This window comes from Ceratotherium simum, chromosome 3 (genome assembly GCF_057802395.1).
Source record: "Ceratotherium simum simum isolate JZ-2026a chromosome 3, ASM5780239v1, whole genome shotgun sequence".
NCBI classification, from domain to species: domain Eukaryota; kingdom Metazoa; phylum Chordata; class Mammalia; order Perissodactyla; family Rhinocerotidae; genus Ceratotherium; species Ceratotherium simum.
Window position 1 is genome coordinate 77,918,397 of NC_141902.1, and position 288,358 is coordinate 78,206,754.

Here is a 288,358-nt window from a genome sequence, read left to right on the forward strand (position 1 = left end):
GGGCCACACTGCCCAGGACCTCTTAGTGGGACAGAGCTGAAGGGTAAGCGCAAGGGTGGGCCCTGTTGCAAGGGTGGGACATTTGCACCAACGGCTCTTAGGATAGGATCTCCTGCCCCGGCCAGCCTGGCTTAGCCTCGAGGCCAAGCCTCCAGGGCTCCCCGGACCACAGTCCACAGTGGAGAGACGACCCGGCTGAAAGAGGTGCCCCAGGAAGCTGGGAAGGCTGCTCCACATGCCTTCCTCCGTGACTGAGGCCCCTGAGCCCGGTTTTGGCTTGTGCGTGTCCTGCAGCATGTCTTTTCACTCCTGCTAGCACCCGAGGAGGCCGCCACACAAGTGGCCTGGGGGCCACCAGCTCTGGACGCAGACTGCATTTGTCTGAATCCGGAGGAGCTTTCATCAGGATCAGCTACAAGATTTGCTGTGTCCAGTGCAAAATAAAAACGCCAGTCCTTCGTTCAAAAACTGTTATGTATTTCAGGATGGCAACAGCAGAGCATAAGACCAAGCGCAGAGCCCTTCTGAGGGTGGGCCCCATGTGAGCACATGGGTTGCATGCCCATGAAGCCACCCCTGGCTTCCATCTTGAGCCTGGATCCTGTCTAGAGTGGGGCTTGGGGAGGGGAGGCTGCCTTCTACACATCCACCTGTGCTCATCAGTGATGCGGGCAGATCCATGGCTCTGGAAGCAGAGAAGCCCTGGCACAGGCCAGTCATCTTTGTCCAGCACCACCCTCCCCCCATTGTGGGCAGGAAGGGAGCCAAAATAAGAATGGCACCAAACTCCTGAGGCTCAGAGGCAGTGTAGGGCATCTGCCTAGTGAAATGAGGAGTGTACCACAGGTAGGCACCTGAGCGGCCCAGCCAGGTGACAGCAGCTGGCATCCTTTACGGTTCATTGGTACTGAGGAGCAGGACTCAGATGGGAGTATTTGGAACAAAGACAAACAATGCAGATCCACAAGAGCAAGAGGAGAGAGATGGAGGAGGAGAGGGTCAGACTTCTGGGGCAGCCAGCTGGGGGCAGCCCAGGACAGCGAGATGGTGATGCTATTAGCTGTTTTGGTCCCACAATTGTCTCACTTTTGAATATTGATTAATGTTGATGTGGATTGTTGAATATTGTAAATATCACTCCTGGGCAGCAGCAGGCTTGGTCCCTCCAATGGTGAGATGGTCTCCATTCTTGGTGGACACATTCTGGAGCTCGTGGGGAGGAGGGAAGCCCTCCCTCCTGTCTGCCCTGGTTGACACACTGGACTGCAGAGTGGGGAGGGAAGGAGCAGGTCAGAGTCTACAGTCAAAGACCTGGGTGATAAAGGTCCAGCTTCAGTCCTGGCCTTGCCGTGGACCAGCTGTGAGATGTACGCCAAGTCACCACCTCCTTGGATCCGAGCCTCCTCATCTGAAAACAGAGGAAAGAATGCCACCCTTCCTTCCTCATAGGATAGAGACTGATGCCAGACATTGACCACCAGCCACAGTGGGGGGGTAGCTTCCAGCCACCCAGGCATCGCTTTCTTTTAACATTTAGACTGAATTTGTTCATTTCCCTTATCCAGGGAGGCCAGTGTCTGCCCCAAGATGTCTGAGATTCCCTGGTACTCCCGTTCCACATCACTGCTTGTTCCTGTAAATTCTCCATGCCCACCCCTTCCCCTAGAGCCTCCGAAGTTCCCTTAGGTCTCCCTAATCACCACCCTATCCCTACCCAAGTGTGGAACTGAACCCTTTACGACTCCCCAAACAACCCTCAGCCAAGGCAGTTAAACAAGGTCAGGTCGAAGGGAAGGTTTAGGAAAAATTGTGAGACTAAAACGAAGGTTAGCATCGCCATCTCCCTGTCCTGGCTGCTGTAGAGCTCTGGCCCGTCTCCCACCAGCCCCCAACCCCTTTCCACCAACTTTCTCTTGTGGAACTGCATTGTTTGACTTTGTTCTGAATTCTCTTGTATGAGCCCTGCTCCTCAAAAATCCTGCCTTCCACAGAAAATCGGCTATTAAGATGCTTTTCTGCTAAACCAAAGGCCATCTGCCCCTGGGGACTGGGAGGCCTTTGGCAGCTCCGAGTTGCACCCAGATGGCAGCTGCCCACAGGAGGCCCTGAGTGGCAGAGACTCAGAAACATACAGTAACTGTATGTATGTCTGTGAGACATGATTTGCAATGGCCCATTCTCCGCTGTCACCATCAGGAATCATCCAGAAACCCAGGAGGTGTTCCCAGGAGTGGGAAAACCCAGGGCTTCAGCCTGGCACCCTCACACACCTGCTCCATGGGCAAATTGCTTAACACCTCGATTTCTCCATCTGAGAAATGGGGATGATGGCAGCCTTTCCACTAATTTCTGTGACTGTTGTGAGGACCACAAGACTAATGCATTTGTAAAGTGCTTTGAAAATCAAGCCATTTCTCCTCTGGTTAACGCCTGATAAAAATCTTCCAGCAGTTCATCCTGCCCATACTGCCAGCATCAGCTCTCTCCTCCCAGGTCCTGGCTCCCATCTCCTGGGACCTGGACCCATAGTAAGGAACCATAGATACTTCTAACCCCGCCAAGGGTGAGAGAGTTCTGAAGGATGACGGGTGGGGAGGGAGAGAAGGGAATATGTACTGAAACCCTGAGTCCTGTGTACACGTGTGTTGCTCGCAAGAGGTATCCACAAGAGAGAGCAACACACCCCTACATGCATTTTGCAATGGCTTCCTACAAGTTGTTAGATGAAGATGAAGTCTTCTGTGAATGTCTCTTCAATCAGTTTTTTTAATTACATTGTCCAAATATGTATCATTTTTTATTTTTGTTTTATTAGTGATGACTAAGAAGGATGTGGTTAAATCTCTCACTGTGATTTCTTCTTGTGATTCTGCCAATTTTTGTTTTGTATATTTTGAAGCTATGTTATTAGGGGCATACACATTTAGAATTCTGATAACTCCCTGGTGAATTGAACCTTTTCTCATTATCTTTTCTCTTTATCTTAATCATTCTTTTTGACTTAAGGTCTGCTTTGCCTGAGATTAGTTATGGTTTTTTTCCCATCCTTTTGGTTTCAAGCTCGCTATATCCTTATATTTTAGGTGAGTCTCCTGCAAATAGAACATGGTAGGTTTTTCTTTTATAAAGCATGGTCTTTTATCCAGAGCATTTATATATAAGTTCTGACATGGTTATTTAAATCTACCGACTTACTATGTGTTTTCTATTTGTTCCACCTGTTCTATGTCCCTTTTTCTCTCCTTTTATGCCTTCTTTTAGATTGATTGAATATTTTTATTGTTATGTTTTTCCTCTCTATTGGCCTGGAAATCACACACACTTTTCCTACACTTTCACTGTTTGCCTGGGATTACAGCAGGCATTCTTACTGAAGTGTAGTGTTAATTAGAAATTTTACCCTCTTTCTAGTCAATGCAAAGATCTTAGAATTCTAATTCCACTTACCCCCCTCAACTTATAGGCTATTGTTGTCATGTATTTTTTTAATTACTAGAATTTATTTTTTAGAGCAGTTTTAGGTTTACAGAAAATTGAGCATATAATACAGAAAGTTCCTATACAATTCCTCGCTCCTCTCTCACAATTTTCCCAGTTATTAACATTTTGCATTGTACAGTACATTTGTTATAATTGATGAGCCAAAATTGATACATTGTTATTAACCAAATCCATAGCTGACATTAGGGTTCACTCTATGTGTTGTACATTCTATGAGTTTTGACAAATACATAATGTTATGTATCCACCATTACAGTATCATATGGAATATTTCACTGCCCTTAAAAACCTCTGTATTCCATCTATGCCTCCCTCCCATGCCCGCCCAGACCCCTGGAATCCAGTGATGTTTTTAATGTCTCCATAGTTTTGCCTTTTCCAGAATGCCGTATAGTTGGAATCATACAGTATGTAGCCTTTTCAGATTGGCTTCTTTCACTTAGCGATATGCATTTTAGGTTCTTCCATGTCCTTTCATGGATTGATTTCTTTTTAGCACTAAATAATATTCCATTGTCTGGATGTACCACAGTTTGTCTATTCATTTACCTATTGAAGGACATCTTGCTTGCTTCAAGTTTTAGCAATTATGAATAAAGCTGCTGTCAACATGTGTGTGCAGGTTTTTGTGTGGATATAAGATTTGAATTCATTTGGGTAAATATTTAGGAACTCGATTGCTGGATCATATAGTAAGACTATGTTTAGCTTTGTAAGAAGCTGACAAACTGTCTTCCAAAGTGGCATTCTGACTAGCGATAAATAAAAGTTTCAGTTGCTCTGCATTCTTCCTAGCATTTGGTATTGTCAGTTGTGTTGGATTTTAGCCATCGTAATAGGTATGCAATGGTATCTCATTGTTGTTTTAATTTGAAATTCCTGCTATTCCTGATACCAGATTGTGTTAAGCATCTTTTCATACGTTTATTCACCATTTGTTTATCTTCTTTGGTGAGGTGTCCAGATCCCTTCTCCATTTTTTAAATTGGATTATTTGTTTTCTTAGTGTTGAGTTTTAAGAGTTCTATGTATATTTTAGATATAAGCCCTTTATTAGATATGTGTTTTGTAAATATTTTCTTCCAGCCTCTGGTTTCTTTTTCCATTCTCTTAATAGTGTCTTTCACAGAGTAGAAGTTTTCATTTTAATAAAGTCCAACTTATCAACATTTTCTTTCATAGATCATTATTTTGGTACTGTATCTATAGTCATCACCAAACCCAAGGTCACCTAGATTTTCTCCTATGCTATCTTCTAGAAGTTTTATAATTTTGTGTTTTACATTTAGAACTGTGATCCATTTTGAGTTAGTTTTGGTGAAAGGTGGAAGGCCAGTGTCCAGATTTATTTATTTGCATGTGGATGTCCAATTGTTCCAGCACCACTTGCTGAAAATACTATACTTTCTCCACTGTATTGCCTTTGCTCCTTTGTCAAAGATCAGTTTACTATATTTGTGTGGATCTATTTCTGGGCTCTCAATTCTGTTCCATTGATCTGTTTGTCTATTTTTTCATCAATACCACACTGTCTTAATTATTATAGCATTATAATAAGTCTTGACGTCAAGTAGTGTCAAACTGTGTTGGAGATTTTGGTCTTTTGCCTTTCTGTATAAACTTTAGAATCAGTTTGTTAATATCCAAAAAGTAACTTACTTTTTGGGATTTTGATTGGAATTGCATTAAATCTATAGAACAAGTTTGAAAGAACTGGCATCTTAAGAGAATTTAATTTTCCTCTTAATTTTCCTATCCATTAACGTGGATTCTCTCTCCACTTATTTAGATCTTTGATTTCTTTCATCAGAATTTTGTAGTTTTCCTCATATCAATCTTATACATATTTTCTTAGATTTATGACTAAGTACTTCATTTTTTTGGTGCTGATATAAATGGTATTTGTTTTTCATTCCAAATTCCAACTGTTCATTGCTGGTATATAGAAAAGTAATTGATTTTTATCTATTAACCTTGTATTCTGCAACCTTGCTGTTGTCGCTTATTGGTTCCAACAGGGTTTTTTGTCAATTCTTTGGGATTTTCTACATAGACCATCATGCCGTCTGTGAGCAAAGACAGTTTTATTTCTTCCTTTCCAATTCGTATACCTTTTACTTATTTTTATTATCTATTGCATTAGCTATAATTTCCAGTACAATGTTGAAAACAAGTGCTGAGAAGGGACATCCTTGCCATGTTCCTGATTTTAGCAGAAAAGCTTCTGGTGTCTCACCATTAAGTATGACGCTAGCTGTAAGGTTTTTGTAATTGTTCTTTATCAGGCTGAGGAAGTTCTCCTCCATTCCTAGTTTGTTAAGAGTTTTTATGATTTATGGGTGTTGGATTTTGTCAAATGCTTTTTCTGCATCTATTAATACGATCATGTGATTTTTCTTCTTTAGCCTGTTGAAGTCATGGATGACATTAATTGATTTTTTAATGTTGAGTCAGCCTTGCATACCTGGAATAAATCCCACTTAGTCATGGGGTATAACTCTTTTTATACATTATTGGATTCAATTTGCGAATATTTTGTTGAGGAATTATTGCATCTATGTTCATGAGAGACAGTGGTCTGTTGTTTTCTTTTCTGGTAATGTCTTTGTCTGGCTTTGGTATTAGGATAATACTGGCCTCATAGAATAAGTTAGGTAGTGTTCCCTTTGCTTCTATTTTCTGGAAGAGATTGTAAGAATTGGTATATTTTCTCCCTTAAATGTGCTGTATAATTCACCAGTGAAAATATCTAGTTTCCTGGTGCTTTCTGTATTGTCAGCTTATTAATTATTGACTCAATTTCTTTAGTAGATATGAGCTTATTCAGATTATCTATTTTCTCTTATATGAGTTTTTGTAGATTGTGTCTTTCAAGGAATTGGTTCATTTCATCTAAGTTATCAAATTTGTGGGCATAAAGTTGTTAATAGTAGTCCTTTATTATCCTTTTAATGTCCATGGGATCAGTAAAGGTGGCTTCTATTTAATATTTGATGTTAGTAACTGTGTCTTCTCTCTTTTTTTCTTGGTTAGGCTGGCTAGAGGTTTATCAATTTTATTAATCTTTTCAAAGAACCAGTTTTTGATTTCATTTATTTTCTCTATTGATTTCCTATTTTTAATTTCATTGATTTCTGCTCTTTTTTATTTATTTTCTTGCATTTGATTTAATTTGTTCTTCTTTCTCTAGTTTTCTAATCTGGAAGCTTAGACTATTAATTTTAGATATTCCTTCTTTTTAATATATATAGCAAAGGCTATAAATTTCACTGCTTTCACTGCATCACATAAATTTTGATTAGATTGTATTTTTATTTAGCTCAAAATATTTTTAAATTTCTCTTGAGATTTCTTCTTTGATCTGTGTGTTGTTTAATCCCCAAGTATTTGGGGATTTTCCAGCTGTGTTTCTATTATTGATTTCTAGTTTAATTCCGCTGTGGTCTGAGAACATACTTTGTCTGATTTCTATTCTTTTAAATTTGTTGAGGTGTGTTTTATGTCCCAAAATGTGGTCTATCTTGGTAAATGCTACATGTGAGCTTGAGAAAAATGCTTATTCTGCTGTTGTTAGATGAAGTATTCTATAAATGTTAATTAGATCCAGTTTATTAATGGTGCTGTTCAGCTCAACTGTATTCTTATTTATTTTCTGCCCATTGGATCTGTAAATTACTGATGGCAGTCTTTTGAAGTCTCCAACTACAGTAGCAGATTTGTCTCTTTCTCCTTGAATTTCTATTAGTTTTTGCCTCATGTATTTTGATGCTCTGTTGTTAGGTGTATACACATTAGGGATTGTTATGGAGAATCAACCCCTTTATCATTATGTAAAGCCCTCTTTATCTCTGGTAAGTTTCCTTTTCCTGAAGTCTGCTTTGTCTGGAATTAATATAGCTACACCAGCTCTCTTGATTACTGTTAGCATGGTATATCTTTCCCCATATTTTTACTTTTAATTTATCTGTATCTTTACATTTAAAGTGGGTTTCTCACAGACAGCATATAGTTGGGTCTTGTTTTTATTAGCCACTCTGACAATCTTTGTCTTTTAATTGGTATATTTTGACCATCCACATTTAAGTGATTATTGATGTAATTGGATTAATATCTACCATATTTGTAACTTTTCTATTCATTACATTTGTCCTTTGTGTCTTTTTGATCTTCTCTTTTTTTCTGCTTTCTCTGGTTTTGATTGAGCATTTTATATGATTCAATTTTCTCTCTTCTCTTAGTTTATCAATGATACTTTTTTATTAAGTGTCCTTAGTGATTGCTCTGACATTTGTAGTATACATTTGCAACTAATCTAAATCCACTTTCTACTAACACTATACCACTTCATGGGTAGTGCAAGTACCTTATAACAGAATATTCCCACTTCCTCCCTCCCATCCCTTATAACATTACAGTCATTCATTTCACTTATTTATAAACTATAATCACCCAATACATTGTTGCTATTATTATTTTAAAGAGTTATCTATTAGATCAATTAATAAGAAGAAAAATAAAAGGTTTATTTTATTTTTATTTACAACTTCTCTAACACTCTTCCTTTCTTTACTTAGATCTGAGTTGATGATCTATATCTTTTCCTTCTTTTGAAGAACTTCTTTTATCATTTTTTGTAAGGTAGATCTACTGGTGACAAATTCCTTCAATTTCTGTCTGAGAAAATCTTCATTTCTCCACTTCTATAGGATGATTTCTCTGGATATAGAATTCTAGGTTATTGGTTTGTTTCTTTCAGCACTTTAAACATTTCACTCCACTCTCTTTTTGCTTATGTAGTCTCTGACGTGAATTCTGATGTGATTCTTATGCTTCTTCCTCTATAGATAAGGTTTTTTTGTTCTCTTGCTTCTTTCAAGATTTTCTCTTTGTCTTTGTCTTTCTGCAGTTTGAATATGATATCCCTAGGTGTTAATTTTTTGGTGTTTATTGTGTTTGGTGTTCTCCAAGGTTCCTGAATTTGTGGTTTGATGTCTGTCATTAATTTTGGAAAATAGCCATTATTACTTCAAATATTTCTTCTGCTCCTTTCTCTCTTTCTTCTTCTGGTATTCCTATTACGTATATGTTACACCTTTTGTCATTGTTCCACAATTCTTGGATATTACGTTCCTTTTATTTTTCATTCTTTTTTCTCTTTGCATTTCAGTTTTGGAAGTTTCTATTGACATCTTAAACTCACTGATTCTTTTCTCGGCCATGTCCAGTCTACTGGTGAGCCCATCAAAGGCATTGTTCATTGCTGTTACAGTGCTTTTGATCTGATTTGATTTCCTTTTGATTTATTTTTAGAGTTTCCATCTCTCTGCTTACATTACTCATCTGTTTTTGCATGTTGTCTATTTTTTCCATTGGAGCCCTTAGTATATTAATCATAATTATTTTAAATTCCTAGTCTGATGATTCCAAAATCTCTGCCATATCTGAGTCTGGTTCTGTTGCTTGCTTTGTCTCTTCAGAATGTGTTTTTTCTTGCCTTGTAGCATGCCTTGTAATTGTTTGTTGAAAGCCAGACATGATGTATTGGATAATAAGAACTGAGGTAAATAGTACTTTAGTTGGAGGGTTTATGTTTGTCTGGCTGGGAGTTACACTGTGTTTACTGTTTACTGTAGATGTAGGTGTCTGAGGCTTTCCTCTAGTGTCTCCCTGTTGTCTTTGAGTTCTCTTGAAACTCCTTAAGTTGAGTCTGAGCCTTGCAGTTCTTTCAGCTGTAAGCCCCTGTTACTATATAGGAGCCCTGTTGTGGTGGTAGTGAGGGGGGAGGGGCGGTAGAGAAGCATTCTACCATCCTATGATCAGGTCTCAGTCTTTTAGTGAGCCTGTGCCCCTGGGCTCTGACCTTCACAAGTGCTTCTCAGCTTTTTTCTCCCACTTACATGAGATGAGAAGACTAGAGGGGGATGGAGTTGGGTATTTCCCTTCCCCTACATTGGTTAGGCTCTGATAAAGTAGTTTCCCTGTGGCCAGATGGAGAACAGAAGGCTCTGGGTGTATTTCAAAATTGATACTTTCCCCCTCCTCCTTCATGCCAGAAGCCTGAAGGGACTTTTCTCTGATCTTTACTGTGAGAACCTGGTGGGACTCTTGGGGTAATACTCACAAAATTGTGAGGGCCTCCCTAAGACTGGGCCCCCCTGGAGTTTTTAACTCTCAAGCTAGTTCATAGTCAGCTTCCCATAATTTGTCAATTACAGTTTAAGTTTTCCTACCCATTCCTGGCTCCCAGTAAGCTGTGATTCTCTGAATTTGCTTGTCTCTCTGGTTTTCTGGGTGTCAAGTCCTATGTTTTCAATTCTCTGATAGATTTAAGAAGATTTTTCTTGTTGTGAGAATGGGAGTGATGACTTCCAAAATCGTTACATGTTCAAGCAGAAACTAGAAGTTATTGTAAAGTATTTAAATTTTATATTTGTTTAAAATCCCATAAAATAGTATTGTTATTATTTTATATAGTTGAAATCCATGAATATGTACACACACATTTACTATTTTCATTGTTCTTTATTCTTTTCTGCTCCATACATCCATCTGTGATATTTTTACCTCTTCCTGAAGAAAGCCCTTTGCAATTCTTTTTTTTTTTTTTTTTTTTTTTGTGAGGAGATCAGCCCTGTGCTAACATCCGCCAATCCTCCTCTTTTTTTTTTTTTTTTTGCTGAGGAAGACGGGTCCTGGGCTAACATCTGTGCCCATCTTCCTCCACTTTATATGGGATGCCACCACAGCATGGCTTGCCAAGCAGTGCGTTGGTGCGTGCCCGGGATCCGAACCAGCGAACCCCGGGCCGCCGCAGCAGAGCGTGCGCACTTAACCGCTTGCGCCACCAGGCCGGCCCCCCTTTGCAATTCTTTTAATGTGTGCCTGTTATCGATGAACTCTCTCTTATTGTTTGCTTGGAAATATCTCTATTTCCTCTTTGTTGTTGAAGGATATTTTTGCTGGGCATAAAATTCTAGGTTGGCAATTGTTTCCTCTCAGAACTTTGAATACATCATTTCATTATCTTCCAACTTTCACTATTTCTGTTGAGAAATCAGCTGCCTTTTTAGTAGCTGTCTGCTCTATTGAAGGTAATCTGTTTTTTCTCTCCAAGCTCTTAATATTTTCTCTTTGTCTTACAGCAATTTCACTATTGTATGTCTAGATGTGTATTTCTTTGTATTTATTCTGCTTGGAGTTGATTTGGATTCTTAAATTGCGGGTTAATATCTTTCATCAGTATGGAAAATTCTCAGCCATTAACTTTTCAGATGTTGTTTCCACTCCATTTTCTCTCTACTCCTTTTGGAATTCCAAAAACACACTGCTAGAGCTTTTCATTGCCATTTACCTTCTTTTCCATGTTTTTCTTACTTTTCTTTCTCCTACTCCATTCTGGATAATTTCTTTTAATTTGGCTTCAGTTTCACTAATACTCTCTTCAACTGGTCTAATATGTTGTTAATCCAATCCACTGGATTCTTAACTTCAGTTATTGGATTTTTTCAGTTCTATAATTTCTAGTTGGCTGTTTTTCAAAGCTGTTAAGGTACTTTTTATAGTTCTAAGCTTTCTGTAAAACTTTTCAACTTTGTCTTCTATCTCCTTGGTCATGTAAGTATTATTGCATTAAAGTCTATGTCTGGTAATTCCAATACATGGAATCCCTGGAGGTCTTTTTCTATTGTCTACTGTTTCTGCTAGTTCTTTTTCACGTTGTCTTGTGTCCCAAAGTGTCTGATTATCTTTACTTGTGTGTCATAAATTGTATTTGACAAATTGTTTGTATAAATAATTTGAGACTTAAGATGATTTATATTCCTCCAGAGAGGATTTTTATTTTTGTCTTTCAAGAACCTTGGTGCCTTAGCAATCTAGGATCACCTTAATTCAGTTGTAAGAATTGAGATTTTCACCCATATAACTCTAAGCTGAGCCACAGTTCCTGTGCAAGCTGGTTTACTCACCTATATTCCCAGACAGTAGCTCTTTAAGGTCCCAACCCAAGCACAGGGAATTTACCATGCCGCCATCATGGCCTGAGAGTCTGAGGATTCTGCTCAGCAGCGAGGAGAAAAGTTTCCACCACAGGAAAGGATCTATCCATTCCTATTCCTTCAATATTTTAAAACTCTACAGGCAAATTCAGGCTAAATGTCTATCAAGGAAGCTATCAAGGGACAGAGCAAGGGTAAATCCAGAGTGATGCTGGTATGCCCAGCAACCAGTGTGACAGATTGTCTGAGAGCACAGCTCTGGAGCCTAACTGCTCCAATTCCTATTCTGGAGCTGCCATTTACTGGCTGTGATACCTTAAACAAGCTGCTTAGTCTCACAGTGCCCTACTGTGTCTGGTGTGTAAAATGGAGATACAGTACCTCCCTCATAATGTTGTTGTGAGTATTAAGAGTTAATTTCCACTTCACACCCATTATGATGGCTATTATATATTGGGGGAAAAAAAACAGAGAACAACAAACATGGGTATGGATGTGGAGAAATTGGAACCCTTGTGCATTGCTTGTGGGAATATAAAATGGTATAGCAGCTGTGGAAAACTAAATGGCAGTTCCTCAAGAAATTAAACATAGAATCATCATTTGATCCATCAATTCCACTTCTGGGTGGATACACAAAACAATTGAATGCAGGGATTTGGACAGACATTGGTACACCCATGTACATAGCAGCATTATTCACAATACCCAAAAGATGGAAACAACCCAAATGTCCTTCAATGAATGAATGAATAAGCAAATTGTGGTATATACAAGCAATGGAATATTACTCAGCCTTAAAAAGGAGGGAAATTCTGACATATGCTACAACATCGATGAACCTTGAGGACATTATGCTGAGTGAAATATGCCTGTCACAAAAGGACAAATAGTGTATGATTCCACCTGTATGACATACATAAAGCAGTCAAATTCATAGAGACGGCAAGTAGAATAGAGGTTGCCAGAAGCTGGAGGGAGGGGGAAATGAGGAGTTAGTGTTTAATGAATACAGAGTTTCTAATTGGGATGATGAAATTCTGGAGATGGAGGTGGTGATAGGTGCTCAACAATATCAATGTACTTAATATCATTGACCTGTACACTTAAGAATGGTTAAAATTATAAAGTTTATGTTATGTATATTTTACCACAATAAAAAATTTTTTAAAAAAAGGTGTTATTTAGTTTAGAGTGCTTTATAGAAGTGTAAAAAAAATATTGGCTATTATTAGCTATTCTGAGATTGGGACAAAGAGAAGGAGGGAACTATAATTCATTATAAAGAAATCTCAGGGCTATTTGAACACATCTTAGGAAGCCACCTGCTTCTCTTCATCCTTCCTCCCTTCTGTTTCCTGGTTAGAATCTAGCCCATCCCCTACAGTTTCCCAAATCACTGCCATCAGGCAACTTCCCACTTCCCCGTGCCCAAAGATGACCTGACACCAGGGCAGTGGTTCCCAGAGTGGTGGAGCAGACCCCTCAGAAACATTTCCATTCTGAACCTGTACTCATGTTTGCCTGCACATCCGTGAAACTCTTTAGACGGTAACAAAACAAAGCAAAACAGGTGTTACTGATTTTGGAGGTCTGGAAACTGTGAAGATAACTGCCAGGTGTAAAAGGCAGACTTCACCACAAACCTGATTATGCTTTTAAGATGTTTGAACCACAAGGATATATAGATTATTGAAAATTAATTACAAATAAAAAGAATTTTTGTTTGCATTCTTTAAAAACAAAAGAAAGACATTAATTTGATGCCATTGAACCTGCAGATTGGGGTTGGTCCTCATTTAGTCTGCATGTCTTAAGTCGCCCTGCAAGATGGGTGCAACACAGGCAGGGGAAAGGTCTTGACCTTTCAGCAGGAACGGGGAATACCCCAGGCCTGTGTCAGCAGCTCGTGGGGGTGGGGGGTGGCAGAAATGGGGGCCTGGAGGCAGGAGAGGGCAGCTGAGAGAGCCAGGTGGCCCACAGTAGAGCAGAGGCAATGGCATGGGGCAGAGGTCTTGGAAGAGCTTTGGCAGCAAGGCAGCTAGGTGTGGGTGGAAACTCCAAGAGCTAAGCTGGAGCAGAGCCTGCAGAGGGGCTGCAACAAATGCAGAGGCTGGAGAGCATAGCAAGCTAGGAGCCCAGAGCACAGCCACATAGGAAGTGGGCAGCTGCAGGGAGCCCTGCAGGGCATTTAACACTCAGCTAAACACCTAGCAGGCCCACGGGGACTCCTGCACGATGATGATGTCCTGGAGGGAGGAGGTCACTTCCAGCAGGGAGCACAGGCCTGTGCAGAGTTGTTCTCACCAGAGGTGTCAGGTGCTTGGATGGAAGGTGCAGTGGGAGCCAAGAAAGGCCACAGTCCCCAGGCTAGCCCTTCCAGGAAGGACTCCTGATGGAGATGCTGCCCGCACGTGGAGCATGAGTTGGGCACAGAAAGCAGGGCCCAAGCTTAACAAATGTGCTGGGTAAGATATCAAAGGCCAGGATAGAGCAGGAGGGAAGAAGGGCATGTTTGAAGACCTCTGCGTGGGAAAGGGCAGAGTCGGCTGGTTTGACGGGGTTGGGAGTAGACCCACCGAGGCTAGGTTTGCACAGAATGCTAAGCACAACCAGTGTCCCTTCAGAGAGCCCTCAGTCCCGCAGCCACAGGACAGTCACCAAAGTGCCTCCTGACCCTGGTTTTCTCCACATCTTGCCTCGGCGGGGCGAGGGAGGGTGCTCAGGAGGCAAAGGCTCTCCCTGGAGTCTGAGAGGGCAGGGGCAGGGCTGCTTGTCTCTCCTCCTCTTCCTGCTGACTTAGCCGGGACAATCAGTTCTATCAGGTACCATTCCCCGACTGGAGCAGATGGGCAACAGTGAGTCCCCATGGGAGCGAATCTGACAGAACCCACGTTAAGAGATGATCCAATCTCACCAAAGCCAAGGGAGGTTTCAGTAGGCACTGTCAGGGGCCCTTCTCCAGACCTTCAAATGGGACCTCAGGGAGGCAGTTCATCTCAACACAGAACAGTCATCAGCCCCTCAGATGGTTAAGCTCCTGGTTACCTGAGGGTGGGGCTTCCCAAATCCTTCTTTGTGCCACTTTGAATCTGAGAGATATTCAGAGATATTTCAGAAGAAAAGGGGGATTCCAGGATCAAATGAGTCAGGGAAGTGCTAAGTTACGTAAGAGTAAAGAGGTTTCTTCATTGCAGGATATTTCAGAGCCGTTCCTATCCCAATATGCACTGTGAATCTCCAAGAGTAAAATACAGTATGCAGAGTTGTCCAAATTAGTTCACGGGGGATCATTTTTTGAGAATGTCCAAGCTCTGAGGAGTGCAATTGAGAAGTTGAGAGAACATTGCTCCCGAGTAGACCCAATTCTAAAAGGAGCAGCATCTCTGAGTTAGGGACCCCTCAAAGCAGAGAATACTCCTCTTCATCCAAGTGACTTAAGGAAAAAAAAAGTTTAATTGGCCCCTTGGGAGGAAGGAACTGGGCATGACAGGAAAGGGAAACCTCAGCTAAAGTTTCCCAGGACTAGGGAAAATTGGGAACTAATTGCTAACAATCACTTTAATCAGGAAGTTTGTTGTTTGCTTGCTTTCTGAACCAACTGGGAAAGAAATAATGAACTTTAAAAAGTAGAATGACTCAGCCCTGAGAAAGAAGAACATCCTGCCATTTGCAATAATTTGGATGGAACTCGAGGGAGGGCATTATGCTCAGCGAAATAAGTCAGACAGAGAAAGACAAATACTGTGTGAGATCACTTATATGCAGAGTGGTAAAAAGTTAAACTCTTTCAGACTCTTGGAGAAATAGAGAGTAGAGGGATGGTCACCAAGGGTTAGGGGGTGGAGGAAATGAGATGTTGGTCAAAGGATACAAACTTCCAGTTATAAGATTAACAAGTTTGGGAATCTAACGCACAGCATGGTGATTATAACTAATAATAGGTATGTATCATGTACTTGAATGTTGCTAAGAGAGGAGATCATAAATGTTCTCACCACAAAAAAGAAATGGTAACTATGTAACAAGATGGAGGTGGTAGCTAACACCATGGTGGTAATCATTTTGAAACTTATAAATGTATCAAATAAACACGTTGTACACCTTAAACTTACAGTGTTATGTGTCAATTACATCTCACTAAAGCTGGAAAAAAATAAATGTAATATGGGACCTTAGAACAGAAAAAGGACATTAGATAAAAACTAAGGAAATCTGAATAAAGTATAGTCTTTAGTTAATGATCATATATCAACATTGGCTCATTAATTATAACACTATACCCTAGTATACATGCTACCATAGTAATATACACCACATAAATACATTTATATTATAGTATAAATGTACCATAATAAGATGTTAATAATAGAAGCGTGCAGGATATATGGGAATTCTCTATACTAGCTTCTCAATTTTTCTGTAAATCTGAAGCTGTTTTTAAAAATAAGTTCTATTAAAATTAAAAAAAAAAAAGTAGAATGGCAGAATCTCCCCTGCTCTTTCCACCCTCTGCAGAGCTGGCCCTCACCTGTCAGAAGCTTTGGATGCTCACACTGCCGCCTCTCTCTTTAGCAGCCCTGCCTTGGCCTGTTTTTCAGAGACTTTTCAGAAGACTTTTATCAAAAGATTAAAATTCAAAGTCTTTCTGCTAGTTGAAACAAAAGATTCAAGTAACGAGAGTACTCTGTTCCCAGAACTTTTTGCTTAAACCTTCACTGAGATTTACTGGATGCATCTAAATTTTTGTTTTAGACGCATTTTTTGCTTTATGGATTATTGCAACCAAGTTAAGTAAAATACAAATTTTAGTAGCTATGAAATGCTACTCAAAAGAGATGAGACTGGTAGGAGATTATCTTGAAAACCATAAGGAGCTCTCCCTCTCCACTGAGGCATGATGCATGAGATGTAAATAACTCACCTGGCAGGTGACAAAGGGGAGAGCGGTGTGTAGAACATTCACGCACTGTAATGCATCTTTCAGTGCCGATCTGCGAGAAGGCACAGCTGGCTTTGTGCCGCTCGTGCTCATCCTTCCATCTCCCAGCCATCCTGCTCTTCTTATGCAGTCAGCTGCTATAAACAAAGTCAGACGGAGGCGAAATAACTTCTTGCCACGGTTCCCGCCCACATTTCTTCTCAGGAACACAGACATCTTAAAGGAAGAAAAGGTCAAATTGACTTTCATATAATTGGACCCATATTTTGGGCGATTCGCCATTGCTCCAGAGTGAAGATTTAAGAAGCATTCTCTGGGTGTTTGGAATTTGGAAGTCTCCCATTAGATCCCACCAGAGGGCAGGACATTGAATTCAGACGGTTACAGATTCCAGCACAGCGACGCATTGGGGCTTCTTACATGTGGTTGGTGGACTTGTGAATTAACAAAATGTCAGGAAAAAAAAATCAGCTCAGATAGCACTCTCTCCTTGGAACTTCCAGAAGTTCCAGCCATGACCAGGCCAGCCCTCAGCACCACCAGGCACACTGCCCTCCTTTGCCCAGGCTGACCCACATGGCCACACCAGTTCTTGCCATTCATACCATTGTAAGACTTTTATAAAACTTCGACATGATTATGTCCACTGCAAAGTCACTGGCCTTATTTGCATTGTAGAGATTATTCTGGAAACTAAAAAATATTAAATGTTTGGCATGTTTTTCACCCATGTGCTTATTATCCCAGCACACATCATCTGCAACATTGCAACATAACCCACTGAGAAGCAAAACTAAATAAATAAAAAAGAGGAGAAAAGAGAAAAAATGAGGAGAAAGCTCTCATCCTCAGACAGGAAGCCGTTGTCCAGCTGGAATCCTCCTGTTGATACCTCCATGGTTGGTTCTCTGGAGTCTGTGTCCTCCATTGCAGAATGACCAGCGATGGAGGCTTGTTCAGCTCTTGCTTGCCTGGAGCTGTGTGCAGTGGAGAAGGGTGGTGTGACAAGGTTGCTGCCAATATTCAACTATTGATGGGGCCAGGAATCCTTTGGAGAATGACCAGTATATTTCGGCCAACTCGGCCCCAGAGGCTCACCAGGAAGACCCTCTGCCCTTCAGACAGAGAGGGGAGCTTCCAAGGCCTGCATTCCAAATGTTTGAGGATCTTGTTTCCCCCAAGTGGAAAAACCTACTTTGTTTTTCTGTCAGTCAGTGAAGGATTTACAGAAAAATGGAGGCAGAGTTTATGGTGTTCAAAAGTATTGATAGACCTGCAGGTCTTTGCCTAATCTAGTTATCCATTTATTTACTTTTATGATTGTCTTTGATAACAACACCAAAGATTTTAAATTCCTCTCTAGCCTTCTTCATTCACAGAGGCATTGTTGAATGAAATATGAGTTTAATTTACAAAGCAAACATGTTTTTTTAATCTCCTACATCAGCCTCTTTATTTCAGAGATTCTGCCAATTGAGTCATTCATAAGTCAACTCTATCTTGTTTTAAAATGTATGTAAATAAATCAGAAATAAGGGAAGTGGAAGCTCACCTCTGCAGCCAATCCCAGGAGCAATGTAGCTTGTTGCACAAGTACAAGTCCTACCTCAATTAAGACTTTGAGAAGGAAGGAATTTGGAACAGGGCTTCCAGGTCAGGATTCACATACCTTTTGCTTGGCCAGTGCTAGCCCAAGCCCTTGCTACTCTCCAGGTCTCTCCCACCCTGTCCTCCACTCCCAGCCTGGTCTTCCCCTTTCCCTGCCCATCACCTGTCCCTGGGAATCGTGCTCCAGCTCACAGGTCTCCTGGCCTGCCTGAGGCCCTGCTGTATCCTACTCCAGCTCTTTGCCTAAAGTGCCTCCTTTCCTCAAATCTGCCACTTGGAATCCCAGTCAAACTACATTCCCAGTTGAAACACTCCCCTCCCCTTTCTTCTGATAAGTTTTCTCTCCCTTTATACTTTCCTATTACTTGGCAAACCTGATTAGAATGCTTCCTATATTCTTACTTGTACTTCAAATGTGTTTGTGTAGGCGCCATCTCCCCCACTAGCCTGCAAACCTTGAAAGTCATTCCCACATCTTTGCACTGCATAGAAGAGGTGATGTCAATGGTGAATTGAATTGAATGAACTATGGATAACAAGGAAGCAAGAGGCCAAGGCAAGTAAGAAAAGTTAAAAGATGAATGACACACTGAGGGAAAATACTTGCCACTTTATCACAAGTTTGCCATCTTTAATATATATAAATAAGCTTTAAAAATAAAGACCCCATTAAAAAATGAGCAGGAGATGTTGAAAGTTCACAGAAACAGAAATGCAGATGGCCCTTAAACATGACAAGATGCCCAGCCTCACTCATAGTAAGATAAATGCAAATTAAAACTACATTGACCTACAGGCATCTAATAGAACACTCCACCCAACAAGAGAATACACATTCTTCTCAAGTTCACGTGGAACATTCTCCAGGATAGACCATATGCTAGGCCATTAAACAAGCCTGAATAAGCTTAAAGGATTGAAATCATACAAAGTATGTTCTCCAACCACAGTGGAATTAAATCAGAAATCAATAACAGAAAGAAACTTGAGAAATTCACCAATACTTGGACATTAAATTACATACAGTCATGCGTCAATTAACGATGGGGATACATTCTGAGAAATGTATTATTAGGTGATTTTGTCCTTCTGCAAACACCATAGAGTGTACTTACACAAACCTAGATGGTATAGCACACACCTAGGCTATATGTTACTAATCTTACAAGACCACCATCACGTATGTGGTCCATCATTGACTGAAAAGTCATGATGTGGCCCGTGACTATACTCCTAAGTAACCAATGGGATAAAGAAGAAGTCACACAAAAAATTAGAAATTACTTTAAGATGAACAAAAATGAAAACACAACATGCCAAAACTTATGGGACGCAGCTAAAGCAATGCTCAGAGAGAAATTGATAGCCAAAGACACGTATATTAATAATGAAAGCATTAAATAATCTAACCTTCCTCTTTACAAAACTAGAAAAAGAAGAACAAACTAAATTCAAATCAAGCAGAAAAAAAGGAAATAAGACTAGAGTGGAAAGAAATAAAATAGACTAGAAAAACAATAGAAGAAATCAATGAAACCAAAAGTTGGATTTCTGAAAAGATCAACAACATTGATAAACCTTAAACTAGACTGACCAAGAAAAAAAGAGAGAAGACTAAAATTACTAAAATCAAGAATGAAAGAGGGGATACCACTTCTGATCTTCTAGAAATAAAAAGGATTATAAGAGAATACCATGAACAACTGCATGCCAGTGAACTGTAAATCCAGATGTAATGGACAAATTCCTGGAATGACACAAATTATTGAAACTGACTCAAGAAGAAATAGAAAAATCTGAACAATCTATAAAAAGTATAGAGATTGAACTATTAAATTTAAAACTTCCCACAAAGAAAACCCCAGGCTTAGATGGTTTCACTGGTAAATTCTACCAAACTTGTAAAAAAGAATTAATACCAATCCTTCACCAGCTCTTACAGAAAACAGAAGAGGGGGAACATTTCCCCACTCATTCTGTGAAGCTGATATTACCCTGTTACACAAACCAGACAAGGGCATCACAAGAAAACTATAGATCAAAACTATACTGAGACACCATTTCTTAGATTGGCAAAAATCCAAAAGTGTAACAACATATTCTGTAGATGAGACTGTGGGGAAACAAGAACTCTCATAAAACGCTGGTGGAAATGCAAAACGGTATGACCTTTTTGGAGGGGAATTTTGCAATGTTAGCAAAATTACATACTCATTTACCCATAATGCCAGCAATCTCACTTCTAGGCGCCTAGCCTAGAGATTATTGGCAAAGTGCAGAAGGATGTGTGGCAAGGCTTTTTGTTGCTGTGCGATTTGTAAAGACTGAAAACTACCCGCATCCATATGGTTGAATCAACTTTCATGCATTCGCCCAAGGATTTGGGCTGCACAGCTGCAAAAAAGGAATGAAGAGTGGCTAAGAAATCCCCAGGAAAAGTGGAGAAGTTAATGTGCAAAAAGCTAGGTGCGAAAAAGTTTGTAACGTCCTCTTCCACTTATGAGAGAAAGAGGAGGGGATAACAAATGTACACACATACACACACACACACACACACACACACACTAGTATTTAAAAGTGGAAATACTGAAGCGTCATTTCTTAAAGTTTACTTGTGGGAGGGAAGGACTAGGAGGAGGGATAGATACAGTAGCTAGACATTTCAGAAGAAATCTTGTTTGCAGATGTGACCTTGCAACAATCAAATGTTTTATGTAATTATAAAACAAAACTCAATTGAAATACCAGTTCCTAAAAACCTAAAGGAAATAAAATGTGAGCCTAATTTTGTATCAAGTTTGCAGAATAACCACACAGAAAAGAATCATTTTAAATGATTTAAAAACCCTAATAAGATATACCTATGGTCAAAAAGAACGACAAAATAATGTTTTAAACTGCTTTCATTTGTTGTACTGTTAACAGTAATATTGATATTGCTGCTCTGCGACTATACTGTCAATAAAGCAAGAGAGAAATTGTGTCATTAGGAATAAGACTCAACATAAGTGAAAAGAGACAAATATAAAATCAAGGAAGTTAAGTATAATCCCTGTTTCTAAATTTGAATTGGAAATTATCAGTGTGAACTCATGATGCGTTTTCTTATACATATACTATATATTATTATTATATTATAGACTATATACAATATGTCTATGTATATTGTATATACAATATGTATATTATATATGTGTATGCACACACATGTATATAAAATTCATAGTTCTCATAGTTCTGCCCAATCAAAAGGCCTAGAAACAATTCAATTCAGCAGCAGATACTGGTTTCCATATGCCATTTTCCCTGAAAGGAACGAGGGCTCCTTGGAGAAATGGTGAGTCCAGGTCTAGGGCAAGAAATGTACAAGATGAGCCCGAGACATTTTTTCATTCTAGACAGGAAGGAAGTTCTCAGAGCCTCCTGGGGTCATGCCAGAAGGATTTGGGAGCCCAGGCAAAATTGGGACAATTCGAGCAATAGTAAAAAACGTTAGTGCTGTGGATTGCGATGCATCAAGTATGTTTAGATACATGAATTCACACTGACACTCTGAACAAAAGGAATGCATTAGTCACCTTGGAGTGATGCCAGGGAACCAACTCATTACTCTGGAAACTCATTACTCTGCCTTCCCTATGTGAACTGCCCCTCAGGGTAACCAATTTGATCAGGGAAAGTTTCCCTTTGTAGATAAGTTCCAGCTCACAAAGGAAGAAGGAATGATAGAATTAGAAGATCACCATTGGCTCTAGGCCATCGAAGGCAGCTAACATCGCAAAAGAGAGACAAGGGGACATGAGGTGCCTCCCGAGGGAAGGCGGGGATGCTCGCTTGCTGAGTGGAGCCTCCCTGGCCTCTCCCAGGCTGATATCCAGTGCCCCAGGAATGTCCTGCCTCCAAAATTTTGCCTCAATTGGTGCCATCAGAACTACTGCCACTCGCAGTATCCCGTCTGCCCCCTGGAGGGACTCCTGCTAAAAGCCATGTGTCACTCAGGCCTCTAGAGCCGACCACAGTGAACAAGGAAAACAACGCTGCGGCTGCCCAGAGCTGCTGCTGGGCGGGCACTGCCTTGAACCCAGGCTGTGTGCTCCGGCAAAGCACAGGGAAAGCCATGCTTCGCCTCCCATTCACCCACTCTACTGGGACTAGTTTATCTACTTTTGGTGGGCACAGACCTGAGAGAAGCTGACGAAAGCCAAGGGCAGATCCCTCCCCAGAAAACGGCCTGGCCCACATGCACAAGCCTGCATCCACCTCTGAGTTCAGAGGCTCCCTGAGCTCCCTGGGTATCCTCCTGGCCTAGGTATGATCTCCTGCAGCTTGGGGTGGGGGCATGGTCCCAGGCTCAGGCTGTACCACGCCCCCCTCCCCAGGGCTCTATGGGGAGAACATGACAGCCTGAGCTAGTTATGACCCCGCTCCACCTCACTTGCTCTCTGGGCAAGTCAGCCACTCAGAAGCCTCAGTGTCCTCATCTGTAAAATGGAAACAGCCCTAATTGCCCTTGCATCCAGCCTGTCTGCATCTCTGTCAGCTCCTCCGTGAGGTGGAGGAGGGAGGAAGCCCACAGCCAGGAGACTCACAGGTGTGTGGGGAGACCCGACCCCCATGCACAGAGGGTTGTGTAGAGGAGAATTTCAGGGTTTGGGTTTTTACGTTCCTGCTTTTCATCGAAAGCTGGAATAATCGCGCACATTGTCACAGCAAACCCAAAAAGCTCCCACTGTGGCGTTTTTGGGGTGACTGTGGATACGAGTCATGTAAGCTGAGGGTGGAGGGGGACAGTGGGGATCAGAAGCACCCTGACGGGGACAAGAGTCATGTGGACTCACGCTGCATTCTCAGCAGTGTTCACCTCGACCTCTGGCCCAACCTCAGATGATTTGGAAAAGGATTAGAGATGATTAGTGCCATGTGCCGCCTTCTCCCAGCTCCCCAGGGCCCGGGCACTGCCCGCCTGATGAGGGGCTCCTGAAAGAACGATTATGTCCAATTGTCTCAATTATGCAAACCATGCTGACATTTCCAGCAGAGGAAGGACTGGCTGGGGGGAAGGTCACTTCAAAGGGAAAGTTCTAGCTTGCCCATCTCTCTCAGAGCCCGAGGCTGCTTCTGTGGGATGCCACACTGAGCAGCCTGACGGCGTGGGGCCCCGGTTTCCTTTTCTGGCCTGGGAGTGAGGTCACGGGGCCGTTGCCTCACCGGGATCATGAGGGCCTGGGACAGCCGCTCACATGCTCCTCATGAGGACTTCTCCTCTTAAAGGGGGAGCCCTCCTCAGCCAGCTTCCTGCTGGGCCGAGGAGGAGGCTGGAGAGGCTGGAGGAGGCCTGGCTGCATCCTCCCCACCCTACTGCTAGGCAGGTAAGCTCCCGTGTGGCTAAGCTCAGGCGTGGGGCTCTGCTTCCTGGGGCCTCTAGCTCCTCTCCCGCTGAGGCTGGCTGGGCAGGGTCCTGTGGGGATGGTGAGTGGATCTGTACTCAACCAAGGGGCTGCCGAGATGACTCCCTGAGGGGACAAGCCCCATGTCAGCTGGCCACCACCTGGCTCCACCACAAGGAGCCTCCCTCGGGGCCAGCTTCTAAATGCAGGTGCCCAGGATCTGCTGAGAGGCCCCAGCTCCAGGGCTCGGCCTCCTTGCCTGTTGCTCCTTAGCATCTTACCTCCATTGCTTTGCTTTGTGGAGAGTGTGCCTCTTCCTGAAAGCCCTAGAAAATGCTGAAGTTCTTGGAAGGGGAGGGGGTTTATACCTGTAAACTTTTATCAGCTGATATTTTAACTATTAATTAAAAGCTCAGGGAAAAGATTATACTACACAGGGCTGTGAAGGGAGGTCGAGATTCCCTCTCACTGCCTGTGTCAGTGGGAACTGGTTTCTGGAAGGCAGTTCGGCTGTATGTGCCAAAGTCCAGAAATTCCCCGTCTAGGGATCCATCATAAGGAAATAATCCTGAAGGTAAGCCAGAACTCGCATAGCATTGTTTACTACAGTGAGACTCGGGAAGAAATCCAAATGTCCAAAATAGAGGACTGGGCACAAAAATCACGGTCCATCCACAGGATGAAATGCGATGTAGTCACTTTAAAATGACAGAGAAGAATGTATAATGACAATGTGCAGAATGATCATATTTTTCATTGTATACACACATACACTTCTAATCTATTCAGAGAAAAAGCTTAGGAATACATTGAAATGCTATCCACTGTTATTTTAGGAAGAAGGCCATATGGGTGATGTTTGTTTATTCCTTTGCACATTTCCTCTTCTTCTTTTACTTTAATAATTTTCTATAACAAATACATTTTCCTTTGTTACCAGAAATTATATCTTTTTTTAAACATTAGCAAAAATCAGCAGAAATAGTGGGGAGGTAGAGAAGAATGAAAATATTTACAGGAATTGTTCCTGGGTTTACCACGGATGGGAACTGAGGATAAAGGAGGGGATAGAAATGAAGAAGGGGGGAGTAAAGATGAGACAAATTTGCTGTGTCTGAATTAAATATTTAGGGAGGAATTAGGAAGGGAAACCAGCCTCTCTGGGAGTAGACTTAAATAACACAGGTTTGACTTTAGGAAAGGATTATCCTCAGAAATGTTCACCAAATATCATTTTGCAAACTATCCATCAGCACTGTAAATTCATGGCATTTGCAGTGATATTTGTAGCATAAATTGTCCACTCTCTGCAGTGTATTTTAAGCCCCAGAAAATGTAATTGGAAACACCAACTAATGTTGAATATGTTTGCTGTAATTGTTTATGTTTTATTGGTTATTTTCTAGGAGAAGTCTGGAATTTTGTTTGGTTTGGCTCTTTGCAACCTCATTTGCAAAGCTGATAAGTACAAGAAATGGAATGATGCTCAGGCATTTTAAGTGGCTAGTCATCTTCATTCTGCTAAGAGAAAGCAAAGCAGACTTTCTATTAACTTACAATCCTTTTACTTGGAGCACTAGATATTTTTAGAAAATTTTCTTTTGCTTTGATTGAAAATGTTCCCAAGACGTCCTTCACTTTACGAATGCGTGAGTCTGTGCAAATTCTGGACCTGGGAAAAGAGAAGCCCTCATCCAAGGGAATAAGAGACCCAACACTGATTGCCTTCCATGACCTACAGGTTAATGGGGTTCAACTCTTAACACCTCTGTTAAAAAGACAGGAGCCAGGGACATGTTGATATGCAAAGGGACCTGACCAGTCCATACCTGCCACACCCCTTTTTCTTGCTCTAATGTAAGACTCCGAAATCAGTGAAGAGGGGTGGCAAAGGACAGAGAGCACCACCGAAAAAGAGAGGACACTCCCCATGACAGCCAGGTGGGCACAGGGAGGCCGACCTTGGTCCTGGGATCCCCTCTCTTATGGGCACTGGGCCGCACCCTGATTGTCTGGGGACCTGAGGATGGCAACCAGGATCTTGGGGCCCCTCTCCAGCTCCCTGTCCTGGTTTGGCTAATGTTGCCTGGCTGGCTCACTTGGGAGGGTGAGCAAGTTGGGAAGGTGCTGTTTATGGGGCCTCTCTGTTGTTGTCCCAGGGTCCAACCTGGTTTGCTGAGGCTAGAAGGGTGCGGCCCACCCCTCTAGGTCCCTGTTCTCCTGGCTTCCTCTCCCAGGACCTTCCAGGATCCGGAAGGTGCCCCACTCCACTGGTGGCCTGTGTGAACACAGGCCCAGGCCCTAGACTTGTGAGGTGTCAGGACTCGTGTAGTTGGCACCCCTGGTACCTCAGGGACTGTAATGTCTGCCAGGGCCACTAGGGTGGGGAAGGGCAGAGGGGGAGAACACTGGTGAAAGAAAGCCTTGGAAAAACACAAACCAAGATTTACATCCAACGTCATTAGGGCCAATGACTGACCTGTGAGTTCTGGAGGGAGGGGTCTCTGTCTCAACACAGTGTCCCTTACCGATCCCAGCTACATGATTCCGTTTCCCTCTCCTCCTTTTGTTTATTCTTTTAAAATATTTTATTGTGAAATACAGCTTTTATAAGTAGTGTGTAAAATGTCTACGTGTAGTTTAAAGAAGACTAAAAAAGCACATCGGTAAGGGTTCCAATCTTCCCTTCCTCTCCGTCACAGTTCGTCCCTGATCTTGGGGACGGCTGGCCAGGCTGGACCTCAGTCTCAGTCCCACCATCCCGCTGGCCTCCTGCTTCCTCTGCTGTGGACGGCGGAATTAGAGACAATGTATTCTCAAGTCCACCCACCCTACGTGACAGATCCTGGGATTTGGGAGGAGCTGAAATCTTGCCCTTGTTACACTTCATTCAGTTGATGCTTATTTAGGAGACTTGAAAACTATTTACTGAATGCCAATCTCTGCCAGGCAACGGGCTCGAGGTTTTTTACACTTAATCATATTTAATCCCTATAAGCACCCCATCTTACAGACAAGATAATCAAGACTCAGAAAAGTTAAACAACACGGCCAAGGTCATAGAGATAAGAAGCGGAGAGTCTGGGAGCTGACTCAGGGATGTCTAAACCCAAAGTCCTTTTCTCTCCAACACGTCATCCGTTGTATTTTTACTCTAAGGGCCACCTGCAAAGCCTTAACCCAAAGAAATGACTTTAATAGTAAAACTTTCAGGCACCAGTTCAGGCCCATTGGGAAGAAAACCATGTCTTTCCAGGACATGGTTTCACGTGGAATACACCCAGGACGCAATGACTCCTGGTGAAGCCACACAGTGGAATAGCACGCAGCTGGGGAAAGGGTGAGGGAGCTCTCCGTGCAATGGTTCCATGCTAGAGGCCCACAAATATCACTGAAGTTTCATTTTTAAAAAGTTCTTTACAAGAGTGCGTGTGTTTAAAGCAGCAGTAGGAAATGTCTGAAGGACACACACCAACTGTTAACGGGGGTTACTGCTGGAGGCTAGGGTTGGAGGGGAAAGAGAGAGAAGGAATCACTTTTTAGTTTGGATATTTCTATATCTTTCTAATTTGTTCTAATGAGCACATATTAGTTTAGGGGTTTTTGTTCATTTGTTTGTTTCTAATTTTAAGCAAAGAAAAAAACACGCCATCCTCACCCCCACCCCCATCGCCCACCATCCCATGGAAATGGCCACCCCCATCCCCACCCGGTGCTCCAGGCCAGCCCTACATTAGTCCTCCACCCTGCACCACATCAGCACCCTGTGGGCCAGTCTGTTGTCCCCTCACTCAGAGAGGCAGGCAGGGGTGTACCCAGGGGTGCATTGGGGCCCAAAAGCTTATATACTTTGGGGCCACCCCTTTAAGGAAAGGAATATAAAATTATAAGTTCCAAATCAGGTTTCAGGTCTTGGAAAGGTCCTTGTAAGTGTGGAACCATGGAGCTGAAGCTTCACTGGCCTTGTGGTAAATAAATCATACCCCAAGACCAGTGGTCCCTGTCCCTTAGTGAGCCAGGGCGGCTCTCAGGCCCGTCCCAGCCCCCATCCATCGTGCCCCAAGAATGAGCCTTCTCAGTTGTGATCCTTGTCCTCCAGCAATTGTGTGGACAAGCTTCAGGGTCAGCCTGCCACGGTCACCAGTGACCTGTCACAGGCATCATGCTGAGCCACACTGGAGTCTGTGGGAGAAGGAAAATGTGCGCCCTACAGACACTTACCAAAATAGCCTCCCATATTTTGAACCACCTGGGAAAAGTTAATAAGAGCTCTACAGTGAAAAAAAACCATGACTATATATAAAGCCTCGCACTGCCCAACAAGCTGGCATGCCATTGTCAACCCACATAAAACTGCCCAGTGGGGACATGCTGGCCACACGACCCCAGAACTGTGAGCTGATTGGAAATGACCATCTCACAATAATGCAAGGTCACAAAACAAGCAAAACAGCCTGTCTAAAATTTTGATATTGTGTTCATCATAGATTTTTTGCATTGATTTTATTTTTTTAATATTGTATGAAATGTTATTTATCTTAGTTACTGAGTTTTGGGCACCCCAAGGTGAGTATATCACTGGCCTCACCCTGGCCCTGCCCATCACCCGAGAAAGGCACACCAGGCCCAACTGCATTATGCCCGTTCTGCAGCCTCCAAAAACTGATTTCTTCCACCTGTGTCCAGGTGCCAGCTCCACCATCAGAGGCCTCTCCTTTGACTTGTCTCCCCCATACCGTGAACTTGCAGTTCCTTGAGAGGTCTGGCTTGGAAGGGCCCAACCAGAGTGGCAAGAAACTGAGTGCAGCACGGGCAGTGGATATACATAACATAAAATTTACCATCTTAACCATATTTAAGAGTCCACTTCATTGGCATTAAGTACATTCACATTGTTATGCTACTATCACCATCATCCACGTCCAGAACTTTCTCATCATCCCAAACTGAAATTCTGTACCCCATTAAACAATAACTCTCCATTCCACCCTTCCCCACAGCTCCTGGGAACCACCATTCTACTTTCTGTCTCTATGAATTTGACTCCTCTAGGTACTTCATACAAGTGGAATCATACAGTATTTGTCCTTTTGAGACTGGCTTATTTCACTTAGCATAATGTTCTCCAGGGTCATCCATATTGTAGCATGTGATAGGATTTCCTTCCTTTTTAAGGTCAAATAATATTCCATTGTTTATATATGCCACATTTTGCTCATCCATTTGTCCATCGGTGGACACTCCAGTTGCTTCCACCTTTTGGCTACTGTAAATAATGTTGCTATGAACAAGGGTGTACAAATATCTCTTTGAGACCTTGCTTTCAATTCTTTTGGGTATATGCCCAGAAGTGGAATTACTGGATCATATGATGATAAGTCTATGTTTAATTTTTGAGGCACCCCTATACTGTTTTCCATAGCAACTGCACTATTTTAAATTCCAACCAACAGTTCACAAGAGTTCCAATTTCTTCACATTCTCACCAACACTTATTTTCTATTTTTTGATAGTACCCATCCTAATGGTGTGAGGTGGTACCTCACTGCGGGTTTGAGTTGCATTTCTCTGATGATTAGTGATGTTGAGCATCTTTTCATGTGCTGGTTGGCCATTTGCATGTCTTCTTTGGAAAATATATATTCAAATCCTTTGCCCACTTTTAAATCAAGTTGTTTATTTTTGTTGTTGTTGTTGAGTTGTAGGAGTTCTTTATGTAATCTGGGTATTAATCCCTTATCAGTATATGATTTGCAAATATTTCCTCCCACTCCATAGTTGTCAGCTATCTGCAATTTTTTTGTGTGTGTGTGAGGAAGATCAGCCTTGAGCTAACATCCATGCCAATCCTCCTCTTTTTTTTTTTTTTGCTGAGGAAGACCGGCTCTGAGCTAACATCTATTGCCAATCCTCCTCCATTTTATTCCCCAAAGCCCCAGTAGATAGTTGCATGTCATAGTTGCACGTCCTTCTAGTTGCTGTACGTGGGATGCCACCTCAGCATGGCCGGAGAAGTGGTACATCGGTGTGCGTCGGGATCTGCACCCAGGCAGCCAGTAGTGGAGCGTGAGCACTTAACTGCTAAGCCACGGGGCCAGCCCTCACTATCTGCATTTTTTACAACCTCCCCCAAACCACACTTTGAGGAACACTGGCACAGACTCTATGGATTCCTTTCCAGAAGCAGGTTTCTGGGCCAGGTTCCACATAGGAGCAGGGCCCAAGGGGAGGAGACAGGCAGAAGGGCTAGCCCCACTCAGCCCCTGGTGGCCCATTCTAGGAGAGGTGGCAGCCCTCACCTGAACGCCCACCAGAGACAAGTCTCCGGCACTGGAAGGAGAAGAGGCCTATAAGGGTGCAGTTTCTGGCACCTGGAAACTGGTGGCTTCCCCCAATTACAGAGCAAGGCATATCCCTGTGCACCACCTCCTTCAAAAGTGTGATCCCAAAAAGCAGGAGCCACCCCCACGCCCATCCTATAATGGGAAAGACTCGCCACTCCTACCCATAAAGCACAGCTTGTGTTTAGAACTGCCCACGTGGCTTCCCTTGATATGACCCTGTAAGTAGGGAGCAGAGACATCCGACACCGGGCAGGCATGTGATTTGCAGGAGCTATCTGCTCAGCTGGCTCTGCTAGAGCTGGGACTAGAAGCTGACCTTGGCTGCCTTCCCTTTTCTCCCTTTCTCTCTCTTGCCAACCATCTTAGCTAGTTCCCAATAGTTCACCCCTTTCGCCAAGCTCATTAGAGAGCCCTTAGCTGGAGTATGAACACTAGTGTTCCTGGTGCATCAGCCCTCGTTTGTGGGGGGTGAGAGGATTAGATATCCCATTACATGGTCCATTTTTGTTTCCTCTCCTCCTCCAAACGGTCCAAGATAAGAGGATGTCTGAGTTGGTCCCACAAGGCCTCCATTCCAGAATATCACAGTCTCAATGTGGGTCTGGGGTCTTTCTCTGCATCTATGGGACCTGAGGGTCCTTCCTGTCAACAGTAAAGAGATGAGCAAATATCAAAGACTCAGTAGCCTAAATCCCAGCTGCGGTCTGTGTGGTCGACCCAGCTGTATAATTAGGTATCTGGATCGCTCTGCTGCAGCCCTCCTCTTGTTTTGTTTTGGTTTGGTTTTTCCTCCTAATTGTCTACTTGCATTTGCTCAGGGCTAACTAACAACCATCCTGCGTTCTACCCAAAGGTCAGCAGCCCCCTCATTTCCGGTGAGGTCAGCCTGGCAGGCAGCAGGTGTGGGAAGTGTTCCTGGCATCTGGCCAGCGCCACCTTGAATTGAGACACTATCTTACGGGATTTGACTGCATCAACAATGATAATTCCCAAAACACATGGGCATGTGTTCACATTTTAACAGCAAAACCCAGACAATTTTGATGAAATCTATACAGCAAATTCTGGTAAAACTTTCTATTATAGCAGCCATTCGGGCTGCTATAATAGAATACTACAGTCTGTAAACAACAGACATTTATTTCTCATAGTTCTGGAGGCTGGAAGTCCAAGATCAAGGTGCCGGCAGATTCTGGTGTCTGGTGAGAGCCTGCTTCCTGATTCATATGGCCATCTTCTCCCTGTGTCCTCACATGGTGGAATGGCGGAGATGGCTCCCTGGGGTCTCTTTTATAAGGGCACTAATGCCATTCATGAGGGCTCCGCCCTCCTGACCTAACCACCTCCAAAAGCCCCACCTCCTAATACCATCACCCTGGAGGGTTAGGTTTCAACATATGAATTTCGGGGGAGACGTTCAGTCCAATGCAACTTTCTTTCTACAAGTGTAGAAAAAAATGTGATGTTTTTGTAATTGTGAGTTAAAACTACTAGTTAGTGTTAGAGATGTGTCCTATGATTCCACTATTTGCAATCGCAGCTTAAAATATACGTAAATCTAAGATGATGGAATGGCAACCAGCAGTGCTACTGGAAAATTTAAACCTTAGTGATACTGCAAAAACACCAGGGCTGTGACTCTGAGGCTGGACCCCGGGAGCTGGCTGCCATTGGGAGACCCTGGGCTCAGAAGCTTCCTCACACTGGCCGGGCACCCTGGGCACATTCTCTTTTTCCTTTTAAAATCAGCTATATTTTTCCTAAGAAATTAAAAAAACAATATAGACAAAGAAGAAATTAAAGAAAAAATCCTGCATCCCCTACCACAACCGCAAACTTAACAAGTTAATGAGTTGCCTTCTTCTTTTCCTAGCCTTATTCAGTCTTCCCTTTAAAAAGAAAAATATCTTCATAGCAGTATTATTTACAATAGCCAAAAAGCGGCAACAACACAAATGTCCATCAATTACTGAATTCATGCAATGGAATACTACTGCGGCATAAAAAGAATGAAGTACTGACATGCTACAATATGGATGAACCTTGAAAACGTCATGCTAAGTGAAAGAAGCCAGACACAAAAAACCACATAGTGTATGATTCCATTTACGTAAAACGTCCAGAATAGGCAAATCCACAGAGACAGAAAGTAGATTAGCGGTTGCTTAGGGCTGGAGGCAGGGGGCGGGAGGAATGGGGAGTGACTGCCAACAGGTGAGGGACTTTTTTGGGGGATGATGAATATGCTCTAGAATTAGATAGTGGTGATGTTACACAATCTTAGGAATATACTAAAAAATGACTGGCCGCACTCTCTAAAAGGTGAATTTTAGGGTATGTGGATTAATTTCAATTTTAAAAAGAAGTACAAAGAAAAAGCTCACTTCCTTTGGCCTAAAGATCCAGCTCTGTTTCTGGGACCCCAGTCTAGAGGATCCATCCCAGGGTCCCAGGGAGGACCCCTGGATGGAAGAGCTAGGGGAGAGGGCACCCTGACCCCAGGGAGGAGGTCGGCTGTGACGACCCCCAACATTTCCTGCAGGCCAGCCCTGTCACCTCCTGGGGGCTGTGACGATAAAGCACAGGAAATTGGGTCTTAAAGCTCTTCCAAGCACTATGTCGTTTGAGTCTCACCCCAGCTTATAGCACAGACATGGGGGGCATTATTGTGCTCATTTTACAGATGTAATATCTGTGGTCCAGAAAGGCGAGGGGTGGGCAGAGTGGGCCCTCAGCCTGGGGTTCCTACCTGTTTTCTTTGCAGTCTGGTTGGGTCTGGCCCAAGAGTCTCCCAGAGGGGCCAGAGCAGTGAGTCCCAGCCAAACCACCCAGAAATGGCCTGTTGGACATGCCAGGGCCTCCCACAGCCCTGGGGGTGAGTGGGTGGAGGGTGGAGCGGGAATGAACGATTGTGGGGTTTTACTCCTTTGTGCACAGGAAGATAGGTGGTTTGTGCCAGTGCTTTGGCAAGAGAGGCTGTTTGATCCTCTGGGATGGAGAGTTCCCAGGCACGCAGGTGCCCCCGAAGCCAGGCAAGCGCAGGTCCGTGGTATGTGTGGGGACCCACAGCCACTTGCAGTTGTGCCGGGACGTCGGCCAGAGTTCTCACGTCTCTTGGGCGTCCCAGAGAAGCCAGAAGTCAAGGTTTTCACACTGTACTCTCCCTCTCGGTTAATAAGGGCAGCTAACTCTTCTCTTCCTACAAGGGTCAAACCAAGTCCACGTGTGGGTCACATGCAGCCGGCTCTAAATAGACACATGAGACAGGCGGTTTCTTTCAGCTAAATTGGTCCACACATCAGTCATTTCACTGTGGGGTTTGCTGTTAATTTTGGCCCAAGAAACAGAGACACTGAGTAAACAGAGACTCGCCTAGCAGCAAACCAGCTCTTACTTTCCGAAAGCCACCTCGAAAGCCACTTCCCTCCGTGGAGTCAGCCCAAGCCAGAAGCCACGCCCTGTCGCCCCGCCCCCGTCCCCCCTCCCCCTAGTCATCCCAGCCCTGCCCTGCCCTCCCTCCTGTCGCCCCGCCCCACCCCAGCCTTCGCAAGAGTGTCTGCCTGCAGCCTCCTCCTCCCTTCCGCACCCCTCTTTATAGGGTCATCCCCTTGCGTGTGTCCAGGTCCCAGAAGATCACATTCTCCTGACTCCTCGCGCCCCTCGGCTCCCACCACTTCTCGGCTCCCTTTCACAGGAAACTTCTCACAGGGGCTGGTACTGGCTGTCCACACTTCCTCAGGCCCTTTGCTCTAAATCGCGGTTCAAGTCCAGAGGATAATATAACAATAAGCGTCTGGGTGACCATCACCTAGATTGTACAAAGGTTACCTTGGTCACGTTTGTAGCAGATATTTCTTTCCTTTTTTCTTTTATCAAAAAAACAAAAACAAACAAACAAAAACGAGCTAGCAGACCACCCAGTTCCCGGGCTCTTCAGCCCACTCCCCTCTTGACTTTCCTCCCACAAACTGGCGTGGCCTATCATGGACACGTGGTCCTTGGCAGGGGGGCCGTCGAGGGTCCAGGGACACTGTGCCTGTGTCCACCTCCCTGGCCTTTCTTCTGCAGCCCCCTCCTCTGCTCCTCGGAGCTCAGTGCTGGGCCGCATTTCTCTCTTCTGTCTGCGGTCTTTCTGTCAGCAAACCCGGTGCTTCTCATTTTAGATACCACCTACACACTGAGTCCCAAACCTGGGCAAGCAGCAGCTATGGGACACCTCTGATGTACCTGGAGGTCCAGTGGGCACCTGGAGCCTAAGACGTCCACAGCAGAAGGCTTGACTTTCCTCCCCAAACCTATTCCCAAACTGTCCCACCTCCATAAATTGCATTGCTAGCCACCCAGTCCCAAAACCAGAAACCCAGGGTCATTACTGGGTTCCTCCCCTTCCTTCAACCCCATCAGCAGCAGATCCACTCCCTTTCCATCCACGCCCACCAAATATCTCCAGTCTGCCTACCCTACTCCACCTCCCCTGTTCCCAGGCTAGTCCAGGCCTCAAACATCTCTTGCCTGGACCACACTCCAGTCTTCCTGTTGGTGCCCTGCCTCCCCTTTGCCCACCTATAATTCATTCTCATAAGTTCATGTTACTCCTTTCCTCACCAGTTACTATGACCTAAAGTTCCTGCAGAATGTGCCCCACCTGCCCCTCCAGTCCCACATTAGGCCACATTCCTAATCCATGCCCCTTGGCAACCACCCCCAGCTCTTCCTGCCACAGGGCTTTTGCACATGCTATTCCCTCACCCTAGAATTCTCTTCTGGTCTTTCAGTTCTCAGTGTAAATGTGTAATGTGTTCAGCAAAGACTTCCTAATCTAATGAGGCCACCCCCCCACCCCACATGCACACCCCTACTCTATCACACCCTCTTCTTTATTCCTTCATATTCTTACCTCAATCTGCAATGCTCTGGTTTATTTGCTGCCTGGCTTGTTACCTGCTAGCTGACCACAGTGGAAGCACCAAGAGGGCAGGGCCATGACTATCCGGCTCACTTGCACCCCCAGCCCATAGCCCTGCACCCAGTCCCATGCCAGTCGCCTGGTGGGCACTCACAAAACACCTGGAACATGAGTATATGGCAGCCTAGTCTCTGCCTGCACTTCACTTACCCAGAGAAATCCCCACCAAAATGTTCATCTCTTGGTGGGCCCTTTCCTGCTCCTCCACAGCCCATCTCCATCCTCCTCAGATGAGGGGTAGCACAAGGAACCTGTCCTCTCCCCTCCTTTCCTTCACCTACCTGCTCTTTGGCACACCCCTCCCCCTCAGCCACCCCATTCCCCTCCCTCATCCCTCCACTCTCCACCCCCATCCTCACTCCCCCTGCTTTGCACATGCATTCCACCCACTCCACCACTCCCTGGCCCCAAACGTTCCGTCCCCATTTTCACACCTTGCCCATCCTTTGAGGCTTAGCTCAAGCACTTACCCCCTCTGAACTCCCGGCCCCTGGTGGTTTTTGAACCACCACTTGAAGCCTTGATGATAGACTGACTCTATTTCTGTCATGCATCTTACCATCCTGTGATAAAAATAATAACCAGGATTTCCGTTTACATCTAGTACCTCCTAAATACTGTACAAGTGTGATCCTGGCTGAAGCTCAAAACTATGCAAAACAGTTTCCATTTCAGAGATGAGAAAGTCACAGCTCAGAGGGCGGGGGGAGCATGATTGCGGCACCACCGCTGTGTCCCCTCCCTAAGCCTAAGGGGACAGACTCCCAGTGGGACAGGTGCTCTTGCAGCTCGGGTTGTAATCCCCAGTACCAATGTTCCAGTTACTTGCCCCAAGGTGTTTATAATAACCACTTCTGATGGACAGAAATATTTCAGATGAATGGTCAATACGTAACCAACAGCAGGGGGGCAGAGGAGGGGATCTAAAGGGTTTATCAATGAACCACAGGAGGCTCTGCTCACCTTTCGTTTCACCAGGACATGCTTTGCAAGATTCCATGGCTCTTTGTTATTACCTTTGCATTACTCAGCCCTGGAGCAAGGCAAGGCGGAAGGGGAAGGAGGAATGTTTGACTGAAGCGTCCTCCACCCATTGCCTTTCACCAGCACCGGTGCCTCTGAGCAGCCATTCAGGAGGCCGAGCTCCTCCCCGAGGAGAGCAGAGACTATCCTTGGATGACCTGGATTACCTCCCTTCTGCTCTGTGAGTGAGTGCACCGCTGGGTGACTGTGGGCCCAGGGGACAAGGCTGCTGCGGGCAGTGTTGACAAGGGCTGAGCTGCCCGGGCAGTGCTCCACCCACGTGATCTATTCATTCACTTAGTCATTACAGGATACTGAGCACCTCCTCTCCGCCAGGCACTCGTGGAGGCACTGGAGATACAGCAGAGAACTGAACAGGGCTGCGGCTTTTGTGGCTGTTCTGGGAGGAGAGAAGAGAAGGAGGAGGTCAGTGGGATGAAGTGTGTGAAGGATAGGAAGCAGGGGTTGGGGGTAAGATGAGGAGTCAGAGAGCCTCCTCCAAGAGGGAACATTTGAGTAGAGACTGGAACACTGTGAGGGCCTGATTTGTGTGTCTTACTTCTCCAAAAAAGATTGCAGGCAGACAGTGGCTCTTGTACCTGTCGTTTATCCTCAGAAGATTCTAGAACATTTCTGGAGACTCAGCAGTAACTTGGAATTTTGAACTGAGGATATTCTTCTTAACTAAACTTTAAAAAAATCAATAGCTAATACTAAAGCAAAGCACTTTTCTCCCCCAGGGAAAGTGTGTTAGTCACATGCTAGCTTTTTCATTAGAAAAAACATAGATTTTCAGTGAAGCAGAGGGAAGTGGGTTGAGCCTGGAGTACGCTGTGGGCACCAGCTGCTGCACTTGCCCGAGGCCACAAGCAGGGGCTGGTGCTGGGCACTCTGAAAAGCCCTCCTCCTGAGTTTGGGGGGCAATATGCAAGGTCGATGCTCCCGGAGGGGTCACAGATGCTCTCCACCTGCACAGAGGAGAGTGGGGACACTCCGGGATGGAGGCGTTTAAAGCCTGTCTGTGACAGAACAGACATCAATAAAAACGAGGGGCACTTGACCGCTTTCCAAGCTCTTCACCCACCTCAGCATATTGAACCCGTAGGGCAGGTGGCAATTCCCCCTTTTGATGATGTGGGATCTAGGCCTAGTTGTTCAGAGGCTGGACATTGGTTTTCTGATTTCCCACACTGTGTTGGCATGGGTTTCCTGGGAAGTGCGCGCTTGCTGCTTTCTTATGCTAGGGAGGCTGAGAGGAAGGGCCTGTAGGGCAGGCAGACAGGGCGGGGCCTAGAGAGATGGAAGTACATGCCGTGGTCATGTCTATAGCCTCTAGAACCATTCCCCAGTCTTTCCTTGTCTTTCATGGCCTTGACATTTTTGAAGAATATAGGTCGGTTATTTTGTAGGATGCCCCTCAATTTGGGGTGTCTGAGGTTTCCTCCGGACTAGATTCAGGTCATGCATTTTTGGCATTTTTATTCTTCTCAGTGCATTTCATCAGGAGGCTCATGGTGAATATCTGTGCCATTACTGGTGATGCTCACTTTGTTTTAAGTGGTGTTCACCAGATTTCTCCACTGTAAAGTTACTAATTTCCCCTTTGTACTTGTTAACATCTATGCGAGATACTTTGAGATTATGTAAGGGTACTGTTAACTCTTCAAACTTTTACCATGACTTTCAGTGTTCAGAAAGACTCGTGATGGTTGCCACATGGTGGTCTTCTAATTCCAGCATTCCTTCTGCATTTGTTAGGTGACTTTCCACTGGAAGAAAGAGCTTCCCCATTTTCCCAATGTATTTTTTTATGTGTGGATTTATATCAGTGTGGATTCATGGATCCTTATTTCAGTCAAAGGGTTATAATTCTTTATTGTGATCATTTATTTTCATACTCAAGTTATCCCAGATAAAGCCAGTGAAAGCCCCTTCAAAGTGGCTTCTGTGTTCTTTTGACAAACTCCCATGTCAGAAGTAAACACTTCCTTACTTTCTGGCACAAGATGTTCCAGGCTCTTCTTGCACTTTCCCTGCCGCAGCCCTGAATTCAGTCATTTCTCTAAGGTGCTCAGGTTTCTTTTAATGAAGAATGGTATTTAGAAACCAGTATTTGAGCACTAGGTATCCTCATTGCTGTCAGGGTTATTGCTGCTAGGCCCTTTCAGTGGATAGAGCCAGGAAACATATGAAGGGATATGCACACAGACATCCACATGTATGTGTGATAGGCACGTGATCCCAATGACCCCGGCCTCCTGATATTCATGCCTTGTGGAACTGTTGTGTGGGTCCCAGCCTGTTGATAATGATGCTCTCAGCTAGGAATGCCTGAGGCACTCCCCTGGGCCTATATTACTCGTGGCGAGCCCCCACAGACATTTCCCCACTCTGGGATGAATATTGTGACCAGACTGGGCCTTGTGGTTCCTATTATGTTTGCAAGATGCACTTCAGAAAAAACCAAGGGAACTTTGAGGAACAAGATTTATTACTCACAGGTCCTGAAGGGTACACGGCACACCTGGGGACCACACAGCAAGGTTATGGGGTATACAGAGACAGAGAGTGTGGACCTGGAGCTCCACCTTTGTTAGGGTCTGAAGGCAGGGTGTCTAGGGTTTCGAGAGTTCGGTCTCTATGGGATAATTTAAAGCATAAGAGGGGAAGTAGGGTGTGCGAGGGAGAAGCAGGGTCAATCAAGCGTCAGTTATCTAGGTCACCCAGAGCTTTCTGAGTGAGGGAACCTCATGGGTGGGGACGGCCTAATTCTTCATCTGGTTGTTTTGCTAGTAGCTGCATCTTAGAGCTGGTGATATGTTTATTCAAGATGGATGTCTTTTGAAATGGATGCCTCAGCAACCAAAAGCCTAAAGTCCAGCACTTACACTACAGTCATCCTCTCCCCTTGAGTGTGGGCTGGACCAGGTGTCTCACTTCTAATGCATACAATACAGCAAAAGTGAGGGAATGTTGCTTAAGATATTAGGTTATAAAGAGACTGTGACTTCGGTCTTGGATGCCTCTTGTGCTCCTCACTCTGATGGAGGTCACCTGCCATGCTGTGAGCTGCCCCATGGAGAGGCTCACACGGCAGGAACTGAGGGAAGTGTTGGGCCAACAACCCTTGAGAGGGACTGAATCTCACCAACAACAACATGAGTGAGCTTGGAAATGGCTCCGCCCCAGTCACATTCCTTCAGATGAGACCCTAGTCCCCACCCAGAGCTTGACTGAATCCTGTGACAGACCCAGAGTCAGAAGCACCCAGCTAAGCCACATCCAATTCCTGGTCCATGGAAACTGTGAGATAATAAATGTGTGTTGTTTTAAGACACTAAGTTTTAGAGAGATTTGTTATGCTAAGCAATAGATGACTAATATGATATGTTGTGTATACTTGGTGTGTGTGTGTGTGTTTAGAGAGAGAGAGACCACACACTCACCTATATCTGTTTTTATATCTGTCTGTCTCTACATATTACAAACCATGGGTTTATACTGATAATTTCAGTTTCAGTCCAATGCTACAGGGACTCATTCTAACCTTCCCCCTTTCCATATTTGTAACTCCCTTCTCCAACAGTGAGAAACCCAGCTCCCATCATCCACAATATATTGACTTATTTGTTCAGTCCTAGAATACACAGAAAGTAGTTTCAGAATTGCTATCCTATGTCTCTGTGGAAAAGTAGCCTACTCATGGGAGTTCAATATTTGTTTAGAGTTCTTGTTGTCTTTAGTTGAAGGCATATAGTCCAAATACTGTGAACTCTGTGTTTTCTTTTTAAAAAAAGATGTGCTCTGCCGGCTTCTCTGGGAAGTAAGGAGTGAAAAGCAAAAAGATAAAGCACGTTTTCTTTCCAGACAGCAAATGCTCTGCTCGGCTGTGCTGCACCGGATTGTTGTAACTTCTGTGTGAGACCGGCTGGGCAGGGACTTCAGAGGCTCGCCACTCTGAGCTTTCTCCTCTGGCCTGATGCTGCCCTTTCCTCTCGTTAGCAATGCAGTTTTCATGCAGTCATTAAGTTATTTGGAGAGGAAAGTGTACAGTGTTGCTTTTTGAAGGCCCCTGGGGAAGGTTTTGAATTATAATCACTCCGAAACCAAGTGACCAGCTGACTCTCAGAAAGGCTCAGTTTGGGTGGGACTCATAGGTTCTTCCAGAAAGATGGAAACCTGGATTGGATCATCTCTGCACTGCTGGGACTGGGGCCAGGCTTTCTGGTGCAGAGCAACAAAAGTGGCATCAGGTCCTTGACATGACCTCATTGGGGAGGACCTCTGTGACACGGGGTTGTCACTGCCACCCTCCGAGGAGGTGGCATCCACAGAGACAAGGGAGCCCCCAGATCAGCATTGCTGCCCGAGTGGGTGGGGGTGGCCAGGAGGGCAGCACCAAGTCTTGTCCCACTAGACACCTCAGGTCACAGGTCACAGGTCACACTGTGATGCACCCCTTGGAGACTCTGGGAGAGTGGCCAAGGACATTATCTCTGCCCTCCACAGTTTCTTCAAGAGCTGACTCAGAATTCTACAAGTTTCACATGCTAGGCTGCTCCATTTCCTTGTGCCTGCCAACCCACCCCACTAGGACCCCAGAGACACACACACAGACACACACACACACCCACACACATTATACACACACTACATAATACATACCACACACACCACATGCATAACACACACCACACATATTGCACACATCCACAACTCATCACACGTATACATACCACACATATCATATCCCACACAAATACACACCACACACATACACACCCATCACACATGTACACACATCACACCACACACACATACATATACACCATACACTCTACACACATACCTTGTACACACACATGCAAACCATGTATACAAATACATCACACAAGCACACATGTCACATGTACACAAATACCTCGACACACACTGAGCCAGGCCTCAAGGAGACAGAGGGAAGGGCGCTGGCTCCCTGGTGAGGTGGACGGGCTTTCTCCCTGCCTCCTTCTGCTCCAGGAAGCGGTCTGTGCTGCCCCACCCCCTTCAGCCCACACGCAGTCTCCACCCCTCATCTGACATTTCTAGGTGGTGAATGAAGCTTGCCCTGAAGTTTTTCTCCTCACAAGTCCCCACAGCACCCAGCACAGCACCTTGCACAAACAACATCTTCAACAAATGGATATAATGAATTAGGGTTCAGCAAATGAAAAATGATAGCACTTAATTATCAGAGTGGCAGAACTATGGATGGTTTGCTTGTTTTTTAAAAATTTGTTTTATTTCACCTTTTCATTTTGGGTAAACTTTTTATATTTTTGAATAGATAATACATTTACATATTTCAAAATTTTAAAGGGGAAAACTTGCGTCCACACAAAAACCTGCACATGGATGTTTATAGCAGCCTTAATTCATAATTGCCAAACCTAGAAGCGACCAACTGCAGTGGGTGAATGAATAAATAAACTGTGGTACATCTAGAGGATGTAAAATTATTCAACACTAAACAGAAATGAGCTATCAAGCTATGGAAAGGCATGGAAGAAACTTCCATGCATGTTATTAAGTGAAAGAAGCCAGTATGAAAAGGCTACATACCTTATGATTCCAACTATAAGATATACTGGAAAAGGCAAAACTGTGAAGACAGTAAAAAGATCAGTGGTTACCAGGGTTTGCAGGGGAGGAAGGGATGAGTAGGTGGAGCACAAAGGACTTTTAGGACAGTGAAAATACTCCATATGATACTATAATGATGAATACATGTCATCATACATTTGTCCAAATCCACGGAATGTACAACACCAAGGCTGACCCCTAATGTAAACTATAGACTTTGAGTGATAATGATGTGTCAATGTAGGTTCATCTTGGGTAAAAAATGTACCATTCTGGTGAGTGATGTGGATAATGAGAGAGGCTATGCGTGTGTCGGGGTGGGGGGCATATGAGACATCTCTGTACCTCCCTCCCAAATTTGTTACAAACCTAAAACTGCTCTAAAAAAATTGTCTTAAAAAATTTTTAAAGGGCACCAAGGCTATGGGTATCTTCTTCCATTCATGTCCCCCAGGCCTCCAGATCCCACCCTGGAGGGAACCAGTGTTAGCTGCTGTTAGTGCATTTGCATATTAACATTTATTATATTTATATTATATTAACATTTCTCCCCTCTAACAGAATGACAGTACTCTAGAAATTATCCCATCTTGCTTTTTCACTTACTATAGCTCAGTGATCTTTCCCTATTGATATAGAGAGAATGTCTTACTCATTTTTTATAGTTGCAGAGAATTGCATTGATACTGTTCCCTAACACAGTTAAAATCCTACAGGTGGATAGTAGGTGACTTCAAGTCTTCTGACATCATAAACAGTGATGCAATGAATAACCTTGGGCATGTGTCATTTTGTATGTGTTCAGGCATATCTGTAGAACAAAATCCTAAAAGTGGAATTGCTGGGTCAAGAGGTACATGCTTTGTAATTTTGCTAAATTATTGCCAAATTGCCCTCGATAGAGACTGTACCAATTTCTAGCTCCAGCAGCCGTGTTATATGAGTACCGTTTCCTCACAACCTTCAATATTTTAAATTACAAAACTAAGATCCAGTCACTCTGAGCACCAGTTAGAGAGTCCACTTATAAAATTACTATGGTGTGTGGGGGCCTGGAAGTCTGGAGATGAGATTCTTGAGAGCAAAACAAAGACCTAATTGGAGACTTGCAGACTGTGTCAGCTTCTAGTAACTCGCGTTCACACCACAGCTCCTCTGGACACCGGCTTACTCCAGGGGGGCATCATTCCCCTCTTTGCAGACTTCAGCTTGCATGCAAAGCCTAGGTTTTGTAGCTCTGTGGAAACCATGAATACTTACTTCCCAGCCATTTCTCTTTGAAGGAACCAGAGCTAAGATCCTTGAAGACTTGCATCCATTTGCATCACAACTGGCGATGTCTATTCAGATGTTTTGGGCAGACTTCCTGTTAATGGTATAATAATTTTATAAAAGTAAAAGAACGAACTCTGATGATCACTTGGGAATATATTGGTCTAATTTCCACTTCTTTCTCCTCCAGGGGCAGAAAGCTTGGATAGAAAGAACCTTTTGCAAACAGGAATGTATCTTTGTAATTCCCAGTACTAAAGACCCTAACAGGTAAATTGGAAGCTATAATTAAGACATTATCCAAACCAGCATTTGTCCACCAATTGCCAGCAACTATTCTTCTAGTGTTTGTGGGAGGGGGGAGAAGAGTCAAGAAGGATGGCCAGAATCTATTCCCCACCTGAGTCATTAACCAGGGAGTCACTTGGGCTAATAAGCTCCTCTGTTAAGATGCAAATAGCCTCAGGAAAGAGTTACTGTCCACCACTCACTCTATTATGAACTCTTTTAACCAGATGGGCCCGCTGTTTTCCTCTTAGTCTTGGTGAGATCAAGGAGCTGAGGGCTTTAGACAGATTTCCAGGGTATCTTCTGGGCATCTTTGTTAGTTTCATAATGTATCTAGATGAAAAGGAACTTCCATGACAGAAAAGATCTGAGTGGTTAAGGGAACTAGATGTAACTTTATGAAAGGGTTTATTTTGTACACAAAATGTCAAACAATTTCATCTGCCTACATGAAAATACACCTGTTATAAACTAAACAGACGGCCTTCTAAAGCCATGAAAGTGATCAGAGATGAATTTAGCTAAACTTCTCATCTCTGAGGGCAAAAGCTAGGAGGCTGAGTTTGGAGGGCTGCAGGGAATGGTTTATTTGTACGTTCACCCAATGTGAAATCCGTGCAGGAAGGACCACTGACTCGGGGTGCAGACTCTTAGAGATCACCTGGTTCAAGTTTATTTGACACATGCAACTTCAGCCCCCACATTCCCAAGCTTGCCCCCTTCACCACCACCCTGTGGATTCCTCTCCCTGCTTAAGCCTTAGTGATTACCCCCCAAGGCAAGAAACACCACTATGGGACAATGCCAATGATCATAAGTCTTCCCTTTGTTGCACCTAAAGGTCCTTCCTTATTTCTGTGGCACCCAGACCCTCCTTGGTGGAAACTATCTATGCCAGCCCTCCTTAGCACCTGCCAGCACTGCAGTCCCCACACAGCCAAGTAGCTAAGCATCAGAAGGAGCAGAAAGGGCTTGAGGAGCTCACACATGAGACCCCGCTGTGAGCTCCATGCATTCTCTAGCATGGGCTGAAAAACCTGGAATTAAAAAAACAACCATTTAAAGCCCCTGGAAGTGGTCCCAAGGGCCAACAGCAAATGAAGAAATATCTACTCAAGAAAAACTACAAAAATTCAGTAAGAAAGGCTAGAGTCTGTGGTATGTGAGCCAACAGAGCTCCCTCTCTTCCCCATCCCAGCTCAGTAAGGCAGAGACTCTACTTCAGATTGCTGCAGCCAAGAACAGAGGGTTCCTTCTCCCCCATCTCCCAGTGATAGGAGCAGAACTTCAGCGTTTCTCATCCTGTCCCCAGATATCTGTTGCTGAGGCTAAGTCCCAGGTGAGTGCATATAGGAGATGGGGCCCCCGTCTTCTGCCCAGGCCCCACCCATGCAAGCAGCAACACAGAAAGTAGGAGAGGCTGTACTGATTTCAGACAAAATAGATTTTAAAACAAAAAAAAAAATGTTACTAGGGGCCAGTCCAGTGGTGTAGTGGTTAAGTTCACACACTCCGCTTCGGCGGCCCGGGGTTCATGGGTTCGGGTCCCGGGCGTGGACCTAGGTACTGCTCCTTAGGCCATGCTGTACATGGCATCCCATGTACAAAGTAGAGAAAGACTGGCACAGATGTTAGCTCAGGGATAATCTTCCTCAAGCAAAAAGAGAAAGATTGGCAACAGATGTTAGGTCAGGGCCAATCTTCCTCACCAAAAAAAAGATAAAGAGGGACATTTTATAATGATAATAAAATCAATCCATTGGAAGATCTAACAGTTATAAGCACATACACACCTAATAACAGAGCACCAAAATGCATGAAGCAAAAACTGATGGAAATAAAGGGAGAAAAAAATAAATAATTCAATAATAATAGTTGGAAATTTCAATTCCTCACTTTCAATAGTGGATAGAACACCTAGACAGAAGTTCAAAAAGGGAATATAAGAATTGAATAACACTATAAACCAACTAGACCTAACAGATATCTACAGAGCACTCCATCGAACAACAGAATATACATTCTTCTCAAGGGCATGGGGAACATACTCCGGGATAGACCATATGCTAGGCCATAAAATAAGTCTCAACAAATTTTAAAGGCTAGAAATAATACAGAGTATGTTCTCCAACCACAATGAAATGAAATTAGAAATAAGAAATCAATAGCAGGAAAAAAAATTAGAAACTCACAAATATGTGGAAATTAAACCACACACTCCTAAATAACCAAAGGGTCAAAGAAGAAACCAAAAAAGAAATCAGACAATACTTCAAGATAAGTGAAAATGAAGACACAACATACCGAAACTTGCAGGATGCAGCTAAAGCAGATCTGAGAGGACAATTTATAGCTGTAAATGCCTATTTAAGAAAGAAGAAAGAAATTAAATAAGTACCCTAACCTTCCACCACGACACACTGGAAAAAGAAGAGGAAACTAAACCTAAAAGAAGCAGAAGGAAAGAGATAATAGAGACTAGAATGAAAGTTAATGAAAGAGATAATAGAGACTAGAATGAAAGTTAACGAAATAGAAAATTTTAAAGCAATAGAGAAAAATCAATGAAATCAAAAGCTGGTTTTTGGAAAAGAGTGACAAAATTGACAAACTTTTAGCTAGATTGATAAAGAAAGAGAGACAACTCAAATTATTAGACTCAGAAATGATAGGACATTACTACCAATCTTACAGAAATAGAAATGAGTATAAAGGAATACTATAATTTGTACACCAATGACAATATATTAGATAACCTAGATGAAATGTGCAAATTCCTAGAAAGACACAAACTATGAAGCTGATACAAGAAAAATATACAATCTGAAAAGACCTATAAGAAGTGAAGAGATAAGATTAGTAATCAAAAATTACCCACAAATAAAAGCTTAGGTCCAGATGCCTTCACTGCTGAATTTTACCAAATATTTAAAGAAGAATTAATACCAATTCCTCACAAACTCTTTAAAAAAATAGAAGATGAAAGAACACTTTCCAACTCATTTTATGAGGCCATTACTACCCTAATATTAAAACCAGATGAAGACATCACAAGAAAGGAAAACTACAGATCAATATCTCTTGTGAATATGGATGAAGAAATCCTAAACAAATACTATCAAACCAAATCCAGCAACAGATAAAAAGAATTATAGAACATAACCAACTGGGATTTATCCCAGGAATGCAAGGTTGGTTTCACATCAGAAAATCAACTAATGCAATACATCACATCAATAGAATAAAAAACAAAAAAGCAATGATCATCTCAATTGACACTAAAAAAAATTTGACAAAATCTAACACCCTTTTATGAATAAAACAAAAATAGAAAACTAGGAATAGAAGAGAGTTTCCTCAACCTGATAAAAGGCATCTGTGAAAAATCCATGCCTAACATTATAATTAATGGTGAAAGATAGGATGCTTTGCCCCTAATATCAGAGACAAGACAAGCATGTCCAATCTTACTACTTCTATTAAAAATTGTAGTAGAGGCTCTAGCCAAGGCAATTAGGTAAGAGAAAGAAATAAAAGGCATCCATATTGGAAAGGAAGAAGTAAAACTATCTTTATTGGCAGATGACATAACCTTGTATATAGAAAATCATAAGGAATCACAAAAAAAGATTATAACTAATAAACAAGTTCAGCAAGCTTGCAGCACACAAGATCAATACACAAAAATCATATATTTTTCTACATACTTGCAAATCATAAGGAATCACAAAAAAAGATTATAACTAATAAACAAGTTCAGCAAGCTTGCAGCACACAAGATCAATACACAAAAATCATATATTTTTCTACATACTTGCAAATCATAAGGAATCACAGAAAAAGATTATAACTAATAAACAAGTTCAGCAAGCTTGCAGCACACAAGATCAATACACAAAAATCATATATTTTTCTACATACTTGCAATGAACAATATGAAAATGAAACTAACAAAACAATTCCATATACAATAGTATCAAGAACAAGACACTTAGGAATAAATTTAACAAAAGAAATGTAAAACTTATACTCTGAAAAGTACAAAACACTGTGGAAAGAAATTAATGAAGATCTAAATAATTAGAAAAACATTCCATGTTCACGGATTGAAAGACTTAACATTGTTAAGACAGCAACATTCCCAAAATGATCTGCAGATTCAATGCAATCCTTACTCGAATCCCAGTTGGCTTCTTTGTAGAAATTGACAAGCTGATTGATATGGAATTTGCAAGAACCCAGAATAGCCAAAATAATCTTATAAAAAAAGGACAAAGTAGGAAGATTCACATTACCTGATTTCAAAACTTACTGCAAAGCTACAGTAATCAAAGAAGTGTGGTACTGGCAAAAGGATAGACACACAGACCAACGGAATAGAATTGAGAATCCAGAAACAAATCCATACATCCATGGCCTATTGACTTTTCAGCAAGGTTGCCAAAATCAGTGGGGAAAGCATAATCTCTTCATCAAATGGTGCTGAACCACCTGGAAATCAACATGCAAAAGAATGGATTTAGACCCCTACCTCACACCATATATAAAAAATTAACTCAAAGTGTATCAAAGACCTAAATGGAAGAGCTAAAACTATAAAACTCTTAGACGAAAACTTAGGAGTAAATCTTCATGACCTTAAATTTGACAAAAGATTCTTAGATATGACAACAAAAGCATGAGCAGCAAAAGAAATATACTTTCAATGTTACTTGTGTAGAGAAGAATTCAACAGTATTGAAAAATTCTAGAAGGTCAACTCTATATCTGGAGGGCATGATTGTACTTTGTCACAGAATGTTCACTAGTTGATGCCCATATTGATGTTATCAAGAAATCAAAAAGAGTTAAAATATGTTCAGTAAGGAAGGGCATCCATCCAATGTGTTTAAAATAGACTGGTATGTAAATAAATATACACTGATTATCTGGAAAAGGCCATTATAAGGGGCATCTCTGTCCCCAGTTAAGCTGGATAAGTAGGTGTTAGTCTGCCCCCATTCAAGTGCTATTCTCCTGTTCAGGTTAACTCATCTTAAGGAGAAAAACGTTATAGAAAGACTCTGCTTTGCCTTTCTTTTCAGGTGTTGCTGTGGCCAGCTCACCAACCAGCATATTCCCCCTCTGCCAAGTGTGACACCCAGCAAAAATGGAGAAGAAATCAAACAGGTGGAGACTCAGCCTGAAAAATGGTCTGTCGCCAAACACACCCAGAGCTACCCAACAGATTCCTATGGGATTCTTGAATTCCAGGGTGGCGGATACTCCAATAAAGCCATGGTAAGAGACGCCTTAGGAAGGGATGCCACTGGGCCCACAGCCTCCATCAGAGGCCCAGCCTCCCAGATCCCCAGACTGCAGACACCTGGTCTTCTTTCAGGGGTGTGGCTCAATCTTCCTAGATATCTGGTTGCAAAGACAAGAAATATATCTGCACACTCAGCTTTTTAGCCATGAGATTTGGAAACTGGGCACTGTTATAGAGAATACGTAGTGTCCCCTAAATCCATACCAAAATTGTGAGTCTGTAAATCATGTTCCAGCCCAACGCTGCAACCATACATACTCATTGCTCCATCTCCAGTGATGAGAGAGAAATTACATTGTTTTTTGAGGTTGTTTAGGGTTTTGTTTTCTTATAACTGTGGAACTTCAACCCCCTTTAAATGAGTTAGGAGTGTCTGGAAATATTTCCCTCTGAAGTTCATCCACAGCCTTCCTGGGTCTGCATTCAGCTGGCCCAGGAAGACCAAGGTCTTTCACATTTGCATGTAAACAGGGAGTGCCCTCTGCCTTTCTGATGACCCTGCCAGAGAGAGGAGGCATCAGCACTGTGATCCCTTTAAGCCAATTCTGAATAGTACTCCTGTGTGCCCAATCAGACCATTCTTGCAATTTCATTTTATTTCACTGGCCCAATATCGTTCTTCAAATAAAATTCAGTAGTGTTCCAAATACCACAACATAGAGTCTTCTGCAATGGCGCGCTACATATTGGCACAGACACAAAGAAGCAGTTCATAAGGGCTAAGGCATCTGATCATTAACTTCTTCACCTTGAGGGGAAGGTCAAGTTCAGAGGTTGGCCCATGATCCCCATTCACAGCACCCACTCAATGTGGCCAAGGCCACTCCCTCAACAACACCCTGTCCAACCTCTGGGGCCAGAGTTCTAGCTGAGCCCACTATGGAACTGATTCCTTCAAGATTAGGGTTGCCAGGTAAAATGCAGAACAGTCAGTTATATCTGAATTTCAGATAAACAATGGATAATTTTTTTAGTGTAAGTATGTCCCAAATATTGCATGAGGCATACTTATACTCAAACATTTTCTGTTGTTTATATAAAATTAAAGTTTAACTGGGTGTCCTGTATTTTTATTTGCTAAATCTGGCATCCCTTCCAAAGTTCCCTTCTGTCACTTGGCCACCGACTCACACAGGGGGCCCCAGAACCCTGAGGGAAAGAAAGCCAGACTGCGCTTGCTTGAACAGGAGCAATAGCCCTGTTCCCGTGTGGCACAGGAGGCAAAACCAAGCACAGGTGCTGAGTGTCACGTACTCTTTTGCAGTATATCCGCGTATCCTATGACACAAAGCCAGATTCGCTGCTTCATCTCATGGTGAAAGATTGGCATCTAGAACTCCCCAAGCTCTTAATATCCGTGCACGGAGGCCTCCAGAACTTTGAGATGCAGCCCAAGCTGAAACAGGTCTTTGGGAAAGGTCTGATCAAGGCCGCCATGACCACTGGGGCCTGGATCTTCACTGGGGGCGTCAGCACTGGTAAGAGCGGGCCCTCTCCCTCACTGTAAACACACAAACCCAGAACTCATCATGGTTCCCAAAGAGCTTCCACATAATTAAGATCAGAAAACAAGGCATACTGCATCCTGATAATGTTTATGACAGAAGTGAAATCTTATTCAGTAGCTTTTTTTTTATTTTGGTATGATATAATATGGTCAACATTTCTGGCACCCACTATGTGCCATTCCCCAAACTGAACCCTGTACAAGCCTCATTTCCATTGAGGCTGTCAACAGTCCTTTCCCCATATGCAGGAGAGGAAACTGAGGCACAGAGAGGTTGAGGAACATGCCAGCAGTCTGGCTCTCAACTTCAGCTGAATGCCACCAAGGACTGCCAAAGAGATCCCAGTTACTTCCATCCTTAGGTCTTGGAAACGTGTAAAGAAAATCCTGCACAGTTGTTTTGGGTTTTGTTTTTGTTTTGTTTTCCCTTTTCTAGACTAATGCAGGATGACTAATTATTATGAGCTCAGATTGTCAGTGTACTTTCTTTAAATGGTGAAGATCATTATGTCTCAACCCTGTGCCATAGGAAATGGAGTGGCTCAGAGGAGGGGTCCCTAAAGTTTATGAATAGTGGTATAATGGGAGGTAAAGAGCCTAAAAATATGACTTATGGCTGCTCACAGGTGTCATCAGCCATGTAGGCGATGCCTTGAAAGACCACTCCTCCAAGTCCAGAGGCCGAGTTTGTGCTATAGGAATTGCTCCATGGGGTATCGTGGAGAATAAGGAAGACCTGGTTGGAAAGGATGTAAGTGTTTTCTCCCCAGACATTGGCAATTTTTTTAAATCAAAGTCTGTATTTTGAGATAATTGTAGATTCACCTGCAGTTGTCAGAAATAATAAAGAGAGGTCCCATATACCCTTTACCTTTTCCCCAGTGGTAACATCTTGCAAAAGTATGGTATAATATCACAACTAAGCTATTGACATCAATACAGTCAAGATGCAGAACATTTGCATCATCACCAGGGTTCCTCATGTCGCCCTTTAATATCCATACCTAATTCCCTCCCACCTCCCTCATTAAACCCTGGCAACCACTAATCTGCCCCTCACCTCTACAATTTTATCATTTCAAGAATGTTATATAAATGGGATCATACAGTATGTAGCCTTTGAGGATTGGCTCTGTTGTTTGACTGATCCAGGTTGTGTGTATCAATAGTTTGTCCCTTTTTGTGGTTGAGGGGTATTCCGTGGTATGGATGTGCCACAGTTTGTTTAACCCTTTATCTGGTGAAGTGCATCTGGGTTGTTTCTAGTTGGCTATTACAAATAAATCTGTCATAAACATTCTTGTACAGAATTTTGTGTTAATGTAATGTGATGTAATGTTTCTCTGTGATATATGCCCAGGAGTGCAATTGCTGGGTCATCATTATCTAAAATAAATCATTTTTTCCTAATTTAATATAGAAATTTGCAAAGAAAATCCTTCAATAGAGAGGATAGGGAAGTGAGAGTGGGTTTAAGTGCACCATGAGATGAAGCAGTCACTACATACATATGTATTCTTGTTTCCCCTCTTGGTCTTAATGTCCAAACTCTGCAGCTCTGATTTCTATTGTGCATTTTGTCAGGTAACAAGAGTGTACCAGACCATGTCCAACCCTCTAAGTAAGCTCTCTGTGCTCAACAACTCCCACACTCACTTCATCCTGGCCGACAACGGCACCCTGGGCAAATATGGCGCCGAGGTGAAGCTGCGAAGGCAGCTGGAAAAGCATATCTCTCTGCAGAAGATCAACACAAGTAAGTTCTAACTGGGCTGCAGCTGCCACCATGAAAACCAGGCTGAAAAAGGAAACTGCCCAAGGGTGTGTAGAACCTTAACCTTGATTCTTGTTAGATCAACAGAGGATGACTTGCCTGGACCTTTACCTTCTCCACCTACCAAATCACACTCCTTGAGCTATGTTGTGATGCTTTGCCCCGGGTTCACAAGGAGGGTTGACGCAAGAAACAGCTCTGCAGCAGTTGTCGTGGTGATCACGTTGCCTGCCATCTTGTCCAATGGCTCTTGTTCCCTGAAATTACTGTACTTATCTTTTTAATGTTTGAACAGGAGAAAAATTTCTCACTCAAAGACTTAGTATGATTCCTTCTGTCCTCTAAGTGTTATGTGATCATTAAACTAAATATCTCTGTAGCTCTAGGTCTCTCACCCAGACTAAGACAGGCAGGGTGGGGAAACCTCTTGAGACGGCTGCAGGAGCCATCTGCTCCTAACGGGGCACCACCTGTGCTGGTCCAGGTGGCTCAGCCCTGCGGGGAGCTGCCACCATCGGGAGAATGCTGAGGTCAAGCTAGAGAGATAGGAATGAACCTCAACCAGATGAAATGATAATAACAACCAGTTAGAATTAAAATAACTGGTGTCATCTCTTGGAACATGTTCATACTCCAGCAGTTATCATTGTCAAACAATTGTTAAATGATCTTAAAGAGTATTTTGTTTTTTACCGTTACTGGTAAGATTTTTGTGAAAGACAATCTAAGCCTGGAAAATGGTCACTCTAAAGCATAATTAAAGGGTCTATGAGACTGCGCGAGTGGTTAGAATGGGATGGCCGACCGAAAAGTTGTGGATTTCCAACAATCAGATCTCTGTTGATAAACTGGTTGATGACTGAATTTTTTATTCTTATATTTTTTATTTTCCTGGACTTGTCAGTTTTCACACTGCCCAGCTTCACTTGGCCATGTGACTTGTGGGCTTCCCTTTGTCATCCTTTGCCTAGGGCTCTGAGTGGGGCAGGGACAGCAAAGGGGTGCTCAATCGTCACCTCTTACTGCATGGAGCTTCGGGGAGTCCAGCCTAAACCAAGAAGAGTCAATTCTACTCTGTTTCTAGAAAAGAAGGTGATTTTGACCACCATATTCCTGAATATCTAGAATGCCAAGCCTCACTTGGTTGGAAATGCCAATGGCAGGGTCCACACCATCTTGGTCCATTTTTCCAGTATCTCTTGGCCAGGGCCTGGCACAAAGCAGACCCTCAGCGTATATTTGCTGAAATGAACTTTACTGAGATTATTCTGGTAGAAGAAGACAAAGTTGTTCAAAATTTTTACAAGTTTCTGACTGTAGAAATGCATTGTGGAAGCAAACCAGACACTCTGAGTTCTCCCACTTGAAATTCTTAGATCTTCTCTTAAGGCATGCTAGCAGATTTAATCTAAAGGGCTTTAGAATTGTATGACCAAGGACACTTCTTTTACTTGACATTTGTTAATGTTGATCAGTTAACTCCCATCACAACTAATGGACACTTGGTGAGACATGCTCAGAATATAGTCTGTCATGGCCAGTTTGGGGTAAAACTGTGAAGTAGGCAAATTTGTCTCTGGGGCTCCTCCTCTCCCACTGTCTTCTCTTTCTAGAATCCCAGGTTCCTGGAATCATCCTGCTGCCCAGAGCCCAGTCTGCTGGTTCTGCCACCAAAAGCTAGCTGCTCCTACTGTGTTCCTGCAGAGTCCTATTATCTGACAGAGACAGAAGGAGGACTCTGGGAACAAGATATTAACTGATGGGCTAATGGTGGTCCGTGGGTTTGCCCTCCCAGATAACTCACTGCCTATTCCAGGCACTGGAGGCAGAAACAACTACTACCACATACCACATTTGTATGCCACTTAAAGTTGACAAAATACTTTGATAGCCGAACATTTTCTTATATTTTATATCCATTGCTCCCTTAGGAGAAAAAGGAGGCATTGTGATGATTCATCTTTTACAGATGGTCATCTACGGCTCATGGCATCTTGGTGATGGGCCCAATGTCATAAGGCTAATACCTGAGAGGCCAGGAATTCAAGTGAGCTCTCCCATCGCTGGCCCAGATCTCCTTTCACTGCGTCATTGTCTAAGGGACCACCACCCAGGGAGGGAATTTCACCTGGAGCAGGGCAGCAAGGGAGGTATTTTTTTAGCAAGGGGAATCTTCCAACATTTCTCACATCTTACTTGACGTAACCCATATGCCAGGTGAGTTATACATGGAGTTTAACCACATAAGATTCAGGAAGTTCATGATTTTAAGGCTACAGCTTTTCCGATAAGGCCACAATATGGAGTTTGAATTAAAAAAATGAAACAACCATCACATGTCCGAATTCCTTCAAGTCTCTTGGTGAACACTAACACCGTGTGGAGCATTCGTCCAGTCGTAAATGTCTCACTCTTCACTGTATTTCAGACATTAAAACCAGTGAGCAGATAATGCCATGACGTTGGTGTGAACAGCGCATGTGGTGTGTGTTGCAGGACTGGGGCAGGGCGTGCCCGTCGTGGGCCTCGTGGTGGAAGGGGGCCCTAACGTGGTTTCCATCGTCTTGGAGTATCTCCGAGAAGACCCACCGGTCCCTGTGGTGGTTTGCGACGGCAGCGGACGAGCCTCGGACATCCTGTCTTTTGCACACAAGTACTGTGAAGAAGGAGGGTAGGATTTCTGACTTGTTACGAAGGGTGGGCTTTTAACTGCCTTCTTGTTAGACCAAGAAGAAAACCTTAAGAGATACATTTAGCCATTCCAAAAATGTTAAATAAGAAAAAAAAAGTATTAAATAAGGAAGATTTACTATATTTCCTCTCCCATTTCCTGAGTTCAGCATGTGAGGGAGCTGTCAAGAGCATGATGTTTCTTACAGAATTCTTTCTCTGGGGGAACACACTCTCTTCCAACTTCATTTTCCCTTATAAGGTTTTCAACAAGCCTGGAATTTAGGACAAGCGTGAACACAGTTTTTGACTATGGTCCCTTTTTGTGTCCTATCCCGGGACACCTTCCAATGGTAACGTTTCAAATCAAAGATGCCAGACCGACATAGAGATGTCTGATTTATTCACGTATAAATTTAACTTGAGTTGTTTTCTGCTTTTGCATTTCCTTTGAACAGGATAATAAATGAATCCCTCAGGGATCAGCTTCTCGTTACCATTCAGAAAACATTTAATTACAACAAGACACAATCACATCAGCTGTTTGCAATTATAATGGAGTGCATGAAAAAGAAAGAACTCGTAAGTGTCTTCAGTTTATTTCCGAACCAGCTCCACAGAGACAATTGTTTCCTTCCTAATTCTGCCCACGTGTGCATGGTGGAGTTGTTCACATTTTAGTTCAGGCTTTTCCGAGAGGCAGTTTACAAGTCCATACCAAATGGGCAGTTATGTCCAGGTGACGGAAGCATAATAAGCGCATGCAGAGGAGGGCCCCAGGTACTTTCAGACTTTGGTAAATGTCAGGTGACATTGTCCCACATCACACCAATTCCGAGGTTCATGATATTCATCCAATTTAAGGACTTGAGGAAGGTGACACATACTACCCTTTTGCTTACAAAATTCTATCACTTCACTTTCCAAATGCTGCAATTATTCCCACTTCTTGCCTCCTTAATCGTGTTTATAAGAAATAGGCACTCTTGTTGTACATTACATCAGCCTCTTCAAAATTCCAAATTTATGAATTTCCTACAAATATATCAAATCTGAGTAGAAATGATTTTGTCATCCCGGGTAGCAATTTAGATATTGGAGTGTAGATCCTGGGTGGGCTCGCCTCCTCTCCAGGGTGTTGGAGCAGATTGGGTAAATAATAAAATAAGGATCCAGGCAAGGATTCAGAGTCAGGACGAGCAATGCTGTCCCTTCTGGAAATCAAAAGTGCCTGGTCTAAAACTGCTTAGCTCTCAGAATCGTTGCATTACGTCAGTTTCTCTGGTCCTTTTTTTTTGGTGAGGAAGATTGTCCCTGAGCTAAGATCTGTGCCCATCTTCCTCTACTTTGTATGTGGGACACCGCCACAGCATGGCTTGATGAGCGGTGCGTAGGTCCAAAGCCGAGATCTGAACCCACGAACCCCGGGCTGCTGTAGCAGAGCTCACAAATCTAACCACTAGGCCACCGGGCCAGTCCTCTGTGGTCCTTTTTTTAAAACACCCCAATTCTCCCTCATATTTTCAACTTTGTTTTACTCAGTCTTTTCATGATTAACCTGTTTTCAGGTCACCGTGTTCAGAATGGGTTCTGAGGGTCAGCAAGACATCGAGATGGCCATTTTAACTGCCCTGCTGAAAGGTAAGCTCTCAGGAAACGGCGACTTCTGTCCTTTCAGTTTGCTGGCCTGACCTGGGGCTTCCCTCGTGGCCGGGAAATCCCGCTCCCTCTTCTCCTGCCCCAGCCAGCCAGGCTGCCTAAAGTTATCTCAGTATGCAGCCGTGGTAGAATGACAAGGCTCGAAATGGGTTTCTCGGGAGGGAGTGTTTTCTGTGGGTGCCAACAGACACTGATGGGCTGAAGTCAGAACAAGTTTCCATTTGTAACTAGTTCATTAAGGGTTTCAACTCATAGAGGGTAAACATGAAATGGTTTTTCATTGGCAATCACTGCATCCCACAGTGCTCTGTCCAATTTCCCCGTCCTGCTCCTAATGACAGCCACTCGTGGGATGATCTAGGACACACACTTCCTCCCTGCCTCTCAGCTACACTGGGAAAACAAGGGGGTAGGAAGGAGGGAGGAGAGGATGTCACTATCAGGCGGCTGCCTGGCAGCGCTGTGCTGGTCTCCCTGCAGCTGGAGGCTGGTGCTCTGGGCTGTGCTCACCTTCAGCCTGGAGGGGCAGCACCCCTTGGCCTGGCCTGGCAGATGTCTGGGCAGTCCCAGGGCTCCTGCTGTCTCGCAGATGAGGGTCCTGGAGTCACTGGGCTCCTCCTCTGTCCCTCCCAGGGAGACCATGCAGAGCTGGCGTGGAAAGAGGTTGCCTCCATCCCCCTCCCAGGCAGCTCTTTAAGAATATGGAGTTCTTAGCTTTGGGGCCTGAGGGTTCATTCAGGGGCGAGAGGAAAGGCAGCGATGCTCAGTTCCACCAGCGCTGAGCCAGCCCAGGGAAGCCCGTGCTCACCACCCAGTCCCCGCCTGACCCAGGCAGTCCAGGCACGGAGGGAGAACGCCTGTTTCCTGCCTTTCCAGGGACAAACGCATCAGCACCGGACCAGCTGGGCTTGGCGCTGGCTTGGAACCGCGTTGACATAGCACGAAGCCAGATCCTTGTCTTCGGGCCCCACTGGCCGGTGAAACTAAGTGTTTTTCAATTCATGCCATTTATCATGACTTTGCACAGATGCTGTATCAGTATGTTCTCTCTTGTGGCACAGATCTCAGGAAATTATCTGGGGTTTCTGATGATCCAGAGTGTAATCCATTAGGATTATTAGGAGATGTTGCTATTTAACTTCAAAGGACGGGCAAGAAGTGAGAGCTACTAGCACTAATTACGGGTTCCAACCAGAATTCTTGAAGAAATAACCACTAAATATTTTATCGTTGCTGGTGAAAGTGGGTTTTTACCCTTTTAAAGAAAAAGAAGAAAGAAAATAGCTCATTAAAATTAAATACAATTATTGCATTGAGAGCATTGATTTTTCAAACTATGTTCCGTGAAACCCTGGAGGACTAGAGAACTGTGTGTGTGTGTGTGTGTGTGTGTAATGTGTGCATATGGTTTAGTGTGTGTGTGGTCTATACCTGTGGTATCTGTGATATATGTAAGAGGATGTTTGTGTGTGAGTGTGGTATGGTTGTGTGTGGGTATGGTGTGGGGGCGTGTGCATAAGGAGCGCGTGTGATGAACAGTCTAGGCCTCCTACCCCTCCTTCAATCAAAGCAGCTTCTTTGATCTGTTTTGTAGATTGGGATTCAGGGTAAATTTTTGTTTGCAAAAAGGGCTCTGCTGCTTAAAAAGGGGTTTGGAATATCTAGAAGGTTCATGTCAGATTTTAAAAATCATATTTCTCAAAACATGCCTGGCATATCACTGCACAAATGCATTTCATTTTTAAAAATTACTCTTTATTAAATTAGTATGAAGAGTTTATGGAATAAGATAAGCACATTAAAGGAATAAGATACAGGGTTGGGAGGGTGTTTGTGTGTTGATTATTGAATTACGCAAATTAACAAGAATAGCACAATACCTTAAATATTTTAATTTTTTCTTTAATCTCCCAGTTTTTCCACTCTTGGTAAAGGAATTCAGAGCAAAATAAATTGCTCCATGAATGGTTATGAGGCAGAATGCTGTGGCAGAGAATCTAAAAGATTCCAAAAATCTCACAAGCTCTGGGGACCTTCTACTCAGGGAGAAGGACCCCGGCTCTTGTTTGTCTGTTTTTCTCTTTGACGAGGAGCAGCTTACTGAGGGTGCATTTTTGAGTCAGCCACACAGAGACAGCCATGCTTTCAAGATTATGGAAAGAGCCTAACCCAGGGAATCTGCCACAACATACAGGCCCTGCCTGGCGTAAAATGATGGCCTGCCTCCTGTCTTCTTGTTACAAAAGCAATAAGTACTTTGTAGAAAATACAGACAAAAGCCATCACGCACTCACGTGCGCATCACCATAGAAAAATTCAGCAGTACCATATGTGTTTTCTAATTGCATTTTTCCACTCCTGTTGGCATTAAATACTATCCAACCACTTTTTAACGCTGCTTAGTGTTCTTTGCTTTCTATTATCCAGTTAAATACATAGATATGGTTTAAAAAGCAAATAACGAAGAAGAGCATACAATGAAAAGCAGAAGCCTCCTGTCCACCTCCCAAGGGCATTTAACTGCCTCAATGCTTAGGTTTCCTGGCACTGCACTGATACAGTGACAGAACACATTGTATCACTCTTTCTCGATTAATCACATGTAGATGTAGCCATCAATTTCAACACTTGGAAACAGAAGGAAGCAGCTCGCTTGCACACCTCCACCTGCCCTGCCCCTGTGGATTTGATAATTGCATGCTTAATTGTCTTGTTGGTTACCTCTACCACTGTAAAGAAAAAAGAACACACGAAGCCATCTACTTGTTTTGTCAGCTTCAGGCTCCCCTGTTGGACAATGAGGAAATTAGCTCTATATTTCCTCTTCTTTTACTTACACCTTCAACTTGCCTAATTCAGTCGGCCTCACCTTTACCTGCTGGAGATGGTTAACATTTACATACCATTCTTTAATCATTGTTAATGTTCATTTTACATCTTTCTTGTTAATCGTCTTTAAATTTTCATACTAGATTTCTTTTTTAACCAGTTGGTGGATATTTGGTTTGCTTCCAGTTTTTGAGTGGGAACAAGGAATAATGTTGCTACGAACATTTATGTGCAAGTCTGTATGGACATATGTTTCCATTTCTCTTCGGTAGACACCTAGAAGTGGAATTGCTAGGTAGAATGGAAAATGTACCTTTATCTATTTAAGAAACTGCATGTCTGTTTTCCAAGGTGGCAGTAGCATTTTACATTCCCACCAGCAGTATAGGAGAGTTTCTCCACGTCCTCGCCAATTTTTGGTATTGACAGACTTTCTAATTTTAGCTATTCTAGTGATATGTAGTAGTATCTCATTATGGTTTTTTTTAATTTATTTTATTTTTTATTGAGATATAATTGACATATAACACTATATTAGTTTCAGGTGTTCATCATAATGAGTCGATATTTGTATATATTGTGAAATGATCACCACAATAAGTCTAGTGAACATCCATCACGTCATATAGCTACAATTTTTTTTTCTTGTGATGAGAATTTTAAGATCTACTCTCTCGGCAACTTTCAAATATGCAATATGGCATTATTAACTATAGTCACCATGCTATACATTACATCCCCAGAACTTATTTATTTTATAACTGCAGGTTTGTACTTTGTGACCACCTTCAACCATTTCCCCCATCCCCCACCCCCCATGCTAGGTCTTTATGTTGATTCTAAAAATGGAGAAACCAGCAGATTGTACTGTGATTATGTCAAATTGTTCACTGCTGACCCTAACATGACGATTGAACTCAAAGAGGAAGAGAGGTAGCCCTGGGTCACTCACTTGGGCCACACAAAGGAAAATATGACAATCATCAAGTTTCTTACAGTTCATCAATCATTTAAAACTATACGACATTTTAGTCTCCTACATATTTGGACCATGACTTCTTTGAATAGATAGATGTTTGCTTTTCCTTGCATTTAAAATTGATTCTCTTTTATTTTCTTAGCATATGTCTTCACATCATTAAGATTATTTATTCTCTTAATTATTACTGTCCTCTGAGTGGAATTCCCTTTCTTCTCGAAGAATCTTTCAAAGCCTTGTGATTTTCTGGATGCTCTCAAAGCTGCACAACTATCCACTTCAGAAATCCCCTCCCTGTATACTCACTCGGAGACAAGTCCATTGCTTCCTGCACTCCATGTCTTCCTCTCTCTCAGATTCCTCTTCATTTTGCTAGAGTATATCTTCAAGTAATTTTTTCATAACAGCATGTGTGAAGATAACCATTCTTTGCCTTTACATGTTTGAAAAATGTCTGCCACACACAAGGCTCATATTTGTCATATGATTCTCCTTCAATTATGAATGAAACATGTTTTCTCTTAGATGTATTTTGAGGTCTTCTCTTTACCTTTTGTGTTTAGAAATTTCTCAAGGACATGTCTTCAATTTCAAACAAATAAAAATAGAAGTGTACGGAGAATACCAATTCAAGCACCCTGCTTGCCACTCATATAGCCATTCATTCTGCTTGGCTGTCAAAGGCCTCTCTGTGCTGAAGACCCGAGTCTGTCCTCAGCTCTGTGAAATTTTCTTCTATCACTTCTTTGAGTATTTCATCCTTCATTTTCTCTTTCTCTCCATCTGGAATTCCTATTAGTCAAACAAATATTGATCCCCCTGGATTGATCCTCCATTTTCTCATTTCCATCTCTCCGTCAATTTGATGTATGTTTTTGGAAATCTCCTCAACTTTTTCTTTAGCTTTTATACTATTTTTTTATTGTACCCAATAATTTTTAATATCTAAGAAAACTTTCTTGTTCCTGGATGGTTCTATTTTCATAACAGCTTATTTTCATCTCATAAACGCAATATCTGAGGATACACATTGGATTTTTTAAAGTTCTCTTCTGTTCCCTGAATTCTCCCTATTTTCTCCCTGGTCAGCTGCTCCCATTGTTCATTTTGTCCTTTTCTGTTGCAGATCCTTGCTTGTCCACCTACATTTCAGAGTGAGGGATGGGAATGATTGATTAGTATAGGAAGACTATTCTGGCAACAGGTTTTTCTCCTCCCTGGGAGGAGGACAAGGAATTCCCCATTTAAGAGTGAGGAGCACCCTCTGAACAGCTTTGCTGCACCATGTGCAGATTAAAATAGGCAGCTGAGGCGCTGGACCTCCCTGTGCAGGCCCTCCCAATTCTTTAGCAGACATCCTTCCCATTTCCACTTGGGGCTAAAGCCCAGGAGTGTAGTTGCTCTGCACCACTCACTGGAGTGGTGTTGTGACGTACAGGAGGGCATAGTGGTCTCCTGCTCTGTGGATGATCCTTTCACCAATCACCGTGCTTTCTGCCCACCCCTTAACTCTCATTCTTTGAAAATCTGGTCCCACCTCTACTGCTACCTCCACAGCACTCATTCTGAGCTTCAGCTTCCTCTCCGTGGTTTTAACTGCCCATCAGTACTTCCAGAAATTTCTTAATAGCTCTGGTCTGCCTCTGCTCCCTGAAATGGATTTTTTTTTTTTTTTTTTGCCTCACAGTCCTCTGCTGTCATTTCCATGGGGAGGGAGAGAAAGCAGGAAACACATGATGAAGACTGCAACCTGGCACCAAAAGTCCTCTGTCTCCCAACGTTGGAGTATATGGTCTCCAAAGTCTTCCTTTAGTAGTTGAGTGCTCAATTAATGATGTACCAGTGAATCTATAGTCTTTCTAGAATTCTTGATAGAATAGAGAGCTGTCCCGAGAGAATAGTGTCTGATATATACAAGTAACAAGATAATTTATTTATACTGAATCATGAGAAATTGGACTAACAAATTTTGAATAGAAATAGGCTAAACTCAATCCGAGCATCGAGGAGCAAGGCCTAGGGACATCAAGACTGCTGTCCACTTTAAAGACAAAGGTCTAGAAACCTTGGCTAGCCTCATTGAGAGTTTTGGAAATAGACAGAAAAGTCTACTGACTTTTTAGAATGAGAACTATTTATTTGGCTTCCATCTGTGGGTGTAGGGCATGGTCTCAGTAAAATCGTGCACTTGAGTCATAAAATCTAAAGTAGAAATTGATAATAATGCCTGGTGTTTGGATCATACACTGTGCTTTACCCCATGTGTTCACATACTTGAGCATTACTGGATCAGCCTTCACAGATCTGAAATAGGTCTGACAGTCCCCATTTTATAGTTTGGGGAAAAAAATTGATACCCCCAAGAGGTTAAGCAATTTTCCCCAAGTTTACTCATCACACTCCTAAATAGCAAATAGATCAAAGAAGAAGTCTCAGGAGAAATTTTTAACTAAATGAAAATGAAAATACAACTTATCAAAATTTGTAGGATGCAGCAAAAGCAGTGCTTAGAGGGAAATTTCTAGCGTTGAATACATATGTGAGAATAAAAATTAAAGCAGAAATCAATGACATTGAAAACAGGAAATCAACAAAAACAAAATCTAGTTCTTTAAAAAGATCAATAAAATTGATAAGGCTCTAGCCAGGCTAACTAAGAGAAAAGAGAGACGACACAAATTACTAATATCAGAAATGAAACAGAGGACATCACTACAGATCCCACAGACATTAAAAGGATAAAAAAGGAATATTATGAATAACACCCCCAGCAAGTGATTTTTCAACCCATATTTGAGGTTGTGAAGGGAAACTTTCTCTCTCCAGATGTGGTCCATGCCATCCCACATCCTTTTAAAAGAGTGATGTCCACAAATTAATACCTTGTATCAGCTGTGAACTCACCAGTGCAGCCCAGAATAGGGCCGTCACCTGCCTTGTGCTGGGGCTACACTTCTAGTAATACATCAAAATATAGTCTTTCACTCATATCAAGTTTCCATCTGCAGGAATTCCCAAGGGTTTTGTCATGCACACACCTGCTAACCACATCTCCCTCATCCTGCATTCCCGGGGTTAGCTGTTCTTGGATCCAGGTGGACCCAGATGGGAGACATTTTTACATTCCACCTTGCTACATTCAGTCCATAATGTCAGCCTATCAAGATTTTTAAAATTTTGATTACGTCACCCAATATACTTACCATCTCACTTTCCTCTCAGCCTACTCAAATGCCACAAGCACCCTACCCCCTCTCCAGTCTGTCACACCTCTTTAATTATTTGTGATTCCTCCAGAACAGTTGTTTTCAAGGTATTTTAGTTAGAAGAGCCCTTTCTAAAAATAGCGTCTTGAGCAGAGCCCCAACATATAATGGAGATGAGAGCTGAGCGCACCCCATTGGCTGCCTTCCTCCCGGCAGCCCCTGAAGCCCCTCCTCAGAACCAAGGGTTCTGCTGGCCTGAAAGCTACTCATCTAAGATTACCAACAGTGCTCTTAGAATCCTAGGGTGTGACCCATGAAGGAAGAGTTGATGAACTTGTTTGAGCATCTAGGAACTCCCCTACAATGCCTGACCACATCTCTTCCACCCTCTAATTCTCCCTGATGACAAAGACAGAAGTCAAAAGAGAGGAGGAGGGATTCTGCTACTTTTCATTTGCTCAGCAGCAGCAAATGGTAGAACTAATCTCTTCTTTGACTTTCTTGAATCAAATCAAACTTTAAAAAAAAAATATTTTTAGTTATTCACTCACTTAACAAATGTTGGTCAACCACTTCCTGCATGCCAGGCCCTGTTCTAGGTTCTGGGGACACAGGGGTGAATAAAACAGACCTGCCACAGCCCTTACAGAACTCACTGTGTAGTGTTGGGGTGGGAGGGTGGGCAGGAGGCAGACAAGAAACAGGTACTCAGACAAATAAATATTGATTTATAAATTGTAGTAAGTGCTAAGAAGGAAAAATGCACATTTCCCTGAGAGAGAATGTGGGGATGGGGGGGCAATTTTTTATTGAGGCACCAGGGAAGACCTTTCTGAAAAAGTGGAACTAACACTGAGACCTGACAGATGAATAGATGCTAGTGGTGAAGAGTGAGGGGGAGCACATTCCAGGCAGAGCGCAGCATGTGCAAAGGGCCTGAGGCAAGAAAGAACTTGATATTCTTAAGTAATTGATTGAAGAGGAAGCAAAGGCCACTGTGGCTGGAATGCAGAGTGAGAAGAGGGTGACTCGAGAGGAGGCTGCAAGCCAGCCTGGAACTGTGCATTGCAGAGGCCTGAAGACCTGGTACAGGACAGAGGCTGGGTCCTAAGAGCTTGGGGATCCACTTAAGGACTTTCCTTTTTTTAAGCAACAGTAAACATTTCTTTTCTCACACAGTGTCTGTGGATCAGGAATCTGGGAGTGGCATAGCTGAGTAGTTCAGGCTCAGGGGCTCTCATGAGACTAGTCAAGCTATAGGCTAGGGTTGCAGTCATTTGAAGGCTTGACTGGGGCTGGAGGATCCACTTCAGGATGGCTCATTCAACAGTTGGCAAGTTGATGCTAGCTGTTGGCTGAGGGCCTCAGTTCTTCCCCATGTGGACTCTCCATAGGGCTGCTTGAAAGTTTTCACAATATGGTGGCTGGCAATTTTCGCTTTACCTTCTGGTCTTTCCCCTTTGTTTCCTTCAATTGCTATATCACCTTTAGGGGTTTTTTGGGGTTTTTTTGGCTTTCTTTCCCAACGTTTTTACTGTGGTAAAAGACATTTAGCATAAAATTTACCATCTTAACCACATTTTTAATAGTACAGTTCAGTAATATTAAGTACCTTCACATTGTTGTGCAACCATCACCACCATCCACCCACAGAACACTTTTCATCCTGCAAAACTGAAACTCTGCACCCATTAAACATTAATTCCCCATTCTCCCCTCCCTTTAGCCCCTAGAAACTACCATTTTACTTTCTGTGGCTATGAATTTGACTACTCTAGGTACTTCATATAAGTGGAATTATACAGTATTTGTCCTTTTGTGACTGGCTTATTTCATTTAACATAATGTCCTCAAGGTTGTAGCATGTGTCAGAATTTCCTTCCTTTTAAGGCTGAATAATATTCCATTGTTATGTAAATACCGCTGTTTGCTTATGCATTCATCCATGGATGAACACGGGTTCCTTCTATGTTTTGGCTATTGTGAATAATGCTGCTATGAACGTGAGTGTACAAATATCTCTTCTAGACCCTCTTTCAATTCTTTTTGGTATATACCCAGAAGTAGAATTGCCGATCATATGGTAATTTTATGTTTAATTTTTTGAGGAACCACTGAAGTTTTCCATAGCAGCTGCACAATTTTACATTCCCTACAACAGTGAACAAGATTTCCAATTTCTCCACATCCTTGCCAACACTTGTGATTTTCTATAATAGTCATCTTAATGGATGTGAGATAGTGTCTCATTGTGGTTTTGATTTGCATTTCCCTAGTGATTAGAGATATTGAGCATCTTTTCATGCACTTGTTGTCCATTTGTATAAATTAGTTAGAATTTTATGTCTGTTCAAGATCTTTGCCCATTTTTGAACTAGGTCTGTTGTTTTTTTGTTGTTGAGTTTTAGGAGTTCTCTATATATTCTGGATAATAATCTCTTATCAGACATGATTTGCAAATATTTTCCCCATTCTGTGGGTTGCCTTTCCTCTGTTGATAGTGTCTTTTGATGCACAAAACTTTTTAACTTTACTGAAGTCTGATTTATATATTTTTTTCTTTTGTTGCCTGTGCTTTTGGTGTTATACTCCAGAAATCACTGACAAATCTGATATCATAAAGCTTTGCCGTATATATTAAATATCATAAAGATTTTCCTTTGGCTTCCCTTCCAAGAGTTTTATAGTTTTAGCTTTTACATTTAGTTCTTTGATCCATTTTCAGTTAATTTTTTATATGATATTAGATAAGGGTCCAACTTCATTCTTCTGTATGTGGATATCCATTTTTCCCAGCACCACTCGATGGATGCCATGTCACTTTTTCACTCAGGACCATAATGCTTTTGTCTGCATGAGGAGTCAGCCAGAACACATTTTCATCCACATCTCTACGTGGACCAGAAACCACACAAATATATACACTGCTCTCAATGCAATCTCTGCCCTGCCCTACTTACGGATTTTAGGCGGGAGAGTTACATGGTTCCATTTATATATATAAAGGTCATTTTGGACTTACCATGAAAAATTCATTGGGTGGGTGCAATGGCAGGGGGGAAGAGTTCTGTTACTAGACTATTGAATTAATTCAAGTGAGAGACAGCACCTTGGACTTGAGTGGAGGCAGAGGAGAAGGCAAGAACTGGAAAGAATTAAGCAATATTTAGCATTAAACATGACTACACTTTGGGAAGGATTAATCACGAAGGAGGGCAGTGGGGGGAGCAAGATGTCATCAATCACTCCCAGTTCTCTGGCTCACCACTTCACTGAGATGAGGGACACTGGAAGAGGAATCAGTTGGAGGGAAGGTCTTGAGTGTGATTTTGGACAGCATGAGTTGAAAGAGCCTTTGAGATATCCAAGTGGAGGTGCTGAGTACACAGAGGAACTCTAGGGAGAGAGGGGGACTGAAGCTAGAAAGGAGAGGTCATGTGGGAACAAATGGGGACTGGCAGTGTGGGCCTCACCAAGGTTGCTGAGGAAGAGCAGAGTAGAAGGGAAGGGGGCTCAGAATGGAGCCCTGACAAGCCATGCCATTTAAAGCCTGTTCTGAGAAGCAGTGGCCAGACAGGAAAACCAGGGTGTTCGGTGTCTGAGAAGCCGTGAAAAGAGGGTTGAGGAGGAAGCAGGCAGGACAGTCAGACGTGCTGAGAACCCAGCCTGAGGGGGACTAAGAAATACACATGAGGTGGCACCAGCACAGCCATCAGTGACCACAGCCAGAGCTGCGGACAGACGGGAAGAAGCAGCAGAGCTCCTGGAAAGAGAGTGGGAAGGGAGGGACTGGACACTCCATGTGCAGACAACTCACCTGAAGAGTTTGGCCAGAGAAGAAGGCAAGCCTGGCAAGACAGGACAGCAGCTGGAGAGGTCAAGCTTGTTTCAACGTTGGTGTCTTTGTGTCTGCACCAGGACCATATCCTCCCATGTTCTCCGCTCGACCAGGAGACAAGGCTCAGGGGCCAGGTCCCGCTTCTGTGCTCCCTCCTGTTCTGAGTAGGGCACACTCTTCCCTCAATGCATCCAGCCTGCTCCCATTCGGGTACATGTCAGTGACACCCAGGGGATCTTGTTTACCCACTGATAAGCTCAGTTCACGTTTCTGTCCAAACAGGCACATGCAGTTATACTGTTTGTCTCTGGCCCCTTCACAATCGTTCTCTCCTGTCTACATTAGCAACCACGGGCACTTCTTCCTGGTGCCTTCGAACTTACCTCTCAGCACCCTTTCCCTCTGGGCACAGAAGCGGGACCTGGCCCCTGAGCCTTGTCTCCTGGTCGAGCGGAGAACATGGGAGGATATGGTCCTGGTGCAGACACAAAGACACCAACGTTGAAACAAGCTCCCTTCTGGGCAAAAACTCACATCAATCAAAATGTCAGCCACTTTAAGTACATAAATGCATTTCATCAAGCACATAAGTAACAGTGTTCACAATATCAGGGCCTTCTCCAGCAGACAGCCACACCTGCGATGACGTGTGCGCGCGCGCGCTCACGTTCATGTAAGTGTGTGTGCACCTGTGCGCTCATGTGTATGTGGGGGGTGCCTGTGTACTTGTATGTGCATGGGTGTGCGTGTGCACTTGGGTGTGCATGCAGAAGTGGGGGGTCAGTGTGCTTGCCTTGGGACAAGCGGCAGCTTTAACACCTTTTCCCAACTCTGCTTGCTGTGGACTGCAGCCCCTGGGAAGCCTGGCACCCCCGACAGATAGCAAGGCCACAGAGAAGGAGAAGAAGCCGCCCACAGCAACCACCAAGGCCGGAAGAGGAAAAGGAAAAGGCAAGAAGAAAGGGAAAGTGAAAGAGGAGGTGGAGGAAGAAACTGACCCCCGGAAGATTGAGCTGCTGAACTGGGTAGGTGGAAAGCCTTTGCTCCCATTTCTTGGGATCATGGAGATCACGGATCGGTCACCCTCTCCCTCCCGGGGAAGGGGCAGCTCTGGTTGCCTTCCCTTCAGCCCCGCCTGAGGGAGGCCCTGAGGCCCAGGAGGCAGTGGTAAAGCATCAATGGGATGGTGTCAGTATTTCAAACAGCAACCACATGTTTGTTGTGATGCTGCTGTGGGGTTGTCATAAACATTCCTGCTTCTGGGGAGAATGAAGCCACCCAGATAAGAGGCCTAGGTCATCTTGCTCAACAGCGGCTTTCTCTGCCTGGCAGACACGCAGATGCTTGATGCGTGAAACTATGGGAAGCAAACCAATTACAACCAAATAAACGCAGTTCGGGGAGCAAAACCTTTGTGAAAGATGTGGTGGTTGGGTGTGTGGAGGTAACAGCAGTTGTCTGGGCTGGGAGGCTGGAGCCACACATCCCACAGTGGTTCCTGGCCTCGCTGCTGTCAGGACACAGGCAAGACAGGGCACTGGGCCTCTGCAGTGACATGTGACTGGCATCGTCAGAGTCACTCACCCCAGTGGCCTGCTGTGTGCCCACGGGGTCCCACCTTGCCGTGAGGGTAATTCTCAATCAAGGAAACAAATTCTCTCCAGTTGCCTTCTCTAGCAAGACTTCGCACTATATTGAGTGCTGCAGGTTCCATCATTTTTAAAGGAGAGGGACATAAATGATCAATAACGGTATATAAAATATTACAATCTACCACCTCAAAAAACATTGTTTACGGAGTTCGGAGCTTGCTGATTCAAGTACTGATTGCATTTTTATTTTGAATAGGATACTACAATGTATGTAGTTTTTCTTTCTTATGTTTATATTAAAAGAAAAGCTAATGAACTGTATTTTAATTAAAACAGAAAAACAAAACTGGAAACTGGAGAGAGCAATGCCAGTTGGGTGGTAATTCTGAATCCCCTTCAATTTGTTTGAAAAAAGAGAAAATCATGTATAAACTTTGATACTTTGATAGGACATGTAGGGGCCAAACTAAGATGAAAGGAGACGGAGTTGGGCATGTTTATTCAAGACAAAGAGCAAAGAAAACCATGTTCAGAAGACTCTAGGATCTGGGGGATATGCTTGCCGAGATGTTTCCAACCTGCTCCTGCCTAGTGTCCCTCTGAGGGGCCACTCACAGGCTCGCTTTCCTTGGTTGGTGCAGGTGAACGCTCTGGAGCAAGCCATGCTGGACGCTTTAGTCTTAGATCGAGTCGACTTTGTGAAGCTCCTGATTGAAAATGGAGTGAACATGCAACACTTTCTTACCATTCCGAGGCTGGAGGAGCTTTATAACACAGTGAGTGTTCCAGAGGAGGGAAGGCAGAGGGGAGCTAGCCATGTGAATATATTTGCCACTGGTGTGTATTATGCATAAATGTGCTCAGACGAGCATAGAATCATGAGAACATGATTTCAGCTGGGAGGGCCATCATTTATGGCAGGCAGCTTTCTCACCTGCTGCTGGCCACAGTCTATGTTCACATTCTTACAACTACCGCCAGGCCTAGCCGGATGCTCTCTTCCGGAGCAGTATTAACTTGGGTGTGGTGTATGAGGACTAGTTTATGCCAAGAGAGAATCTAGCCTCCTAAGTCATCAGCAGAGTGAAAAGTTACCAGGTGAGCAGACATTTGTTCCTTGGGACTCTCACTTTTTTATGTGGCTTTGGTGAAAAATGTAGAACTAAGTTCTCACTGCAAGGAGCTCCACTCTGTTAGAATGGAAGTGTTTGGATGAAATCCTCTCGGCTTTTATTATTACAACATGAGTTTTGAGAATTTACGTTTTCTTCCCCATTCTAAAATTTTAAGTAGCAGAAATGGTCCTCAGCAGTTGCTTGCTAAAACTTGTTGGTTAATTTTAAACATAATATTGTACATCATAAGATGCTCTTTAAATTAATTTGGTAGAAAGTATTTAACACATTTTTTCATGTGTTGGATACTTTTTAACCACAACCAGGTCTGTCTCATAAAAGAAACAGGCTGAGATTGGGTTACATTCCAGCTTTCATAACTCATTAATTCTATACAGTAGGGTAAAATTTTGCTCCAAGAATTGAAAAGAAAACATATTTAATACGGCTGAATGCTTCCCTTTCAGAGACTGGGTCCACCAAACACACTTCATTTGCTGGTGAGAGACGTAAAAAAGGTCAGTCTGCTGTTTTATAATCCTCACCCATTGGCATCTTTCAATGAGACATTTGTTTCAAGCTATTTTTAAATTTCCAAAATATGTTGCCTTATTATTGGAAGCATAGGAAATAAGGAATTCCTCTCTCCCTAAAAAGAGTTTACTTAAAACTAAAAAAAAAGAATCTTTTTTAAGTTGAATGTTCATCCCCACACGAGAGACTCATGCTGATTGACTGTTGACTACGGGTTGGCACTATTACCAAGGCTGAGGCAGCAGCCAGAGAGGTCTCACCTTAGCTGACCTGAGCCGCCATCCGTCAGTGCAGCATTCTGTCCTGTATCTACTTTAAGAGCTGCCTCACTCCTTTGCTGTGCCTCCTTCCAGAAGTAGCAGCAGCACAGGCCTCTTGTCGTTCTGTGAGCTCTGCGGATTGAAGAAGTTGTCTTGGCCCTCTCTGTTCCCTCGTTAGTAAGGGACAGATGTTTCCCCATGTCCCACTGCACTAACTACGCACAGTCTGTGTTCTTGCATGGTCTCATTCGCTCGCTGTCTTGTCATGGCATTTCTGGAGTCGTGTCGCCACAGGCTGGAGGATTAGATGGGGTTAAGTCAGAGTGATTCATTTCCCTAGAATGCAGTCCCTGGCGTGAAAGTGTGGAGCGTGCGTTCATATTCTGAGCGAGAGAAAATAACTCAAATGAGAGAACAGAGTTTTTAGTCAGTCCTAGATATTCTGGTCATATTGCATACAAATATCTAATTCTAATAATATGAGAATTTGGCTTCGGCAGACACTCATTGAGTCAGAACAGAATCAGTGGATCTGGGAACCACGACGGATCAGTGCCCTGTCTCTCTACACAAGGAATCTGATTTCCCAGATTTCTTGGATTAGGAAGTGCAAACATTTAAAAGCTACAGCTACCCAAGTTCAGACCTAACCATTCTCACCTACACGACTTCCGCAATCCTCCTCCCACCTCCAGCCCCACTCCCTCCCGCTGTCGTCTCCAGTCACAGGACTCCCCGCTTAAAATCCTCCAAAGACTCATGAAATTCAAGCTCCTTCCAAGAAACTTGCTCCCCAATGGGCCTAGCCCCGTCCACATCTCCTACTCTTTCCCATCATTCCCCAGGCACAGGGCACGTTAACCATGCAGACACCCCAGTGCCCAGAAGCCCATGTTCTAACCCAGGACTACGCCTCGCTCACGTCCACAGTGCACTTCCTCCTGGTGCCCGCAGTTCCTGCTCCGCCTGCTCCCAGCTCCCTTGGGTGTCACGTTCTCCAGGAAGCCTTTTCTCACCCTCCCACCTGCCCATCCAGGCAGAGCTGGGGGCCGAACATGCTGCTGCATCAGGGCAGTGTGTAGCTTTGCTCCTCTCCCCTAAAAGAGCGAGCTCCCTAAAAGCAGGACTGTATCCCCTTATCTCTGCATATGGAATCCCCAACAGGGTCAAGGATCACAATAGAGGCTAAACACACACATAATGCCTGGGTGAAGGATTTAGTAAACATGACCAGTCCTATTGTAAAGGGAAGATATTTGGGATGTGTAATACCCACGCCATGGACCCCAAGTTACCACCATCATTTCAGCCATGTGAAATCAACCAAGCATTACATGGCACACAGCAAACAATCCTAATCGACCCGTCAGCTCTGCCTCCTGGATAAGTCCGCTGCCCACGGACATGAATGACTGACTTACAAATGCACAGACTGCCTCTCGTAGCACTTTTCCTCTCCCCCTACACACTGACTTTGTCTCAACATACCCTCCTCCATTTTGTTGCAGGACTCCACCCCTTCACCAACTCCCAGTCACACCAGATAGTTTGTGGTGTTTGTGATCTTACTGAAATCTGAGGGGTCCCCCAGAAAGTCACAGGGCACAGAGCAGAGCTCCCACCAGAAAAGTCCCAGCCCCAGAGATATTCTGTCCTCTCTCTGCCTCCCGTGGAGTCCTCCTGCCGGTTTTGCGGGTCATTTCCTTCTGCGTGAAATCTGGACTCCAGCCCTCTGAAACTTGCTTCTCCCCTGAAAACAGCTATCAAAGCACCTTCTCATCAAAACTAACCCACTCTTACAAAGGCAGTCTCACCCCAGCTTTACATCTATGCACACCCACTACGGGCCATTCTGTAGGAGCCAACGAACATGCTCAGTCCTCTACCCACAGCCTCATGGGTTTCTACCTCTTCTCGTTGGGAAACTTTAGCCCATTTTATGAAATATGGCTTAACCCATCATCTCCCTCAATCACGTGGTAATAGACTGAATATTGTTTAGTGTCTGTCCATCACACTAACGCACAAGTTGTGGCCAGGAATGACCACTATGCCTGACGTGTGATGAAGTCCACACTGCCAGTGCGTTCTTGCGGGGCCTGAGACAGCTTCTCTGCTTACAGGGCAACCTCCCTCCTGACTACCACATCAGCCTCATAGACATAGGGCTCGTGCTGGAGTACCTCATGGGAGGCGCCTACCGCTGCAACTACACTCGGAAGAGCTTTCGGACCCTTTACAACAACTTGTTTGGACCCAAAAGGGTAGAACTAAGTGAACGTGTGGTGTTCTGTGGTTTCTGGAGTCACATGTGGTTCCCTGCTGTCCTTTTCAGTAACTCAGCCTGTTCAAAGCCAAGCTCATCACCCCATCCCCAAGCACACCTAGCCCTCCTCCTGCAGCGACTCAGGTGTGAGGCCTCAGCCTCCCTACAGACGCCCAGCCTTCACCCAGAGCCACTCTCCTTCACCCCTTAGCAAATGGGGCACTCAGCCCATCCAGTGCAGCTGCCCTCCGTCCTTTGTCTACAAGAGCCCTCCTCCTGGCCTCATTAGTCCCTGCCCTTTCCAATCCACCCTACCAGCCGTGCAACCCTTGTCTTCTAAAGCAAGGGATGCAACAGTGCACTTGCTGCTCAAAAACTCCCAGTGCTCCCCACCGCCTGAAGAATCACTGCCAAGCTCAGCATCACAGCATCCGAGGCTCTCCACCAGCATCCCCACCCTGTCGTGGGAGACCATGCACCTCCACCGAAATCAAATTGTACTCCTGGGCCAGCCATGTCTTTCCCAGATCAAAATACTGCTCTTATCACAAGCCCTACTCAAATGTCAGATATTCCATGAAGCCCTCCTCTCTCTCTCGACTTAGAGTCCCTGTAGCTCTGTGTCTGCATTTCTGTTAGGGAACTTCTCTGGTTCCACCTGCATTAAGGGTCACGTGTCTTCATGTCTTTCTCTTCAGCTGACTTCAGCTGACAGATGCAGAGTTTCCATATTAAAGCATTTCCTTTTTCCTTGGATATTGTCCATAATTGTTAATGATACAAAGTACTTTTTAATCTATTATTATATCTCCTACTAACAATACTACTAACGTTAGTTATCGGAGTAAATTGATTTTTTTCTTCCCTTTCATTATGCAGCCTAAAGCTCTTAAACTTCTGGGGATGGAAGTAAGTAGGATTTGTTTTCAATAGGTCTGTGATATCTTGGTCAAATATATGTAGCCATCTTCATTTGTGTTTGTTTAACATAAAATTGAATGTTTGTTTTCCATGAATAAATCCACTACACTACGCACCAAAATTTACTTAGATGATTTCGTTGAATTATATAAAAGGATCACAGACATTTAAAAAAAGATAAAAACTACTCGATTCATTTTATGGCGTTAGCAAAACCATGGTTTCAAAAACAGACAAAGATTAAACAAAAAAACTAGAGAATATTGCCACGTATATACGCAAAAATCATAAAACACCAAAAGAAATTCAATGGAACATTTCTAAAGTCCTAAACAAGTAACTAAAGTCTTCTAAGAATGCAAATATAATTTAATGTAGTAAGTCTTTAATATATTGCATCATATCAATAAGTCAAAGAAGGAAAACAGTATGATGTGATCATTTTTCAATAGACACTAAAGAGGAATTGAAAAAATGTAAACAGATTCCTTAACTTTTTTAAAAAGTTAGTTTACTAGAAAGAGAATGCTAAAATCAACATACTCTCAGATATGATTAAAATACATGTATACATTATAGTAAGAGGAAACCTATTACAGAGCAGTGGCTCACTGGAGTCATTTCTATTAAAGAACAAGACAAGCATACCCACTATCATTGGTATCATAATTATCCCCATTAGTTTTTGAAATTGTTCTTTTAAAATTGTACCACGTGGCCAGCCCCGTGGCTTAGCGGTTAAGTGCTCGTGCTCCGCTGCTGGTGGCCTGGGTTGGGATCCCGGGCGTGCACCAACACACCGCTTCTCTGGCCGTGCTGAGGCCGCATCCCACATACAGCAACTAGAAGGATGTGCAGCTATGACATACAACTATCTACTAGGGCTTTGGGGGGAAAAAATAAATAAATAAAATCTTTAAAATTAATTAATTAATTAAAATAAAATTGTACCACGTGAAAAAAATAAATATTAAACAAAAAAATACCTAAAACAGGAGTTTTAGGTATTTTAGGGAGAAAATAACTATCAGCAAAATATATTATTTTGTATCTAGAAAACCCAGGAAAATCAACTAAAGTTTCCTCACAATAGGACAGAAGTACCCAGAAATGACCTTAATGAGGAACCTTAAGAACGAATCTCTTCTCAAATAAATTCTCAAATTTACCTTCTCAAATAAATTCATGAGTTAAAAGCATCCCAATTTCTGTATGGATTCAGGGTAGAAGGTTTGGATTCTGTGTTCACGATTAAGACTGACCCTTAGCACTGTCACATCAGAGTTGACGGAGTTGTTGTCCTATAAGTGTTATGATATGGAGCTTTCTGTAATTTCCTATTCTCTCAAATTCTTTACATCATTCTAGGGTTTATCTGTTCAGTAAAGATTCACCTGCAGAATAGTCTGGGTCCACTCCTCTTTTTTAGAGGCATATCTTTCACTACCTTTATAATAATGTTTATAGTATGAGTCCATTCAGGCTATTTTCTAGACTAAGTTTGGTCATTTATATTTTCCCAAAAAACAATTAATTTCATCTAGACTTTCAAGTTCATTGGTATAAACTTTTCTATAGGAGTCTAATTTTTTAAATCTCCTCAATATCTTGGTTGTGCGCCCTTTCTTCTTCTGATATTTTTTTTTAAATTTATATCTTCTTTCTTTTTTTTCGTAACCAAACTTGCCTACATATTTGGTATTTTTGCTTTATCAAGCAACTTTTCTTTTTTCTGTCTTCTATTTTATTAATATCTGTTTTATCTATTTATTTATTTTTAGTAGAAAATCCTTTTATTTTCCTTCTTTGCTCCTTGGTTTTTTGTTTGTTTGTTTTGAGGTAACATTGGTTTACAACATTACATAAATTTCAGGTGTACATCATTATATTTCAACTTCTGTGTAGACTGCATCGTGTTCATCACCCAAAGTCTAGTTTCCATCTGTCACCATACAAATGTCCCCCTTTGCCCTTTTCACCCTCCCCCCAACCCCTTCCTCTCTAATGACCACCAACGTGTTCTCCATATCTGTGTTTATTTATTGTTTTTTTAATCTTCCACATATGAGTGAAATCATACAGTATTTGTCTTTCTCCATCTGACTTATTTTGCTTAATTATCTGCTTTATTTTTATTCATTCCTTCCATATACTTTCTATAGAGTTACTGTATTATTTTTATTGACTCCACTTGAAAGTGATGTTCGCTTATTTTCAATCTTCCAAGTGCATGAAAGGTATATATTTTTCTCTGAGCATTGTTTTCATGTTATTCCACAGGTTTGGGTAAGTAGAACCTTCATTGCCATTCATTTCTAAATAGTTTATAATTTTCTCTCTAATACAAGAGTTATTTATAAGTGTGTTTTAAATTTTCCTGATACAGACTTTTGTTGTTGTTGTAAGTCTACTGATTTCTAGTTTTATTCCTTGAATGTAGACTACATGATTTCTAATATCTGGTTTGTTGAGATAGAAAATCTCAAAGGAATTGGGGTTTAATGCCTAGTGGATTTTCTTAATGATCCATGTATGTTGGAAACAAACGTGTACTCTCAGTTTGTTGGGTACAATTCTTATATTTACAAACTTGGTATTTATGTTATTCAATTTGCTTCTATATTTACTAATTTTTTCAATTTCATTTCTAAGTGAAGTGTGTTTAGAGACTCTTACTGTGATTGTGGATGTGTCAATTTCTCTTTATACTTCCAGCTCATATCTCTTGTTGTTATATTGGGCTGTTTCTCTTTTTCTTGTTGATTTGTGGCAGTTCTTTGCATTTTAGGGAAATTAACCCCTGTTTGTTATATTCTCTCTCTAGCAGTCTTACAATTATTTTAAGAGAATTTGCATACAATTAATATTTTGAGAATATTGTATATTATTGAAAGGTTGGCTTAAAAGGGCTTCTGTTTTACAACATTTTGTTAGCCATTAGTGGATTTTTATTTGATTTGATATATTCTTGAAAATAAAGCTAAGTTTATTTTTAAATTTCTATAATGTCAATTTTTAACTTGTGTAGAACAACCTTCCCTAAATTACTGTAACTGTCGTTTTACTGTGACAAATTAGAAAATTAGAACAAAATCATTTGGCAAGATACAATAGTTTCAATAAAAATGTTATGACAACTCATTATGAGGTTATAAAAATCGAGTCAGTCATGGGGCCGTCCCCGTGGCATAGCAGTTAAGTGCGCGCACTCCGCTACTGGCGGCCCGGATTCGGATCCTGGGCGCGCACCCATGCACCGCTTGTCAGGCCATGCTGTGGCGGTGTCCCATATAAAGTGGAGGAAGATGGGCACGGATGTTAGCCCAGGGCCAGTCTTCCTCAGCAAAAAGAGGAGGATTGGCAGATGTTAGCTCAAGGCTGACCTTCCTCACAAAAAAAAAAAAAAAAAAAAAAAATTGGGTCCGTCATGAACAACATGTGATAGGAACTGGAGAGCTAGGCTACCCCAGGCCGGAGCCTCTCCAGCTGTGTGGATGTGGGCAAATTATTCGGACTTTCGGCCACAACTTCCTCATCTGAGGGAATGGAAGAAATTCACAACTTCTCAGAGTTATAAAAATACAAGTAGATAATTGATGGGAAAGCTGTTTGCAAAAGAACAAATATCTGTTTCTATTATTCCACTGAGTATTGAAGTCTTAGCCTGGAATAGTCTGAGCCCCACATGTTTCCATGATGCTCCCATGTCTCACCCCCAATTCTCCAGCATCATAATCCCTTTAGGAAATGGGAAATGTTGGCTTTCCATTTGTACCACATGCATAAAAGGACAAAGCTCCTCCAAAATGGAACATTTGCTCCCTTAAACCATTGGTCGAGAAACCTGAGACATTTTTGTATCCTCTTTTAGATATTTCCTATTAATTTATGGTTCATCTGTGTCTGGCAAACAAGTGTTGATATTGGAAGACTTCCCTGAGGAAATAAACTGTGGGCTTTATCTCTCCCATGGTGCTACTTGTATTTAAGTTGTTTTTTTTTTTGTTTTCAGTTTTGCAGCAGCTCCTCCAATTTTAAAGGCTTCTAAAAAAACTGCTAACCCGGGGGTATAAGTTCTTCAAACAGTAGTGTGTCTTTTCAGTTCATTTGGTTTTAGGTGGTCTACTAATCATAATAAACATGTGCATCTTTTCAAAAGAATTAATATTCTAAGTGGAAACCTCAGATGTACTTAAGAAATCTCTTTATTACTTCCGACAGAAAGTCTTTCCTTTTTCCAGTGGTCCTGAAACCCTTTGTTGCACATTTATAGCAGAACCGTGAAAAATGTGCTTATCTCCATTCAGGATGATGAGCCTCCAGCCAAAGGGAAGAAAAAGAAAAAGAAGAAAAAGGAGGAAGAGATCGACATCGATGTGGACGATCCTGCTGTGAGTCGTTTCCAGTACCCCTTCCACGAGCTGATGGTGTGGGCTGTGCTGATGAAACGCCAAAAAATGGCGGTCTTCCTATGGCAGCGAGGCGAGGAGAGCATGGCCAAGGCCCTGGTGGCTTGTAAGCTCTACAAGTCCATGGCCCACGAGTCCTCTGAGAGTGAGCTGGTGGACGATATCTCCCAGGATTTGGACAACAACTCAAAGTTAGTGTCTCAAGGGAATCTAAAAACCAGGAGAGATTATTGTCCTGAGTACTTGTCCCTTTGAGGGGAGGGGTAGCAAATGGATTTCTCAGTTAAGTACAATTATGTTTAAAGCTTGTTCATAAATCACTTTGTCCCTCATGTCAATATTTTTTCCTTCTGTCTCTCTGAGGTATTTCTGGATGGTCATCGCTTTTGTTTTCTGCCTTCTCATGCAAATTATTGAAATAAAATTTTAATACAAAGACAATGAAACAGATTTCCATAAGGAAACACACACTCAGAGGAATACAACTTTAGTGAACCTGTGCCCTTGGACTTGACCTTCACAAGTACCTCTGTTTTTCTCCTCCTTAGGTGGGACAAGAGGGCTACAGGCGGCTGAAGTTGGGTATTACCCTTCCCCTAGCCCAGTTAGGCTGAAATAAGACCCCAATAGGCTAGGCTCTGGTTAACTAGTTTCTCCTGAGGACAGACCTTGTTAAGAACAGAGTACTCTGGTGTATTTCAATATGGTTCCTTTGCCCCTCCCCCTGCCAGCAGCATGAGGGGATTTTTCTCCAGTCTTTTCTGAGAGAACTTGGTGGGGCTCCTGGAGGTAAAACTCACAAAAGTATGTGCACACTCCCCTAAGACTGAGCCCCCTGGAGTTATTAGCTCTCAGACTTGTCCGCATGAGCCTCCAGCGATTTGTGAATCACAGTTCAGGTTTTTCTACCCTGGCACTGGTTCTGGAGAAGGTTTTTGCTCGTGGGTTTCTGCTCCGGTAAGTTGTGATTCTCTGTATCCGCCTGTCCGTCTCTCCAATTTGGGGGAGCAGCAGTTTGCCCTGTGACCTCAATTCTCTGATGAATGTAGAAGAGTTGTTGATTTTGAGTTTTGTCCGCTTCTTACTTATCATTAGGATGCAGTGGCAACTTCCAAACCCCTTACATGAAGAACCGGAAACTGGAAGTCCCAGCACAACTTTATAGACACATGAACTTGAGTCACATACAGGCAACTCTGCCAACATCTAGCTTCTTTGTTTTCTGAAGCACACTGCTTTTATTTTGGACTCTATTTCCAAAATCATTAGCTGATTTCTCAGTGTCACGTATTCAAGGCTGTCTATAAATGGGGACGTGTTCCCCTGCCTCAGTGGGTTGGTCAACGCCATCCCTCTGCTTCCTGGAGGACTCTCATGGTTATGTGTCTCCCTGCAGCATGCAGGACCTGAGACCAGAAGGGACTGCAGCATGCATGCCTCTCAGGGAACAGAGAAGGCCATTCCCCCATACGTAATTCCACCCTTCTTCATCCTTCAGCTCATAATTGGAATAAAATCTTCTATAAAATGGAGAAACAAAAACAGAGAAGGGTAATCACTATGGGACTATATTTTAACCACATTCCATGAAAAAATATTGAAGGAACTTGGAATGTTTATGACTATCATTAAATATTTGAATCAGGGTCATGTGGAAAAAGGAATAAATTTTATGTTCACAATTCAGCTTGTGTCACCTTCTCCACCCCCCACCCTTGGCTCCCATCACTTCCCCCGACACACACCCCTAGCAATTAGGCCCTCCCTGCTCTGGGCCCCCACGACAACTAGACTTTGTCTCTATCGTAGTGCTGAGAGTGTTGAATTCTCTTGTAATCAATGTCTTATTGAAGTATTACACACATACAGAGAAAGGCACATATCCCAAATGTACAGCTTGGTGACTGTTCACAAACGGAACACACTGGTTTGACCAACACCCAGATCAAGAAACAGGACCCTACCTGCACCCGAGAGCCCTCCTGGTGCTCTCTTTCAATGTCCACCTGCCCACTCCACAAAGGGTAGCCACCATTCTGACTTCCAATCCCACAAGGGCTGTTTTTGAACTCACCTTTGCTGTCCTTTCTGTCTGCATCCCTGTTCTGTGAACACTTGAGGGTGTGTCCCTGGGGAGAGAAAGGCAGATTTGGGGTCAACCTAAAACCCCATTTGCAGCAAGAGCAGTCAGCCCCCAACGTAACTGAGCTTGGAGCCCTAGCCCCAGCTGTCCCCCTCTGGGGACATACCCCACGAGCTTCCTGCTTGCAGAGGATTGGAAATCAAGAATTCCGTGTCCTTTGGCTCCATGATGTCCCTGTGGATGTCTCTCTCTAACAAAGAGTGTGTGGCCACTGCGGCTTCAGCCCCTACTTCATTTCTTTCCCTCCAGGGACTTTGGCCAGCTGGCTGTGGAGTTGTTAGATCAGTCCTATAAGCACGACGAGCAGATTGCCATGAAACTGCTCACCTATGAGTTGAAAAACTGGAGCAACTCGACCTGCCTCAAGCTAGCCGTCGCAGCCAAACACCGGGACTTCATCGCTCACACCTGCAGCCAGATGCTGCTGACCGACATGTGGATGGGACGGCTGCGAATGAGGAAAAATCCCGGCCTAAAGGTATGTATGCCGTGGCTGTCAGACTGGTAAGGACAATGTAGTGACAAGTGACATCTATGAGCTCTTACTCTGCCTGGCTGAGCTAAGCATTTCCTGTGGATTAGTTCACTTATTCCTCTGAACATCCCTGGAGGGAGATGCCATGACAATTCTTGTCTTACAGAGGGAGAACCTGAAACTTTGAGACTAAGTAACTTGCTAGGATCTGAGCTGGCAAGGCGTGGGTCCAGGACCTGAAGCCAGGTGGTCTAACGCTAGAACCCAACCAATCAGAGCATGGGGCTTAAGCTGGGAGTCCACCCTAAGTAAACATGCACCCCTGGGCAGCCCACCCACCCACCATTAAAGCAGGCACCTGAACTCTATTTCTACAGATTCCCTCACGACTTAGTGTGGTACTATTTTAGTTGGCCATGTTTTCATTACATGGGTTTTTTGAGAGAATATGAAATTATAAAAGGGTTTGAAAAAGATTAGTGGGGAGAAAATTGTGTTGCAATCAAATCCTAGCTCTTCTATTTACTGCTGTGAACTACTAGGTTATCTTAAGAAGAGATTCTAACCTTAGATGACCCAGCTCCATAATGGCAAGATTATACCTATCTCATGGGGTTGCTATGAAGATAAAGAAAAGCCAATCTATGTTTTACTGTGTAGCATGGTTCTGGAAAATAGAAAGAAGTCCATTTCTTTAAAATACAAATGTTATGCCTAACATCCAATTCTATATAATGCACTAAGCTGATGTTATATATAACTTTGGCTATTAATCAATAAATACTTTTCAGAATACCAAGAATAATGAGAAGATCCTAAAGGTTTTAAAGAAAATAAAACAGGTTACCTACAAAGGGATAAGCAGATTGGAATCAGACTTTTCATCAATGTCCTGAAATCTAGAAGGCACTGGAAAAAGGCCTTTACAGTTCTGAGGGGAAAACATTTGGAACCTGGAATTTTTTTTACCCAATCCAGCTATTTTAAGCACGAGGATGAAATATCTATTTAAAATAGGCAAAGATTCAAATTATATATCTTTTATATGGGCCCATTCAGAAAAACTACTCCATCAGCTATTCCAGCAAAAGAAGTGTAAAATTTACAAGAAAAAGGAGATGTGGAATGCAACAAATAAGCCCCAAGTTTCAAAAATCCCTGTATGAAAGCAGTGGAGCAGGATGAAAAGGCAGTCAGATCAAATGAGTACAAGGAGTCAGTGAGATCCAAGAAGAAAGTCCTCAAGAAGAACAGAAATGATTCCAATAAACGGACAGAGTGACTAAGACAAAAAAAGTACCAGGGATATAGGTTAGAAAAACAAAAATAGTTTATAATCCTTAACAAGAACATCCCTAATGAGAAAATAAAAGGGAGATCAAATTTCAGGAAAAAGAAAAAACTGCACACAAAAGTTAAGGTTCAGTTATGATTCAAATTAAAATTTGGAAAGATTTTAGCAATTGGCAGAATGTAAAAAAGACCACTTGACCTTTAATGCTACAAACATGTTCCTTTAGTGGCACAAGAATTCTACATTAAAACTGTAATCATAGCATGCCATGTGGCAGTGCAATAAACAGTACTTATATAGTAATAAAAAGAGAAATGCTTTGTATTGGTTTTCAGCTTTTAGAATAATCCCATAGACAAAGCATTGAAGACTTCAATATGGTTCCTAAACAGAATCCAAAAGCTATCAAGTATGAAAATACAAAAGCAAAGGTACAGCTGAGAAAAGTTGGTGGTGGAAGGGGGAAGGGAAAGTGGTGATGTCCCCATGTTATAAAATGGGAATCAAGACTATCAAAAGGTGTTGAAACAAGAGATAAAGATTTCAGTTTATTATGAAAGTTACAAAGACAACTCCGTAGGAACTGAAAATACTGAGGTGGATATTAAAAATGGGAGTGAGGCAGAATGGGATGAAATAACATCAAGTCTTGTCTAAAATAATAGGATGTCAATAGACAGTACTTAAATTAAGAAAAATAGCAATATAAGATATCACTTATATTGTTAAAAATATGAAAGTATCAATAAGAACTAAAACAAGAAATAGAAGTGATTGTCTCAAACTGTAATTCAAAAATTTCTCTTAAAGACAAATGACACAAAACTATATATTAAAAAAAACACATTGTGAACCTGATTATATCAACCCAGCACAACCAACATCAAGACAAATTTTAATAAAATTATTGAATTTTAACAAAAAAGAAAAACTCTTTGGGCATCTAGGGAAAAAAAGCAACTTATAAGGAAAAGAAAATTAGATTATCATCAGACTTTTAACCACAACCATTTATGTTAGGGAAAAAAAAAAAGATGTGTATTATACGAAGATAGTCCCAGAAAGAAAATGTGAAGCAAGGATTTTATACCCAGCAAAAGTGACTGTCAAATACAAAGGGGACGCCTAAACTGTTACCTCTTGGTAAAAAGAACTCAAGGGAATATTGTTCCTATGAGCCCTTTCTGAAGAATCTTTTAGGGAATGAGTTTCCCGAGAACCAAAATAACCAGAGAGGCATTAGCATAAGGACAGATGGTGAGCGTCAGATATATATTTACTGGCAGTGCTGAGACTAAATGAGGGTTAAGAGGGAGAGAGTAAGTATGTAACGGCTATATGTTCTGATAATGTAGATATAATACAACCATTCAAAAAATAAGAGGAGAATAGGGAGCACCTATGCAAAAAAAATTGTAACTCTTTTCAGTAATCATAATTGATAGTAGTAGTATTAAAGTTTTTATTCTGAAACTATAAAGTTAAAGCAACTGAGCAATGATGGGATATTTTATTCTATCATCCTGTCTGTTCTCAAGAACTAGGACTCAATGTGGAATGAAAGGAAACACAGATGTAACCTAGAAGAGGGTAAGTAAGCCTATAGTGCTTAATTGGAAGTATCAATATGAACTCATTCCAGCTCTACTAATGAAAAGCCTAGAAACAATGACCTATCTAAAAGCAATGAACATCCCTAGAGCCAGATTGTGGTCTTGAAATACCATTTCCCACTAACTGAAGCCAGAACTTCTTGGAGAAATGGTTGGTTCTAGGTCTGGAACAGGAAATGTACAAGATGAGCCTGGAACATCCTGATGCACCAGATGGCAAAGAAGCTGTCAAAGACCAGTAGGGTTAGATCAAGGGGAACCAGGAGCGATTTGAAGAGACTTCCACTGGCCAAAGATGGGACAATTTGACTTTCAATAATACTATTAATAGCAATGGATTGAAACATATCACACATGTTTAAATCCATGAGTTCATAACAATATTTTAAAAAAATAATCAGTTGCCTTCAGTAGGTGATAGGAAACCAATTCATTATCTTGAAAACAGGCAAATAAAGGGAAAGAACCAAGCATTTATCCTGTGTTTCCTATATGAACTGTACCATGAGTAGATGAGGGAAATGCTTCTTTGCGAAATTATTTCAGTTAAGAAATGAAAAACAAATAATAGATTTAGATCACCAATTTTCAACACTCGGTGAGTTAATGAATCTGGGATTGAGCATCAATGGCTGCTAACATCACCAAAAGAGAGACAATCTGCTTCCTGATAAAAGAACACACCATCTACAGTCTTGCCAAAAGGCCTGAACCTGGGTCTGGTGAGGCTTCTGTGTGCAGCTGCCAGTTGGCAGGAAATAACAGGGACAGGGGAGCATCTCGAATGGCACATGAGTCTTGCAATGCCCAAAATCCACTCCGTGATCAACTCTACAGGTCCAAATCCTCTCGCTCTTCAACAGATAAATTGTCAGGAAATGTGTATTTAAAAAAAAAGTTTAAAAACATACCAGAATTGTAAAGGGCAAGATTAAGCTGTAGTGTGCACAGCAGTGCTGCCCGAGAAATAAAATGCCAGCCACATATGTCATTTTAAATTTTCTAGTTACAAAAAGTAAAAATTTTTTGTGATAAAGTTTTTTTAAAGTACATTGTAAAAAGCCAAAAAGAAACCGTTGAAATTGATTTTAAAACACTTAATCCAGTATATATAAAATATTATCATTTCAACATCTTATCAATAGTAAATCACTAATGAGATAATCTGTATTCTTTAGTTATACTAAGTCTTTGAAATCCAGTGGGTATGCTGCACTTTCAGCACATCCCAATTTGGACCAGCTACATTTCAGGTGCTAGGGAGCAACATGTAGCTCGTGGTACCCAAACTGGACAACCCAGGTTTAGGGATGCACACTCAGGTGATAAAGATGCAAAATACAGAAGGAATTGCTTCCTCAAAAGTCAGGATGGTAGTTCCTTTTGGAGAGAGGCTTGTGATGGGGACCAGGTACATGGAGGGGCTTCTACAGCGGCTGACACTGGCCAATTTTATGACCCAGTTATGATTGTAAGGATGCTCACCTCATAACGATTCACTAATATATGCCTTTATTTGATGTGCTTTTTTGTATCTGTGTTTCATTTTATGTAAAAAAGTTTACAAGAGTTTGCCCTGGGCAGCAGGATTTGAGAAGTGGAGGGATATGGCAGGAGACCTTCCCTTTTCACTATGAGTCTATCTAGGCTATTCAGTTTTCAACCACATGCCTGCATTACTTCAATTTTTTAAATATTAATAAATAAAATTCAGAAAAAGAGACCCAAGAAAGTTAAGTTGCTATCATTTCCTTCTTTTTTTTTAATTAATGCTCCTTTTAAATATTATGTATACCATACATATATTATGTATATTATGTATACCAAAAAGTGGAAATATTTTTAAGCATCAAATTTCCCTCGAAGCATTTCTAAATTTGCAATGTAAAAATATAATTATTTTGGGGCCGGCCCAGTGGCATAGTGATCAAGTTCGCACGCTCTGCTTCAGCGGCCTGGAGTTTGTGGGTTCAGATCCTGGTTGTGGACCTACACACCACTTATCAAGCCATGCTGTGGCAGGCATCACACACATAAAGTGGAGGAAGATGGGCACAGATGTTAGCCCAGGGCCAATCTTCCTCAACAAAAAGAGGAGGATTGGCAAGGGATGTTAGCTCAGGGCTAATCTTCCTCACCAAAAATAATAATAATAATAATAATAATAATAATAATAATAATAATTTTGGGCCAGCCCCAGTGGCCTAGTGGTTAAGTTCAGTGTGCTCTGCTTTGGCAGCCCGGGTTTGGTTCCTGGGTGTGGACCTACACCACTCATCTGTCAGTGGCCATGTTGTGGCAGCGGCTTCATACAAAAAAAAAAAAGAGCAAGATTGGCAGCAGATGTTACCTCAGGGCGAATCTTCCTCAGAAGAAAAAATTTATATATGTGTATATGTATATTTTATATAATATAACATATTATATTTTATATAATAAAATAAGTAATTATATATATATAATTATTCTAAAGTAGGGACTGTTTGGATTGTTCTTTGCAATTTAATTTTTTGAATAAGTAACATAATATGCACATGGTTTAAAATTTTTAAACTATTTAAAAGGATATGACAATCCCTCCCATGCCTGTCCCCCATTTGCCCTGATCCCACCTGGTGGCAACCGCTGATATTTGTTTCTTGTGTATCTTTCCACATATAAAGCTACTATGAATAAATATCCTTACTGTTTCCTCTTTTTCACAAGAGTTGGCATACTCATTGTTTTGTACCTTGCTTTTTCACTTAATCTGGGAGCTCTTTCCATATTATTACATAGAAATTTCTTCCTCAGCTGGGTTGTATTCCATAATTACAGTAGGCCACCGTTTATTTGGCCAGTCCCCACTGAGGCGTGGAGGTCACTCCCGTCTTGTGGTGCTGTACTCACTGCCACAACGAATGCTCTTAGACATAAATCATGTCTCACATATCTGTTAGATAAATGTCCAGAAGTGGAACTGGTGGCCCCACAGGGACAAGCACATGCAATTTTGATAGGCTGGACCAGCCTCCCTCTGTGGGGTCATCCCAATCTACACTTCTACCAACTGTGTAGGTGAATGTCTGTTTTCCCGCAGTCTCACCAACACAGCGTTTGAGCAAACTTTTGAATATTTCCAATCTGATGGTAAACAATGATATCTCTGTGCTGTTACTTTGCATTTATCTTATTATGAGTGAGGGTGAGCACGTTTTCCTGTCAGTACCAACATCTCTCAGTTCATAGTCTTGACTCGTTTTTCTGCTGGGGCGTTGGAATTTTCCTCCTCGATTTCTAGGAGCTCCTTTTGAATTAGAATGATTAGCCCTTTGCCTGTCACATGAGCTGCAAATATGTCTTCCCATGAGTTATGTTTTACTTTGGTTACATCATTTTTTGCTGTGCAGAAGTTTGTGCTCTTTTTAAGTACCAAATATATTGATCTTTTCTTTGATTGCTTCTTTTTTTTATTAACATTTTTCTAAATTAAAGTATAATTTCTGCTTGATTAAGAGGCATAATTAGAAAGGCCTTGCCCCACCCATCCACTTATAAGAATTCTCATGTGATTATTTTTAGTTGTTTTACATTCTTCCCCCTACCACACACACCCCGTTTTTTTTTCTTTCATTCATGAAGTCTTGAAGCTAGATGGAATTTATTCTGGTGTGAGATAAGGATCCAACTTAATTGTTTTCTAGATGATCTCCCAATTTCTCAATACCATTTACTAAATATTCCATCTTTATTCTTCCAATTTGAGGTGGTACTTTTACCATATACTAATTTTCTATGTGTATTTGAATCTATTTTTGGACCTTCTATTCTATTCCATTGTTCAGTCTGTTCATGCACCTGTACCACACTGTCTCAATTCTTGATGTTTTGTAATATGATTTTTAATATACAGTAGAAATAGCCACTTTGTGTTGTTCTTAATAATGGATTACTGAGGGGATATTTTCAAAATCAGCATTGAACATGGAGAACAGATTTCAGTATTGGAGACACACAGCACAGCACTGATAAAAATGACAACAAGGTTTTCTATCTATGGACCAAGGCATCCTCTTGTTGTCTAGATTGAGCCCAAGTCACTTTTGTCTTCCAACTCTTGGTCCATATATTCACATTTAAGTTATTTGTATATAAAGTATTTTAGATCTACTTCACCAGAGGTATTATTATATTTTATCTATTTATTTTTACTTATTATATTTTAAAGTAAAGATTCTACCTGCTTTGAAACTTAATGTAAGTTCTTTGCTTTTTAAGTCAAGATTCCACATGATTCTGCTTGCTGTTCATCTAAAAAAATTTGGTGGATGTTCTTACATTTTTTATTGTCTGCAATACTACCAATGTACCAAAATGAGCCACAGAACATTAAAGCAGAGATAAACCTGTTTCAGAGCTGCTAGATTATTGAGTAATGTTGATGGTTATAATTTTAAAATTTTACCTATACTAAGAAAATTTTTGAGAATTGCCATAGCTTAAAATTTTATTTTTCTGGGGCTGGCCTGGTAGTGTAGCGTTAAGTTTGCACACTCTGCTTCGGCGGCCCGGGGTTCGTGGGTTTGGATCCAGGGCGTGGACCTACACACCACTCATCAAGCCATGCTGTGGTGGCATCCCGCATACAAAATAGAGGAAGATTGGCACAGATGTTAGCTCAGGGACAATCCTCCTCAAGCAAAAAGAGGAAGATTGGCAAGAGATGTTAGCTCATGGCCAGTCTTCCTCATCAAAAAAAAAAAAATTTTATTTTTGTCATCATACATAGGTTATAATGGGGATTCTTCTTCCACCCACCATCTTGTTTTTGGAATTTCGCACACATGATGACTTCTCGTATCAAACATCCAAGGAAAACGAAGATGGCAAAGAAAAAGAAGAGGAAACTATGGTCAGTGATACCCTTGATCATAAGAGTACTAATTTACTCTCATTTTCAAAATTGTTGAGATTTCTCTTACCATGAATTTAGAAACCACAGTAATTGGAGAAATTTTTATAATTATTTTTAAAGGTGCCTGTCTGTTAAGTATCGTGCTGGAGTATGTTGCATTTCCCACTTACCAACTGCTCATTGTGCGCTGTGCTCTGTCTTCCAGGATGCGAATGCAGATGCTGGCTCCAGAAAGGGGGATGAGGAGAATGAGCACAAAAAGCAAAGAAGTATTCCCATTGGCATGAGGATCTGTGAATTCTATAATGCGCCCATTGTCAAGTTCTGGTTTTACACCGTAAGACTTACTCGTTAGCATTTGCCATTTAGGGTATTCTGAACACTTAGATATGTTAGAATCAGGAAAAAATGTCAAGAGCTTGAAAAGTGTTTTTAAAAATCCCTGAATTAAAATGAATTGTGAAAATGAAACTAGGATTAATGCAGATCTTCAACTAAAATTGGATCTAGATATGTTGTCATATATTTATATGTATGCCGGAATGGGGCCATCCTAGCTCTAAATACACCATTCCATAAAGCAAAATAGGCATATTCTATTTGCTTAAGATGAAGGATTTTTTTAATGCCTTTAGTAATACAAACTTAGAGAAATATAGTTTTACTTAAAAATGAACAAAGAGGACTAGTGATTTAAAGAGCAAACTCACAGATGCCATTTTTTTCACAAAACTGGTGGGGTTACTACAGGGTGTGTGAACCCCGATCCTAAACTCCTGAAATAGGGGAGCAAATGAACTCTAAAGTGCACACACCAAGCCGACCCGGTTGGCCGCACACTCTCCTCCAGGTCTCTTTGGTGGCCACTATCTGGACAGCTCCAGGAGTGTGGCGAGCGCATAACAAGCAACAAGTGCAGACCTGGCCTTACGCACGCTAGCACTTCCGCAGATGGGCGGGGAAAAGAGAGTCGACGAGACCCGCGCAGATGGGAAGGCTGTGGGGGAAACTGACTTAGGAGCAGGCGGTCCCAGCAGGGGTGGCAGGCGCTCGATGTCTCCCACAACCATTGCAGTCTGGAGGAAGGACAAGACAACTCTTGAAGGTCCAAGCACCAAGCGGCAGCGCACGCCAGGCAGGCCCTGACACTGTGGTTCCATTCGTGACTGCGCGCGAGCAGGTGATGGGACGTAAGGAGCCGGGTCCCAGGCCATGGATGGGAGTGGATGAGGAGGGGCAGGAGCAGAGGCAGAGCTCTGGGGAACAGCACCTGGGGTGCCGCATGGGGACCCACGTCGCCCGTGGGCCTGGACACCCAACCTTTTGGCAGCCACACCTGGTGATGCAGCCAAACCATTGCTGCCCACCTGTTCTGGTCAGAACCAGCTGAGCACCAGGATGCGCCTGGCCTGCAGGAGAGCTCAGCACAGATGTGGCTGTAGAGGGCGGGGCCGCGAGGCCAAAGAGCCCCAGTCTCACCCCGGACTCTCTGAGTGGTATCTCTGGCCATGGGGGAGAGCATCGCACGTTTTACAGCTTCCCAGGGGATTCTGACGCAGCACAAATTTGAGAACTCTGGCTCTAATCCTCCTGCAAGGAGTAAATAGTGGATACAAGGGATTTTAACTCTATCCTGGTAAAGCTTACACAATCTGGAGGAGGGATCTTAAAAAAAAAAAAAAAAGACTTGCCAAATCACAAATACACATTTGCTAACACATGCTCCACCCCACCCCCCAAGACTTCAGAAGGGGCCTGTGCCAGTGAGGGGCCCTGTTACTGAAGATTCGCCAGCTTCACGGTGAATCAGCCTCAGACAATCAACTTCAGACCACCTCCCTCTACCTCATTCCACTCCCGTATACCTCACCCAACTCCCTCACACCTCCAAACTCCACATCTTTTCTTGCCACCAAAATAGGGACCTTGTTGTGGCCACAGCATATCACAGACATGTTAGTGCTAATTGAGGGGACTGGGGACAGCTGTGTGTGCGTGGGCAGACAGCTCCTTGTCCTCCCTCATAACCTCCCACATCCATCAGTAGTGGAAAGATTCAAGAGGGAAATTTTCCAGGCAGGAGAAGTAAATAACATTTTCCAATTTCCAGGAATGTAGAAGACACACCAGTAAACGATTAAAAGTTCCCCTATGTATCATAATTTCATGCAACTTCATAATTTCCCCCATGAAGGTGATAAAAGCAACAAATACACCTTCCTTTAGAAAATGAAATGTCAGCGCCCATATTGTGCTGAAGTATAAAATGCCCCTCCACCTGCCTCCAAGTTCTCTGTGTGCCCTGGGGATGGGAATGGAAGGTCCAGTCAGAATCGGTCCAGTCAGAAATGAAAATTTGTTTTAGAAGATGTGTCAACCTGAAAATAGAGTTTCAACATGTTTTCCAGTATGTGCTATCTCCCCCAATACTGCTAACAGTTTTTCTGTCTGTCAGATATCGTACTTGGGCTACTTACTACTCTTCAACTATGTCATCCTGGTGCGGATGGACCGCTGGCCCTGTCTCCAGGAATGGATCGTCATCTCCTACATCGTGAGCCTGGCATTAGAGAAAATACGAGAGGTGATTACTCCAGAGGCCTGTCCCAGACCCACTGACTTCAATCCCGACACAGCTTCTTATTGCAAAAACGTTTATGCAAATCATAAGTGCCATGGGACTTTTCTTTTGAGGTGTCACAATCCCAAGTCTATTCCATTACCTTGCTTAAGATTTGTACGCCTCTGCTTCCAACTGAAGTTGAACTTGCAAATCAAAACGCAAGGCAAAATAAATGATGTTTAGTAATAAAAACAGATCTGAGTGCCTATAAAAGCAACAGTAAATGCTGCCAGGTACTTGAGATAAACCAATTACTACAACTGGGTACAAATTTTGGCTCAGTTTTCTGGGAGCTGAAACTAGAAACAGAGAAATACAAGAGATGACATATTTCCTGCAACTTAGGACTCTGAACCACACTGTCCTGGCTCAGGCTCCCTACACCCGCGATGGGGATTCTTGTGCAAGTGATTTATTGAAGGAGGGCCCTCAGGAGAGCTGTGAGTGGGAGCAAGGGTGAGGCAGACCAGGAGAGGGAAAGGAGCTGAGCGAGGTGTGGTTTCAGTGGAATCTGTCCCCGGCTTAATCCTGCAGGAGACTCTGAGTGTACTGGACTCTATAGAGTCTGTCCCACTTTGAACAAAGGGAAAGGCAGCTCCAACTGCCCAAGGGGGCATGTGGGAGCCGAACTGCAGCACCTGCAGCAGATGGGGCCTGGGCACAGCCAGCAGGTGAAAGCATCCGGGGCATCTGAGCAGGCCACTGGAGCATCTGCTGCAAACAGAGGGAACAAGATTTTCAGCTAAGTGTTGAAAAAGGACAGGCACCATCTCATGCATGACTCATATCACAGAGGACTTAAAATTAACATGTAACTCCGAGAGGGCAGTCTCTGTGGGCAGCAGCAGAAATATAGGCCAACTACTTTTCTTTCCAATATCATCCGCAAGTTTAAATGCACTATATTAGCTTATAAAGAGAAAGCTTATATCCAAGAAAAAAAGGAACTTGAACTGAAAAAGCACACAGCAGGATTTCATATTCTTTCTCCAACTGATATAGAACCAATACTATTATTTTGCAATAATTATTGACCCTTTCACCAAATTGAAAAAATATTACTGGCAACTTCTTGCCGGTAGAGTGAGTTTGATGCTGTCAATCTAATGAGAGCCTGAGAAACCAAAAGAGCGCTGAATCCAAAATTTTACAACCCATCTCCTTTTTTTTTTTTTTAAATTTTATTTTATTTATTTTTCCCCCCAAAGCCCCAGTGGATAGTTGTGTGTCGTAGCTGCACATCCTTCTAGTTGCTGTATGTGGGACTCGGCCTCAGGATGAACGGAGAAGTGGTGCCTCGATGCGCACCCGGAATCCGAACCCGGGCCACCAGCATCGCAGCGCGCGCACTTAACCACCAAGCCACAGGGCCGGCCCACAACCCATCTCCTTCTACTACTCTTCTTTCTTTTCTGGTTGGGCTTCTCTCAAACTCTGCAGATGTTACAGCTGGGATTTCCCAAGTGGCCTGTCATACCATCTCTAGTGCCACTGTGATCTTGCTGAGTGTCAGTGCATTAAGACACTGTTCTTTACTCCAGGAGCTCACCTGCCAGTTACAGGAAAGAGGGCAGCCAGCAGCCAGTGTGCACAGGTTGTTAAACTAGTGAATTCCTTCTGTGTTGGCTGATAAATAGCCACCACCCCATCCCACCCCTGAGGTCCCCAGGACCTACCCAGAGTCCCCATAACTAAAGGGATACCATCTGGCACAGCAGGCTCCCACCCTGCTGCACACCGCAGCTGTATCCATGGGGCTCGCTTTGTGTGTGCCCATGCTGCTGGTTGTTCAATATTTTCAATTTTACTCTGAGGAAGTGTCGTTTTAATCAGTGATAATTTTCAAAGGGTAATATCTCAAGTAGAAAATCAAGTTCAACTTTCCCTTGACTTCTCATATCTAAGTTGCAAAGGAATTTTGGCAAATAAACATCTTCCAGCTCAAATCTGCCGCCTCCACCAGGTGGATTGCCCTTCTGTGGGACCACAAAGGTTCATCCCTAGAGTTTTCCTCCTGAACAAAGTCTGAAATAGGCATGTGTCCAGAGAATTAGAAAAGAAATCAACAGGCAGCTGCTTTCATTACCGCCAAAAGAACACAATTTAGAAGGCATTTCCTGAGTGTTTATGAATCTAGGAATACCGAGGATTCTGTGGAATTTCCCTTTCTAGATATCTTTCTTTGCCAGAGACGATTAGTATTTAGCAGTCTTGAGCAGGAAGGGGAACCAGATGCCCTGGAATGTTCCACCAGTCCTATCTTTCCAAGATTCTAAGAAGATGAGGATTTCAATAGAGCACTCCCTGTTTATTGTTCTTTGGCATTTGTTTTCAGATCCTCATGTCAGAGCCAGGCAAACTCAGCCAGAAAATAAAGGTTTGGCTTCAGGAGTACTGGAACATCACGGATCTCGTGGCCATTTCCATGTTCATGATTGGAGCAATCCTTCGCCTACAGAAGCAGCCATACATGGGTTATGGCCGAGTCATCTACTGTGTGGATATCATCTTCTGGTACATCCGCGTCCTAGACATCTTTGGTGTCAACAAGTATCTGGGGCCCTATGTGATGATGATCGGAAAGATGGTTAGTACTGACACCCTGTGAGTAACTAGAGACACCATGGCTGTGCTGAGGACCTGATACCAGGCCTTGGGCATGGCTTCATTAGATTTCATTTGGTCTTTCCTTTGCAGTTGGTTTCTTACAGGAAATGTTTTTTGCTTTAAGATACATAGTTCTCTTACATGATAATAACTTAATAAAATCCAGTTGACAAACATGAGCCGAGGGCCTATTGTGTGTATACATATATATATATGGCAATAACTTGGTTGATAACCTCCTAACATGTAGTAGAAGCCAGAGACAAAGGGGGCCCAACATCATTCCCTCACCCATATTCCAGTCTTCAGCTCGTGTCCTCTGGCCTGGAGTGGACACAGGCAATTCACGTGATTAGGCCAAGAAAAATCCATGGCAACATTTCGTCCAGAACAAGCCATAGAATATGAAACTAAAAATGAACTAGCAGATCATCCTTACATCACCTGAAATAGCTTCAGTGTTAGGACTGGTCCCAGAAGGAAGGAATTCTCCTAAGTTGGGGAATAACTCTTTATAGGGCAAGTGGCTTTGAGCGAAGGGATATGTGGTTCAGCCTATCCCCACAAGGGCCCTCATCTTCAGGGATGTTCAATATTAGGAATTATAGCAGTTCCGTATCCATAGTAACCAGAGTGTTGCTCATGGTAACCACTCAGCAATTGTATAATGAATGAATAAATATCGTTGTGTACTCTGAATTCATTATCTTCTTACCTCCTGAGATATCTCCTCTTCTTACTCCTTAGTAAGATGAGATGGAGAGAAGGCAAAGAGGCTTTCCTCATCCTGATTAAACACTCATGATGTCTTTGGGGAGAGCAATATAATGAAGCAGGCGAACTTGGCCCATGAATCAAGACAGTAAGAGACACAATTTCTCTCTACTCAGATGATCGACATGCTGTATTTTGTGGTCATCATGCTGGTTGTGCTGATGAGTTTTGGAGTGGCCCGTCAAGCCATTTTGCACCCAGATGAGGAGCCTTCTTGGAAACTAGCCCGAAACATCTTCTACATGCCCTACTGGATGATCTATGGAGAGGTGTTTGCAGACCAGATAGACCGTAAGAATAGAATTCATAGTAAGATTCTCTTCCCTGCTTCTGAGGCAGATGATCAGTTCCAAATTAATGGAAGGACATTTGTTAATTTGGAAATAAAGTATTTTTTATTCTACCATAGGCATCAAATTATTTTACAAAGGAATAAGTGCAGATAATGAATGAAGATTTTTGAGACATCAGTCACTTCTTCTACTCTAAAAGTCATTAACTAGAATTCTGTAAGACTCTCACATCACCTTAGCTGGATCTGGGAAACATCCTATCACATGATTGTGGTCCCAATGCCAATATCCTAATTTTTCTTCAACCTAAATCTCTGTCCGCCCAAAGACAGAGCTGGTAGTGTTATTCAAATAGAATGAGATAGTGAGCATGAAAGGGTGACTGGTGCCTCATGTCATCCTCTTCTTCAAGCCACCAAAGCCCATTTTCCACATAGCTATCAATTTCCACTTCACTACTGGAGTGCTATTTCTTTTTATTATCAACAATAATCTGGATGTTAGCAGAGGAAATGAGCCGCAATCCTGCATGGATTTCTGGGGAATGTGGGCCCCACCGCCTCCCCAGGCAGAGCTGGTAGGTCACAGTGTCTCTTGTGTTGTAGGGAAGTGAAGCTCAAATGTTTCTATACCTATTTCACCTGAACAGTTAATGCACCATCGATGAATGAGGCTCCGTTTTCACGTGAGCAACAATATTTTTATTTGCATATTGTGCTCTATCATAAAGCATCAGGTACAATGGCATGTCTGCTACCTCCAGCGTTCTGCTTCTTGGGAATAGGTTTTGAACATCTTCCCCTCATATGAAATGCACAGTTGTCAGTAAATCTACTGCCATTAGGTTAGACTGATAACTAGTTCACTCAATGCCTTTTCTCTAGCTTTTATAACGTGATTCGAAACACATTGTTAACACAAGTATCTCAAAGTCAATTATCGTAGGTGTTTGTAGATTGGTAAAAACCAGAACATAAAAATCTAATTGGTTTCAAAAGAATATTAGCTTAGGTAAAAAAAACAGAAATGCTAAAAGTCCCTGGATCCAGACATAAGTTGTAATATTTCTATATGTTTCTTATTAAACTGGGTAATGAGAGAAGATAAAGAAGGAAGCTTGAGGCTATTTTCAGTAACACCCTTAAATGTAGGTTTTTCAATTCTTGATCTGATTATTACCTAATAGTTGTGTATTTATTTGTGCTTATGAGATGTCTGTGTTGGGATATAGGGAATGCTTGATTGGTTAACCTGTACATTAAAATGATCATCTGCCGGTAGCCTTATGTCTTTTTTAACTATTGAGCTTTAGCTGTTGCTTATAACATATGATAAAATAAATATTCATGAAATATATATACATATATTTGCTAAAATTAATAATGTGTACAATTTCTTCTACATAGACGACTGTTTCCAAGCATAAATCTGTAACTCCCAAGCTTGAATACTTTGCATTTCTGGCAGCAAAACAGTTCTTGTGTTGTTAATCATTTGTTTTACTTTTCTCTCAACTGTCATCTTATTTTCTTTCCTCCCTTCCTGCCACAACTAAAAAAAATAAAATCCTGCTTTCCAATCACTATATAGTCTACGCCATGGAAATTAATCGTAAGTTTACACAGAATCGATGACTAGTCTATGAAATGTGTGTATTAATTAGTATCCTCCTTAGCTAATTACTGATACTCTTATACTGGTTTCAAATACTTCTGTTGTTCTCTGGTCTCAATCCTTTTTTAAATTGAAAGTAAGTAAAAAGTAAGTAGACTATAAATTCATGGTTATTACTTCACTAATCACTGTTGGGATCATCCTATTTTTTTCTTCAGGAAATTGGTCCCTGTGATCAAAGTGGCATTTCAAATGGGCACTTAGAGAAAAGATTATTTTCCAAAATGGCACCAGAACAGTTGATTAACAGATATGAGGGTAGAAGGGATTCTCACCTCCTACCCCACAACAAAATTATTTTCAAAATTAATGTCCAAGTGAAACCAAGAAGACAACATAAGCTAAAGTTAAATAATTAAAGGGCATTAGAGGATAACAGAAAAGAAAGAAACCATAAAGATAGATTTGTCTGCTTAAAAATTAAGAACTTTTAGGCGCTGGCCCTGTGGCATAGCTGTTAAGTTCACGCGCTCCACTTTGGCGGCCTGGGGTTCTCAGGTTCGGATCCCAGGCTCGATTGATGCACCACTTGTCAAGCCATGCTGTGGCGGCATCCCATATAAAGAAGAGGAAGATGGGCACAGATGTCAGCCCAGGGCCAATCTTCCTCAGCAAAAAAGAGAAGGATTGGCAATGAATGTTAGCTCAGCGTTGATCTTCCTCACACACACACACACACAAAAATTAAGAACTTTTGTATATGACAAACACAATAAAGAAATGAGAAAATGTTTACAAATATGACAAGTTAAGAATGATGATCTTGGAGCCGGTCCAGTGGCATAGCAGTTAACTGCACGTGCTTCGGCAGCCTGGGATTCACAGGTTCTGATCCTGGGCATGCACCGACATACTGCTTGTCAAGCCATGCTGTGGTGGTGTCCCATCTAAAGTAGAGGAAGATGGGCATGGATGTTAGCCCAGGGCCAATCTTCCTCGGCAAAAAGAGGAGGATTGGCATCGGATGTTAGCTCAGGGCCAATCTTCCTCACAAAAAAAAAAAAAAAGAATGATGATCTCTAAGTGTAGAAAAGAGTTTCTTATCTTCTTTGTATGAGTTGATATTTTTCACATGGCAAATTATTGCTTATGAGATCAGAAAAAAAGTTATGTTGAAAAAGAAATAGTGGGGGCCGGACCCCTTTTGTAGTGGTTGAGTTTGGCATGCTCCGCTTCAGAACGGCATCAGAACCCCACACGCAGACCTACACCACTCGTCAGCCACTCTGTGGTGGTGACCCACATATAAAGTAGAGGAAGATTGGCACAGACGTTAGCTCAGGGCTAATCTTCCTCACTGAAAAAAAAAAGAGAGAAATATGTAATTTAATACCATATGCGAGTTATTTACTCTTTTCATTCTGTGTAAAAAGCAAGCACGACAAAACAAACTTTTGTTTCAGCTCCTTGTGGTGACAACCAGTATGATGAGGACGGCAAGCGGCTCCCTCCTTGTATCCCAGGCGCCTGGCTCACGCCGGCCATCATGGCGTGCTACCTACTGGTAGCCAACATCCTGCTGGTGAACCTCCTCATCGCAGTGTTCAAGTATGACCAAGTGCTTATTATTTATTACTTTACAGATGTTCAGTTTAATCTCAGAAATCTCCCATACTGCCATGGATTTACATAGAATTTCACTAGGGCTTTTGAATGCTTGAATTTTTGCAGTCTTTTTTGTTCAACCTTAATCTGTCTTAATGTATTCATAAATCAAGAGCTAACACTTAAATACATTTGAATTTAATCTTGATTAGTATTTTAACACTTTAGCCTGATTTTAATCTAATGAAAATATTTTCTGAGACGAAAGTCTCCTGAGGTAGAGAAGCCTTGATTAAGTTGTGCCTTTAATTCATTATCAGAGGCACAGAAAGCAATGTTAATTTCATAAGCTGAGACAATTACCGTTTGTTGCTAGTGCTGTGGAGTCAATTCCGACTCCTAGGGACCCTGTGAACAGCAGAGCAGAACCCTGCCCAATCTTTTTGTGCCATCCTCTCACCTTCTGGCACTGTATTAAACAATGCTCCACTGCCATTCATTGGGTTTTCATGGCCAATTTTTTCAGAAGTGGTGACCCAGTCCTTCTTCCTAGTCTGTCTTAGTCTGGAAGCTCTGCTGAAACCTATCCACCCTGGATGACTCTGCTGGTATTTGAAATACCAGTGGCATAGCTTTCAGCATCAGAGCGACATGCAGCTGCTACAACCCACAGACGGGTGGTGTGGTTCCCTGATGGGGCCACAGCAGTGAGAACACCAAATCTTAACCACTGGACCACAAGACAATTACTGTAATATTATATAAAATATTTTCCTTATCATTTATAGAATATAAGATAAAATGGCCGAGGAAAGAAATGGCTTAAATTATAAGATCAAGTTTCTTGTAAAACTTGCCCATTTTGGCATGATGTGTTGAGTATGTGACCATGCTTAATAAATGCTGAAAATAATTATTTTAGCTTCTAAGATGAAAAATAAAAGGAAAAAATCCTTCACAGAACTATAGAATCTTAGAGCTGAGCAGAGTCAGTAGACAACATGCTTGATCAGGATTCCAACTTCTAACAACCCTGCGCTTACTGCCTCTCATTGGAAACTAACAGAAAACAAAGATTGTACCCACACAACATCCAAAATAATGTACTTCTGATCAAATAAGTTTGATAATTAATCAATTCCATTACCAAAAAAAAAAACATAGCCAACTAGTTGTTTGACTGAATTGAAAGTTTAAATACTTCAAAATGCTTAGTTGAATGGCTCATACCTTTAAATTTATAAAGTAAAACTTCTTGAGCATATGAGTCAGTAGACTGCAGAGTGGTTTTTCAAGAAAGCAGTAGGTGGGTACTTAATTCTTAATTATTTATGTGAATAAAATGTCCTTGAGTGTAGATAATCCACATTGATAGATAAACCAGAAGACAGAGTGATCTAGAAGTCAGTACTAACTGGCACTCAAAGGCCATTTCCTTGTGTATTTTCATTCCAATGTGAGTGACTCTGATTGCCCTGGGCAATCACAATACAGAGTAATATAACTAACTAAAAATTTACTCTTTTCAAAGCAATACCTTCTTTGAAGTAAAGTCAATATCCAACCAGGTGTGGAAATTCCAGCGCTATCAGCTGATTATGACATTTCATGACCGACCAGTCCTCCCTCCACCAATGATCATTTTAAGCCACATCTACATAATCATTATGCGTCTTAGTGGTCGCTGTAGGAAGAAAAGAGAAGCGGACCAAGATGAACAGGACCGTGGATTGAGTATGTGCAGGACTCTTTCGTTTCTATCTTGGGTAATTTCAAGACTGTTCCAATTGGACATCCTCGTGGAAATCTCATTAAACTACTTAAATGTGTGAAAACACAACACTCTAGTCCAACTGCTATTCTTTGCAGAATGCTTCTCATTTTGTGTTGATTTTACTCTAGTTTTAATTTAGTAATTAGTGTTACAGAAAGCCCACTTATGAAGAGATCAGAAGTTGAGAGAGTTCTTGAAAATAATTCTTCTATATAAATTCAGTATTCCTTTCACAATGTTTTAATTTGTTACATCTAAAGAGGATGGGAAAATAATGTTGTACACTTGACTCTATTCATAAAATACAGGCAAATTTTTCCAGGAAATAGTACTTGGTTTCACTTTTCGAATAGCTGTAATTTTGTTTTTTGTGTTAAAAAGTGAACTGTTTTGCTCCAGCGGGAAGATGATTGCTGCATCTTACAACCTCTCTTTGTGTAATAAACAATTGGTGTAGTCAGAGAATTGCCTGCAAGTGATGGAGAAGGGACTTTAATTAAGGTTGGGTCGTGAAATTCACAATGACGCCACTAAATTGATTCTTCACGGATATGGCTTGTTTCTCATTTAGCAAACCCTTCTTCCTTTATACAGAGCTGTTTCTCAGTGAGGAGGAGCTGAAGAGGCTGCATGAATTCGAGGAGCAGTGCGTGCAGGAGCACTTCCAAGAGAAGGAGGATGAGCAGCAGTCGTCCAGTGACGAGCGCATCCGAGTCACTTGTGAGAGGTGTGCCCAGCGCGTCGCCACCACAGGGACGTGGGCCAAGGCTTTTCAGGTTCCTCCGCCCCATTCCAAGGGGCATGCCAAAGTTCATTTAAGCAGTCACTCCGAGTTCTCTTGTTTTTTCAAACTTGGGGTTTTTACATCTTTCCCCCGAAATAGTGTGAAAGTTCTTAGATGATTATTGTATATTGCGTATAGAAGTGAATGATGACGTTTATAGCAAATATTCCAGGCCAAAATCAAACAAAAACAAAACCAAAAACCCTGACGGTTCTAGCCCACCCCCAAAGTGGGAGCTTTTACCACAATACCCTGCATTAATGGAGACAACAATCAGTTGAGGAAGCCATCTTTCTCCCTGCTCTTGACATGTAGTTGCCTTTTGCCAAGGGTGGTCTTCCCCTAGGGACTGACCTCCTCATCCTGCCCTACACTCTTGGTGCTCCTTCCCAACGCCTTTCCCAGCCTCACAGAGCAGAGGTAAAGGCTCCCTCCTCTGTGCTCCCATGAGATCAGGAACTACAGGAGGGGCAAAGGCATCTGTCCCCCATAAGGGTGGAAACCTCTAAACCAGGGCAGGGTCTGCATCTTGGGTACCCAGCAAAATCAGCATCATCCATATGGTAGTGCTTAATAAATGTGAAATGAATGAATGCATGTGTGCGTGAATCAATGAATGAACAAATGAAGGCAGGTCAGGGAGGGACAGAAAGAGTGATATTTTCTAAACTTTGTAGTATTGCTTTTCCTGCAGCTGGGAAAAAGCAACCAGGAAAGGGTAGATGTGAATAATAAACCTGCGCTATCTACATGTTTTTAATCATATAATTTTTGAGAACTTTTATCACTTAATAAAAACAACTTAAGCTCGTTAAAGGTTGTGATAATTGATAAAACATTGTTCCAAAGAGTTCAACCAACAATGCGGGCAGAAGGATGAGCATGGAGGAGGCACGCCTAAGGGGATTCTAGTTCATCATTCTATCCCTGAGAACTCAGAATTAAAGTTTCCTGTAACAGATATGTGTGTTTATTGATAAACATAAAAACATGGTAGGACTTCAAAAGGATATTTCAGCACATAATTCCCAATCAGGGGCCCAACAATTACAGCAGAATTCATGATACACCCTGAAGTCTCCCTGGTGTTCAGGATGGTGACTCAGCCTTAGCTCACAGCAGGGACAATGCCCCTGGCAGCTGCAAGTTTCTGGCCCCTCTCCCCTCCTAGATCTAGTCACCTTGTAATCTAGCCAGCCAAACTCAAGGGATATCTGCACCAACTTTTGGCCTTAGTAAAGTACATTTTCAATAAAACTTTGAAACACTTCTTTGCTATTTTAATAGGCATTACTAAGCTTTCAAGATATAAAAATTATTTCTTCATGAGAAAGATAAGTTACCCCCATCTTGATAATCTAAAATTTCCACTTTTGAGTTAGACATTAACTTGAATTTAATCACAGCCAGTAATTTACAATGGAAATTGTGTTTTGTTTCTCTCTGCCTCTTCCCCTTCTCCCTTCCCCCAGCATTGTTTGGATTTTTGCCATTCTTGGGCCAAGGCTCCAAGAATGTGGTTATCGGTCACTACCAAATTGCATTTTCCTCTTGGGGCTCTGTGCACACATAATAGGAATGAAGTTGTGCCAGGGAGTAAAAACAGGCTACTTCCCTTTCCCTTGGCTGAGATCTCCACAGTGATGGGAGCCCCTCCGGTCCCCTTTGTTGACCCTTTCTTGGCTGAACCACAGGTAAATACCAGAGACAAAAAGGGGAGGAGGTTTGGGGAGAAGGTGGCTTTCCTTCACTCTTAACCAGGACAGCAGAGGAGCAAGGAAGAAGGTAGAAGAATGGAAATAAAATTAGTTATTTTTAACCTAACTTTTGGTACCAGTGATTACTTTTAAAATCAAATTTTTGAATACTCAGACGTTTATGCCATTTTTTTAATCTTCTTTATACAATTGATTGTTTTTATTTTCTGCATCAACATTTGCCATTTAATGATTTTACTGTTCTCCTCTCAGTGGTGTCATCACCAGCACCATTCAGACTGCAGGGTCTGTTAGGGGTGAGCGTCCATGGAAGGCATTGTTGGCGGCAGCCCTTTCCTGGCCTCCCCCGTGGTCTGGGCACCTTTCAAAACCTGGGCCAGTGATTGGGCCAGCGATGGGGCATGACTCAGGCCTACAAACGTGTTCACGCAGGAAGTTTACACATTTGTCGTGCTCCTCCTGGCAGGGTGCTTTGAGGGCTTATGTGCAGGAACCAAATTCATGGCTTTCCCCTAACGCTTGGAAAGTTACATGTAACATTCTAACAATTTACCGTTTACTTTTATCATATAATTTCAACATTTTGTAAGATCCAACATTTAGTCCCTCAATAGAGAGTTCCAATATGATTCAGTTTTTAGTTAACACTTTGCACTCGATACACTGTAACCAGGCCCTACATCCCTCACCACTAGCTCTCCTTAAAAGCCCTTCAGGGGCTCCTACTGCTCCCTGGCCTTCAAGGCCCCGCTGTCTGTCCAGCCTCACCCTGGACTGTCCTCCACTCATGTTCAGTACTCCAGTCTTGCTGGCCTTCTTTCATTTCCTCAAAGGCACTGCTTTCTTCCTGCCACAGGGTCTTTGCACATCCTGTTCCCTCTGCCTGCTCATCCTTTGAATCTCTGCTCAAATGCCAATTGCTCATGGAATACTTCCCTGACCATGTCACACCTTAGACTAGGTCAGGGCCTTTGGACTTTAAGCTCCACAAAGGCAGGGACCATCTTCGAATTTTGTTCACCGTGGTATTTCCAGATCCTGCACATCTCCACCTAGCAGGAGCTCAATTTTTTGAATGAATGGATGACTCAAAAGTTTGTCTCCTGATTTGAATTCAAATTTCTATCCTATCCTCAATGAGTTCCCTCCAGGAATATCAAATAGGAAATCAACTATGCTCCCTCTAGGTTTGAAACTTTGGTTTTACTATTAGGAACTAGGAACTAGGAACAATCTCAATATGCAAATGATTCTGCTACCCATAATTGTCAGGAAGAATCCTTAATATCAGCAACACCAAAATAAGTGTCGATGTTGGCATATGTTGTCTCTGCTCAAAGGGACAACATCAGATAACCAAGATGGAGGGTGGGAGGAGACTATTTTATAAATAACTTCTACCAACACAACCAAGGTAGGACTTGTCAACCTGAATATTCTATTCTCATCATACCAGGTTAATAACTGGTAACATGCATCCTTATCAATTAGAGCTTGAAGGCCATTTCTGTGTCTCTTGCAAAGCCTCTGTTGAACACATCGTTCCTTTTGTGGTTTGGCATCCCTTATCACAGGTTCACAGGTTCACAGGTTCAAGAGCAATTGAGTTGGAAAGAATCTTTTCTGACAAAACTCTGTCAGAGATTCAACTTCCTTTTCTCAAACAATGAGAATTACGTAATCCAGTGTGTTTTCCTTTTTTCCATGGCTTCAAGGAAGCTTAGCACCAAACTTACTATTTAATGAGAATAATTAAATAACCTACTATTGTAGGTTTTTGGAATATGTGATGTACATTGCCTCCTTATTTCCTCCTCTTTACTCTTTCATATCTTCCATCCATTTACATAAATTTTATTTTATATGTCTGATCTTTCAAAGTATGCAGATATAACTCATAAATTATATATTTTAAATGCAGTTGGTCCTATATTAAGGATCTGTGGGTCTTTGACTAGCCAAACCTATAATAACAGGTTTGGATTCCCCCAAAACTTCTGGGTTAAGTGATTTCTTGTCATATTTGTGGATTTGGGTTAAGGCCTTGGGTTTCCTCTAGGGTTGATAGAAAATCAGCAATTCATGGCCTTGAGATCTTCTTATTTGGCATCGTCTGCCCAAGTGACCAGGAAGAGAGGATGCTGGTAATAGAGACCCTTATGAGAAAGACAAGAAGAAGAGAAATGAGATAGGAACTAGAAGAGGACCTGAAAGAGAGATCAGTCTTAGAAAGGACGTGGGAGATTCTTCTGATGTACAGAAGATCGAGAAAGACAAACATGCAGTGATGGGGGAGATTTGGGGAAGATCTAATCTGAATGTCTTGATCTTATACATTAATAGGAGTCAGAGTTGCGTGAATGATGGGGAAGGGGTGGGATTAAGTGCTGAAGTTTTAATGTGCTTGGTAAATGACAATCTTGTTTCTTACCTGACTTCGAGAGCCAATTCAGAGAGAAATACAGATGTCAGGCAGGCAGAGATAAAACATATCAGCTTTATTAGTAATAAATGTTGTGCTAGAGGGTGTGGTTCAGTTCTTGCCAAATACACACCCCAGAATTACACGTACCCACTCAGTCACAGGCAGCAGTAGCCACCCAAAGGCCTCCCTTCTCACAGGCAGAGTCCGCCTTCTCCGTTAAGCTTACCATATGAGTAAGACAAAGTGAGAACCCACACTCCATGCAGGTAGCTGGCTCCCAAAGAGAGAAGAGCATGCTGATGTCCTGGTCCCTAAACTCCAACCAGAAAATGAGTTCTCCTCAAGAATAAATAAAACGTTGGAGAGAGGCCAGGAGTTTTACACTAATGGAAGGTCCAAACACATAAGAAAAAAATAGTAGGAATGGGAAAAAAGTACCCCCGGGTAACATTACAGACTTGAAGCCAGTAGGGAGGATTTGAGTTCACTTTAAGGGGAAACATGGTAGGAAAGGAGCTAGAGATTACCCAGCAGGAATAATAAAGACCAAGCTGAAATTAGATAACATGACTTGGTATTGGGCCAAGTCAATGTGGCTCCCATGACTTTCATCAGTGATGCTCTGTAGCCCAAAAGCAAGGATGCAAAAAGTGAATGATGCACGAGACATAGCCAAAGAGAGGCTGAAGGGGATCTATGTTGCCAAGAACCAGTCAGTGGGGACGCCACAATGATGTTAGTGTTTGCAAATGGCAGCATAAACATATTACTTTGCCTCCAGACGCCATTTATCCCTGCCCAGCCCTGGAGTCCTAGTCGTGATAGATGAAGGGTTAGGGATTCACATTATTATGTAGGAAGTAAGGGAGGGACAACCTAGGATATTAATAAGAACTTCACTGCGTGGCTGACCACAGAGTCTGGCCTGAACAGAAAGTGGAACACAGCCAGAAAAGGCTGATTAATTAGATGATTTGAATTCCAGAAACCAGGGAGGTCTGAGGTGTGGCCATGTTGGTATATATAAATGATGCAGCATAGAGCTAGAATCCTAGAGAGCTTAATATTCTTTTAGTAACTATTCAGTATTTTTCTTATTAAAAAGAGTGAGGAGAACAGAAGAGTTAAGCCTCATATCTTGGTCTTTGTTTAGTGTTTCACATATAAAAACTCTGTAAGCAAGCACAGCCAGGTTCCATCCTGAATGTTCTCCCTGCAATTACTAAACTTAAAAGGCAGCCCCATATGAAGAAGTAGATGGAAATTAAAATAGCTGGATGTAAAATTTGGCCTGGATTAGACAACCTTATGATCTATAGACCTGGAATAAAATTACAGGGTAGTAATCATCTTAGAACTCAATATAAAATACCATAGGATCTTGACGTATTTCTTCAAGTATGAACTGGACCTAGTTGTTCCACTAACATTATGTTTTTATGTTAACATTTAACTCTATCATTAAGGAAATGTTCCCATATAATTTATGCGATGCCTTGCAGGTGAAGGGGGATGTTTACACACGAAAAGATGACTGTACATAAAACAAGTTTTAATAACTGGCTTACTACAGAATTCCAAATGTCTAAGTTCTGTCCTTAGGAAAGACACACAGGGACTTTTACCATGAGAACAGAATTTGGACCTTATATTTAATAGATGAGAGTTTATGAAAGTCCAATAAAGTTATTCCATACATAGGTATTCTCTGGGAAGTTACAAAAGTTCCACAAATTTATATATTGTTGTATCTATTATTTGAATGAATGGAAAACATTATTTATAATGCCTTAACAAAAATGTGTTTTAGTGAAGCTACTTTAAGGTTTAGTGGTACAACATTCAAAATACCCTAAGTAATAGATAAGCTAGGATACAGATAAAATCATCTGAAGATTTTTAACCATACCTACTTCATATGGTCATATCATTTTACACCTGCATAGCATTTATAGTTCACAGAGTACTTTCACTTACACAATTTCACTTAATTCCCACAACATTATCATGCTACTACTGTTTATTATTATTATTACTTTGTGAATCACTCACTGGTGACAGATGCACAATAAAGATGAGCTGGTGGAACAGCTTCACCCCTAATGAGAATATGGGCACATCTCAAAAAGAATCCTGAAGCTGACAAAATGTTAATCAGAAACAGCCTTTCTTTCTTCTTGAAAACAAACTAAACACACAAAAAGAATCATGATGTATAATGTCAGTTGTTAATCTGGTACCATTATCTTTTTTTACTTTCTTAATTTAAAAAACAAGTAGAATTATATATATATGCTCCAGATTTTGATACTGATTAGGGCAGTAGGGTGTACCCTTTTAACAGAAAAGCCCAGAGACCAATCTGTACTAATCTCTGAAGCAAACAAAAAGCTGAAGGGGAAAACACAGCTATTATTAATCAAGACTGATTAAGCACATTAGGTTCTGGGCTCTCCGTGATTTAGTAGGAGATACACATGAAGCAGTAAAGAGCAGGGCAAGTAATGTCACGAGTCAAGTGCAGCTTAAATTCTATTCAGAGACAGGAGAACAATTAATTTGGGCCCAGACAGATTATAAATTTCATTTGTTTTTAGTTTCCTTTAATATCAAAGAATGGAGAAGGCTCGCCCTCAGGAATTGTTCTTCCCGCTTGCCAGTTGAGAAATCAGTGTTTGGGGGTTAGAAAAATGGCCTTAATACCCTTTTCAAAATAGAAGAATTTTTGCCATGAAGTAAATGCTACCATAATGTATGAAATCAAAACCTAGGGAAGTTACTTATATGATCTATAAGTAAATCCAAACACAGAAATAGTTACAGAAGCCATGAATTCAAACCGGGGGGAAACGGGTAGAAGTAGATCTGATAAGAAATCAGCCATGCAGTGTGTAAGAAAGCACATTTTGCATCACAAAAGTACCTACCATTTAAAGAAATAGTCCCTTTGAGCCAAATACTAGTCATACTAGAAAAACAGTTGTGATTTGACCCATTTGAAATATTTGAAGTATTGGCATATTTTGTAAAATGAATATTGTTTGGGAAAATATTCTACACTACAATAAATAATGCAGGCATGTTAATCTAATTAAATAATACATGAAGCCAGAATAGCAACATAATTTTATATACAGTGGCTGGGGTCCCTGACATCACCAAGACAAGCTTTCATTTATCCAGTTCTTCCACAAATGTTAGAGGTAGCTACAAGTTCTAGAACAGGTTTTCTCAAACTGAGGGCATCAAATGCCATGGTGTTTGGGGTCTTCAAGTTGTAAGAGAATTTAATTTTTTCATTTTGAGGATGATGGCATGTTTGTGAAGGGTGAAAGCAAATTTGAGGATGAAGAACAAGATAAGGCAGAAAGGGAGGATGGGGGCCAGATTCTGAGGAGCTTTGATACACACAAGGAACAAAAATCTTTATAGGAGGAGGTTAAGGGCCGCTATTGGACTAGGAGGGAAAAGCTGAAGCTGCATTTACATAGCACTTTACATAATACTGAGACAGTGTCAGCTGTCCATATCATAGAACGGGATTACCATGGAGATTATAAGATTTCCCTTTAACACACTCCTTGGTACCCAACACTGCAATGAAATTTATCTTTTATCTTAAGTGTGATGAGAAGCTGCTATGGTTTTTAAGCAAAGAGTGACGTGATTGTGTATCTGTGTTATTGTTTTGGATTGGAGTGAGAAGACATTAGAGGCAAAGGGGCTATTCCTAACAATTAACATTTTTTGCTTTATCAGGCTGGGTACAAAATGAGGTCATGTATCTTTTAGTACTAAATGAAATTATCCTGAGACCTCATCATGCTTATTCCAAGAGTACCTTCTGTCCCTTCCTATTGTTCCCCCACCTTGAGTCAGTTGCAAGAGATCCAGTGGTCCAGCGAGGTCCCTACCTACTATATCAAGAGTCAAGAGGATGGGGCCACCAATTGCTTTCTCTCTCTCTCTCTCTGTCTTCCTGCCACTTGGCCCTGGAAGTGGGCATACTTGTGGAAGCACAGGGCAGAGTGGATTAATTAACGCCCCAGATTTCTGATTGGAGGATGGAAAGGGAGAGCTCCAGGGAAGTAGAAATACCAGGGAGGTTGTAGAGAGGGAGAAACTTGGGAAAGTAACCCCATAAAGTTGTTTATGAACTCCAAATGAACTCCAAGGCTCACCTCCGGTCTCTGTGTGTGTGTGTGTGTGTGTGTGCGCGCGCGTATGTGTGTGTGTGTGTACATCCGGGGGGGGGGCAGTTCTGTTCCTTATTAGCATACCTAAAGCATTGAGGGAGATGAGGTGAACAAAAATGATAGAGTAAGGAACAATAGAATTGTATCCCTCCATAAAAGCAAAAGCAAAACTCACAGAAATTTTCAGAATCAATTTTTGTAGAACTCTGGAAATTAACCAATGGCTTACAGCAATCTGTGGAGTGCTTATTCAAGAAACATGGCTGAATATTGTTTTTTTTAAAAAAAAATGAGCTTTATGACATTTCCATTTACCAAGTCCCATTCCCCACTCCTCAGCTCAGTGGTAGCCCTGAAAATAACAGCCTGAATTGCCGGCACCAGTGGAAGCAGAAAGGACCTCATCTATAGAGAACTGTAATTATTTTGTCCTGTCTGGTGGCTCTCTGAAAGATTAGCTTAAAAGGCTTGTCTTGGGGCCAGCCCAGTGGTGTAGTGGTTAAGTTTGTGCACTCTGCTTTGGCGGCCCAGGGTTTGCAGGTTCGAATGCCAGGACTGAGGCACTGCTCACCAAGCCATGCTGTCGTGCCATCCCACATACAAAATAGAGAAAGATGGGCACAGATGTTAGCTCAGGGCCAGTCTTCCTCATATACAAAAAAAGGCTGGTTTCAATGTCCCCTGACTTGGAACTGGCCCAGTGCTAAATCTGATGGCCGGGGGCTGAGGGGGGGTATTTATCAAAAACATTTACAGGCAAATGTTTTAGTCCCTGCTCCCTAAGTTGATATATACCAGAGTTGGGGCAAACAATAGACTAACCAAAAAGCTTGGGAGAAAATGCTGAGTAATGAGATGTCCATAGGGCTTTGAAAAGCTAACATATTCCCGGAATCTAGAAGGTCATGTGCATGCATAGGGCTGTGCACATGCTCAGGAAAGACCTGAGAAGGCTGAAAGCTCTCAATTCTGGCTGACCTTGAGTCTCTGTGCAAGCAGGAAGTGAAGGCTAAGGCAATGATATAAACTGCCTAACTCAGTGTCGAAGACGTGCACACATACAGCCCCTCAGTGAAGACTGGGAGACTTTTTTATTTCAGAGGTTTAAGGAAATCTCTGTCCAATCACCAGCTGACCACTAAGCTAACAGAACAGATTTTAGTTGCCACACTCCACAAAGAATACAGACTTTACAGAATTATTTCAGAAAAATCACTAATTAAACAACAACTAAAATAAAAAGAAACAATAACAAACCCTGGGAAGGAAAGAGAATCTGACTTCCAGAGTTGCAACATTATAATATCTAAAATACCCAGTTTTAAATAAAAATTATAAGACATGCAAAGAAACAAGAAAGTAAGGCACACACATAGGAAAAAAGGCAATCAATAGAAACTGGCCCTGAGGTATCCCAGATGTTTGGACTTCTTAACAAAGACTTTAAATCAGCTATTTTAAATATGTTCAAGGAGCTAAAGAAACCATCTCTAAAGATCTAAAGGAAAGTATGAGAATGATGCTTCACCACATACAGTATGAATGAAGGATAAAAATTATTTTTTAAAAAAATCTTAAACCAAACAGAAATTCTGGAGTTGTAAAGTACAATGATTGAAGAAAAATTTACTCTAGAGGCTCAAAAGCAGATTAGAGCAGGAAGAAAGAACCAGAAAACTTGAAGATAAGTCAATTGAGATTATCCAGTCTAGGGCACAGAAAGATAAAAGAGGTAACAGAGTCTCAGAGACCTGTGGAACACCATCAGCATAACAGCATACACATAATGAGAGTCCCAGGAGGAAAGAGAGTGAGAAAGTGGCAGAAAGAATATTTGAAGGAAACATAGCCAAAAAAAAATCCCAAATTTGATGAAATATATAAATCTACACATCCAAGAAGCTCAATGAACTCCAAGCAAAATGAACTCAAAGAGAGTGATACCTATTCACATCAGTCAAACTGTCAAAAGCCAAAGAAAAAGAATCTGGAAAGCAGCAAGAGAGAAGCAACTCATCACATGCAGAGGATCCTTAATAAGCTAAAAGGCTGACCTCTCATCAGAAACCAAGGAGAGTAGAAAGCAGTGGGATGACATATTCAAAGTGCTGAAAGAAAAAGACTGTCAACCAAGAATTCTGTATCCAGCAAAACTATCTTTCAAAGAAGTGAAGGGGAAATTAAGATATTCCCAGATAAACAAAAAATGAGAGAATTCATTACTAGCAGACCTGCCCTAAGAGAAATACTAAAGGGAGTCCTTTGGGCAGAAATAAAAAAAACACCAGACAATAACTAAAATCTTCTTGAATAAATAGAGTACCAGTAAAGGCAACTACCTAAGTAACTATAAAAGACATTATAAATGTATTTTTTGTTTGTAACTACTTTTTAATTTCTATATAACTTAAAAGACAACTGCATAAAGCAATAATTAAAAGTCTATGTTGGTGGGCACACAATGTATAAAGATGTAATTACTGACAATAATAGCATAAAGTAGGGGAGGAAGGAATGGAGCTTTATAGGAGCAAATTTTTTGTATACTATTGAAATTAAGTTGACATTAATCTGAACTAAATTGTTATAAATTAAGATGCTCATTGTCATCCCCAGGACAACCACTAAGAAAATAACTCAAAAATATATAATGAAAGAAGCAACAAGGGAATTAAAATGATACACTAGAAAATGTCTATTTAACACAGAAGGAAGCAGTAATGGAGGGACTGAAGAACAAAAAAAGACATTAGACATATAGAAAACAAATAGCAAAATGGCAGAGGAAAGTTCTTCCCTATCAGTAATCATATTAAATGTAAATGGATTAAACTGTCGAATTAAAGACAGAGACTAGCAGAATGGATATTAAAAAAATATATGATCTAATTGTATGCTCTCTACAGAGATTTACTTCAGATTCAAAGACACAAATAGTTTGAAAGTAAAAAGATAAAAAAATATATTCCATGCAAACAGTAACCAAATGAGAACTGTAGTGGCTATACAAATATTGGACAAACTTTCAGATAAAAATTATTATGAGAGACAAAGAAGGACATTAAATAATGATAAAACAGTCAATCCATCAAAAAGATATAACAATTATAAACATACATGCACCTAAGAGTAAAGCCTCATTATATATGAATATATATGAAGCAAAAACTGACAGAATTGAAGGGAAAAATAGACAGTTCTACAATAATAGTTGGAGATTCCAATATCTCACTTTCATTAATGATAGAACAAGAAGAAGATCTCCAAGGAAATAAAAGACTTGAATAATAATATATGACAACTCAACCTAACAGACATCTATAGAACACTTCATTCAACGAGAGCAGAATACACATTCTTCTCAAGAACATATGGAACATTTTCCAGGATAGACCATATGTTACACCATAAAACAAGTCTTGATACATTTTTAAAAGTCTGAAATTATGCAAATTGTGTTCTCCAATCACAATGAAATAAAATGACAAATTAACAAAAGGAAATTTGGAAAACTTACAAATATGTGAAAATTAAACAACTCACTCTTGAATAACCAAAGGATCAAGGATGAAAATATTCACAAGGGAAATTAGAAAATACTTTGAGGCTGCACAACGGTGTGAATGTACGTAATGTCACTGAATTGTACACTTAAAAATGGTTAAGATGGTAAATTTTATGTTATGTGCATTGGACCACAATTAAAATTTTTTTAAAAAAAAAGGAAAGATGGGGCCAGCCCAGTGGCATAGCAGTTAGGTTCACGCACTCTGCTTCGGTGGCCCAGGGTTGACAGGTTCAGATCCCAGGCGCAGACTGATGCACCACTTGTTGAGCCATGCTATGGCAGCATCTCATATAAAGTAGAGGAAGATGGGCATGGATGTTAGCCCAGGGCCAATCTTTCTCAGCAAAAAGAAGAGGGTTGGCATCGGATGTTAGCTCAGGGCTAATCTTCCTCACACACAAAAAAAAAGGAAAGAAAGAAAATACTTCAAGGTAAACAAAAATTAAAACACACTATGGCCAAAACTTATGGGATGCAGCAAAAGCAGTACTCAAAAGAACATTTATAACTGAAAATGCCTATAGTAAAAAAGAAGAAAGATCTCACAGGCACTGAGTACTGAGCTAATGAACAGACCACAGCCAGGGGCCCAAACTCATCACTGGGCTGCACACACACAGGAAAGATCCCAAAAGCACTGCAAAGGCTTTGAAAACTGAACTAAAATTGGAACTATAGCCCACAGAAATCATGTTGGAACTTGCAGCTTGAACCTAACCAGGTCAATCATATACTAAAACAAAAATATCAACATTCTCTTTAGGATTTAAACAAGACTTCAAGTCACATGACATAATATTCAAAATGGCCAGGATATAATCCAAAATAGCTTGGAACATGAAGAATCCAGAAAATCTCAACTCACATGGGAAAAAGATAATCAATAACTGCTAATCTGTTATCTTGATAACACAGAGGTTGGAACTGTCTTACAAATACTTTAAAGCATCTATTATAAAAATACTTGGACAAAATTGCAAGGAATCTTGAAACTAATAGAAAAATAGACACTTTGGGTTAAAAAATAGAAGATATAAAGAAGAACTAATGAAAATTTTAGAACTGAAAAATACAATAAGTGAAATGAAAATCTCATTAGATAGACTCAATAGCATAACAGAGATGACAGAGGAAAGAATCAATAAACTTGAAGATATATCAGTAGAAATTACCCAATTTGAACAACAGAGAGTAAATAGACTGAAAAATAAAGAGCATCAAGGCTCTTTATTTTGGGGACAACAAGGAAAGGTACAACATTTGTGTCATCAGAGTCCCAGTAAGCAAAGAGAAAGAGTGTGGTGAAGAAAATAATATTTTAAAAAATAATAACTAAAACTTACCAAATTGGGTGAAAGACATAAACCTACAGATTAAAGAAATTTAGCAAATGCTAAACAGGATTAACTGAAAGAAACCCACCTCCAGAAACATGTTAGAAACTGCTGAAAACAAGAGACAATGAAAAAAAATTGACAGCAGCCAGAAAAAAATGACACATTACTTATAGGAGAACAGCAACGTGAATGATGGCAGATTTCTCATTAGAAACTATGAAGGCCAGGAGGAAGTAGCACCATGTTTTTAAAGCTGAAAGAGAAGATCTGTCAACAAAATTCTACACTCAACAAAAATATCCTTCAGGAATGAATAAAGACATTCTCAGACAGAGGAAAACTAAGAGAATTCATTGCCAGCAGACAGGGTCTAAAAGAATTACTACAGGAAATTCTTCAGACAGAAGAACATGATACCAGAAATAAACTTGGCACATCAGAAATGAAGGAAGAACATCAGAATAGTAAATACAAGATGAATCTTCCCCTCTTAAGTCCTTTAAAGTATGCTTGAGAGTTGAAAGCAAAAATTATACTGTCTGATGGTGTTCTTAGTACATGTTGATGTAACGCATAAGACAACTATAGCATAAAGGAGTGGACAGAAAATGGACCTATATTGTGGTAAAGTCCCTACATTCCAATTGAAGTGATGCTAAGTAGACTGTGAAATGTTACTATGTATTTTATAATCCCTAAAACAACAACTATAAAATCTATAGTAAATGATATATAGTCATTTCCCAACTTATTTCTGAGGCCAGCATTACCCTTATACAAAAACCAGATAAACAGGACTGAAAAAGAAAATCAAAGACCAATATCCCTTATGAACACAGACACAAGAATTCACAACAAAATATTAGCAACTGAATCTAGCCATGACCAGGTAGAGTTTGTCTCAGGAATGAAAAGCTGTTCAGTAATTGAAAATCAATCAGTGTAATCCACCATATCAACAGTTTAAAGAAGAAAAGACACATGATCATATAAATTGGTGCAGAAAAAGCATATGACAAAATTCAACATCCATTCCTCAATCTGTTAAATGGCATTTACCAAAAACCTACAGCTAATTTAGTGAAAGACTGAGTGCTTTCTCCCTAAAAGTGAAGCAAGGCAAGGATGACCATTCTATTACTGCTATTCAACAATGTACTAGAAGTCTTAACCAGTGCAATAAAGCAAGAAAAAGAAAAAAAAGAAACATATCTTGAAAAGGAATAAATGAAACTATCCCTATTTATGGGATATGATGACATGATTGCTTATGTAGAAAAAACACATAAAATCTTTAAAAAATAAAACTAAACAAACATACAAAAATCTCCCAGAAGTGACATGTGAATTTAGCAAGGTACAGAATACAAGATTTACACACAAAAATCAATCTTATTTCTACATACTAGCAATGCATAATTGGAAACCAAAATTTTTAAAACAATACCATTTTACAAGAACTCCAATAAAAATGAAATGCTTAGGTATAAACCTAATAAAACATGGACAGGATCTGTATGCAGAAAATGCTGATGAAAGAAATCAAAGATGACCTAAAGAAATGGAGAAACATATCATATTCAATATAGTACACATACCATTTATCCCCGAATTGATCTATAGATTTAACATAATACCAATCAAAATACAAAAGTAAGATATTTTTTAGATGTAGGTCAGCTAGTTTTAAAATTTAAATAGAAAAGCAAAGGAACTAGAATATCTAAAACAATTTCGAAACAGAAGAATAATATTAGAGGAATCGCATCACCCAATCTTAAGACTTACTGTAAAGCTATAGTAATGAAAACAGTGTGGTAATGGTGAAGGGATAGACACATATATAAATGGAACAGAATAAAGTGCCCAGAAGTAGACTCACCCAAATATGGCTAATGGATTTTTTTTCAAAAGTGTAAAAGTAATTCAATGGAGAATGAATAGTCTTTTCAACAAATGGTATTAGAACAGGTGGACATTCATATGCAAAAATTGGACGTTGACACATACAAAAACAAAAAATGGATCATATCTAAATGTAAAACATAAAGCCATAAAATTTTTAGAAGGAAATACAGGAGAAAATCTTCATGACCTGGGATTAGACAAAGAATTCTTAAACATGATACCAAAAGCATGATCCATAAAAGAAAAAAGTGGTAAACTGGATTTCATCAAAATGAAAAACTTTTGCTCTGCAAAAGACATGGCTGTGACAATGAGAAACAAGGTACAGACTGGGAGAAAACATAGGCAAATCACATATCTGATATAGGACTTGTGTACTGAATATCTAAAGAACTCTCAAAACTCAATAGTAAGGGAAAAAATGACCCGATTGGAAAATGGGCAAAAGATTAGAATAGACACACCAGAGAGGATACAAGTTTGGCAAATAAGCCCATGAAAAGATGCTCAACATTATTAGTTATTAGTGAAATGCAAATTAAAACCATAATGAGATACCTCTACACACATATTACAACAGCTAAAATAAAAAAAAATGAACAATACCAAGTGCCAACAAGGACACTAAGCAACTGGAACTCTCATATGTTGCTGTGGGAATATAGACTTGTCAGTCACTCTGAAAAACCGGTTTGACAGTTTCTTATGAAGTTTACCATACACTTAACCATATGAACCAGTAATCCCACCCCTAGGCTTTTATCCTAGAGAAATTAAAACTGTTGGTTCAGCCACTATGGGAATCAGTATGGAAGTTTCTTAAAAAACTAAAAATAAAACTACCATACAATCCAGCAATCCCACTTCTAGGTATACATCCAAAGGAAATGAAAACAAGTTACTAAAGAGACCTATGCACTCCCATGTTCATTGCAGCATTATTCACAGTAGCCAAGTGTGGAAACAACCGAAGTGTCTGTCAGTGGATGAATGGATAAAGAAGATGTGGTGTATATACATATACACACACGCACACACAATGGAATATTATTCAGTTATACGAAAGAAGGAAATCCTGCCATTTGTGACAACATGGATGGAAGTTGAGGGCATTATGCTAAGTAAAATAAGTCAGAAAGAGAAAGATAAATACTGTATGATGTCACTTATATGTGGAATCTAAAAAAGCCCAACTTGTAAAAACAGAGAGTAGAATGATGGTTACCAGAGGCTAGAGGGTAGGGGAACCAGGGAGATGTTGTTTAAGGGTACAAACTTACAACCAGTAGGTAAATAAGTCCTGGAGATCTAATGCACAGTATAGTGATTATAGATAACAATACTGTATTATAAACTTCAAGCTTGCTAAGAGACTAGATCTTAATTGTTCCCATCACAAAAAAGAAATGATAATTATGTGACGTGATATTGGTGTTGGCTCACTCTGCAGTGGTAATCATATTGCAATATATAAGTGTATCAAATCAATACATTGTACACCTTAAACTTACACAATGTTATATGTCAATTATATCTCAATAAAAACAATTTAAAAAAAAAGAAACCTGTGTTCACACAAAACTTGTATATAAACGTTTATAGCAGCTCCTTTCATACTTGCCAAAAAATGGAAATAACCCAAATGTCCTTCAACAGATACTGTGGTACATCCATACCATGTAATACTACTTGGCAATAAAAAAGAATGAATGATTGATACATGCGACAACTTGCATGAATCTCAAAGACATTATGCTGAAAGAAGCTAGTCTCAAAAGGTTACCTACTGTATAATTCTTTTACTTGACATTCTCAAAAAGATAAAACTATAGGGATGGAGAACTGACGAGTGGTTGCTGGGATTGGAGGTGGGGGAGGGTGTGACTATAAAGGTATGGCATGAGGGAGTTTTGGGGGTGATGGAATTACTCTGGATCCTGATCATGATGTTGGTTATGGAAAGCTATACATGTGTTAAAATTCATAGAACTGTCACCAAAAGAAAAAACAGTCAATTTACTGTATGATAATTTTAAAAAGAAAACATGAAATTAGAAATATGACATATTGGGAATATGTCTTTAAGAGGGAATCAACTTTATTTAATGGGAAAGCCAAGCAAATTACTTTGGACCTAGAATACTTCTGTATTCTGTACTGTGCTAAAAAATATTTCCCTCTGTGTTGAAAGGAGAGAAGAATTAAGATGTTGAAAGCTAGGAAAGCTCATACCTCACTATGAGCTCTGTCACAAATGATAGATTTCTCTTATATGTTTTCCTGCCACTCAGTGTGTAAGCAGATGTGGGACTCTTGTCAAATTATTTCCTGGATAGCCTGTCTTTCCCCATCTGAAATGAAAATCACTCCTTGTATAGATGTCAAGATTTGTGAAAACACATTTTGAGTAATTGTAGGGAGTCACAAAACATGGCTAGCATAGGAGATATTTCCTCATTCATCCTTTTTGTTAATCATTTCAGATATGTGAACTTAAACTTATTTTTTCCCTTCTCCTTTCACGCGTACTATAAAAACTCAATACAACTTCCCTTGATTTGGCATAGCCATTTAAAATGTGCTGTCTCCACGCTGTAGCTGTGTATGATGAGCTTGAAATACGCATCTGACAATTTTCTTAATCTAAGGCACATCATGAAGCATGTTTCTTCCGTAGCTTCACCTGAGGGAGTGGCAGTAGGGATGGGAGATTTGAGAAACTCCTTAAAGAGGAGTCCTACCACAGAGTGTGGTAACTTATTCAATGCAGGGGGAGGGGAGGTTAAAGAGGTGTAAGGGAGACTAAAGAATCAGATGACTTTCAGGTTTCTTTCTTTTCTGTGAGTGGCCTGCAATGCTGTTATCTGGATTGGGTGATGCAAGAAAAAAAAAGGCAGAGAATTATAAAAGATTTGAAAGGAAAGATACTTATCTGCATTTCACCAGCTTATTTATTTTTAAAATTTTGCACAGCTGCATTATCGTTAAATGTAGTGTTTGTTAAATGACCTCAAGTTTGACTGTTACAGAGGCTATGTGGTTTTTAACACAAAAGAAATCATCAAGGATAATAGATTTGAAGTGAGCAAGGAGACATTACATTTAACAGAGAAAACCAAGTCTTAGTTGAAGTAATGGAAAATTCATAGTGAAAAGTTCTTCTGTTGGCCCTTGAAATGTAAGAGGAGAACCCTTAGAACCTATAGTATGGATAAGCTTTAAAAGAAGGACATCAGGACTTCTCATACACTGTGAATTTGGCGAATTTGGTCCTCCTGGTGGCAAACTTCCAGGAAGCCAGACCCTTCCTGCTCAAATGATGTGGTTTCCTAAGGGGCATATAAATAGTCCTTTCCCCATGAAAAGAGTTAAGAATAGAAGCCAAGGACTCTCCCACACATCGGAGCGCAGCTGTCAATGTGGCCAACAGAAGAACAGCATTAGCAAAAGCAGCTCTGGGAGAAAGTAGGGCAAGACAGCTGCAGAAGCAGCACGGAGTGAGGAGAGTACAGGAGACGTAGTCAGGCAGAGAGCAGCAACTTAGTGCAAAGAAGAGCAGCAGGTTCAAGAAGTGGACAAGAGGAAAGTAAGAACAGGTGAGGGAATTTATAAGGATACATCGAGAGGACAGCAAAGACCTACTAGAAGCAGACTCAGTGCCAACTGGGTGATCCTAGAGACTGCCTGTACATTTCCATGAAAAGATAGAAAACCAGAGCACAAAAAATTCAGACTGAAGTGTTTGCCTTCACACAGGAATGAATCTGCTGGAACAGACAACCACACTGCCCAGGTCAGAGGGCCCAGAGGCTCCCAACTGGGCACCAGGATTCTCTCTGCCCCAGCCACCCTAGGGACAAATTCAACTTTTAGAAGACAGTCCTAAGTCCTGGGAATACCTTGCTGCCTTTTAGAGTTAAATTTCATGAACCAGTTGAAAGACTTCATACTGTATGTATTCTTGAAATACAAAACATAGTCTATACCAGCACGGTTTAATTCAGGCAACGTTATGGTCTCATAACTGTTGCCTGATCTTCTAGGATTTAAAAAAAATCTAACAGCATATATTTATAATCTGCCATGATCTTTCTTTCTCACAACCCCATTAAGAGAATACTAATTATTAAATACAATGAGCAATTTAACGTTACTGCTATTCTTTAGACAATTAAATGACCTCTTGTCCCTTAAGTAAACCATCTGATAATCTGAACTTAATTATTAACAATTCATTTTCTGTAATCCCCAGGAACTTCAAATAAGGAGTTTAATTTATTTATTTTGTCACCATAACCATTAATTGCCGGTGACTACGGTCAAAACTCAAAAACCTAAGTGCTAGTATCTTCCTTTATTATCAGAGGTGATGTGATGCACCAGCTAAGAGACTAAAGCTGGAGCAAATGCTGGAGGTGCATTGTGTGCATTCGAATCCCAGCTGCACTGTTCACCAGCTGGGCGAACTTGGGAAAATTAGTTACCCTTTCCACGACTTTATTTCCTCCTCTGTAAAATGGGGATGATGATAATAGTTCCTACGTCATACAGCCTACCTCATAGGGTTGTGAGGATTAAACAAGCCCAGAATGGTACCTCAGTGAGTACTTATTAATGACTACGTAAGGCATGTAGAACAACGAATGGTAAATAGTACTATATGTGTTAACTGTATTTCTATTATTTTCTGATGCTCCTCACTAATTTTTAGTAGTTATATTAGGAATGTATGAAGTGTGAAAATATACCCAGTGAGTTCCATGATTCTCAAAAGACTGAAAAATTATATAACAACACTATAATATTTTTGTTTTAAATATTTAATTAATCTCAGGTTAATAAACCTATCCCTTTGTATTCACCAGAGTTGAAAATATGTCAATGAGGTTGGAAGAAATCAATGAACGAGAAAATTTTATGAAAACTTCCCTACAGACTGTTGACCTTCGGCTTTCTCAACTAGAAGAATTATCTAGCAGAATGGTGAACGCTCTGGAAAATCTTGCGGGAATTGACAGGTCCGACCTGATACAGACACGGTCCCGAGCTTCTTCTGAATGCGATGCAACTTTTCTTTTAAGGCAAAGCAGCATCGGCAGCGCTGATGGCTACAGCGTGTGTAGATATCATTTTAATGGAGAGGAGCTGTTGTGTGAGGATACTTCTCTCTCTAAGCCAGCAGGGACAGGATTCAGGAAAAAAACTGGTTCCTTCCGTATGAAGGAAGAGAAGGACCTGAAAATGCATCTGATACCAGAGCGTCAAGGCAGCCTTCACCTTCTATCCAGCACGAGCATGCCAGCAACACCAGAGTGCAGTCGACTTGCATTCGACAACGTAAAGTACACCTCAGAGCTGAAATTAGGTCCAGATATTGGGATTTCAGCTGAAGATGATGAAAGGCAGACAGACTCCAAAAGAGAAGAAACTATTTCCCCAAGTTTAAATCAAACTGATGTTATGAATGGACAGAAGAAATCGGATTTTCAAAACACTCAGCTAACAGTGGAAACAACAGAGATAGAAGGCACTATTTCCCATCCCCTGGAAGAAACAAAAATGACACGCTATTACCCTGAGGAAACGTTCAATGCTTGTAAAACAATGAAGTCCAGAAGCTTTGTATATTCCCGTGGAAGAAAGCTGGTCAGCGGGGTTAACAACCGCAGCGCGGATTACAGTTCAGTCATGGACCAAGCAGGCCCCTCTACAATTCAACAATGGATGACAGAATGGAAATATCAAGTTAGAAAGATTACACGTTCTCACAGTACAGATATTCCTTTCATCGTGTCAGATGCTGCAATGCAAGCCGAGCATAAAGAACAATTTACAGATACTGAAGATGAAAACTGTGTTTCTGAAACAGTCCCTCAAATTTCTCGTTTATCTCTAGCTCTTACTGACAGAACTGGAAAGGAAAACTTACTGTCTGTGAAAACAGACCAAACTTTGGGATTCCCATCTTTAAGGTCAAAAAGTTTACATGGCCATCCTAGGAGTGCTAAAGCCTTTCAGGGCAAATTAGATAGACCTGGGCATGCCAGCAGTGTAAGTAACTTAGTAGTTGTGTCTGGAGTTACAAAGGAAGAACAGAAGGTTAAGCAAGAGAAAACTTCCACAGAAACTGAATGCTAACATGTCTCGTTTCTTTGATTTTTAAATCAAAACCACTAATGAGTACCACCTTGGTCATCTAAACATCATCAATTTCTGAAAACGTTTTCATTTAAAATATTTGTCAATTTGGACTTATGATTAACTTAAAATTTAATGCACTAAACTTAAAGTAATATTTTGGTAGCATATGTTAGTAAAGTTAGTTTTTTTAGTTGGAGTAGGATCAAATGAAAGTGATGATACTCCAATTGAGATATATCACTTAACCAGTATACAAGATTCTACAAACTCTTTATTTCTGAGGGCCACCAAATAGCCTAAGATGCCAATAAGTTACTCAAGGAGTAAGCAACTATGTAAGAAAGAGAAATTAAAGAGAAAGCAAACATGAAAAAATGGAAGGGTAGAGGAGAAGAAAAATAAAATTATGAGGTGCAAGGAGTGAGAAGTGGAAAGGAGCCACAAACGTCATATGTTTTTTATGGGTTTTTGTTTGTTTTATGTTTTAATGTTTTATGTCTTAAAATTACACAGTGAAAAAAAAGTACAAGACCACATCAAAGATCACACTGTAATAGTTTAGGTTGACCGAGAGTTTTGTTAATATGTCAAAATAAAGTATCCAGTATGCCTCTTCCTGTTGTCATACACTCCTTGAGAACAAATACAAATGAATTGTACCTCTGTCTGTGCAATGGCTTGTGCAAAGCTGTGGCTAAAACCTAACAGATACATGTTCACAGTGGGAATTATCAAGAACCAGAGAGACTATTCAAGGCAGAGAACACAGGGTGTGTTGTGCTTCAACAATGTAAGTTCAAAGACCCACCATAGTGCTCGGCCCCCTAAGCAGGGGTCGGGGAGAGGGCGCACTCCCTAGGAACCCTTAAGGCCACCCTAGCACCACCACTCTTGACTGTACGAAAGGGGCAGAAAGGGGTCTTCTCTGGCTAGAGCAGAGGCCACCAACATTCACAGAAGTTAGAGCTGGACCCTCACCATCCCCCAAGAACATCACTTGTGAGGTCTCAGGGAGTCTCTGGAGCACACATAGAGGCCAGCATCATGGCTGGACTGACTAACTAACAGCTGTTACTTTGGTGAAGTGCCTCCTACCCAGAAAGAACCATTGGGTAGAGTCTCCAGGAATTGGTGGTGGATGGGGGGCAGGGGTGTCAGATAGAAATGGGAGATGATCACAAAATAGGAGACCATTACACCCATTCTCATCTGAGGTTCAGACTGTCATATTGCCATAAACTGGCAAGGAAGGAGAGAGAGAGAGAGAGAGTTCACTGCAGTTATGCCAAAGGTAGCGATCAGAGATAACTAACATCTAAATGAGACTGAGATTTTAATAGATTAGAATCCCTGAATTGGGCTGGATTTATCAAAAAGTATGCCGTTGCATGGAGTATGGGGCTTTGAAATTAATAAATAACATTTATTTAATAAATAAAACTATTGCTTATTTGTATAGCACTACACCGAGATTTTTTAATCAGTCCTGCTACATGTGTTATTTGAGCCAATGCTTAACCCATTACATTTACCTCATTCCTAAATCTTTGCTTTTGGTGCCACGAAAACTTTCAGCCCTTTGCCACATCCTAGAAAAAGAGATTTCTCAGAATAAGCTGGAGAACCTATGACAGCTCAAAAAAGCGGGTCTTAAAAAGGCAAAGCTTATCTTTGGAATTCTCCAGTTCTCCATTCATACACAGCACCCCCCTTACCTCAGGTATGGGACCTGAATCCGTTCCCATAAGTCTCACTGGGATTTGTGACGCCTGTTTCCTGTCAAGGTTGGTTGAAGGGGATGTGATTTTTTTCTGAAGATGTTTGTCTTACAGACCCAAATGAGTAAATACTAAAGGTGGAAGTTCAGAACTCGTGGCAGGGACCTTTCTTGCACACCTGAAATCATACCATATAACTATTTATTTACGCTTCCAAGTCAGTACAACTCAAATATTGAGGGCCTATTATGCAGGGCACTGTGCCAGGATCCTTGTTATTATGTTATTATTATTCCAATATCATTCTAATTTTGCTAAATATGGGAAACTAAATGTTAGGGACTAATGTTCAATCTGATCAAATCTAGAAGTATCTAGTACATTAAAACATGAACACTGTGTATGTTCAAAGCATTTATTATAAAATTGTCTTACTAAATAAATTAGAAGTATATTTCTGTTCTATGTAAAACATAATAAGAGACATAGGAAGAAGATTTTTATTCTTATATCCCATAAACTCTGGCACACTTGTAAATGTTACAATATGATATTTGATACAAACTTAAAGTAAGCTCATTTTTAATTTGATCAAGGGGAGTTAATTTAACTATCAAAAGACCTCATTATAAATGGCTTGCTCCTTTAAGAATGTATGATTGCTTATTTTCTGAATATATGTTGTATCACCATGAGGCTCCTATATGTTTCCATAATTTAGGCTTCCAAATTTTAAAATTAAACTGTTAGTGTTGTCATAGAGTTATTCCATATCAAAAATGCATTTTGCTGGATATATATTGGAAATAAAGAGAAATGAAGTCATCATCCTACTATGTCCTACATAAAAAAAAACACTGAGTCAAAGAAATTTTTATTATAAAACTGACACAGAAAATAACACAAAACAAATAAATGATTTAATTATTGTAAGAGAAACATCCTTATAACCACCACCCATATTAATAGAATTTGCCAGCCACCCCAGAAGTTTCAGAAGTTCCAATCCCAACCACTTTCCTCCCCGCAAAAGTAACCACTATCCTTTTATAGTAATCACTTTCTTGTTGTAAAACAATGACTCCAAAACTAGGTGGCTTAAAACACCCATTATGCTCGTGGATGCTGTAGATCAGGAATTCAGACAAAGCACAGCAGAAATGCCCCCTAATTTGTAGTGTTTGCTGATTTCCATGGTATGAATATTCCTACCATGACCAATCTCAAGCTACCCAGGTGACATCACTGAATGTGGAGCTGGGAAAAGATGCTAACAATTGGCTCCTGCAAGCCAGTACAAACTGGCTATAGCACACTACTCTCTCTCTTTCGTGGTGTTTAAGCTGGGAAGATTCAGCTGGAGTCTGGGGGTGATTCAACAGCTAGAAGTTGAAATCATCCAGAAGCATCTTCCCTCACACGTCTGGGAGTTGATCTGGCTGTCAGCTGGGCTCTGAATCTCAGCTAGAGCTCTCCACCAGAGCACTTATACATGGCCTCTCCATGTGGCCTGGGCTTCCTCACAGCATGGCAGCCTCAGAGAAATCAGATTTCTTACATAGTACTTCAGAGCTGCAAAAGTGAGTGTCCCGGCTAGCAAGGAGGTAATGTCATCATTTTCATGACCTAGCCTCAGAAGTCATGCAGAGTCACTCCCATTGCATTCTCTCGGTTACAGGTGAGTGACTAAGGCCAGCCCAGATTCAAGGGGAGGGGTCCTATATGGGAGGAGTGTTTAAAATTTTGCAGATTGTTTTAAAATCAGCACACTTGCATTTCATTATAGTTTTATCACCCGAATGTTCCTTAGCACTATAGTTTAGTCTCTCGCTCTTTTTTGTTTTGTTTTGTTTCATTTGCTGGCTTCCTCTCTATCCCTTCTCTTCCTTACAATTTATCTGTGGAAGAACGTGGGCTATTTGTCTTGCAAAGTTTCCCACAGTCTAAATTTTACTGGTTGAATATTCATGTGCAGTTTGACATGTCCCACTGTTCCTGTAAGTTGGCAGGAGAATTCAGAGGCTTATTCAGGCTTAGGTTCAATCCCTTTGGCAAGGCTGTTTGACCGGTGTTGCTTCTTTCATCCTTTGGCACATATGTCTACTTGTCTCTCTTTGGGATGTCAGCAGCTATTGATACTCAATGCCTAGGTCTCTTAATTCACAGGAGGTTGAAAATTGTGATACTCGAATCTTATTATTTCTTTTTCTTTTATTAGTTAGAATACTTTATAAAGAGATAATTCCTTCCACCTACTGTTTGCTTATACAGTGGTACAGTCCATACTGTACTGCAAGGATAATGATTAATTTTTTTCCATTTATTTGCCAGTTTTCAAGATATTGAATTGGTTCTCTTATCCTTTGAAAGTGACTGATAGATTTAAAAAATATATATGTATATATATACCATTATGATCTCATGGGTTTAAACATACATGATGTGTTTCAATCCACTGCAATTATTATCCTCTCACATTTTCTTTCCTTGAGTACCTTAAATATGTTGCTCCATTTTCTTCTGGCATAAAGCATTGCTGCCAAAAAGTTTGATGATAATCTAATTTTCTTTCACCTAAAAGCCACTTGCTCCCTTTGTCTAGATACACAAAAAAATTGCATTATTTTTTCTTTAAAGTCCAGTAGTTTTACAAGAATGTGTTTTAGTGTTGATAATTCTAGGCTGATTTTCTCAGGTGCAGTGTGTTCTTTCAATGAGTAGTTGCAAATATATATATTTTTTATTTCAAGGAACTTTTCTTGTAAAAATTATAGTTTGTAGTATTTGTTCTGTTTCCTTATCCCCCCTCCTCCCTTTTTTCCCAGGGAGTCCTATTATCTTTATGCTGGATCTCCTTTGCCTAGCCTCAATATTTGCCACATTCTCTCTGATCTTTTTTTAATCTCTCTTCATTGATTTTTAAAATTTTCCTCCTTTTCATCTTCTACTTCTCTTCAGGCAACAACAAATGTATTTACTCACCCTTGGGTTTATTTTAGCTTGGTCTTCATTTCTGAAATAATTTTTTCTCTTCTTTCTAATTCTATCCTGAGTTTGTTCATTTCCTTTTGAGTGTTGCTAATTCTGGTTTACATAGTTCGTTCATATCATTCTCTTAGTGTCTCTTCAATAGTGGCTGTCAGCTTTGATCTGCTCAGGGGACATGTCTTTCTGCTGTGCTTTTATTGTCTGTAGAAGTGCCATTCTATTCTTATTCTCTTTTTCATTATAGTAGTCTTCTATGGATTTGACTTCCATACTTTCCTGTTGCTTATTTTTACATGAAATTGGTTTTCTGGAACTTTTTGAAGGAGGCAATTTTCAGGATTGCTTTTCTAACTTCACAGAGAACCTCTTCTGTTTTTCTAGTGTAGTAGTAAAATTTTTTAAGTCAGCTTACTTTTGGAGATTTTCTGGTCCTCCAGTTTTCTCTAGACCTTCTTTTTCCTCTGTCTCTATTTGGCTCAATTTTGTTTCCATGCCCAGCGATTGTTCTCAGTGTGGGCCCCTTAAGGAAGCCCTGGTAGGTCAGTTTCAAGTGTTCCCACAGCTATGTTGTTCCAGTCCCTTCAGGGCATACGAGGAGCCCCTTGCAGTCTCATGCTACTGGAGATGACAAACACCCCTCCCTATTTCACCTGCTGTTCTCAACCTGACCGGCTGGGCCTTCCAGTGGAAACCTTCTGGCTATTCTGGAGTTCTCCAGCTGCCTCACTGATTCCCTGTGCTGATACCACAGGTCTTGTGACTGCTATGGGCCTTCGCTCCCACTTGCCTACGTATTGGAGATCATGGGGATACTGTTTCACTTAGATTTGTTGTAGATGTTGTGCAGGGGTTTCTGGTTTTGCTTTATAGTTGCTTTCTCTGTGTTTATGTTGAGACTGAACAATTATGCTGCTGCTGTCATCTTCCCAGAATCTCCCCCCAAGATACAGATTTTTTGAATTGCTTAATAGTCCCAGGCAATGGCAGAGTTTTGTAGACATTATACATAACCACTCTAACCTCCTCCACTTCCACCACCGGCAGCTTCTTTTGTCTGGACTATTCTAATAGCCCCGACTAGTCTCCCAGCGTCCACCCTGCTGTACCACTGCAGCAGTGGCAGTGATTATTTTAAATTGTCAGTTAGATCGTGTCATTCTCAGCTCAAAATGTTGCAAAAGCTTCTTAACTTTCAGGCCCTATGTGATCTGGCCTGTTCTTTCTCTCTGACCTCCGCTCACACTGGGTTAGGCTGCTTTCACCCAGTGGCCTCAAACACACCAGATAGGCTCTCACCTCAGGGCATTTGCACTGCTATCCCCTCTGACCACAATGCTCTTCCTCCTGATTTCCAGCTGACTCCCTTTGGCCTCTGTTCAAATGTCACCTTATCAGAAAGGCCTTCCATGACCACACCCCACCTCCCATCAAAAAATAGAACTCTCATCCTTCTCGTGTTTTATTTTGGCACTTGTTACCATTTCACATGTTATATATTAATTTTTCTATATCTTTCTACCCATAATGAAAATGCCAGGAAAGTAGGAACTTTGTCTTCTTAGTGATCTGGATCGTTTTAGCACAAAGTTAGCACTCAATACAAATTTGGTAACTGAATGAACGAATATATAATGTACCTAGCACCTAATAGGCATTCAAGAAATGTTAGCTCTTTTTTTTCTTTTCACAGGGAAAAGGAAATGATCCATAGGGAATGTCACTATCCTCCATGAGAGAAGAACCAATAATGGAAACAGAGTCAGAAAAATAGGAGGAAAACAAAATAGTGCCAAAAGAAGGGAATAGTCAACTATTCCATAAATACAGAGTGTCAAGAAGATCAGGATGAGAAGAAGCTATAAGACTAGTGTTATGGACTGCACTGTGTCCTCCCAAAATTTGTATGTTGAAGCTCTCACCCCCAACATGACTGTATTTGGAGATAGGGCCTCTACGAGGTAATTGAGGTTAAATGAGGTCATAGGATCCTAATCCCACAGGATTAGCACCCTTATAAGAAGAGACACCAGAGCACACTCTCTCTCTCCCTCCACCTGTGAAGACACAGCCACTGTCTGCAAGCCAGTCTGAGAGCTCCCACCAGAAATCTACCTTGCCTGTACCTTGATCTTGGACTTCCCAGGCCCCAGAACTGTGAGAAATAAATTTCCGTTGTTTAAGCCACCTAGTCTGTGATATTTTGCTATGGCAACCCAAGCAGACGAATACAGTTACATGTCTGAAAGTGTCATAATATTTAGGGTTACGTCAGTAACAAATCTAGAAATCAGAGTTTTTCCACTTTTCAACTGTAGGGTCACATTAGCATTATAGATCCTAAGAAAACCTGTACAGCAAAACCCAAATCACATAGTAAGTCATTAAAGTATAAAGAAATATCCACATATTGCTTTTTTCCACTTGTGGAAAAAATCCATTTATTTTTCCGCAGTTTTATTGAGATACGATTGACATACACTACTGTATAAGTTTAAGGCGTACAGCATAACGGTTTGACTTACATATATTGTGAAATGATTACCGTAATAAATTTATTTAGCCTCCCAAATATTGTATCTCATATAGATACAATGAAAAAAGAAAGCAAAAAAAGAAAAAAAAGGTTTTTTTCCTTATGATGAGAGCTCTTAGGATTTACTCTCTTAACAACTTTCATATATATCATACAACAGTGTTAACTATAGTCATCATGCTGTATATTACATCCATAGCACTTATTTATCTTGTAACTAGAAGTTTGTACCTTTTGACCACCTTTCTCCAATCACCCACTGCCACCACCCCCTGCCCCCCGCCCCCTGCCCCATGTTAACCACAAATCTGATCTTTCTATGAGTTTTTTTTAAAAATCCATTTTATGTAGAGAAATCACAGACTATTCATAAAAATTTTAAAATGTATGTGCACAACAGCATTTTTAACACCTATAACCTAATGGACTTAACATTTTAAAAGTACAATTGTGGTTCTCTAGCAAAATAGAATCATGTGTCACTCAAACAAGTAAACCAGAAAGACCAGCAGGGTTCTCAATCCAGGATAAATTATTTTCAGAAAAAAAGCAATCTTTTGAATCTGTAAGTTTTTTGGTGTTTCCATTAGCAACACTTGTCAGTATGGTTGTGATTTGTGTGGCCACATTGGAGCTTCCTTGTGACATTATTTATAAAATGCTAGGTTAGGGTTTTATTCTTCAAAGCATAAGAAGGATCTAGTCTCAACTAACAGATCACCAAAATGTAACGTCACTAATCCCCTTCCACCAAAGTCTGCTCTAATTCAGAAATATGTTAAGCGTTCTGAAATGCCCTGTCCTTGATATGCTGAATTTCGTCTGTTCTTTGCAATTAATGGGCAGATTATTCGGTCCATAGGCTATTGAAGACTCCCCCGCGCCTCACCCCCCACCCCCCAGCGCTAGGGCCTTACTCTTGCTGGGCTTTGGATCATTTATTTGCTCACTAGTATCTTTACATGTGAGGATGGGCAAGAAAAGAAAGGAAGGTAACTTGCTTAATATCTTTTTCACATTAAGTTTTAATAAGGAGGGTAGAAGTCATAAACTAAATTGAAGAGTCTGGATTGCCTGTCAATGTCATCCGTCAATAGTCCCCACAGCCCACGCAAGTCTCCGCATCCCGCGGAAATCAGCAGTCAGCTCAGCTGGTAGGACATCCCTGTCTCAAAGCTTTGCGGAAAAACAACAGACGAGGTGATGGAAGAAAATCTTCCCCAAATGTGGGAACTTTAAGGGGCTTTATCACATGCAGTACAGATCGTGCTGAACGTTTGATCCCGGTCACTGCTGGCTGCACCAGTCCACTCTCCCGGTGCCGGGCCCTCACACACTGGGCGCAGTGTGACTGGATGAGTCCGGGGCGCCAGAGTCTCCTTCTCCCCGCTCCGGGCTTCTCCTAACGACTTAAAACAGCAATGATCGCGCGAGCTGGGTAACTAACGAGCAGCAGTCCATGGAGCTGTCCCAGCCTGAGAAGAACCGCTGGGCAGTCGCTACACACACTGCCCAGTGCCAGAGTGGCTGGCAGCCTCCCGCAGCCGCCGTGGCCCCCGCGGGCCGCCGTAGGTCCCCGCGGGCAGCCGTGAGCCCTGCTGGCCGCCGTAGACGCGCCCTCCCAAGGCTGAGCTCTCAAGATGGCTACCGGGCTGTGCTCCCTGCGGCGCCGTCGCTGAAGTCCCGGCAGCGGGCGCACCGCGCAAAGCCTTGCGTCCGGGCGCCAGCGCGGCCGAGCGGCCGAGCGGCCGGCCGCCGGCCCTGCGCGCGCTGTCTCTCGGGGCGGGGCGCCGAGCTCCTTCCGGGGATGGGCCCCGGCGCCCGAGTCGGCCCGACTCTGCTCCGGCTCCTCCCCGCTCGGGCGGGCGCTCCGCCGTGTCCCCGCCCGTCAGTCCGCCCGGCCCGGCTGGCCGCAGACGGGGCCTGGGCGGCCGCACGGAGAGCTCTAACTCCGCGGGCGTCGGGAGGCGTCAGCGCTGCCGCTAGCCCCTGGTGGGTCCCGGGTTGCGTCCCGGCCGGGGCGAAAAGGCGGCGGCACCATGTTCTCCCTCAAGCCTCCCAGACCCACGTTCAGGTCCTACCTCTTGCCGCCGCCCCAGGTAAACAACCCCCTCCCTGCGAGCGCCCCTCTCCTTGGTGTTTCCGGGGAGCCGCCGGGCCGGCCCCGGGGAGCAGGGGAACCCCGAGAGGCTACCCCGTCTCCCTCTCCCCAGCCGTGCGGTTGCCAGAGCCCCGGCGCGGGGAAACGCACCTTCTCGGGAGCCCCCACTTGCTCGGTAGAAACTTGTAAGACTGCCGCAGCCATTCTCTGCCTGAAGACCTACGGTACTTAGTTTTGCCGCGTGATGAGACCCAAGGGAGCGTTCGGAGCTGGATCGATTTAGCTCTTCGCCTCGCGGCGGTCCTCACTGTGACCGCCAGCGTGACTGCTTCGCTTGTGGGCACCTGGTAGAAGAGGTTACGTACCTGTCATAAATCTGAACACCTGGAAGCGGCGTAGGCAGTTGTAATATTTTTATTGTCAGCCTCCCAAGTCGATAATGACCAGATCTTAAAAAGAGCTCGGTAAAAATGTGAAAGAATTTAAGTGGGGGGAATACGTGTCTGTCACCTATATCGTCACTTAGAAAACAAAATTTGCTCTAGTATCTCATGGGAGGGAAAAGTTTTGATTTTGATTTATTTTGCTAATGTATTTCAGACTGACGATAAGATTGATTCGGAACCGAAGATTAAAAAATTGGAGCCAGTCCTTTTACCAGGTAAACAGAGTTCTAACAGATACTTTAGTAACGAGTTTTGGTTTAAGATTATTCTACCGACTAGTACCGTGTGGTTAACTTTTCTCTTTACTTTAAACTTTAGTAAAAAATGTAACGACTGAGGGGGCAAAAAAAAAGGTGGTTAGAACTAAACAACAGCATTAAAAAGTAATGATTAATTGGTGTATGTCCTTGAAAATTTAAGCATCATAGAAAACTGTCAAGAATATCTCTATCTCATTTCCTTTTTTGTCTCCTGAAATATTCTTTTTTAAAGCTTTTTAAAAGTTCTTTTTTAATTGCTTAGGTAGTGAAAGTACTCTTTGCCCTTCATGTCTGTCTGCAACTTCATGCATTAATGATTAATAGTCAAACCATCATTTTATGAGGGAGGATGAAAAGCAACTTTTATTTTGTCTGTGTCTCTATACCAATAACAGAGCTTAGTGAACTTTGAATTACTTGCCAATTGTTTTTTGAAGTTGTCAGCTGTGTTTGCAAATTTACTTGTTTCAGTTAGAATGGAGTTTCCCAGCAGAGCCACTACTGACATTTTGGACCTGATAATTCTTTGTTGTAGGGTGTTTAGTAGCACCTCTACTCACTAGATACCAGTAGTACCCCCTTCTCCATCTCCTAGTTGTGACCAAAATGTCTCCAGACGTTCCCAAAACTTTTTTTTTTTTTTTTTTTGCGTTTGTGGCAAAATTTCCTCCCAGTGGAGAAGCACTGGTTTAGAACAACATTTACCTCAGAGGGCCTTAGAGGTAGAGGTGGGGATTGGTGGTAGATAGGAGTTTAGTTTTAAAACATATAAAATATTATTTGACTGGTATTTTGAATTGTATAACAATTGTATAATAATTAGAAAAAGTCCGTTGTTTACTATGATTATTGGGGGAAGTAGCCAGATACTTAGGAAAGCCTGTTTTAAACTTGAAATATAATCAAATACCAGTTTGTATGGCTACTATCAATATTGTAAAGTATCAGTCATTACTTAATGCTTAATCTAGTAAAATGATCAGAACTTTATGGGTAGTAATTAAACAAATATAGAAACTTTAAATTTTGTGCTTTAAAATTTTAAGTATTAAGTAGGAACAGACACATTAAAAACATCAATCTGTGGTTCTATGTTATAGATGCTACTTAAAAGTTGTTTTAAACTCTATTATAGGAGTTAGGTATAAATATTTTCTCTTGATTTTTTAATGCTTTTTACCTAATCAGTGTGTACGGAGTAATCCTTTGTACTTTTCCTCAGAGTGAACAATAGAATTAATAAGTAACCTTTGCTCCCTGTGTGTGTTCTGTTTGAGTCTTAGTCACTGGAGGCATTTGAAAGTCAGCTGTGGGAAGCAGTGCTCATCTTGAATGGATGCCTGTGAGCTATTGAACTTTGGCTTCCTTTACTTTGTCTGAACAAGCCTGTTCTTAGGCTTTGATTCACCACTTCTGATATTATGATTTGACACTAATAAACAACATGGTCTTTGCTACAAATGCTAATGCTTGATTTTTTTAAATTACTTTTTATATTTAAAATATGCTTATGAAAAGTGTTACTAAATATCAATCAGCTTGAAGAACTTTACAATGAAGGATTATCTGTTCTGTAGAATTAACTAAAAACTTACCTTTCTACTAAGAAGTCAGAGGTTTCTGGGGAAGATGTAAACCCATTTCCTGAGCGTAAGTGGTTTACTTGTACTAGAAATCACAGCTAAATCTGCATCTTCTGACCTGTGTTAAATTTCTTGCATTGGCTCTAAATTTGCATACATATGGCTTTGGCACCCCGAGTTCTATTTGCACCTAACCTGTTCCTTATAGAACATTTAACCAATCCTAAATTAGTGTGTCTTTTGCCTGCCTTCCTGACCCCTTCTGTTCTGACCTTCTTATCCTGGCTTTCCCACACTCTTCCTGGTTTCTTTCTGTCATGGTCTCTCTTTCCTGCTTCACCTCTCGTGTCGCATTTCTGACTACCACTAGAACCTCTGTTGCTTCTTTGGCCTGCAGCCTACTACTCTACCCATGAAATCTGGAAGACAAGTGGAAAGTAACTGAAGCATTGATGATCTGAAGACCTGGGCTAGGTTAGGGCTTTCACTAAGAGGGCTTAATAATATGGTTCTGGCCTTCACTACCATCAGAAACTAGGAGAAAACTTGGCCAGGTCACCTGTGGCTTTACACGGGCACACGGAACAAGACGCTATTGTTCAGAGATGGAGGCTTGCATGTTATGCTTTGGCATATAACACCTTGGGTTCTAGGATATCCTACTTCAGTTGTCCAAGGTTTGAACTTTTAATTCAATAAGCAGGTGAAAATTAGAGCACAAAACTGTTTATTTGTGTGCAGTTACCGAGTGCTCTGTTGGAACTTAACAAGGCTAAATTTCAAATGATCTTCATCTTGTATTAAGCAGAGACAACAGATGACTAGTAATTTAATTTAGATTGTGGTTTATGTTAGTAATTTTCAGTTTCCCTGGTTCATGAAATTCCTTGAGATGGAGACTGTACCTAATTCAGCTTTGTGGCTCTGGTGTCTAACATAGTGCATTGAGATGTTGATTGAGGGAATGACTGAATGAAAGGACCCCTCAGACTACCTGCTAAAATTGCTACCCTAGCCATGCACACACACAGACCAACTCTCAGATTTAGTAGTAAGGGAAAGACTGTTATTTTATGCCATGCGTCTCTACTCTCTCCCAGAGCCACACTTCTCAAGAAAATTATATCTGAACCTGGAATTGAAATATAGTGCCCTGTCAAAGTAGCTAGCCTTTTCCCAGGCTTTCTGTTCCTCTTCCCGTCATGACGTGAATCTCATTCTTTTAATGGTTGTATTGTATATGTGTAAAATTGCCCCAATCCTTTTGAAAATAAGGTAAGTATGAATTTTAAAATGTATGTGTGTGTATGTATGTTCCAGCATATATTTGTTAAGAGCAAGGACTGCCAGACTATGTTTACGTGTGTTTTGATAGCTGCTGCACTGGTGGATCAGTTCAGTGAGCATGTGTCTACTGGGTGCCTGGCTCTGTGCTAGCTGTGGAAAGTGCTGGAGGAGTAGTGTGCCTGGATCGCAGCAAGGCCTGGGGCAAGCTCCAGGCTGCCTGTGGACAAGGTTGAAGATTGTGACCTGGATCAGGGGTTCCCAGATTCCAGCCAGGGCCTGGCCAGCATCAGGTCTGGATGAAGTTTTTACCAGCCCTTGGCCAAATTGAGAAAATTAAGAAAAATACAGCTTTTTTCATAAAGCTAAATTGATTTGTTATAAAGGAGTGTCCTTTATTCTGAGATTATGTCCTTCCAACTTCTTTGGTGTAGAATGTTCTTTTATTAAATGATAGTGATAATAGCTGTGGCTTTAAAAAAGTTACAATAGTGAAATAAAAGGTTAAGAACCTTTTATTGTTAGTTTCCTGAATTATTTTTTTAGTATACCTGGTTTGTGGAATATAAATTGGAAGCTGCTCGATGGGATTGTTATAATATTATAGGTGCAATTTAATGAGCACTCCCACAGAGAACATCAGTTATTTTGTCTGCCTGGAAGTCTTGCCCCTGTGTTCTGAAAAATCCACCCTCCCTCTTTTTTTTTTTTTTTTTTGTGAGGAAGATCAGCCCTGAGCTAACATCCGTGCTAATCCTCCTCTTTTTTGCTGAGGAAGACCGGCTCTGAGCTAACATCTATTGCCAATCCTCCTCCTTTTTTTTCCCCACAGCCCCAGTAGATAGTTGTGTGTCATAGTTGTACATCCTTCTAGTTGCTTTATGTGGGACGCGGCCTCAGCATGGCTGGAGAAGCGGTGCGTTGGTGCGCGCCTGGGATCTGAACCCGGGCCGCCAGTAGCGGAGCGCTTGCACTTAACCACTAAGCCACGGGGCCGGCCCCCCGCCCTCCCTCTTTTGACAAATTGATCTTCCCCAACTCCAACTGGCCTTGGGTTCAAGTGCAGCCAGCAAGGATAGTAACCCACCTCCAGACTGCAAGCATGAGCACAGGTCTGTCTCTGGATATTTTCAGATTGGTACTAGGGGAAGAGATCCTTTTTGGTAGTGCTGCCAGTGGCCATAGTTCCAGAAAACCTGTCCAGAAGAGTGAAGTCACACTTTGAAAGAGGCAGAGGCAAAACACCAAGGGAGAGTTCTGATGGTGTTCAAGTTCCTGGGTTCCATTTTCCTTGAAGTCCACCTAACACGAAAGCAACAGAATGCTTTTTGCTAAGCTAGCTCCAGACATGTTTCTGACACTTTCAACTGAGATCCTTAACTAATATATGATATAGCTTACAGGTCATTCCTCATTACAACCCTATCAAGTAGGTTCCAATTTATCTTCACCTGACAGATGAGAAACTATAGTTGCAAAGTAACTTGCCCAGTGTCGCACAGCTAGTAAGGGCAGAGCGAGAATTCTGAGTCCAAGTCCCAGGCTGTGCCTTTAACCACTAAGCAGCAGGGCCTACCTGACTGCACTGGTGACATTGAGGTACAGATTTAAGCTTTGGAACTGGATGGGGGGTGGATTGGGTGTCAACCTAGGAGGAGTTCTCTAGTGAGGTAAAAAGAGCTCTGTCCTTGGCTCTGCGCTTTCCATAGCAGTGACAGATTTTGACCCAGCTTGAGGAGGAACTTGCAAACAATTTCAGCTGCCAGAAAATGGAATGTCTTGGGAGGTGGTGGACTTCCTATCGCTGGCTGTGCTGAAGCTGAGGCTGGTGGAATGCCAGCGGCTTTGTCATGAGGATGCAAGATGTGCAGTGAGTGGGGCTTGATGGCCTTTTCTCTCTTCTAACTCTGGGACATGATCTTTTTAAGGATCTGTGAGGTGGGAGGGAGGACGAGTTGAAATGCTGTGGCTAACAATGAATTAATTGTTTAGCAGGTGTTGAATGCATGTTCCATGCTGCTTGGCAAGGAGTAAAAAGCTGAAAGATGGGGTCCTGCCCTTAGACAGTTTCGTTCATTGGGGAAGTGCTTCAGTAGAGGAGAGCAGAGGTTGTGAGAGCTCAGAGGAAAGTCACCAGAGCTTGGGTAGGGGTAGGGAGGTCAGGAAATGACTTGTACTCTGAATCTTAAGTGCTTGCTAAGCCTCAGCCACCGTGCTAAGGCTGTGTGTCGGTTCAGCTGTTTCCCTGTTCCCATCTACAATGCCAACAGCACTTCTATTATTGAGATTAACTATTAGATCGATAATGAATGCACTGATTGTCAGAGTCTTTTATAATCAGATCAGAAAAGCATATGACCATGAGCCATCTGGAAAATGAAAATAGCCATTGTTGGATAGATGTCTTGTTTATTTTTCTTACATATTCACTGTTTGGACCATTTATGTACTGTTCTTGTTTTCTGCCTTACTTCCTCAGTTGAATTGTGAATCCCTTAAAGGTAAAAACATTTTCTTTTGGGTGTTTTATGTTTTGTTGTTTTTTATTACCTTTTTGTAGATAGGCTTTAGAGATGACTGTAGACTGATTTTTGTATAGTATTTTAATTCATGGATACGTTGCTTTTGAAAGACAAAGGACTTGTTAACTCACCCTTGGAACCGTGCACAATGTAACTGACTGCGGAGTCTTAGCGTTAGGCTTGTACCTCCACTGTGGAAGCTTCAGAGTGTTTGGAGCTGTCCGCTCCTTAGGCTGCTGCTGCAAGACCTTAGGCCAGTGTTCTGCCGCTCACCTCCTTACTCCTAACCATCAGTCTGTCTGTGCTTGCAGCTCCTGCTCAGAAACTCTTCTTGAGCATCCATTAAAAAAATCCTGCTTAAACAGAGTAAAATCCAAATTATTTAACCTCTATAATTTTCTAGCACCCCACCTGGCTGACCGTTGCACTGTTTCCCGATATTGATATTTGCTTCAATCAGGCTGTTTCCTTGCTCTTTCCCAGGTGTTTTATTCCTCATTTAGGCCTTTGTTACTGTTATCACACATTCTCTCTAGCTCAACCCTCTTCTGCCTTCAAGATTTCCTTTTTGTCTCTTCCTCAGGTCTGCACTGCTAACCTTCCTGCCCCCATCATGGGTGGCACTTACTGGACATGGTACTTGATTATATGTTTTTTTGTATTGTGCGTGACCTGCAGAATTGGGCCCTGTTAGTACCAGCGATGGCATCAGCCTTTTTGTGTTTGTCTCCTACATAGTTTCAACTTCCCTTAATAACTTTTAGGCCGTTTTAATTCCTGAATTTATGCACAGCTAAGGTAACAACTGGTCCCAGTTTGCCCGTGACTATCCTGGTTTTAGTGAAAGTCCGGAATGCTAGGAATCCCCTCGGTCCCAGGCAATCTGGGGTCAGTCAGTCGTTATATTTACTGCCACGGAATGAGTTATACTTTTGGCATATACACATTCCATAGGTTAATTAGCCACTGTGCACAGTGAGGCTTGTCTTAAACTCTTTTCCACGCTAAAATTTATGGGAAAATTATTTTTATTCCTCAAACATGTATTGACTTCCTAAATTTGTAAGGCATGATGACAGATAATATGACGTGATTTTTTTGGTTCTCAGAGAGTTAAAAACTTTCCTAGCTATATCATTTAGAGATTTATTAATTTTAATATTTTCTTTCTTATTTATCTTTACAGATGAAAGGGTCTTGAGAAAACTTTGATGATTTCTTGATTGCTTCCCAGATTGTAGTAGAAACTCTTGGGCCACCATCTTCTAATTTAGATAGTTTTTTCCATGAGCTTTTTGCTCACTCCACACTGAAGCTAATTTCCTACTTTCTTTATCTTCCGTGAGGACTCCCTCTGGCTTCCCACCAGTGGTGTGCTGGGTGATGAAAATCCTCCCACCACGGCTGATGGCAGGCTGTCAGCTTGATGGCACTGAGCACGGAGCTGGGAGAGATGAGCTCCGTCGTTCTCATGAGCCACTGCGAGCCATCTAGCACACCACCACGCTGCCACCTAAAAGTGCTGGGGTAGTCTCAGTGAAAACTCCATGGTCTTCTGGAGTTTTGAAGCTTCTGTTATGAGTTTCCTCTTCGAGGTCACTAATTTAAAATGTAGCAAGAACAGTCTCAGTACTCTTCTATTTATCTATCTGTCCTCTCTAGGAAGAGGCCACTTTATATCTTCTTTTTCTTTCCTATCTATAAGTTAGTTTTCTGGCCCACTGGGTATTGAAGTACATGGTGGTAGCTTATGACAGCTCCTACCCAGTGTTCCTTCTTTTTTATAAAATTATGAGCAGAGAACTGTTATGTGAATAGACAGCTGTGCTACATGATCCAAATATTTTAAAGACTGGTTCTATGTGAACAAAATTTAGTGATATCGAATAAAACTCAAGCCAGGTTAACTTGACATTTATTTAATTATGTGCTTGTAGTAATAACACCCAAGTATAGCGTCTCCTCAGAAGCGGCCTCCTTATCTTCCTCCCCGCTCTCTCTCCCTACTTCTATTCTTTCTCTCCCATGAGCTCATTTCCATCCTCTGCTCTGAGAGAAAGCTCTGTGACACTTAATTTTCCTTAAAAGACTATGGCCCAAAGAGTCCCTATTTGACTTTTGTTGTTGTTGTTAATTTTGTATATCTTGTCCATTTTTTCTTCGGTAGTTTTATTTTTAAATAAACTTGGATTTATAAAAGCGTTGTGTGAAAGAATACAGATAGTTAACATACTCTTCACCCAGCTTCCCCTAATATTAGTATCTTATATAACCTTCATAAATTTAGCTAAACTAAGAAATTAACAATACTGTTAAGTTTTATTCACATTTCCCTAGTTTTTCCACTAATGTCCATTATCTGGTCCAGGATCCCATCCAGGGTACCATATTGCATTTAGTCATCGTGTCTCCTTAGTCTGTTCAGTCTGTGACAATTTCTCCATCTTTACTGATGGACTGATGAATTCTTTCATGTTGGCTCTTACATCTTTTTGAAATGTCCCCTCTCTCTCTCTGTTTTTTTGTGTTTTTTTCCCCCTTCTTTACTTTCTGGCATTCTGGAACTACCAGAGGCTCCAGACTCATCTTGTCTTTCCTTTGCCCCAGCCCTGTAATCAGCAGTTTCTCCAAGGAGTCCTGGTTCCTTTTATTGCAGAGTAGTATTTAAATACCAAGATCTGCATGCTGAATGTGCTTTGTTGCTGGAGTATCATTGCTTTTAGGCCTTTTCAGGGGACAGAGTAGAAAATATACACATGTATACTAACCCATGTGTACATACGTGTCTTTTTGTTTCTGTATCTCTCCATTTGTATATATATTAAGATAAACCTGAGTTCATACTAATATGTCAGGCTCTAATCTAGACCCACAGAGTTCATTCAGAGATTTATGATTTGTTTTGCTATTTTATGATGGAGTATGGGTAGTAGAGCAGTTAGACCTGGGTTTCCAGCACTTCTGTTGAGTGCTGCAGCTCACTGGTGAGAAAGGAAAGGAGTCTTTTTCTTTTTTTTTTTTTTGTGAGGAAGATCAGCCCTGAGCTAACACCTGATGCCAATCCTCCTCTTTTTGCCAAGGAAGATTGGCCCTTGGCTGACATCCATGCCCATCTTCCTCTACTTTATGTGGGACACCACCACAGCATGGCTTGACAAGCGGTGTGTTGGTGCGCACCCGGGATCCGAACCTGTGAACCCTCAGGCTGCCGAAGCGGAGTGTGAGTACTTAAATGGTGCGCCACCGGGCCAGCCCCGGAAAGGAGTCTTTTGACTTGATTCTCACAGACACGTTCCAGGAGGAACGTTGTCGGTCTTCATCACGGCTGAGTGGGCCTCCAGAACTCTGAAAGCACCATACCATTGCAGGTTGAAAATACCTGCCCTCTGACAGAAAGAGCCTAAATGCATCTTCTAAGCCTGTTGCACATCATTTTAAGAAATGTCACTTAAGTTACCATCTCTAGCAAGGGGTCAGCAAACTTTTTCTGTAAAATAGCAGACAGTAACTGTTTTACACTTTGTGGGCCCTAAGGTCTCTGTCACAAGTACTCAGCTCTGCCTTTGTCCCGTGAAAGCAGTCATAGACAGTACACAAATGAATGAGTGTGGCTGTGTTTCAATAAAATTTTATTTACAAAAACTGGGGACTGGATTTGACCACAGATTGTGGTTGACCGACCCCTGGAACCATCAAATGCATTCTCCATTTATCTTTGTCTCGTTCTCACTGCATTCATGGGCTTGACATTACATTCCTGCTGTCGGTAAGCATATCAGGTTGCTAGAGAAGGGCTGTCCCTGAGTGTGTACATCATAAATACAGTTGGCTGGTGGGGCTAGTGAGGCCATGATGTGCTGTCCCACAAGCCCTCTCTCTCTTTCTTTGTCACCTCTGCTCCCCTTCTCAGGAAACTGAAGTCCTGTGGTACGGTGATTGTTTTTGTAAAGTTGAGTACAACATGTAAGAAATATGTATGAAACATAAGTGTTAGAACTCGATGCATTTTCGTAGCATTGTTTTGAGAGTCTTTGGATGCGTTGGCTAGTTAAGAAAAGTGGCACAGCATGCAGTGATGTAGGTTATACTTTGTGAGCCAGTAGTTTTAGTATACAGAAGTCTGTGTTACAGGAGTATGTCCTCTAACTGTACGAACTGGGGATAATTCATTTAGTTTTTTTCAAGTTAAGGTCCCTCTTATAATTGGAAGCTAAGATTTCTTGGTACAGAGAGAGAGTTGAATATTCAGTAGCCCAGATTCTGTTATAGGAGTTGGTAAGCATTGTGTCCAAGGAGTTAGAGAAGATTTAAATTTTATGTATTTGAATTATTTGATGAGTTTTAATGTATATTTTTGTCATTTTTAATTTGTTTCTCATTAGAATCCAGTTAGGACCAGTACTTTGAATCTTTAATTCAGTTTTGGTTCTTGGTATGTCTCAATACAATACATTTAATTTTATGTAAGTATAGAGAAACAAGTTTTGGATTTGAAATCAGAACACTTGGTTTTAAGTTCCAGATTTACTTCTTACTATTTTTAAGATCTTAGGAAAGTGATTTAGCCTCTTTGAGTCCAAGTCCCTTATCTTGGACTTTCTTACCTTATGGGTTGTTGAAAGAATCAGACAGGAAAAATGTTGAGAAACTCCCATTGGTAGATTTTACAGCTCTCTGTGCATGTAGGAGGCAAGCAGTGGCAGTTCTATGACTTTCTAACTTTTTGTAAGTTTACCCATATAGCGCTTATCTCCCAACTCTCCTGACTGCTTGGCTTATTAAATTACTGGTTTCTGTTCTGTCTGGAACAGCTTCTGTTCAGTTGGTGGTAGTTGTCTAGTGAACCAGGAGTAGCGAAGATTTTATTCATTCATGCATGCAACACTGATTTAACAGGCACCTGCAGTGTGCTAGGCGCTCTTCTAGGAAGTAAGATTTCAGTGTTGAACAAAGATCAGCCCATCTTCTACCCTCATGGAGCATATGATCCTTAGGGTGAGACAGGCATTGATTTTAAAAAATACATATAAAATTGTACCTGTAATAAATGCTAGAAATTACAAGTATATGATGCTATGATTGAGGGATTTAATCTAGGCAGGGAGATTAAAAAAAAAAAAGGCATTCCTGAGAAAGCTAAGGGAGAAGGAAAGAATATTCCAGGAAATGGGAACAAAATGTGCAAAGAGCCTATTGATGGAAGCAATATATGGTCCCTAGGAGGGATTAAAAGGACACCGTGGCTAGAGAGTGAGGGTGAGGAAGACAGGGGTGGAGGGCATGAGGTGCAGGCCTTATAGGCCACGTGGAGGAGGCTTGTCTTCAGAATGGAAAACTACTCAAGTGGTTTGAGCTGAGAATTTGAAATAAGCAAATTTGAATTTAATCCTCAAGTAAGTGTTAGGGTACTGTTCTTAAAACTAGTCTTGTTTATTTTTAAGAACTTTGAATAAAAGTTATTATTGCCAACTCAAATTTGTTATAACATCTTTGTTAAGAGAGAGGATTGCTTTGAGACTGTGGTTGCATTCTTGAATTGGTAGGGGTTTGGGGCTTGTCCACCAACAGGTGCTATCCGTCACTAAAGGTTAAAGGTTTTTATAATGATAGAAGTAGACAGAGTAGATCAGGACCCTAACTTTTCTACCATTGACTCCTGGAGACTGATTGCTTAAAAATGTCCCTGGGCCTAGTTGAGTTTTAGATCTTGAAATTAAAGTTTAATGACGACCAAGCTTTAAATAAATTATAGGAAATTATTCTTTTCAAAACACAGTATTAATTTCTGTTTTGGTTTCTTGTATTAATTTCTTTAATCTTCCTTTTTAACCCTAAAACTATATTTTAAAGTTTTATTGCCAACCGAGTTATAACAAGTGGGAAACTCAGTTTGGCTTTATGGAATATATTTTAAAATAAACAGGTTGCATTATTAATTTTGAGGTTAAAGCTGAACTCTGTTTCTCATCTCTTACAAAAGGAATCAAAGTCAGTGGTTTGGGAGATAAGCACATGTTAATAAAACACAAATGTTCCACAAATATTGAAGGAGAGGGTATAGTTTAATTCTTCTCCAGCATGCCTTTCAATAAATAAATTATGAGAGGCAGTATAGCATAGTAGTGAAGAGTGCAGACTTGGGTTCAGCCTTTGTGGCTGAACCATCTCAGACCTCTAAGCTCTCTGTACCTCAGTTTCTGTATCTTACAAGTGGGGCACAACACATTATTACTGTTACCATTGTGAGGATCTGTTATTCACAGCGCATGGCACCTGGTAAGTCTTCAGTCTTCCTTCTTACTCTCATCATCATGAAATATTCCTTCTAGGTCACACAGTGACTATTGACACTTTGTGGTGTAGTCGTAGATCGCGCAATGATGTTTTTCTTTTCTTTAAAGGAGAAATTGTTGTAAATGAAGTCAATTTTGTGAGAAAATGCATTGCAACGGACACAAGTCAGTACGATTTGTGGGGGAAGCTGATATGCAGTAACTTCAAAATTTCCTTTATTACAGATGACCCAATGCCATTACAGGTGAGTTTTATTTGTACGCTGTTTAATTGGATCAAGGCTTTTGATACTAAGCATTACATGTTATGACATAAAGCACAGGTGTAGAAAAATCATAATAAAATTATTAATAAGTGATTAGTATAATGTTGGGAAGGTATTATATTAAAATTCAAAATGAAGGTTAAGGAGAGTATTGGGACTTGAGGAGTAGAATTAGTAAGGTGGTTTTTTTTTTTTTTTTTTTTTTTTTTATTTAAGTAAGGTGGTTTTAAGTCACCTTGCTTTGTTTATCCTCCATGATCATTGCTTATATCCTTTTCAATAAGGGAGTTGTTATTTCCTTTCTTCCACATCTTCTAACCTGCTTGTAAAAACAAAGATATCCTTTTTTGCCAATCATAAAAAGAAAAATTTAATTATTTAGCAGTCTTATAAATGCTACACATTTTACAGATTGTATAGTATTTTTAACCAATTAGTTTTTTTCCCAAAGTCAAATTTTAGTTTCAGATTTCAAATTTCTAGTACAGTTGGAATAAAGAAGAATATTGATAAAGTTTTTCTTTAATAACCCTCTTGCTATGTTATATTCTTAGCAGAAAACAATAGTTCCATATAATTTGGGTTTTTAAAAGTTCAGGCATTTGTTTGATTAACTTAAAAATCCTAGACTTTTCCTCAGTTCTTATTTTCTATTTTGATTTGTAAGACATTATATACTTTGACGTCCTAGGTCTTTCTTTATAATAGTAATTGTTCTCTGATTAAATATTTGAATGTTACTTGTAAACTTTTGATTGAAGTGTCTAACTATGGTAAGTATATTTCATATAGTCATTCATTAACTTACCAAAATATTTACTGTATATCTATGTGTTTCTTGCAGTTTTCTGTAGGTATATTTAGACTAAATTTAAGGCATTTACAGATGCCTAGTATGTGGAGACACTACCATATTTGGCTGGGTTTTTCCTTTTGTTTTTCGCTTAATTTCGCTCTCTTGCCCAAGACTTCACTGTAAATGAGACACATATACCTGGAATAGGTTAAATTTAATACCACTAATAGGAAAAATAAACCAGTGCCCTAGTGACAGCAGGTTAATAGTGTCAACTCTGTCCTTAGTTTGAAAATGAGTATAAAGTGTTTGTTAACAGGTAAAAAAAAAAAAGCAAGAGCTATAGTTTGCTTAAATATTTTTATTTCTAGTAGACTTTCTGCTCTAGAAAGATTTATTTTCTGCTCTAAAATCTCCACTGTGAAAATCAGGCCATGATTTTACCCATTAAAATCTGATGACCTAGGAGCTGAGCCCCTTTTTCTTTATTATTTTAGTGACAGTTTAACCAGAACTAGATATACAAATGTTTGCCTATGAAGTAATTGACAATATTACATATCTTGGATATGATCATGATATTGTAGTATATGGTTTAACCTAATTTCATTTTTAATAGTGAGGGGAAGAAAGGTGGAGAGAACATGAACACAGCGTGTATTTTTTTTCTTCTCCTGCTTTACTACTGAAGTGTGTTCTAAGATGCAGCATTCTTAGAATTGTCAGCTGCAAAGGCAAAAGCTTTGTTCTTTCCAGAGATAGTCATCACAGTTTCTCATCACATCTAAAAGTAAGGCTCATATTACCATTGTGAGGTTACTGGGAAAAGAATTAACATGAACATAATTTTTTATTTCAGAAATTCCATTACAGAAACCTTCTTCTTGGTGAACATGATGTGCCTTTAACGTGTATTGAGCAAATAGTCACAGGTATGTATTATTCTTTACTCAGTCCGTAAAAGCTGATTCTGTTGTGGAGGTATACCTCTCAAATACTTGGGTTGGAATTTGGAATTTTATTTCTGTAGGTTTTCTTTCCTTTTTTTTTTTTTTTTGGTGAGGAAGATCAGCCCTGAGCTAACATCCGTGCTGATCTTCCTCCGCTTTATGTGGGACGCCGCCACAGCATGGCCTGACAAGTGGTGCGTCGGTGGGCGCCCGGGATCCAAACCCCAGGCCGCCAACAGCAGAGCACATGCACTTAACCGTTACGCCATGGGACCGGCCCCTTGTTTCCTTTTTTTGAGTCCCAGGAACATTAATGAAAGAGAAGTCAAGAAATCATTTTAAAATGGAGATTTAGAATGTATAGCTTTTTATATTGTTCTAGTATTTGTCCTCTTTTTAATTAAAATTTTAATCATTAAACGTATCTAGATGGTGGGGTTTTTGTGGAAAGAATCATTTAAAATATCTTCAAAAGCAAAGTTAAAATCGATCCCCTAAAGTTCTAGGAATTATACACAAATGTGAAAGATTTCAGAGAAGCAGTGCTTAGTGGCAAGTGACCTTCCAATTGTTTTTAGTAAGAATTTATTAAAGTGTACTAAAGAGTGAGTAACAAGAAAGAGTTTTTACACATTTTATTATTTTTTCTTTTTTAGTAAATGACCACAAGAGGAAGCAGAAAGTCCTGGGCCCCAACCAGAAACTGAAATTTAATCCAACAGAATTAATTATTTACTGTAAAGATTTTAGAATTGTCAGATTTCGCTTTGATGAATCAGGTCCTGAAAGTGCCAAAAAGGTAATACTGTTAAGTCTTATCAAGTTCTGGGTTTTACAGTTTATGTACAATTTCATTTCTCTATGGAAGTTCTCATTTCTCATTTGCTCAGATTTTTTTTAGGGTAAGTTAATCAGATATCTCCTTAATAAGTCAAAGCCAAGAATGTTAATAGAATTATTTCCTTGGACTAGTTTATGGCTGCTTTAAAGTATTCTATATAATTTTTTTATCATCTCCTAAAATACAAAAAACTGTCATGTAGAGATTAGTATATCTTTTTTTTTTTTTTTTTTTTTTTTTTGGTGAGGAAGATCAGCCCTGAGCTAACATCTGCCAATCCTCCTCTTTTTTTGCTGAGGAAGACTGGCCCTGGGCTAACATCCATGCCCATCTTCCTCTACTTTATATGGGATGCCGCTACCACATGGCTTGCCAAGCGGTGCATTGGTGTGTGCCCGGGATCCGAACCGATGAACCCCAGGCCACGGCAGCAGAGCGTGCGCACTTAACCACTTGCACCACTGGGCCGGCCCCCAGTATATCTTTTACATTAAGACCATTACCATTTGGTTTCTTCCTTGGTTAAAAAGATTGAAAAGAGGGGCCGGCCTGGTGGCACAAGCGGTTAAGTGCACGTGCTCCGCTGCAGCAGCCCAAGGTTCGCCGGTTCAGATCCCGGGCGCGCACCGATGCACCACTTGCCAAGCCATGCTGTGGCGGTGTCCCATATAAAGTAGAGGAAGATGGGCATGGATGTTAGCCCAGGGCCAGTCTTCCTCAGCAAAAAAAGAGGAGGATTGGCAGATGTTAACTCAGGGCCGATCTTCCCCACAAAAAAAAAAAAGATTGAAAAGGTGAAGATGTATGGTAATCGAGGTTTGGTAAGACTTGTAATTTAGTACCTCAGAACTTTATCAACTAACTAAAAACTAGACTTAGGTTACATAGGGTTAGGTAAATATATAGTTATGGTAGGGCCCTAATAATTTAGTGCTTTAAAGAAATCTTAATGAATTAATTTGAGTGATATTGCACGGGCAGCTAAAAGCTAGGGACTTTCTAATTAGCTTGGTTTTTTCCCCTGCCTTCTGGGGAATGTTTAGTGCCTACTCGTGGAGTAAGATCTAAGGGCAGAAATCCCCACTTCTTTGATTCCATGTTTTAGTTTTAGCAAAGGAGTGAAGCTGGTGGACCTAATGCCTCCCAGGTCCAGTCTATGGTTCAGCAAATGTAGAGAAAAATAACAGAATTTCCAGGGAAAGCCTGCTCCTGTATATTAGCAATAGAGGAACAGTATCTTAGTGAAATAGGAAGTTGCTTCTCTCAGAAATGAAACAGCTTTTTGCACCAGCAAAAAATGGATACATTTGCTTTCCATGGTCAGTAGACTTAACGGCAGTAAATTTTCTGTTGATATCAAAATGAGGCTGTCAAAAGAATCTTAAGGCAGCTGTCTTCATATACTTGGGTGAGGCAGTGGATTTATTTTTAGAACTAGAATCAATAGTTTCTTCACAGGAAGGCAAGCATGAGATGAATATCTGAAAACACATGACCACTGGGGCTAGATTATGTAGCAGAGTTGTGGGCTCTGTGGCTAAAAGTTTTCCAGTAGAGTCTGTATAACCATCTTTCGGCATGCTGCATTATTGAAAATTCAACTAGATAACTTTTAAGGCCCCTTTCAGCTGCGTGTGGTTTTGGCATTTTGCTAATTTGAGATTCCCGTTCTTATATAGAAAGCCTTGAGAATTAATTAGGTAGTAGACTTTACATAAGATATTTTAGCCAAGTTACTTTCTTGAACTTAAATATATACTTGTAATTTAGTCAATCAAAGCATCAAGAATCTTATGAAAACCTTAACTTCAAGATGTATAGCATCTCAGCAATAGGGACATAACAGAATTTAGGAGATTGAGTTAGGACGGGATATTTTTTAAGTAAGAAATTGAAACAGTGGCCTAATATTCTTCAGAAACTTAAGTCTCTTTCACTCTCTACTATATTTGCAGATGACACTTTCATTAATTGAAAATCATAATTATTTGGCTTAGTTCTTGAGCCGTCTAGAATACTTGTTGGTCATTTTTTATGTGGGAGGCAGTGTGCTAAGTTTGGTTGAGAAGATAAAGCACGATCAAATGAAAATTAAATAACAGTACAAAGTGACAGTATAATAGATGTTTCCACATAAATAGTTGCCAAATGAATGAAACAGATAATCATTGCTCTGGAAATTCGGGATATCCCTTGTCTGTTGTGCTGCTGGTAAGTGATAAAGGGGCCTCATCGAACTGTCTGCACAAAACAGCCTCGTCCAACTTCTTATGCCCTTTACCAAGACCAAGTTTCTGGCAAAAATCCTTTCCCCACTGTCTTAAAATATAAAAAGCATGTTACTTCATGGCCAGAAGAAGTACTCTGTCTTCTGTACAGTCATAGGAGGGGAAATGCAAGGAAAAAAATAGAGGCAATAAGAATATAAATAGAGAATTTTTTCCCTGGTTTACGTGTGTTCAAACACAGAGAGTTAAGTCATGTGTGGCTGCCAAACTTAATGGCTTCATGATTTAAAAACAAAAATTCTAGCATACTCTTATTTCAAGTGAAAGTTTTCATCTAACATTAGGTAACAGTGGGAAGTTATAGTTTGGTTTTACCTTCTGGAAACTTTGAATGCTAAGTTTTCTCTGGAAATGCTTTGAGTTTATAAGTTGTTTTAAAATGACCAGATGCATATTCAGAGTTCACTGGTGGGTAAACTGTTGATTAGTTTTGAAATACTGGAAGTGTTTCTATTTCTGTTTGAAGTAGGAAATCTCGAAATGCTAAATTGGTTCACATTTTTTTAACTGTTGCTCTGAAGCCTTCTGGTAGTCTAGTTGGAGTTGCCTAAATTGTGTTATGACAAGATTAGATGAATTTGTGCTACTATTAGCGCTCATCTTCATTATTCTGTCTGTCACGAGTAAATAAGGATATTTGGGAAAGGTCTGTATAAAGAAAAAAGGAATTTGATAGCGCAGAATTGGATATCTAGCCTCAAAGCAACTTTGAGCCACCATTTGCTTTTGAAGAACCTTTGCTCGAAACTGAGGGCCAAAAAAAAAATGAATTGTTTTTAATGACTTATCACTTATAAAAAGGTGTATATATATATATATTTGAAGATGGTAAGCAAAATACATGCCCTTTGTCTTCACTGTATTCTCTGATTAGTTGGTTGTGAACCACTTGTTCAGGGATACTTCCTAGAAGTGAAAATTCAGCTCATCTCAAGATGGCCTTTCCTCAACTGTCCTTTTTCCCTTGAATCTGAGACTTACTCCTTGATGGCTTTCAGACCACAGAAATATAGGAAACCAGTTTTGTTTGCCAGTGTGCTAGAACTTGATGAAGTTTCTCCAGTGCTGCACCTCCAGCTGGTCTTAGTGGAGAAACCACCAGCTGTGGGTACTTCTGGCTTCTGTCCAGACAAGAGTATCAGTCTTGGTCCAAACATCACTTGACAAGTAGTTTACTTTTTTCTCCAATAAAATATGTAATGTCTTTAACGAAGATTTTCTTCATTTCCTATGATAGCCAGGAAACGAACTTTCAGAGGCAGTTTTTCAAGATGTAGAGTTTTTCTAAAAAGGTTTAATGCTTAGGAAGTACCTTACAAAATTAGAATAATTTTACATGAAAATGAGACCTACTTTTTTAAGTTTTTCAGACTCTTAATGATGGAAGCTGGGAATGTGGATGTAGTCTTTTTAAATAGTGTGTATGAAAAAGTTCAAGAAAGCGGACTCCTGGCTTTCAGAGTGTCCTGCAGTAACAACATGAATGTAATCCAGATAACACAAGTTGTATGTGCCTTTATCTGGGTTCACTTACTTAGGGTATATGAAAATAAGTTACACACACTTGTAATTATGCTGCTAAACAACTTTAGTTCATGCTGTGCCCCTCTCCCTCCAAAATCAACCATTATGCAAGTGGTTAAACTGAATTTTAGTTTCACAATGTTTTTTATAGTCTTCTTTAAATGTAGATGCCATTAGACATACTCTTGTTTCCTAACCTTTTTAAATATGATATGTGCTATGTTTAAGGGCTTTTTAGAATTGGGCTACGTTGGATTTTGCCTAGCAGATAGGCTTTGTTTCTTTTTGCTTTGTGGCTGTAAAAAAACCTATTTTATAATCAATGATCTGTGAATTTCTTTTGTGTAAACAAGGCCTGCTTCTAAATGTCTTAGAGAAAGTAGATAGCCTAGTCTTATTGGCTTGGAGCATTTTCCTTACTATGTTAGTAACTTAATTTTCTCAACTGGTATTTTTAGTACAGCTGCTTTTCAGCACAAAGCACCTTCAGGAAGCTGCTGAAGAGATGGCAAAAATGCACAGGTTTTCAGGTCTTTACTCAGATCTGTGCAGAGGTCTTTCCTGGTTTCCTTCTCTAATTGATTAACCTACTCCTTCATCTCTCACTGTAATACTTTATATCTTCTTCCCTGCTGGACTTTTTTCTCCTTTAGCACTTATAATGATCTAACTTACTATAGTTTTTCTTGCTATCTTGTTTAGTGTCTGTCTTCCCACCAGAATGTTAGCTTAATGAGGACAGGGATTTGGGTCTGTTCTGTTCACTGCTGGATCCCCAGGGCTTAGGACATGGTGGATGCTCAGTGAGTATCTGTTGAATGAATGAGGGATGTGGCATCTGCTATTGAGAAATTGAACTTAATGGTGGAAGTAAAACAAAGAACCCCGCCTTGTCCCACTTTTTATCTACGCTCATTATGTGAATACCTTGAAAGCACAGCTACATAAGCACAGTTAACTAAAGAGACACTTTGTATGGGAACTGTTGTTATTCAGAGAGACCTGAAGGGTTTCTGCAATTGCTCCTGTGAAATTGGCTCGGTCTAGGAAGGCTTATGAAGAGATTAGAGTTGAACAGAGATGACAATTTCAGAGAAAGCATGGTTGGCTGAGCAGTCGAGAAGGATTTCCTGAGCAGGAGGTGGCGGAGGAGATGGCTGGGACTAAGACAGAATATGTGCAAACCTGTTTTTCTCTGCCCAGAGACTACTGAGGGAATATTAGGAAGGTAAGGGATGTCTGGTAGAGGAGAGCCAGATTTGTGAATAATCAAGAATAAGAAGATTTAATTTATTATACAGTTATCTGGGAATCACAGCAGATTATCCAGAGAGCAAAGTTGTTGTCAAAATTTCGTCTTTAAAAGAGAATTCTTAAGTGTTGTGAATTTTTTTTTTTAGAATGTAGGAAAGTCCACGGACATGGCATAAGATATACATGGCTTAAGGATGTGGCTATGGTAGTGCAGAGAAATGGGACAAAAATGAAACATACTCTTGAGAAAAGTACAACTAAGCTATAAACTAAATATGGTGCCTAGAGGAATAGGAAGTGATAAGGATATTTTCAAGGTACGTATTTCAGTAGTTTTACTGCTAGAAAAAGTGCTTTAAGGAAGACTGAACAGATCAGCAATGGGAATGTAGATAACTATGTCCTGGGTTTTCTAAGTGGGACTCTCATAGAAAGTTCTCCTGTAAGCATTGAAGAAATCGAGATGTTACATAAGTTTCAAGAAACTTTTGTTGTTGTTGTTTTTAGTCAGAACCCTAAAACTAATGATGGACTCTGTCATCTTAGTGGTATATTTTAATTCAGTAAGACAAGAAACACTTATTCTATAGAAGACTTTTAAAATATATTTTAAACAAGAAGCTGACACATGCTTACCAGTTAATAGAATTTGCATCAAGTCACCCCAAACACCACTAATTTGACATGGACTAACAATTACTTAAGCTTTTTTTGCTGGGCCACCATCAAAAGTATATTGTTCTGGCTTAATGCTTTTTCTTCTAAATGATATTTAATCTTTTTAAGTAAGATCTTCTACTATTGTCTCCTTGTGTATGTCTTAAATTTCTTCTTTCTTCTTTGCTCATTTGAGGGTTTTCTCCCACAGTCTAGTTCAGGGCTCTGTAAGCATAGAGCACCATCCTTCATTCTATCTAACAGCAGTTGAGAATAATAACAACCATATTCCCATGTATGGGGCTCCTGCAGAAGCCAGGCATGCGGTAAGATTATTAATCCTTACCACAGCCAGAGGTATTATCTTCATTTTACAGATGTGCAGACTGAGTCTCGAGAGATGAATTGACTTCGCACAAGTTACGTGGAAGGTGCTTGGTAGAGCCAGGATTCAAGCCCTGGTCTGTTTGATTCGAAAGCCCTTGCTTTTTACAGCACAGGCATAATCGCAAACCATTTTACTTAAACACGGTTTTTTTGATGTACCTCTTTGAGCCACCCATGTACTTTTGGGTTCTTGCTAATTTTTATTTGTGTTTGTAACTTTTCTGTTAAGTTTAGATTCTTTTAATTCATGAGGTATGAACATTAAAATTTCATACCTTACGTTAACACTTCCAAATTGCTAGTAGTAAATTGTTATAGTCCACCAAAAATGAAACTTTTTTTTTCTTTGTTTTAGGAGTGGATATGGCACTGCCTTTTTGGAGAATGCTTCATTAGTTTTCAAGTTTCATTTATTTGAATAAAATTACTTTCATGTTAAAATTCAACTCAGCAAACACTTACTGAATACTTACCATGTACTCACTAAAGATTAAACAATTTGGGGGCACAATAGTGAATGAGATACCTGGCCTTAAGGAGCTCTTTCACATTCTAGGGCAACAGGAAAACATGTAAATAAGTATCCATAATCACTTCCCCACGATAATGCTCCCAGTAATCAAGGCCTTATTGTACATTTCATTTAACTAAGTGTGTTAAAATCAAATTCTAAATGTAGAATTTTTCCTAGGTATGCCTTGCAATAGCTCATTATTCCCAGCCAACAGACCTCCAGCTACTCTTTGCATTTGAATATGTTGGGAAAAAATACCACAATTCAGGTAAATATGAAATATTAAATATTGTGACTAACTTTACATTGTGTAAATTTTATTCATATGTTTATCAGAAGCCTCCAAGTACATGAGCTTTAATGATTGTAGAATTATTAGCTTCATAACTGTTAAGAGAAGTAAGCACTATATACTAAAAGAGACAATGTTGGTCAGATTATTTCTTAAAAAGTGACCAGGAGGAACCTATAAGCAGCTGTAAACATAGGCTTATAAGAATCATGTCAAATGTTTTACCTACAGTCACTGGCTTATATTTTACGATGAAGGAAGATACATCCATCTGTCCCCCACACCTTTTAATTGGTAGCTTGAGTTAAAGTAATCGTATCTTAGAAAACCAGCAGAAAAGTAAAAGATATTTGAAACGTATGATCTTTTCTGGCAAGGTGCGATTTCATGCAAAAACTGAAGTGGTTAAACTTTGTAGTGGACTTCATTAAGATTGTCAAAATATTGATTTTATACTTCTGAATAAGATTGATGAAAGGAAGATGAGCATTTGTCCAAAGGACAAGTATATTCTAGGCAGTTTTTGTAAAAGTAAAATAGTTCTGTCCACATATCTGTGTCAGCAGTGACATCACCAAGGAAAATTCCAGATGATCATGTAATTCTGTACATTCTTTTTATATACAGATGTAATTTTAATCAACTATTTTTTAAAATCTCATGAAAGGATAGAAGAAAAACAAAGAGGTTGTGTCTCATATTAGCCCCTTATAGGGTAGTGACCATACATCGACTCACCTACGGAGTCACGTGTGCTCCCATTTTTTAAGGAAGAAAAATAAGTCAGTTACATATTTATAATGAAAGATCCATTCTTCCTAGCATAGTCTGGACAGGGATCTTACAAATTATTAATTGTACTGGTCCTTCACATTTTGTTACCTCAAAATGTATGGTAGTAATTTAAATAATCTGTATAATAAAAGTAGATTCTAATATCACTATATTGCAAATACATTAAAATGTAGGAACAATACACGGTTTCTGCAGATGCGTGTGATATAAATACATTTTCACTACTTTAAAAAATACTTGTTTGTAAACACCATAGAGATGATATGTGAAGGTCATGCTTTGCAGAATGAGTAGCTTTTATCTTGTACTATATCTATAGAAATTGGATGACAAAGTATTTGTAACTTAATTTTTCTTATCGAAATGTACCTAATTGTAACTTAGGCTTGAGCAGTGTAATTAAATTTTTTTTATTTCTTAATATAAAGAAAATTCACTTAATGTCTAAAAGTATTATAGATCCTGCACTGTTAGTTAGACAGATATTCCTTTGGATCATCAAGCTACAGACTGTGATCATCAGGGTTATCTTCAACAAGATCCTCACCCAGAGTTGCAAGAGAGTAGTTGAAATGAAAGTTTCAGGAGGTAAAAGAATTGTAGGAAAGAGTCTTTGATTCCCGCTTAAATTTGTTTATGATACAGACCAATTCTTGATGCTTTTTTCCTGATAGAAACGATTCAGTCCAGTGTACAGGTCCATGACTTCTGCTGTAATGTAATGACTTGAGCTCAGCAAATACTGTAAACTTCATTATGGATTTGGTGACCTGATGCCTGCTTTTTCACAGTTTTCTTCATCCATTCCTTGTGGGCATCTCTGGGTTAATAATACTTTAAATAGTTTATTCAACCCACAGCTTTTCTACTACTGGGTTTTCTTGTTTGCATCAATTTGTTCTTTATATCTTCTTGTATATAGCTTTTTGATAAAGATTGACAATTAATACTTAAAATGTTCAGGAACACTTTTTATATTACATCCTTCAGATTCCTCCTCCTTTGACAACTACTTCGTAAACAAAACACTTGGCCAAAGTTTTGTTAAGTTTTCTCATAGGGTAACATCCTTTAATATCCTTCCATGCTGTTGCAGAAGTATAAACTGCATCTTTAAGATCAAAAGAAGCCTGAAATTTCCACACACTGCAGTCAGAATTCATTAATTTGTGAGTGAAAGATGCCCAATAATCCACTCTTGAACTTCTGGATGACACCTTGATTCATTGGCTGGATTAAAGAAGTCCTTTTTGCAGGCAGGTAGGTGACAAAGCTGTTTACACAAATAAGATCTGAAGTTAGCGGATGTCCCCTGCAATTATCTAAGAAAAGAATCTTTTAGATGGCCTTAGGCATTCTGAGGTTTTCTTTCATATTTGGCATCGCTGGAATAAAAAGCCATCTCTGAAAAGGTCACTGGTCATCCAAGTTCTCTGAGGATCCTGAAGTACAAGAAGATGCATAGCACCCACAGGCTTTGGAACTTTTCTGCACTCTAACACCACAGGAGGCACTGGCACAAACCAGAACAGTGTTTTTTTTTTTTCTCTTTTAACTTGAAAGAGACCACAAGGACTCTGTTTTCATCAATCAGGTTATTATTGGGCAATGTTCCAAAAGTACAGATTCAGCTTTGTTATAGAATTGATAAGATGTCAGATTATGCTTCTGGACTAAAGAGTTGAAAACCTCCTGAAGTTATCTGCAGCCTCAGTGTTAGCAACTCTATTCCATGACAGACATCACGCTTGCAAATGCTGTGACATAATCTGAAGTTGTTACGTAGACTCACAGCAGGAAAATGTACGTTTTCAGTGAAGTTTATTGTAGTTTTTACCTTTTTATTAACATAGGTCTTGGTATTAGATTTTCCTTTAAATGCTTATTTGAAAACCACTTACAAAGCACACAGTCTATTTGAAACAGTCTAGAAATTTTTAAAGTTTGTCACTTGTCAGTTCTTTTAAGATTTTCAGTGTAACTGTAAATGGTTGTGATTGATCCTTCTGTCTCTTGAGTACTGGTGGTTCATAATTAGCCTGGCACATCAGAATCCCTGAAGGAGCTTTTAGAAATGCAGCCATGCTGGCTCTACCCCAGGCCCACAAAGTCCAGATCTCCCATGTAGAGCCACTTTGTTAGCTTACCTCTTATGAACTTCTTAATGATCACAGTTGTGTTTTTATCTTCTTCACCCTTCTTTATGACTTCTATTTTCTGCAGTAACATCAGAGTGATAAGCTTTCTTTTCATATATTGACCACTTTTATTGTCTTTGCTATTGCTTGAGGCCATTCTGAATATGGATGGGGCTAATTAAGTGGAAACTCGGATAATTTCAACACAGTCTAAGATTAGACTTCTCAGCTGGATCACAGAAGATAGCCAAGGTCAGGAGCGCTCAGTATCTGGTTTCACTTTTAGTTGGCTCAGGAGCTATGTCCTGAAACCTCAGTCATCCTAAGATGACTGGCAAAGCCAGTCTGTTGCTCTGACCCCTGTTAGTGATCCACCTATAGAACAGGCCACAGGAATCAGACCTTTGGGACTTTCTGGAAAGCATTAGAATTTCCAGACTCTCTAATGCCAAATTGAGTATCTGCTACACATTGCATAATAAATTCTCACTGAAGAAGATGTAGAATGTAAAAAAGACCTAGTCCTGGTTGCTGAGAAATGGACAGGTTTTGAACAACCGAAACCTATAAAATAGCAAACAGTGCAAGATCCTATAGCTGCTCTCACTTTATGTTCAGAAAAATTTGTTCTATTCTTCGTTAGATCTTGAGACTCAATGTGGCAGAGGAACAATCTCATAAATAGTAGTATGTTCTCAGCTTAGCTAACTAAGGTCTGTAACTTCAAAACAGTAAAAAGTATTCAGTTCTAGACTCTCAGCTGGGGGTATGCTGCCAGACCATTTACAGTCATGCGTCACTTGACAACAAGGGTACGTTCTGAGAAATGCGTCGTTAGGCAATTTCATTGTTGTATGAACATCATAGAGTGTACTTACACAACCCTAGATGGTACAGCCTACTACATACCTAGGCTTTAAGGTACTAATCTTATGGGACCACTGTCATAAATGAGGTCTGTCATTGACAGAAACGTCATTGTGCAGTGCATGATGGTATATAGCTCTTTAAAAATTTTGAGTGTGTTCTTTATACTTCTTTTTTGGTGGTGGTTGCCTGATTGTGTGGCAGGGACCTCTGGGACAGTATTGATGATAGCAGGCATTGTTTCTGTTCCTGGTTTGAGTGACGATGATGTTTGCTATGTTTCTGATAAATACACCTTTATCAAGTTAAGGAAATTCCCTTTTATTCCTAATTTGCTAAAGTTTGTTGTTTTTTTTAAATCACAAGCAGGTGTTGAAATCTGTCAAATGTTTTTCTGCACTTAAGACCTGCTCTTATGGGTTTTTTTCCCACTTTAATTTGGTCATATGGTGAATTACTTAGATTTTCTAATATTGAATAGCTTTCTGTGGTTTTTGGTGCTCTGGAACACTGTGTATTAAGTGGGAATTGCCTGGAAAGTCCATGAAGATTCTGCATTCTGGAGAGATTATAACTCCCAACTTCCCCAGCACACCTTCTGGTTGTTGTTACCTAAAGAAGACACTGAGATGGAGTGGGACTCCAGGATATGTGCTTAGAATTAGCATTTTAATTTTTAAGAAGCTCTGCTAAAATCAGAATCACTGGGTCATTCTGATGCCACTTAAAGGATAAAATTTGGGGCCAGCCCCATGGCATAGTGGTTAAATTCGGTGTGCTCCACTTCAGCTGCCCAGGCTCGTGGGTTTGGATCCCAGGTGCAGACCTACACCACTCCTCAGCCATGCTGTGGCTGTGACTCGCATATAAAGTGGAGGAAGATTGGCACAGATGTTAACTCAGGGCTAATCTTCCTCAAGCAAAAAAAAAAAAAAAGGGTAAAATTCAAAATTCCTGGCATGGCACATAGGACCCCTCATAATCTAGAGTAGCACTGTCCAGTGATGGGGATATTCTCTCATCTGCGTTGTCCAGTGTAGGAACCGCTAGCCACATGTGGCAGTTGAGCACTCGAAATGTGGCTGGTGTAACTGAGGAACTGAGTTTTTAATTTTATTTAATTTTAATTTTAGTTTAAATTTAAATAGCACATGTGGCTAGTTTTGGGCAGCGCAGACCGAGAGCCTAGGCCCCTGTAATTTTCCAGCCTCTCTTCCACCATCCCTTGCATCCCTAATGCTGTAGCTGTATTTAATTACTTGATGTTATACAATTATACCATGTTTTGAATGTTCTGCTCTGCCCAGCAATGTGTTCCAAGTCATTAGGCCTTTTCTGCCCCAGCCTCTGTCTCTAGTGAGAGCTCAGGGCTTCCTCCTCTGTGTTCTCCTTGCACTCGTACATCCAGCACACTGGGACTAGTACTGAGCTTACCCTCCACTGTCTTGTTAGTGCTTTCAGGAAAGAGATTAAATCTTACTCATTTTTTAATTTTCAGGCCTTAGCACATGGTAGCTTCTCAGAGAATACATGCCTTAAACCAGGTGTTAATAAATAGTCTGTAGGAATGGGCATGGCATGTTCATGGGACAATGAAGGGTTTTTTTTTCATGGCTACAGGGGAGATTGGGAGTTAGGGAATAATGGGAAAGAAAGGTCTGGTCGATTATGTGAGGGCTTTTTAAGAGAAGCCATTTAAGTTTGCTTGATTCAGTTGGAAAATGAGCATGATTGGAAGTTTGAGGCAAGGGTATATAGCATCATGAAAGCGTGTTTTTCAGGAAATGTGTCTTGTGGCAAGCTGCAGGCTGCTTTGAGTGCAGCAGAACATGGTGTAGGGTATGTCAGCTGGGAGACTTTCCACACGTGCAGCCTGCAGCAGTGAGACACCAGACCAGGAAAGGTGGTGCCGCCTGTCACCCCAGATTGCCAGAGTAGATCCAGCTGAATGTTGGGGTGCCTTCTTTCTCCCTGGTCACTCTGCAGGCCCTCCTGAGGCTGTGGGCATGCTCGCAGAGGATAGCAGTGCTCCTCAATTAGAGAAGGCTCCTTGCTAAGGAAATTCAAGTGAGGCCCTCTCTGCTGAGATCTCCACATGGGACTGGCACTCTGGTGGGGTACGAGGAACACTTGTGAGCTTATCCAAGGAAAATTGAGTAGATATAGGAGACCAAGAATTTTATAATGAGCCATAGAAAAGGGTTGAGAGTCAATAATAGAAAGATGAAATATTTGGACGGCTTGAGAACAGAGATGATTGTTGGATGCATTCATTTTTCCAGACAAAATATGTGGAGAAAATTAGCAATTACTTGAATTTACCCCACACTTTGGGACAGGGAGATGAGAGAGGCTCATGAATGGTTTCCATAGAACAGTAGAGATAGAAGACAATTGAAAGTTAAGGAGAAAGTAAATGGAGAGGAAATATGGGCAGCAGGCACCATTCATCATTTGGGGACAGGGTCAGTAAAAGGAAGGAGGGAAAATGTATGGTGTAGTAGCTAGAGGGGTGCAGCGTGATCAAAGGAAAGTCTTTCCAAAATCAAGTTGACCTGTTTTTGTTTGAAGGCCTTGGAGATAGAGCCAGTGGAAGGACAGGAAAATCAAAGGTGCTGAAAGAGTTGGGAAAGAGCTGGGTAAGGACAAGACAAAATGAGTTCTCCTTAGAGAGGAGGAGGGTTGCCTCTTCCTCAGGACTGCTTTAACGAGTAAGACAATCTTGGAGAGACTTGAAAGACAGGGAGGAGATATCACATCAGAGTATGTTTGTGACAGAGGGCGCGGAAAGAGGAGAAGGAATGTTGGGTGAAGTGTGACTGTTAAAGCAAAATTAATTATATTGCTTTTTCTTGTAGCCAACAAAATTAATGGAATACCCTCAGGAGGCGGCAGTGGAGCTGGTGGTGGCAGCAGCCAAAAAACTCCACTCTTTGAAACTTACTCAGATTGGGACAGAGAAATCAAGAGGACCAGCGCTTCCGGATGGAGAGTTTGCTCTGTTAACGAGGGTTACATGATATCCACTTGGTAAGTCCAATTTTAACAATGCTATTTATAGCTGGGAGTGACTTCTTATGAATAATAATCAAACTGCTATCATTGATGACTTTCAAGTTATGGCTAATGGAATATTTGTTTTTAATAATGCTTTAATGAATATTTTATTTTAAAGATACAGGCTGTTTAACATAATCACAATAAGAAATTGACAGTAATTCTGTACTTTCATCAATAATCCAGTCAGTGTTTATTTGCATTTGTATCCTGTAAATGTCCTTTATAGTTGGTTTGTTCAGATCAGAATCACGTTGAACTTGCTTGATCTATCTCTTAGGCCGTTTAATCAATGACAGTCTCCTCCCACTCCCTTTTCTTTACCTACCATTTATTTGTTGACAAAACTGGGTCATTCATTCTGTAGAATTTTCCACATTCTAGATATTGCTGATTTTTTCCCCATGGTGTCCTTCAGTGTGTTCCTCTGCCTCCTATATTTCCTATAAAATGTTAGTTAGCTGTAGAGGCTTAATTAATTAATTCAGGTTCTGGGTTTTTGGCAAGAATGCTTCATTAGGTGGCCCTGTGTACCTCCTGTTGCATCACGTGGAATCTCGGCATCTTTGCGATGCTAGTTGACCAGTGGGCCCAGCAGCAGTCAGTCTGATCCATCCAGTACAGAGTTCCCCTTTTATGTGATGGATTTAGCTGCCAGAAAGGGTTCTCATTAGGAGTGAAGATCATTGCCCAGATCCATTATTTCATTAAGGATTGCTATTGGTCATGTTGTAATTCTATCATTCTTTCTGCTTTCTATCAGACTTTTCTCTCGTCAGCTCTTTAGTGCCCTGAAATACAGTTCATACAAGAAGGGCAGTATAAATGTTTACTTTTTTTCCTTTACTTAGCCAGTTTTCAGAATAATGAGCTGCTTCCCTAGAATTCTCTAAAAGTGACCAGAAAATTGTTACTTAAATTAGTTTGTTTAATACATTTAGTACTCATGGGTTTTTTGGGATGTTTTATTTTAATGTCATTAAGGTCCATATTAGTTCTTGCAGATAAGCAGTGTTTTAGAAGAAAACACTACCGTGTTATTACTGGTTGATCTCGTACCAGGAACTTCTAGGAGTACAGTTCTAGGGAAGGTGCTTTGGAGCATGCAGCTTGGGTCTTCTGCCTCCCCGTGAATTTAAACTTTGTGGCCGGCATGCTCTGGTACATTACGTGTTGAGAAGCACAAGACGGCCTGACTAGGCCTCCCTCTGTTCACCTGCCCGGCCATGTGGAGGAAAGAAGAGAGACAAGAGATGTCTTAAGGTGCAGTGAGCTTGCCTACCTTAATTGATGTCTCATCAGTGTCCTAGGGTCAGTCTGTCTTTTGGGGATGGAGAAGGATAGAAGAGGGAGATGAGGCAGCTAAAGCTTCTTGGTAGATTTGTGGGTTTGGTTTGGTTTTGTGTGCCTAATATTTCCTAACCCATAGCCTGTCAAGAGAACAGAAGTGGGTATGTTTTTGAGAAACTACATGCATGTTTGATTAATTATCATTCTGGAAAATATTTCAAATATCTCATTTGGATGTTTCCCCTGCTATAAATATGAATTTTGTGATAATTGACCACATCACACATGTTTTAGACTGAGATATCTAGGATGGTCAGTGTCCTACAGTGTCTATCCTGTGGCTACTAAGAGGGGTGCACATTCAATGGAGATAAATGTGTTTCATTATATATGAGGTCTACAGAGCACACTAATCCTCCCTAAAGCACAGGACTCTCATGTTATGATTTGTTTTTCCCCTCCAGCCTTCCAGAATACTTCGTAGTGCCAAGTTCTTTAGCAGACCAAGATCTAAAGATCTTTTCCCATTCTTTTGTTGGAAGAAGGATGCCAGTAAGTGATATCTGTTGTATTTTGTCAATACTGATGTCCATTTTTCTACCCAGCTAAGTAAAGGCTCTGCTTTTCTCCTAGCTCTGGTGCTGGAGCCACTCTAATGGCAGTGCTCTTGTGCGCATGGCCCTCATAAAAGACATGCTGCAACAGAGGAAGATCGACCAAAGGTAATCAAGAAATGGTCCTTGTTACTTTGGACATTTTTAGTTGTCATAGATAAGTATGATAAACTCCTAATTGTAAATAATTAGAAAATGGCATAGTCTTATTAGTTAGTTATTCACCATATATTCTATATAAGAATTAGCATTTTGAAAAGAATGTGAATATATTAAAATTAACATTTAAGTTATACTAAATGTAATTTAATCCTTTGGCTTATAAGACACGTGAGGATCTTACACTGCTGACATCTTGCTGTGACGTTGCCTTTAAGGTACTTTCAAAGTACGGAGATTTCCAGTTGAGACACTAGATTAAATCAGACTTTTCTTATAGTTCGGTGTCTCTTAGTTCTACAAAATCACAGTTATTCAAATGGTTTTAATTAGCCACCACAAACAAATTTGACATCATATGCTAAAGTCACCAGTAACCTCTGTGTGATAAAAGTAGAAGGTATTTCTCAGTCTGCCTCATAGCAGTGAGCATAACAATTGGTCCTTCTTCCCTTAAAGCACTTGGGGCTTCTGCTCTTCTCTACTCTCCTCTCCTTTGCTGGCACTCTGTGCCTTCGGCAGGCCCATGCTCCTCTCTCCATACATTACACAAAGTCTATCTAAGGCCACTTATTGCCATTTTGTATTCCCTAAAGAAGTTCACCTATGGCTGGGGCTTTAGTGACCATCAGATTTATATCTCCAATCTAATTTGACATCTTCCACATGGAGGTCTCAAAGGCCCTTTAAACTCATTGTGTTTAAAACCAACCTAAGCATATGGACACCACACCCTCCCACAGCCTGCTCTCAGAAACCTAGGAGTCAGCCTTGGTCTTCTCTTTCACTCCTTCCCCATGTCCAATCCATCATCAAATTCTTCACTTTTCAGAAATCTTACAAACCTATATGCGTCCAACCCAGCTCTACTCCTATCACTGTGTTGTAGGGTGCCCTCGTTTCTTCCTTCATTTTCTCATCTAGTACCATGCCCTGTCTCTCGTGGGCTCCAGCCGCCCAGGAGTTGCCCTGGCCTTTAATATCTCCTGGCTTTTGTCCGTGCTGCTGCCTTCTTCATGCTCATCCGTGAGCACTCTCCCCCTCACCCACTTGGGACTTACTCATTCTTTATATCTCAATTTTAACATCACTTCTTTAAGATAAGCCTTCCCTTGCCTCCCAAATTAGATCAGGCCTCCCGTTAGACATTCTCTATAGCTCTCTAATTTTCCTTTATAACGCTTATTTCAATTTTTAATTGTGTATATGTGTTACAGTTTGATTACTGCCTATCTTTCTTACTAGACTCTAAGCTCTGTGAGGTGAAGGGACTGTATCTGTTTTTGCACACCATTGTATATACAGCACCCAGGAAACACCTCCGATATTGAATATTTGTCCAATACTTATTAAATAAGTGAGGAACAAAGGAACGGATCTTAGAAAACAGGCTCAGAGAGTCTCAGAAATTGTATATCCCAGTCTGTTATTGGTACAACCAGATCTTAGGGTTTTTTCCACAGTCCCATTACTAAGCAAGCCACATTTGCTGAAGCAAATAACTATCAAGTGACCCTCAAATGAATGACCCTTCAGTTCTCCAGAAAGCAGGGCGACTACAGTTCGCAAAAGTCCATATTCTCTGGGAATTTTAGTTTTTCCTTAATCACTTAGAAATTAACTGTCTCTTCTGTCATACTCCAAGCCTATTTTATTTAATGCCTGCTGATTAAGTGTCCAGTTAGGAATGTTGCTGTTACAGGGAGGGCTGCAACACTGTTGGGTGAGAGTTAGTTATAAAACTTTATAACCATCAGTAGTTTTAATTATTTAATTTATTAAGCTAAGAATTATTTTAATTCCTTTTATTTTTTCAGCTATCCTATTCTTCATAATTATGACAGCTTCTCTTTGTTGTCCAACCTTATCTCTACCCCTTTTTCCCTCAGACATGTCATCTCAGCCCCGCTGGCCCTCTCTAGGTTTCTCCAACAGCCAAGCTTGTACAACTGTCCCTTTGCCTAGAACACTTTCCCCCAGATCTTTGCATGGCTCCTTGTCATTTGGGTTTCAGCTTCGGTATCATCGTCACAGAGGAGTGTTTTCTGACCGCATGACCTGAACTCTCCTGCATTCGCTCAGTTACCTCAGCCATGGCATGCACCACAGCCTGTTATTTTCTCGTTTACCCCACCACCACCAAGAATGTAAACCCCAGAAAGGCAGAGGCCTGGCCTGTCTTGTTCGTTCTGTATCCCCAGCTTTTAGAGTAGTACCGTGGCTCATAGAAGGTGTTCAAAATATGTGTTGAATAAATGAATGAATGGTGACTAAAGAATTTTGTCTTTATTAGGATTTGTAACGCAATAACTAAAAGTCATCCACAGAGAAGTGATGTTTACAAATCAGATTTGGATAAGACTTTGCCCAATATCCAAGAAATACAGGCGGCTTTTGTAAAACTTAAGCAACTATGCGTTAATGGTAATTTCATTTTTATTTCATATATACATATATAATGAATGGGGGATACAGCATTGTATGAGGCATGTCAGAAAAAGCGATATTCCTTAAAAATAAAGAAATAGATATATTTAAGTTGAGGCTCACTGAAATATTTGTACAAATTATTTTATGAGAATGTCGGAAGCTCTTAGAAAATGAAGTTTAAACTGCTTTTTGTTTGGGAGGAAGAAGTGAACCAGTTAAATCACTTTCAAATCATGCTACCTTATAGACAAATGTTAGGTTTTGTCTGTACAAAAACAAAGATTTTGACCCATACTGTTATTCTTTGAGATACATGGCTTGATGTGGATTTCGAACAGAGCTGTGTTGTAATCTGTGCAGCCTCAGAGCTCTAATATATCTGTTTGAGCAAATGCTTATCAGGTGTTTTCGATGTGCCCTGGAGGGATAACTCACACGAAAGCATCCTCGGTGTAAAGTGGGTCCTCCTTGAAGTATACACAGAGAGAGCCCCCAGTCACCCGAGGGTCGGGAGCGGCAGCCACTGCAGCAGGTCTGGAATGATGAGTGGGCGCTTACCTGGAAGGGGAGCTGGGGCTGGGGGTGGGGGTTAAAAAAACAGTGACATGAGTGATTATCAGCCATCCGGTAAGTGGAATGTAACTGAAGCGTGAGGTTTGTGAGATGACAGGCACCTTGAGATGGGCCAGGACACAACCGGGCAGGGCAGTGCAAGCCCTGTCAGGAAGATGCCCTCATTCCTGCAGTGGTCAGCCACCAAGGCCACATAAACCATGTGCTGGGGGCAGCAGGGGAAGGGTAGAGAAGCAGGAGGGCAAGGCTTGCAGTTAGGAAGCCATGAGTAGGGAGGGCCAGAATCAAGGTGTGTGGGCTGACCAGGAAAGCTGGAGTCACTAGCTCTTAGAAGGCAGAGGTGGTCAGACTCTCCAAGATTTCCCTGAAAGCCAGAGAGAAGGGGATGGACGCCAGGGGGAATGCTTTGTTTTGTTTTTTATAGAATTATAACATGTCTTCTAGATGTTTATATTATGAAATGAAAATACATAACACTTCCTTAAAGCCAACTTTTAAATTGTAAAAACTGCTGTATCACTTAACTTTGATATTGATCACGTAAAATTAAGCTTAAAAAGCCTAGACGTGTGTGTGTGTGTGTATAAAATATATATGTGTATGTGTATGTATATAATTACCATATTTATTACAGGGCACACGGAAAGCACTGCATTTGCTCAAATAGATGTATTAGAACTCTGAGGCCACACAGATTACAACACGGCTCTGTTCAAAATGTGTGTGTGTGTAATAATTACCATGTTTATTACAGAGCCTTTTGAAGAAACTGAAGAGAAATGGTTATCTTCACTGGAAAATACTCGGTGGTTAGAATATGTAAGGTTTGTACAACCGCTTTCCTTTTTTTCTGTAACTTTTTATTTTGAGATAATTATAGACTATAGGAAGTGCAAAAAGAGTACAGAGAGCCGTGTACTCCTCACCCAGCTGCCCCCAGTGGTAACATGTTATACAACTAGAATATGGTATCAAAACTGGGAAATTGACAGGGATACAATCTACAGGCCTTATTCAGATTTCACCAATTTATACCTGCCCGCATGTGCACGCGTGTGTGTGTGTGTGTGTGTGTGTGTGTGGTTCTGTGCAGTTTTATCACATGTATAGATTCGTGTAACCACCACCGCAATCAAGTACAGAACTGCTCCATCACCACAAGGCTCTTTCATGCTCCCCCTTTAGGTTTGCTCCCCTCCATCCCCGTCCCCGTCCCCTGGAAACCACTAATCTCTTCTCCATCTCTATAGATTTGTGATTTCAAGAATGTAAATAAACTGTTTCCTTATTATAAAAGGTTAATGAATTTCCCTGATATAAAAATCAAAATATACTCTGTTGAAGAATCATATAAATTTTAAAGAATTCATAAAGGTTATTGAGATTACAAACTTGTATAGTGAAAGATTAGATTTGCTTGATTTTAAGTACTATTAAAAAATATTTGTGGTGGAAATTTGATTTTTAACAGTGTTTTTCCCTTTCTTTTTTCAGGGCATTCCTTAAACAATCAGCAGAACTTGTATACATATTAGAAAGCAAGCATCTCTCTGTAGTCCTACAAGGTAATTCATTACTGAAAGCACTGATCACCATGCCAGCCAGCTTGGTGACTGATAGTCCACGTTCAAGTAAATTACATTAATCTAGCCATCTCTTATTTACTACAATACCGCCAGACACACTGCAGGTTTCACACGTCATTAGAGTAAAACAGTGGCACAAAGACTGCAAGTAGAAGAACAGAAAAGAGTCCAATTTTCTGCCCTGTATTAATCTTCTCTATGTTATGACAAGGGTGGGTCACAGCCCTTATTGGATTCATACAAAGTATTCGTCTTGGCAGAGCATCCTCTCTCTGTAACCTTGCTATCTTTCTAATTCATACAAGTTTTAGTTTAAGTGCCTCTGGCTCATACTAGATTGTAACTCCAAAGAAACCGTTTGGTATCAAGAAATTGACTGAATTGAATAGCCAATAAGAGGAATTTTGCTTAATGTTTGGTAGGAATAAACTACAATGTAAAAATCTTTCAGTTAAGCAAGGGATAATTGTATATTAAATAACTTTACAGCAAATAGAATTTCTAAGCTTACAGATAATGTTTAATAAACCACAAGCTACCTGATTTTATAATATGTTCACATTGTATAGTTTATGAGTGTGCTGTGCTACTGAAACATACAGAAGTAGTTTTACCAACTGTCAGATTTAACTGACTGTAACAAAGTAAAGATATTCAAAACCCTTAGGAGAAAAAGAAAAGAATAGTAATCCACTATTTCGAGTAATCCTTAACTGATGTAATTAGGGTGTATTTAATTCACTAATGCATGCAGAGCCCAGCAATAGAGTAATCTCTCCTCTCAGCCAGTGGGTCTTCTCATGCTATTGCAAAATCCTACTTAGCACATGCATTTGTTGTAAAATAAAAGGCTTCAGAAGAGATACTGAGCCTGCATTTTATTAACACTTTTTTTTAGAATGTGTTTTTTTAAAGAGTTTATTGAGGTATAATTTACATATTATAAAATCCACCCATTCTGAATACAATTCAATAAATTTTAGTAAATATACAGAGTCCAGTTTTAGAAATTTTTCATTGTCTGCAAAAGATTCCTGTATCCCAGCCCCAGGCAACCACTAACCTGCTTTCTGTCTGTCTAGATTTGCTTTTTCTGGATGTTTCATATAAATGGAATCATACGATTTGTGATCTTTTGCCTCTGGCTTCTTTCATTTAACATACATTTCTGTTTGTTTGTTTTGGGTTTGTTTTTTTCCCCACTCTGGTTTGTTGTTTTATTTGTTGTTCTTTTTTGAGGTAACATGGTTTCTAACATAACATACGTGTTTTTGAGGTTCATTCATGTAACGTGTATCAGTAGTTCCTTTTTATTTCTCAGTAGTGTTCCATTGTTTGTAAACACCACATTTTATTTATCCATTTACCTGTTGATAGACATTTGGATAGTTTCTAGTTTTTGGCTGTTATGAATTATGCTTCTGTGAAGATTCGCACAAAAGTCTTTATGGGGACATACGTTTTTATTTCTTTTGAGTAGAAACATAGAAGCAGAATTGCTCAGTTATATGGTAAATTTATGTTCAGCTTTGTAAGAAACTGCCAAACTGTGTTCTAAAGTGCTATGCCACATTTCCCTTCCCCTCAGCGATGTATGAGGGTTCATTTCTCCATATCCTAACCAGCACTCCTATTGTCTGTCTTCAGAATCCTAGTCCCTCTGGTAGGTGTGAAGTGGGAGTGCAGTGTAGTTTGCATTTGCATTTCCCTAATGCATTTCATCTGCTTATTGGCCATTAATGTATTGTCTTTGGTGAAATATCAGATCTTTTGCCCATTCTTCAATTAGGTTTGTCTTATTATTGAGTTCTAAGAATTCTTTACATATTCTAGATACAAGTTCTTTCAGTTTCTTGAATCATGTTGTTGGTGTCCTATCTAAGAACTGCCTAATTCAAAGTCATGAAGACTGTCTCCTATGTTTTATTCTGTGAAAATTTTATGGCTTTAGCTGTTACATTTTGATCTGTGATCGATTTTGAATGAATTGTTGGGTATGTTGTGAAGTAAAGGTCTAAATTCATCTTTTTGCATATGTTTATTGAATTGTCCTAGTACTATTTGTTGAAAAGACTATTCTTTTCTTTCTCTATTGATACGCCTTGTTACCTTTGTCAAAAGTTAATTGACTGACTGCAAATGGTAAGGGTTTATTTTTGGACTCTCAGTTTTATTCCATTGATCTTTATGCCTGTCCTTGCCAGTACCACATTATCTAGAGTACCGTAGCTATAGAGTAAGTTTTGAAATTGAGACCTGGAAGCACTCCAACTTGGTTTTCGAAATTATTTTGGCTATTCTGGGTCCTTTGCATTTCTGTATAACTTTTAGGATCAGCAAAAAAGCCTGCTGGGATTTTGATAGGCATATGTTGAACCCATAGATCAATTTGGGGAGAATGTCGTCTTAACAATATTGAATCTGCCAGTCCATGAAATGAATCTCTCTCCATTTATTTCAATTTTTTTTCATTTTTTCAGAAATGTTTTATAGGTTTTAGTGTACAAGTTTTGCACTTATTAAATCTCTTCTTATGTATTTTATTTTTGATGCTATGGTAAATACAATTGTCTTCTTAATTTCATTTTCAGGTTTATTGTGTATTCAGATTGTTGTGTATAGAATTCCTACAACCTTACTGAACTCATTTATTAGTTCTAGTAATTATTTTGTGGCTTCCTTAGGATTTTTTATACACACGATTGTGTTTGCAAAACGGTGATTGCCTTTTCCTTTCCAATCTGGATGCCTTTGATTTCTTTTTCTTGCCTCGTTTCCCTGGCTAGAGCTTCCTGTACAGTGTGGAATAGAAGTGGCAAGAGCAAACATCCTATCTTGTTCCTGATCTCAGGGAGAAAGCGTTCAGTCTTTCACTAATAAGAATGATGTTAGTTGTAGGATTTTGTAGATTCCTCTTATCAGGTTGAAGTTACCTTCTATTCCTAGTTTTTATCCAGGATGAACATTGGATTTTCATCACACAAATGTCTTTTATGCATCTAATGAGATGATTATGTTATTTTTGTCCTTTATTAGTATGGTGTGTTACTTTAATTGATTGTCAGATGTTAAACCAACCTTGCATTTCTGGGATAAATTCTTGCATTCTGAGATAATTTGGTTTGCATCTAATGATGATTTTTACATCTAATCATAAGGGATATTGGTTGACAGTTGTTTTCTGATTTCTTTGGCTGGCTTTTATTCCAGGGTATTACTGGCTTCATTGAAAGGACACCAGCTGTAAAAGATGGGAGGGAAATGTTTGCCACCTTTTCAGATGATGATCCCATTCCTCTTGTTCACCTCTGAGTCACCATGTGGAGTTGTCAGTAGAAAGATTACATTATATTTAATATTCTCGAGAAAACAGAAATAATGGACTCTTGAAAGATTTCTACAACAAACCGTTGAAATTTTTAAAGTGTGAGGGATGCGCTTCTATTATCTGGAAAATGTTTATATATAAAAGGCCATCTCCATTAAACACTAATTTAGTTGATCTAAAAGTCTCTAATATTTTATAGTTGCTGGAATCCAGTGAAATTTACTGGATTTTGAAAGCAGCCTATGCATAGAATACTGAATTACCTGCTTTACTTTTCCTTCCCTTTCTCTCTTAGTATTTTTCCAAATAATAATCATTTTCTTTCCATTGTATTGACAGAGGAGGAAGGAAGAGACTTGAGCTGTATTGTAGCCTCTCTTATTCAAGTGATGCTGGATCCCTATTTTAGGACAATTACTGGATTTCAGAGTCTGATACAGAAGGAGTGGGTCATGGCAGGATATCAGTTCCTAGACAGATGCAACCACTTAAAGAGATCAGAGAAAGAGGTAACAAAATCTTAATGCTTATTAACAGTCTTTAAGTGTGCACAAGATAAAATTTATGTCACTATGTGAAGGGATGTTCCATCTGTGAAGAGACAAGGAAGCTTTTTAAATACTGCATTTAGTACATTTTAGCTTCCTTAATCTAAGACTAACTAGTGGATTAGAGTCCAAATTGATGTACTTATGAGGGTTCTTGTAACTATATAGGTAAAATGCTAACAGATTGTCTGTTGAGTTTCTCTAAGTTGAGAACTACTTGAAGAAATGTTGCATTAACTCTTCTGCAAAGCGGATAATGAGCACATTTGATATTCTGAAAAATCAGTTTTGGGCTATCACATTTTTTTTTAGCATGGGGCACCTGTGTTAAGAATGGAAAGTTTGAGAGGGACATCTTTGTAATAGCTGTAATAGCTGTGGAGTTAGCGGCTGCCTTGGATCCGTAGTTAAGCTGTGAATGGCCTTGCAAGTATCTTGAAACAACAGGGTTGTTTCAGAGAACACAGTTTGACTTGGAGTTTCTCGTGTTTAATAACAAACTGTATTATCTGAGGAAATCTCAACAGTGAATACTTCACTTGTAAAATGCTAGGCTTCCTTGGGATGCACTGGGCAAGATACAGTAGCTGTCCTCAGCTGCTGTACTTGGGGATGTACCATGTCAGCTAGAGGCTGATGCCAACTGTTATCTGAAATTCCGGGAAGTTTTCTGGATCCTGAGCTTGCAGGGTCAACCAAAAGCTAATTACAGAAATTAGTTTTTGGTTTGGGGTTTTCTTTTTTATGTTCTAAAGAATTGTTTCCAGAATAGGGTTAAACACATATTTAACTGTCCCCCATTCATACAGTGACAACCTGCCCATCTGTTTACTTTGCCTTTTCAACTTGGTATACTAATTGAGATGTTTACCATGGTGGAACATGCTTCCCAGGTCTGACATAAGCTGTGTTTAATCTATTCACATATCCTGAGCTCAACTCAGGAGCCAAGCGCTTTAAGCTTAGATGTTTTCTTATTAATCTCTTCTTTAACATTAGGGATAAATTTGGAAATGTGAACAACTGAAGGACAACATTAAATAATCCCATTTTCTATTTGTATTTGCCAGTCTCCCTTATTTTTGCTCTTCTTGGATGCCACGTGGCAGCTGTTAGAACAGTACCCAGCAGCTTTCGAGTTCTCGGAGACCTACTTAGCAGTGCTGTATGACAGCACCTGGATCTCCCTGTTCGGCACGTTCCTGTTCAACTCTCCTCACCAGCGGGTGAAGCAAAGCACAGTGAGTGACATTGTGGCTGTAGCATTTTTTTTTTCACAACTTTAATGAGATAGAATCAAAGTACGGTTAGCTGCGTATTTAACATATACAATTTAGGGGCTAGCACCGGGGCATAGTGGTTGAGTTCACGTACTCCAGCGGCCCAGGTTCACAGGTTGGAATCCCGGGCACAGACCTACACCACTCGTCAGCCATGCTGAGGCAGCAACCCACATACAAAATAGAGGAAGATTGGCAACAGATGTTAGCTCAGGGCTAGTCTTCCTCAAGCAAAAAAAGAGGAGAAGATTGGCAACAGATGTTAGCTCAGCAAAAAAAATTTTTCTATTTAAAAAAAATAAAATATACAACTTAGAATTATCTTAGCATTTAAGCTATAATTTCTGAATGACTTAATTAAAGACTTAAAATCTAGGAACTCGTTTCATTTTTATGAATGAGCATTTTATGTATTTTTCTCTGATGTTCATAAGCCAGTTTAAAGATGTAAATTATTTTAACCATCTTAAAATGTTGTGCTTTTGTATATATATTTTCACATTTGGGCTGTTCGGATGGGTAATCAAAAATATCCTGTTTGAGGACATTTATTTCTTAGGTCAGTAGAATAAAAGTGTTGTACAAAGCAAGATTATTTTTCTCCAAGAGTTCCATGGAGAAGGAATTTCAGAGATGAAATATAGGCATGGAACTAGACTAGTTCAGTTTCTAGTCACAATTCATTGAATAGAGAAAAAATCATGACTAAGGAGGATTGCAAGCCAAACTTAAAACTAGCTACTGGTTGCCACCAGTGAAACCTTCCAGTACCACAAGTTCTGTCTCACCTACATTTGAACCAACAACGGGAATAGTCATTAAATGCTGCAGTGACCACTGAGAGAAACAGAAAGGGCAGCCCTTGTAAGAAGTCTTTGTAAGAAGGAGGTTGCCTTTACAGTGAGCTATGGGTTCCTCAGCCTTGACATTAAGGCCCTTGTCCAGGTATTGTGGCCTAGTATAATGTGAATACCACCTGGGGTCAGGAAACGTGGATCCTGGCCCTAGTCTGGGAAAATGCTGAGGGTTTCTCAAATGGATCCATCAAACTAACAATAGTACCTTTGGCCTCATTGTGTGAGGTGAAAACATTTTGTTAACTGTAAAGCATTATGCAAATTTTCCTAAAGAAGTGAGTTATTCCAGATGGTGGATGTGAAAGACAATATGCCCTGGACATTTAAGGAGGTGATTTTACTCAGGCTATTGCAATTGACAGAACTTCATTACTGAGAAACATCCCAAAGAGAGGAAGGGCCTGGGGGGTTATTATAGAGGCAGAAAGCTGGAGTCATGAGGGAGGTGGAGCAGGTCTCACCTCACAGGTGAGCCATGTCTCAGCAGTGATGCTCTCCAGGAACATGGGGTCGGAGGAACTCAGCACTGTCAAAGGGTATTTTAGATTGGGTAATTTGGGAAGGGAATTTTTATAAAATGTATTCTATGCTTCCCTAAAAGAATTCACCTCTCTCAGTACTGTGCTGAGACCAGTGGATGGCTCAGGAGCCCCTGAGGTGTGGGAGACTATTTGTTCCCAAAATAAATGGTCTCTGAGTTACTCTTCTTTTCTCGTTCTCTGGGTGTCATTTTTGTGCCCCTTGCTTTGCCGCCAGCTGGTTCACATGGTTGTGTTTGCCTGCCCTTGCCTCTCCTCTCACTCTCTTCACTGCCCTGTGCACACACCTTGCTCGCATGCACACACACGCACGATTTGAGCCTTCAAAATTTATACAAGGCTAGAAAATCAAACAGCCTCGTTAGACGTAAGTGTCAAACGAGAGTGTGTAAGCCTTCAGGTCCTGGTGACTGCGGTGCATTGGGTGGGCACCTGAGTGGAGAGCTCTGTGGAGGCCAGGTGGGTGCCCTGGAGACACTCACTCCTCAATCCTGCTTCTTGGCGGGATTCTGGATATTTATAAAGAGATTTCTATACAGGAATAAAAGTTAACACATATTTTTTAAAAGTATATCTGCTTTCCCTGTTCCATGCTCTAGTGCTATATTTTTTTAATTTGGCTTTTTTCAAAAGCTTTTTCTGGCAAATACTAATGTGAATCCCTCCCTCCCTCAGCATTTCATATTTGTAATTTAGCATAACAGCAGGACTGGAGGCCCTCAGTGCCTGGCTTTTTTCAAAAGCTTTTTCTGGCAAATACTAATGTGAATCCCTCCCTCCCTCAGCATTTCATATTTGTAATTTAGCATAACAGCAGGACTGGAGGCCCTCAGTGCCGTCTCTCTGCTCTCCCCAGGGAACTGGCCGCCGACCTGAGGGTCCTGATTCTTAGCATGACCACTGTTCTCAGTCCGTTCCACACGGCCATAAGCCAGAGGGTTTCTTTCCGTTCTGAGGCCACCTCAGATGCTGGTGGTCAGGTACTGTTTGTGGAAAACCTGATCATCTTCCTTGGAGATAAATATTTTTAGTTTTCACATTAAAAAAAAAAGGTGACTGTTTTCTATATACACTCCCTAAGGGCCATTAAAACAGGTTGGGTTTTATGTTTTACTAGATTTCAGCTCTTAACAGTACTATTTTCTAAAGTAAATGAATTGCTTTTATCCATGCTTTCATATGATCTATGTTTTCATATGATGAAATTTCATATAACTAAAAAAATAAATATATTTGGTGCTTAATGAATTAAGTTTTACTTAGTTGAAATAGAAGATTCTGTAAACTGCCCCATGCTGTCAACTTAACCACTTCCTGCTGGTCCCGAGCCTCGCCGCGGCCTGGATAATACCTGGCGGTGGGACACAGATGGCTTCCCAACTGCAGCACTTTTAGTCTTTGCCTTTTTTCTAATTTCCAAGGAAATTCTTGTTTTTTGTAGAAAATTTGGAGAATACTGAAAGGTACAGAGCAAAAAATAAGAATCAATCATTTCCCACCATCCAGAGACTCAGTATTTTGGTTTATTTCCTCCAGAGACCTAATCTGTATAAACTGTCATGATAGCCTGCTTTTGTCCCTCAACCAAGATGAGGTTCCTTTCTCCACAGCGCTAAGTGCGGCTGCATAGTTGGGGACAGTCTGCTCCTTTCCTCCTCCACATCGAGGCGGCCGGCTGTCACCCCATAGCGTTGTGCTGCCTGGGTTTGTTGTGGTGGGAAAACCCGGTCACTAGGCTTCATGAGCTCACAGTGGGGCTAGAGGAGGGCTCCTGTGAGCAAGGGACCCAGCCCCGTGTGTAGTTTTCGTGATCTTGACCAAATGCTAGGACCACAGGGGAGTTGGTTCCTGCCTCCCTGCTCCTGGGCTGTGGTCCAGATATTTAAGGTCGCTGAATAAGTGAAGCGTGGCTATCCATTTAGAAAAAAGGTGTAACATAGATGGCAGTGATTTCCACCCAAAGATTGTTTTGCTAATCCACTTACCAAATTTCATACCCAAGAGGTAATTGTGTAAATGTGGTCATATGCTTAAAAAGTAAAGGGTTGCAATTATAAAAATAACTTTGGCACGTTTAAGACTTTACAGTATCACATTAGTGATATTTTACTTCTCCTAATAACATACTCATTGCCCAGAGGGTCCAACTTCTTTGGTGTCTTGGGGGAGAAAATGTGCTCTCCCCACTCATGCAGAGTATGAAGGTTCCTTTGGTCCGAGGTACCAAGATTGTCTTTTCTCTTGGAAAACATACTGCTCTAGTGGGTTTGGAGTTGCTGTGGTTTGGAAATTTAACTTGAATAGTGATAAATGGCTCATCAAAAAAAGGAATTTATGTAAGAAAATCTTAGTTTGACATCTTTTCAAAAATGTTCAAATATTTTATTTTGCAGGAATTTGCTATAAGCAAAAATATCCAATTGGGTGATGAAAAAGGTTTAAAATTCCCCTCAGTTTGGGACTGGTCTCTTCAGTTTTCAGCAAAGGATCGAACCCTTTTCCATAACCCCTCGTACATTGGAAAGAGCTCGCCTTGTGTGCAAAACGGTGCTGTGAAATCTTTCAAAAGGACAAAGGTAAGTTACAAAAGGCCCTAACAATAAACACCTGGTATCTGCTCACACCTAACCCAAAACATCTTTTCAGAACACAGAGTATTAAAGGTCAAGTCACTTCCTGTGACAACACTGCCAGTGCAGGTTTTGAGGGACCATTCACTTTTTAACTGAAATAACTGTGCCCTGACTTCTCTTCTCGTTGTCCGAGGCCCACAGAGCCCTGGTCAGCATCTGAGAGGTGGCAGATTGCAGCTCGGAGCCTGGGAGGCCTCGTTCCTGAAACCCATCCTCTCTGCCTGTTCTTTCTAGAATCAGCCAGGTCTAGTTTTTTTCTAACCTAGAAGTCTTAGAAATTGGCACTTAAACAAATTAATGACTAGGATGTATCCCCACCCCCCACGCCCCTGCAGGCTAGTGGTAATAGACTAGGCAGAGGCACAGCCTGAGTTCAACTCCAGTGCAGGAGGATTGGAATACATATCACAAGGGAAGGAACAGAATGTTCTTTAAGGCCAAAATTCCACTGGTTTTTCATAATACCAAGTTTAAATTTGCCAGTGCACCTTTATTGTCTTTCTAAAAAGAAGCTCCAGGAAAATAATGCTGAGATCTCTCTTCTGTACAGAAAAGCTACAGCTCCACATTGAGAGGGATGCCGGTTTCATTAAAGAATGGGATCCTCAGCGACCAGGAATTACTTCCAAGGAGAAATTCACTAATATTAAAAGCAAAGCCAGACCCTCCTCAGCAGACCGACAGCCAGGACAGTGGTGTGGAGCAGTATTTTAGAGAATTCTTTTCCAAACCAGTCGACCTGCACGGTGTTATTCTGCCACATCTCTCTGGAACACACATAAAACTGTGGAAACTATGCTACTTCCGCTGGGTTCCCGAGGCCCAGATCAATCTGGGCGGCTCCATCACTGCCTTTCACAGGCTCTCCCTGCTGGCCGACGAGGTGGACATGCTCAGCAGGACGCTCCGGCAGCCCCGCGGCGGCCCCCTGGAGGCCTGCTACGCAGAGGTGGACCGGAGCAGGCTGTACTTCCGAGCCAGCGGCCCACACGATACCTCAGGGACACCAGAGTTTCTCTCCTCCTCATTTCCCTTTTCTCCTGTAGGCAATCTATGCAGACGAAGCATTTTAGGAACACCATTAAGCAAATTTTTAAGTGGGGCCAAAATATGGTTATCTACTGAGACACTGGCAAACGAAGACTAAAATGTACTATTTTCTGAACACTTAGAGGGAAGCTATAAACTATTTTCCTCTGAATTAAAATTGCTGACCTAGGCATTGGAAGCTCTAATAATTTTATATGTAAGAAAAACAGTTTGAATTTGCACTAATATTTAAAAACATGTTGGATTATGCTTCCTTCACAATTTTTTAAAAGATCGGCATAAACTTTGTCTCATATCCTCTGTCATCTTAGGTCTGGCTCATTTTTAGGTGATTTGCAGGCAAATATTCCCCCACTCTTACTACTGTGATCAAATTAATCAGGTTTTGTCTATGACTTGTATTTTGTCTGCATCCGTTTTTCCTAGCACCTCCTACAGGTTACCTGATCCTTGGTCAGATCAGCAACCCAAAGAGGCAGATGTCAGGAAAGTTAACACGTTAGTATTTAGTGTATTTTCAAGAAGCATCCGATAAACCCCTCAACAGGCATTAGGTATTCATGTATTTTTCTGTCACTTTCTATTATCTCTACTTGAACTCACCTGAGGGTTCAGTGTTCCCAGGCCATAATTTATTTTAGATCACTTTATTTGGGACCTTAGATCACTGTGTTTTAAAATCATGAGTTTGCTTTTAACTGCATAGGACTAACTTTAAAATGATATGCACTGTTAACTTTAAAAGCATTTTGCTGTAGATAATATAATTAAACTTAGAAGTGCCTTTGACATTAATATTAAGGTATGAATAACTGACTAAAATTTCAGTTTTTAAAATTAGGGTGTTAAAATCCCACTGCATATTGGAAACAGCATTTTCACACTTAGCTTCATATCAGTGGCCAAGAATCTCCAAAGCCACATTTCTGCCCCTCTGAAAGTCACTGAGGACCCCATGGGCCTGTGGGGTACTCAGTGTTGGTGCTGTCCAGGAGCAGCGGGGGCAAGTGCTGTCTGCACAGAGACCCACCCTCACAAAAGAGAGGGCTTGCTCGGAAGCATTTGGGGCTTTCCTGTCAATATTTCCAGTGTGTTGAACTATTCTTAGCACTTTCCCTTGGAAATAACTAATAATGAGGTCATGAGTCAGGTCACCTGCACAGAAGTCCCTCCTCCCTCAACATTCTTAATACTTAGGAATAGAGAATAGGAGAAATAAAGACATAACTTCTCTCAAAATACTGCCATTTTTATAAGGAGCAGGGCAGCTGCCCTGCGTCCTGACTTTTGACAGCAATATTAAGAGGAGACTGAGAAGCAAACTAAGGTGTATCCTTGGTCTGCAACTCCCTTGTTTTCACATTGCATGACAGGAGCCTAGCCAAAGCCGTCTCCCTTACACCCCTCATTCCCACATAAACCCTGTTCCCTGTTTAAAAGCTGGATACTTTCCAATTTGGCTGTTATTGGAGTTTCTTAAACTGCTGTCTTAAGCTTTTAAAATTTTTTATAGTAAAGTATCTAGTTAGCTTATTTCCTTTTCTAAAATATTTTCAAACTGTGTTTTACCTTTATGTGTAATGCATAACTGTTTCTATTTGAATTATTTGCCTTTTAAAAATTGTTTGATAATGTCTCCACATTTAAAGAGAGAGAAGTTCCTATACAGTGTCTTAGGAAATTCATCTTGTGGAGAAACCCAATGTTTTTGCCAACTTATTGCCTAGAAAATGAGGGCTTTTTTCAGATTGTTGCCATTAAAGTTTCTCGTCCTTGATTGGAAACCAGTCCCAATCCCCTTAGAACACCACAGCACATCCTCCCGTTGCAAGTGTGATGATAATTCTCCCTTTTTCATTAAGCTGCTTTTTTATTATGACAAATTGTTCTAAATTTGTTAATGTTTTTTGGGGTTGAGCATTATTTCTCTATAATTTTCTTCCCTCACACATTTATTTCAATTCCTGTAGCAATTTTTTTTTGTTAATTTACAAAAAGATTAGGTACTATTAATACTATTTTAAAATAGAAAATGGGCATATTTTTGTATGATAATCAAATGTAGTAAAATATGGCTTTTGTTTTATTTTTGCTGGACAGTTGTTCTATCATGATTATTGTGCCACAATGTATCATGCATAATATGAAAAACAACTACAACAGCCTCAGTCCTGCCCATTGCAAAAGCTGCCTGGCACCTCTGCTAGCAGAAAGGGAGCTGTGGGGACACAAGTCCTCAGCGTGGTTATGTACACTGTACCAAAGAAAGCTAACACACAAGGGCCCCACACCTCGCACACGATGGCCCTGTGCTGATGGAACACCATGCAGATAGAAGACAGCTTTGGACTTTCTAGTATTGAACTTAAAGATGTACGTCTTACTGTTATTCTATGATGGAAACCAATTTTAAAACCAAAAATGTCTAACTTTTTTTAAGAAAAGTATAATAATTTGTGCTAACAGAGGGTGAAAACTATTCAACACATCCTTCAACAAAATCTGCTTGCTGTTGCAGTAACCTTGGGTAGTTAAAACTTGACTTTGAGAGAAAACTAAAACCTTTGTGCCTAAAATTGATTATGACGAGTTAAAGTAGGATGAGCAGGAAGATGAGAGATCTTGTTGTTCAACAGTAATGAATGTGAAGGGAATTTTGACTGCTAAATAAAATTTCCACAGAAATTGTTTATTGTCGTTATCAATATGAAATCATCTACAAGAACATAGTGATTCAAGAAGCAGAAGCGTTTTCTTCCAGCTGTACTTGTGTGTGTGTCGTCATCTCACCTTTTTTGCTTCCTCTCTAAAACAAAGTAGTGGTCAATAACATTTTTAATATCAGTTCAGAACTGGCTGTAGTTAAGACCATGTGGGTATTCATGGGCCATGCCCTACCTTGTCCTTCCATTCAATAAATTAAAAAGCTAGGGAGTAACATTTCCCTAAGAAAGTCTCAGAACTAATCTATGGGAGACTGGGATGCCGGTCCCTGACTCCTGGGCTTACTGTAGTGATAAATCCCTTCCTGCCATACACCTTCCCCAGCCTGAGGCCCTTTCAATGGTGATGAGCAGCTCTGTTTCAATTATACTGTTTGTATAGAAATCTGATCTAGTTATTAGGGATGTTCCCAAGGAGAAGGATGAAAAGGGACAATTACCCTTGATCAAGACTGTTCATTCTTTTGGTGATCCAGGCCCATATTAGTAAGAGCAAGCATTGACAGATGAAATAAGTTAAGGAACTTAATGAGAATGTTAATTCCTAAAGAAACAGAATTTCAACTGTTTATGCCCTTCTTGGATAATCATAAAACAAGAAGGTTTAACAGCTAAATGTGTACAGCAGTATAGAAGAACTTAGATAAATTGAAGAGTCTCTGTTTCTAATATACTTATTAGAAAGAAACACTGTGTATGCTACTTGCATAAAAGACATAAAGCTGTGTACCATCTCATTTGCTTGGAGTTTTTCCTGCTTTTTTGTAAGTCTAATTTACTAGATGCAGCCAGCTCCTAAAATGGCCATCCAGGTTTTTGCCTTTTAAAAAGTTCATTACTTGTCGTGTGGAATCAATGAGTGTAGTCAAGCCAATACAAAGTTTTGTAATAAAAAGACACTTACTTACTTACTTTACAATGATGAGTCAGTAAACCATCAGGTTTATTACTGAATCAAAATCAAAATTAAATATAATAACGCTTGATGCTGTTGAAAATCTTAAACCGATGTATGACCAGATACTCTCAATTCCATATCTCTTAGTTAAGATTTTTGCTCTTAGCTCCAACTGCAACCACATGGCAGACTTCGACCTCAGCCCCCAACTTCTGCAGTTCATCCAACCAGATCATTTGCTTATGCGAAAGTCGGTCATTGGGGCCTTTAACTTCCACCAGCTGGAAAATAAGTTTTAAAAAGCTATTAGGATCTTACTGAAACAGAATAGCCATTCAAATAAGCTTCTGTAGTTTTCACTAATAACTATTTAAATGGCTTTTTCTACTTCACTGCTGTACCTATATATATAAAACAAATATATATGAAATTCATTGAGCGATTTTTTGATTCTGTAGAAACTAGATCTTCACAGAGAATTAGTAGGTTGATTCTTAATATAGCAATTGAAAAATAGTTTTAAAGCATGCACTGGATTGTTGCTCCCCTACTTAAAACCCTTCAATTACTTTGTTATATTTGTAATTAAATCCAGACTTCTTACCATGACCTACAAAACTATGATCTGGCCCCTGCTAACCACTCCAAAGGCCTCCTTTCAGTTCCTGACACAGACCACCTCTTCCCAACTCAAGGGCCCTTCCTAACTCTCGCGGTTCCCTCTGCCTAGGACACTTGTCCCTGTTCTTGCCATCAACACTCAGCTTAAATTCATCTCAGAGAGGTCCAGCACATCCCTAAGTAGGGTCCTTCCTGTGTACTTCTTTCATGGCATTTATCATAAGGTAAAACTGTTCGTTACATATCAGCTCTGTGAAGGCAGGAATTGTGTCAGTTTTGTTCACTGCACATTACTGAACTTCACAACATAGCAATAAAAACTATCCAAAATGAAGTATAGAAAAAAATTTTTGGAGAGTCAAGATGGCGGCATAGGCAGACTCAACTCACCTCCTCCCGCGGACACAGCCAATTTACAACTACTCATGGAAAAATTACCCCTGAGACAGAACTGAAAACTGGATAAGAGGAACTCCTGCAACAACGGACAATCCTAACTGAGGTGGAAGAGGCAGAAACTCCCTTCTGGAGAGGAAAAACGCTGCCTTCACAAGCCACAGCGCCTCACGGCTGCCCGGGAGCAGCCCACAGGTACGCAGCCCTCCCTGGAGGCACGGGACCCTGAGCCGGGGAGAGCCACCGCTGGGAGCATTTTGTGGACCCAGCACAATCGAGACGAGTGGCATAATATCTGACTTTGCCTGCTACTAAAACATTGGGGAGTACCCCCAGAAAAGCTGGTTTACAAAGAAATTAAAACTGGCTCTTAACGGGCCCACACGCAAACTCACCTGTTTCAGAAAACAACCTAAAATCACCAGAAAGAAAGGTGCACAGTGCTGTGGTGAAAAGAGACTCACCTGATAGGCCCTGAGTGCATCTCGGTGAGAGGTGAGACCTCTCCAGGGACTGGGACATTGGTGGCGGCAATTGTTGTGGCCTGGTGTCGGCGTGCTGACCCAGACGCCATTGGAGTTCTCCCTGGGGCCTGCTAGCCCAGGGTCTGCCCCACCCACTAGAGCACCGATTTAATCCAGCTCAGCCAGGGCAGGCAGCCCACCTTAGAGACTGGCCCCACCCAACAACAAGCCCTCAGGCAACTTGTGGGCCTGCATAGATTGGTGACTGGATTCTCTGCTGCCTGGCAACTGAGCTGACGTCAGCGGGGCAGGACGTGCACAAGGAGCGGGTGGAGAGTGTGGGGCGGTGGTGGAGTGTGTGGGGCTCCTGCCGTGGAGAGACTGGGTCTGCTTCGGGAGGTCAGGGCGCACACACGGGGCAGGACTGTGTTGACTGTGTGTGTGGACATGTGGGTGGTGGGGCTTGTCAGCTACAGAAGACTTGTGCTTCTCAAAGACCCACATAGGGGGTTTGCCCCACCTTCCAAAGCCTGAAACAATTGGGTGGTCCTGTGCCTGAGGCCAGCCCCACCCAGCTGCAATCCTCAGAGAGCTGACAAGAGACCTAATAGGCTAGAGGCTTACAGCAATTGTAAGGCCCTGAGCCTAACAACCTGCCACGCTGGGGGCCTACTCACTTAAAAGAAATACTGCAACACAAATGTGGTATTAGAACTTGCAGCCAACTGTTCTGGGGCTCCCCACACCTGATAAAGAGACTGAAGTGCCCACAACAACTACAAGCAGCTGAGCATTACAACAGCTGGCCAGGAGCATAACTCAGCCTCCCTGGGCACCGACACGGAGAGCAAACAGGCCACAACAGAAGGACACACATAGCCCACATAGGGATCACCCCTGGAACATTGAGAACTGAGGGAAGCACACTGCAGGCCTCCTAAGCCATCACTTACATAAGGTCACCTATCCAAGAGCAGGAGACGTAACTGACCTACCTAATACGTAGACACAAGCACAGGGAAAGAGGCAAAATGAGGAGGCAAAGGAATACATTCTAAGTAAGGGAACAGGACAGAACCCCAGAAAAGGAACTAAGTGAAACAAATGAGCAACCTACCCAACAGAGAGTTCAAACAAAGAGTGTTAAGGATGCTCACTGATCTGGGGAGAAGAATAGATGAACTCAATGAGAATGTCAACAAAGAAATGGAAGATATAAAAAAGAACCAATCAGAAATGAAGAATATAATACTGGAAATGAAAAATTCACTAGAGGGACTCAAAAGCAGAGTAGAGGATACAGAAGAACGGATCTGTGAGCTGGACGAAAGACTAGAAGAAATTACCCAAGCTGAACAGGTAAAAGAGAAAAGAATTAAAAAGACTGAGGAGAGTCTAAGGGACCTCTGGGACGACATCAAGCACACTACCATCCGTGTTATAGGTGTCCCGGAAGGAGAAGAGCGAGACAAAGGGGCAGAGAATCTATTTCAAGAAATAATAGATGAAAACTTCCCTAACCTAAGGAAGGAAACAGACATCCAGGTACAGGAAGCACAGAGAGCCCCAAACAAGATAAAGCCAAAGAGGCCCACACCAAGACACATCATAATCAAAATGTCCAGAATTAAAGAGAGAATCCTAAAAGCCGCAAGAGAAAGTCAAGTTACATAAAAAGGAAACCCCATAAGGCTATCAGCTGACTTCTCAGCAGAAACCTTACAGACAAGAAGAGAGTGGCACGATATATTTAAAGTGTTAAAAGGAAGAAACTTACAGCCAAGAATACTCTACACAGCAAGGTTATCATTCAAAATGGAAGGAGAGATCAAAAATTTCCCAGACAAGCAACAATTAAAGGAATTTGTCAACAAGAAACCAGTGCTACAAGAAATGTTACAGGGACTGATTTAAGGGGAAAAGAGAAGACCACAAATAGGAAAAATTATCTATTTCCATGATAAGAAGGTAATGGATACAAATGCACAAAAAAGAGGTTAGGTATGATATCAAAAACATAAAAGGAGGGAGGAGGGGAGTTAAAGAGTACAGCTTTCAGACAGAGGTCAAACTAAAGAGACCATCAATTCTGTATAGAAGAAGAAAGGAACAGAGAAGGACTACTAAAACACTGAGAAAAAAAAAAAAGTTAAAAAACGGCAGTAAGTCCATACTTATCAATAGCTACTTTAAACGTCAATGGACTAAATGCTCCAATTAAAAGGCATAGGGTGGCTGATTGGATAAAAAAACAAGACCCATATATATGCTGCATACAAGAGACCCACTTCAGACCTAAAGACACTCACAAACTGAAAGTGAAGGGATGGAAAAAGATGTTCCACGCAAACGGCAATGAAAAGAAAGCTGGGGTAGCAGTACTCATATCAGACAAAATAGACTTTAAAACAAAAACTAAAAAGAGACAAAGAAGGGCATTACATAATGATCAAGGGAACAATCCAACAAGAGGATATAACACTTGTAAATATCTACGCACCCAATGTAGGTGCACCTAAATATATAAAGCAATTATTAACAGACATAAAAAGAGAAATAGACAGTAACACAATAATAGTAGGGGCCTTTACACTCCACTTACACCAACGGATAGATCATCCAAACAGAAGATCAATAAGGAAACATTGGCCTTAAACGACACACTACAACAGATGGACCTACTAGATATATACAGAGCATTCCATCCAAAAACCGAAGAATACACGTTCTTTTCAAATGCACATGGAACATTCTCCAGGATTGATCACATATCAGGCCACAAAACAAGTCTCCATAAATTTAAGAAGATTGAAATAATACCAACCATCTTTTCTGACCACAACAGTATGAATCTAGAAATCAACTATAGGAAGAAAATCAGAAAAACCACAAATACGTGGAGATTAAACAAAATGCTACTGAACAACGACTGGGTTAACGAAGAAATCAAAGAAGAAATAAAAAAAAACCTGGAGACAAATGAAAATGAAAATACTACATGCCAGAATTTATGGGATACAGCAAAAGCAGTTCTAAGAGAGAAGTTTATAGCGATACAGGCCTATCTCAACAAACAAGAAAAATCTCAAATAAACAATCTAACAATGCACCTAAAGGAACTGGAAAAAGAAGAACAAACAAAGCCCAAAATGGTAGAAGAAGGGAAATAATAAAAATCAGAGCAGAAATAAATGAAATAGAGACCAAAAAAACAACAGAAAAAATTAATAAAACCAAGAGCTGGTTCTTTGAAAAGATAAACAAAATTGACAAACCTTTAGCTAGACTCACCAAGAGAAAAAGAGAGAAGGCACAAATAAGTAAAATCAGAAATGAAAGAGGAGAGGTTACAACAGACACCTCAGAAATACAAAAGATTATAAGAGAATACTATGAAAAGCTATATGCCAACCAATTCAACAATCTGGAAGAAATGGATAAATTCTTAGAATCATACAACCTTCCAAAACTGGATCAAGAAGAAGTAGAGAATTTGAACAGACCAATCACCAGTAAGGAGATCAAAACAGTAATCACAAACCTCCCCAAAAATAAAAGTCCAGGACCAGACGGCTTTCCTGGTGAATTCTACCAAACATTCAAAGAAGACTTAATACCTATCCTTCTCAAACTCTTCCAAAAATTGAGGAGGGGGGGAAGCTCCCTAACTCATTCTACAAAGCTGACATTACCCTGATACCAAAACCAGACAAGGACAACACAAAAAAAGAAAATTACAGGCCAATATCACTGATGAACATTGATGCAAAAATCCTCAACAAAATACTAGCAAATCGCATACCAGAATACGTTAAAAAGATTATACACCATGATCAAGTGGGATTTATTCCAGGTATGCAGGGATGGTTTAACATTCGCAAGTCAATCAACGTAATACACCACATTAATAAAATGAAGAATAAAAATCACATGATCATCTCAATAGATGCAGAGAAAGCATTTGACAAGATACAGCATCCATTTATGATAAAAACTCTGAATAAAATGGGTATAGAAGGAAAGTACCTCAACATAATAAAGACCATATATGACAAACCCACAGCTAATATCATCCTCAATGGTGAAAAACTGAAAGCTATCCCTATAAGAACAGGAACCAGACAAGGATGCCCACTGTCACCACTCCTATTTAACATAGTACTGGAAGTCCTAGCCAGAGCAATCAGGCAAGAGAAAGAAATAAAAGGGATCCAAATTGGAAAGGAAGAAGTGAAACTGTCACCATTTGCAGATGACATGATTTTATATATAGAAAACCCTAAAGAATCCACCGGAAAACTTTTAGAAGTAATAAACGAATATGGTCAAGTTGCAGGATACAAAATCAACATACAAAAATCAGTTGCATTTCTGTACACTAACAACGAAGTAGCAGAAAGAGAAATTAAGAATACCATCCCATTTACAATTGCAACAAAAAGAATAAAATACCTAGGAATAAACTTAACCAAAGAGATGAAAGATCTGTACACCGAAAACTATAAAACATTTCTGAAAGAAATTGAAGAAGACACAAAGAAATGGAAAGATATTCCGTGCTCTTGGATTGGAAGAATTAACATAGTTAAGATGTCCATACTTCCTAAAGCCATCTATAGATTCAACGCAATGCCTATCAAAGTTCCAACAACATTTTTCACAGAAATAGAACAAAGAATCCTAACATTTATATGGAACAACAAAAGACCCCGAATAGCTAAAGGAATCCTGAGCAAAAAGAACAAAGCTGGAGGTATCACACTCCCTGATTTCAAAATATACTACAAAGCTATAGTAACCAAAACAGCATGGTACTGGCACAAAAACAGACACCAGAACAATGGAATAGAATCGAAAGCCCAGAAATAAACCCACACATCTATGGACAGCTAATCTTTGACAAAGGAGCCAAGAACATACAATGGGGAAAAGAAAGTCTCTTCAACAAATGGTGTTGGGAAAACTGGATAGCCACATGTGAAAAAATGAAAGTAGACCCTTACCTTACACCATACACAAAAATTAACTCCAAATGGATTAAAGACTTGAATGTAAGACCTGAAACTGTGAAACCTCTAGAAGAAAACATAGGCAGTACGCTCTTCGACATCGGTCTTAGCAACATCTTTTCAAACACCATGTCTGACCGGGCAAGAGAAACAATAGAAAAAATAAACAAATGGGACTACATCAAACTAAAAAGCTTCTGCACAGCAAAGGAAACCATCAACAAAACGAAAAGATAACCTAACAATTGGGAGAAGATATTTGCAAACCATACATCTGATAAGGGCTTAATCTCCAAAATATATAAAGAACTCATGCATCTCAACAACAAAAAAACTAACAACCCAATTAAAAAATGGGCAAAAGACCTGAACAGACATTTCTCCAAAGAAGATATACAGATGGCCAACAGACACATGAAAAGATGTTCAAAATCACTAACTATCAGGGAAATGCAAATCAAAACTACAATGAGATATCACCTCACACCCATCAGAATGGCTATAATTAACAAGACAGGAAACAACATGTGTTGGAGAGGATGTGGAGAGAAGGGAACTCTCAAACACTGCTGGTGGGAGTGCAAACTGGTGCAGCCACTATGGAAAACTGTATGGAGATTCCTCAAAAAATCAAGGATAGAACTACCATATGATCCAGCTATTCCACTGCTGGGTATTTATCCAAAGGACTTGAAAACACCAATTTGTAAAGGTACATGCACCCCTGTGTTCATTGCAGCATTATTCACAATAGCCAAGACTTGGAAGCAACCTAAGTGCCCATCAAGGGACGAATGGATAAAGAAGCTGTGGTATATATACACAATGGAATACTACTCAGCCATAAGAAACGATGAAATCCAGCCATTTGTGACAACATGGATGGACATTGAGGGTATAATGCAAAGTGAAATAAGTCAGAGGGAGAAGGTCAAATACCATATCATTTCCTTCATTAAGTAGTAGATAATAACAACAATAAACACATAAGGACAGAGATTGGTGGTTGCCGGGGGGGAGGGGGGGAGGGAGGGAGGTGAAGGGGATGGTTAGGTACAGGTGTGTGGTGATGGGTTGTAGTTGGTGTTTTAGTGGTGAACATGATGTAATCTGTGTAGAAGTGGAGGTGTAGTGATGTACACCTTAAATTTTTACAATGTTGTAAACCAATGTTACTGCAATAAACAAAAAATTAGGGGAAAAAAAAGAAAAAAAGAAATGAAGAAACAGGATTAAAGCCAAAAAAAAAAAAATAGTTAAAATGGTAAATTTTACCTTATCTGTATTTTACCAGGGTAAAAACAATGCATTAATTCTAGTCTTTCATTTTGCTATTCCTATTCTGTCTCTGGGACTTTGATGTCTGTCTCACTGTTTCTTTTCTTTCTCATGAAAGGAATACATGTGAGTTGTCTTGTCTATGGGCATTTAAACAAAGTGTCTGAATAGCTGTGAAGTTTTAAACATCTAATTAAAGCAGAGAAACAAAAAAACGCTTTGGATAACGAATAAATAAGGGAATAATTAGATTATTTGAAAATTCTTTCAGTTTAGTCAGAATTTGCAATAACCCCATGAGTGCAGTAAGTCCAGTTTAATTATTGATGCCATAAAGCAGTCTGAGCCTAGAGTTTTGTTCAGCTTTACTGTTTATGATTTTATAAAAGCTATCCATATGGGTCCACTTGGTTCAGGCTCATAGGCAAATCGGTCTCCATCTAGATGTTCCCTCTTCTTACGTATCACACCTCTCCATAGAGCTGAAATGTTCCCCTGAAGAGAAACTTTTAAAAATCCCACAAACTCTAATTTAGATTTGGCAATCACTGTGCTGTGGTGTTTGAGTGTTTTAGACTTAGCAATAAATAATGTTTTAAAAAAAAAAAAAAAACAAGCACTGGAATTAGCACCTATGTGAGTAAATACAAAGACTCTCGTTAATCAGCTGTGAAAGCGAAGATAATGTGGAGTTTATAACACATAGAAGTATAATGTATGAACACAGCACAAAGGCTGGGAGAGGAGATATAAAAATATATGTTGTAAGGTTCTTGATACTATACATAGAAGGGTATAACATCACATGAAGGTAAATAATAAGTTTAAGATATACACTGTAAACACTGATGCAACTACTTAAAAACAAAGAGTTACAGCTAACAAGCCAGCAAAGGGATAAAATGCAATCTTAAAAAAAAAGACAGAAAAAACAGGGAAAGGGGGAACAAAAGAAAGCTGAGAAAAACAGAAAACAAATATAAAGATGGTAGGTTTAAAGCCAAACATCAATAATCACATTAAACGTAAATGTTCCAAACACTCAGTTAAAAGGCAGAGGTTGTCAAATTAGATTAAAAAGACCCAACTAAATGCTGCCTACAAGAACCTCATATTAAATATACAGAGAAAATAAGTTAAAAGAATGGAAAATGCATCACGTTACCACTAATGAAAAGAATGCTGGGAGTGGCCATGTATTAATAATATCAGTCAATTTCAGAGCAAAGAATAAAGGAATAAAGGAAGGTCATTTCATAATGATAAAGAGGTCGATTCATCAAGAGGACATTACAATCCTAAAAGTTTATACATCTAATAATAGAGTTTCAAAATATATGGAGCAAATGTTGACAGAACTACAAGGAGAAATACCCAAATCCAAAATTATAGTCAGAGATGTCATATGACACCAAAAGCATGATCCATTAAAGAACAGATAAGTTGGACTTTGTCCAAATTTAAAACTTCTGCTCTTCAAAAGACACTATTAAGAAAATGAAAAGACAAGCCACAGACTGGGATGAAATATATATCTGATAAAGGACTTGTATCCAGAATTTTATTTTTTCAATCTCAAAACTGTCTGTTAATAAGAAAACAACCAACCTGTGACAGGCAGCAGGGTGAGGCAAGGGAGATGCCCAGCGTATAATGCGTGAGGGGGTGCTCACTCTCGGGGAGCTTGGAAAATAGCTCCAATCATCCTGGCCTCCTGGTGGGCACACCCTGCAGAATTCCCTCCCTCTGAGTGTGGGATGGACCCAGTGACGTCTAAGAGTAGAATGCAGCAAAAGCGATGGAATGTCACATCCAAGATCAGGTTACAAGAGACTGTGACTTCCGTCTTGCTCACGCTCGCTCTTCTCACTCACCTGCTCCGATGAAACAAGCTGCCATGTAGGAGCCACTTAGTGAAGAGGCCCACACGCAAGGGCCTGAGGAGCCTCCACCCACAGCCACCGAGGAACCCTGGCCCCCAATCCAACAGCTCTCAAGGGATGCAATCTTGCCAACAACCACGCAACAAATGCCAGGATTGTGGCCTTTGATTAAGTTGCTCATAAAATTACAAATGTGACTTTCCAATGTGGCTCAACTGACCTTAAAACGATGATTTTGAGAGTTCCACACCACCAGGTCGGGGAGGCCCCCTCGGCAATGTCGAAAGTCCACAGCCAGGCGCCTGCACACACCACTGAGGACAGGGCCTCCCAAGCAGGAAACAAGATCCTGAACACAAAATACATGGTCAGCCACTCCCTCATGACAGGGACCCTGAAATGCTTCCAGTGATCACGGGACGGGGAAAACTCAGGGGGTCATTCAACAGAAATGGATTCCAAGGACACCAGGTGCTTTCCTGCTGCTTGTGGTGGGGCTCCAGAGCTACTGGCTAAAATTCCCACCGGCAAGCTCAGGAAACCAGTTTTCCTTTGGTCAGTTATCATACTTCTGCCCAGGAGGGAAAATCCTGGGGAGCAGCTGAGGAAGACAGAATTTGGAGTAAGCACTCAAGAATATGACAGTGATGACTCGAAGAGGCCAGCAGTCACACGAACAGGGACAGCTGCCTCCCTGCCGGGGGCCATAGGTCAGGAAAGGAAAGCCGTCAACTAAGGGGAGGGAAGGCATAACTGGGGGTTGTTTTATGCCCTGACATGTTCCTGTCAATAACAGTGGCATCTGAGCTGAGGCATTATCATATTTATACATGCACACGTGCACGCACACATACACATATATATATACACACACACATGCATGCATACTGACACACACATATATAAACATCCGTATGTGCGTGTGTATCTCGATACAGTTGCCAAAAAGACACCCAGTGTTGGGGGATGCGGGGCTGTTACTTTCTGATCAAATCTTGCATGCAGGTTTTCACCTGAGCCTGCTGAAGAGAAGAGAAGCGATCCCAGCTGACAATGGAAGCCACTCTGCCTTCCTGGGCCTGCCACGCGGCTGCCACCCAGGCTCGCAGGGTCTCCGCCGGGGCACTGTGAATCAGCTGCAGCCTGGCCTCAATGGCCTGCCGCCTGCTTTCAAAGAAGCTGTCTGTGCACAAGTCCAGTGGAAGTGCCTGTGTTGCAGGGAAAACAAGCTCTCACACTGGGCCTGGAGAGAACCGACTCATTAGAAGACTATTCAGTACCAATAAATTTTGGAAATTGGCCAATTTGACTGAATTGACACATTCTTTTTCTCAAAAGATATGCAAAAATTATCTAAGTAATCTAATATAAAAGCAATTTATTACACTGGTTTTTAGAGTAATAATTTGCGAAAAAAGCTCTAGGAGAAATCAGTGGAAGTGGTAGTGGGCACCTGTGACCCCGCATGTGAGAGCGCTGGGCACAGTGCTGGCCCCGACAGCTGCTTACAAAGGTTGAAGCTGAAGAAACTTACCCTGAAAGTTTCAAATGGAATGTTGAAGGTAAATTCCGCTTGAAGTTTAAAACTTAATGTAACTTACATTTTAAATTCTATGAATCAGATTTTAAAATTAAAGCTAACCTTACAGTGGAATTAGCACCATGATCCAAAACACAGTCACAAGAGGCAGGATTCCAATGGCTGCAGACATGGCACACGGGTGGGCATGAACCCGAAAGTGCAGAAGTGTCTGCTCCCCTAAAAAGCATAGACTTGGTTTAATGTAACGATTACCTGGTAGGCGTTTCTGAAGACATCTGGAATCCCGTCCATGAAGATTATGTCCCACAGCAGGAGGCCATAGAGTGTGCTAAAGGTGGATCCTTCCCCATGAATCCCTAAGACAAAGTCACACAAGAAAGAAAAATCAGTTTTTTCTATTTGTTAAAAACATCTACCATAACCTACTGCCTACTCAGTTTGAAGGAAACAATAGAACTATTTTAGATTCAAAAGCAAATGCTGTTTTCGTGCCTTTTCTAGCTCACATTTTTACATCATATTGTTTATATACAGAAGCCTCATTTAAGGGCAAAAATCATAGTAATGGGAAAGTTCAAGCGCACATTTGAAAGCCACAAAACAATGGTTCTCAAACTTTAGTGAAAAACCTAAGGAACATGTTTTAAAATGAATTAATAAAAACAGATTCCTTCCTCAGGTTCTGGGGTTCAATTCGGTGGGTCTGGGTGGGCACAGAATCCCACAAGGTGATCTGGTGCAGGAGGCCCTCAGCCTCACTTGAAAGAGGTTTTCTGGAAGGATCTGTCAAGGAGGCTGGGCATCCCGGGTGCCTGCATCCTCTGATCCAGCAGGTGCCGTCTTCATTCACCTCATTTGACCAGCACTCCACTGCTTTGGCCTAAACAAGTGTGCCTGATATTTCTAAGATCAGGGCTTTTACAGAAACCTTCTACCTCAGAGACCACCTGGTTCAGACCTCACACCACACACAAACTGCACTAACTGGGAGACGACCCCAGAGGTCACTCACGTGCCCCAGGCCATACAATGCCAGAGCAGAGTCTGGAGGGTGACGACGGGCTTGGCCTTGGCACAGCACACAGCCCTGTCTCCCAGAGCATGCCCTCCTCTGCACTTCCCCACAGCTGCCCAGTAAGTGGCTGTGTGGACGCCTCTCTCCCTGGATTACTGCCTGGGCCAAAGGAGGGGCTGACTCCACAATCTACTCCTGACGGGCTGGAACACATTCTCCAGTATGGCAGAAGAGCTCCTCTGGCTGGTGGGCCCCGTTCCATCGTGCAAGGTCATGGTGCAGCACAGGACGAGGCGAACAGAGACCAGCCAGCCACACACATGTCCCGTACGAAAGTACACTCGGGACAGAGACCAGAGCCTCTGTCAGCAGTGGCGTTGCTGGGTCCCCTGTTCTGCCCTGCTCCAGCTGTGCAGAGCTCTTTCTGTCCCCCCCTCAGTTCGAGCCCCTCGTCCCTGCAGCCATCTCCACGATTCAGCAGCAGGAACAACAGGACTCACTCAGGCCTCCTGGCTGAAGCCAAGTCCTCTAACTTTTACCAGAAAGCTTTGCACTGGGATCCCGGGCTCTGCCCAGCCAGGGGGAAAGCTGGGACTTGATTTCCAGCCTGCCTTCTGTCCGGGTGTGTACACTGGCCACTCAGGAACACTGGGGGTCAGAAATCCTGAACTCCCAAGCGGTCTGCACCATGCATTTCATTGTAAGTGAAATCTTTTCTTGGGGTTTTTTTTTTCGTGAGTAAGACGGGCCCTGAGCTAACATCCATTGCCAATCTTCCTCTTTTTGCTGAGGAAGATTAGCCCTGAGCTAACATCTGTGCCCATCTTCCTCTATTTCGTACGTGGGATGCCGCCTCAGCATGGCTTGATGAGCGGTGCATAGGTCCATGCCAGGGATTCTAACCTGTGAACCCTGAGCCACCAAAGCAGAGCACCGAGAACTTAACCACTAGGCCACCAAGCTGGCCCCTGAAATCATTTTTGGTGAGATCCTTCTGAGTAACTCAGAAATAAACTTCTCTGAAGGGGGTTTGAGATTGCCCTTATATCAAGTCTCCTGTAGAATAAAGACTGACAGGAACAGTTCTCATTTTCACTGCATCAATTTTAATAAATTAAAAAACTATTTTATATAAAAAATATTTTATATTCTAGAATTGGAGTTGTCTGTTTTCCAGGCTCATGGCTAAACTGAAAGCACTTCACTGTGCTCGGCTTGCAGCCTGCCCGCCATGTACCCCATGCCTGTTCCCTCCTCCCTCAACCGCCCAGTTTACATGTCTCCTACGGCCTATCTGGAGGCTGAATTCTCATTCTGTTCTTTTATCTCTAACCTTTCAGATCTATCGAATCTTTGTCTTCACTGGAGTTTGCACTTCTGCCCCAATAGCATCGCCCTGCCCTGCAAGTAATAAAGATAATCACGTGGATTAATCTTAACTGTTATCTGTCACACTCATCAGAAATTACCCATATTTTATAAAATCCTGTCTTGTAGCTGTTGTCTTATGGTCCTCATCAATCTTCCGAACACTTACACAATAGTGAAGTGAAATACTGTCCTGATTTTCACGTATTTGAAGATACAGAGTGTTTTTCATCCTAGTAACCCTTCAGCATGGGCACAGGCGGAGTCCTCGGGGACATGAGGATGGACTTGATGCCCCTACCCCGGGAGTGACCACATGAGCCAACCTCTGGTGTCTGTCTCCAAAACCGGGGAGAGGTAGGATGGAGGGAAGACTGAAGGAAGCTGGGTAGGTACGTGGAGATCATCATACCTCCCCACTTCTATACAAAGGTATGTTCAGTGTCTTCCATAAAAAAGTTTTAAAAAAGAAAACAAGACTAGAGCCAGGCCCCTGCGGATCTCCAGGATAACTGCCCCGCCCTCCTCCTCATCTCTGAGCGGGGAGCCTCCTCTGCTGCAACTCCCCTCTCACAGTGTTAATCTGACTGTTGCTATTCAGTACTACACTCCACTAAGGACAAAGACTGCCAACTTGGTCTCAGTCATTCTCCGAGACCAAAATCAAAGAAAGAATAAAAGAGGGGAAGAGATACTGATGCGGATAAATACACAAACATAAACAGTTTCCAACAGACCTAAGAAATAAGTAAATTATTAAAAAAAAAAAAAAAACTCTTTGCTGCTATTACGGTCACAAGGCTTATACAGTGACAAGAGACGCCCAGAGCACTTTCACTAACAAGCACCAACACACACCCTGCACATGAAGGGTCGCCCCACAACACGGTTAGTGTAGATTGGGGGGCACAGCCACAGGCTAACGGACCCTCCCAGAGGGGCACCCTCTCTCAACTGTCTCCATGGATAAGAAGAAGTACCTCTGCGAGGGTGCTAACACCTCCAACCAAAACCGGCCACTGCCTGGGCACAGAAGGCCTCGCAACAACCATGCTGGGGAGTGTGCTGGAGGCTCACTCCTGTGTGTGTCAGGTTTTTCTCAAACGGCCTAGTCCCAAGGCCCAAATATGGACTTTGCAATCTCCCCTGTGCATTCCTCTCTGAGACCTCCTCAGTCACACATGCAGGTCATGCACACAGATGCCACCAGCTCCCTCCCAGCGACAGGTCCCCCTCCGAGGAGCAGAACCCAGACCTCAGGAGACTGTGTGTCACACTCTGAAGCACCGACCCGAGGACAGCACATGGGTCGGGCGGAAAGCAGGGGGACTGGACGTCAGCTCCCAGCTCTCTCAGAGAGGACACAGGGGGACAATGGGTTCTGAGAGGAAAGGAGGGACAGGATTTAGGGTCCAGGCCCATCAGAGCTGGCGTGCAGCATCCCTAGGCCTTGCCTATTAAATTTCTTAGATTCTAAGCTCATTTGCGTGCCACAGTGGTCTCTCATTATTGTGCATTTACAGCCCAAGCAGCAGAGACGCCAGGTGCCTTCAACAGCCCTCCTTTCTACCCTGCAACAGCCGCTAGGAGCTCTGGGCTTCCAGCTCTCAGCTCCCATTCTTGGAACCTGGCAAAATTAATTCTAACTTGGGATCTACACATTTCAGAAAACAGCCTCTGAATGAAACCTACAAAATCCAAAATGAAGAGGATGCCAACTAACCCAGAAAAAAGAGCACTGGAGGCAACCCTGACCCTGGTCCCACAGCACTGTGGACCTAGAGAAACGAAAAGCACCTCAGCAGCGGCGCACAGAGCACAAAGTCACACTCGAGCACCAGAGGCTCCAGACCACACACACACATGCCCACACACACACGCTTCTCTCCTCTCCCACTGATAAGAAAGAACCAAAGAAAGTGAAAGGCAGCGGAGAAGCTCAGTTCAGTGGGAGTAAGTGGTGTTTCTCTCTCACTGATTTCATTTCCATCACAAGTGCCACCATTCTACTTTGAGGTCTCTCAGTTCCCAGGAGATGCACCAAAAAGACGGGTGCAGCAGGAGGAACAGGGCGACCGCCACGTATTTCTTGGAACGGAGAGAGGAAAAGCTCAGATTCTTACTTTCATCCTCCTCCCTCACATGGGATCAAGACAGCTCATTTCACAAGGAATTCAAATCACTGCTCTTTCTAGCAACTTCTCTGGTTCCACTGGTGCTGTTGTCCCAGGATATGGTCCTTCAATCCCCTTAAAGTCGTTACCTACGAGGCCTGCTCACTCCTTTCAGAAGCGGCCTGGGCCCAGCTCCCCAGCTTGTCTCCTCTCACAGGTTTGGTTATCAGGCAGCATCTCTGTGGGTCCTCTGCCCCTTCGTATCCTCCTCTGCCTCATAAACTCTGAGAGCAACACCAGCCTCCCTCACTTCTAACGTCCCACCAGAGTACTGTTCCTCACAGGCGTCAGGTGGGGGATACTGGCTGAACCGAAGAGGGCCTTTAACAACCAGAAGTTAGTGAAATCCTCGTCCACACGCTCCAGGTCAGCAGTGTCTTCCACTGGGGGCAGAGGATGGAGAGACGACAGCCACCCACTGCTGACAAACCATGTAGCAATGCTGCCCATCACATGGTGACTAATGGGCTGGGAGAAATGCTGCACATTACCCTGGTCGAAGCCGCCGCGTCTGTAATAGGCCAGCGCCAGCTCCTCCACGGAGCACAGGACTGTGGCGGGGGCGGTGGCCCCCTCGGCCTCCATCACAAACACAGACTTGCCCATCCCCCGCTGCGGGCACAGCCGGCCCGTGATGGTCACCTGGGATGGCAGCAGGAGAACGTCGATTAGCCCCACTTCAGCTACAGTCCCTGCAAACCTGACTTTGGTGTCCTGAGGACGCATTTTCCTAGGCCCCCCAAAGCCACCTGTTCCTAGAGGAGCGCGTGGCCATATGACCCACACTCTGGCACCTGCAAGGACGCAGACAGGTCAATGCCCCAGCCCCCGGGGAGCATGTGGCCCCCGGAGCTGCTCTCCAGGCCCCCTGACCAAGCAGGTGAAACTGGCAAAGGCTGTGAGCTTCTGACTCAGGAGTCTTAGACAAAGTCACTGAACCCAGGGTGTGAGCAACCCACACCCCAGCCAGCCCAGCCTTCCGACGTGGGAGGCACTGGTGTGAAAACAGGGAGCAACGGCCAAGTCAGTGTCCAAAATGAGCGGTACATTTTTCTAAGTCTAAGAGAACATGCACACTAAAAACTGTTCTTGGGCTGCTTCTAATCAGGAAAAAAATCCAGTAAATAGATTTAAACAAAGTGCCCAAAGGATATTCACTCACGTGTGTGACATCTTCCACAGTTATTTCCGGGAGCTGATGGAGGAGGCGCCTGTACTTCCGGCAGCTCGGAGACTCCCTCAGGCGCAGGGCTCTCTGATACAGTGAAAGACGATGTCCCGTTCTTACTTCTGGGTCAGCCAGCCCTTCTGCGATGCACTTGATAGCCTAGCAAAGAAGATGGTCCCACATCGACGTCCCGAAAGACCCCATGGCAGCATCCATTAATTTAGTGCAACGGGAAACCCCACTGTGAATTAATTATTCAATTGTGCTAATTAGCAAATAGGCAAAGCAGTACTTCCAGAGATCAAGGATGTCTCCTCAGAAGTCATTCTGATACTCAGAACACACAGATGACTCGTAATCCCTGACGACAGACATCGGGAGCACTAGCCGCCGTGCTCCTGACACTGCCTCCCGGTGATCCGTGCAGACGCGGCAGGTATCAGCTGCCACACCCTCAGAGACCAAGAAAGCCAGAGGCGCCCCTGGATGGTGGGCTGGGGGAGACTGGAGAGAAAGTCCTGGCTCAGTGGCCCTCAGGGCATCACCCAGGGAGCTCTGAAAGAAGACATGTCCCCACCCCAACCCACAGAGTGAGCACCTCCAGGCCAGGGGCACAGGTGTCTGACTGTTTCAGAGCTCCCAGGCGAGTCTCACATATAGTCAGGAACCACAGAGCTGGTCCAAATTCCTCGTTCATAGGGAGAAGAACCTTAGGTTTGGAGGAGTTAAATGCATTTCCTAAGGCTATTCAGACAAATAAACAAACAAAAATACCAAAAGCCACAGTAGGATACCACTTCACACCTACTGGGTGACTATACTCAGAAAAATGGAAAATAGTAAGTGTTGGCAAGGATGTGGGAGAAACTGGAACCCTCATGCTAAGCTGGCAGGGATGTAAAAATGATTCAAACACTGAAAAACAGTTTGGCAGTTCCTCCGAAAGCTAAACACAGAATCATCATATGACCCAGCAATTCCACTTCTGGGTATACATCTAAAAGAAATGAAAGCAGAGTTTCAAACAGATATTTGTACACCCATGTTCACAGCACCATTATTCACAATAGCCAAAAGGTGGAAACAACCCAAGTGTCCATCAACAGATGAACCAATAAATAAAACTATGGTCCATCCATACAATGGAATATTATTCAGCCTTGAAAAGGAAGGAAATTCTGATACCTGCTACAACATGGATGAACCTTGAGGACATTATGCTAAGTGAAATATGCCAGGCACAAAAGGACAAATATTATATATGATTCTACTTACACGAAATATCTAGGACAGGCAAATTCATAAAAACAGAAAGTAGATTAGAGGTTACTAGCAGCAGGGGGAGGAGGGAATGAGAAGTTATTGCTTCATGGGTGCAGAGCCTCTGGAGTGACAAAAAATTTTGGAAATAGATGGTGGTGATGCTGGCACAACATAGTGAGTATAATTAATGCCACTGAACTGTACACCTAAAGATTGTTAAAATGGCAAGTTTTATTTATGTTATACACATTTCACTAAAATAAAAGAATAAAAAGTTTAAAAAAATACGCTTAAAATTAATGAAGGATCAGGCCATCAGGAGTGGAGTAGTCGAAAGGAATCAAGAAGAGAGAATGAGATACTGAAGCGTGCTATTAACCCAGCAGGGGCCGGGGCTGGTGCCGGTGGGGGCCTGGCCTTGGGGAGGGGATGGCCGGGCCCTTCCACCTCTGCCTGGCCTGACCGGCTACCAGGCACTTTGCAGAAAGCAGCACTCTGCTGGTGGATTCCTTCACTGGAGACTGATGTAAAGAACGTAAGGAATGGTAACAAAATAATAAAGATGATGAGTGTGGCCCACAAGATCTTTGGGAATAGGCTAAAAGGGACTATGATTTTCCACCAATCTCAAAAATAAGCTCAGTGGCTTGTTTATCTCTGTGAACAGAAGTGAGTGCTCCTACTAGCAGCACTGTGAACAAGGCGGAAACCTGTAAACTCTTTTGAATCTTTATTTCATTGAAAGAAAGAGGCAACGTAAACCACCATTCTCCACGTTTGGTTATGGGCTAAGAGACGCCTTCTCTCACTATTTCAAACACCAAGCGGTTAAGGGAGCACCACACCCGCCTCCAAGAGAGAAAACAGCTTTCACTGGCTTGAAGCACTTTAGGTAACAAGGCACTTTTTCAGCTTCGGGCAGGAAAAACAGCATGTCATATTTCCACACCTGTGGTCAATTTTTCCGCCCCTACATCACCCTGATTCACTTAATGTGCCACTGGAAAAAACAAAAGCTCCCAGAGGCACAGTCCCCTCCATTCAACACAAATGCAAAGCTGGCATGGAGACAGGTGGAACCTCGGGCAGCCACACAAAGAGCCACTGTTGTTGCTGGGCTCAGCAGCAGCAGCCTTCGGTGGCACCACCCTGCTCTGCCAAGGCGGCTGACAGGATCTTTTGACTCCCAAGAACCCGCCACAGAGAATACCAGAGCTCAGAAGAGAAGGGGGCCTACTCAGTGTCAGTCACACAACACATTTCCCAACGGAAAGGAACACCTTCCATCAATCTTCCTACCTGGAGGCCCCATGCAAAAAGTTAATAAAATCACCATTTCCAAAACAAAATGCACCTTCCTTGAAAGCACCTGCTGAGGGTAGAGGTGTCTAACTCTCCCAAGATCTTAATTCCTAAACCCCAAGCAGATCCCCCTGCCAACCCATCTCCCAAATCAGTGAAGAGAAGCCAAAAGTCTCCTGTCTTCATTGTAATGCTTGGGTTAACGTCCCTGTTACTTCTTTTGGGGTTGGAAGAACGCAGACAAAAGAAGAACGCTAAAAAAATAAATGTTCAAATTACATTCAGATTTTTAAGGCATTAACAGTTTGCCATATTTTTTAAATTTACGCAAAAGTCAAAAAAAAAGGCTCAGGTATATCTAGTCACTGAGTACCGGTTCGAGGCGTTTCAAGTGCTGGTGCAAGTTGAGAGCCAGTCTGTCCCACCACCGGCCTCTGCTGTCAGGACAGTACACCTTCTGGGACAAAAGGTCTTCAAGTTCCTTGACTGCTTCCTGTTGCAACAACAACAAAGGAAGCTCATTAGACTCACACACACCAAAAAACTGTCATGATATTTAGTAGCCAATAAGACTGGCAAAGTATATTTATAAAGCATATCATTCCTTTCTCAAGTAAGGCCAAGGACCCTGGACTGACAGACAGGGACTGAAACGTCCCTCTAGGCGGGGCCTGAGCTCCAAGGCATCCCGCAGGTCCCCTGCCAACCAGCGAGCGTATGGAGGTCTGTGAACACTGCATGATATTCTCTGCACACCAAGTCAACCAGCACACAGCCGCACAGGCTCAAGTTCTAGGCAGCCAAGCACTGGTCAGGGGCTGCAGACCCATATACTTCTAAGAACCCAGCAGGTCACGGGGCCCACAGTGTGAGGAATTTGGTGAGGGCAGGACAGTTACAAGGGGTGTCTTCATCCAAGCATCCCACCTCAATAGGGAGACTTTCTGGTCTAGATTTACACACAAACTGGTGATTTTTTATGTCAATCGTTTGCGGTTCATGGATTTTGTGAAATATCTGATTGTCCTCAGAAAAATGCACAAACCCCCATATACACACAATTGTGGAGTTCACCGACTCCGGAAGTTCATCCCATGGATCCTCTTGGGATTCATGGACCCAGGTCAAGAAGCCCAGCTTCAGCATTTCCTCTTTGTAAAACATCATTTTTCAATACAGAAACATCAAACATAACAGAAGTTAACTGTCGCAATCTCACAATGTTTAGGTTAAGGAAGGATACTACCAAATTTCTGATTTGTGGTTGTAAATTACTTCTAGCAGTCCAGGACAGCTGTCAGGGAAACACAAGCAGATGTGCAGTTTCCACCACAGAGACTTCTGGAGACCTCCCAGATCCCACACGGAGTTCTGAAAGAGGCTCAGGTCTAGCTGCAGGATCTGTCTGGGGCTCCCTGCAGGGCTCCGTCCATGACCCCCAGGGCTCCGCCCATGACCCCCAGGGCATCCTGGTGCACACTCGCAGACTCATGAGCAGAAGTAACAGTTGGTGGTCTTCGGCCATCTCCCTACAACCCAGCAGACAGGAGGCTGCCCACATGAAGCATGCTTTCATTTCATTACTGTGTGCTGACCAAATACGTGGAAAACGTCGGGAGCCAGGCAGCAGTCCTCCACAGCTCATCACAGACACATCAGTAAGAGCGGGGGCCGGGGGCTTGTGCTCTCACCTCATACATGTGAAGTCTCTGCAATATTTCAACAGTCCGAGACAAAATCCTCGTATAAACCCACCCGACGGTAAAACACCGCAGAAAGAGCGGTAGATTCTCATGGTATCTAAAATGAAGATGTACACCAGCAGTTTAGTCATCTGGTTTATTTGTTGGAAGACAATTATAAGTGACAAAGCAGACTGAATTCCTATCTTTTAAAAAGCTATATTCTAAATACCGTCAGATGTGTACACTTTTCTACACCACAACCCCCCATCCTTACAGCCAGCCAGCATTTCCTAGGTCACTTAGACAGTAGAGTAAAATGAGAACAACTGGTAACATTCTAAGCTGGAAGCCAGCAAACCACAGCCCTCAGGCCAAACCACGGGCCCGCCACCTGATTTTGTATGTCCTGCAAACTAAGCATGGTTTTCACATTTTTAAATGGTTAAAATAAACCAAGAGGAGCATCGTCTGTGGCATGTGAAAATTACATGAAACCCTTATTTCAATGTCCATAAATGAAGTTGTATTGGAACACAGCACCGCTCACTCCTTCACGTTCCGCCTGCGGCTGCTTTTGCACCACAATGGCGGAGCTAAGTAGCTGCAACAGAGACCATGTGACCCGCAAAGCCTAAAAGACTGACTGGCTGGCCTTCTACAGAAGTCTACCAAGCTCTGTTCTACAGCAATCTAACTTCCTGGTAAAGACTTCTTTTCTTTTTTTTAATGAAGAAAATCATCTATTAACTTGTTTTAACCATTTGTTTTGCTGTTTGGTCTGAGAAATCTTAAATTTTCCTAAATTATCTTAAGAAAATCCTCCAATGTACATGCACACCACAAGGGTAACAAGTCTACATTGGTTATCTCATTTCTAGAAAGGCCTTTAAGTAAATGGCTCAATTTTCTGTCAGAATTACAAAATCCTCCCAAACAAAATATGGGCAAAGTATTCAGTTATTTTTTTCTTAACAGTAAAGGCCATTTTCTTGGCTATGGTTTCTAAGTCAATATTATTTCTGCATGAACTTTATGTCCTAGAAGTTTTTTTAAAAGAGACATTTAATAACACTAATTTTTCTCATCACTATGTAACAATAAAGGAAAAAATTTCCTTACAAATACGAAGTAAGTTTAACATTTATCAAACAAAAACAATGAAAGATCATGTGCTGTGTACTTGAACTTCTGAAGTAAGTCTTCAATTTAGTTTTCTTTTTCAGAATAACACCTAGTTGAATTTCCATTGAAGAACACATCTAGCACGCCTCCCACAACTTCTGTCCTGCTGCTGGGTTTCCGCCACATTTAAATGCAGCTGAGCAATCCTCAGAGAAACCAGCACACCCAAAGACTGCAAGCTCAAAGCTGCACGTGTGTTCACCTGAATGTCTGTTGCACAGGGGTCTGAGTTACGCAAAATTCATTTCAAACTTTCCAACATTTCTCCTGTTTCACACAGCACCTTGACTCCATGCAAAGCAAGTCGGAAATTCAACTCCACGGAACAAAAGGTGTATGTTCTTCATGAAGAAAATTACCTTATGTGGTTGGAACAACTTGGCCAATAAGCACATTTTGACAGGTACCTAAAGAAAAACACCTCACCTCAGGGAAGGGTGGTTTTTCAGCTTGTTCCAATCCCTTTTTGCACACTGAGAGAGCTCTTTAGCTTCTTTCCAGTTCCCATTGGCCATTGCGGTAGAAATGTCACTCAGCATGTGCGCAGCTGCTGCATATCTGGCAAAGAAAACCACGCCATCCAAGCTTCAAATGTGAATGAGCGTGTATATAAAAAAATTACCACATCCTACCCACTAGACCTAATTCCGAAGGGTCAAAGTGCATTTTTTAAAATATGAGGGTTATTTAGGGCCGGCTCCGTGGCTTAGTGGTTAAGTGCACGTGCTCTGCTACTGGCGGCCCGGGGTTCGGATCCCAGGTGCACACCGACGCACTGCTTCTCCGGCCATGCTGAGGCCGCATCCCACATACAGCAACTAGAAGGATGTGCAACTATGACATACAACTATCTACTGGGGCTTTGGGGGGAAAACAAAGGAGGAGGATTGGCAATAGATGTTAGCTCAAAGCCAGTCTTCCTCAGCAAAAAGAGGAGGATTAGCATGGATGTTAGCTCAGGGCTGATCTTCCTCACAAAAAAAAATAATAATAATAAAATAAAATAAAATATGAGGGTTATTTAAATTTTATTCTAGTAATAATTTAACGTATTATTCCACTGGAGTGGCCTAGAAGAACTAATACAGACTACCCAACTAGAAAGATAAAAACATTCACACTGTATTATCACATAACAGGTTCTGTTGTACAAATGTAATATTGATCAGCTTATACAAATGTAATATTGATCAGCTTATCATTTCCAATTTTTGGTACTCATCCATTCATTCATTCAACAATCTGGCAGCAGCCAGGTAAACAAGTTACTGACGTCAGAATTATATTAAGGTGTAGATTTTGTAACTTAATCATTTAGTCAGAGGTAGCCAGAGGGATGCTGCTCAAGCTAACAGAATTACTTTGGATTTTCAAAAATAACTTCAGGGACACTCTGGGAGACAGCAATGCTGAAATGCCATAGAACCACTTAGCTGAAGAAAGACAACTTCTCACTGCATCTTTAGATACCAAAAAACAGAGATGTTTGCCCAACTGATTCTGTAACACTTTGAGTACATAGTCATTGTATTTTGGACTCACATTGGAAAGAAAAGCATGCAATATCAGTACGTGCAAATACTAGCAAATAAGAGGGAAAGAAATTGCCTCTAAACAGAAAAATTTGCTCACAAACTCTCGATCTAATTCTCTTATAATACGCTACTGGACAATTCTAAGGTCAATAAGAAAAGAGGATACAGCAGGGAGAAAGTGCCTGGAGGCTGGCCCTGCCTCCCCACCCCAGCCCATCCCACAGTCAGGAGTGTCAGGAGCGGCCCCCACGCACCCCGCTTCGCCGCTTGAACCAAGCTCCACCTTCGAGAGGCCATCGAGACCAACCCCACCATGCCTCATCTCCCCACCTACCTCTATCACCACCAGCCATGGTTACCAGCCCTTATCTCACCAAACCTTTCCCCAGCACTGCCTGGAACTGCCAGACCAGGAACAGCCTCTTCTTCCACAGCCTCGACCTCTTCCCTCCACCCTCTGTCTCCCGCCTTCTCTAAAACCTGGCTGAGGACATGGCTTCCCCCGCAGCCCTCTCAAGTGGGGGATGGCTCTTCTCACAGCCCTCCCACTCAGGGCTGGGACCAATGGAGGAGTCTTCTCTTCCCATGGCTACTTCCAAATCATTCTTCCCTCCTGGAAAGCCCCCCATTCCTTGGAAGCTCATGTTCCTCCTTGCAGGCATCTGCCAGCCTTCTGTCATCTTCTGCCTTGCTCCACCTCCTGTCTCTCACCACGATGGCCCCCACCATCATGGCCCATGACTTCAACATCTGTGAGGATGAAGAGCACACTCAGTTTCGAGACCTCCTCACCAATAACCCCTTTCTCCACCTCTCTTCAGCTACCCATTATGCCCATGGCCACTCAGAACCTTCTGTCTCCGATGAACTGCATCACCCTCAAAATCTTGATTTCAAGCATTTCATTCACTGACCACCAATCCTTTCAGCTCATTTACTGAAGGTAACAATTCCCCAACTTCACCAAGACCCCTACCTGACACACTTGCCCCCACCATGACCCCCCCTTCCCCAGCCATAAGCACCTCCTGTCCTGCAGGCCTCCGTACCCCACCCGGAGTCAACAGCCCACCACTCACAGGTGAACACGCACTGTTCATCTGGACCCCCTAGTCATGGTGTCCATGCTGACCTTACAGCCTGTACCTAGTTCCCTCAATTGTGCTGAAGAAAATAACAGGCCAAGTGGACTGTTTCACTTTAATTCGAGACCAGATTTCAAATGAGCACTTACTCTCGCACCTCCGTCCAGCCCCGCTCCCCTGGAAGTCTGCCTGTGCACTCTGCTACTTCCTACCTGTGCCTTCCCAGCTGCACCCCTGATGGAAGCTTCCTCATCAGACCTCTCCTGAGGGGACGAGGGGACAAGGGGACCAAGGCTACGAGAGGGGCCCTCTCAGCTTCCCCCCAGTGCAGGCTCAGCCCTGCCCACACCTCTGTCCTCTCTGTGCTCCAGGTCCGTGGCCCTCCTGTCTTCCCAAGGGTCCCCGCTCTGGTTGTCCCCTCCTCCTTTATTGCCAGCCTCTCCTTTTCTATTGGTTTATCAGTGCACGCGCACACACCCTAGTATCTCCCACCTTTAAAACACACAGAACTGCCTTGCCCTCACATTCCACTGCAGCAGCAGCTGTTTCTCTGATGCCTTTTAGAGCCAAACCTCCTGAGAGTTGTTTTTACTGTCTCCCCTCCTCCAGATACGGCTTCTGTTGTCACCGTCACCCACCCCCACAGGTTCCTCTGAAGCGGCTCCTGCCCAGGTTGCTAAATCTAAGGATCATTTTTCCAGCCCCACATTTACTCAACCTCCTAGCTGACTACAGACAAGTGACTACTCATCCTTGAGACACTTTCTTCTCTAGGCTCCCAAGTCACACATGCTCCTGATTTTCCTACTGCTTTCCTGGCTGCTCCTCCCCTCTCTCTGGCCTTTAAATGCTGGCTGCCAATGCTCCTTCCTTCTCTCCTCCCTCAGGGATCTCATCCAGTTTCACAGCTTCAAATACCATCCATCAGCCCGTGACTCAAAATTCTCCCTCCAAGAGGGAGCTCTTCCCTGAGCTCCTGACAGCATGTCCAGCACCATTCATGACAGCTTCCTCTGAACGGCTAGTGGGCATCCCAAACACTGATTGCCCAGCCAGCATCGCCATCCCTCCCACCATTTCATGGTACCACCACCCAAGTCAGAACACTAGAGCCATCCTAATCCATTCCTTTTCTTCTCCCCTGTATATAACCATAATCAAGTCTTGTTTTTTCTACTCCCCAAATACCTCATACATATTCACTTCTCTCCACCGCTGCTGCCCCTAGCCCAGTCAAGACCTTCGCCTGGACCACGAAGGTTAAACTAGCCTTCCTGTGGCTCTTCTTGCTGCCCTCCACCCCAATCCACAGGATGCTTTTGTAAAATGTGAAACAGATCACCCACCTACCCAAACCTCTTCAACAGCTTCCCATCACTCAGAGAGCACAATTCTCTGCTCACCAGGGCTTCCGAGGCTGAGTGACCCCTGGCCCTGTCTTCCTGTCTAACTTCCCCTGGGGCTTCGGCCACAGAGCCGTTCCGAGTCTCTCCAACTCAGCAAGCTCTCTCCCTTCTCAGGGACTGTGCACGCACTCCCCAGACTGCCTAGATGCAGGCACCCAGACCTTCGCGTGACTGGCTCCTCCGCATTCTCAAGTCTCAAATCAAATGTCACCTCTCCAGGGACACTCTGCCTGACACTCTATATACAAAGCAGAACTTCTCCAGCCTACCCCTCAATTTGCATAGCACTTTTCACACACTGTAATTATTCTGTTTTATTTTCTATCTCCTCCAGTAAAATGTAACCCCATGAAAACAGACAGACACCTGTCTTGTTCACACTGCAACCCCCCCAACTAGGCACACGACAGGGAATCGACACTCATCTCAAGTGTACTGAATAAATGTGGGAAAAGAAAAGGAAGGATACATTGTTTCCAAGCACTGACCCGGGCAAAAAGTGTTCTCAGGCCAGGTACCATATTACCAGGAATTGCATAATTACCCTTCCTGACGCCAGTTAAGTCCAATTTCATTTACATGTTAAGGCCCTTTGCATAACAAAATGAGTTTTAATTACTTTTATTATTTACAGCATACCTACTTTCTAAAAAGAATATGGGATGGCTTATTTTTTTCTCCCTAGGCCCCTACTTTTGAACTTGTCAACCATGGTTTTGTCAATCATAGAACTGAAAAGTAATCTCCCTTAGATAAACCAGTAATAATGACAATTATAATACTAACTAAGATGTACTAAGTAATCCCCATAGTCCAGGTTCTAAGCACTTTACATCTATCAACACATATTGGTAGGAACACACAGATGAGGAAACTGAGGCACAGAGCGGTTTCACAGTTCATTAGTACAGAGACTGGAACTTGGCTTCAGAGTACACATTCTCACACAAGAGAAAAGCATGAAGTCACTAAAAATGAAAAGGTAAAAAGACATGAGACAACTGAAAACAGTGTAAGGGGAAATATTCCTATTAGAAGATTTGACTAAAAAAGTGATTCCAATTGAAGACAGACGAGATATTGAGCTTCCTGGTAACTAAAGCAAAATGGGCTAAAATCAGTTTATAGTGACACTGCTTTGATTCAATAATTTCAATAACTTACTTTTTAAAGCATATACTAGGCAACACTTACACAACTTTGCTAAAATCAAATATCAGAATCAATTTCAGTTAAATTTGAGTCATAAACCTTAAATCAAGAATCAAATGCGACATTTTAGGAAATCCAAATTAATTTTTCTTATAAAAGATGAGTTTTTTTAGGAAATCCAAGTATTTTTTTTCCTGTAAGACCTATACCACTCTTTATCAAAACCTACTTTTGTCAGTCAAACCAAACATTCACTAAATCCATGTACCAAAACAGATTAGTGAAAATTTCTAATCCATCATGTTCCTGATTCTTGTTTACAGTACACAAGTTAGCATTAGCTATATCTGAAGCCTTATTAAAAGGAAAACATTCATCTTCACCCTTGTTCATGCCAACAACATATTTACAAGGCAGTCTTGTTCAAATGTCTGTATTTAAAAAGTGCTCCCTGCCAAAGCTATTTGGGAACATGAGTCAGGGAAAATTTTTGTAGCTCTAACTCAAAACTCATTGGTTTTGGCAACCTTAATGTAAGCGCATTTCTACATTCTCCTGTAGTCTTAGAAATGTATACAAGTGAGGCAGAAAGATAACAAAAAACGTCAAAAACTGTTTTGGCTATGGACTTATGTTTTCACTGTGGCTGGCAAAAAAGTAATAACAAAATCTTTTACCTAAATTTAAAAATACACAGCTGTCATAGTGAGCTAACATCATCTTACCTGATAAGATCATCTCTATCTTGGAAGACTTGGGTTTTCCGACTGATGGTGTACCGAGGAAACTCCATTCGGCCAAGATTGACCAAGAGCACAGCAGAAAGCTGGCCCTGACCGCCACAGGCGGCTTCCTCATCTTCCAGCGAGTCGGTCAATGAAAACAGTAGCAAGATTCGGGAGAACACAGCCCGGGGGCCTTTACAGACTCTCAGCGACCGTCCCGCTAAGTCTTTAGCTCTGAAAAATATACAATATAGAAATAACTTTCTGGTTTTTAAGCATTTGGATATAATATTTTATAAATTATTTTCAGATAAAATAAAGATAAGTGGCATTGATTATTCTAAGCCTGACACAAATCTACCACTTACAGCTGTATTACACTGGAGCATTTCTTAACCTCTCTGGGGCTCAGAGCCCCACCTAGGGACACAGTAAGGATTAAATGAAATTATCTCCAAACAGTTTCACTCATAGTTTGGCTGAATAAAAGAGCAGGATAGGGTTGACGTGGTCATGAACATGTAAAATACCAAGAAAACTCAAAAAAAGTATTACCCTACTTGACATCAGCAATGCTCACTTCTTGACTGGAGTGACAATTTAGATTCAATAATAGGTATTTATGTAAAATGTCATTATCAAAGGCTCTTGGTAAGGCAGCATGGTTTTGTACCAGGAAGTGGTACGAATTTACACCAAGGTTTGGTGCTGTTCTCTGATGTGCAAAGCAGTCCAGTGTATCTCCATTCCATGGAACCTCAGAGTGAATTTCGTTTGATTCTGGATGACTTCAAGGTGGGCTTGGAGGTCTGAATTAAATTCAGGGCCACATGGACCCTACGGCTCACAACCTGGAAATCATCTAGAGCAGCGTTTCTCAACCTCAATACTATCAACATTTGGGCTGGATGATTCTTTGCTGGGGACTAGGGGGGGCTGCCTTGTGCATTACAGGATGCTCAGCAGCATCCCTGGCCTCTACTCACTAAATGCCAGTAGCAACCACTCCCGCCCTTAGTCATGACAATCAAAAATGCCTCCAGACATTGCCAGATGTCCCCTGGAGGGCAAAATCGCCCCCAGTTGAGAACCACGGGCCCAGTGGTTTCACTTTCCTAGCCATCCCAGAAGCCATTAAACAAAAGCAGTGCTGCATCCCTGGGGGCCACCAGGAATGAGGAAAGATTAGTGCCACTATCAAAGACATAAGGGGACAGGGGTGGGATTCCTATCACACCACTATTTAGTTGAGAACCATTCATCTACCAAGATTGATAAAAAGTGCCCACTTCCCCCATCTCCATGCAGAGCCCCAGGGATGCCCCAGTGGACCAGGCCTCCGAGTTGCAGAAGGAAGCATTAAACACGGCAAAATGAACAATGACTATGTACTAGGACTAAGAAAGTTTAGATAATGAGCCTTTTTCTGTTTCCTCATGAAAACAGCAGAGTAAGATAACCAGGTACTGCCCTCGTATGGGGCTGTCAGAGACTCTGAGATTCCACTGCTGGGCTCCACAACAAAATGAAGGAATAAAGTACAGTCTTAAAGGACAGGGGTTTTAGTTCAACTAAAGTAGTCTTGAGAATCTCATTTTCCTACAAGTCCGAAGTCTGTGAAAAAAAATGTTAATCTTATTTCTTTTATTTCTGTTCATACACTAAGTGCTTATACTGAGAGGTGGCTGCTAATTTTAATGTTCACTTACTTATGTAATGCTACATATAAGGTTAACATAAAATACCTAACAAATACAATTAGATAAAGAAAGGACTCAGAAGACATTTGACATACCACAGGGGTGAGGATTTTATACTCCTAAAGTCAATTAACTATAAATATATAACTTATTAAAACATTTTAAAAATCTACAGTATAAACTTTTTTGAAGTGTCGGTAGTAGCATTTTTCTTAACAATGTATGTCTCATTTATACCTATGTTTTATTAAAGATTAGTATTTGTAGTATCTTCCTGATGAGGAGGGGCTCTTGGCACATGACAGCTGAAAGTTACCTGTGTGTGCACGCAAGTGTGTGTATGTGTGTGTGTTTATGCATGCACACACACACATATATAATATACAAAATAAACAACAACATGGTTTTAAAGTGTTTTCAAAAGCATCATCACATATCACCCTCAACAACTCCAGAACAGTGGATTGCCAGACTAAAGCTGACAGGGTTGTATTTTATAGATAACGTGGGCAGAAGAAATAAATTCTAAGTTTTTGCAATCTTCCCCAAACTGAAACAGTTCAAAGGCTTCACAAGGACAAAAGAAACTACCCACTGCTTTTGGTTAATTTTTATGTTTAAACCCAAGAAAAGTTGCATATTAGGGCCGGCCCGGTGGCGCAAGCAGTTAAGTGCACGCGCTCCGCTGCGGCGGCCCAGGGTTCGCCAGTTTGGATCCCAGGCACGCACCAACGCATGGCTTGGCAAGCCATGCTGTGGCGGCGTCCCATATAAAGTAGAGGAAGATGGGCATGGATGTTAGCCCAGGGCCAGTCTTCCTCAGCAAAAAAAAAGAGGAGAATTGGCAGATGTTAGCTCAGGGCTGATCACCTCACAAAAAAAAAAAGAAAGAAAGAAAGAAAGAAAAGTTGCATATTAAGATTGACAGATTACACTGCAATAAAAAGTTACTAAAATAAAAATTTGACTGAATAGTTTACCCTTAAATCCTGTAAGGATAGTAGTTAAAACTGCACTTTTCTTGAATATTAAAATACTAGAATTTACTAAAGCCCTATTGCCTTTATTCTCTTGCCTCCTGATTTTTATTGGTCCTAGAAATTAGTATGAATTATGAATTATGAATAATAAATCAAGAAAGAATCCAGGCTATTGTAATTAAGACTCTTCTGCCTTCTCTATCTAATTGCAAATGAAATAAGCAATTACAATTAGAAAACATGTACCATCTATTATAATAAGTTAATATGTACTATCAACATTTTAAATGTTTTCACTGTAATAGCCAACAAAACCTTTTTAAAATCACTGCACGGATTCCAGACTGCTTCTTGCCCCAAGTGCAGACTGAAGGCTGTTTGGCCAATTTAAGAAAGGCATCCACCAGCTGCTGTTTCTGTCCACTGGGATTCACCAAGTGGAAGGTCTTTGCCAGGGTTTTTAGTTCAGGAGCAGAAAGTAGTTCAAGCACCTCAGAGAGCTCTTGCAACTCAGATTCTGAAATGGTTAAAAAAAAAGTTAAAAATAGTTTTAAAGAATTTTATTATTTTCCAGCTTTATTTACTTTAAGCAGAAGGAAGCTTAGTCAGATGCAAATGAAATGAAATTCTACTGTAGAAATCTTAATTAGCTTGCCACACCAATTATTAAAAAATATGGAAAATAGACATCTCATAAAAGTTATAAAATAATAGAACCTCTCACTAAAAAGTAAAGGAAAATCGAATAAAGACACATATGGATAGCCATTATGGTTTGGGCATCCTCCTTAAAAGTTTACTGGTATACTCACTCTTTCTAATCACAAAACTTCCAAAAGAGGTCAGAGAGTCAATTGATCATCAGCTTTCCTCTCTCCCCACAGGCCTCTGGCTGGGAACTCCTTCACGGGTCCACTCATTCAACCTACATGTATACATCATGCTAGTATGGGATCCACACACCGTTCTCGACCCATGGGATTAGCTGAATCAGACCTGGCTGGTCTCTGCCGGAAGGCATTCACAACTTAAGGCCACCACAATGAACACACCAAGGCCTTGCCTACACGGAGCTTACCTCCTAGCATAATAAATAAGTATATATGTCAGGTGGTGACAACTGCCACAAAGAAACCAAACCTGGGTAAGGCCAAGTGAACATGCAGGGGGGGTGACTGTATCTTACACGGGGTGCTCAGGCAAACCTCTGCCAAGGTGACACAGAGCAGCCGCAGGAAATGAGGGGTGAGCTGTGTGACCGCAGCACAGTGGGCAAGAGAAACAGCCAGAGCCAGGTCCCACAGGGCTGTGAGGCTCAAGGGCAGGACTTGGACTTGACTGAGTGTAACGGCAACGACGGGGATTCTGGTTTGTTGCTTAAAGGTTATTTACAGGGAAGTCAAGGCTCACCTGCAGCAGTCAGCTGGCAGACTTATGGAATTTGCACCAGATCTTCCAAGTCACGTGGGAACATAAGCTCCCAGGTGACCCTGATGGCACTGACGTGTGGGAAGGCGTGCTCCAGAGGGCCCCATGTCCCACTGCCTAATCACTCACATTCCCTGAGCCTCCAGGCCTCTCCTTCAGCTTTCCAGGTCCCCCACACTCACCCTGACTTCATTCACTTACTGCTCTCCACTACACACTCTTCCACACACAAACCATCTGGCTTTGGCTTCATTTGCTTATTTCGGTCTAAACTGTCAGCAACTTGAACTCAAGACTCACATCTATCATTCTCCTTATACCTGTATGTGTGTGCATGTGGGGGGTAGATGAAGTTTTCAGAAACAATATTAGCTTCACACAAACCATCTTTATTCTATCATAAAGATGAGGAATCAGAATAAGATGATTCGAATTCTTGCCGGAAGGAGAGAGCCGAGGAGGGAAGAGTTTCTTCTGCGGCACACATCCACATATCTATCCCTAGATGACTTTATGGTCCAAAACCTGTGACAGTCTAAAAACCAATAGCAAACAATCTCCCATTATCCTAGTAGTCTTAACCCAGGCTAAGAATGGCTTTAACATCACATGAATAATTTGTTGCCCTAAGAAGATTAAAAACTCAATTAAAAAGCAGACACACAATTATTATTTCCCAGGCATCAACCAGGAGATGTCATCATACTAATATCACCATGACCCTGCAGAAATTTAATTCTTCATGTTGTTATTTTCATTTTACAGTTCCTTCGATGAATCATACCTGTCTGCAGAAAGCCTGCTTGCTTCAATTCTCCAATCACGGGTGTTAAGTCAGAGGCAATCTCTTCATATTCCAATTTATTCATCTTAATCCAGCTGAATTTACGTTGAAAAAGTCTTACGTATAACTTCTGACCACTACCTGCAATAAAAATAGTGAAAAATATTATCTTTCTTCTCAAAAACAACATACAAATATCATTTACTTTTTAAAACGGAGGTGGGTAAAATATACTCTATTAGAAATAGACATATGCTTACTCAACCAATCTTCCAAGAAAATCTTTTTCTTACTTTGGAAGATGTAATTTATTTCAAATAGCAAGTCCCTGTGGGGATGTCTCCTTGCCCCCCATGCCTGTCATCAAAGGACAGGAAGAACATCCAGGATGGAAAGCCCCGGACCAGCTGTGCCACTTCTGAATTGTGTAAAAGTCACTGAACCTTACTGAGACTCCATTTCCTCTTCTGTTAAAAGAAGAAGGACGGGGGGTGGGGGGAGGCAATAACACCATCTTCCCAAAGTTGGTGGAAAGATTAAACAAGATGAGGTATTCGGTGACTGGTGTAAAAAGGAGGAAAAAATTCCAACGTTGGTAATGATTACTCAAAATTTTAAAAGTTGTAAGAAATAACTTCCTCGTTTTCAATTGTACGAAAGCACAGAGCCAACTACACAAATGTTCGCATGAATGCAACCGGCACCCAACCAAAGACCCGTGACTACTCTGGATAGAAGAGTCAATGTGGTGTCACCAAGTCCATGTTCTGGTGAGGATAGCACGAGGAGACATGGAAGCTGAGTGGATACTTTATACAACTGTTCCCAGAGAAGTATCCTCCCATGTTCAAAAGAAACACAAGGAACACCATAGTATTCTACTCTGCGAATTTATAACAAAAACCCTTCTCTTAAACACTAGTAGTAATGTGCAGGATCTTTTTTTTTTACTCTACTGAGGAGTCAGATCTGGCTACATATGACTGGAGGACAGTGTGGCTCTGAAGTAAGCTTTTCCTACCTCAGAAGGGACTCAGTTCCATAGGGCCATCATGGCCCTTTGGATTAGCAGCGCGACAAGGATGGCTTTTGTTCCAAACCTGCACTATGGGCTTACAGCCACCTCTGGCTGCCAAGGAATTGAGGCATGGACGAATATTTTTAAATGTACCAATTTAGCCTGAAAGTTTCCATTTCCTCCACACCCTGACTTTAAAAGGCAGAGTCTAGGAACCTAAAATATTGTTGGAGGAAAAAACATGCCTCAACACACTTTGGTTTGTTTTTTTCTCCTATTTTACTTTCATTTTTGAGGAAATGGTCTGTGAAAACAAAACAACCTAATAGTAAGCTTGATTACTTGGTCAAAATGCAAAGCACACTTTTCTAAGTCACACTGCACTTTTTTTCAAATCTGGAAAAGGTTGTTTTACAACCATCAAATATACAAAGAAAAAACAGCTGCTTTCATTATAACCAAAGTCCAGCTGGTAAGGATGATATGCAGGAGCAGACATCACCAGGCACAAAATCTTGTCTCTTTTACATGCATATCCTTCTCTAGATGAACCCTGTAGTAGGCTCTGATTCCCATGAGGACTCCCAGAGGACTCCCAAAACCACACTGACTCCTTGTGGCCATTAGATTACTGCCCATCACACCATGGCCCAAATCAGCACAGCAAATGGGAAACAAAAACTTGAAAGCAAACAGGCTTAAGATACCTGACAATTGATAAAACTTAGTCACAATTCCCTTCTCATCTTCATCAAAGAGCATCTTATCATCTTCATTCTCAAACACGGCTTTCAGCACCACGAGGAAACTCCGAAGGTAGTAGGGATGACTTGGTGGTGCTGGAACTGTTTTACCAGGAATGTCACAGCTTGACCCCTGCTCCAAAGGAATTCTGCGAGTGATTTCATTCTTTAAGCCACTGCCACCTTCCAGAGGAAGGTCTTGGATGTTACTCCATTCAGTAGCACCACATGTAGAAGTGTGAGATTCTGCCTCCCAATCGGACAACTGTGTTTTAGCTTCTGAAGCAACAGCCATTTTTACCTCTTCACAACTACCTACCTCACAGTTTTCAAGACCTTTACCGTCTACTCCTTTGATACTCTCCTGCTTTGCAAGACTGTCCTCTGAAGTAGACTGTAATTTATTCCCAAGAGTTAAATCTGGTGAAAATAACACGGGAGCATTATCTGAGAAGGCAGGGGTCAGGGTTGATCTCCCACATTCCTGAGTAGCCCTTTGGCTTTCCAATTCCATTATTTTAGTGCCTTCTACAGTATGTTCAGGAGCACTCTGTTCCTTAAGGGAATCACAGGTAAACAAGTTTTCCTTTTGAGAACTGTTCTCCAAAATTTGATCTTTGTCCTCAGTGTCTGAACAGTTATCAACCAGGCTCCTGCCCACCGTGGATAAGGAACTCTGTGGACTCTGACTGGCAAATTCTTCATTCTTATCTATTGATCTTTTAGCCTTTCTGTATCTTCTGGACAATTTCGATGACAGGCTTCCCAAAGGAATTACTTTCACGTTATGATGTCTCAGCTCATCTTGATTTTTGCACACCAAGCCACCATTACTTTTAAAGTAGGGGCTGGTCTGCTGTTTTATGCTCATTTTTGCTGAATCACTTTGGCCAGGGGTTAAATTTGTCTTTGATGGTGACAACTTCTTAGGTATTACATCTCCTAAGACAATATTGGTTATATCCACTGTGGGCACATTTGAATTCTTTAAGCCAGCATGCCCGGAGTCAACTGGAGCCATGTCATCATTGTTAGCACACATTTCATCAAGGTGCCGGTTTAAGCCATATCTCGGCACCATTTTACTACAAATGGGGCAGGCAAGTTTAGCAGGTGGTGCATTGTTAAAAAACGAAATAATAGAGTTAGATTCATTTTTTTTAGTTTTGCTGATTGATAAACTTCTACGAGGTTTTTTTTTCACAGGAGATTTCACTTCTGACATCATCAGCCTTAGAAAAACTAGGTGTTTCAAGTAATAAAACACAGGGTATCCCCGAGGGAAGAGAGCAATGGTTTACTTTTACTTCCCTGACTTGAAATAATAAACAGCGGGATTCTATTAGACTTCATGTTATTCGTTTAGACAATTTCTTCTTCCTACAAAATATAACATATGTGGATTAAAAACATTTTTAGGAATTCAACAACAGAGGGGGAAAAAGTAAGCTCTAAAACATGCAATGGCAGTATCTCCTGCGATAAGGAAACACCCTGGGCTTGGGATACAAGACCCAGGCTCCACTCCCAGCTCTACACGCAATCTCAGTATGACCCTTAGCCATAAAATGATGGCGGTGGATTTCGTAGGGATGATCTCTAAGACCTCTTTGAGATCTCAAATTATCTTGTTTTTAAAAAGGTAAAATTTGACTATTCCAGATCCTCACCACTGCATCAGTAAGGTTTGCGGGAGAAATAATGCCTTTCTAAGCGACCCCTAGGGTCACTCCTGCCTCACAGGCCTGCAGAGAAACGCCCCAGGTCGCAGGCATCTGTAAACACGCCGGGAGTCCGCACTACAGTTTCGGCCACGGATCCCCCGAGGCTCAGGTTGACCACAGCCGCGCACCTGGGATGCGCACTTGGGGCTTCGCCACCGAGCCCGGGCCGCCCGCCCCGCCGCCCTCCTCTCACAACCCCCACCGCCCTCTCTCCCTCCTTCCGGGCCCGACTGCCTGGAGCCACCCGCTCTCCTCCCTCCCGACCCCGCCGCGCCCGCAAGCCCGCCAGCCCGGCCGCCCAGTCCCCAACCCGCGACCCCAGCCCAGCCGCCCCGCGCCTCCCACCGGGCTCCGCGCGCCCAGGCATTCCCAGCCGATCCCCGCGTCTCGGCTCGCACAGACTCGGCAAGCGGAGGCTCGAGTGATCGATCTCCTCTCCCTTGCACGTGCAAGGCTTCCTTCCATGTGGGGTGGCCGAGGCTGGCCGTGTCCTCGCGGGAGGCTCAGGCGCCTCTTTCCCTTCACACCTGGAGAAGGCGGACCGCCCGGGTCGCCTCAACACGTGCACTCGGAGGGAACCTCGTTCCCCAGGCGGTGGGAAAGTTGCTTGCTGGGGGAGCATTAGCATTCAGTGTCATAGGGAAGCGGCCTCGTGGGAGAAGATGCAGGCATGGACGCTACTTAACCAGCGCCTGCGAGTCAGCGAGGAGGACGGCTCCTTGATACCATAGATGTGCAAAACCTCAAGAACAAAGGAGTAATAAAATGTAGTCAGGTAATTAGGGAGTGGTGACTTTGGGGTGTTTATTACTTTTGTTTTTAACATAGTTTAATTGTGAGGTTATATAATTTAATTTATAATAACGGCTATGTTTAACAACTGAAAAATTACTGCAAGTTTGCCAGTTAGCTCTTCGTCACTGATACCAGCATGTTCCAGCATCCACTTAAGTGACCCAGAATGTAAGCTTTCTGAGCTCAGGTGTTCTGTGTTTGTTGTCTTTCCCACAGCCTACAACAGTGGCCAGCACCGTGTAATTACTCCACAAATATGTGTGGAAATGAACAAACCCAAGAGAAAAGGGACATGAATAGGGAATTCCTCAACAAATGTGTCGAGTGCCTACCTCATGCCACATCATCTTCTTGATGCTGAAGATGTGGCCTTGAATAGAATGAGGAATGGGGGAAAATCCCTGCCTTCGTGGAGAATACATTCTACTGGAGCGAGATAGAGAAAAAACAAAAAATAAATTATGTAGAGAATTAAAAGATGAGTACTTTGAAGAGAAATAAAGCCAGGAACATCATGGTGAGGGCGGGGAGGGGAGTTACAATTTGAAGGAGCGGTAAGGAAAGGCCTGAGTGAAAAGGTAACATTTGAGCAGACTTGAAGGAGTGGGTATTTGAGAGAAGAGTGGCTGTTTGAGAGCAGTGGGTATTTAAGAGAAGAGGATTGTCGACAGAAGAAACAGCAGCAGGGAGGGTACCCTGAGGTAGGAGCTTGCCTAGCAAGTCTGAGAACACCAAGAAGGCCAAGAAGTCTGGAGCAGAACTGAAGTGAGAGGTAGCAGAGGGCAGATCCTGTAGGGCAGGGGTGGCAAACTTTTTCTGTAAAGGGCCAGAAAGTAAATATTTTAGGCTTTGCTGGCCCTAGGGTCTCTGCTCGTGCTCTGCTGTTGTAGTGTGAAAGCAGCCATAGACAATATGTAACAAATGAGTGTGGCTGTATTCCAGAAAAACTTTATTTACAATATAGTCAGCTGATCATATTTGGCCTCTGGCTATGGTTTGCTGACAGCTGATAGAAGGCCTTTTGGGTCATTATATGGATTTTGGTATTTACTTCAAGTGATGTGGAGGGACCACTCTGCCTGTTGTGCTAAGCATAGGTGATGGGGGATGGGGGAAGACAAGGGTGAAAGTGAGAGTGGGAGCAGGGAAAACAGAAGGCTAAGGAAGTAATCCAAGGAGAAATGATGGTGGCTTGGGTCAGAGTGGTAGCACTGCAGTTGATAAGAAATAGTCAGATTCTGGATCCATTTAGAAGGTATAACCAACAGAATTTGTTTATCTTAAAGGATGTAAGGTATGAAAGGAGGGTAAAACTCAAAGGCTACTCTTAGGTCTTTGGCCTATCAGCTGGAAGGATGTAGGGGAAAGATCAAGAGTTCAGTTTTAGATGTGTGTCTTAGTCCATTCAAGCTGCTATAACAAAATACCACAGACTGGGTGGCTTATAAACAACAGAAATTTATTTCTCACAGTTCTGGAGGCTAGAAGTCCAAGATCAAGGTGCCAGCATGGCTGGGTGAAGGCCTTCTTCTGGATCCCAGACGTCTCGTTTTGTTCTCACATGGTGGAAGGGGCTAGGGAGCTCTGTGGGGTCTGTTTCATAAGGGCACTGATAAATAAATGGCAAGCAATGGGATATAGTGGAGCATATGAGGAAGCCATTTGGTGTAAAACTAATTCAGCCTGAGCTTGTTTTTTCAAAAGGGCCTGTGACCTTTGAACATGCATTGTATATCTGCTTTAAGCCATTAACATGTCCCAAAGACAAAAACAAATGCCCTTAAGATAAGGATGCAGCTTCCCCCACATTGGCATATCCTTAAGGATAAGCATTTCTCCCTAGGCTAGGATTTGATTGCTGTACTCATCCTGTGACCAGCCAACTGGAGACAACAGACCTGCTACCTGCTGTGTCCATCAATTACTGTGCCAACAGGGCAACCTGACAGGGCAATCTCGTGACTATTGTAAAAGGGACATTGCAATCATATGTGATACATGCTCTTTGATGGTATATAACCACTCTGTACACCCCACTTCTTTGGTGTGCTTCCTTCCTTGGGGAAGGAAGGCCCCAGGCTGTATGCTCCTCAAATTTGGCTCATAATAAACTCACTCCAATTTTGACTTATAGATTTATTATGGATTATTTGCATTGACAGCACTAATCCTGTTCCTGAGGACTCCACTCTTGTGACCTAAGCATCTCCCAAAGGACCCACTTCCTAATACCATCACAATGGGCATTAGGATTGCAACATGTGAAATGTTGAAAGGACACAAACATTCAGACTGTAGCAACATGTAAGTTTGAAATGCCAGTAAGACATTCTTGTGGATGAAAAGACACTTGAATTTATTAATTAAATAAGGTCAGGAAATATAAATTTGGGAGTCGTCAGGGTTTGTATGGTATTAATATATGGCACCAAGGTGTGATTGTACGTAGAGAATCAAATGGCCAGAAGACTGAATGCTGCAATAAAAAGAGGAGGGGAGATGAGGGTGAGCCAGCAAAGGAGTCTGAGAAGATACCAGAGAGGAAGGAGGAAAACAGAGACTTGGCATCCAGAAAACCAGGTGAATGAAATGTGTTGAGGATAGAGGGAGTGTCAGATGCAGCTAGAAGGGAAGAACAGTGAGGACCGAGAGCAGCCATTAGCTCTAGCAATGTGGAGGGTATTTGGTAACTTTGACAAAAGCCATTGTTGTGGAATGGTGGGATGATTGAAGAGGATTCAAGAAAGAATGGGGAGACAGGGATTGGAGACAATGTTGGGACCCATTCAGAACCCCAGAGTTGGTATGAAGATTAATTTAAGCTGAAGCCATTTGGGATTCAACAGAAGCGAAAAGAATCCTTCTTGGAGCTTCCCTTATCTGACTAAAAGCAGAAACTTCTAGGATGTGAGGCTGCCATAAATTCCCTCTTTGGGGTGGCTTTTATCACCAGGAAGGAGACCAAGAGTAAACCTACCGTAAATTCCCTCTCCAGGGGAAGTTTAGGACCATGAAGAGGACAGACGGAAGGACCACTTGCACCTGCATGAAGGAACATTATCACAAACTTTCTTATCTCCCATTTGTTCTTCTAGAAACCTATTTGCTCTTTCCAAAAGGCCTTTTCTACCCACTTCTTTTTCTCTACTAAGTTAAGTATATAAACCTCTAACTTTAACCATTTATCAATATTTACAATTCTTTTTTAAACTTCCATATGATACAAATAATTTTTCCTGTTAATCTGTCTTTTGTCAAGTTTAATTCACAGGCCCCTAGGTACTAAACATAAGAGGGTAGAGGAAAAGTTTTTCCTCTCCAACAACAGGAGGTACAGACAACTCTTTCAAGAGGTTTTGTAGTGAAGGAGAGCAGAGAGGTAGGGCAGAGCTAAAGGAGGAAGTGGGGTTAAGAGTGTTGTTTATTTAAGATGGAAAAAACATCCAATGCTGGTGGGAATGATCAAGTAGAGTGAAAATTTGATGAAGCAGGAGAGTGAAAGGAGACTTGCTGGAGACGTGTTCTTAGGTAGGTGAGAGTATGGGATACAGTTCACAAGTGGAGGAGTTGGCCTTAGTGAAGAGTTCATCCATAGTAACAGGAGGCTAAGTGTGGGCACCAGTGGTGGTAGATGGGCAGATATAGAGCAGAGAACTTGAGGAAGTTCTCTGATGGCTTCTATTTTTTCAAGTCGTCTGCTGAGAGTCAGGGTGGGGCAGAGTGGTTGGAGATTTTAGGAAAAGGGGAAGTTCTGAAGTGGTCCTTTAGGAGTGTGGGAAAGGGAATGGGCAAAGGAAAGAGATAATCACTGCCAACAGCATTGAGGACCCACCTGAAGTTAGTGATCATGAATTTAAAGTGAGATCCAGCAACAGAGTTGCATATTTTTCTTGAGCAACATTTAGCCACACAGGTGCAGACAGAGAGAAGGTACAAAGATAGATTTAATCATAGTTGGGTTTTTTTGCCAAACAAGTATGAAGAAGCAAGAGAAAAGCAAGAGAATTGAGGGTTTATGCAAAGAAATAATTAAAATGATGGCTAAGGATGGAGTGCAAGCATGCAGGCCACGGTGTACAAGGGACAATGAACGAATGGTCGGATGAGGGGACTGAATGTCCCAGTTGGGTTAAAGGATCATTCAGCTGGGATTTGAGAGTGAGTGAGCTAGTGGGATAGGAGGTGATGGTCAGAAAGCGGGATGTTTGGAATTAGGATAATGGAGGAGGTGCAGTTATAGAAATCACACTCAACTAGTATGAGATCACGCACGTGTATGGCTGAAGTGGGGTGCAGGACAAGATCACTGAAGAGGAGGTCAGGGAACTGAGAAGCCAGGGTAGGAGAGGGATCATGTACGTGTACGTTGAAATCATCAAGAATTAAGACAGGACTAGTTTAGAGAGTGACAGTGTGCAGGGAGCTAAAAATCATCAAGGAATGAGAAGAAGTGATTGTGGTGGTGGAAGGACAGAGAGGTGGTTGGTAGATGACTGTAACAAAAGAGAGCTAGAAATATGACCTAATGACTTGAGATTCAAAGATGGGAATGGAGAGGTTTAGGGAGGCAGAGAGAGTGTTACCAGACCAAACATGGGTCCCTTCTTGGGAGTTAAACCAAACTACACCAGAAGTAGTTGTTTCACAAAGTAGAATTTTTATTTGCAGCATGCAGCAAAGAAAAACAGACTATAAGGAATAATTTCACAAAGCTATGGCCCCCTTAGCATGAGGAGGTGGGTACCTTTATTTGGGGCAGGGAATGAATATTCAAGTGGGAAGTTTCATCATCGCATGAAGAGGTCGGCATAAGCTTGCACGTGCGTGGTTTGAAATCATATTTTCATATACATGGCACAACCTAAAAATGGCTGCCTTGCACCTCCCAGAGGAGGAGAATTTACAATGTTAATGAGGGCAGGTTACTTGAGTACAACTCTTGGCCTATCTATGCAGGTGCCAGTCTTGTGGTTGTGGTCTGGGCCAGCCTGGTCTGGTTCAGAGCAGCTGGGTCCAGGGAAGTTGTCACTTAGAGCTTTTTCCTGGAACATAGCTGAAAACCGCATAAGCTCAAGGCCCCAAGGTATTAGATAAAGGAACACCTGCACTTTTCAAGAAGACAAGAGAATTGGGTCAAACACAGAGGTTAGAATTTAGGCAAGACAAGAGAAGCAGATTAGTGTCCATGTCTGGTGACAAGAGTGGTCTGGAAGTGGCATTGAGAAGCAAGGGGAACTAACCTATCCACCTCCAGGTCAAGTGAAGACTGGGGAAAAACAACAACAACAACAACAACAACAACAACAGCCACCATTTGAAAAAGCTGCTGAAGAAGCAATGTCCTTGAGGGAGATTCTGGTTTTTCTTAGTTGTAGGGATTAGTAGACTTTTTTATGCTATAGAATCATTTCCTGGTGTGGTGAATCTTATGCTCCCAGTTTCAAAATAATATTTTGTTTTTTGGTTTTTTTTTTTTGTGAGGAAGACCAGCCCTGAGCTAACATCCGATGCCAATCCTCCTCTTTTTTGCTGAGGAAGACTGGCCCTGGGCTAACATCTGTGCCCATCTTCTTCCACTTTATATGGGACGCTGCCACAGCATGGCTTGACAAGCGGTGCGTTGGTGCACGCCCGGGATCTGAACCGGCGAGCCCCAGGACTCCACAGCAGAGCGTGCGCACTTAACCGCTTGCGCTACCGGGCTGGCCCCTCAAAATAATATTTTAAATTCATAAAATAGGCAGACTTCTGCTTCCAGCTAAGACAGAATAAAAGGAACCAGAGTTACTCTCCTGTTTTAAACAACTAGAAGACCAGACAAAATATGATGAAATAATGGTTTTCAGACATTTGAAAGAGGCAGTGCAGAATTGTGGTCCCTGAGAGAGGGAAACAAGCGAAACCAATGACTGTACAAGCTAACTGTTTGGAGGCAGCTTCTAGGCCACAGCATAGGGTCTGGCTGAGTTTAGACAGAGATTGGGATTCAGGGAGGCCACGGTGGGTGGCTGGAGCTTGTGGGGCAGAATACCTGAGAAGAGGAAGCTGCACCTCTCCAGTGCTCCAGAGAGCTACAGGGCGGGGCCCCTTGAGACTTTGGGTGAATAATGTTCTACATTTACTTAGAGCTAGACAAAGATCCACCAGAGAATAGGCAGACCAATTCCCAGAGCCCTGGACTAAATGCTGCCCTACACTCACCCTAATTAAGCTAAAAGTAAGTCTCAAAGGATACAACTAATTCCAAGTAATGGAACTGCATGGCAGAACAAAATTCAACACTATTTATGGGAATGCAGTGAATCCAGTACCCAACGCAGTGAATGTTGTACCACACTGAGGAAAATCTGGCTCAACTATTCAATAAATGGTTTCTGAGAATTGGTTACCTATGTGTAAAAATGAAATTGGATCCCTATCTATCTCACACCAAATACAAAGATCAAGGCTAGAAGGATTAAAGTAACAAATGTGAAAAGCAAATCTTCAAAACTTCTAGAAGAAAATATAGGAAAATAACTTTATTGTCTTGAGGGTGTTATAGGATTCCTTAAGACAAAAAGTGCTAACCATAAAATAAGAGATGGATAAACATCACTATAGTTAAATTAAGAACTTTCTAGTAATGGCCATTTCCATTTCCAGTAATGGCCAATGTAGCTTATATTTCATTGGGCTAAAAATCTTGCTGATAACAAGTATAAACAATGCAAAAATTATAAACAATATAAAAATTATATAAATAAATGTTTGGCTATAATTTTAAACAAATTATAAGGAATGATAAACAAAATGTAAAAAAAAAAAAAAAGCCTATTTGAAAACACTGGAGAATGACCAAAAGCAGGCAGCAACTGGAGGGTAGTAGTAAAAATAATTATTGTAGGGTTTATAACATGTAGATGAATTAAAGGTGACAACAATAGCCAAGAGGATGAGAGTGTAAATGTAACTATATTGCTGCCAGGGTCTTATATTTTATATGAAGTGGTAAAATATTAACTCTAAGTAGACTGTAATAAGTTAAGGATGCATATTGTAATTCCTAACCAACTACAAATTAATGCAAAGAGGTAGAGCTAATACATTAATAGAAAAATTCAAATAGAATATTAACATATTTTATTATTTTATTTGATTAAAAAGTAGGAGAAAAGAAACAGAGGAATAAAAGCAGAAAGGAAGAAGAGAAAATAAATAGCAAACTGGTAAAACCAAATACAACCAAACCAATAATTACATGAAATGTGCATGGACTAAATACTCCAATTAAAAGATAGAACTTGTCAGATTAGACTTAAAAAGCAATCCCTAACTACATGACATATATAAGAGATACAGGCAATTTGAAAGTAAGAGAATGGAAAAAAATATATTATTCAAACACTGATCAAAAGAGTGTAGCACCATATTGAAAGTGGACTTCAAGACAGAGAGCACTACCAGAGAAGACGAGGTCATTTTATAAAGTCAAAAGGATCAATTCATGAGGTAGACATAAAAATCATAAATGGGTATGTACCTAATAACAGGGCTTCAAAATACATGAAGCAAAAACTGACACAATTAAAGGAAGAAACAGACAAATCCACAATTCTAGTTAGAGATTTTAACATCCTTCTCTAATTGATAGAACGAAACCAAAAAAAAGTCAATAAAGATAACTGAACAGGGCCGGCCCCATGGCTTAGCGGTTAAGTGCGCGCGCTCCGCTGCTGGCGGCCTGGGTTCGGATCCCGGGCGTGCACCGACGCACCGCTTCTCCGGCCATGCTGAGGCCGCGTCCCACATACAGCAACTGGAAGGATGTGCAACTATGACGTACAACAATCTACTGGGGCTTTGGAGGGAAAAAAATAAATAAATAAAATCTTTAAAAAAAAAAAAAAGATAACTGAACAAAACTATCAAAGCTTTGGACTAATTGAAATACAGAACACTACACTCAACAACGGTAGAATGCATATTTTTTTCTTTTCCTGGTGGTATAAGTTTAATAATTCTGAAACTATTTGTATATTCTAGGCTTGAGCAAATGAATAAATATGTGGAAGATAACGGGAGCAAGATTTCTCACTGTTGGAAAAGGCGTTACAAATCTGGAAAGAGTGAAATCTAGAATAAAATCTGCAGTAGTATTGGATTCAAATTGAAGGTATTGGTATGAACTCATGCATGGAATACAACACACACACACACACACATGCAAAACCCCAGTTTCCTAGGTCTGTCTATTGAGTGGGCCCAGTAGCAATGAGCACACATACCACCTAGATCTTTGTTTGGAAATACCATTCTCCACTAAGAGGAACCAGGGTTCTTTGGAAAAATGGCTGATGCCAGGGAAAGTACAGGATAAGCCTGGAACATTTTGTTGCACCAGAAGATAAAGAAATGCTCAAAGAATGATGGGAGCATATAAGGCTCAGGAATCAGCCTTTTTTTAAATTGAAATATACTTGATACATAACATTGTGTAAATTTAAGATGTATAACATGTTAATTTGATACACTGATGGAAGGGCCCTTCATTCAACAAGTCAGGGATAATTGGAGCATCAGAAGTGATAAGAAAGGATGATAAAGCATTGAATGATAAAAAAAATCTGAGTCTAGTGAGATAAATGAGAAAGTGACATGGTCAAAACCTTGTTTATGACTCATTTTACAATTTCCATGAGAACTCCACTCAGTCTCACATGCCCGTACTTGCTCAGTCTCCTCTGGCTGGGAGTGAAGGGATTTACCTCAGGAGGTGATCAATGACTTTAATCCCCTGCCTACGTGTGTTCCTTGAGGCATACTGTACCTTGGAATGCAAGGCCACATCTCATCCATCCACTCCCATGCCCTGATCTTTGAGACTAATCAGATCACCTAATACTTTCTCTTTTGACATTTCTTTAGAGTAGTAAAAATAGCTAAAATTAATATATAATGGTCCCACACAGACACTTCCATGCAGCTCTTTACTGCCCATGGGTCCTGTCCCCATGCTGAACACAAAATAAAGGTGCACGAACAAACGAGCAGCTCGTGTCTGAAAACTCTTTTTCGACTCTCAACTCAGCAGCCCCACTTCAAAGGGAAAGCTCTTCCTTACAGTAGAATGTCAATTGATACAGAAGAAATGATGGAGTTAGAAAATCATCAATGGATGCTAAAATTTGTGAAAGTTTGGTGAGGAACAGGATATTTACAGTATCAAAGTATCTCCCTCACAAGTTGCTTACTAATTAAAAAGGAAAAGTAGTAACTTTATGTGGGGAAACCTGGCAGTTCTCACTTTAAGAAACTGATTGTTTTCCTCACCAGCTTGGTGGACACAAACTGCTATCTTGAACCTCTGTATATGCGGTACTGAAGACACACCAGTGTTATGGTTTTCATGCCAAAGATGTATAACCTGAATCTAATCTTGAGAAAACAGACAAATCCAATTTTGAGGAACATTCTATAAAATAACTGGCCTGTATACTTCAAAAATGTTAGAGTCAAGAAAGACAAAGGCAGGCTCAGGAACTGTTCCAGATTACTGGAAGCTACAGACATGACAACCAAATACAATGAGTGATCTTGGAATGATCCTGGACAAGGCGAAAAGAGCTATAAAGGATATTATTGGGACAACTGACAAATTTGAATACGGACTGTGGATTAATAGCATTGTATCAATGTTAAATTTCCTGATTTTGGTAATTATACTGTGGTTACATATTAGTGAATATTCTTAGGAAATACATGCTGTTGTATTTAGGGGGAAAAGGCCATGATGTCTCCAACCTGCTCTCAAATTGATCAGAAAAAAAGAAGGAATAATAAAGCGAATGGGGCTAAATTTATTGGAATTTTTCTGTAACATTAAAATATCAAAATTAAAAGCTAGTTAAAAATGATAGAAAATAAACCATTAACAAAATGCTCAATCTCATTAGTAGAGAAGCATAAATTAAGACCACAGAGATATGTCATTTTATACCCACAATGGCAAAAAAAAAAAAAAAAAATTTTAATCCTGCCAATACCGAGTGCTGACAAAGATATGATTAAGTGCAAATTTGTACAACTACCTTCAAAAACAACTTGGCATTATCTTTTGGACTTTCCACCCAGCAATTCTAAAGTACATCAGAGGCTAGAGCATAGATTAGCACCGTATGGGAAGAGGATGTTCAAAACGGCTTTATTCATAATAGCGTAAACTAAAAGTAAATGTCTTCAAGAGAATGGGTAAATAAAATTGTAAATATGCATAGTCTTATGCAGCAGTGAAAATGAATGAACAGCATTATGGATGAATTTAGGGAAATCAACAGTGAAGAAGCAAGCCACAGATGAGTACATATAGTACTATTTTCATAAAATTTAAGTACTAGCAAAATTAAAACATTGACTAGTATACATGCATATGTGGTAAAATATATACAAATGTGAAGGAGTGATAAACACAATTCAGAACCATGGGTCTCTCTTTACGTAGGTAAGTGAAGCAGACAGAGAAGTACAGAGTATTGTTCTGTGTTTTAGGTAAAGGGTGGTTTCACAGATGTTATATTATGCTTCTAATTTATATAGAAGTATGTAAATATTCCACCAGAATGCACACTTCTTAAGTGTAGGACTTATATGTTTGGTTCAGTTATATCCCTGGTTCCTAGAACAGTACCTGGCACAAATCAAGTATTTAAAATGAATATAACCTTTAGAATATGTCGATACAAATAATCCATAATCAATCTATAAATCAAAATTGGGGTGAGTTTATTATGAGCCAGATCTAAGGACTAGCCTGGGGCCCTCCTTCCCCAAGGAAGGAAGGACACCAAAGAAGTGGGGTGTACAGAGTGGTTATATACTGTCAAAGAGCACCTATCACATATGATTGGAATATCTCTTTTACAACAGTCACGAGATTGTCTAGCCTGCCGAGCTGGCACAGCAAGTCATAGAGCAATTGAGGAACACAGCAGGTAGCAGGTCTGAGGTCTGCAGCTGGGTGGTCACAGCAGGTCAGCAATCAACCAGTAGTCTAGAGAGAGATGCTTATCCTTAAGGAAATGCTGATGTGGGGGCAGTTACTTTAAGGGCATTTGTTCTTGTCTTTGGGACACAGTAAATACTTAAAGCAGATATACAATGCATGCTCAAAGGCCACATCTGGCCCTTTTGGAAAAACAAGGGAAGGCCGAATTAGTTTTACACCAAATGGCTTGCTTCCTCATATGCTCCAATATATCCTATCTCCTTGCCATTTATTTATCAAATGTATCAAATATTACACTAAAAAGGTAAATGAACTGATACACCTCCCCTAGATGTGAGGGTAAAAAGGGAAGATAGATAAAAGTGATTTTAACTCTGCAAATATCAAACTGCCCTTCGACAGATAAAATGAATCATCACTCCAGGATCAAACATCCTGATCCTGACAAATTATTATGAAAGAAACAATCGAGGCAAAGAGAACTATGCTAGCAGTGAGTGGGGACTGGCAAATTGTCTGAATTTAAAAAGAAAATAGGAACTCCTAGGGCCATATAATACTCAAATCACCACTGGAAAAAAAATGACCTTTTCCCTAAGGCTAGAGGGAGACCAGGGGTTTACTCAAACTGTTAGTTTAGAAGACAAAGGCACACTGGTGAAGAGAACTCTATCTGAATACAACTTGAAACAAATCACCCCTCAGTACTGACTGGGGCTCAGTCCAGCCACATGCAGCCCAGGTCTACCCCAAGTGGCCAGTAATTCCTGAATTAGTAAGCAGGAATGCAGAGTACAAACCTCCACAGGCTCGCCTTGACCGCTGTATTGTCCTCTGTAGAGGAAAACCTACAAGGGCTTTCCCTATTGCTTTAACTGAAGCTTAGTTCTCATTTTCTACCCAGGCTTAAGGCATTTCCATCAAAGCATAATATGAGATCCCAACAAAAAGCAGTTTTCCCTGGATGGGGAGGTTGAAACAAAGAGCACTGGTGGTCAGGGAAGACTCTCCACAGACTGCCAGTCTAGCTTCCTGGCTGTGTTCACCTTCTATCACATCAGGATCACACCTGTCCTCTGTGCATCTGACCGGACGCTGCTCTATAGCCTAAGTGAAACCTTTGGTCGGGTGACATCATATCATCTCCCAAGGGGAAAGACATAAGGTCAAAAATCTCAATTTTGTGAAAGGATGACAGGGGAGTGGGAGAAGAAAATCAAGACTCTAAAGAGTGAGGACCTCTGCTGTAGACAGCTGGTTGTGACGGCGTGGCCGGCTCCCGTGCCCTTCTCAGCCTGCAGGCCAGCTCTTGCTCACCAGCTGGCATGCCCGAGCTGGCCTTCACCCTGGCCCCAGCGAGAGCACACTGCGGGAAGGGCCTTGGGAACTAGGTCCCGCCTCACACCCAGAGAAAGCAAGACAGGGCTTTCCAGAGACAGTCGGGAGTTTTGTCTTTTCAAACTGGAATTCTCAAATATCTGCCATCTGTGCAAAGAAAAGTTCTCAAAAATTTTATTATGAAACAAAACAATGACAGAATATAAGCTTACACATTAATATTTACATTATATTCAACACATATTACAGCTTTAACTTATGAACAGAAATATCCTGTCTTTTCTTCTTTTTCTTCTCCGTTTTCTTTGCATCATTGATTTGCATTTTGACTTGATCTTGTAACTTAGAAAAGAATGCTTGAGAGGACTTTAATGCTTTGTCTTTACCTTCATCCTGCAATTAAAAATAATACATGCTCATGCTATAAAACATGCTCATGAGTAAAAGAAGCCAAGTGATTACAATGCATAAAAGTATACATATGAAAAGGGACTAGAAGAAATTATGAGAAATTAAACTAGTTAGCATGGAGGTGTCATACACATTCTATGCTGCTGCACTGTTCTTGTTATTTAAAAGAGAAGGGAGTCAAGAAAAACTACTGCCACAACCCAGGGGACTGTGAGGACCTTCCGTTAAAAACCCGAGAGAGGGAAGGCTGCTATTCCAGCCAGTCGCAGGAGGCCTCTCCTCCCCAGGCGGGCGTGGGCAGGCAGTGTTGCTGGCTCAGTGGCTCCAGTCGAGCACCGTCACCTACAGCTCGCCATCTGCTTCCTCCCAAAGGCCCCCTTCAGTAGTTTTCTTTCCCACACCCTTACCTTTAGTAGCGAAGCTCTGCCTGTTTTGGTCAGCTGTTTTATCTTCTCTGAAGCCACTGCCTTCGTGTATTTCCCTGCTTGGTCTGGGTTGCTCTTTTCAAGCAGTTTTCTCCGCTTTTCCTTCTCTTTTATTTTCATATGCTTCCGATATTTCTTTTTCCTCCGTTCTCGTTTCTTGTCTGTAGCTGTTTTCTCAGCAGCTGTTTTTATATCTCCAGCTTTATTTTTTTCCTATTAAAAAATAACCACCAGCATGAGAGTTAATCTAACCTAACATCAACTCAGGGAATTGGAAGAGAAGCAATTCCACAGAATGTGGCTGATGGGCTCTATGTCTACAGCCAAGTGTGTGTACACAGAGCAATTCCCACCTGCGTTTCAAAGAGCTTTGGTAACTCAGCTCTTTGAGACCTGGAATGCATTCTCTGACAGAACAGACTCTTATAGTGGCGGTTCAGTTCCCAAACTACTTCACAAAGGCAGCCTGGAGAGCTCAGCTGTCAAGCTACCAGTCCTAGAGAAGCAAGTCCCCACAGCACTTAGATTCCAGCCTGGGCTCCAGGGACACGCCTGAGGCAGCCCCAGTGCTAAGCTGCTGATGACAGCCACTGAGCTGACAGCAGGGGCTCCCAGAGACAGAAGGGAAACATCTATCCAGTGAGAATCAATTTCCTCTCTTTCCTCCTCAGCTGCCAGCCTAGCCTACCCAGGCTGTCACTTGCAGAGGTAGCAGAGGTTCTGAAGGGGTGGGTGTGGGTGTAGCAAAGCAAGTGAGGAGGGAAAAAAGAGGGCCATGCTGCTTGGCCAGCCAGGAAGACGAGGCTGGCAGAAACCATCATTACTGTGTAAGGCATGAGCTTCAATGTTCACAGGGCAGAGACTGCCTGCATTCTTTCAATACCCATGTGCTCTATTCCAGACCCCGATCCCATTACTCATAATCATTAAATGGATAAAATAAGGGGGAAAATGCTGATAAAGGATTACTAATGTACAACCAATTTGTTTTAAATCTAACATCACTGCTAGTATTCAAACTGGATTATAACAAGATACTGATACTGGATTATTTACAAATAGCTTTTATAATAATTCTTATACCTGCACCCTCATAATAATAGCTGATTATAGAAGACTGGTATTTGAATATTATATAACATTATTAGTTTGATTATACTTAGAAACTGCTGATACATCAGAATAAAAACTACAAACTCAAGGAAAACGACCTTAAATAAACAGAGACCTGGCTATAAACAACTAATTTATAAACAGATATTTAACGTCTCAACATTGGCTTCTTACCTTGACTTCCTCTGGCGCCAGGAGAGCTGCGTCGCTAACGCTCACTGGGGCCACCTCCTCCATGGTTATGGCTGGCAGATTTGAGACAACTTTAATCTCTGGAACAGGCTAGAAAAGAGACACTACATTTAATAGGAAGAACTGTTTTGGAAAACTAAAATAGTATCAAAATAAATCAAACCTATCAATTATAAAAAGGAGAAAAGAATGCAACACTAACTGAAGGACTATTTGTTTTTTTTCCTTTTTTCAAAGAACTACCCAAGAAATTCAGACATTAAAACCTGTTTCATAGTGATCATGGTAATAAAAGGACAAGAGTGATGATTTATCTAACACTTACACTAATGTTCTTTACATCTAACTGACACACCTCTGTGAGGGGCAGCTGGGGACAGGGACTGTTGGCCAGAGTGGAGTAAAGGATGAAGTGTGGGAAAGAGCAGGTGTCCTGGAGACAGCGTGGAATTGAGACTCAGGAGAAAGGGGCTCTACAGCAAAGCGCATCACTGCCTCCTTTGCACACTCATTCTCCTTGTCACAGCCCTATCCTGTCCATCTTCCAGTTAACTGGGCAGATATGTGCCCCAGGAAACTACAGAAACAACAAAACAAGTCATAAACACAACAGAATCTTGGATTCTAAGTAAGAGAAAAATGTCAGAGTGTGGAACAAATCATTTCTTCCACTGGACCACTGTTCAACTATTTATGGGAAACAGTGTGTTCCATTCCACAATTTAAAGAGAAACATGGAGAAAATGGAGACAACTCAAAAAAAATAACAAAAAAATGATGACTAAGGTTAACAGAGTCTACAGAGATGGCCCCTGAAGTACCAGCCTGAGGGGGAACCTATATCAGAAATTCTACATTTCTGAAGAAGAAAATAAGTAAGACAGGCTTTTAAACTGGGGCAGGCAGACACAAATACATTCATTTTTCAATTCCAAGATTCCAAGGAATGTCTGAGTACTTCCCCACGTCAGGTTCTATGCTAGTGTGATGAACACAGCAGTGAAATGGCAGTGAACAAAATACATTCGTGCTGGCTTGAAAATGAGTAGAGAACAATGAACAATCAACCAAAGACTGCAATTGTGCTATGGTGCAATGAGGGAAAGGAGCAGAGTAGGGACAAATGCAGAGAGAGGGAGGGGGCGTTTGGTCTGAGACTTCAGAGATAGGAAGGAGCCAGCCATGGAAAAGAGGAAGGGCAGCCTAATGGGCCTGGGGGAGAGCCCAGCAGGAAGGCACAAGGAAGGAGGCACTTCGCCAGCTGAAGGTACCGGAAGACCAGTATGGCCGGGGGATAGCAAGTTACGGAGACTAGAGGGGTGGGAAGGAGCCCTGTCATAAGGCACGGGAAGGGATGGAGTCCTTCATATCAGTAAGACTTTTTTCACAGTAAGACCTGCTGGCCAAGAAGGGTTGAGAAATTTCTCTCTTCCCTTCATCTGTTTATTTTACACAGCCCAAACTGTACACAGCCCAAACTAGGCACTTTGGGAATCTAAAGATGGTTCCTGCCACCAAAAACTTACCATCATATAAATTACACCTCAATTAAACAAAAACAAAAAAGCAGGTGATAAAAGCTGATTGTCCGTTTGAGAAGACAAAATACTCGCACAGAAAAAATCACCTAACCATTCAAGAATCAGAAAGCATCTTGGAGATTACCACTTCTGTATAGATTAAATGTGAAGCGATCTGCCTAAATCACAAATCTAGTTAGGGGCAGAATCAGACTCAGGTTTCTGACTTCTAGACTAGTCCCTGATTCATGACATCCCATTTCCGGACAATACCACAAGAGACACCAAGGGGCGATAGGTGAGCAAGCACCAAAAGGATGGTATGTTGCATGGCTTCACAGAAAGTGGTGAGTAGGACAGGAAGCTCCAAGGAGTAGACAGGCACTGAGCCAAGTCTGGGTGGGAGTCAAACAGGCAGAGAGGGAGAGCACTAGACATGTTTGGGGCTGGCCCAGGGAGCAACACGCAGCAGAGAGAGCATGGGCCCAGAGTTAGATCTGACCCTCCCACCTCCTAAGCCTTGGTTTCCTCATCTGCAAAACAGAAAGAGTAATATCTGCCTCAGTGTCTTGTGGATTAAGAGTTAAAGTACAGGGGCACTGACGTCATCAAGATGGTGACATAAGTCGATTCCAACTTTAGTCCTCCTCACCAAACCAACTAGCACTATCCATGGAAAAGACACCATTTTGAAAAGCCCAGAACCAAGGTATGAGGCTGAAGTAACTCTCTGGACCAGAGACTGAGACGGACCGCATTAGAAGGGAAAAAAGAGAGGCTACACTATGACCACATCATCCCTCCCGCCGGCTGGCACAGCACCCACTGAGAAGGCCCCTCTGGCCCTACAGTTTCTCCAGCGGGAAAAGAGAGCACACGGTGAACTTCCAGCTCCCTAGCGTTGCAGGACGCTTCTGGGTAGGCCCAATCATGTCTGCCTCACATGGATCACTGAGAATATCTGCAGGGATTGACCACTGGGGATCAGGCTGGGACAGAGAACAGGGGCAGGGCTTACAGCAAACAGCGCTCTGATCTTGGCAGACCGTGTTCCTCCTCACAGCAGCACCTGAGTAGAGATCCCAACCAGACCATCTGCAGAGCCAAGCTGGAAGCTCTGTCTGGCTCAAAGAAATAACTGCACCTCCATGTTCATTACAGCATTTTTTACAACAACCAAGACATGGAAACAACCTAAGTGTGCATCAATATATATATAGATACATATACTGCTGAATAATATTCCACTGTGTGTATATGGAATATTATTCAGCAGTAAAAAGGAAATTCTGCCATTTGCAACAACATGGATGGACCTTAAGGGCATTATGCTAAGTGAAGTCAGTCAGACAGAGAAAGACAAATACTGTACAATGCCACTCAGATGTGGAATCTAAAAAAAATTACTGATAGAAACAGAGAACAGACTGGTGGCTGCCAGAGCTGCGGCAGTGGGGGAAATGGGTGAAGGTGGTCAAAAGGGACAAACTTCCAGTTATAAGATAAATAAGTCCTGGGAATCTAGGCCACCACTGCATGACAACTACAGTCCACAAGACTGTATTGTACATATGAAAGTTGCTAAGAGAGTAGGTCTTAAAAGTTCTCATCACAAGAAAAAAAAATTCTAACTATGTGAGGTGACGGGTGTTAACTAAACATTGTGGTAATCATTTTGCAACATATACATATGTCAAATCATTACGTTGTACATCTTAAACTTATACAATGTTATATGTCAATTATGTCTCAAAAAAATGGGAGGAAAGGAGTTAATGTCCACAAAGGACCTAATACAGCACATAGCAAGTATTCAGTCCATGCCAGGTCTGGACATCACATGTGTCCAGACCAATCACAGACAAAAATGCAACTGAAGACCAAACCAGGAGACAGGGTGAGAAAGAGGAAACCCTGTGGCTAAGGCTGAGGGTCTGGCAAGGGCCCACTGGAGATCAGCCTGGATCAGCAGGGGCGAAGCCAGAATTGTCATGAGATCAGACATGAGCCTTTCTCATGGGAGGCCCTGCCTGTAATTTACAGGGAATCCCTGCAGGTTTCTATCCTAAAACCAAATACAGAGCCAGACTGACACAAGCTCACATCTGCTCTATCTACACACTGAAATGTTAACACACTTACCGGTTTAGGGATGAAGTGAAAGTTTGAGAGGGCATCCAATTTTAAGAAGAGGGAATCCATCATCTTCTGAATTTCTACGTGCTCTGGATTTTCTTCTTCTGCTGTTTTTTGCTTAGGGAATAAATTCAACAACATCAGACTAAGCAGCTTAATATACATCACAGGACAAAACGCTGAAGGCCAATGACAATAGGTATTCCCCATTTCTCATCATTAAGGCTTCAGCTCCAAAGAAATATACCAAGGCAAAACTCAAGTTATCAATACCACAATGGTGCCAGCCCCTAAGAGAAGAAATGTGATGTGCACTTGAGGAGCTGCAGCAACCATTACCTCTAACATTTAGAACTTACCATTTAATTCTCTTGGTATTTATTTCTCTCAAGAACTAAGCTATTCCCACTAGGATGGCTATCATTTAAAAAAAAAGGGAAAGTAACAAGTGTTGGCAAGGATGTGGAGGAACTGGAACTCTTGTGCATCATTGGTGAGAATGTAAAATGGTGCAGTCAGAGTTGAAACAAGTTTGGTAATTCCTCAAAAAGTTTAACAGAGAATTACCATATGACCCTGCAATTCCACCCTTAGGTATATACCCAAGAGAATTAAAAATAGGTACTCAAACAAATAAATGTACACATATGTCCAGAGCAGCACTATTCACAATAGCCAAAAGCTAGAAAGAGCCCAAATGCTCATCAACTAATGAGTGGATAAGTAAACTGTGGTATGTACATACAATGGAATTTTATTTAGCCATAAAAAAGAAATGAATACTGACACATGCCACAATTTTGAAAACATTATGCTAAGTGAAAGAAGTCAGACACAAAAGGTCATATATTATATGATTCCACTTACATGAAATATCTAGAATAAGTAAACCCTTAGAGAACGAATGCAGATTGGTGGTCATCAGGGGCAGGGGTGAGGGAAGAATGGGAAGCAACGGCTCAATGGGTATGGAAATTTATTTTGAGGTGATGAAAACGTTTTGGAACTGGATAGAGATAGTGGTTGCAAAACACTGTGCATATACTAAATGCCCCTGAATTGTTTACTTTAAAATGGTCAATTCTATGTTATGTGAATCTCACCTCAATTAAAAAAAAAAAAAAGAACTAAGGTGTTAATGTAGACTTCACAAAAATTATCCAAATATCCATTTGGATTGAGGGACTTTGTTTTCTTTTATTTATATAAAATTTGTTAAAGATTTATTCTAAATCACACAAAAACTCGACAGCAGTTTTCATTCTGAGGAGAAAAGGCAAACTTTATACTTCCCTTTTCCCCCTGCCCAAAATGCTTATTCTAGAAGGCTAGGACAGTTTTTATTTGCTTGCTTTTTAATTAAGACATAAGCAAAAGAAACAAACAAAAATAGCCAGAACTGAGGAGCAAATGGCTCTTTGCTTCCACGACCCTGGTGCCAGAGATGCATCCAGGTCTGTGTTCCCACTGTCTGTCATCAGAGCCCACCTTACAGCTATGTCCAAACACTTGTTACTGCTTCTTACTATTTTAACTTAACTCATATTTTTATCCCAAACATGTGTTTTTGCCTCATCCCAGGTAGTAAGTCCTGTGAAATCATACACATACAACTAAGATTAAAGATTCCTTCATGTGCTGTTTACCAGCACATCATCTTGTTTATTACCTCTAACTTGGATACCAAACTTTGAGAAATACTGATGGTCATCCCCAGACTAACTCTTAATGGAATGGTTCTAGAATTAGCCTAAATTAAGTCATACTCACAAACTTGTGAACTGGCTGTTGACTTCCAAGATATAAATAAAACTAACATTTACAGAGCTGGTACAAGCTGTTGCATTACATACTTAGTTTAATTTTTAACTCTCATGGTTACCAAATACTTTCTGTATTTACTGAATCTCCTCAAAGTAATCAGGTGATGTTCAATAAGCATCGACTGAGGCTGTACACATGTTCTCTCATCTACCACCTAGGGTTGCAAAGCAGCCGGAAAGAATTTTAATTCAAATCTTTCTGTTCTTCAACTTCACAGTGCCATCAAAGGCACTGTTCGCTGTCGCTGCTTAAGTGGCATTAACTAACTAAATCTGGTAGAAATCTTAAATGGCCTTTGCAGAATAAAAATACCATCTCATCCTCAAGCACACATTGACCACATTTCCAATAAATCAAATGTGAAGGAATAATTCAATTATTATATTAGGAATATAATATTTTTGGAAATATGACTTTGTCCTATTCAACCCGATTTTTTTTTAAGAATCTCTATGTAAAAAGAAACAAAAAACAAAAACCTACCAGACCCAAAAATCTGAATGAATTCACAGATAATCTGATAAAATATGTCAGTAAGTTCAAAAGTGTGAATGAGAAATGATTTTAAAATTGTAGCACTACTGTAACAATTGCTGGAAAGTGAACTAGCTGTGAAAAAATCAGATGACCAGTGACAAACCACAAACCGCCCCCCCGGCATTCAGTGGGAACATTATAACCCCTCTATTTCTAAACGAGGTGACCCAAGAGCTCAAGGTTTCTGTGTTTCATGAATTTCAACCGTCACAGTAGAGCCAGCAGAGCTGGGTCTCTACTTCTCTTCCTTTAAAAACAATTGTTGTGCCTTAAAGGCTTCCTTACCTGGTTGAGTTTGATATATTCCTGTTCATAAATTTCAGCAAGGCTCAATTTACTCTTCTCATGGTCTAACGTTAAACGCTTTTTATATTCATATGCATCCTCTTTAGGTTTTTCTTTACGTACTACATCATCCCAAGCCTAAAATAGGAAAGGCAGGTGGAATATAAATTAACAAAATCTATAATTTCTTTCTAGGCTCACTTAATCTTCCTCTGGAACATTATTATTCCAGAAGAAGCAAACTATAGCAAAAAAGAAGTAATTTTTAACCTCTGAAATGACTATTCAAGTCACAAAGAATAAGTATCATGAAAGGCAAAGAGGACATTACTCGAGTATCCATTTTGTTTTTGTTTTAAATGTGTCTTTCTCCTGGTTACCAACTTTAATTCCACATTTCCCTATCACGGTTTGTTTAAAAGTCAAGATCTGAGTTTGTCTCATTTCATTTAAAATTTAAAGATATTCTGTATATAGTGTATATTTCAGACGCAAAAGTGTAAGCTAAAATTCTACACGTTATAAAACGATCTCTTATAGAACATGTCACATATGCAAGTTTTATCCTAAGTTTACAAAATAAGATCAATTCTTAAAAACTCCTTGCCAGGTTTGTCGCACCAGATACTATGTCTAGACCAAGGGTCCTGGGTGTGACCATGTCAAAACAGACACCAATCATCACACCTGCTACCCTCCATCAGCTTCATCCCACACCACACTACAGGTCAGCACGGTGCAGGGGAGACTGGCAATGGCTCGTTACCCCTTTCTCCTCAGGCACAACATCGGTCTTTTTTTTTTTTTTTAATTTTTTATTTATTTATTTTTTCCCCCAAAGCCCCAGCAGATAGTTGTAGGTCATAGCTGCACATCCTTCTAGCCGCTGTATGTGGGACGTGGCCCCAGCATGGCCGGAGAAGCGGGGCATCGGTACGCGCCCAGGATCGAACCCTGGGCCGCCAGCAGCGGAGCGCGCGCAACTAACCGCCAAGCCACGGGGCCAGCCCCACAACACCTGTCTTTCCTGGGCACTAGTGAACGGCAGCACCTCACACAACAAAAGTTGAGGACACTCCTAGTCTAGATTTATGACTTTTAAATGAAAAACTGAGAAAAACAAAATTTCTATGAAAGCAGAGCATTATTTCGACTCCCAAAATACTGTCATATAATTTCCAGTGAATTTTAAATTAAGTTAAATTTCATTCTTACTGACCTGATCTCTTATTCTCTGCTTAATGATATCTTCTAGTTGAAGGGTAGTTTCCTCTGTGATCACAGGTGCTAAAGGAAATATGAAATGTACTCATTAAGTAGATATAAACTAGACCAGTGGTTCTCAAAGGCTAGTCCTTGAACCAGCAGCATCAACAACCCTTGGGACTTGTTAGAAATGTAAATACTTGGGCCCCATCTCACACCTCCCGAATCAGAAAAGTAGGTGGAAGAGGACACCTATCTGTGTTTTAACTAGCCCTCTGATGCTCCCTCCAGTTTGAGAGCCATAAACTAGAATATACATGGTAGTGAGTGCTAACACTTTTACTCATGCACCTGGCGAGTCTCTCCCTCTTTTCCATTCTCTCTAGCAATTCATTTTGAATTAATGGGTACAAAAAAGAATTTGATGAGATGACCAGGGTTTCTGGCGGGCGTTCACAATTGAATCAGAGGACAATGACAACATTAATGTATCAGTAATTCTTGAATTAATGGCATTGTAGCTATATAGGAGAATGTCCAAGTTCTTAGAAGATATATCTAAAAATACTTCAGAGTGAAATGAAGTGTCATGATATGGCCACTTTCAAATGATTCAGGGAAAAAAGTACATACATACAATCACACACATACATAGGGGAGAAAGCAAATACTGCAAAATGTTAACAACTGGTGAATCTAGCTCAGTGGCGATACATATGTTTGCTATACTATTTTTTCAACTTTTCTGTATGCCTGCAAGATTTTAAAATAAAAAAGTAGAAGAAAAGGATGAATATCACTCCCAAATCTTTCTATGGAACAGAACCATAGAAAAAGCACACAAGGGAACACTTGCAGAAGCCTGCGGGCCCACGCACCCATGCGGACCGCGTGGTCAAAGTGCAAGGTCTCTTCCAGGAGGCTGTTCTCTGGCCGCTTTTGTGCTGTCACTTCCCCTTGAAGCTGCCAAGGTTTTTTTTCCAACAACTCTTTTTCTAAAGATGCAATTTTTTCATTCATCTAAGAAAGAGACAAAAGGAGTTACTATACATTTAGGACACAAATTAGACTTATAGTTGTGTAAAAGCAATTAATATTTTTAAAAGTGGGAAAGCAAGAAATGTATTTATTGTTCTTCAATACAACTCTGGTTTGTTCTTGTCTTAATTATGCCAATAGTACCTTCCCATTCCTGTTGTCTGAGGTGGGGTGAGGAGCTGCACATGACCTCTTTTCCCCACTGATTTTAAATGTCATGTTTATAATATAGTAAATTTCCCCAGAAGCATTTGGTTATATTTCTGGGCTCTATTCCAGCCAAACGACCTATCTGTACACAAGCTACTACCAATTTTAATTATTAGAGCATTCCAAGATTAGGTAAATTTTTTTGATTAGAACATTAGTATCTAATGGAGTCTCTTTTGACCCCATACTCCAAATCCTAACTATCTCCAACTTCTAAAAGACAATATCTATAATGACTTTTGTGTATAAAATACCAGCTTATTCAGCTACCTTCCTGAATTCTCTTATTTTTCCTAATAGCCTTTCAGTTCATCTGCTTGGTTTTTCCAGTATCCACTGCAAATATTAATGCTTTTGTTTCAGTTTTTCTTACCTCTTATCTTTCTGTTTTGTAGTTGCTCTGGCTAACACTTCTAAGAGAATGTTAAATAACAGTGGTAATACTAAGAGGGGACATTTTGTCTTATTCTTGATTTTAAAGGGATGTCTCTAGAATTTCTCCATTAAACATGATGGCACCTTTTGGCTAGATGTATCTGCATTTCACTAGGAGTAAAAAAAATTAGGAATGGATATTGAATTTTATCAAATGTCTTTTTGACATATATGGAGGTGACCATACAGTTTTTCTCCTTAACCAAGATTTAAATTAATAGATTTCCTAATACTGAGTCAAGAGAATGAGGCCCACTTGGTTGTGGCGGCATGACTCTTTCATTGTGCTCTTTGGATTTTTGCATAAATGCGACTGTACGTGTGTTTTAATGCTACCTTTGTCAGGTTTGGTTGGGTATTCATGTTATAACAGCTTCACAAGAAAAAAGTTTGGAAGCTTTACTTTACTCTTTACATATGGGAATTGATTAAACAGCATTAAATTATCTATTTCTTGAAAGTTTGATATACTTCCCCAGTAAAACTAAATCTCCTTTTCTTGTTTGGGGGGGAAGAGTGGGAGTGGTAGGCAGGCAGAGGAGGACACTAACTCATTGACAAATTTCTTATTTTCTTTTATGGTGCTTTTTTTTCTTTAGACTTTCTCTTCTGGGGACAATCGGACAATCATGGATTTAATTCAGATTCTCTTTTTTTAATAATTCTTTTGATCTCCTTGGTATCTTTGGTTATTTGCCTATTCTCACTTCTAATTGTGTGACATAATTCTAAGGTGGTTAAATGATAGAGCCAAATGATTGGAGCCAGACTATGTCTATAATTTTCAAATGACATTTCATTTGTCTGAAATTATATCACAATGAAATAATTTGTATCAACTTTGGAAGATGAGTTTGAGATGGTATTAAAATTCAGGCTATGTAGCACTCACAAAAGCCATGTGCAGAGCACCCTAGTATCCTTAAGAGCAGCTGAAAGAGTTATAAGGAGAGGTCCACAGGACAGCTAATCAAGAAAGACATGCCACAGGTATAAAGACACCAAGGACAGAGAAAAGAAACATGTTTTATACATGGGCCCGAAATTGAAAGCCTCAGGTTGGGAAATGCAGCACCAATTTTTTGCAAATTAGCTGCTTTCCACATGGGCATCTCTATACAATGTGCTTTAGAGAGTAGCAGCAAGATTTTTGTTTTGTTTTCTTAAAGGATAATTAAGAGTTCCACCAAAAAAATGGAGATTAGTTACTAGCCTCTAAGTTCTATAGACTTTAAATTTAAATTTAAGCATTTAAATTCCTAATAATTACCTTTTCCTGTCTTTTTTCAAAAGAGGATTTAACTTCATCAGAATCTTTCTTAACACTTAAGATATTTGTATCTTCAGTATCCTCATCATCTGGCAAAGCAAAGGTCACTCTTTTCAAGCTTTCTTTATGTTGTTTACTGTCTTCACCTTCTTCAAGATCATTATCTTCATCCCTATAATATCAAAACACTTATGACAGGAAACACACTACTTTTCATTAGGAAAACAAAAAGGAATAAACTTTCTAGTAATAAAAGTTTTTCTTTCGTACACCCAATGCAATCGAATATTCAGAACTTCTAAAGTCATTCAGTTATTAAGGTACAACAAGGAATTATTTAGGTCAAATAGAACAAAAAGCATCCAACATACAGAAAATAAATTATTCATCAATCTACAATACAAACTTATTTCACAAAAATAACAGGGGATTTTTATTGGCACAAAAAACAAATCAAAGCTCCTTGTAATAAAGGTTTGATTGCTACTGCCAGTAATCTTTATCTTCATGAGATGACCTCTGATGTCTCGAAATTCAGAGACTTTCTTTGGGCTATCTTGAGACTATCTGAGCTTAGAGAATCTACTATTTGATCTTAGAGAATCTAACTTCTTAGGATAAATATATTTGACAACTATGAGTACACGTATATGATTGGGCCGCTCCAGTCTACAATGTAAAGGATAATTCAAAATACTCACGTTTCAGAAATGCTTTCTTCTTCTTCCTCAGCAATTTCTTCCTCTTCTTCCTCAGCAATTTCTTCCTCTTCTTCATTTGAACCCAGCTCATCATCATGAGCACTCGCTATGTCTTCATCACTTTCAACTGGATCAAAAAAATCTTTGTATTTCAGGTTTCTGGAACTTTTACCTGACTAAAATAAAAGGACTTTTAAAACTTTTAATTAAGGACAGAAAAATGCATTAAAATATGCATATGTGTGTATGTGTATTGTCTGTGTATATACACAGCTCTCTAACTTTAACATTATAAGCTAAAAATAGTTATTAGGGCAAATTGGAAACTAATAACACTACCATAAAACCATAAGAACTATCAGAACATACAACCTGAATCTAAGTATAGATTCATTTATAACTGAAATGATAGAGTACAATATTCCATATATCTAAATCTTCCAACTACAGTTATTCTCAAAATATCCCAGCCTAAATAAAGTATACAAATGCCTTCCTTTTATTATTATTTTTAGCGCTTGGTGAAAATATATGTTTGAAGGAAAATTCTGAATATCTCTAAAATGTGTGATTATGCTTCTTAGCTACAAAACAAGTATTTTGTAATAAGGAAATGATGGCTTTAGTTTAATTTTTCCAGTCAATTTTTTTCAACTGATCTAAATATTTCACTTATGCCCTAGTGAGTTCTGAAGTGTTTTAAACCCTTTCTCGAAAAACAGAACAAATCTAATTTGAGAAGGCAGAAAGTGCTTTCTTTCTCTCCTCTCCCCAAAACTTTACCTTAACGTTTTGACTTCCAAACAGTCCTCCCTCATCTTCATCAGAATTAACATCTTCAAAAAAGTCAATATCTTTCTCCTCCTCCTCCTCCTCTTTTTGTTCCTCTTCTTTTTCCATGTTTTCTAAAAAGGTCTCCATTTCAGACAGTTTGAAGAATTTATCATCTACTATGGACTTTTCTCTTGGTTTCCTAGGCACTTGGTTTTGCACCTTGCTCTGCTGTTCCAGTTTGCTGATATCAAAGTCAAGATCAGAATCCTCATCACTGAAAACGGGGCTTTCTCTTAGGTCAAATTTGCTAGAGTTTTTAGCTCTCTCATCCCCTTTAGGATCATCACCACTCAGGTCTGACACTTCGTCCTCCTCCAAATCTTGTTCTAGGTCCTCCTGGCCGTCAGCCTCCATGTCTGAGCCATCCTCTTCACACTCCTGGTCCTCATTCTCTGGGAGAAGACTGATGTCTTCATCTTTAATGGTTTCACTAATTGCATTCTGGAAGTACTGTAAAATTGGTTCATTTTGCAATTCCAGTTGTTGCCAAATCTGCTCATCGTCAAAATTGTCTATCACCAGTTTTTTTAAACGGCTTCCATGGATTCTGCCATTCTCTAGTATTTTATTAAAGTCATAAAGTACTTTTGTTAAAGAAGTGAAGTTTGATGCCAATTCATCTTGAATCCTATTAAGGAATCGGGAGGAGGAAGTTAAATGAGATTTATAATAACAGGTGGTAATTTCACAGCACTCTGAATTAAAAGAAAAAAAAGCCCAACTCTTGTGCAAAGTCAAATTTGAATGAAATGTCAATTTTAAGTATAGATTCTAGCCCCCAAGAGTGTATCATCTTGCTGATGAGCCACATTAATGTATAAAAAATGTCAACTAAATATCTGTGAATCTGCTGTATGGATTTTAGACATGAAAATCATTACAGATCTATTTGCCTAGAGATATGTAGTGAATCTTAGCCTTAAATTTTCAATTCTGCTATATTATATACCACTCTATTCATTCAGTCAGCCAATGGTCAACACTTGTTTTAGCAAGAGAGGTCAGAAAATTCATCCCTGAGGATATGCCATCTGAGATGAGACCTATACATAAGAAGACAGTCTTACAAAGATCTAGAAACATGTATTCTAGGCAGAAGAAATAGTAAGAACAAACTTCCTACGACAGACACGAGCTTGGTGAGTCTGAGGAACAGCAAGGCCAGCATGGATGCAGTGTGGTGAAGGAGGCAGGTAAGGTTAGAGAGGTAGGTGGGAACCAAATCATGCAGAGCTCAGAGGTAAGAGTTTGCCATTTTAAGTGTAAAGACAAGACATCAGGTTTTAAGCAGAGGAACAAAATGATATAATTTACACTTTGTAAAGATGGCCTATGGAGGAAAAGGAATGAAGTTAGGGTGATTAGGAGGCTCATGCAGCTGTCCAGGCAAAGGATGATGATGAACTGTTCTGGGCTAGAGCAGTGGATACCATGAGAGGTAGTTGAACTTGGAATACAGTTTTGAGACAGAACTGACAGGATTTGCTAAGGAATTAGATGTAAAACTGATAAAAAAGAAGACATCAAGAAAGTAGCTTAGTTACATGTCTGAACGACTAGAAAGATAGAGGTGCCATTTACTAAGATAGAGAAGGCAAGTGGTGGAGCATGGGGAAAGGATTTCAGGGAGGGCAGAGTACAGGGGAGTAAATGGAACCAACAGTTCATTTTGGACTTGTTAAATTTAAGATGCTGAGAGTATATGGCTGTAGTTGCTGTGAGCCTGGAGCTCAGAGGAGAGATCGACTTTGAAATATAAATCTGAGAGCCACAATTTCATAATTTTAAGTCCTTCCACAAAATACAAATAAAGATCTTGTGCCAGGAACAGAGATGCAAGTCCTAATTCTCAAGAAGCTCAGTCGTGAGGGTTGATAGACAAGCGACACGTTAAAACTTCCAATAAAGTATGATGATGGGTAAGCATCATCCTGGGTAAGTATCACCCACAGGGGGTTACGCGTGCTTTGGGAGCACATGGGAGAAAAGAGCAACCAACCTAGTGCGTGTGTGTGTGTGTAGAGGCTAGAGGGTGCCTAAGACTCAACAGAGGCCTCCGGGCGTTAATAACTGAGCTTAGATTGATTTCCATAGCACACGACTGGGAGACCCGCACTGTCCAGCTCTTATCAATTTTAAAAATTTTGATAGGCTAGAGGGGCGTAAACTACCTGATATTTGGGGAGAACAGATCTACGCTTCCCGTTACCTTCCCTCTACTCCAGGATTTGCTGGGGGCCCGCAGCCCGCGCCCACGGGAGACCTGGGCCGCACCCGGAGCCCGGACTCGGCGCACTTACGTGAGGAAGCACTCCGGCTGGCTGGTGGCTTTCCCGACCTCCTTCAGACACCGCTCCAGGGTCCGTCGACGCCAGACCCGCGGGGCCATGGCTGTCTGCAACTCCAGACACAACGCCGCATGCAAAGGAAAAGGGCTGCCCGGAAACCGCGCCACAAACACGCCCCTGGAGCAGCCTGGAGCCCGCAGTCGAAGGTTCCGCGGCGCACAGGTTCCGGACCCACCCCCAACAAGAGCGAATGGCAGCGCGAGAACTTTCAAGGGGCTTGCGCAGAGGGGCGGGGCGGGAAACCGAAAAGAGCCACACTGGTCAGCCCAAGCGCCTTTGAACTTTCTCCAAACTTTGTGTGTTGTATTCCCGAGGAGCCCACAGGGGGTAACGCGTCCTCGCTTTAAGTTTCTGCTCTAGATGCACTAGGTGGCTGCAACACGTTGTATTGTAAAAGAAGATCAGGCCTGCCCCCAGCACTCTTAGGAGCGTAGCAACACTCGCCACGCCCCCAAGCCTCATCTGTCCCCGCCCCTTGGCCTCTTGCCCCGCCCCCTAGCCAGGTCTCCCCGCCCCTAGGCCGAGCTCCTCACCCGGCTGACGCAGGTCAGGAATTAGTGGGGCGCTTCCCAAGATGGCGTGCGTGCTGAAGGCCGTGGCTGCGGGCGCCCTGGGCGTAGGTGAATACCCCGCAGCTTCGGGGTTCTCTGTGGGGTGGGACGGGAGGCCAGGGGCCAGAGGAGGCCGCGGGTGGCCACAGCACTGGAGGTGCATTTCGCGTTCGCTGTCAGCTCCTTTAGGCTAAGGGAATCTTCCAGAAGCGCCTCGGGTTAGCGCGGAGATTTCGTTATTGGATTTGAGTCTCACAGCCACCCTGAGAGGGGTGTCCAGTTGACGTTGCCACTTTTTATATGTGGCCCCAGGGAGGTGAGGGAACCTGTCCAAGGGGACAGCTAGGCTGGGACAGAAGTAATGAAGTAAATGGCACAGGGACAGTGAGTCTTATTTTACTGCGCAGCGTAAGAGACTAGGGGGAAACCAGCAAAAAGGGCAGGTCCTGTAAAAAGCACAAGCTGAACTCCAAGCCCGTGCAGTATCCTTCTGGGAAGGCCTGAAGGTCAGTCGTGTAAACAATACCAAAGGAGTGTTTTTTCCCACATGCCCTAATGTATTTATTATCCTGTATATTAACAGGAAAGATAAAAGCAGACGGATTTGGAAGGTTCCTAGAGTTCTCTCTAGCTCCTTAAAAAAAAAAAAAGGCTAGATAAAATCAGTGATGGCGGAAGCAAGTTTTCTGACTCTGCAGTCCACCCACTTTCTCTTCTTTCTGTCTTCTTTCTCTCTCGTCAGAGGGCAGCTATTTCCTTGAATCTGAAATTCCCTGTTAGGAAGAAAGTGCCAAGTGAGAATGTCTCAGAATGACTCCTGAACATGTGTGATAAATCCTTCAGCTTAGCACCTTCAGAAAGTGTTCAAGGGGAGGAACCTTTAATGTTAGATTTCTCTTCTGGAAGGTGCTCTGTTCCACCTGTTGAAACTTAGTTCTGTTCCTGCTTTGAAGTCTCCCCTCAAACTGAACCAGTTCTGTTGTTTGGTTTTTTTTAATTTTTATTTATTATTTATTTTTGTGAGGAAGATGGGCCCTGAGCTAAGATCCATGCTAATCCTCCTCTTTTTGCTGAGGAAGACCGGCTCTGAGCTAACATCTATTGCCAATCCTCCTCCTTTTTTTTTCCCCAAAGCCCGAGTAGATAGTTGTGTGTTATAGTTGCACATCCTTCTAGTTGCTGTATGTGGGACGCGGCCTCAGCATGCCTGGAGAAGCGGTGTGTCGGTGCGCCCCCCGGGATCCAAACCCCGGCCGCCAGTAATGGAGCGTGAGAACTTAACTGCTAAGCCAAGGGACTGCCCCAAACCAGTTCTGTTTTGATCACTATAGTCTTTCTAACCAATCACCGGATTTCTTATGCATCTGTTATTGCAAGTCACCAGGGCTGAGTGATGAGCCACATACAAAGAAGTGCGCCGTAAGACTTAGCTGTCTCAGCACTTAATTAGTTTAGAGAGGTGATATGTACACATGAAAAAGTACTGTAACAACAGGCTGAGCATAGCTTGTTAAAATGAGTCTATGCTTAACAGGTGATACTCAAGTTTGATAATAACATGCCCTCCCAGCCCCTCCTTCCTCTCCTTGGTAAAATACAAGTCAGCGTCTTAGCTCACATACCATTGCAATAGTCCTTTGCAAAAGAGCTCATAAAACAAAGAATCATCTCTTATCTCTTAGAAAGCCATCTTTTAGAAAGTAGATATTGCTTACAGAACATGCACTAAAGATTAAAAATTGAGAATCAAAAGAATGATAAAGAATTTCAGAGGAATGAGAAAATTAAACAATATTTTAACAGCATCAACTCTGATGTCAGACAGGCCTGGGCTTGAGACCCAGCTTTGCCGTTTGGTGTGACCTTGAAGAAAATTACTTAATCAGACTTGTTTTCCTTGTATCTTAATGGGAAAAGTAATATTATCTGATCCATAGAGTAATTGTGAGGATTAAATTGCTCACTGAACTGTTACTATTATCTATATTTTTTTGGCCATGATGACTAATAGGCAGAGCTGGGCTATCACATGATTCACTCCCACTTCAGAATTTGTGATTTCACAGTTTGCTTAGGCAAAATTACAGACTTAGTCAAGATTACATAGGAGTGTTGCGTAACTCTGATGATGAAATAAACTCATGGGTCTTTATTGGGACAGTGAGGTCAAGTCAGAAGGATGTTTTCCCATGGTACACCTTGGGATCGATCTGTCCTCCGCTGCTGATAAATCCCGGTAGTGTGGAGAATGCCCAGAGACTGTTTGGGGCCTATCTGCATTGGGGGTAATAACCAGCTTATAGGTTCTTGAAAGGCAGAATTATATAGTTTCCACTTCTATATGATATTAAAAAGAGATCCCAAGTTAAAACAACGGTCGTGAGCAGTGTAGGTAAGTTAGAGAGTTACTGTAAGCAACTAATTTTATTTTATTTATTTTTTTTTTTTAAAGATTTTATTTATTTATTTTCCCCCCAAAGCCCCAGTAGATAGTTATATGTCATAGCTGCACATCCTTCTAGTTGCTGTATGTGGGACGCGGCCTCAGCATGGCCGGAGAGGCGGTGCGTCGGTGGGCGCCCAGGATCCGAACCCGGGCCACCAGCAGCGGAGCGCGCGCACTTAACCGCTAAGCCACGGGGCTGGCCCCAGCAACTAATTTTAACTTGGAAGAGTTGTAAATCGGTATTGCTGTATCAAAAAGCAAAAAGAATACTATACTTATAATATCTTCCAGGAGCATTATTCCTCAAGGATGTCAGTAGTCACTAAGTACTGAAATACTACCAAAGATGTTCTAAAATCAGAGCCCACACAGTAAATTTTCCAGAGGGAAAGGAGAGTAGTCTCCTTGTCTTAAAGTGTAGTGAGTTGTGGATTGATGAAATGAAGCAGTTAATACAGAAACACTATGTATGCCAAAACGTTGGCCACATACAATCTTTAGTTATTGAATAACATTTTTAACATAAGTGCAGTACTGTGTATACGGTAGATGTATGGTCAACTTTCTCCTTTAAAAGCATAAAATGCATTAGAAGTCAACGATGCTTACATTTATAAGCAAGTTATTGCTATAAACTTTCTAAAAGTGCAGTAATGATAATTCTTGGAATTAATAATGTACTTTGTGCCAGGCACTTTACTAAACCTTTATATGTATTGTTTACTTTAGTCTCATGACAATTCTATGAGGTAGAGTGAGTGAGTCAGTCAGTCATTATCTTCCTGTATGAAAAACCAAGGCACAGAGAGTGTGAGTAACTAGGCCAAGCTACACAGCTAGTGGTAGGGTCAAGATTTGAACCAGGGCAGTCTAGCACCAGGGCCCACATTCTTAACCCTCAGGCACACTGCCTCTTATGTGATACTTACAAAACCTGAAGGCGAACATATAAATAATAATTTGAATATTAGAGAATAGGCATTTATGTATGTGTATTTTTAGAATTACTTTTATTCAATAGTTAGTGGGGGAAAAATTAAGGGAAAGGCGATATAACTTCCAACAAGTAATACGTTTATTGCAACAACTGAATACTGGTAAAGATAACATGTTTCTTTTGTAACTTATATACACATCTTGGCATAAATGGAAAGAGTGTATTCCAAAGGCTGGCCTTAGTGTATCCTGCTATTTTAGGTGCTTGAACCTTAAATGACCCCACTTTTTCTTTTATTGTGGTTAAATATACATAGGGTAAAATTTACCATTTTAACCATATTTAGTTGTACGGGTGAGTGGCATTAAGTACATTCATATTGTGTAGCTGTCACCACCATCTATCTCTAGACATTTTCATCATCTGAAACTGAACCTTTGTACCCATTCAACAATAATTCCCCCATTATCCCCTCCTCCTTGCCCCTGGTAACCTGCTATTCTACTTTCTCTGCATGAATTTTACTACTCTAGGTGCCTCATATAGGTGGAATTATACAATATGTGTCCTTTTCTGACTGGCTTGTTTCACGTAGCATAATGTTTTCAAGGTTCATTCATGTTGTACCATGTGTCAGAATTTCATTCCTTTTTAAAGTTGCGTAATATTCCATTGTATGTTTATACCACATTTTGTTTATCTTTTCATCTGTTGATGGACACTTGGGTTATTTCCACCTTTTGGCTACTTTGAATAGTATAGCTGTGAACATGGGTATGTAAATACCTCTTTGAATTCCTGCTTTAAATTCTTTTGCATATATACCCAGAAGTGGGATTGGTGTATCGTATGGTAATTTTATGTTATGACCCCGCTTTTAAGGAACAGAAAACTTAACAGAAAAACAGGAGAAGCTCAGAAAAATGAATCAGATTAAACACACACAATAAGTTCCAATTTGGCTTGCAAAGGATTGGCTTCATGAAAAAGTTAGGTTTGAAAATGGAAACTGAATCTGTTAAGAGACAAGGGTGGCCAAGTTACATGACTGTGAGGAGAGATTTACTTTTATTATGGAGTTGTGTGTAAGTGGGTAACAGAAACGTGGTCTGTTTATATGGTGCTATGAAATCCACTGGTGGAATGTTGAAAACGTATGGGCTTCTTAGCAAACTAACTTGAGGGCACTTCTAATGAATGGCTTACTAAGTATATTATGTCTCCTCAAACCAGATGTGCAAAAATTCAGACTTAAAAACTTATTTTTTCTAAAATTAGATTATGTGAAATTTGCAGAATGTTGCAAATATACAAAAAACAAATGTACGTTTCAAACAAGTAAACTTTATAGTACATAAATTATATTTCAATAAACCTGTTAAGAAAACCTTCTTACAAGTGATTAGTCACAGTTTTGTGACACTTTGTGTACAAATTTAACATATAATTTCTTTAAACAGTAAGTACCCTTAGTATTAGCGTATTTGAGTATAGACCCTTGCAGTTAAACCTTTACTTATTTGGAGACAATGTTTAGAAAGCCTGGTCTGAAATAAGTGCAACCTGAATGGAAAGAAATGCAATGTTATTTTTAAGTCCACTCACTAAAAAGTATTTAGCGAGAACCAATATTGAAGGAAAGATGGGAATTAGACTTAACATACAACACCAGATTTGGTAACATATCTATTTCTTATACATCAACTTCCTGATGTGTAAACGTCATTTGTTTCTTAAATCTCGAGATACTCATCTTTACAATCCTGTTTTTTTTTTAACACTCCTGTTTTTAAGTATATGATACATTTATTCACACATTTACACATTGTAGTTTATTCAGCAAAGTGACTCTTTTTAAAGTAGTCACAAATTATACATTATGGAGTTCAGAGTAATGCAGTTCTGCTGTACCTTTCTGAAATGGGAGCCAGAGAAACCTAAAACTAAAGAGTTGTGAATTCCTACCAGTTGGAGGACAACCTGAAATAAAGATGTCTTTTAAAAGTTGACAAAAATCAAAGGAGAAACTGTAATTTTTTAAAAGGTGAGTTCACAACAAACTTTTCAGGAACACGTTTTTTATTAAGGCTCTATATCGTTGTAACTCCTTTATTCCGTTTTTCCTACCCCAATTTGCTTTGCCTACAGGATTTCACATTTCACCCATAGACTTTTAATATTAGGATCATCCTTTTTTTTTTTTAAGTTAATTCACATAAAATTAACCATTTTATTTTATTTTATTTATTTATTTTTTTTTAAAGATTTTTTATTTATTCAGTTTTTCCCCCCAAAGCCCCAGTAGATAGTTGTATGTCATAGGTTCACATCCTTCTAGTTGCTGTATGTGGGACTCGGCCTCACGTTGGACGGAGAAGTGGTGCCTCGGGGCGCGCCCGGGATCCGAACCCGGGCCGCCAGCATCAGAGCGCGCGCACTTAACCGCTAAGCCACGGAGCCGGCCCTAAAATTAACCATTTTAAATAAAATGTACAATTAGCAGCATTTATTACATTCACCGTGTTGTGCAGCCATCACCTTTATTTAGTTCCAAGACATTTTCATCACCCCAAAAGGAAACCCCATACCAGTTAAGCAGTCACTCCCCATTCCCTCCTGCCTCCAGCCCTTGACAACCACTATTCTGCTTTTTGTCCATATAGATTTACCTCTTCTAGATATTTCATATAAATGGAGTCATATAATATATGACCTTTTATGTCTGGCTTCTATCACTTAGCATAATGTTTTTAAGGTTCATGCGTGTTGTAGCATGTATTGGTACTTCATATCCATTGTATGGATGATATTCCATTATACACATATGAATAATATTCCATTGTTTGGCTATTGGGAATAGTGCTGGTATGAACATTTGTGTACAAGTTTTTGTTTGAGTCCCTGTTTTCAATTATTTTGGGTATATAAGAGTGGAATTTCTGGGTCACACAGTAATTCTGTTTGAGGAACTGCCAAACTGTTCCGTGGTGGCTGCACCGTGTTACATTCTTGCCAGCAATGTAAAGGGTTCCAGTGTCTCCACATCCTCATCAACACTTTTTTTGTGGGTGTGAAGTGGTATCTCATTGTGGTTTTGATTTGCTTTTCCCTAACGGCTAATGATATTGAGGATCTCATCATGTACTTTTTGGCCATTTTTATATCCTTAACCTTTCATTTTAAAGAAGTTGAATTATTGAATTCGTACTAGTATCACTGTATTTATTTTTATCCGACTCCTAGAACATATGCTTCAGGGACCAAATAAAACCAATCAAATGATGTTTCCTTTCTCAAACTAATTCACATTTCTTGAGATGAGATAAACCTATATAGCTGTAAAGTCTTGATTTTTATATTATATAAAGATGTTATTATCTATTTTCTTAACATATAAAGAAGATTTTGTGTTCTATTAAAAGGAAAAAGAACCAGTTATTCTAGTAAACTGTTTTCTCTTCTCCCACTTCCAAATGATAAGGAAGTTACAGAGACAGACTACAGTGAAGCTTTCAATAACGTGCATTGCTTGGGCTTCCTTTTTAGTGTCAGAGTTTTTGAAATATCCCTAAAGCAAACTGGCATAATATATAAAACTTTACCTTCACTTGGACATCTAATTTGTTCCTTAGACATTTCTGTATGTTCCTTTGCTGGTAATAGGACATCTGCCAAAGAACCTGCAGCTGCCCCACCTCTTGTAGAGATGATGCTGGTAAGGAGAATTCAGAAATACCTAGACTCAGTATTTGACATACCCTTAAAATTTCACAGAGCAAACAACTTATTAATGTGCATATTACTCTAAAGCTCATTGATCCTATCGACAGTTTTTTTTACTACAAATACATTCTGTGTTGAACTTTCATTGCAAATTGCATACGTAGTTGAGATGCAAGGAAAGAAGGGAAGAGCAATTTGACCAATGATTTTGTTAGGGGTTAGCATTTTTAAATGCCATGCCCTCAAGATAGTTTCTTGGTCTCTGCAGATAACCCTGCATGCCAGTCAACTAGCAAACAATCATTGTATGTCATTAACAATGAGAATGGCTGAATTTATTGTGCACCTATTATGTATGACTGACACTGTATTATATTTTTTACACCAAATATCTGATCTTCACAGCAAACCAGCAAGGTAGATATTTAGTGGGTAGGGAGTACCAATATATATATTTTTTTTGGTGAGGGAAATTGGCCATGAGCTAATATCCGTTGCCAGTCTTCCTCTTTTTGCTGAGAAGATTGGCCCTGAGCTAACATCTGTGCCAATCTTCCTCTATTTTATACGTGGGACGCTGCCACAGCATGGCTTGATGAGCAGTGCATAGGTCTGCGCCCGGGATCCAAACCTGCAAACCCCAGGCCGCCGAAGCGGAGCATGCAGACTTAACCATTGTGCCATTGGGCTAGCCCCACTAATATTTTTTTTAAACTGAAATAAAATAGAGTAGAAAATATCAGAGCACATCACGTTTACTGAGGATTAGGTATTCTTTTTATGAAATTTACTTTCAGTTATACATTTATCTATGTGTGTACTGGGTTGGTATGCACTTGAATTTCACAGTAATACAGTGAGTCCATAGAACCAGGCTATGTCAGCCTATTAATAATGACAACCTTTGCGTATTTCAGTAATCAATAATAACAGACTGGAGCATAGCAGAAGACCATCTTAGGCTGAATTTTGCGTTCTCCTGAGCTATAATGTATCAGGTTTGTTGAGCAGAGTACCATGCACCACTTACCAATCCCAGGGGAGGACTCTGAACTCTTCTGCTCATTGCATCTTGGTATCGGAGTCACCAAGGAGAACACAGCACTGAATGGAACAATACTACATAGAGAAGAGAGAGCAAGGTCAGCTTCAGTAGTGGGTGTCTGTCCCCCATGGCCATTGGGTCTCTCCCAGTGGCCAGCATAGGACAGTTTGCCTATGCACACCCCTCTTGTACCACAATAGAAAGTACCCTACCCCTCCTGGTGGAGGACACATATAACAGTGGGGTTGGCCATATGACGTGCATGCTTTAAAGCAGAGACAAAGGAGCATTCATTGAGCCTGAAAGAGGGAAAGATAGTCCCACACAAGGTGATAAGCCCGGCACAGGTTGTGTGGGCTCTTTATCTCTTGGCCAGGCCCAAGGCCCATCTTTATGCGGCTGAGTGGGGGTCGAAAGATTGTGAGCATAAGACTATCTTTCCCAACAAAGTTTATGGTCTTAAACAAAATCAAATAGTGTCACTTGAATTTTCCTTGTTATCAAAAATTTTAGTAAAGGGAAATTCAATTTTATGTTAGCTGAAGCTCTGTGATACTAGGCACTGTTTAAAGTGTTTTTCATTAAGAGCTAACAGCCTGTTGTTTAAAATATGTGTTCTTGGGGCCGCCCCGTGGCTTAGCGGTTAAGTGCACACGCTCCGCTGCTGGCGGCCCGGGTTCGGATCCTGGGCGCGCACTGATGCACCGCCTGTCAGGCCATGCTGTGGCGGTGTCCCATATAAACTGGAGGAAGATGGGTACAGATGTTAGCCCGGGGCCAGTCTTCCTCAGCAAAAAAGAGGAGGATTGGCAGGGATGTTAGCTCAGGGCTGATCTTCCTCACAAAAAAATAAATAAATAAGATATGTGTTCTTCAGTTTGCTATTTCACGCTTTTTTATTAAGTGATGTAGTTTTAGATTATATTTAGACCTTGTACATGCGTATAATTTTCATTCCAGGGAGAATCTGGCTCTTAACGTGTAGTGTTTTGGGGGCTGGGAAACAGTAACACATGAGGAGAACACATTGCAGACCTCTTGAAAGAGATTTCTTCACATTCAGAAGGAGTTCTGCTTCTAATCCTTCAAAATTATAAAAAGAAACAATAAAAAAAAAATCTGGTCTCAGGAAATTCTCATAATTTTAAGTACCCTCTTGATCTTTGCTTGTTTCTCCCCCAACAATCAGATATTTTCCTTAGCTGGTAGTCATTAAAATAAACTACACATTAAAAGGTACTGTAGGGTCATGGCTTTAATGAACTTATTATAAAATATAAGACAAAAAATTGGTTATAGATAGGGAAGAAAATGGCTTGTTCTCATCAGTAAATGTACGTTGTTTCATTATCATATTCAAACTTACCCTTTGTGAAATGCAGAGAATAACAAGTAATTCTTAATGATATGCAGCTCTCCTTTAAGTGTTATCAGTAAATATAAATTATTATGAAAAATGTCATTCTTTGTTCTGAATCTAAAAAGCTCAGAATTAGCTTTTTAATTTCAGATGGTTATTTCAGAACAGAGTAAGTAATTTTTACGTGTTTCCATTTATCTCCCCTGATTTAATTTCAGTAATAAAAAGAATAGATATGTAGTTTTTACATGTATAACTTATTTCGTTTTTTAAAAAATTAATTTTAGAAGTGCATTAATTCTCAAAAGAAGGATATCAATGGCTGTTCAATTTTTCAGGGCGTTTTTCCAGACTTCAAATTCCGTTTCCAACAGTAAGAACTTTTTCCACGTCACAGTCCTCGCATCACGTGGCAGGTCCTGTATGGAACCTGGGTCGCCTCAATCATGTAGCGATAGCAGTGCCAGACTTGGAAAAAGCCAAAGCATTTTATAAGAATGTTCTGGGGGCCCAGGTAAGTGAGGCGGTCCCTCTTCCTGAGCATGGAGTATCTGTTGTTTTTGTCAACCTGGGAAATACCAAGATGGAACTGCTTCATCCATTGGGAAGTGACAGTCCAGTTGCAGGTTTTCTGCAGAAAAACAAGGCTGGAGGAATGCATCACATCTGCATTGAGGTATTTTCATTATTTTAATGCTTGGTGTTTTAAATTTCTCTTTTCTAAAATGTCTTATACTTTTTAAGACTACATATTATCACTGTCTTCAGAAACTTAATTATTGAGTTCTTTAAGGGGAATGGTAATCTTGGTCCTACTCAAAGATGGATCCATAGATATATTCTCTTTCCCTCTAGAAAACTGCAAATAATAATAATATATTTTATTGAAGTCTGGATTCAACAGCCACTATGAAGGCCACAGAAGTTGACCAAAACAGATTTGAGTCTTTGCTATAGTATTTATTGATCATATATGACCTCCCATGTGATAGGAATACAACTCCTTTCACTATCACAAGGCAATAAGAAGAAGCAAGTGAAAAGACTTGATAAAGTAAGAATTTCCATATACATGCTAAGTATTCTTATAATTATTTTCTATCCTTAAAATTCTAATAATTTGTTTCTTATTACAAAAACAATACATTTTCAATTATTGGCTGTGATTTTTAAGATCTTCTCAATTGCATCTGCTAACAGTTCCCCAAAAAACATATAATGTTAGACAAGAACATTCTCATTAGAGAGCCTTTATCTGTAGATGTTCTTGTTCAGATAACTGCCTTTTGGAACATCAGCAGTACCAATTAGGCTTCAATTTAAATTATTTTGATAGGGCAATTCTTTTGATAGAAAGAATGACATAATTAATAGTTAGGCCTCATTCCTAATCCAGAAGAGAAAGGGGTTGATTCTAGAGGGAATTCAAGGATTTATTCAGTTCATATTTCAAACATATTTGAGAACCTACAATATATACTCTACTGAGTACTTGGATTCAGCAGTGAATAAGACATGGACCATGTCCACGGGGAGGAGGGGCAGCTATTTAAACAGGCAATTACAGTGTACTGTGATAAGCAGATTTAATATATATGTCTTCTCAGTAGCACAAATGAGGGAAAGATTGATTGCTTCAGGCAGGCCAAGGAGGTTGGAAAGCACCAGAGGGCATGAGTTATAATGAATGTGAGGGAATTTCCCAGGAGCAAGAGGAGGAAGGTATTCCAGGCAAAGGGAATAGCATGTGGAAAGGCAGAGAGTTATCATAACAACTAACATTCAGTCCTCTGCCAGTATACGAAGTACTTGACCTGCATTTTTTCCTTTAATTCTCATAGCTATCCTATGAGAGCACTATTAACCCCATTTGACGGGTGAGGAAACTGAGACTTGGAATAGTAACTTGCCCATAGTCACATCAGTAGTAAGTGGCAAGGGGTTTAAACCCAGATTTGTTCTGATTCCAGAGTCTGCACTGTTAGCCATGGTGCCAGATTGCCTTCATTGCATTAGCTAAGTTTAAAATATGGGGTGGGGAAGCCATAAGATGTTAGACCAGGGAGCTAAGCAAGACCTAATATTTAACCTTTATCCCTTTTTAGGAGATTAATTATGGCTGCAAGTCTTTATTTCAGTGGACTTGAGGGTTTATCTAAGACCCCCCCGCCAGGATGAGAAGCAGGATCATCAGCCTTTGACTCCAGTCTTCCCTCTCCCACACTACACTGTCTGTGTTCTACATCAGAGAGCCATGCCTTCAAAGTAAGCCGCTCTGTCAGTTAGAAGTTCAGTTAAGTAAAGAGAAGTGGAAGTTCAGTAATGTAATAGCAAATTCAAAAGTAGAGACTAAAAGGGGGCAGTGAAAATGTATATCAGTATAAAATTGAAGGTAGGTAATGGGAGAAGGCGTGAAAAGTGGTTAGTTAGTTACTATGTTAGTATGACACCCCCCATCATTATTCTCTGTTCTCTGTAAAAACTAGAGTGGCTTAACCAGATAGATTTTATTTTTCTGTTCTCAGTCCAGAAGTGAGCTGTCTCAGGCTGATGGGGCAACTCTGCCATCCATAACACATGACTTACTTGGTTGCTCCAGGCATCACCATTTACCAGCCAGAGGGGAGGGAAAATGAGAGAAAACAGGGCTAGTACCTTTAAGGAGGTGATCTAGAAATTACACATATCACTCCTGTTTGTGTCCCATTGGCCCGAGCTTAGTACATGGTACACTTGGCTGCAGGTGGTCTGTAGTTGGGCAGTTGTGTGTTCTTCTAAAACTTGGAGGTTGCTATAATTAAAAGGAAGAAAGGGAGAATGGGTACTGAAGGCCACCAATCTATGCCCTGCTTGGTAATTTTTAAGAAGTGGTATTGCCAAGATAGTGTGCCACTTTTTCTGAATGAAGATATGCTGTAAGATGGAAATATTTGAGAATTAATGTCACCTGCTGTGCAGTCTGTGAGATGAAGTTGTCACCAGATGCAGGGGCATGGTTCCCCGACTTACCAGGTAGAGCAGAATTGCTCACCTGTCCTTGAACAGGAAATACATTTTTGTTGAATGAAGCTGCAGAGATTTCAGGGATAATTATTTTACCACAGGGAGAGGAAATTATGTAACCTAGTCTATTCTGGCTACTACAACTTGGGTCTGAAATTGTCTTCCACTGAAAGTACAAAAAGCGATAGAACTGGTCAGAAAATATTTCTTTGGTCATTCATTACTGTTGCTATGTAATCCATTATCCCAAAACTTCAGGGTGTTAACAACTATTTTATTTTGCTCAGTATTTTGTGGGTTGGGAGTTTGGGGGAGGGCTCTGCTGGGCAGTTCTTGCTTGGGATCTTGCATGTAGTTGCAGTCACATATTGGCTGGAGCTGCAGTTGTGAAGAAGGCTCACCTGGGCTGGGTGCCCCATGTGCCTCACTCCCATGCTGGTCTTGATGCTGGCTGGCAGCTAGGAGCTCAGCTAGGCCTTCCAGCAGGAGCAGTTGTGCATAATCTCTTCAGCTTTACAAGCTGAGGGTAGTTCTAAGGAGAGTTGGACTTCCTCCTGGACAGCTGGCTTACTGACTTCTTACTAGCCAGAATGAGTGTCCCAGGAGAGCCAGGCAAAACTGCATGGCCATTTCTGTCCTAGCCTCAGAAGTCCCCCAGCAGCACTTCTGCTGCTGTCTGTTGGTCATAAGCCAGTCTTCAAGATGCGAGGGGAGAGGACGTAGATCCTGGATGCCTCTTGATGGGAGAAGTAGCAAAGAATCTGTGGACACGTTTTAGAAGTGCTGTAGCCATCAATATATTAATGTATTCTAAGCAAAAGGAAATGTATGAAACTTCTAAAAGCTCTAGAATGATTTTATTTTCAAATAGCCAGAAGTGGGAACCAGCAGCATTTGCTTATGCAAGAGGAGGCAACCTGTCTAGCCCTTGTGAATATAAGGAGACTCAGGAGAGGGGTAATTGATAAGGTAGAAGGTGATAAATATCGTATACACACGAACCAGTTACTTCAGCTTTTCCTAACTGTTTTGGGAATAGGCAACATTCACAAATGTATCCCCCAAAAATACTCACAATCTTCTCTAGCTTTATGGTTCATAGCCATTTATTTTTTAATGCCCTTCCTTCTTTTGAAATGTTAAATCCACTCATCGGAGAAACGACTTTCTTCTCTGTAATTATCATCAAGATACTTCATTTTCTTCTTCACTGGGACCTCAAATAAAACCTCTGGTTTAACAGTGGGTCTGTTATGGGCATGCGCCATAGCTTTTAGTTGACTCAACAAGACTTTTAGACAAAATGTCCTTTTCTTCATACATGGATTAGTATCACACCATTAATCAACATTTTTCTGTCAAAATTGTTTGGATATCTATTTTCTCTTGTGAGGTTTGCCCAAGTTTCTTACACCTGTGTGTTTGCCTTTCACTAGAGGAAGTTTAGAAGTCATCTTGTTCAGTCTTCTCTTGCTTGCATATGGACTGAGTAGCCTGCTTTTTTCTGGCACAGCTTGTATTGATGCTACCAATGTGTGCTTCCTGCCTTCTGCAGGCCTCTCCCTGAAGAAATGGTTCTAGTATTGAATAGAACTAGCTATGCTTTCACTAAATAACTTGGCCAGACAGCAACGTATGTCACATTGAAAACCTCATGGGCCACTGAAAATATTTACTTATTCAACAAATTTATATTAAGTTTGTACAAATATTTAAATACTTCCATGCTGGTTGGTAAGTAGCTGCTGCTCTAAACCTCCTGAGTAACATCCCCCCTCCACAAGGACCCTTCCCTGGGACCCCTCAGACATCCTCACACACAATTACAAGTCAGCAACTAAAGGGTTAATACTTGGCACAGCAGGGGTCCCCCAGGACTCTGCTCCTGGATAAGGTCCCTTCTATTCTGCTTGGTTGGTGCATTTTGTCTATGTTCTATTCCTGGCTGTTAAGTATTTTCAGTGGCACTTGGACCTTCACTGCATTAAGTGCTGGGGATATATAGGTAAACAAAATACCAAGTCTCTGTCCTCCTGGAGTTGCCTCCTTGCTTTATTTATTCACCCATGCCCTGTATTTTCCACAGAGGATTAGAAGTGACTGACCAAAATGCAGCCTGTAAGATACAAAAGGATAAACATAAGTAACAGTTTATTTATTTCCTCTTTAGAAGAAAGAGGAAATGTAAGTCAAAATAAAACTAAGGGTAAAAGTAGTATACCTACTAGTTCTGCCAAATATTGCTTTCTAGTTGTCAAAACAAAAGGGAAAATAAACGGTATTAAAAGTAATGATGCCCCTTCCCCCTTCCTTCCCTTCTTGAACAATTCAATCCTGAAGACTTTAGGTAGGACAGAGCAAAATAGTTGTCCACATTGGTGGGGAGAGCCAGAGCGGGATGAGGAGGGCATCCACGAGCAGGGGCTGCCTGCCTCGGGAAAGCCAGAGACCAAGTAGGGTGCCCACGCAGGGTGTCAGAGTCTGGAGTAGGGTGAGGTGGGAGGGTTGTACCCGCAAAGGGGCAGCCAGGCTTGGGGTGTCAGTGAGGAGGACATCAGCATGGGAGGCCAGCCCAATACAGGGAGTTGGATGCCAGGCATGGTGAGGGGGGCATCCATATGTGTACGTCTGTGGGGTGGGCAGCATGGAGTATAAGAGCCTGAACAGGGTGAGGGAGACATCAACACCATGTGTGTATGTGTGTGTACGTGTATGTGTGGAGGGGGCACCCAGCATGTGGAGTTAGGAACTGAGTCGTGTGAGGAGTGCATCAGTGCAGGGGGAGATGATGACTTGATGTGGGGAGTTGAAGCCAAGTGGGATTGTGGATGTCCTTGCATGGGGTGGCCTGATATGGGGGAGCCAGGGCCTGAGCAGGATGAGATAGACGTCCACATGGGTTGGGAGCAGGTATAGGGAGTCAGAGCCTAAACAGGGTGAGGAGGGTGTGTACACACTGGAATAGTTCTGTGCAGGAGATTGGGGCCCACGCAGGGTGAGGAAGACTTGAGTACAGGGAGTGGCCCCACCCAAGTTGGGGTAGGAGGCCTCCATGTAGGGGGTCGGGTGGCCTGGCATAGTGAGTAGGAGCTCAGATGGGGTGACAAGGACAGTTGCTAAGCTCTACAAGTGATCTGTGTATCACTGGTTCCCGGACATGGGAGTTTCATGGAGCAATAACATTTCCAGAGAACAAAACAAAACAAAAAATTGGGCAGTTTGATGAAGTTTTTAACTTTTTATGTTCTTAAGTAAGGAGAATTTTTTAAACTTCTATCTACTGCTAACATTTTATAGAAGAAAGGGCATTTTATTACCAAGAAAAATAAAGAAGAAAAAAAGGGAGAAATCCTCTTGGAATAAGAGTCCTGTCAATTAAACAAATTTAGTTTTGGGTTTTGTTTTCTTTTTAATGTTTTACTATCAGTTGGTGAAAATTTCAATGGAAAGGAGCATTTGGGAAACTTGTTACCTAGCCACCACCAGACGTAGCAAATATGGAAGCTTAGGTAAAGTCTGCTGTTCTGAAATAATTCCCAAGAGTACGCAGGAACCCTCTGAACCCCATGCAAAGTGAGAACAATGTTAGGGTTGCATAATTTATTTAGTTTTTAGTTTTGGGGGAAAAGACAATTGAAACAAATATTTTATCCAGACTTTTAATTTTAACTTTTATGGATTTATATTAGTTTGAGGATTTGATTCATTCATTATTGATGTCAATTAGCACAATTATAATTTTATATAAAATAGCTTATATTTTTGAAATCAGTCAAAACATGCACCATTCAAAGTAGCATGTTATTACTGGTTCATAAAATTTGGTCACTGAGAATTACATACCTTAAAGTTTTTAAAAAGATGTTATTTAGTCCAACTCCGTGCCTTCAAACAAACAAGATTGCATTGCCATTTTCAGATGTGGCAGCTGAGGACCAAAGAAAGTATAAGAATTACCTGAAGATTCTGAATTCTGCTTGTCACAATCCAAATGTTTTTTGTTTGGAGTACTGTCACTCTTAATTTCCAAATGACAAGAGAAAATCAAAGTAAATTCCTAGACACAGATACAGCACCCTCTCCTCCGCCCCAAAAAAGCTGGTAAGAAGTCTAAGTGACTAGCCCAGATTTTCACTGATGGCATTCAGGGTCTTACAGAGCTATATGATGCACAACTGTAATGGTACAAAGAACTATAAACGCAGATTTTTTTTAGATGGGTTGTTATTGACTGTGCTGTTTCTTTTTTTTTGGAGGAAGCTTGGCCCTACGCTAACATCTGTTGCCAATCTTCCTATTTTTTTTTTCTCCCCAAAGCCCCAGTACATAGTTGTATATCATAATTGTAGAGTTGTAGCTCTTCTGTGTGGGACACCACCTCTGCATAGCTTGATGAGCAGTGAGTAGGTCGTGCCCAGGATCTGAACTGGCAAACCCCGGGCTGCCGAAGCGGAATGCATGAACTTAACCACTGTGCCACCGGGCCAGCCCCTTGACTCTGCTATTTTTATTAGTTAGGGGGACAGACTTAATTTCTCAAGTCAAATTGCTTTGCATTTCTTATAAGCACTTCTTATACTCTTAAAGTAGATAATACGTCTACTTTCAATTCAGAAAATTAATAAGACATTTTTATTTCATTCTTTTTATTATTGCCGAACAAAACATTAGGAATACTCTTAAAGAATTGTAAATTTTATAGCAACATTTTAACTAAAGGATGAATATGGTATAAGATCTTTAAAATCAAAGTCAGTGATAGAAAGAGGAACAGGAATAGAAATAGGTGTCAATGTACAATGTCAATTAGGCATTTTGCAAAAAATAAATCTAACATTAAATCTTAGAAGTGTTTCTTGGATTAAGAGATATTGAATAAGCAGTATACTAAAAATTGAGATGCAACATCAGAATTGTAGATATTTGTACTTGGGATGAATGTTCCATAATGAAAATATCCATGATCATATGTAGAATAGAAATTATCAAAAGGGCATTATGAAAAAAGTCATGATTCTATTATGAAAAATTTCAAACATACAAGAAGTAGAAAAAAATAATGTAATGAACTCCCATATTACCATCACTCAGATGCAACCGTTTTCAAGATCTTGCCCCACTTTATCATTTTTCCCTTGTTAAACTATTTGAGTACTTCACATCATGTCATTTTACCTTTATGTAGTTTGTGTCTCTAAAAAATAAATAACCACAATGACATTATCATATTGATCAGATTTCAAGATAAATCTTTTGTCACCATCGTATACACAGTCCATAAATTAAATTTACCAGATTGATTCACAAATATTTTTATAATTTATTCTCATCAGTAACCAAACAATGTCCACTCATTACAAATGGTTGTTAGGCTCTTTTTTAAAAAAATTATTATTAACATCTAGTTAATACTAGTAATATATTACTAGTACAGTACATTTGTCACAGTTAATGAACCAAATGGTTCATTATTAACTAAAATCTATACTTTATTCAGATTTCCTTAGTTTTTACCCAATGTCCTTTTTCTGTTCTAGGATACCACATTACATTTACTTAATCATGTATCCTTAGGCTCTTCTTGCCTGTGACAGTTTCTCAGACTTTTCTTGTTTTTGCTGACTTTGATATTTTTGAGGGTTACTGGTCAGTTATTTTGAGATTAATCTCAATCTCTCAATTGAGATTTGTCTGATGTTTTTCTCATGATTATACCAGGAGGTTTAGGGAGGAAGACCACAGAGGTAGAGTGCCATTCTTGTCACTTCAAGGGTCCATACTATCAACATGACTTATCATTGTTGATGTTGACCTTGATCCCTTAGCTGAGGAAGTGTCATGTTTCTCCACTGTAAAGTTACTCTTTCTTTTTCCTCCTTCTCCATTTTATAATCTTTGGAAGGAAGTTACTGTGTGAGGCCAACACTGAAGGAATGGAGAGTTATGCTCCATCTCCTTGATAATTCCATAAATTATTTGGAATTTTTCTGCATAGAAGATTTGTTTCTTCCCCATTTATTTACTTGATCATTTATCATTCAGTCATTTATTTATTCGGTCATTTATTTATATCAATATGGACTTGTGGATATTTATTTTACACTTTGGATTATAAACCGATATTACTTTATTTTGTTGTTCACATTATTCCACCTTTGCCAGTAGGGCATGTTTGGTTGGCTCCTGTGTCCCTTAGACATAATGCTGTCGTTTTTTTTGGTCCTCCCACACTTCCTTACTTTCTGGCACTGCATTATGCTCTAGACTCGTCATCTATGTTCCCTGCCCTAGCCTAGAATGAGCCATTTCTCCAGGAATCCCTGGTTCCTTTTAATAGAGAATGGTATTAGAAACCAAGATTTGGGCTCTAGACATGTTTGTTGTTACTGGGGTGTCATTGCTTCTAAGCCTTCTCAGCTAACAGCAAAGACATGTATGTGTGTATACTGTATGTGTATATATATCTATAAATATTTCAATATGTAGCCATATAGAACTCATAAGATGTCTATATGACATACTTATGAACTCATGAGTTCATACTGATGTCTCTAACTCTAATCCATTTAATTCATTACCACATGGACCACTCTAGTCTTTTCCTTTGCTTGTCTATAACTCCCCATTCCAACAGTGAGAAACTTGGCTTCCACCATCTGCCATCCATTTACTTAATTGTTCAATTTCAGTGTGGCTATATACTGGTTGTATTAGTTTCCTAGGGCTGCCATAATAAATTTCCACAAACTTGGTGGCTTAAAACAACAGAAATTTATCCCCTTATAGTTCTAAGAGGCTAGAGTCCAAAATCAAAAGGGAAAAATACGGAAGAGGAAAAACAGAGCGTAAGTGAGATGTAGAACATAGTCAAAAGTTTTAGCAGAGTATAGTTGGAGTCCCAGAAAGAGAGGAGAGAGAACATAGCACAGAGGCAATAATTGAAGAAATAGTTGACAAGGACATTTCCAATCTGAGATAAGATATCAACCCACAGACTCAAGAAGCTCAGCAACCCCCAAGCAGGGCAAATACCAATGAAACTACACCTCAGCACACCATAGTCAAGTTAAAAACCAAAGATGAAAAGAAAATCTTAAAGGCAATCAGAGAAAAAGAAAAGACAACAGAAATTATGAAATGAGATGTAATGACGTTTTTTTAGGTAGTGACAAAAAAAAGCCTGCCAATTTAGAATTCTAATTCCAGCCAAGATGGTATAACAGAGAACGGATTTATCCTTTTACCTCAACAAGTAATCTAAACAAAATATGTGAAATAATGATTTCCTGGCACTTGACATCAGGTAGCACAACCACATTGATCCCTGAGAGAAGGGAAAAAAACAAGATGAGCCCTGCAGTTTCCCAGCTTGCTGGCTGGAGAGAGTTTCTAGGCTGGAGTGCAGGAGGGGGAATCCATGTGAAGTTTAGCAGTCTCCCTGAGTTGAGGAGATAGGAGTTGGGAGTCTTGAGGAGGCCATGGTGATTTGAGTTTGCAATATAAAGTACTAGAAAAGAGAGCTGCGTAGAGAGTGTTCTCCAAAGGTCTACATTACCTCTCAAGTCTTCATCTGAATATTGAGTAGTGCGTGCATATGAGGAAGCTACCTGAGGCTGGGAGTAGAACCTCTTAAAAATATTAGAGGACACAGTCCTTACACAGAGATTGGAATAGTTCATGTTCTTGCCAAACATAGTGGAAAGACCTTGTAAGTCATGGGTCATTGGGTAGAGTATTCAGAAGGGTTTTGCCTTAATAGTGAGGAAAGTTAGTCCTAGACTAAAGGCTACTCCAATCCTTCAGTGGGTAATGGGTAAATAAACTGTTACATCCAGACAATGGAATATTTTCAGCTCTAAAAAGAAGTGAACTTTCAAGCTGTGAAAAGACATGGAGGAATCTTTAACGCATAATACTAAGTGAAAGAAGCCAATCTGAAAAGCTTATATACTGTATGAGTCTAACCATATGACAGTATGGAAAAGGCAAAACTGTGGAGACGGTAAAAAGATCAGGGGTTGAGGTGGGGGAAAAGGATCAATAGGCAGAACACAGAGGATTTTTAGGGCAGTGAAAATGTTTTATATGATACCATAATGATGATACATGTCATTATACATTTGTCCAAACCCATAGAATATACAACACCAAGAGTGACCCTTAAGGTAAACTGCACTTTGGGTGATAATGTTGTGTCAGTGTAGGTTCATCAGTCATAACAAATGTACCATTCTGGTGGGGTATGTTGATAATGATGGAAGTTATGCATGTGTAGGGGCAGGGGTTACATGGGAAATATCTCTATCTTCCCCTCAGTTTTGCTATGAACCTAAAACTGCTGTAAAAAAAAAGTAGTCTTTAAAAAAATATAGAAAATCTGTTATCCTAAAATCCTAAACTTGGTGAAAATATCCTTCAAAAATGAAAGTGAAATGAAAACATTTTAAGTTAAACAAATTTAAGTTAAACAAAAAAAATGAGAGGATTCATGTCCAGCAGACCTGCACTATAAGAAAGACTAGAGAAGTTCTTCAGGATGAAGCGAAATAATACTATGTGAAAACTCAGGTCTTTAGAATGAATGAAGAGCACCAGAGGTGGTAAATATGTAGTTTAAAATAAATAACTTTTTTCTTACCTTAAATTATGTAAGAGACAACTGACTATTGAAATTTTAAAAATGTATTGTAGGGTTTATAACATAGAAGTAAAATTAATGACAATGATAGAAAGGATGAGAGTTGGGTAAATGGAAGTATACCGTTGTATGTTTCTTACATTACACATGAATGGTAGACTGATCAAAATGCACATTGTAAACTCTAAAACGATCATTAAGAAAATAAAGGGTAACTAAAATAATTAAGGAGATAAACACTACAAAAGTACACATTTAAACAAAAGTCAGGAAAAGAGGAGCAAAGTATTAATGAGACAAAAAAATGATAAGATGATAGACTTAAATTCAACTATATGAGTGTTACATTAAATATAAATGGATTAAACATTAATTAAAATGCAAAGATTATCTGGATTAAAAAATAAAACATCTGAAAATGAAATTAAGAAAGCAATTCCATTTACAATAGCATCAAGAAGAATAAAATATGTAGAAATAAATTTAACAAGGTAACTGCAAAAACTGTACTCTGAAGACTACAAAACATTGTTGAAAGAAATTAAAGAAGGCCTGGATAAATGGAAAGATATGCTGTGTTCATGGATCAGATGACTGAATATTGTTAAGATGGCAGTATTTCCTAAAGTGATCTACAGATTCAATGCAATCCCTATCAGATTCTCAACTGACATCTTTGCAGAAATGGACAACCTAATCCTAAAATTCATATGGAAATACAAAGGATCCCAAACAGCCAAAACAATCTTGAAAGAGAAAAAGAACATTAGAAGATTCACACTTCTTTATTTGAGAACTTACTAACAATGCAACAGTAATGAAAATGGTGTGATACTAGCATAAGGATGGACATAGAGATCAATGGAATAGATTTAAACCCCATATTTACAGTAAGTTGATTTTCAACAAGGGTACAAAGACATCCAGTCGGGAAAGAATAGTCTTCAAGAAATGGCATTGGGACAACTGGATATACACATGCAAAAGAATGTATTGGAACCCTTACCTCACACCACATGTTTTATAAGGTTAAAGATTCTTTTGATGGCAGAACACAACACAGTGACACTCAGATAGATGAAAGGCAAAACTCTTTGTTACTTACAGCTCCAAATAAGAGAAGGCTGTCATATAGGCCACACGGGATTGCACCTGGGGACAGGGTAATAGCAAGCTGGAGCTTTAAGGGGCACCTAAGTTGGGTGGGATTAGTTAGGTTTCATGGGCTCCTTCTAGATTGGCTAATTTGAATTATTCTCTGGGCTTTGGAGCATAGGCACTGTACATAGTTGTCTGGTACTTGTCTCTGGGGCAATTAGGGTGGGCACCTATTAGCCTCAGAGTTTGAGAGCCTGATAAGGGAAGTGGTTGGTTGTGGACTTAATCAGTTGTTCAAGAAGGAAAGCTGACCGGTCTCTAGCCAGGGCTGCAAAACTGGGTCAAGACAGCATTTCAAAAAAACCCAAAGCTCGGAGCTGGCCCAGTGGCACAAGGTTAAGTGCGCATGCTCCACTGCGGTGGTCCGGGGTTCACCACTTTGGATCCTGGGCATGCACTGATGCACCGCTTGTCAAGCCATGCTGTGGCAGCGTCCCATATAAAGTAGAGGAAGATGGGCACGATGTTAGCCCAGGGCCAGTCTTCCTCAGCAAAAAAGAGGAGGATTGGCATCGGATGTTAGCTCAGGGCTGATTTTCCTCACAAAAAAAAAAAAAACAAAACCGCAAGCTGTATTACACCTTATATAAAAATTAACTCAAAATAGATCAAAGACCTAAATGTAAGAGCTAAAACTATAAAACTCTTAGAAAAAAACGTAGGCATAAATTTTCATGACCTTGGATTAGGCAATGGTTTCTTAGATATGACACCAAAAGCACAGGTGATAAAGAAGAAGGTTGATAAGTTGGGCTTCATCAAAATTAAAAACGTTTGTATAAAAACAACACACTAATGGGAGAGAATATTTGCAGATCATATATCTGATAAGGGACTTATATCTAGAATATTCAAAGAACTATTACAACTTGTCTTTATCCTTTAAATAATCTTTTGTCTGATTGATGTACCCGATAGTGAGGGCTATGCGTGTTTGGTTTGCTTTTTATTTTTCAAGGCAATACTGTTAGGTACATGCAGATTCGAGATTGTTTTTATCATTGTGATGAATTGTTCATTTTATTTTTAGGTTTAATCTGGTTTTATCCCTGTTAGTGTATTTCACCTTAAATTCTGTTTTATCTGATATTAATGTTGCTCTATCAACTTCCTTTTGGTTAATATTTGCCTAGCGTATCTTGTTTCCATCCCTTTACTCATTTTTTGCGGTTTTGCTTAGGTATGTCTCTTCTAAGGGGCATACAGCTGAATTTTTTTGTTGCTGTTTAGATATGTCTCTTTCAATCAATAAATATATTTTTAAAAATTTACATTCATTCTGATAATCTCATTTTATGTTTTGTAAATTTAATCTTTTCTCCATTTATAATAACTACTAATGTATTTGAACTTATTTTCTACCATATTTTTTTTTTTACCTTTTTTTCCCCTCCTCTTTTTGCCTTCTCTTGGATTGAGAAACTTTTTTTTGCATTCTTTCTTCCTCTGCTATTTTAGAGACTACAGATTTTAGTTCTATTTGTTAGCCTTAATTCTTTTAACTTACAGAATATTTTGAATGTAAAAGAAGACAATAATATAATGAACTCTCATGTTCCTAAACCCAATTTCAACAGTTATCAATTCGTGGACAATCTTATTCTATATATACTCCCTCCATCACATTTCCCTCTTCCTGTGTTACTTTGAAGCCATTCCCAAACATTATGTAGTTTCATCCATAAATATTTTAGTTGTGTGTGTGTGTATAGCAGTTTTTATATACTTACACAAAATCATAATTACACCTCAAACAAAATTAATAGTAATCTGGTAATCCTTGAACATCATTAAATATCCAATAGATATTCAAATTTTTTGTCTTATGTAACTTCTCTTTTTATAGTGTTTTATTTGAATTAAAATCCCAATAATATGCACACGATGCAGTTGGTTGTTATATCTCCTTTAAGTCGATTTGTTGTCATTTAGCGGGGTGTGTGTTTGTAAGCAAGGGTCTTGGATGATAATTAAGCTAGTTGAAAATTCTAGATTGAAGTAATTTTACCTCAGCATTTTGACATTACTCCTTTATCTTTTGGTCTCTGTTACTACTCATTAAGAGTTTGTTGTCAGTTCAGTTATAGATTGAGAGCTCTTTTCTTTTTTTTCCCCTGTTTTTTTTTTTCTTTCCCTGAGAGCTCTTATGATATTCTCTGTGTCATTGATGTTATTCAGCTTTTCTGTTATATGTATAGTTACTGGTTTATCTTTATTTATCCTGCTTCATTCTCAAGTGTATTTTTTTTTTTTTTAATTTTTTGTTTATTGCAGTAACATTGGTTTATAACATTGTAAAAATTTCAGGTGTACATCATTGTACTTCTATTTCTGCATAGATTACATCATGTTCACCACCAAAATACTAATTACAACCCATCACCACACACATGTACCCAATTATCCCTTTCACCCTCCTCCCTCCCCCCTTCCCCTCTGGTAACCACCAATCCAATCTCTGTCCCTATGTGTTTGTTTATTGTTGTTATTATCTACTACTTAATGAAGGAAATCATACGGTATTTGGCCTTCTCCCTCTGACTTATTTCACTTTGCATCATGCCCTCAATGTCCATCCATGTTGTCACAAATGGCTGGATTTCATCGTTTCTTATGGCTGAGTAGTATTCCATTGTGTATATATACCACAGCTTTTTTATCCATTCGTCCCTTGATGGGCACTTAGGTTGCTTCCAAGTCTTGGCTATCGTGAATAAGGCTGCAATGAACACAGGGGTGCATGTACCTTTGCAAATTGGTGTTTTCAAGTTCTTTGGATAAATACCCAACAGTGGAATAGCTGGATCATATGGTAGTTCTATCCTTGATTTTTTGAGGAATCTCCATACTGTTTTCCATAGTGGCTGCACCAGTTTGCACTCCCACCAGCAGTGTATGAGAGTTCCCTTCTCTCCACATCCTCTCCAACACATGTTGTTTCCTGTCTTGTTAATTATAGCCATTCTGACGGGCGTGAGGTGATATCTCATTGTAGTTTTGATTTGCATTTCCCTGATAGTTAGTGATTTTGAACATCTTTTCATGTGTCTGTTGGCCATCTGTATATCTTCTTTGGAGAAATGTCTGTTCAGGTCTTTTGCCCATTTTTAATTGGGTTGGTAGTTTTTGTTGTTGAGATGCATGAGTTCTTTATATATTTTGGAGATTAAGCCCTTATCAGATGTATGGTTTGCAAATATCTTCTCCCAATTGTTAGGTTGTCTTTTCGTTTTGTTGATGGTTTCCTTTGCTGTGCAGAAGCTTTTTAGTTTGATGTAGTCCCATTTGTTTATTTTTCTATTGTTTCTCTTGCCCGGTCAGATGTGGTGTTTGAAAAGATGTTGCTAAGACTGATGTCGAAGAGCGTACTGCCTATGTTTTCTTCTAGAAGTTTCACAGTTTCAGGTCTTACATTCAAGTCTTTAATCCATTTGGAGTTAATTTTTGTGTATGGTGTAAGGTAAGAGTCTACTTTCATTTTTTTGCATATGGCTATCCAGTTTTCCCAACACCATTTGTTGAAGAGACTTTCTTTTCCCCATTGTATGTTCTTGGCTCCTTTGTCAAAGATTAGCTGTCCATAGATGTGTGGGTTTATTTCTGGGCTTTCGATTCTATTCCATTGATCTGTGTGTCTGTTTTTGTGCCATTACCATGCTGTTTTGGTTACTACAGCTTTGTAGTATATTTTGAAATCAGGGAGTGTGATACCTCCAGCTTTGTTCTTTTTTCTCAGGATTCCTTTAGCTATTCGGGGTCTTTTGTTGTTCCATATAAATTTTAGGATTCTTTGTTCTATTTCTGTGAAAAATGTTGTTGGAACTTTGATAGGGATTGCATTGAATCTATAGATGGCTTTAGGAAGTATGGACATCTTAACTATGTTAATTCTTCCAATCCAAGAGCACGGAATATCTTTCCATTTCTTTGTGTCTTCTTCAATTTCTTTCAGAAATGTTTTATAGTTTTCGGTGTACAGATCTTTCACCTCTTTGGTTAAGTTTATTCCTAGGTATTTTATTCTTTTTGTTGCAATTGTAAATGGGATGGTATTCTTAATTTCTCTTTCTGCTACTTCGTCGTTAGTGTACAGAAATGCAACTGATTTTTGTATGTTGATTTTGTATCCTGCAACTTTCCCATATTCGTTTATTACTTCTAAAAGTTTTCTGGTGGATTCTTTAGGGTTTTCTATATATAAAATCATGTCATCTGCAAATAGTGACAGTTTCACTTCTTCCTTTCCAATTTGGATCCCTTTTATTTCTTTCTCTTGCCTGATTGCTCTGGCTAGGACTTCCAATACTATGTTAAATAGGAGTGGTGACAGTGGGCATCCTTGTCTGGTTCCTGTTCTTAGAGGGATAGCTTTCAGTTTTTCACCATTGAGGATGATATTAGCTGTGGGTTTCTCATATATGGTCTTTATTATGTTGAGGTACTTTCCTTCTATACCCATTTTATTCAGAGTTTTTATCATAAATGGATGCTGTATCTTGTCAAATGCTTTCTCTGCATCTATTGAGATGATCATGTGATATTTGTTCTTCATTTTATTAATGTGGTGTATTACGTTGATTGATTTGCGAATGTTAAACCATCCCTGCATACCTGGAATAAATCCCACTTGATCATGGTGTATAATCTTTTAACGTATTGTTGTATGCGATTTGCTAGTATTTTGTTGAGGATTTTCAGCATCGATGTTCATCAGTGATATTGGCCTGTAATTTTCTTTTTTGTGTTGTCCTTGTCTGGTTTTGGTATCAGGGTAATGTCAGCTTCGTAGAATGAGTTAGGAGCTTCCCCCTCCTCAATTTTTGGAAGAGTTTGAGAAGGATAGGTATTAAGTCTTCTTTGAATGTTTGGTAGAATTCACCAGGGAAGCCGTCTGGTCCTGGACTTTTATTTTTGGGGAGGTTTTTGATTACTGTTTCGATCTCCTTACTGGTGATTGGTCTATTCAAATTCTCTACTTCTTCTTGATCCAGTTTTGGAAGGTTGTATGATTCTAAGAATTTATCCATTTCTTCCAGATTGTCGAATTGGTTGGCATATAGTTTTTCATAGTATTCTCTTATAATCTTTTGTATTTCTGAGGTGTCTGTTGTAACCACTCCTCTTTCATTTCTGATTTTACTTATTTGTGCCTTCTCTCTTTTTTTCTTGGTGAGTCAAGTGTATTTTTAATTTGAGGACTCATGTCTGTCTTCAATTATGGAAAATTATCAGTTTAACTCTTCAAATATTGCCACTGTCACTCTATTTTTGTCTCTTTTTCTTTAGCTAAGTTTTGTCAGAGTATCTCAACTTGTCCTCCATATCTTTTAATTTTGCTTTAGTATTTTTTTATCTGTTTACACCAGTCCTTGCCATGTGCATATGCCCTCAAATGTCAGTGGAATCTTGTCCATGAACTCAGTCACCAAGCTCTCTTTTGTTCAATTGGCAACACCAGGGAGGCCAATTTAGCATGTGACCACTGAGGAGAGTCCAGATTTCCCTTTTTATAACCTAAATGTTTGTTAGTAGGGGCATGATTAGGTTACCTTTTGTATTTCTATAAAGTGGTTATTTAGAACACTATGTAGTAATTAAAAAGTTGTTGACCTATATGTACTGACATGGAAAAATTGCTGATATATATTAAGTAAAAAAAGCAGATACAAATAATACAGAACTTTAATTTACATACATAGTCGTCAAACTGCAAAGTTTAGAGCCAACTATCAAGTTTAGAGGACACACAGTCCTCTAGAAAACCACCCTCACTTCTGATAGCATCTGCAAATTTAGGGGGTTTCCAGAACCACCCTCATGCTTGGTAACCCTCCAGAAATGCTCGCTGAATAACTCACTGAAAGCTGTTGTACTCATGGTTACAGTTTATTACAGGAAAAGGATACAGATCAAAATCAGCCAAAGGAAGAAAGACATAGGGCAGAGTCTAGGAGGGTTCTAAACACAGTTCCCCTTTTCCTCAAGGCACATTACCATTCTGGCATTGATGTGTGACAATACACATCAAGTATTGCCAACCAGCAAAGCTCACACAAACTTTACTGTTGAGTTTTTATTAGGGCTTTATTACTTAGGCATGATTGATTGATCGATAGCCCACATGGTTGAACTCAGTCTCCAGATCTACTGATACCATGTGACCCATAGCTCCTACCTTACATTACATGGTTTCTGGCGTGGCCATCCCCTACCCTAAGACTTGGATAAGGCCAGCTGTACTTTAAGATCCAGTTTGGTCAGCTTCTGCCCTAAACAAAGACACTCCTATCAGGTTACATAGGTTATCTCCCAGAAGTCAAGAGCAAAAGACACTTCTGTCAGGTTATGTGAATTATCTCCCAGAAGTCAAGGCCAGGCCTCTCTTTAGACAAAGCCAAATTCTTTACTACTACACTTATGTAATGATTATAAATTTATTTTAAGATGTGGAAGAACATATGTCAAACTGAGGACAGTAGTTACTTCTGGAGAGGGAAGTAATATTAGTGGTAGTCAAGGGGTACTTAGTTGTTTCTGTATGTTTAAATTTTCATGTACTGTATAATTCTTAAATTATTTTTAAATGGAAAGACTGAATTTAGAGTAACTTTGGGAAAATGGAAAAAAAGGTCAAATTCAATAGAATGAAATTCATTATATCCAGATACAAAAAGCTAAGCTGTCAGGAGGAATCCTATTGTTCTGAAAAAGATGAGAATAGACCAGCTATTTAGTGTGAAATGACCATGGTCTTAGTCTGGGCATGATATAGCTATCAGGATTAATAAGAAGCATCATCAGGAATGTACACGTTGAAGAAATCATAGTTTATTTATAGTAACGTTTAGTATCTTCATCAGTTGTTTGACCAGTATATAATCCTCGGCTCTTTGAAAATAAGATTGTATAAATGTGAACATTTGTTAAATCTATGTGTTGGGTACATGGGTGTTATTCTCTGTGCTTTTTTTTATGTTTAGAATGCTATTAGATCATTAAACTGAAGGGTGATTTATGTCTTCCTAGGGATGTAAGGATTCATGTTATACCTTTCTATCCATTTACTTGGTTCCCAGTCTACGAGGATGACTTTCCAAGATAGAGGAGAATCATTTTTCCATCAAGTATATAGAGACATATTTTCTCCTCTCCTAGATTGCCAATAAATATGAAGAAAGAAATGATTTAGAAGAGAGTTGCAAAATTATAAATGTTTGGATTTTTTAGAATGGAGAAAAACATTTTGGTGACAGTTTAACAGTGATTTTCATGTATATGAACTTTTAATCTCAAAAGAAATAACCAAGTAGTTTGGCAGTTGGCAGGTTTGGGAATCAGGGAAGCGCTCATATTTGTTGAGTACCTACTATAAACTGTGCCAAGAGCTTCTTATCTATTATTTTAATCTCTTGCCTGTTTATATGACAGGTCTCATCTCCCTATTATAGATGAGGCACCCAAGGCTCTTAGGAAAAAGCAGTTTGTGCAGTATCACGAATAGTAGTGCTAGAAGAAAATATTATAAAGTGTGGCATACATTACTTACGTTATAAGGAGAAATGTTTATTGATGAATGGTGAAAATTCTTAAGCATTGTGGTTGCTCACCTAGGAGAATTTAGCAAGTTCTTTTCCTTCTCTGGAAGTATTAAGCTTATTTTTATGATACTTTAAGAATAGTTCTGGGGCCAGCCTAGTGGCATAGTGGTTAAGTTCAGCATGCTCCACTTTGGCAGCCCGGTTCGCAGGTTCAGATCCCGAGTGTGGACCTACACCACTCATCAAGCCATGCTGTGGCAGTCACCCACCTATAAAGTAGAGGAAGATTGGCATAGATGTTAGCTCAGGACCAATCTTCCTCAAGCGAAAAAAAAGAGGAAGATTGGCAATGGATGTTAGCTCAGGGCCAATCTTCCTACCAGAAAAAAAAAAACACACAAAAAAGAATAGTTCTGCCTGAAGACAAAGAAGATAGATCACATGAGCTTGCAAAGTTTCTTCTAAGTCTTAAGATACTTTAATTTGGTATTTTTGTGATCTCAAATGTGTTCTTATTTATTTCCTTTTCTCAAGGTGGATGATATAAATGCAGCTGTGATGGATTTGAAAGAAAAGAAGATCCGTAGTCTAAGTGAAGAGGCCAAAATAGGAGCACATGGAAAACCAGTGATTTTTCTCCATCCTAAAGACTGTGGTGGAGTCCTTGTGGAATTGGAGCAAGCTTGATTTATATTTGCAAGAAACTAAGTTAATTGACCTGAAAAAGCCTCATGAGAATGAACTTTGGCATTGAGTCCTTCACTGCTTCCATCACTGAAAAGTTCAAAGCTAAAAACTAAATTGCAGGAAGAGTTTTTTTTAAATTATACATGTATATATTTGTTAATTACTTTGGATTTTTTTCCTGATTTGGAGAAAACTTTGATTACTAAATACTTAGGGACTATTAATAAAATCTTATATTCATAGAAATAAGTTATTTCTGTTCTAAAATGGGGTAATTGAGGGGCCAGCCCAGTGGCGTAGCGGTTAAGTTCATGCTCTCTGCTTCAGCAGCCCAGGGTTTGCGGGTTTGGATCCCAGGTGCAGACCGATGCACCGCTTGTCAAGCCGTGCTGTGGCGGTGTCGCATATAAAGTAAAGGAAGATGGGCGCAGATGTTAGCCCAGGGCCAATCTTCCTCAGCGAAAAGAGGAGGATTTGCAACAGATGTTAACTCAGGGCTTATCTTCCTCACAAAAAATAAAATAATAAAAAAAATGGGGTAATTGAGTATAGTGTATTAGCTGTGTGAAAGGGTATGTGTGTGTGAGTGATGAGATAGATACACAAAGGAATTATGAAAGGATACCTGACAGTTATATGGCCACATATTTGGGACAAAGTGGTTTCTAAGGATGTTATAGTGAGTTTTTTTAGGGCAAACTGTTTAAAGAGTTTTAACCTCAAAATTTTTGCTCTTGTGGAACAACTCAGGTTCACAAGTTCTTTATGGGCAGATGTTTTGGGTGCTCATGCTAGATGTATGAATAGGAAGTTTTGTGGGAAACTCGATGCATGATCTAGTGGGTGCACAGATAGCTGAATTGCTTTTTTAGTCAGTAGACATGGAGAGGGCAGTGAATTTGTAGAATTATCTATCGCTCAGGTGCTAGAACACCACAATAGATCCTAGAGGAATATACAAAATGAATAGCAACCCATTGCCAAGAAGCTTATGGTCCAGTTGGGAAAACTACTTCGTGAAATAAATGTAAATACTTACAAAACAACATGAATGAGTTCAAAGGGAAAGGAATGTAGATCTCAGAGAATGGGCTTAGAGGCATATCAGGCTTTTGGTCAGACTCCCAAATATAATAGAAACAAGTATCAGATAAATTTCAAGGACCACAGGTGGATGCATGTATGGGATGCGTAGTGTATGGGAAAGTGATTCGTGTCTGAAGTTAACGGATGATTGGATGTTGAGTAAATGAGTAGGTGTGTACACACTGAGCTTGTTATTATGGAAGACAAGTATAGCATCTACTTAAATTTGTCATTTAAAAGTTAAAAGCAAAAATTGATGTGGTTCTCACTGTATGTAGAAGTAATATTTAAGACAACTGTATCATGAGGAGGATAAAAGGACTTAAATGGTTAAATATCTACATTCTTGAAGAGGTCAATGTTGATACTAATGTGATAAACTGCGTATGTATATTGCAATCCCTAGAGTAACCACTGAAAGTATTATACAAAGAGATACGCTCAAAAATGCAGATAAATCAAATGGAATACTAAAGAATGTTCAAATAACCCACTTGAAGACAGATAAGGGAAACGTAAAAAACAAAACAGTAAAATGACAGACCTACATCCTAACATATTAATAATTATATTAAGTGTAAATAGTCTAAACACACCAATTAAAAGATTGGGAGAATGGATAAAAAACATAACCATATGCTGTCTATAAGAAATTCACTTCAAATATAATGGTATTGGTAGGTAAAAGAATGAAAAAAGATACACCTTGCAAACACTAATCCAGAGAAAGCTGGAGTGCCTGTGTTAATATTGACCAAAGTAGACTGAAGAACAAAAGAAATTGCCAGAGATGAAGAGGTATATTGCATAATGATAAAAGGGTCAGATCACAAGAAAACACAACATATGTATGTGCACTGAACAACAGAGCTGCGAAATACGTGGAGCAAGAATTGACAGAACTGAAAGAAAAAAAAGACATTCAGTTACAGTTGGGGGCTTCAGCACCTCTCTTGGTAATGTACACCACCACTAGACAAAAAGGCAACAACTATATAGAAGAACTGAGCAGTACCATCAACTAATACAGAATACACATTCTTTTCAAGCTTGTATGGAACAGTCACCAAGACAGACCATATCTTGGGTAATAAGACCAGGATTAACATATTTAAAATAAGTGAAACCATATAAAATAGGCTTTGTGATATAACTGAATAAAACTAGAAATCAATAACATAACAGGAAAATCTCCAAAAACTTGTAAATTGCACAGCACACTTCTAAATAACCCATGGGTCAAAGAGGAAGTCTCAGGGAAGTAAAAAATATTGAGCTGAATGAAAATACATGATCTTTTTAATAAAATTCACTTTGTGAATTTGATTCATAACTTGATAATTTAATAAAATTCTGCTTTCATAAGCTGAATAAAATTTGGTAGCAATATATGCAAAATAGTATGTGTAGTAAATAGTGTTGATAGCCTCTCAGCATCCATTCACCATTTTCTCCCTAAAAGAATTCTGTTAGGTATCAATGCTGCTTTCCCTCCTACACAGATAAAGCCTCAGGTCAAGTCCCCAAGTTGGACTTAAATTCCATCACCCTTGCCAGTGATGGGTTCACCACATGTAATCTATATCTGGAAAAAGAGCATGGATAAAGGTTTCCGAGAGGCTTCTGGGAATGTTCTTTCCCACTTTTAGGTGAAAGCCATGAGAATTCAGCCTCTCTGTCCAAATGTGAACAAGCAAACAGGTAGTTACGGTTGCTACAAGCAACCATCCACTGACTATGAAAAAATACACGTAGATAAGGATGACACTGGTTGGCAGAGCAGAGACAAGAAAAACTTTTATTTTTTTATTGAAGTATGGTTGACATACAATTTTATATTAGTTTCAGGTGTACAATATAGTGATTTAACATTTAAAAACTTTTATTATTGAATAACAAGTTGAATTTATTGTATTGTTGGGGTTTTTAAAATTAAGAAAAAACTTTTCACTAAAAAATTATTTCTAAAACAAAAATAATTATCCAATACTGTAAATGTTTTTAGATAATTTTTAAAAGCTTGATACAGCTTTTATGAACATTATAAACAATAAGCAAAATAATTACTCTTGTTAGTTATTCATATAATTTAATAAATATCTTAGCCATATCTGTAACACCTCATTGCATTTTTCTGAAAAATTCATTTTTTTAATATGATATTTTAAAATACAAAATTCCTTAAGTTTTCATCAAAATTATAATTTAGAGCTTATGTACAGTCATGCACCTCATAACAATGTTTCAGTCAACAACGAACCACATATAAGACAGTGGTCCCATAAGATTAGTACCATATAGCCTAGGTGTGTAGTAGGCTGTAGATGGCTGTACCATCTAGGTTTGTGTAAGTACGCTCTATGGTGTTCGCAAAACGACAAAATTGCCTAACGACCCATTTCTCAGAATGTATCCCTGTCATTAAGTGACACATGACTCTACTGGAAATTGTTAACATAGCCCATTGACTTTTCCATGTAGAACATATGTTTTTTCCATTTAAATAGGCTTTATTATTTTTAAAGCAGTTTTATGTTCACAGCAATATTGAGCAGAAAGCAGAGTTCCCATATAACCCCTGTCCCACAAATGCATAGCCTCCCCCACTATCAACATCTGCACAAGAATGGTACATTTGTTGTACTTGATGAACCTACACTGACAAATCATTATCGCCCAAAGTTCATAGTTTACCTTAGAGTTCACTCTTGGTGTTATACATTATATGGGTTTTGACAAATGTATAACGATATGTATCCATCATTATGGTATTATACAGAATAGTTTCACTGCCCTAAAAATTCTCTGTGTTCTGTCTGTTCACACCTCCTTCCCCCAATCCCATTGGCAACCACTGATCTTTTTACTGTCTCCATAGTGTTGCCCTTTCCAGAATGTCATATAATTGGAATCATACGGTATTTAGCCTTTTTAGATTGGCTTCTTTCACTTGATAGCTCATTTCTTTTTTAGTGCTAAATAATATTCCATGATCTGGATGCACCACAGTTTATTAACCCATTTACCTCCTAAAGGACATCTTGGTTCCTTCCATGTTTTGGCAATTATGAATAAAGCTACTATAAACATTCGTGTGCAGGTTTTTGTGTGGACATATTTTTCAGCTCAGTTAGTAAATAGCAAGGAGCACAATTAAAGGATATTATAGTAAGAGTACGTTTAGTTTTATAAGAAACCACTAAACTTTCTTCCAAAGTGTCTGAACCATTTTGCATTCCCACAGCAATGAAGGACAGTTCTTATTACTACACATCCTTGCCAGCATTTGGTGGTGTGAGCGTTCTGGATTTTGGCCATTCTAATAGGTGTGTAGTGATAACTTACTGTTTTAATTTGCATTGCCCTGAGGACATATGATGTAGGGCATCTTTTCATCTGCTTATTTGCCATCTGTATGTATTCTTTGGTGAGGTGTCAAGGGCTTTTTCCCTTTTTAAAATTGGGTTGTTTGTTTTTTTATTGTTGAGTTTTAAGTGTTCTTTATATATTTTAGATAATTCTTTATGAGATGTGTCTTTTACAAATATTTCCTTCCAGTCGAAGTCTTGTCTTCTCATTTTCTTGACATTATCTTTCGCAGTGCAGAACCAGTTTATCAATTCCTTCTTCAGCTTATCAATTCTTTTTTTCATGGATCATGCCTTTGGTGTTAGTCTAAAAAGTCACCACCATGACCAAGGTCATCTAGGTGCTCTTCTATGTTATCTTCTAGAAATTTTATAGTTTAACATTTTACATTTAGGTCTGATTCATTTTGAGTTAATTTTTGTGAAGAGTGCAAAGTCTGTGTCTAGCTTTATTTTTTTTGCATGTGGATATCCAGTTGTTCCAACACCTTTTGTTGAAAAGACTATCTTTGCTCCATTGTATTGCCTTTGGTCCTTTGTCAAAAATCAGTTGACTATATTTATGTGAGTCTGTTTCTGGGCTCTCTATTCTGTTTCATTGATCTATGTGTCTAGTCTTTCACCAATACCACTATATTGAGTACTATAGTTTTATAGTAAGTCTTGAAGTCAGATAGTGTCAGTCTTCTGATTTTGTTCTTCTCCTCCAATATTGAGTTCGCTATTCTGAGTCTTTTGCCTTAGCATATAAACTTTAGAATCCCTTTGTTGACTTCCACAAAATAACTTGCTTGAATTTTGATTGGGATTGCATTGAATCTATAGATCAAGTTGGGAAGAACTGACATCTTGACAATATTGAGTTTTCCTATCCATGACTATAGAATATCTCTCCATTTGTATAGGTCACCTTTGATTTCTTTCATCAGTTTTGTAGTTTTCTTCATATAGATCTCGTACTATTTTGCTAGATTTATACCTAAGTATTTCATTTGGGGGAATGCTAATATAAACGGTAATTTGTTTTCAATTTCAAATTCCACTTGTTCATTGCTGGTATATAGTGAGGCAATTGACTTTTGTATATTAACCTTGTATCCTGTAACCTTGTTATAATCAGTTAGTAGTTCCAGGAGGATTTTTTTGTCAATTCTTTTGGATTTTCTCTATAGATGATTATGTCATCTGTGAACAAAGACAGTTTTATTTCTTCCTTCCCAGTCTGTATACCTTGCATTTCCTTTCCTTGTCTAATTGCATTAGCTGAAACTTTCAATACAATGTTGAAAAGGAGTGGTGAGAGGAGATATCCTTGCCTTGTTCCTGATCTTAGCAGGAAAGCTTTGAGTTTCTAACCATTAAGTAGAATGTTAGTGATAGGTCTTTTGTAAATGTTTTTTTATAAATTGAGAACCTTCTGCTCTATTCCTAGTTTGCTGAGATTTTTTTTTTTTTTATCATGGATAGGTGTATTAGGGTCCTCCAGAGAAACAGAACTAATGGGATACACCTCATATATATATGAGGAGATTTATTATAGGAATTGGCTGACATGGTTATGGGGCCAAGAAGTACCAAGATCTGCTGTCTGCAAGGTGGATAACCAGGAAAGACAGTAGTATAATTTAGTCCAAGTCTGAAGGCCTAAGAATTGGGAGGCTGAAGGTGTAAGTCTCAATCTGAGTCTAAAAGTCTGAGAGCCAGGAGCACCGATGTCTGAGGGCAGGAGAAGGACGGATGTCTCAGCTCAAGCAGAGAGACTGAATTTGTCCTTACTCCACCTTTTTGTTCTATTTGGGCTCTCAAAGGATTGGATAATGCCCACCCACATTGGGGAAGGCCGTCTGCTTTACTCAATTCATCAATTTAAATGCTAATCTCTTCCAGAAACACCCACATAGACACACCCAGAAATAATGTTTTACCAGCTATCTGGGCATCCCTTAGCCCAGTCAAGTTGACACATAAGATTAATCATCATAATGGGTGTTGGATTTTGTCAAATGCTTTTTTCTGCATCTATTGATATGATCATGTGATTTTTCTTTTTTTGCCTGTTGATGTGATGGATTGCATTAATTGATCTTTATTATTGTTATTTTATTGAGGTCATATTGGTTTTTAACATTGTGTAATTTCAGGTGTACATTATTATATATCAGTTTCTGTATAGACTGCATCATGCTTACCACCAATAGTCTAGTTTTTATCCATCGCCATACATATGTGCCCCTTTACCCCTTTCACCCTCTCTCCACCCCCTTTCCCCTCTGGTAACCACTAGCCTATTCTTATCCATGTATTTGTTCATCTTCCACATACGAGTGAAATCACATGGTGTTTGTCTTTCTCTGTCTGGCTTATTTTGCTTAACATAATACCCTCCAGGTCCATCCATGTTGTTGCAAATGGGACCATTTTGTCTTTATGGCTGATTGTATTCCATTGTATATAGACACCACATCTTCTTTATCCAGTCATCCGTAGAAGGGCACTTGGGTTGCTTCGACATCTTGGCTATTGTGAATAATGCTGCAATGAAATAGGGGTGCATAAATCTCTTTAGATTGTTGATTTCAAGTTCTTTGGATAATTGGCAGTAGTGGGATAGCTGGATTCTATGGTAGTTTTATTTTTAATTTTTTGAGAAATCTCCATACTGTTTTCCTGTGTGGCTGCACTAGTTTGAATTCCCCACCAGCACTGTATGAGGGTTCACTTTTCTCCTCCAATATTTGTTATTTTTTGTCTTGTTAATTATAGCCATTCTGATAGGTGTAAGGTGATATCTCATTGTAGTTTTGATTTGCATTTTCCTAATAATTAGTGATGTTGAGCATCTTTTCATGTGCCTGTTGGCCATTTGTATATCTTCTTTGAAAAAATGTCTGTTCAGATCCTCTGTCCATTTATCAATCAGGTTGTTTGTCTTTTTGTTGTTGAGTTCTTTATATATTTTGGAAGTTAACCCCTTGTTGGATATATGATTTGCAAATATTTTCTCCCAGTTGTTGGATTGTCTTTTCATTTTGTTCATGGTTTCCTTTGCCTTGAAGAATCTTTTTAGTCTGATGTAGTCCCATTTGTTTATTTTTTCTTTTGTTTTCCTTGCCTGAGTAGACATGGTATTCAAAAAGATGCTGCTAAGATCCATGTCATAGAGTGTACTGCCTATATTTTCTTCGAGGAGTTTTCTGGTTTGAGGTCTTACATTCAAGTCTTTAATCCATTTTGAGTTAATTTTTGTGTATGGTATAAGATAATGGTCTACTTTCATTCTTTTGCATGTGGCTGTCCAGTTTCCCCAACATGATTTATTTAAGAGACTTTCCTTTCTCCATTATATGTTCTTGGCTCCTTTGTCAAAGATTAGCTGTCAATAGATGTGTGGTTTCATTTCTGGGCTTTCAATTCTGTTCCATTGATCTGTGTGTCTGCTTTTGTACCAGCACCATGCTGTTTTGAGTACTATAGCTTTGTAGTATATTTTGAAATCAGGGATTTTGATGCCTCCAGCTTTGTTCTTTTTTCTCAGGATTGCTTTGGCTATTCGAGGTCTTTTGTTGTTCTGTATAAATTTTAGGATTCTTTGTTCTATTTTCATGAAAAATGTCATTGGGATTCTGATTGGGATTGCATTGAATCTGTAGATTGTTTAGGTAATATGGACCTTTTGACTATGTTTATTCTTCCGATCCATAAGCATGGAATATCTTTCCAGTTTTTTATGTCTTCTTTGATTTCTTTCAGTAATGTCTTATAGTTTTCGGTGTATAGGTCTTGCACCTCCTTGGTTAAGTTTATTCCTAGATATTTTATTCTTTTTGTTGCGATTGTAAATGGGATTGTATTCTTGAGTTCTCTTTCTATTAGTTCGTTATTAGAGTATAGAAATGCAACTGATTGTTGTAAGTTGATTGTGTACCCTGTAACTTTGCTGTAGTTATTGATTATTTCTAATAGTTTTCTGGTGGATTCTTTAGGGTTTTCTCTATCTAGAATCATGTTGTCTGCAAACAGTAAGAGTTTTACTTCTTCCTTTCCAATTTGGATACCTTTTATTTCTTTTTCTTGCCTAATGCCTCTGGCCAAAACCTCCAGTACTATGTTGAATAGGAGTGGTGAGAGTGGGCACCCTTGTCTTGTTCCTGTTCTCAGAGGGATGGCTTTCAGTTTTTCACCATTGAATATGATGTTGGCTGTGGGTTTGTCATATACGGTCTTTATTACATTGAGGTACTTTCCTTCTATACCATTTTACTGAGTTTTTATCATAAAGGGATGTTGGATCTTGTCAAATGCTTTCTCTGCATCTATTGAGATGATCCTGTGATTTTTATTCTTCACTTTGTTAGTGTGGTCTATCATATTGATTGATTTATGGATGTTGATCCATCCCTGTGTCCCTGGTATAAATACCACTTGATCATGGTGTTTGATCCTTTAATGCATTGCTGTATTCAGTTTGCCAGTATTTTGTTGAGGATTTTTGCATCTATGTTCACCAGCGATACTGGCCTATAATTTTCCTTCTTTGTGTTGTCCTTGTCTGGTTTTGGTATCAGGGTACTGTTGGCCTCATAGAATGAGTCGGGAAGAGTTCTGTCTTCTTCAGTTTTTTGGAATAGTTTGAGAAGGATAGGTATTAAATCTTCTTTGAAAGTTTGGTAGAATTCTCCAGAGAAACCATCTGGTCCTGGATTTTGCTTTTTGGGAAATTTTTGATTACTGTTTCAATCTCTTTACTTGTGATTGGTCTATTCAGATTCTCTATTTCTTCTTGATTTTGTTCTGGGAGGTTGTATGAGTCTAAGAATTTATCCATTTCTTCTAGGTTATCCACTTTGTTGGCATACAGTTTTTCATAGTATTCTCTTATAATCCTTTGTATTTATGTGGTATCCGTTGTAATTTCTCCTCTTTCATTTCTGATTTTATTCATTTGGGCCTTCTCTCTTTTTGTCTTAGTGAGTCTCGCTAAGGGTTTGTAAATTTTGTTAATCTTCTCAAAGAACCAGCTCTTAGTTTCATTGATCCTTTCTATTGCTTTTTGTTTGTTTGTTTGTTTTTTGGTTTTTGGGTGTTTTTTGCTGAGGAAGATTTGCCCTGAGCTAACCACTGTTGCCAAGATTCCTCTTTTTTTGCTTGAGGAAGATTAGCTCTAAGCTAACATCTGTGCCAGTCTTCCTCTATTTTGCATGTGGGTCGCTGCCAGAGCATGGCTGATGAGTGGTGTAGGTCCGCACCCAGGGTCCAAACCCATGAGCCCAGACCACCAAAGTGTACGCACCGAGTTAACCACTACGCCATGGGGCCAGCCACTCTATTTTTTTTTAAGTCTTTATTTCATTTATTTCTGCTCTAAGTTTTATTATTTCCTTCTTTCTGCTGACTTTGGGCTTTGTTCTTCTTTTCTAATTCTTTTAGACGTAGTTTAAGATTACTTATTTGAGATTTTTCTTGTTTGTTGAAATAGGCCTATATTCCTATAAATTTCCCTCTTACTACCACTTTTGCTGCATCCCATAAGAGTTTGTGTGTTGTGTTTTCATTTTCATTTGTCTCTAGGTATTTTTTGATTTCTTCAATGATCCAATGATTGTTCACTAGCGTGTTGTTTAGTCTCCACATATTTGTGACTTTCCCAGCCTTTTTCTTGTTGTTAATTTCCATTTTCATATCATTGTGATCAGAAAAGATGCTTGATATGATTTCAATCTTCTTAAATTTATTGAGGCTTGCCTTGCTTCGCAACATATGGTCTATCTTTGGAAATGTCCCATGTGCACTTCAGAAGAATGTGTATTCTGCTGTTTTTGGATGGAATACTCTATATATATCTATTAAGTCCATCTGGTCTAGTATTTCACTTAAGGCCACTGTTTCCTTGTTGACTTTCTGTCTGGATGATCTATCCACTGATATAAGTGGGGTGTTGACGTCTCCTACCATTATTGTGTTGCTGTCAATTTCTACATTTAGGTCTGTTAATAGTTGCTTTATAAACTTTGGTGCTCCTGTGTTAGGTGCATGTATATTCAGAAGTGTTATGTCCTCTTGGTAGAATGTCCCTTTTATCATTATATACTGCCCCTCTTTGTCTCTTGTTGTCTTTTGTAA

General features: G+C 40.8%; 5 protein-coding genes and 1 long non-coding RNA gene across 6 annotated transcripts; 3 read left to right on the forward strand and 3 right to left on the reverse strand.

Annotated features, from left to right (window-relative positions):
* Positions 1 to 462: 462 nt before the first annotated feature.
* Positions 463 to 35,378, reverse strand: LOC147917658 (uncharacterized). The gene is made up of 3 exons (XR_015551739.1): positions 35,216 to 35,378; positions 16,423 to 16,656; positions 463 to 1,408 (listed from the first exon to the last, which is right to left on the reverse strand). It is a non-coding gene; the product is annotated as an uncharacterized LOC147917658 (long non-coding RNA).
* A 598-nt stretch (positions 35,379 to 35,976) lies between these two features.
* TRPM1 (transient receptor potential cation channel subfamily M member 1) lies at positions 35,977 to 121,655 on the forward strand. Its single transcript, XM_014788595.2, has 28 exons — positions 35,977 to 36,194; positions 42,674 to 42,765; positions 42,853 to 42,932; positions 48,035 to 48,230; positions 49,523 to 49,736; positions 50,392 to 50,516; positions 51,350 to 51,521; positions 54,036 to 54,210; positions 54,668 to 54,791; positions 55,778 to 55,850; positions 56,745 to 56,845; positions 67,572 to 67,745; positions 68,954 to 69,088; positions 69,895 to 69,945; positions 72,345 to 72,485; positions 73,367 to 73,396; positions 77,716 to 78,008; positions 80,210 to 80,438; positions 88,111 to 88,233; positions 88,442 to 88,573; positions 90,692 to 90,820; positions 93,195 to 93,446; positions 94,357 to 94,531; positions 96,124 to 96,144; positions 97,611 to 97,755; positions 99,284 to 99,486; positions 100,121 to 100,253; positions 120,328 to 121,655. The coding sequence occupies exons 2-28, from the start codon at positions 42,727 to 42,729 to the stop codon at positions 121,598 to 121,600; spliced, it is 4,938 nt and encodes a 1,645-aa protein (XP_014644081.2). The 5' UTR covers positions 35,977 to 36,194; positions 42,674 to 42,726; the 3' UTR covers positions 121,601 to 121,655.
* Positions 121,656 to 130,608: 8,953 nt separating this feature from the next.
* On the forward strand, positions 130,609 to 179,534 carry MTMR10 (myotubularin related protein 10). Its single transcript, XM_004431875.3, has 16 exons — positions 130,609 to 130,941; positions 131,544 to 131,604; positions 143,440 to 143,576; positions 145,253 to 145,325; positions 146,000 to 146,142; positions 152,986 to 153,076; positions 159,759 to 159,930; positions 161,712 to 161,799; positions 161,881 to 161,969; positions 164,314 to 164,444; positions 165,778 to 165,847; positions 166,518 to 166,588; positions 170,277 to 170,446; positions 171,556 to 171,726; positions 175,555 to 175,737; positions 176,345 to 179,534. Exons 1-16 carry the CDS (start codon positions 130,882 to 130,884, stop codon positions 176,939 to 176,941), a joined length of 2,307 nt encoding a protein of 768 aa, XP_004431932.1. The 5' UTR covers positions 130,609 to 130,881; the 3' UTR covers positions 176,942 to 179,534.
* A 958-nt stretch (positions 179,535 to 180,492) lies between these two features.
* On the reverse strand, positions 180,493 to 217,263 carry FAN1 (FANCD2 and FANCI associated nuclease 1). Its single transcript, XM_087428824.1, has 14 exons — positions 217,043 to 217,263; positions 215,337 to 216,752; positions 213,612 to 213,752; positions 211,715 to 211,916; positions 208,720 to 208,953; positions 203,243 to 203,374; positions 201,641 to 201,749; positions 200,323 to 200,442; positions 197,379 to 197,543; positions 196,708 to 196,858; positions 191,912 to 192,015; positions 191,130 to 191,324; positions 190,337 to 190,465; positions 180,493 to 180,746 (listed from the first exon to the last, which is right to left on the reverse strand). Exons 2-14 carry the CDS (start codon positions 216,598 to 216,600, stop codon positions 180,609 to 180,611), a joined length of 3,084 nt encoding a protein of 1,027 aa, XP_087284950.1. The 5' UTR covers positions 216,601 to 216,752; positions 217,043 to 217,263; the 3' UTR covers positions 180,493 to 180,608.
* Positions 217,264 to 230,370: 13,107 nt separating this feature from the next.
* MPHOSPH10 (M-phase phosphoprotein 10) lies at positions 230,371 to 246,810 on the reverse strand. The gene is made up of 11 exons (XM_004431877.3): positions 246,651 to 246,810; positions 244,300 to 244,978; positions 243,517 to 243,692; positions 242,816 to 242,987; positions 240,741 to 240,882; positions 239,876 to 239,943; positions 238,657 to 238,794; positions 236,017 to 236,127; positions 232,337 to 232,444; positions 231,032 to 231,262; positions 230,371 to 230,606 (listed from the first exon to the last, which is right to left on the reverse strand). The coding sequence occupies exons 1-11, from the start codon at positions 246,737 to 246,739 to the stop codon at positions 230,457 to 230,459; spliced, it is 2,064 nt and encodes a 687-aa protein (XP_004431934.1). The 5' UTR covers positions 246,740 to 246,810; the 3' UTR covers positions 230,371 to 230,456.
* Positions 246,811 to 247,237: 427 nt separating this feature from the next.
* On the forward strand, positions 247,238 to 278,309 carry MCEE (methylmalonyl-CoA epimerase). The gene is made up of 3 exons (XM_014788602.2): positions 247,238 to 247,318; positions 257,099 to 257,436; positions 277,632 to 278,309. The coding sequence occupies exons 1-3, from the start codon at positions 247,273 to 247,275 to the stop codon at positions 277,782 to 277,784; spliced, it is 537 nt and encodes a 178-aa protein (XP_014644088.1). The 5' UTR covers positions 247,238 to 247,272; the 3' UTR covers positions 277,785 to 278,309.
* The last annotated feature ends 10,049 nt before the right edge of the window (positions 278,310 to 288,358 follow it).

What these genes read in the sequence shown, in the direction of transcription:
- TRPM1 (XM_014788595.2), top strand. Translation starts at nt 42,727, where the DNA reads ATGTCTATTCAGATGTTTTGGGCAGACTTCCTGTTAATG. An exon ending in GATTTGGACAACAACTCAAA is followed by an intron (nt 78,009 to 80,209) that starts GTTAGTGTCTCA and finishes CTTTCCCTCCAG; the next exon opens with GGACTTTGGCCAGCTGGCTG. An exon ending in AAAAAGAAGAGGAAACTATG is followed by an intron (nt 88,234 to 88,441) that starts GTCAGTGATACC and finishes TCTGTCTTCCAG; the next exon opens with GATGCGAATGCAGATGCTGG.
- MTMR10 (XM_004431875.3), top strand. Translation starts at nt 130,882, where the DNA reads ATGTTCTCCCTCAAGCCTCCCAGACCCACGTTCAGGTCCTACCTCTTG. An exon ending in ACCTCTTGCCGCCGCCCCAG is followed by an intron (nt 130,942 to 131,543) that starts GTAAACAACCCC and finishes AATGTATTTCAG; the next exon opens with ACTGACGATAAGATTGATTC. An exon ending in ATGACCCAATGCCATTACAG is followed by an intron (nt 143,577 to 145,252) that starts GTGAGTTTTATT and finishes TTTTTATTTCAG; the next exon opens with AAATTCCATTACAGAAACCT.
- FAN1 (XM_087428824.1), bottom strand. Translation starts at nt 216,600, where the DNA reads ATGATGTCAGAAGTGAAATCTCCTGTGAAAAAAAAACCTCGTAGAAGT. An exon ending in TCTTCAGAAACGCCTACCAG is followed by an intron (nt 191,325 to 191,911) that starts GTAATCGTTACA and finishes CCTGCAACACAG; the next exon opens with GCACTTCCACTGGACTTGTG. An exon ending in CTTCTCTTCAGCAGGCTCAG is followed by an intron (nt 190,466 to 191,129) that starts GTGAAAACCTGC and finishes TTTTGTGTTCAG; the next exon opens with GATCTTGTTTCCTGCTTGGG.
- MPHOSPH10 (XM_004431877.3), bottom strand. Translation starts at nt 246,739, where the DNA reads ATGGCCCCGCGGGTCTGGCGTCGACGGACCCTGGAGCGGTGTCTGAAG. An exon ending in CAGCCGGAGTGCTTCCTCAC is followed by an intron (nt 244,979 to 246,650) that starts GTAAGTGCGCCG and finishes ATTCCTTAATAG; the next exon opens with GATTCAAGATGAATTGGCAT. An exon ending in AATATATCAAACTCAACCAG is followed by an intron (nt 236,128 to 238,656) that starts GTAAGGAAGCCT and finishes TTATTCCCTAAG; the next exon opens with CAAAAAACAGCAGAAGAAGA.
- MCEE (XM_014788602.2), top strand. Translation starts at nt 247,273, where the DNA reads ATGGCGTGCGTGCTGAAGGCCGTGGCTGCGGGCGCCCTGGGCGTAG. An exon ending in TGCGGGCGCCCTGGGCGTAG is followed by an intron (nt 247,319 to 257,098) that starts GTGAATACCCCG and finishes TCAATTTTTCAG; the next exon opens with GGCGTTTTTCCAGACTTCAA. An exon ending in TGCATCACATCTGCATTGAG is followed by an intron (nt 257,437 to 277,631) that starts GTATTTTCATTA and finishes CCTTTTCTCAAG; the next exon opens with GTGGATGATATAAATGCAGC.